Source organism: Phalacrocorax carbo, chromosome 9, assembly GCF_963921805.1.
Source record: "Phalacrocorax carbo chromosome 9, bPhaCar2.1, whole genome shotgun sequence".
NCBI lineage: Eukaryota > Metazoa > Chordata > Aves > Suliformes > Phalacrocoracidae > Phalacrocorax > Phalacrocorax carbo.
In genome coordinates this window covers 36,353,883-36,640,402 of record NC_087521.1, presented here as the reverse complement: position 1 = coordinate 36,640,402, position 286,520 = coordinate 36,353,883, and the positions used below count along the sequence as shown (strand labels likewise).

Sequence of the window (286,520 nt, the reverse complement as noted above, 5' to 3'; positions counted from 1 at the left end):
CAATCACTTTCAGATGTTTCTCTTTGGGGGTCTCCTTTTTTTTGGCCATCCTGAGCCTTAGTTTCGGCAACAAGAAGCACATGCCTTACCCCAATTCAGCAGTACCAAAAGAGAAACTTGAAGTGTTTCAGGCACCCAAAAAATCCAGTGCTCCATAAGCCGGCATTGAATATTGGGATTTAACCACTCCCAGAGCACTGACACCCTATTCTAAACCCTGTAGGAATGAGACTTCCCTACAGCTATGTTTAATTATGGTATCGCTTTTACTGTATCACATGAAGTCTCCTTTGTACTGACACCAACATAATCCAACAGCCAGAAATTTATTGCCTTTACTTTAAGCTATAAACAGGCTTTATTTTTTAATACAGCCATATGTTGCAATCTGTCATTAAGCAGGACCTCCCCGCTAGACCACATGGAAACAATGCTAAAAAATCCCAGTATATCTAAAAATCCCAGCATAGCTTGTTTTCAGAAGGAGCGAGAGTCTCTGTGGGATCCCTTCAGACAGATGGAGACAGCTACCGCGTGGGCTGAGCCAGGCAGCGAGGCTCCAGCGGCGTGGGAGGAACGAGTCCCTTCCAAGCACACGGTCTGTCTCCACCTGGAGCAGATATCCAAAGAGGAGCAGGTGAATCGTAACCCAAAAACACCTAGTCTCTGCACAAAAGGAGCTGGGGCCGTCTCACTGTGGCGGGGGAGTCTGCAGCCCATGGTTCAGCCAGACACATCCTATGCTCTGGGACAAATTCCTCCTGCTGAATGAAAGCACTAAAGGAGACCAGTCCCCTGGTCCACGCGGAGCGACAGGGATGCACCGAACACACCCGCCCCAGGATGCTCACGCACCTGCGCTGCACCAGTCCAAAGGCTGTTTCCTTTTGCTAGGCCAACAAGAGAGCCGGGGAACCGTAACAAATCCAGAAAAACAGCTAAATACCATGTAAATGGTTCACCCAGCTCCTGCTTTGCAGTAACAGCTACCTGGCTGCGCTGAAATAATTACACACTTCACTGAATAACCCAGGGAGGTGTCACAGGGCCAGAGGCAGAGCACTGGCTGATACAGAACAGGCTCCAGGAGCGGAAGAAAAGCCCATGAAAAGCAAACACATCTGGATCCTAAAGCTCAGAGCGGGGTTCAAGCTCACAGGGGCCGCCAGGAGCTGGGCTGAGGAGCCGCGGTGTGGCTTTCGCTCCCCCGCAGCAGCAGTAACCTTCCTTTCCCCCGAATCCCACCTCCCCCAAACGCCGAGCACCAGACAGAAAAAACATTTGCCTTTCGCGGCTTGTCAGCGCTGTGAGGGCTTCCCCATTTGTCAGGATTTAAAGTTAATCAAAAGATTTTACTCCTTTCTGTTTCTTTAAACTGCAGAATCTGTTTATAGCCGGCCGCTTCTTTTTGGGTAGGAAAAAAATGAACCCTCCAACACATCCTTTTCGTTCTGATCTTTCCCGATCGATACAAATCCCCTCAGCCCTTACCTCTGCGTTTTGAACAAGTCGTCGCATTCGTCATTAAGGCCGAGTCTTATGACATCAACCTGGTTATCCCGGCTGACTTGCTCAACTTTGTCAAAACCAAACCAACCTGTCAACTATATATCACAGGCACGGTCCTGTGCCAGGCCAAGCCTGACAAATTACCTTGGTCGAGGTGTTCGGGAGATGATAAATAGATACGTTATGTTTTGGTGATTGTTTGAACCTCATTTTGTTGTCAGAAACCCAAAGCCTTTCCCTCCGCGTTCACCTGGCTTTTTTCCAGTCTGCTGGTTACGGGGACACTGATGGCCCCAACAACTTCTGTGCTGTACAAGGAGCAATTATAGACCAAGACAGGCAATCTCTGAGCGAATTAAGGGGCTGTGGTGATGTGGAGGTTACAAATCAGACTCTAAACAACGTAGAAGGGTGATTTTGCTACTGAAGGGGAGCGTGGTAGCACGGGTCTCTGTCAGTACATCCATCCTCGCCTCCTGCAGTGGATAAATACTTCCTAATTTGGGGGTAGGAGGAAGGGGGCCTGAAATATCCTCCTACACCTCTTCATTGATGGTCTAATGATACCTTCTGTAGAGACCTGCAATTATTGTCGTCTTGTTTGCCATTGTCCCTTTAGCAAAACTTTAGAGATGGGGTAAAACAATCCAGATAGGTCACATAACCCACATAAGATCATGAAGAAATTGGCATAAGAACTGGGGTTAGGGCTTTTGCTCTCCCACTCTCATATCTAAGAGAGCCTAAAGAGAGAGGACCCAGATCAAGTGCACTTTTTGGGGGGAGCAGGATCATGACGGTCATATTAATTCCTCGGCTTTTGCTTGTATATCATGGGAGCTCTCTTCTCATTAAACAAAAAAAAAGCTCTGGCATTTTCTTAAACTAGCTGAAGTTGTCTTCATTAATAACATAGTCACATTCATGGAGTATCAAAATATGCTACTCGCTCCATTATTGTCAGTATTGTTTGTTTCATTTGTACGAAAGTGTCCGTAATTGGCAATATTTCCATAAATGAGTTGATATCGTGCTAACAAAATGTTACAGCTTGGCTTGGCACAAATGAAAAGATTTATGTCTACAAAGTCTCAATTCAGCTTGAAGTTTAATTATAAAAATTTATTGTTAACTTTCTGGGCTTTTTCTAAATTTACTAAATGCCCCAAGACAAGAAATAATTATCATAAAATGCAAACATGGCTCCCGGAGGTAACCAGCACAAGGGTTATTTATCAGCTAATAGGGTATCTTAGCTTTTTATATCATGCAAATCCCTCATCATTATGGAGATTTAATTTACACCTTTCATTTCTTTTTCTTTTAGTAATGCTTTACTAAATCCATTTCAGATGCTGAGTGTTATCCGTTATTACAATAATTGTACCTCTGATTTATTCCTTTTTGGACATGTGGCATTGCCAAGAAAATAGCTTATCACTTAACGGTATGAAGGGTCCAGGGTTTTGCAATGCTTTCCTGCAATTCAAAAGCCATATTAAATAATAGTTTCCACAACAGATAACCATTCTTGGGCGTTTTGATATTTGCATGAGGGTCTCTGCAGCTCACCAGTTCTCACCCCTCCTTCCAGCTGTCCAAAAACCACAGGCTGTCTGTTCTCCTTCCCTCGGAGAAGGTGCAAAATCGATGTTCTCCCCCTTGCCGACAGCGTCCCCCCCCAAGCTGCATAATAGAAACCCCCTTGATATTAGCTGTGGGGCTGCCAAAACCCCAAGCAAACCACCCTGCAAGTGCATGGCTCAGATTCATTTACACCTGAGGGCTGAAATGAGGGAACAGGTGTGCAAGCAATCGTCTCAGCAGGGACTGCCAAAGCCAATCAAAAGATTATCGGGGTTTTGCACTGGCTGATGGCACAGGCGTTTCTTCCTTCCCTTATTTCTTCACAGGCAACATTTGGACAACAGGAAACAGGATGCTAATTCAGCTTTAAACAAAAAAGTCATCTTTCTCTTCCAGCGTGTGGCAAGCCTCGCAAAACCCTCACTGATTTGCACCAAGACAGCGATCCCATGTGAGCAAATGCCGCTCAGTGTGATTGCGGTTATATCCCAAGCACTGCCGATATGTCACTTGAGAAGACCTGACCTGGGTTCACCCTCAGCCCAAAACCCCTAGGAGAAACCGAGCTCCACGCTCGGTGCTCGCGGGACCTGCCCAAGCCAAGCAGAGCTAACTCACGAACATCTGCAGGAGCTTCAGGTCCAGCTTTCCTGTGGGCATAGGCAGCACACCAGACTTTATGGACCGTGGAGGGAAGTTTTTCCAGTGCCCAATAGGCAAAACCCTGCTTACAGTTCACAAGCAGCGCAAGGAAATTCAGGCTGGAGATTATTCTGTCCCCGACGCAGCTCCTCTCCAAGTTCTCCCCTCCGTGCATCCCAGATTACATGTATCCAACACGTCCTGCTGCCACCTGGAACCTCCACACAGCATTGGCCAATAGAGAAATCAAGTGTCCCTGGGTAACACGCACCACAAACAGCTATACATTTCCCAGTACAAAGCTGCTGCAGTTTACACAATTATTTCCAGTCTTTGACCAGAATTAGCTGCACTGTAAGCGGTACCTGCCCAGCATCAGCCATTTTCTAGCTGCAGTGCAGATGCTCGGACCATATTGTTGTCAGTACTGTTCCCCATCCTGATATTGTATCCTAATGAAGCATATAATGTGCCAGTTTGCAGTGCAGACAGGCTGACGTCTTCATAAGGAGCAGCACTGCACACCGTGGTGTCTGAAAGCCCAGCCCGTGTGCTGACTTGCCGCCCAAAGAGGGGTTACTTTTCCATTTTCTCAGCAAAAGAGATGGAGCATCCCCCAGGAAGCCCTTGGGACCGCACTTGCCACGTCCTGAGGGCGTTTACGACGCACCTTCCAGCCCACACCAGCAGCACGGAGCAGATCAACGCTGCTGCGCTCGCTCTTCAAAACTTTCTTTTAATGGCCATCTTCAGCAAACCATCCCAGTTATGAACAGACTTTGCTGACGCTTTGCTTTTCTTCAGCTGAAGGTCATTTTACTACATGTAGGGAGAAGCAATGCGGCTACAGGTTTAACATCAAGAATAGAGGTCAGGACTCCTGGATTTCTATTTCCAGCTCTTACAGAAATTCAGGGTATGCCCTAAACAAGTCATTTGGACCTGATTGTCTGAGAGCCCACGCGGGGTCCAAGAGGCTTGCGGAGGCTCAGCACTTCTGAAAATCATAACCTTGCCTTGTGCCTCCGTTAATCCAGCCGCACAAGGGCATTGTGCTGCCTCAGCAGGAGCGCACAGAGCCTTTCCGAGGCTTGTAAAGCTCCAAGACCATCTTAAAAAAAAAAAGGTGACATAGAAGTGCAAAGCACTGCTAAGGCACAGTCGGGCTTGGACACTATATAACCCCCTCGCCAGCTTCTTCACGCGCTTTCACCCTCGGCTTTGCTGTCTGATGCCAACCACAGAGCCATAACACGACAGCCACAATCGCAAAACACCAATGGTGACTCTGTTTTATGGTTTTTTTCTGCTTAAAAAGCTGGGCAAGTGCTTTTTAATCATGAATGAATATTCACGTCAAATACGGAGGACTGCCTAGAATTCACGGGTATAATTTTTATGGGTGACAAAGGCAGCCCTGTAATGGTGATTCATTCTGACGTGACTGTAAGTGTACCACTGGCAGCGCCCAAATTTGGCTTTTGCTAACACAGAAATGATTCATATTTTTGACGTCGCTATCAGATAGAGGGATATAAACTTATGCTGTAGGAGAATAGCATGAGTCATTCTTTCTTCTTTCTTTTAGAGACGTTTGTTCAGTGCTCTTAACCTAATTGTGCCTGTGTTTCTATGAGTCGTATTTAGAAAGACAGACAGAAGAATGAAGTTCTCTGAAGACTAAGGCTCTGCCTGTAACTCCTCCCGAGGTGAAATGGAAATGGCACAAGCGTGAAACCTACGGGCAGAACAGCAGCTTCTCCTCAGAGTCTGCACTTTCATCAGTTCCCTGAACACCTGATGACCTTATATCGCTTAATACTCAAAATCAAAATATGCTTTAGATACTCAAAATCTGTGACATTTATTCTAGACGCCACACAACAACACAGTCACTACATGGGAATGTCTAACAAAGCTCTTTTGGACTGTCATAAAGACTCCTAAAAACTCAGGATTTTCCAAAGCAGGGGGGTTTCAGGTAGGACAGAGTTAGGAGGCTGTGGAAGGTCGTTCCTGTTCCAACAACCATTCCAACTGTTGGAGGGACTGGGGAGGTGCAGGTGTACAGAGATGCGCAGACCTGCCCTGCTGTACTTTATAGCAGTGTAATTATGAGCTGAGCCTTTATTCTGAAGTGGGCGGCAATGACCACTGCAGTGGCACCCTCAGAAACCCCCTCTGTGCATGTCCTGATGCTCAGATGCCTCTGCTTACAAAAAATACTTAAAAACACAGGAACCAATCCCTTCCAAAGATGCACAGAGGAGCTGGAAGCATAAAGCGTGGGGACTAAGCCAAGGCAAATGCAAACTAAATGTATCCTTTAGAAACTTTTTCTCCAGTCCTAAATTTCCATAACCCCATGACACAGAACTCATGCCAGCACTTCCATTAAAAGAGATATCATAAACAAAATTTTGTTTGAGGAAGGTTTTCTCCCCCCGCCCCCCCCCCATCTATTTCACTATGATCACTATTCATAGCCCACTCCTCACCTTCCAAGCACATTAATTTTCTGAATATCCTTATGATGGAAGTGATTATTAGTCTCATTTTATGGATGAGGAAAGTGAGGCAGAGAGGTTAACTGACTTGCTCATAGGCCCAGCTCTATAGATACATAAAGAAAGATATAGAGAGACGTAAATTTATTAGTTTTAATATCCTCTCAGTCATGCAGAGTTGGACTTGGGGTAATTAAGGCAATTGGCTTTAACAGGCAGTGATGTGCAAGGTAAGGAACCAAGGCAGGTATTTAAAACCGATACAAAACACTTCTAAATTAACTTTCTTGTGCTGTAGGGACATGAGCAGGGTGGAAATGTTTTTATCGCCGCTCATTTTGGATCATGAATACAACGTGCCTGGAGCCTGGGTGCTCAGGACCAGCCTCCGACAGGCTTTCTGCAGAGGGCATGGGACAGCACTGCTGCAAGCCCTGCAGGGAGGCGTCGCTTCTCTAATGCAAGGGAATGCTCCCCAGAGCGACACTTTTCTGCAGCACTTGGAGACATCTCACCTTATAATTCAGTTAATCCACGTCGCCCCTTCCCGAGCTGTGTTGTGTCAGCTAAACATTGCCATATAAAACATATAAAACATATAAAACATCAGAATTTGCTGCATGATCTAATGAGTGAGAGAATGTGTGAGCACCTCTACCAAAAAGCACCTGAAGAGCTTCTTAACTTCAGACTCTTAAGAAACAATTTGTGTTTTAATGTAGAAATCCCTAAAAGGGCAATTGAACAGAGATAACGTCTAAAAATCAAACTAATCATAAAACAAAATCAGGCTGCCTCTATGGCTAATTTCCCAGCTGCAACCAGTGCATGAGAAACATCACAGAAAAAGGCTTTGGTTGTTAAAACAACCCATAAACCTCCAACAGTGTCTTTCAGATCCTTGTAATCTTGATAAGTGTTTCGTTGAGTACCACTACAACATCGTGCTGGGCCTGCCTAAGAAGGCAGATAGGACCCTCAGACCACTACAAATGGATCAGCGAGTTGTGGTGTGGTCCTTTACCTTCCTGGGAGATGGTTTTTGGATAATTTCAGAAGCGGCACCGTCTCTGGAGCAGGGGAGCTTTGTACACGATGCTACACATATTCCCAGGGGCACCAACTGTCCCTTTAACAGCCACAACGATGCCAACCCTTCGCTCCCTCAGGCAAGATGAAAAAAAGTCGCTAAAGAGATGACTTAGATAGTTATTAAGCACCAAGACACCAGTCTTGGGTCAGGAAATACCCAAGAAGCAAATTCCTGAAGCCTGGGATAGTATTTTGACAACATATCTCTACCTGCTTGCCTTATTCTCTTATTCCCGCAGCTCTGCTTCTGGTCCCTACCAGAAAAAGGACACTAGGAAAGGCTAGGATTTTTTTTTTCTAATCAGGTGTGCCGATCTACTGCTTTTATATTAAATTTTACAAAATCAGTCTGCAAACACAAACAGTAAGGCACAAACGGCAGCCGATGCATTTGCCGCCCGTGCTGTGTAGTCCAAAACAATCTATCACTAGCAAAACCCTTGCTTCGAAAGGAAAAGTTGAAAGTAGGTTCCAGGCTGAAAAAACTGAAGCTTTCTGAATAAAGCAACCAAAAGCCCTAGGAATGACTCTTCTGGAAAAGCACATAGCCCATTTCACCTCCTCTCATGAACTGCCCGCATCTCGTCTTGTGCGAATAACACAACACGCCTGGAGAAGCTTGCACCCTGCCTCCCATCTTTATATTCAGAAACAAAAGTGAAGCATGTGGTGCTTTGCCTTTTCCTAAGCACAGAAATGAAGCACAGCCCTCATGTACAGATAATAATAGGCTAGCTGAACTCAGCAAGAGCCTCCTGCTGCTCTGCAGACCTCTAAAGGGATTCAAAGCTGACTCTAAAGGGAGTCAGCAAAAGCCTGACTGTCCACTGGTGCTAAACAGGTTTTTCTGTTAAATAATATCGCTATTCAAGCCCATCAAAGGCAAAGTGCCTCTAATTGGACTGCTTGACTGTGATTTAAACACACAATCCCAACAAGATCTGAAGATATCCAAGTAGAAAGAGAACATCTTCCTCGGGGAGGTCACATAAGGAAGCACCCAGACCGGGTGGCTCAACGTGACCAGAGACAGAGTATCACATAAAAGTAGTGCTTTCCTGCACGTGGTCCGTAAGCTATACTTTTATAATTATGGGGTTTCTAATATACTACCATCTGATTTCTCAGTGCAAGCTCTGGAATAAATTAATTACACAGAGCCTGACCCACGGCTTCTGGTCTAATCACCCCAATGTCAGCACTTCCTTGTATTTTGAAGATGTAGTTGCCATTTGATAAGGATCCTGCCTCCCGCTAATTGTCCCTTGTAACAAGCTTTCATGAAATTTAATTTCTTTAATGCATTTCTCTGATCTGTGTGATTTGGACAGTCCAACACTTGGCTTTGTGTCAGCATTTATTAGAACGCCTGCTCTGCTTGACTGTTTCCCTTTTAAAAATAAAAGTAGTAGTAGTAATGTTCAAATGTGTGTATAGCATTGATGGAAACTCTTTGGAGCAAGTCTATAAGAGAGAGACAAATCGGAGCGGGCCCGGTTTGGAGCAAAAGAGCAAAGCCCTTCACCACCGAAGCAGAAGCACCTTTTCCCGTGCTTTGCCACAGCTCACCCCATCTAACCTGACAGATTTACTTTGCAGTAGATGCGATGACGGCATTAATTAGCATATAGTGTAGTAATTAAGCAGGTTTATCTACCTACTACACCGAGTGCCTCAGCTGCATCTCCCAACCCACCCCTGCATCAGCCCATCCCTTCACACCCCTCATCCCACTGGCACCAGCATTTCATTCACTAGACAAATCAAGGAGGTGAATGCGGAGTCCGAGCGCTAGAGTTGGGTTTATACTTTAAGCAGAGTGCAAGGCACAGGTCCAATGGGGCCTGTCAGGTTTCTTTTGGAGCGCAAGGGCAGCACGGCTGCTAAGCGGGAGCATTAGCCCGCCTGACAGAATACACGACTTTCAAAGACCGTATTTGCTTGAGCCTTAAATTATTAATCCATTCTCTTCAGGTTTGCTATCAAATCATCTCAATTGTTTTGCAGTTTACTAAAAACGTCCTGTACATCTGGCCTAATCAGCCAGAGGAGAATCGCCCGATTTGATTGTCAATAGCAATCCCAGGATATCAGCTTGGTAATCACAGCATTTTCCACCTCACCAGCTCCTGAGAAGGGTGGTTTAATCACCACTGACGTGGAAAGGACTCATGTGCTATAGGCGCGGTCCAAGCAATCGTGCTGCTCTCTGTAGCACCAAAGCCAGCCTTTTGGAGCGGAAAACATGGCACAGCCTATAGAGCAGCCATCACCATCGTCAGCAGTGCCCAAATAGAAGTCCACCCACGCCTTCCATCACAGACCAAGCCCAGGTCCTCTTCTGGACTACGGGGTATCGGACAACCCAACTTGTGGCATTAAGTTCCCCATACACCACGACACCCCTCTGAGCCCGGCGTTTTGTGTGCTTACACCTGGAGTCAGGCAATCCCGGCGGAGGCAGGGACCCAAGAGAGCACGTGCCAAGGACAGGCCATGCAAAGGAGACTTCTCCTGCCCCTTTTCACCCCTTAAATGTTAGCACACAGAAAATATTGGAAAGGTTATAGTGGAAAGGTTTGAAACCCTCTGTTCCCTCCTTTGCCAGCCTGAGCTGGAAGGAGAGATTTGATGGGGAATGAAGACCCTGTTCTCTATGCACTATCTTTGTATTTCTGTATATATGTTTACATATACACATTACCCTTGACACTGAGGAGACTGTAAGAAGTTTGAGAATAATCACTCACACAACCTGCAGCTATTCACAGGAAATAGGGAAAAATAGCAGATTAAATATATCAGCAGGAAGATTTACTTGTTGCCATTGGAAGGGCCTCCACCTCTCCAGTAAAATGTATGGGGAAAGCCGGAGCCTCGCCAGCGACAGCAGAATATTTATCAGCACCTTCCTGAAGCCGCCATTGCTCCAAGCAGGAGTCATTCGGAGGATGGAAACACTCCATCAATAAACATCCCTAAATGGGTCGTAGCCTATACGTGTCTTTTCTTCTCATCTGTGACAGCCTTAATTTTTGTTAGATCTTCTCAACCAGTTTCCATGTTTAAGAAAAGTTTCCTTGATGTTTTGAAGAGTTCATTTGTGTTAAATGCAGGTACAAGGAGTTTGCCCGAGGGAAAATATAGGGGAACATAGTAATCCTGCTTGATGCATTGGTGTAGAAACCAAAGACATTATAGTACACGATCTACCTCCTGCGGGAGCTGCAGGTGCACTGCCTCTACCGTGTACCATAGAAAAAGACCTTGTTAACATTTTTGAGAGGCAAAACGGTTATCTGAGGCAACTGAAGCCTTAATGGAGAAATACTAGGAGACATTTGCTTTCTAGTTCAATAAGGAGAAATGCAAAGTCCCGCACCAGGGGAAGAACCGTGCCGTGCACCAATATACGCTAGGGGCCACCCAGCTGGAAAGCAGCTTGGCGGAAAAGGACCTGGGGGTGCTGGCGGACACCAGGCTGGACAGCAATGTGCCCTCGCCGCAAAGGAGAATGATGCCCTCGATTGCATTAGACTAAGTTTTGCCAGTAGGTCGAGGCAAGTGATCCTTCTCCTTTATTCAGCACAGCTGAGGCCACCCTTGGAGTCCTGTGTCCAGTTCTGGGCTCCTCAGTACAAGAGAGACGAGGGCTCACTGGAGAGAGTCCAATGGAGGACTACGAGGATGGTTAAAGGCTCTGGAGCACCTCTCCTGTGAGGAAAGGCTGAGAGAGCTGGGCACGTTTAGCCCAGAGAAGAGAAAGCTCAGGGGGATCTTATCAACGTACATCAATACCTGAGGGGAGGCTACAGAGAGGAGGGAGCCAGTCTCTTTTCAGCGATGCTCAGTGGCAGGACCAGATGCAGTGGGCACAAACTGAAATGCAGGGGGTTCCCTCTGAACTTCAGGAAAAGTTTTTTTACACTGAGGGTGACTGAGCAGGTTGCCCAGGGAGGCTGTGGACTGTCCAGCCTTGCTGATATTCAAAAACCATCTAAACAGAGTCCTGGGCAACTGGCTGTAGGTGGCCTTACTTGAGCAGGAAGGCTGTACCAGATGACCTCCAGAGGTCCCCTTCCAGCTTCAGCCAGCTGGCGATTCTGTGATTCCGCATATGTTTTTGTTGTTAACATATGCACAGCAGTTATTCTGCAATAGAGTTAGCATCCAGACAGCCGCATGAGACAGGCAAATCAGATGTAGCAGGCACAGAGCAAAAGCAGCGAGGCTTAGAGAAAGCACATGCAGGAGCTGCTCACACCCTGTGCTGATGAAGGGCTACCAGCATCGCAAGCAGCCAGTAAGTACCTACAAGTCAGAAATGGGTCATTATTTTCAATGAACAATTTAATTCATTAAACACAGCATTTCCCTTTCTGTTGCTGAATGCTCTGCGATCAGATGATGATGCTTTTAAACATGATTGCTGTTTACAATTGTCCAGAAAGCCTGTTGCTCCTGCACTCCACATTTCTCATTATTTTCCCCACGCGAGAGTCACTTACTGGGCAGGGTTATTTTTCCCCAGCTGCACATTTTGAGGAAGAGGATTTGTCAAGTGCCAAAGACTGGCAATTATGAGCAATTGCAAGGATCTGTTCTAGATCTAAGGTATAATAAGAGCCACAAAAATGGCCATAAAAACATATTCAAAGTGACACCCTCTGTGTTATTAAAAGGGCTTTTCTGCAACAGAGCACCTCCCTCATTTGAGGTGTATTTTCTGGGGTGGTTGTGCTCCTAGCGCAGCACAGGGTGAGGCAGCCCAGGGACTAAGGAGGGAGGTGGCAGAGCCAGCTTAGAGAGGCAAATGAAGAGCTGGTGTCATGCTTGGTGAGCTTGAGCTCAGGGGTGGGTGTCCATGAGAAGATACCAGAGAGAGGGGCAAGGGCTTGATGAGAAGAGGGAGACAAACCTGGACTACGGAGGTAGGTAGGTGAAACATCAGCATTAAGAGATCTGATGTGCACTGGAGAATCATAATTCATGAACTCATGATTGGTCACCAGCAACACAGCTCTCAGAAGACCCAGAAGGAGAATGATGAGATCTTGTAGACTCTCAGAGGTGTTTGAGGGGCAGAAAGAAAACTGGGAAAGTGTCCTGAAAGGAAGGAAAACATTCCAAGAACGGCAATCCTCCTGCCTTGGGGTCGATCAGGATCTCTCGGTGCTAGGTACTGCAAGGGCTGTCAGAACTGAGGCAATTATTGTGCTTTTAGGGTTTTCCTTGGAGTCCCAGACCCAGCTATCACCTAATGCACAGAGGACCTCTGCTGACCTGGGCCAACAGGCACCCTGACCATTGCTGAGAGACCCTGTAAAAGCAATCTGAGCTCACTCTAAAGAAAATGAGAAAGCTCTGACATTTATATGATGATTTATATGGTTTTTTTTTTTTAAATCTCATTGTTCTCAAAGCAAAGTAGTGACTCAGATGGCCTGAGTAGCTCCCAAATGAAAATTTGACCAGGAATTGAATTTAAAAATCTAATAAATGGGGATCTTCTGGATTTCTTTGGCTTCTTTGGCTCTGGCCTTCAGAGAACCTACACTTGTACAAAGGACTCATAAATCAAAGTGAAGGTTGCAAGTACAAAATACCTCTGTCCTCAGCATGTCACCTGTGTCAGGGACATCCAGGCTGGTGACACAGACGAGACCCTAAACTCCAATTCTTTTAAGGGATTATTCTTTGCGAATGACATCAAATATCCTAGGGGACTGTATGATGAGTAGCCTACCTTAGCAGGGTGCAGGGTTCTGACTCAGGAGGTCATTTCCATGAATTTATCTTTTACATTAAGCCAATTAATCATCCATTAAGAACTGCAGTTGCATGAGAGTTGAAAGCACATAGAAAATAGTATGGGCAATACAGTCTTTAAAAGAGCACGGGGAGAGCTGAGCTTTTCAGGGCTGCATGTAGGCGCTGAAGAGTGGTGTCAATTTTTTGATGAGTGCTATTAAACACTGCACTTCCAGTGTGAGGGATTTGGGGTTGGGGAGCAACAGGACAGGATAACCCTGCCTGTGCCCTTTGCATGGTGGCAGCTAATTCATCCCTCCATATACAGAGGCAAATGAGCTCAGCCACATAAGCAAGAGATAATTATCACTTTAGAGGCTTTGCAGGGTCCGGTCGTCGGACAAGACCAAAAGGAAAGGTTTCCTCGCTCGTTTTCAATTAAAGGTGAGGAAAGAACTCGCACACTGGGAACAGTCAAGCCCTACGTTAGATTTCTATATAGCCATTTTTAATTATAATTTTGTAACAGCCACCTTGCAAAGCAGCCCCATCGTCCCACCCAAGCAACTAAGACCCTTAATCTGTTTTTCCTCTTCTCACTGCTGCCCATCCCACCCCTACCAGGGCTGGAAGTCTGCAGGCACAGAGGCAGCAGAGTGTTCCGTGGCAGTCTGTCACTTTCTACTAATCTTCCAATGCTGAAAATCATTCCAAATCCATTCCTGTCTTTTTGCATTTACATAACTGTCTAGAAAGAAAACTCTAAAAAAACAGAGTCTGATTTAGTGTGAATGAACATGTCATAAAACATTTCCAACTCTGCAGCACTTGTGTAAATCTTTCATGATTTAAAAGTTGCCAAGTTACCAATACCGTGAGTATTATAAAGTACCGGGATTCACGCTCGGTGCGCGCACAAAAGACAATCTCAAGTTAAGCTTCCCTTCTCAGGAGCTAAGTTTCCTTCTGAAAGTCATGATGTTATCCGCTGAAGTTATTTATCTTCAGTGCCAAAATAGATTCTGGGAAGGTTAAACATCTGCTGACAGTTTTGGTGAAGAATAAGGACGTTCAAAGTGTTTTCTCGTTTAGAGGGGAATTAAGGTTAAAAAATTTCTCATTTTCTTTTGGTGCATGTAGATCATCTTTAAAATGTGTCTACAAATTCCTCTCCTGAGCACCCACGTGGGGCCCCTGGGCTGCTTTAGCCTATGTGGGCTACCCAGCCTAAGGATGGGCTCACAGCCAGCTGCTGCCCATCATGAGAAGGATCCAAAGCTGTCCTTCAGGTGTCCAAAAACACCTCCAACTACAAACTAGCATGGAACATCTGTGAATCCCAGCTTGGCTTCCCCTACTTCCAGGGTCAAGACCCTAACAGTGTGCTGCACAGCGTGCGGGAGAGCCATGCTGCAAGCAACCCTAGCAGTATTTATGTCACCAGAAGATCCCCCCTGCTTGTACGTACGGATCCTAAACACTGAGCGACCCTCACCCTGCAGCAAACTGCACTGGTGCCCATTAAATGCCTAAGGACTGGCACGGAGTGCTACGAATAGAGCAAAAAGCAACTTTTTATCTCTAACAGAGGCAAACCTTCCAGCGACAAGCACCCACCCATGCTGACCATCACACCCGAGGACTATTCAGAGAGGTCCTGAACAAGGGGATCTGCTTCACACCACCCCCAAAAGCAAACCCGTCTCTGACCCAAAAGCATGTAAAAGCATGTTGACAAAGCAGCTCCCTCCCCACAGGGAGTCTCAGGCGACAGGCTGCTCCTGGCCAAGAGCCTTAATCTTCCTCCCCATAAACAGAATTGCTCAATATGCTTTATTTCCTATCGGTCTCTGAATGATAGAGTGCTTTTTTTCATTTTTCCAAGTACAAGTCTTTTTTCCCCAACATTTCTTTCATTCAGGTGCTTGCTGTGGGATTTATTTATCAGAACTATTCTTTTCCCCTCAAACTGGCAGAACACCTCTGGCAGAAAAGCTGAGACATCTCAGAAACTGATTTTTCAATTAGATTTTCCATAGCAAGAAATACCTCTGCTCCTGAATAAGAGATGATCAGTCCCCAAAGTTTCCCTCAGCAATTGTAGCATGAGTGATAAGACATTTTTGCTTCGTACGCCAGCACAGTAATGTCAGGAAAATCGCTGTAGTCCCCTTTAAGAAAAAAAAAAAAAAAATTTAAACTGCCAGCACTGTTTGTTTCCATTTGCTTCTGAACGTTGCCATCATAGGTCCATCAAACCAGTGATGAGGTTTGATGGACCCAAATGGTGCTACTGCCTCAAAATCCCCGCTCCCCGCCCAGCACGCATTGAGATGTGCAGAATATCTGCCTTATACCGCTAAAGATTTATTGGACAGAGGAGGTTTTCAGAAAGAAGCAGTATCTTGGATTTAATCAACTGGATGCAGCTGAAAGCATAATGAGCGCACTCACAGGCACAGGAGCTTCTTTTCAAGTGTGACACACAGGCTGAAAACACCGAGCCAAGCACAGATTGAGAACAATTGTTCCAGGTTTAAGTTAATTATATTAACTAATTAGACAATCCAAGGGGAAAATGCACCTGTAGGGCACAGAAATGGTGATACCCTTTTTGTGTTACAGAAAGGCAAGAGGTTTGCGTAAGCGTGGGGCAGCAGAAAGCATGCAGTGATGAAGAGAGAATTGTGTCTTGAAGCTAATATGTCACTTGAATTTAGGACTTTTTATATTCAGAGCTATAAATTTTTACCTTTCTGGCTGCCGTTGGAAGGTTTTATAGGTGGTCTTTGAAGAATGAGTTGCAAGTCCTAGTGTTTGTCTATCTCTTGTAGGTATTCAGGCTGAATCAGGGTCATCGGGAGGTTTAGTTTTTGTCATGCTGTATTCCAGCACTGTTCTGAAGGGAGTCCCTAAATGATGATTCTCTAAGCCTGCTCTTAACGACCTCCCAGCACCTCACAGGAGTGGCACAAAACCAGCTGACCGTGCCGTGGCACAGGAGGATGGACCCAAGGACTCCCTGCCCCTCTGAGCACTTCCCGTCTGCAGGTTTAAGTACTCAGCTGAGAATAGCCATGAGTTCACTACATGAATGCATGCCTCGAACCAGTGCAGTTTAAATATAACCAGTAATGCATTTTTTCCACCTGTTGTCAGCCTAACAAAGTTCTGTGAAACCCTCCAGGGATTTCTCTTATAATAAGTTTATTGACTTTATGCCAGAAACGCCAGTGAAAACAGAGAACATGGTCCATTTAAGTGAGACAGATTTCACAGCAGAGCTCCTAAAAATAAAACCCCAGAATATGAAACTGACGTGTTTTTATCAAAAAGGAGTAGGTTTGTTATAAGTATTTTTGAAGGAGGATCCTCTCTGCAGCCTGCACTTCGCCTGCTACCCAGGAGAGAAACCGCAGCACGGACCGGGCTGTGGTTCGGTCCTGAAGGGGTCACTCCTCACGAGCAGAGAACTCCATGAGATGTGGTTAACAGCGGTGGCTGCTGCATTTGCTCCGATGGTACCTACTCCGTGAATAGGTTATGGATACCCTAACCCTGGAAAGCAGGGGTCTTTCTTATAAGAGTCTCCTTTATGTTTTTTTTTCTTTTTTTTGACAGTATTACATTACTCACTTTAAAAAGCCAAGGACTAATTCAACAATATAGGCAGCTACTTCAGCATGCGTAAGCAGGACTTGATTTCCCCCAGCATCCCCATCAAGGGCTACATTAAAGACTTATTTCCCAGCACATCACAGCAAGTGAAGTGTGTGTTTGCTCCCATTTGCATATTCTGCTGTCCAATAAAACTGGACTACAACAAATCGAGGTTCTGCTAGGATCTTGCAAAGCCAGCCTCAGGCACGTGGCACCTGTCCCCTCAATGTATGTGTATTTTTATGTGCAGACATAGCCCTGTTACTGCTCTCTGCGTGCTCGTCTGGTCCCCATGACACCAGACGCTGGCTGGGCACAGGCAGGATGCTACAGACCACGCCGCTGCCCTGAAGAGGTACCAGCTCTCCTTCTCCATGGCCAACGTCTAGTGATGGGCTGCAGAACATTAGGGTTTCAACACTGGGCTCAACAGCGCAAGCTCAACATTTCCCCCTCTGCTTTCCAACAAGTCAGCGCACCACCTCTGATGCAATGCACAAAAATAAAACAAAAAGCATTCAACAGAACAAAGAAAGGACAGATTCTAACATACAACTCTGGTTTTCCTCTGTAGCTCGCAGAAACCAGTGTAACATCAATAATTATACGTGCTGGCTTTAAGACAGCAGAGCATCGCATAGAGTTGTATCCACAGCACTCATCCCCTCCCTCAGAGGGTGCCAGTGGCAAAGCTGAGCAGCTGCGGTCCTTCAAAGCTCCAACAGATGATTTCCCAGGTCTCTACCCCCACCCTAATCCTCCCCAAAGTCTGGCTGCTGCCCAGATCTCTTCCTTCAGCCACTCCCTTGCTGCTGACACTGCCATCCCATTTGCTCCCCCAGAGACTCCTTGCAGACAACCCAATAACCACTGACCTTTCCCAGTTCCCAAACCTCCCAAGGACCACCCTCACTTCCAGCTCAATCTGTTCTGCCACCACCATAAATTTAAATTGGCTGCCCAAAAATTCTCAGGTCGATGAAATGGAATTTCCTAATGCTGAGAAGAAACCTTGAGGTGACTCTGAATATACTACCATATACCATCAGGCTCCCAAGACAGGAACCACCTGGGTTTTAGATATGCCCATCAAACACAAGTTAATAGTATCATATTATGTGTTGCATTAACAATGACGTAGTTACAAACACAGAATTTGGCAAAGGTTTGAATTCGCTTCCCTGATTAAGAATTGCAAAGAAAAAAAGAGAAGCAATTTTTCCAGCCAAAGGGCAATAACCAATGCTTGTACTTTCAGAATAGACCCATTTCTTGTTATATTACATTACTATGGCTACATGCTGAGGCATGTCACATTATATTAAAAACAACAAAATCTACAATCTGTTTCCAGATCAGACATCAATAAAAACAACCGTAACAATCAGCGCTCAGGGTACCTGCGAGAAAATTGATAATTTAATACCTCCAAGAGCTCTTTCCATTACACGGACGCTGGTAAAAACAAAACCAAACAGCATCTCTGGGCATATGCACTTTCAAAATCCTTTCACAGTACACATGGACAAGACCAGCTGAACAGGACTGGAAAGATGGGTGCCAGCCACCGTCACTGCAAAAGGCATGACAACCAGTAAGAAAGCAAGCGGTGAGGCTGTTCTTGCATTCTTCCAAGTCCTTTCTGAAGGTAGCAGCAGGGAGGTTTTCCTTGAGCCACCCTGCAAACCTGAGTGCAGGTTCTGCCCCCACCACCCCCCAGACCCTGTTGTCCTCAGACAACATGGGCTCACGGAGGATGTGCCCCATCGTACCCTATAAGGGGGTCTAAGACAGGCCAAGTGAACTGGTCTACACTGGCAAAGGCAACTAGATAACTAGCCCAGATTCATACACAATATTGCCTGGGCCTAAAGGCAAGTGAAAATGATCCCAGTCCTTCCTCTCTCTCTGTCTCTTAAGTATTTTTCTGACCAAATTCACTGATCTTGGCCCTTCTGCTGCTTAGCTCACTGGAGAGGTCTGTGATGGAGCTACCTGGATGCCAGTTCAGGACCTACCTGAAGAGGGCAAGGTTGTAACCTGTAACCTAAGACAGGGGGTGGCCATTTGATCCGCTGTAGAGTGTGCTATGATCTACACCTGCCTCAAATCAGCACAGCTCTTCAGAGAGAACATGAGCATGGAGTAATGACACTGCTGCTGGCTGCGACCTATTCCCAGCTGGCCTTCCCATCCTCAAAATTAACCTTTCCTCTTCCAAAGCTGTGCAACTCAAAACACTCGGCTTTTCCAGTGGACATTCCTTCACAAGCCTTTGATATGCAGCATTGATAAGTTCAATATCTAGTTGTAAAAGCGTTTCAGCAAGGCAGGCTCACCGTGCCCCCATACTCTTATTCTCTTTGCATTGCATCCTGATGGAAGAGCTGAAACCTGGACCGTGGATAAGAAGTTATCCCCGATAAGACATAGAACGGTTTCCCTCCAGGAACCTCTGCACCAACACCTTGAGAAAAGCAGCTTTTCTCCTCCAAACTTTCAGGCTAGAGACTAATGAACTCAGCCTTTTTAATGGCTAGCCCACAAGCTACCCAGCGTAAATACCAGGGTAGGCAAAAGCTGACTCCTCTTAATGTGGAGCGTTATCTGACCAGGAAGGGCTGCTCCACCACCACCCCTTTAGCTAATGGCTCACCGAGTCCTGTTTTAGCAACTAATTCAAGGCCACATTTGTGCTAATAGCCCTAACCCCAGACACAGGTTTAATTTGTTTAACATTAAATTTAGGGCTTCAGGGGCTTCTATAATGAATTTCATTAAACAGAAAAATTCTATAATGTAGTATTTTATGATTAATTAACTGTGCATAAAAATGGTAATTATAATTATGCTCATAATTCTACTCTTGTGTCATTATCGTAATAATTGATCAAAATGTTTTACCCCACAAGCATTTGAAAAACTGCAGTGCAAGAGAGAAAAACCCTCTCAAACCCACACCAAACAGCTTTTGCAGGCAGTCCCCAGACACTGTCTCTCCATCCCAGGACCTTCAATGCAGAAGCCTTTTGAACAGCCATTGCAACTTTACCCAAAAAGCAGGTTTTTATGAGAAGTAGAAAAAAATAAAAAGTCAATTTGTAGATGGAAAAAGCCTATTTCTGATCAGAACACAGTTGAGGAACTGACTGTAGCTTTGCTTTGAAAATGGCCAGCTGCCCTACTTTCCTGCATTCTGTGCATGGCTTCTGATCACAGGCTGCATCGAAAACACCCATCACCTGTTTTTGAAGATAATGGAGATTAGACTAGTGAGAACAAACAGATTAGATAGGCAGCTGAATAATTAGCCCCCTACCATTATGCCTGCATCATATCACAGCCGAGGATTGGAAAGTGCTTTGAAAAGGTGTCAAAGTATTACCGACCCAAAGTGCCACTAGCTCTGGGTCTGGAATAGAGGGATTGGACAACTGCCTATGGCAGCCAAAACCTGAATCTCCTCATTTCAGCTCTCTTCTCCGAGCTGCATAAAAAGGTCGTGCTCTTGAACATCTCTGCTGCCCCTGCATTGGTCTTGGCTCTCCTCAGCAATATTCCTTAACAAGTTTCGATCACGTTATGCCTTCCTTGTGTCCTTCCTTACTTTGGCTGGCATCTCTGCTGCCTCTCTGGATGATTTCACTTGGAAATCCATAATGCTCGCCAGCATCGTTCCCATGGCTTCTGTGGCACAGGTCAGTTATTCCCTAATTTCCACCAGAGCTTTGGTAACAGAGATGAGGACACTGTACTCACAGGTTTAAGTAACCCATGACACGCAGCAGCACACTGCAAACATCCAGAAGATGGACATTCACCTTGGATGACCATGAAAACGCCAGGAAATAAGCCATTTTCATGTCCTGACAGCCACAGCATGTTAGGAGCATTTTAATTGCATGTTTTGCAGCCAGTGTGATTGCCTCTTCAGCAAATCCCTTGCTACAGATGCAGGAAAGCAAGCGCTGCAAAGCCCATGAGCACCAGCAAAAGCTGAGAAACATCCCAAACAAACATCAGTGACATCACAAGGCCGCTCTGTGGCAGTGGGCGGTGTCACGGGAGAAAAGCTGTGCCTGTCAAAGGCTTTGAGAGCAAGCAAAGGAGGCAGGAGGAGTTGACCCAAAGAAGCCACGCTCTGAGTATGCCTCAAAAGCCACACAGCTTGACCAGGCATGCCAGGAAGACTTGACCCTTTTAGGCAGGATATTAGGAAAAATTTCTTCACTGACAGAGTGGTCAGGCCCTGGCACAGGCTGCCCAGAGAGGTGGGGGAGTCACCATCCCTGGGGGTATTTAAAAGACATGTAGACGTGGCACTTCAGGGCATGGTTTAGGAGGCCTGGTAGGACTTGGTGATCCTAGAGTTCTTTTCCAACCTTCATAAGCTGCCTATTTGCCAAGGGAAGTGGAGCAAAAATATAAAGTGACACACAGGACTTCTTTTATCTCACCACATCTTCCTCGCTTTGCTTTTTTACTCCTTTACCCTTCAGGTTTCCGTTTTTTCTCTGACCAGGGCTTTATATCTCCATCCATCCCAACAGCCAGCTCTGCCCGCCTTGCATTTTCTCCCCCATAGTCCCTAGATCTTTCCTGTCTTCCTCTTCTTCAAGCACTCGTTTAGGATCACTCAAACATTTTGGGAGTGCAGCATGAAAGGGCTGCTCTCCATCACCGTGGTCACCCTTCCAGCCCTTCTCCAAACCACACAAACCTCACACTCCCACCGGATTCCACCAAGCCCTCGGATCACTGTACCACGCTGCAGCTCTTCCCAAAGCACGGCTGTCCATCCCACACCAAAGAGCAACAAAATGGGTGGGATGAAATTCCTTGCTGTCTCCCACAGTTGGTGGAGGTTTGGGATGGGTTCAGCTGCCAGGATCCCTGTGCAGGGCTCATTGGTAAAACCAACCTCTGCAGGCGCAGCTCAGTAAAGGCTTCTTCGCCTCCACCATTAATCATGCTCGTCAGCATCCCTCATGCCCAGCTAATGCCAAGGCACAGGGTACATTTATATCACTTCTCTGCATGGAGCATGGCTGCCTGCTCAGGAAGGGAGCAAGTCCTCTTTCCAGCATTAACATGATTAATGAAGCCTCTCTACAGGCTCCAGCTACGCATGGATAGGACCAATTTATATTTTACCTTTGGTTCAGCTTGGGCAGTGAAATATTAACTGCATTGGTGGGACAAGAGAGGCTCGGACACATACCGCTGCCCATGCTCAGCGCGACGTGGTGCAAACAGCGCTTTTGTGAAGTGCTCTTCAGGAGTGAGCTCATGGTCCTGGGTATTAAACTAGAAGAGGAGCCTGAATTTCAGCAGAGGGACAGAATATCACAATTACAGATTTAACCGTTCTCATATCAACCTTCTCCTGTACTTCTGAATTTACCCCTCCCTCAACGCAGAGTCCACATTTTCAAAAATAGCTCCTAGACACTTACATGGGCATCCCCGCTAATTTAGGTCCCACTGTAGGATCATGTCACCTTCCATCCACACGCTGAAGTTGATGTGAGTGCTGAGCACTCCTGAAAAATCAGCCTTTCCCAGCAAGGAGACCATTGGTGAACAAAGGGCAACAACTCAGACTCCTGCCAGAAATGTTTTCAGTCATAATCTTAAAAGATCAAGCAACAGGATGTGCCTGGGGAATTGCAGGGCCCTGTGTCCACTACTGAGATCAGAGATGCTCTGTGAGCCTCTCTGCAATTCCTAGCAGTGTCAACTCAGTGCTAAGGGGGCCATTTCATGTGCATCTAATCTGATATAACCCCCACCCACCACCACCACCTGCCCCGGCTGCCTCTGAAGGAACTGCAAGTGGTGGTAGATTAGCCAGCAAATCTTGCTGCCTCGGGCACAGTCTGGTATTTCCCAGAATTAAAATATCTTCAAATGCATGGGGATTACCACTAAAAGGCAATGCCTCTATCTGCCCCCAGACTTCCTTACCCCTGCAAAGCAGTAACCTGCCTTGTACTGACAGTTTTCTCAGCAGAGAACCAAGCGGGGCAATGGGGAGTAAAGCAACAGCAAGCTTGATGATTCAGATCTCTGCTCACAATTTAGGTCCAGTCCTTCTGGCCTGTAAATGGTTAAAGTCCAAAAATTCAGGCTTTGGTTTTCCTAGATCTGCCTTCAAGACACGTTGTTCCCATCTTCCCCAGTGGCTACACATTCACCTCAGCCTGGAGGGGGATCTTCAGTGGGCTGGGACAGGCTGCTCATGGGGAGCAGGCTGGGAGTTTCTCCCGCATCCTTGGGGCTTGTTTGCACCAAGACAGCACCCAATCCTTGGCATCACAGCTCACAAATTATCAGATAAATTTCAAAACTCTAGAAAGAGTTTTAAACCAATTGTCAGCATGTAGCTGGAAATCAGCAGCAAGGGTCCCTCCTGAGGCTACACCTGGGGCAGCAGCACTAGGTTATATTCATCCATGCTCCAGCATTCAAAGGCTCAGGAACAGCTTCAGTCAGAGGCACCAACTCCGCATTCAGGCTTTGGCTGAGACTTCCAATTATTTCCAATTAAAAGTTGGGTGAGGCAGGTGTACAAGAGGTCACAAGAATAAGTGACTGCTGACAGCAGGCCACTGGTCCAACACATTTGGCAGCTCTGCCCATAAAACCTTCAAATGTTTGGATGAAAAAGGAACCAGTTTGACAGCCAGAGCTGTCCCTGAATTGCCAGGACACTAACGCCTTTCCTCCCTGACAGGGCAGACCCAGACACCGCAGAGTCCTATTGCTACCCGGGACTCCCAGAACAATCCTTTTAAGATGTCCAAGATCTTGTTATCCCTACAAAACTGCCTGAATCAAACACCTATGGTGGGCTGCATGAAACAAGGTATTAATCACTCACCAGGAATAACCAGAATATGTGTCAAGTGGGTTGCAGGGGAGTACGGCGTGCTAGGATGATCAGTCAGTAACAGTAGCAGATACTACAGCTGTGCTCTGCAAGCGCATCTGGCTATTGCAATCCTCCAGGAGCTGTCAGGTTTCAAGAACCACACTGCAAATTGATTCCAGCTACCATTCAAGGGTATTCAGCAATCTGTTAATATTTTATGTGGCAAAGCTCCCTGCTCCGCATATTTGCTGTGCGTTCTGAAGTGTGGCATATATTTAAAAAACGGCAGTTAATACAGAAATATAGAAAGCCAGAACAGTTTAATAGAACTGAAGAGCAACCCAGCACCATGCTGACGGCAGCAGTTTTGCTCCAGTAAATCTGCTAGGAAAGCTCCCTTCTTGCGTGACAGGAAAGAAGCCCAAAATGCAGATCCTCATAATCCTCGTACAGCCTCTACAAAACCAAAACAGAGTAAAAACTGTCTACTGACGTGAGTTTCCAACCATAAAGTCCTCTTGGTTCCTAACGATTTGCTGTGGGCGTGTGCAGGACTACCGTGACTTTGGCAAGACTGAGTAGCTCAGCACATTCCTGAGCAATGCACAACTCGGGAGGATGCTGCAGCATCTTCTCCCCCTCTTTCCTGAGCTAACTGCTGCTTTTGTTTAGCCCAGAGCTCAGAGTTAGAGCTCTCTCAGGGATCTCATCAAAATAGGCTCATCTTCTAGGGAAACTAGGATTTACTTCTTCCTTATCACTCCGTAAGCATCCTACGTGCAACGTGTTCCAGGGAGTGAGCTTTCCCCTGCTCTTTTGGAGCTGCTGAACGCTTTCTGCTTCACCTGAAGCTTTAACCTGGAAGCCTTACGCTGAGGATCTGGCTCGGTGATTTGAGCAGTCATTTAGGCAAGAGAAGACCCTCCCTCTAGTTTCTATATCAATAATTGTCACAGGAATTAACACGGGGTAAGTTTAAACAGCTCCTTTCAGTGTGCGTGTCAGTGCCTCATCCGAGGCGCTGAATTCCTCGGGACCACAGGCTGATAAAGAGGTGCATCTTCTGCCCCTCAGGTCCCTGCCTACAAAGGGCAAACCTGTCCTCAACCTGTGCGGGCTGCCAAGACAGTCATCAAGGAGGGCAAGGCACTCAGACAGCCCAGGGCATCTCTGGCAGAGGAATGTTAATCCAAGTCAGGCTCCTGGCAAGGCTCAGCCTGCCCGCAGTTGACAGGTCTAATTTCTGTTAATGTCTCACAACTGTAGCTCTGGAGGGTATTTAAAGATCCAGGGCCTGAAACTCACCCCTTCTCCAATGCAAAGCTAATTTTAGACATGAGAAACTGGAGCAAGGTGCCCAGCACAGAAGGAAGACGCCCCAAAACCTCAGTGGGGTACCAGATGGCTGGGAGGGGACAGATACTGAATGCTGAGACTAATGCACACAGTGATTTTGATGAGGCATTTGTAGGAGAGACACTACACACCACTATTCTGTGGTGCATATAGACTCAACAGCATCATCGTGGGCACATCAAATCCCTCTGACACTAATCCGACATGACAACTGTGCTCAAAGCCAGCAATTCCTCCTGCCAGCGTGGTCCCCGGCAAAGCCACTGGCCAGCACGAACAGGAAATCAGCTGGCTGGTGACTGCCGCAAGTGTGTCAGGAACATCGTGGGGTGCAACCTTCAAGTCTTGAAAATATAAGTTTGTCCTTTAAATTTTTAGAAAGCTGCTCACTTTGGAGGCAGTCTGTTCCACATAAGCAGTAACGTGCTCCCACGTTGCAGAGGAAAGCGTGAGCAGAGCCACAGCACAGCGCTGCCCGCTTGGGAAGCCTCACATCCAGCGAAGAGCTTACAGCACTGACTGCACAGAGCCTGAAGCAGAAGCTGTATGAAAACTGGTTTTTGCTTTGTTAAACACCTTCTAGGCCTCCTTATTCTAATAAAAACCCCAAATGGCTTCTACCTTTTCTTTGTAAAGCTACCTCCAAATGCAAATTGAAACGCGTCATCTACAGAACAAAACACTGAAGACGACAGCTTCCAAAATACCTCCTCCGCCCTCCTCGGCTTTGTAAGCGGGAGGAGACATGCAGGTAGGTTGTCAACGTGTTTTGTTGGCTAACCCAGCCCAAGTACAGAGAAAGGGCTGCAATGGAGTTGTGCAGTTGACTGTACAGTTTGACTCCCGGCTGTAGACACCTTACTACATGGGAAGGAACAACCATTTCTTAGCAAGATACAGAGATATCCCGTAGACATCTTACCTCGGACTCATTCCACTCAATCCTAAATTTTGCACCAGGTTTTTTTTGACATTTGGGATACAGTTATGTGACCTGGGAAAAATCCCTCCTTGTTCCCCAAACTGCTATGAACACTTACTACAACCTCTCTGGAATGAGGATCACCAGCTCCCCACTTGGCCAACGTGGAAGCTGGTCCTCCTTCCTGCTGACACTACTGGTGGCAGGTGAGGCCCAGCTTTGGTCTCAGCAGGTAGTAGGCATCCTTGGAAAAGGTGAAGGACTCTCCTACACAGTGCCTTGATGTACCAGGATATAGGGGGAGCAACCTCTGGAACAGGCCAGCATGCTTTGTAGTCTGCCCGTGGAGACGTGAAATGGGTCATATTTTAGATCCTATAACTGAAGATACAATGAAAATCTCTAAGTGACCACAGATAAATTACTGTTCTTAAACAATAAACCTCAGTACATGTGAGTAAATACACTATTTGACTCGTTCCACAGGCTACTTTGAGTCAAGTCAAGTCCAAAATTGAATTCTTGAAAGAGTAAAGGTTTATATACCCTTTTTCCCCCCCTCCATTAGTCTTACCAACCGTCAAAGCGAGTGACAATTTTAGTGTAGTGCAGTATTTGAGACCTGGATGAGCAATAAAAAGCCACCAAAGCACGAATACAGCCAGAATTAGTTACTTTGAATGGTTTAGGTCTGAAAGCCACCCCGGACTACAGCTGCAGATTCTCTGGGACTTTGTACCCCCCGACAGGCTGAAAAGAAACAAAAGCAGCCTCATACACTTGTCACTTTGGGTTACTCTAACAGCACCCCTGCAGCGGTGCCCTGCTTTACGTCAGGTCCCACCTAACCCATCCACGCTCATCGCTGCTGCTGCATTCGTTCAGCTGTCAGCTTTTCAAGCCATGGAGAAGCTGGCAAATCTCACGGTCAGATCTTGATCACATTAGAGGTTAATTGGCTCATTTTGGTTTACTTTTGGTTTGTAGCTTGTGAAAGCTTCTCTACTCAGGGCAGGGGCCCGTGCCAGGTGCTGGCACTCCCAGGGAGTGTGTGGGAGCGGATGGCTGGGGTTTAACCGCTGCGAGTCTGATTGACTATAGGATATAAATTAATCCCTTTCAAATAATGTATTTCCTGAAATGGGCAGAGGCTTGATAGCTGGGTAACAGCATTGGCTCTGCCAGAAACTCAGATCAAACACGAGATGCTTTGTTTGAGAAGGACTTTAACTTTAAGAAGCCTCTGAAAGAGATTTTGGCAGCATCATTAAGCAACAGGACATTGCCTCTGCTTCTGCGTTGTATGCAGGAGAGTGCTGGCCAGGAGAGACCATTAGAAAGGACCTCAGCAACTCAAGTGTATGTGTCTCAGTCAAAAGAGGTGCTATATTTTAGTTGAATACCTGATTTTGTGCCTAATGAGGTATTATTTATTGAGATGCCACAAAGTTTCACCTCCACCTCATTTTAACTGTAAACCACCACAAATGTTTCTATTGCTTTTCATTATAAAACAGACAGTCTCAGCAAACTCAAAACACCACTAACAGGGAAAAAAAAAAAATAAAATTATATTTGAAGTAGGGAGTCATTCTGGCACAAAAACAAATGGGACAAAATTGACTGTGAATATAACTGGGCTGGAAATTAAAAGAAAGTTTCCAACCATTAAGGCAGTGAAAGTCTGGAACAGCCTTTCTGTGAAGAGTAGTAGAGTCTTAAACTCCAGAGCTTGATATTTTTCTGAAAAAGGATTATGTGACACAGGCTTCTTGGCAGAGATACTGGAGTCAGTGATCCAGAAGAAAGGGATGTTCCCATGACTTCCCTCTGAATCCCTCCATGGGCAAACACCAGGTTCACGATAACCGTAGGACTGATAGCTGTGCTAAGGCTGCCCATCAGCCCCACACACTGCATATAAGATATACACAGTACATTATATTTACACTGTATATCTGACCAGAAACAGCATCTGATATTACTCTCCACATTTCCACTGCCTAAAAGGGGTTCTATGTCAGTGGCACCTACTTTTCCCCTGGATGCCTAACCCATATGCGCTCTCTAAACTATAATCCTCTACAGCCAGGGGGGTCCTCTACTAGTATCCAAAGGCTTCAGGGGCATTCCTATGCTTCCTGAGGGGTCTGCAAGGCTCAGGCCTGAAAGTGCCAAATTCAATTTGTCATTTTCCTGGGAAGTACAGAAATCCTGAGGCAGGTATTATAACTTTGGATCCATGAGTAATTAAAGTGAATAAGGTTGTGCAATGCGTTTTTGTAAGTAGCCTACTGTCGTGGTTTAACCCCAGCCGGCAGCTCAGCACCACCCAGCTGCTCACTCACCCCCCAGCGGGACGGGGGAGAGAATCAGAAGGGTAAAAGTGAGAAAACTCATGGGTTAAGATAAAGACAGTTTAACAGGGAAAGCAGAAGCTGCGCACAAGCAAAGCAAGCCAAGGCATTCCTTCACTCCTTCCCACGGGCAGGGGGTGCTCAGCCACCCCCAGGACAGCAGGGCTCCGTCACACCTAACGGTGACTGGGGAAGACAAACGCCATCGCTCCCAACGTCCCCCCCTTCCCTCTTCCTCCCCCAGCTCTATACGCTGAGCATGACGCCATATGGTGTGGGACACCCCTGGGGTCAGCTGGGGTCACTGTCCCGGCCGTGTCCCCTCCCAACTCCTTACACCCCCACAGCACCCTTGCTGGTGGGGTGGGTTACAGAGCAGAAAAGGGCCCAACTCTGAGCAAGCCCTGCTCAGCGGTAACTAAACCATCCCTGTGTTTTCAACCCTGCTTCCAGCACAAATTCAAAGCACAGCCCCACGCTAGCTACTATGGAGAAAATTAACTCTATCCCAGCCAAAACCAGCACACCTAAGAAAGGCAATCTCCCTTTCAAAATTCACTTATATAGTATAATCAGTTTTTCACTTCTAAATGTCTTTAAGATAAGCTAAAAAGGTTACTTGAACACTCACTAAAAATCACAAAGACTGCGCAGAAGGGCCCAGCGGGCATCTACTTGAAATTAATTATGCTTCTACAATATTCTGATTTCTCACCAAGCTGTCAAAGGGAGCAAAAGCACAGAATACAAGACTCAAAGGCATGGGAAATCATCACCCACAACTTCATTCACAGTGGTGTTTCATCTGGCCACATGTCACGCATGGCAAATCACTCCATGCTTCTTGAGTGTCCTTGAAGGTAAAGGTGCATAAAACAAGGTCAAGCTGGTCAAGACCTTCCATTTGACCTGGAATCACAAACGGGTGGGAAAAGACGATTCTATTTCCTTGAGGACAACTATTATCATAGTATTTACATAGCATGGTCACCACCCATTTCTCCAAAAAGGAAATATATTTTAAAGAATGTATTATTTGAGGTAGGCAACTAAAAGCTGCCTGGCTCTTTTCCTTTCTGCAAGTGCTCCAGATACTCTTGCACATTCGGGTAATTGCATTTAATGAAGTGAGGGATCTGGGAGCCAAAGACCCCTGGGTGCACCCCTAGGGCTCTCACACCTGCAATACGCAAACTGGAGGAGCAGCAGACCATGGACCTTCCCCTCCCAAATGGTAGCAACAGAACTGGACTTTCTCCACTTCCCCTCCGAAGCAAAGAGAGGCCAGAGCCGCTTCCCCCTGCAGAGCCTTAGCTGGCAATATTATGGCTTTGGCATATTATTATCCACTGTAGAGGCACAGTGTGGTGAATATGCCTGAAAACTGAGCTGTCTAGACAGTCTAGTCTGAGCAAATGATTCCAAAGGGAAAGGCCATAAACACTCTCATGCTAGAAGAAACCATTTTCTGCAGAAATAAGCCCATTCCATATAAATTGGGCCCAATTCTAAGCCATCTTGTGCTCCAAACTGCAAAGCTCTTCAGACTGAGTAATATCGTCCCTATTCAGGAAACACTGCAACAAAGCACTCAGAACAAAACCACTTTGGCGGCTCTAAAGCAGAAAAACTGTTCTCCACTATTCCCTGGTGGGACCCTCCTCTCTGCAGCGGCTGTGTGCGTTGAGCTGAGCTGCAGAAAGCACTCTCAGCACACAAACTCGCAAGCAAGGTGCTGCAAGCGCGTTACTCCAGCTGCTGGCAGCGAGTCTTTTGTGCAAGAGTGATGCTGCAGATCAACACTGTGCATCCAACGCCACTTGCACCGACCCCGGACCACTGCATTCATGCAAGGGTATCCTCAGCATTAGCAAGAGCTGTCCCCATGTGTCCCCAAGCTTTTCCTCCAGAATCTGCAGTCAAAAATCAGGAAAGCATTTATTCTAAGCTACTGAATATTTATGGCGCATAAATGATTGGAAAAAATCTGACTGCATCCTACTTTTCTACGTGCAAATCTGGTGCTTTGGTAGACTCCATTTTACTAGTGTGCTCTTTGGATTTTAATGAGCCAGATCTCAGGCATTATCTTCTGGGAATGTATATGATGTCATTATTTATATGGATTTTATACGGAAGCATTGAAGCCAGCCAGCCACAATAAAGCAAGTTGCTGCTGGCATGGTTTGACCTCCAGCAGAGGTAAGACGGACATGCGTGACCGTTGGGAATGAGTGTCCTTTCTTCGCCACTTGGGGCTTCGCAGGAATGAGGCCATTCCATTTCAGGACACAACCTCACACCCTTCAGGTGTTGGTCGGTGATCACGTTGGAGAACCCTTCTCCTGCACAGGAATTGCCCTATGATCTCCCACCTAATATTACCAGATTCAGTTTTCTCTACCAGTATTTCCTGTCTTTAGCTATTATTTATGGCTCACTGAAAATCCACTCTGGTTTCTTTTCCTTCCCTTATTTTTCTACCTCCAAGGGGACTAATATTCTCTACTGGATAGAGAACTGAACTGCAAGTCACAAGTCTTGGATTTTACTCCTGACTAAACTACGAACCTTGGGCAAGTCTGACTCCTCTCCCAACCTTTCCTCTCTTTTTGTCCGTGTGGACTATCCCTTAACATACAGAAATTTGGGTGCTCATCCTAAGCAACTCTCCAAAACTCCTTTATTAATGGGGGGAGCAAGATAATTCCATGACATAACTCACGTTCTGCTAAGATAACAATTGCTTTCCCTATATTCCTTTGTCTCCACTTGTTATAAAAGGAGATTAATGGTTGCTTTGCACTTAAACCTGAAACTAAAAGGTGGGTGAGGCAAATTATCTGATGCCTTCTTATGGGTACTAGAGGCAGAAAAGGGCTGAGAAAGGAGCTGAGAGACAAGTGACTACTAGATTAGCTAGGAAATTAGGACATTGCAGAAGAAGCTACGAGGCCTGTGGGAGAAAGACAAATACACATGGGAAACCAGAAGAGAGTGGGAGAGGGAAATGTACTAGACAAAGACAAGGAAGGGAGAGGGGAGGAAAGCTTTGAAATTACTTGAAAGTAAAGACAGGATGTTTAGAAGTGTGATGGAAGGGGGCAGCAGCAGAAGAAGGCATTAATATTGCCACTGGAAAGGAGCAAAGGCATCACAAGAAGTGGATCAGGTAGGAGAGGAACGTATCAGAGCAGCCATGGCACAGCAGCGTAGGGGGACTGCAATAAAAAAAGGAAAGGAGGATCCGTGGTGGACACGATGGGAGGAGACCAGACCTGGATCCTCCTGCAGTCAGTGTGGGAAAGCAAAAAGGGGCATTTGAGGTCAAAAAGAGAGGAAAAAAGAAAATATGATCAATTGAGGAAGGTAAGGAAGGTTTAGGAGGCAACATCTGGCCGAGCTCAGTGCAGTCTTCTGTGGTATTTCCAGGCAAGTCTTGAGGTGTGCTGTAGGAAGAGACAGTTCACTAAGGAAAGGCAAGTAAACAAGTGTTTGGCACGAGATCTTAGCAAAGTGAGGGGATAAGATGCTCCTTCAGGACAGGGTTAGAGAAAAAAACAATGGGCAAAGGGCATCGTGTGCGTGTATACGTACCTACGTATATGTGCATATAGATGCACATGCATGTCTGTACGTGTCTGAGAAACTTTGTACCTGTAGAATTTGAACAATATATAGTATATACAAATTTTTTATGTATTAGATATTTGAAGTCCTGAAGCCAGCAGATCTGGGAGGAGTTTTACAATCAAGTCGGCAAGGTCGGCATTCTCCTCACCTAGACACCGCACTAGGTTGTTCCCTTCTCCAAGGCTTCTCCAAAAGAGCACTAACCTACATAAAAATGACCTGTGAGAGTGCACTTTTTTGAAAATCAACACCCATTGAGGTCCTCCACCACTGTGTTTCACGAACTAGCCCTTCAGTGAGCACACACAGCCTTTCCACGCAGCTTTGCCTCCCTCTGCTCACCCTTCAGCTCAGAGTCTTTGGCCCACGGCAGGTTTGCTGCATCACATGGACATGTTGGTTCTGCCCACCCGACCCACTCCAGGCTGACAGGATCGCAGTGGCCTGTGGTCAAATCCCCTTTTCTTAGCCCTCAAGGGAATATACTCCTAAAGTATTGATGCCGATAGTCCATATTTAAGTGTCCATCACCCAAAAGATTGAGGCACCTTGATTCCTCCTCTGGTGCACTTAGTTTCACATTCTTTGGCAGATCTGCCCTTAAAGCTATCAGACAGTCCCATTTAGACAACTACAGATTAAAAAAAATCTCTTTAATATTGGACAGTAATTAAGATCAAGTATGAAGACTAGGGCAACAAGGAGTTCAAGGCAACCTGATCTTTTCTTACTGCTGGCACCCTCTGCCCAGCCAACCAGCGGAGGAGGGCAGGAGAGGCCATCGCTACAGATATGTGGCTTTAGCAAGGAGGATTCCTTCTCATTAGAGAGGACGAGAGATCTACGTCTTTTTTTGAGAATCTGCCTATGGAAACTACTTTTTTTTAGCATCTCCAGAGGGATGAAACCTATTATACTGATAACAACCTCTAAGAACAGGTAGTGAATGCTATCAACATTTCAGGGGTAAAAAAAAAAAAAAAAAGTTGTTTTCAGGTTACATTTGCATCCTTCACCACTCTTTTGGTGTTAGTGGAAAGAGTTTATGGTTTTCTGCCGTGCAGGGATGAGGGAACCGGGTGGGCTGCTCCGCACAAATCCCAGGCGCCGCTCCAGGGCTTCCGGGGTAACGTAAAAATACCATGCGGGCCTCTTTGGTGAAGTGATAGTCTTAAAAAGAAATTTCATTTGTCATCATTGACTAAAAATGAAATCTCCGGAGGCCGCAGACCCTAATAGGCAATATTTAGAAGTTGAGGCTGAAAATTAAGGCTGTCTTGTGGAAATTATTTCGGCATGGCTTTAACATATTTCTTCATGAAACTTAATGTCACCTATAAGGGCACTCGGTGACTAGATTTTGTTATTATTTACAGCCCATTATCTGAAGTACAACACACATAATAGCTCCATACAGAATATGAGTATTTAACAGTAGTCAATGAATAAAACTGTCAAGCTCACCGCACCTTACCGACATCAGTGTCTTGGCAGAATAATGGGACATCACGAGGTATGAAAACATTGAGCTTCATTATCCAAAAGGAGAACGCTTTGAACTTGGCAAGCAATAAAGAGAAAAGTATGATAGTATAAATAACCCTGCTTAACATCAGGGTCATAAAACACACCGCCCTAATTAGCGCCACTGCCAGTCCTGCCCGAGCGGCAGCGGCTGGGCTGCATGCTGGGGGTGAGCTCCCAGGCTCGAGCGAGGCCAGTGGTGAGCAAGATTTGCCTCATGTACAGTACATCTGCTCTCGTTATCGTTATGCTTTTAGCCATTATGTTCTTTTGAACCTCTATAATTTACCCTTGTTTGATACCATCTAGTTTCTCTGCCCCTTCCCCTGTTGCATCCTGCGACCTACCTGGACCTTTTCTAACCCGTTATCACTGGTGGAGAGCCTATACGTCTCCCATTTCACATATAGATGTATATGCACATACAAACTGCTCCACCCAGCCCCTTTCACAGCTCGTATTATGCGCTGTTATGTCTTCACCAGCCTCCCCTGTAAAGCTCTGGTGTTCAAAAAAACCCAAGCAGCACAAAGCGTGAAACAGGGAGGGTAACCCGTGACGAACCGGAGCCAGAGCCCAAGAAGAACAACGGGAAGCTTTCCAGCGGTCACACAAAGCAGGGCTTTCTCCCTTCGCAGATGCCGTCACTGGTCCATACAGGAGCCCCCAGGATTGCCCTCTGCTTGCGAAGCGATGGCAAGTCCCCACGAGAGCGCGCGGTACAGCCTCCGCGAGGCCGAAGGTCCGCAGGGCGCACAGCCCTGTCTGCAAGAGGGAGCCCGCTCTCCCTCCTTCGGCATTTTCCACAAATTCATTAAAGCTCCTGCCTACAGGCAGAAAGGCATCTTGACAGAATAAAAGTGACGGCACAGGAATTCACAGCGCTAGCGCCACAGATGAATTTGGATTTTTCAAGAATAAAACAAAAAATTAAAAGAAGTGACATTCATAGGAAAGCGTCAATACTTCCTTCCTTCCGTGTTTTCAGCAAATAACGTGAATATTTTAGTTTAAGTGGAAGCCAGCTTTTTTCCCCCCACACTGAGCTACAACTTCCCTTCAATATCTGCGGTTGCTATAATGGCTTGGGTTTTTTTTTCCCCCTCATGACATTTGCCAAGGGTTCCCTGAACAGTTTGTGTTCTCAGTGGGCTCCATTTAACAAGGAATATAAGAAACCTCTTACCCATCGTTTTCATTCTCCTGCAGCGGCAGATATATTCAAATTAGGTAGTGCATTGCTCTATAGTCTAAACTAAAAGGTTTTTGAGTTTGCCCTCTCCTGTTCCATCTGTGAAACAGACAGTGATCTGTCCTTGAGTCTGGGATTTTCCTTAGAAATTACATGTCCCTCCATTTTATTGAAATACCTGAAAATTTCTCAGTAAGACCCTGCTACTGATTGTTACTCCATAGGAACACACTAGTCCTGGCAAACAGAGAAACTGAAAAGGTATTTTTGACTGTCGTAGTCTAGTATATAAATAAGTCTGCCTAAGAATATATAATTTAAAATATCCTTATATATATATAAAATAAAAATTTAAAAAGCTCAATTAGTGTCTTCTCTTTGAGCAGCTGGTTCTTAAACCCACAGACCCCCAGACAAAATACCCAATGCGCATCCCGTGTGCTTAGAAAATGAAGAATGGAGACAAACGGGGGTGTTTATGGGAAGGCTCATGAAAATTTCACACGCATTCCCACCTTCCCTCATATTCTCAGGTGGCACAGATCAACACCTTTATTGAGAAAAGAGACCGAGCTGAACCACTAGACTGGTAGTGCCTTCCCTCTTTTGTTTTAAATCATGTGGTTTATTCATCAGGGAGGGAAGGGGTTTCAATCCAGAGGCGTGTAATTGTTTTGCTTGCACATACTCCTATTTTGCAATTTCTAGCTCCATTCAAGCATCCCAACTCTGTCTTACCAAGGATTTGCATTCAATGTGGGGAAAAAAAGTTCTCACGGCACCGAATAGTTTAGATTAATCTCTCTATGCTTACTGATTCTTTGAAATTAAATTATTATTATTATTATTTGCTCACTTGCTGACTAAAAGTAGGAAAACTGTTTCTGGAGAACACAAAGTTTGCCAAAGGAGGCAGTTAGAAACTATTAGAAAATTGAACTTTACTAGTACACTTCAAAAAAACGTTTCCTAAACATTTTCAGATCAAAAAAAAGTAATAAGAGGACTCAAATCCTTCCAACATGTTGCCAAAGCCTTCAAGCACCATAAACCCTTGTCCTCGATCCAATAATTTGGTCACTAAGCTGCTTCCTCCAGATGAAGGAAACAAAGCCTAATTCCAGCCTCTGTTTGTGGTGATTTCCCACCCCCCCCACCTCCTGTTTTCTCCCACCCAAGGCACTTTCCTCCTCCCTCGGCCACCCGGAGCGCAGGGTGTAGGTGTGGGTGCAGGTTTCCATCCCATTTGCAGGAAACGACCTCAGCTTGAGGTGTCGCATTTTGTGCGAGACAGTCCTACAGGCAGGGAGCCCACAAACCCCACCCGCAGCTGTTCTCCCAGCCGAAATGATTGTTCGGCTGAGGGTCAGCGGAACAGGCTGAGCAGGCACAAGGCCACCAGGTGTTTCTGTGCAGCAGTTAGAGCCCCATCCTGGGATGCAGGGCGGCAGAAGTACTCGAACAAGCACCTGCAACAGCTGAGTAAACGGCTCTTGCTGCTGAAACACTGTGGGTAAGGATTTGTCCTTTGGCCATTTGCTAACTTCAGTACGCTTGAGCCTTTATTAACGCTTTTTAATCTGCCCAAAACAAAGCACTTTTTTTATCTGCTGTATGGAAGGATTATGTGAATTCAAGGCTTTTTTTTCCCTCTGAGTCATTTAAAGGAAAACGATGATCTAAATTAGCTTGGTCCTAAAACTAATCTTGATGTATTCCATCTTTTTTGAGGTGAAAAACTATACGTGAGCAGCAAGCTCTGATCCCTGTGCTCACTGGTACGTGTTACAATCAGCGGTGTTGCACACGTACACAAGACACTGCTTGTAATCCCAGACCTTATTTCAACGAGCCAGCCCTATTCATTCAGAAAGCTAAGTGAATTCCATCCTATCATGCTTTACTGATAACTTTTGTGTTTAAGTTCCTGATCTTGAAAAAAAAATTCATAAGCACACACCCCCAATAATATTTTTAAGTGCAGATAGTAGCTACAAATGTCTGCATTAAGCAGCCCTAGATCAAAAGCCTAAGCTTTGTTAAGCAAAGCAAAACCAGCACACCCAGGGGGAGCAAAACAGAGCACAGAAGATGAAAAATAAAGTTGTGAGTACCTGGTCCATGAAGACGCCCACCGAAATGAAGATGCTGCTGCAGAGGAAAAGTAGAAGTCTTCGGCAACTCTAAACACAAGACCAGATATTTCTGTCCCGCTAATTTGACATACTCAGAGCCCCTGGGAAACTTCAGGCTGAACTCTGTATCAGCATTTTCTTGCTCCACCTTGTTCATAACCAGAAGCGATGCATGACTGGTGTGCGTAATTAGTCATGGTCACAGCAAGGCAGTCCCATAGATATAAGCAAGATTGAGAACACGTGTATGAATTGATTACAAACAGCCGCTGTCATACCTCCACCTTAGGCTGCATGTAACCAATTATCTTTTTTGTAAATATCACTGGTTTAAGCTATACGTTTTTCCTAATTGTTTTCATTTTGCCGTATACTTACCAAGCCATAATGGATAAAAATGTAACGGTAGCTGCTCATTTATCCTAAAGAACGGGACACGCATCGTGCAATCTGGCATCACTTACAGCACTAATCAAGCGAAAGACTATTTTGAATATACCATGTGCTTTTCTCTCTGGCACCTTCCTGAAAAACTGTTCAGCTGTTTTCTCCTAACCCACCCGATGCTCATGTTGAACTTTTCATAACCACTGGGCCAGACGCTCTGTTGATGCAAATTTGTGCAGCACCCCCGAAGCTCTGCCGGCACGCACCAGGAGAAGAAGTGGCCTCCTGCTTTTCCTCCGACTGTCATCCAGGAGAAGATGTCACTCACTCACTGGGGCCAGAGTGGCTTTTTTTATATATATATAACTCCAGAGAAAGGAAATTTAATGATTCGCCAGAATAACCATTCCAGTTGGTAAAAGTTCGCATTGCATATTTACGCCCAGAGGGGTGACAGCAAAACCTTGATGTGTGCATTTCTTATCCTCATTAAACCAGCCACAGTCAGAGGTAAACAGTGGCATTTAAAATTTAAGACTGTTACAAGAAATTATGGTGTTCATTAATGAGGTTAACTTTTATATCACTACAACCGCTGTCCAGATTTTATCCATACACATGGGAAGAGAGCATTAAGTGCTACCAGTCAGGTATACGGACTCAATTATCTTCAAAGCTACTGGTAAAGCTGGACTTTCCACTAGTGTTTCTATTGATTTCTCAGTCGCAGCCAGTCTATAGAGGACAACGGCCTGACCTCTGTGTGTCCCAGCAGAATTGTCACTTGCACTCCAGGATTTAAAACCTCTTCTGTTTCGACTATGGCATTTGGTATGAATGATAAACAACAATTTTATATCAAATCTCTTCCAAGGAGAGACAAAAAAATGCCCTTTCAGATACAACTGTGTTCACGCCACCTCTATTCACATTTGAAAACCTTGATCCCATTACCATGACCGCAGCTCACCTCAATATTAGATCACATAAATATTTTGTAGCCGAACTCTGAATGCAGCAAATACTCCTTATGAGGCCTTCTCGGCTATAAACGACCCATGCCCAGGCTGGCTTTAAACGATTGCCACGCAATGATCCCTAGGCTGTCTCATTAGTAATTCACAGGTGGTTATATTCCCAAATTATAGTGGCCTCAAGTTTGCAGCAAAAGCTGAATCTCAAAGATGATGATTGTGTCATAAAAGTGATCAATGAAAATTAGTATTAGACCATGAGAATTGCATCTCACAACGGCTCAAGTGTTTTAAATTCTGTTTGGTTAACAGGCAATATCCCAATGCTATAAATGCATAATAGAAATGCATTTCCAATTGGACCCTTATCACTGAGGCTTTAAATCTTCGTGATGTTTATTTGACATTGAGCCTGATAAGAAGTAGGACGGTCACCGAGGTGGATTTGGCACTCTCCTGCACTTCATTTGAAGTCACTACCAATGACACAAGGAAACTTCGGACCCGCAGTTTGCTGTTTCTTCCTTCCTGCACATTTGTGCTGAATTGTTTAATCCCAGTGAAGGTTTTCCCAATTCAAGGCTTGAACACAATTTTCTTATCCATGATGGCGATAATGATTGTGGCATACTGTATTTGACAGCTATTGTTGTCACCTATACTTGATTTCAAGAATATCACAAGCACGCACACACCTGGAAAAAAAAAGGCAAGTTCTTTTTGCCTCTATTAATACATAGATTTTATGAATTGCCTAAATATTACCTTAAAAATTTTTTTCTAGTCAGAAAGCTATTTTTATCTACTTGGAGCATGTTGTTCTAGAGGCTGTAAAATAGCATATGCTCCTACAAGCAACATTTAAATTTTCATGTTGTCTTTACCAGGAAACCTGAAATTTAACATTTAAAATCAGAATCACCACTACATGAATAGCTAACATAAAGTTAATGAACACATTTCTTACTCAAGTCCTGTTTTGGGGGCTTTAATTAAAGCACCCTGTGAGTTCTACCATAGAGCAAAGACATCTAAGCATAAAAGCAAAATTGTTCCTGAGCCCTATATTCTCTCAATATATATTTTGCCTACCCCTTACCTTTCATCTGTTTGTGTTCCCTAATGAGCTTGCTAAAATAGCAGTATCTGGTGCATGTATCATTCCCAGCATAATGGATCCCTATTTTGACAGGACTCGTGCAATCTAAGTAATGGATGCATTTCATAATCATCCTCGTCACAATTAGATAAAACTGTACTCCAGGAGGCTTTCACTTAGCAGGTGCAATACGCTCTGGGAAAGCATTTCAGAAGCAATCACAACAGCTCTTGTGGTACAGGCCCATTTGTCAACTTGAATTCTCGAAATTAAAAGACATCACTTTCAGAAGAAGATGCTGAATCTTAACTCCTGTGTTATCCTTTCCCATCGAGAGGATTCCTGCCATCAAAACGTGCAAGGGAATAAACACACCAATCAATTTCAGTGACTTGGGTCACAGACTTGGGGTTATACCTTTGTGAGACCCTTCCTGGCACAAAAAATCCAAGAAATATATGCTTATACTATGAAAAACTGGAACAGATGCCAGGCACCAGTTTTTCCATGGATATGTAATTATTACTAAGCTTAAAATATATATAAATTATTTTTATCCTTTTGATATTTGCTTGTCAAAAATCCACTTTTCAGGACTGAGTCTCTATAAAAAAGAAGCAGGTTTTTTTTCCAGACATGTTAAAAACTGCTGTTACATCCACAGAGCCTCCGCTAACAAGAAACCCCAAGCTAATGCACCTGGAGTAGTAACAGTGACTGTAACCTCCACATGTCCCGAAAGGACGCTGGCTAGTTTGCTGATATAAGAGTATCTAGATTGGAAAATACAGTGGATCAATTTCATACAAATTGACATATTTTGTGTCATAACGCTGCTGCTGCAGTTCTTTGCTCTTCAGATTTGTTATGGTGGGGTCACTCTGCTGAGCTGTAGGCTAGGGACACGTGCTGGCTCCTGACACGCCTTACAGACAGCCCGAGAACGCATACAGAAAGTCTGCTTTGGGAGAAGAGACCCAAGTTCTGCCATAATTTACAGTGGCACCAGCAGGTATTGAGGTACCAGAGGGAAAGGGATAATTGAGCCCTTGAGTCTTTTTCCCTTTGAGGGTTCCAATGTCACTGGATCCGTCCCTTTTCTCTGTCCGATCCATCATTGCTAGTTTATAACTATTATCAGCGATTAGCCTGTCATGACATTACATTGTAATATATGCTATCACATGCTGAATAGTTTGACCTCCAAGCCTCAATTTTCTACTTAAAATCTTAAAAATTAAGCTGAAAAAAAACCCCTCAAACCCAAAATTACAGGGACTTAACTAAATATTTTTTTCTTGGTCATCACAAGGAAGCACTTCTTAAAAACTTTCATTTAACTTTTTCCTCTTATCTGGTTTTCATTCAACATTGCTTGTGGGCTTTGGAGAATTTGGTTCACAAGTGAAATGTTTCAGCATCTGTTAACTGGAAATAACGAGAAACAGAGTCCCCAGTAACTGTCTCCAACAGCAGCATTGACCATGCCCATTCTTCCCAGCTCATACGTGACCTACCAGCCTCGGCCATTCTCCTTTCCAGACAGTAACTAATCTTTTACAGTCTTAAATATCTTTGATATCATGCAGTAGCTGAACTTGTCTTGCTGAATTTCACCCAGCCGCTCTGGCACCTTTTAGGGGTGCAAGCGCATGACAGAGGTGGCCTTCTGACCACATCTGCATGGGATTGTCCAAGTGCTCATCAGCCCTTTAGTGGGGGGCATTTCCAGAGAGCCAGATGATGGCACTGCAACAGAAATCAACACAGCTCTGGAAGCTATAATGCAGAGACAGTGGCTTAGATGCTCCGTAACCCTTCCCAGAGAGTTCAGAAAACAAAATGCAGTTTTATTGTCCTCAGGCTCTTGTCAGCACTTAGCAGTGAGGTGTGATTGCACTGAACTACTCTTCACTAACACCTTGCATTTCACACAAACCAAGCCAGGTCCTTTGGTCTGGTCTGTGCAAGGACTAACTTCTTCCTTTCTTCCATAAATAGATTTCTTGGCCACCTACCAGAACAAGCAATTGTGCTACAGTACCAGCTTTAGCATTAAAGCAGGTTTAAACAGCTGGGTTGGTGCTAGACTTTGGCCTTCTCCCACTCCTCAGATTTACAAAGGGAATACATACAAATACAGAAAATATTAGTGAAGAAAACAGTGTAGAAACATTAGTGTCTGCAGTGTCTGGGTGATTTAAAATCATGCTCAGAGCTGAACAGCGACCTTCAAACCCCATCCCAAGGTGAGGTGCAGTTTTATCTCTTATCGTCACAGGGCTGAGCCCAAGCATCAGGCAACCACTGTCAGCCAGCAAGGGAAAGGCAAGCCTTCCTCACAGAGCAGCTTTCAGGGATATACATGGAGCTGTGCAGCAGTAAGCAGGGATAGACAGTCCCTGGTAGCACAATCTTGGCAACCTGCCATTTTGGGAACCTAAGGATGCTCCACTCAAGGGGTACATTTGGCTCTTGTTTGCTCCAAGCAAAGGATCCCCTATAATAATCTTCCTAGTTCTTTGTCTGAGGCTGGTAATGCCTCTGCTTACTCATCACCCAGCTGTTACGCTCTTTTCCTTATCTCCGCTATTGCTTAGGAATGCTAATTACTCCATAGCAGCTAATCGGCTCATCCCTTGTTTTGCTCTGGGCTCAGCCACAGGTTGCTCATGCTAACTGTTGCTTATCTTGAGTTATGGGCTAGGCAGCCCACAGACCCGATCTGGTTGAGGGAAAAAAAAGCTTCTACCAAGACGGGAAAAAAACCCACTTTGTTGACGAAGGCTATAGAGAACATAAGGAGTTTTGCAGAAAGAGGTTTTGATGGGTTTTCTTTTTTTTTTTATTTTAATAATGCTATAAACTTCTGCTGGTGCAAAATGCTATGACATCTGTGATATTTCTGTGAGTTATACAGCGAGTAAGAGACACCTCACATAATTTCATATGACCAATAGTTATACATCTAACTCGGCTGCTCTTCCTCACTCTTGGAGTTCAAAAGATAGACACATGCAAAGGCTGATTCATTTGACTTACCATAGACATCTGCCGGAAGAGGAGATGAATCACACTTTGAAGGCAAGTGTTTCACTCCACTGGCTATAATTGATCCCAAGGTGACTAGCCTCCACAGAGAGACTGAAAACTTACCTACGGCAGGGTTGGTGAATCCCACTCCATCTAAGAATTTAGCCCTATTCACAGAGAGGTTGAGTCAGGAGATCCAGAGCTGAGGTGAGGATTGTCTTGTCCACATTTCATGGAAAGCTCATCAGGAACATTTAAAATGGATTTATCCAGCTGAGGACACTCAAGCAAACGTACACCCCCACATAACTGCATTTCACCTTGTCTCCTTCCCCTACCACCAAAGCCACGGAGGGGACAAATTACCACTACCATTCCCCAAGGCAGGCCCTGGGAGACCTGCTTTCATCATTTCATACTACTGCTAGCAAGAAAGACCGGAACTGCTTATCACTCTTTAGACAGTCTTCTGTATTTTTACAGAAATGTTATCCATTTGACCTCCTCACAAAATATCAACAATCTATTTATGTTCTCAAAAATGCTTTTAACAAAAAGTGAGTGTGATACTTTCCATATACATGATGCAAAATAGTTGTAGGAGCCATTGGACCATCACTTCCAAAGGGACCATCCTGATGTTTTTCTGAGGGTATTTCTGCACAACGATCTGAAATCAAGCTTGCTCGAAGTCTTCCAACCTCTGCGCAGCTGACTTGGCAGCACTCAGCCCTTCTTTAGTTTGGGTGTACAGCCTCTACTTTGCACTTAACCAGGCCCAGACCAAAGGGAGATGTATGCTAGCAAAGGGTAACGACATCTGAAACCTCTCTAGAAACGACCACCAGACCACATGGCATGTCTGCTGCTAACTGGGGCCTCAGCACCCCCAGCCCAGGCCACCCCAGCAAGCAAGAATGGGTAGATACTGAGGTGTCTGAGGGGCTCAGGACTTCCAGAAAGCTCTAGAGCCAGAGGAAAGGCCACCTTCCACTGCAGACTTGGGGAACAGCCAAGGTTGCTCTTGGGCACACACTCAAAGTGCTGTTTAACAGGCACAGTAGGTAACTCCAGAGAAAATTATACATGCTCCGTCTTTCCAAAGGGGATACCAATGAATCCCAGTTAGCCTGTGCTTTGCCAAAAACAATTCCATTCTATGGGGCTCAGCCACAACTGACCTGAGTTTAAGCTACCATATAGCTACTGAGCTAGGGTGACGTTTCTCATACGCAGTGCTGACTAATGACACGAGAAAAATAACACTGTTGAGCTTATTCTGCACTGACAGATAATTAAGTAGTATTATTTTGATTTTGCTGCAGAGTAAGAACGTGCATATAGGCTGTTATCACACCTCAGCTGATGTTTGGTAGTAGGTTACATGATGCTAACAATATTTTGCCCGAGTCTTTCAGGCGTTATATCCTCTATAAAATTAGTAAGGCCTCTTTTTCCATACAGATCATCACAAAATCAGCAATACCCCTTGCTTATGAAAAGCCACTGGCCCGCTGAAGTCACTCAGCCTTCCTCAAGAAAAAAAGATGACCCATCCTGTCCCCTGCAAACTTGCTATAAAGCAGAGACTAGGACAGAACATCTATAGATCAGCCATGGCCCTTTACTTCCTGCAGGACTCAGGATCTACACAGGTCCAGACAGAAGATGCCACTTCATTGTCTACATTTTTTAGCCATCCCCCAGGCCCGTGTCTCTCTGGTTTAAAATTACCGTTCTTATCCTGCCTATCATATATGTTTCAAGAAGTTCAGATGGGATCACTGAGGTTAGAAGGGACATCTTGGGATCACCTTGTCCAACCCCTTGCTAAAGCAGGGACAAATAGAGCAGATCCCCACAAGAGGGGTCTGCATGCGATCTTTTTTGCATCTATCCATGTCACATGTCCCATTTCTCCCTCCCCCACGTTTTTCCAGGGCCAGCTCAGAACAGAGCAGAGCGCTCAGTGTTGAGTCATATGCAGATTCCCACCCAGGGAGATGTGAAGGATGAGAAATGAGAGGCACCATCGCTCTCAAACAAGGTTATTTACAGCATGCAACAGGAGGCGGGGGCATGAACTCTCCAGAAATGTTGAAATATAGATCTGACTCTGGACATTGGAGTGCCTCACCAACAGTGCACTCAATCAAAATCAAATAAGAATGATTTCACGCCACTGCTGCCACTGTTGCTTCTATTTTACAGTGCCATTACTACCTGGCCTGGAGCCTACAAGAAAAATCTCTCTGCTGTGAGCTCTTTGGTAGCAAAGAGTTAAAAAGATAATCTCAAAAAACAAAAGCTTTCCTGACATGGAAAGCCAGTGGGGCTTGCAAAGCCAGTAGCCTACTTTTAAACAGGAAAGACTAACAGCAAAACAGCTGCCTCCAGATCAAACACTCCCTAGAACTCCAAAGGGCATCCCCATCACGTGGCTGGCTGCACTGATGTTGGATGTCTCCTGAGACCCCTCACTGTCCAGATGTGGAACTTCGCTCATCATATGCTAAAGGATGCCCTTTACCAGCTGTGGGACAGCTGCTGGCAATGACTGTTGGATCATGGATTATCCCAAGGTGCAACCCACAGCAGAGATAAGAGACAGAGCTGAACCCAAAGGAAGGTGAAAGCTTTGGCTGGGTAAGAGAAGCGTCTTCCAAACCCAATCCTGCGGGAGCACTGGTATTATGGATTTTGTCAAAGTCACCTCTTTGCACAGACCCATGGGCCCCTGGCTGTAACTCCTGTGCCAGGTGAAGTTTACAGTTACTCTTGGGATTACAGGGTAAGGGGCAATGGGTACAGGTTGGAACACAGCAAGTTCCACCTCAATATGAGAAAAAAACCCTTCCCTGTGCGGGTGCCAGAGCAGGGGCACAGGCTGCCCAGGGAGGCTGTGGGGTCCCTTCCCTGGAGACATTCACCCCCCGCCTGGACGCGGCCCTGTGCCCCTGCTCTGGGGGTGCCTGCTCACGCAGGGGGTGGGACGGGATGAGCTCCAGAGGGTCCTTCCAGCCCCCACCATCCTGGGATTCTGGGATTAATGTTACTCCTTCTAGCACACGTAGCAGGAAGACACACAAACCCTCATCTCCAACCCTCTGGGTCTCAGGGAGGAATCACTTAAAGAAAAAAAGTCCTCTTCTGGGACTGCTCTGTTACCAACAGAAATTCACCTTTCAGCAAACTGCACTTTTCATCCAAGATATTCTTCTAGAAGGGGCACAACAGGATTGGGAGACTGTATGCTACGGTGAGCGTGTCCTGTAAAATACAGAACACATGCAGAAAGTGGGACTGAACTTACCTAAAATCTTTGCCACTGAAGGAAGAATTAGGCAAAATGCTCAGAAGCTCATATCTGGCTTTGAACATGTTGTCCCAAGAGAGGACAGGGTAAAACTGAGCAGGACGTCCCTTTGCTGGGCAACACAGATGCACCCTTTCCAAGTGAGGGGAGGGTGGCAGGAGATTTCTTTAAATCCACAGGGGTGTCTTAGCCAGGAACCAGGCACACAAATGCAGGAACGCGGGTCTGCAGCTCATAGCCACGAGTTTGCTCATGCACAGCCAGCTCAGAGACAAGACCAAGGTGTTCAGGTCCCCCTGCCCCATATAGAATCAGAGAATCATTAAGGTTGGAAAAGACCCTTAAGATCATCGAGTCCAATCGCTAACCTGTCACTGCCAAGCCCACCACTAAACCATATCCTCAAGCACCACGTCTAGCCTTCTTTTAAATACCTCCAGGGATGGAAACTCAGCCACCTCCCTGGGCAGCCTGTTCCGATGTTTGACAATCTTTTTGGTGAAGAAGTTTTTCCTAATATCCAGCCTAACCCTCCCCTGACGCAGCTTGGGGCCGTTCCCTCTCGCCCTGTCACTGGTGACTTGGGAGCAGAGACCAGCCCCCCCCTCACTCCAGCCCCTCTCAGGCAGCTGCAGAGAGCGAGAAGGGCTCCCCTCAGCCCCCCCTTCTCCAGGCTAAACCCCCCCAGCCCCCTCAGCCGCCCCCCAGCACACTTGTGCTCCAGACCCTGCCCCAGCCCCGCTGCCCTTCTCTGGACACGCTCCAGCCCCTCAAGGCCCTTCTTGTCCCGAGGGGCCCAAACCTGAGCCCAGCATTCGAGGGCCAAGCACAGCACCACTATCATCACCTCCCTGCTCCTGCTGGCCACGCTATTCCTGATACAAGCCAGTATGGCACTGGCCTTCTTGGCCACCCGAGCACTCTGCTGGCTCTCATTCAGGCAGCTGTCGATATGTGTCAATATGTGTTCTCACAAGCTTCTGGCCCAGCCTGCCACAACCCATGACAACTGAGATAATGTAAGCCATGCACTTCGGAAGCATAGCCATCCTCTACTACACCAGGATTCAATCAAAGTCAGCAAAAAAAAAGAAAAAAAAAATCCAATAGACTACTTTCTTCAGAGAAACATCTCCTGGTCGCTTTTCTTGCCCACCATGGACTTTCCCATTCAGCAGTAAAAACCTGCTAAATCCAAAGGATGATTCTGCAGTGGTAACAAACCCAAAACTGTTCCGTAACCAAGATTTTTCAGAGAGGACCTTTGAGATCCTGCTCCAAACAAGATATGCACCTGGTCACTGTCTCAGCTTCCGGATACTCAGAGATCATGAGACACACTCTGTCCTCCCTTCCCTAGCAGCAGGAAGCGCCACCAGAATAACCCAGAGAAAGCCATTTTAACTTACTGAATACAGTACTGACCACCTTCTACACCATCTGGCTGCAAGACCACTGAGCACCAAAGTGCCAGATTAACGGAGTTTCCTTAGTTGTTTTCCAGGCCACAAGAAGAACAGCCTTTAAGCTAATTATTATCCCCCGTCTTATGCCCAGATCAAGCAAACACAAACAGCATTTAGTGCCTCACACTTCAGCTGGCAGAAGTCCTAAGTCAGCTTGCAAATAAGTGGACTTCAGAGCAGCTTTACTCTCACATTCGTCCTTGCATCACCACTACGTACACAAGAGCCAAGGATGTATCTCCCGTCTCCAGCTCAAGTCAGGAAATCCAGGTTCTTTGCTTTCTACAGCACACTTTTGCCAAACAGGGCTGGTTACGCTGTTAAATAATACATCAACAGAAGGGTGGCCTTTTGATCAGAGTTCACACAAATACATCATTAAAGCTCTAGTGATCAGCAGGCTGCTTTTCTGATGATGTATTAATGTAATACATCATCAAGATGCAATTTAGAATGATGAATTAGCGGGGTATGCCACCAGAGCTCCATTGTTGTAGGCACGTATTCCTCTCCAGCAGGCCCTGGCAAGTCCAAAAGCACTGCAAATAATGTTTTGAAAGATTTTCTTTAAAAACATATAAATGAGATGTGTGCCAGTGAGAGTAAATTGCACTTGGAGTCAATAATATGCCTGAGGATCCCATATGCCTTTTGTTCCATATTAAGCACTAGCATCTCTCAGCTCTGTTCTAATATAAGGCTGTCGAGAGATTGCGATAATTTGATCTGCTTCTGTTAATACCCAACCTGGCCTTGCTGTTGGAGCTGCTGAGCATGGACTTAGTTGCAAACCTCAAAAGGCAGCTTTGCTTTCCAACCACCACCTCTTCATAGAGCTCAGCTAATAATGAATCTCAGGGATGGCTTAGTATTTTTGCATTACTACTCATTTTTATTTCCCTGATTAAGCCCTCTCAGTGCTATGTGGCAGCAGCCCTGGGCTGTTATCCTTTAACATACCAGCACCGGGAAAGAGGGCAGCACCGTCCTGCCAGCTTCTTACAGCTGTACTGCCAGATGCTGCCTGGTTCCCAAATGGGAAATGCGGAACAACAGGTGGATGCCTGATGTTATACCATATTTTTGGCCCAGATCTAAGTGGCAGGTAACAGAAAATCTGTTCCTGCTAGGACAATACACAAGTCTTCCAGACTCCTGAGCCCCAGTAATCACCCAAGCTGAGGGGAGTTATCTGATGGGACCCAGCTCTCGGTCGGCCTGTCCAGAGCCCCACTGGAGCAGTGAGAAGACCCACCCAGAGGAGATGCTGGCAGCAGGACAGAGGGATTTTTATTATCACAGTTGTTACTTAAGTCACAGTCCCACCAACTGCTTTCCTGCGGCCAAGGTGACAATCTCCTGTCTGAGGCCAGGATCAGCCACCCCATCGGGCAACAAGATGCGATCACTCCCTGGGAGGAAGACCCATCCCCACGGGGCTGACATAGACCTCAAACAGACCAAGGAAGACCCTGTAACCCCAGGACTCTCACAGGATGGGGAAATCAAGCAACCTACCCAGTCCTGGGATGCTCTCACATGACTGGGAGCCCATTTGGGGTCCAGACAGAGCTGACAGGCATGATCAGCCATGGCCAGTTATATCAGTACCCCAAATATTACCCAGATATAGATAAAAATCCAAGAAAAAGTGAAAATACAGGAAGTACTCTGATAAAATGGTTCTGTCAAAAAATAATTTAAAATACATTTTAAAAGGTCAGGTGCCAAAATTTCATGACAGAGAAAGCTGAGCATCCTCACCCTCCCCCCCGCCCCCAATCTTGTTCCAGCTCTCCCAGTGCTGTCACCATCTCCATCCCTGAGAGGTATCGTAATCAAAAAAAGAAATCTCTGCCCAAACTTTTGATGGCCAATTCTCTGATGCTGCCCACCAGAAGTCAAAGAAGCTACAGAGATTTTCTCCACCCTTTGCTTCAGTTTGACACCACTGTCCCATCACACTTACGGATGTAACACGAGCTGTGGAGGCACTCAGAATCATTAAGGTTGGAAAAGACCTCTAGGATCAACAAAAGTCCAACCCCCAACCCAACACCCCCAGGCCTCCTAAAGCACGTCCCCAAGTGCCACGTCTACACGTTTCTTGAATGCCTCCAGGGGACGGTGACTCCACCACCCACTCACAGCGTTCCAGCTTAACATCCAACCCCTCGAGCACTTCATTTAACTACTATTGAAGAGAAATTAGAGCGAAAAAATTTTAATTTTAAAGACTGAGATTACTCACATAGCATTTCTATCTTAAGCCCATGCCAAGCTCAACCTCATAAATTGCTTATTTGGTCATTATTATTAGAGCTGATAATCATAATCACATATTAAATGAGTTGACAAAAAGCGTGTGTATCATATTATAAGCCTGCCAAGGCTGAGCTTGTTTTCCGAATTTTGAGCCATCCTTGCATGTGAAACTGGAGTCAATTTCTAAGTTTTGATTTTCATAATAGGTTAACATTTATGTTGCTCAATGACTTAATACAGAGGCAGAGGAGAGGGAACGTTGCCTGTACCACAAAGCAGCTTTCCTAATTAATCTCTTATTGTCATGTAGGACGTGCTGGCACTTGCAAGCACAACATTCACGGCTCTGTAATTAAGTTCCTTCTCCAATGGAACAAAGCAAAACACCCATTTTTACAGCTGAGTGTGGCAATAATTAGAGATCATCACCACAAGGCTGCGTGCGAAACCTGTCTGGTGCTCTAACTGTATCTATGGCAAAAAGAGGAGATGTTCCACGACACACTGCAATGAGGGTGACCGTGCATTCTTTAGGAATTAGGAAGTCATAAGGAACCGAGTACAGACAATAATCCCCCCTAGTAGAGCAGCTCAGAGGGGGGCCGTAAGGAGCCAGTTAAATGAGCAGGAGACACTTATTCTTCCAGTTCGAGCCAATATATCCTCATCTTTGTTAATGGAACGTACTTTAGCTTAAAATCCAGGAACGCAGCAGTCAGCACCACTGTCCTCTTATCAACTCAGACTAAAATTAGCAGCTTAATAGCGCACAGCCGCTAGTGGAAGTGGACTAATATAATTTATTGCCCGCTCTGCTCTCTTAGTATGCTTCTCCAATGATGGCAGCGCAGCTCAGTCCTTTCTAGCCAGTACCAGTTCATTGCAGTATCGAAAGAACTGAAATTGTTGATGGCATCATATAGTCAATGCCATCGACAGGCTACTGACGTACTCGGGGAGCGCTACGCCTAATTAACTTACCACCGCGTGATCTACTTTTTGTTTGTCTCCAAAGCTTGCAACCTAGGCTCTGCTTCTTATAAAGCTAGAGCTACCTCCAGCTCTGTTGGGGTTTTATCACACGCCCTCCGAGCCAGTTTCTTTGCAAAACAGAAGTTGCAAGCCAGAGACATGCGATAAACTTTTCCCCAAAGCTTTTTTGGAGGGAATAGATTCAAGGAGCAGACAGCCCTGGAGCGGCTCGGGGACCAGCGTGGCTGGGCCAGGGCAGAGCAAGAGCTATTGTCACATACCCAGGGCAAAGACAGAGCTGTTCAGCCCCATAATAGCACCTGCCTAAAGCACACAGTCCGTTTTCAATGGCCAGCAGCATTTCTGCAGAGCACTGTAAGATGCACCAGCTGCGCTGCCGGGTGCAAACACATCTGGCCCCATGCCCGGTGGCATGCCCAGATGTGGTCCAGCCAGCCCTGCCATCAGCCTCCTCCCTCAGAGAAGGGTTTGTCCCTCCAATGCGTTGCTGGGCAGAAAAAGTTTGACTGAAGCCTTCTTCCAGCTGAAAAATACTTTTTCTTCAAAGAAAAATAAATCAGTCTGATATTAGTTATATTTTGCTCTACGAAGGAAAAACTCAAAATACTACTGTCACAACTAGCGTACCATCTTCCGATTTCTCATTTTGAAGTGGCATATGTAAAATAAACTTTTCATAATAAGACTTTTGAAAAAGGGACCAGGGATAAAAGACATACCATAAACCAAACATCTTTCACTGATGAATTTTTGCTCTTCCATTTCTGTAAAGCCTTTCAGTTTGCCGTCTTAATTTCTGCTGACAAAGAAGCCAAATTTCAAAATTCTTTCCAAAAACCTTTCACAAAGCTGAACCTTGGCTATCTGCACAGCTTCAGTCTGGAACTTTAAGTTTCCCTTATCCCATCTTCAAATAATGAAAAATTATTAACCCTCATGAATTATCCATGTAAAACTGGCAGAAACCCTTCCAGCCACAGCTATGTCCTGAGTTTGGCAGGGAACACCCACACCGCAGCTGATTCCAGTACAACCCAAACATTTGTTTAGTGATGGCTCTCAACAGTTTAAATCAGGATCTGCGAAGGTGAGACAGGGTAGGAGAAAGCTTCTGCAATAGAGCAGAATTATCTACAAACCCAGAGCAGTCGCAGACACCAAATTATCCCATCCTTCCTCCAAAACATATTCAAAGAAATAGTGCCGAGATGCAAGGAAGCCAAAACCATTTTGCTGAGCCTGAAAGCTACTCAGCTTGTTAAATATGCAACCTACAATAAAGAAATATAGCCCCCATACATCAAATCATAGCCAGATACAGCATGCAACTATTTCAAACGCATATCTGATACAAGAATAAGGGTCTGCTTTAGAAAGTGATGAGTGCCCTTGTTTCAAAGGATTGAAGAGTACTTCTGAAGAGAGCATGCTGTGAGCATAGGAGGATGTCATGTATAATAGAGCAGCCTGCTGCTGGTGGTGATCTGCTGAATTACCAGACCTTTGATATGGGAAGAAAACAAAAAAAAAAAAAAAAAAAAGAAAACCACTTCATATCTCCCACGAAACACTGAAGCCTTCATAAAGAAAGCATCCATTTGAGAAGCACAGCTGATAAAACACTGGGGTTTTGTGCAGCAAGGTTGTTATCGTACATGAAATAAAGACTCACACAAATACCCACCATGGAGTGGGTGGAGTGGAGGGAAAGTAGTTACAGCTGATCTCAAAAGAGGATTTGAGTAAGCTGCTGGCTCTGGCTAGGAAATATCTCCAAGGCCAAGCGATTTTATAATCTCACACTTAGAGCCTCAAATCTTATCCGGCCAAACAAGAAGTTAATCTCAAGTACAGGGAAAGCCACGTGGTAAGGGTATTTCTGGAGCCATACCTGTCAGAAACAGGAATTAGTACAAGACACATCTGCTTCAAATCTCAGCCCCACCAGAAAAAAAGCTATTTCCCTACCCCCCACCCCCTTCCAGGTACACTGATCCAGAGCCACACCTGCAACCAAGTTGTGCAGAAAACACTTCAAAAGTGGGCTGAAATTAGCTGAAGCCCCCCACACAGCGTTCATCCCATCACCTGCACTGGTTTAGGGTTGTGGGGTCTGAGCTGTGCCCTGCCCTTTGCTATGCCCCAGGAGAGATTTGTTTGTTGTTTTGCAAAAAAGTATCTTCCCTGCAAACCTAACTGCAGGAAAAACTAGTTTTGTGTGTATTCCTGTAAACGCTACCCTCTGCTATCACCATCTCTCTAATGTGCCTTCCCCTCGTTATCCAGTAATATACCCAAGTGTTACCCCAGCAAAACAGTCCAGCTGCAGTAAATGCCTCTCTGAGTTGTCAATCTATCTCCATAATTCAGCGTCACCCAGGGCTGGCCAGCATCCCTCCTGGATGGCCCAGCGAGTCCCACTGGAGGGGCACACATTTGCCCTTAGGCAAAGTAGCTGGAGTCATTCTGACAAACAATACAAAAAAAAAAAAAATCATTTCTACTCTTCAAAAGTGCAACTTGCCAAGAAATGTCACCAATGGCCATCTTTCATTCTTGCTGTTCTGTATAATGCATTCTCCACAGAAACTGGGGAGCTGGTTTTGGGAATATTTTGCATGGGATTGCATTAGAGCAGAAACCAAACCCTGGTATCTTTATTCTGGCAACAAGAAAATTTTGGGGGTTGCTAATTATGTTTGAACACCCTGCCTAGGTCTTCCCAACTGTAAATAGAGATAGTAAAGCTGATCACAGAATCAGCCCAGGATATGATTGGCTTTCTGGGCTGTAAGCACACATTGCTGGCTCATATCCAGTTTTTCATCCACCAATAGGCTCCCCAAGTCCTTCTCCACAGGGTGGCTCTCATTCATTAATTCATTAACCAGCCCGTACTGATACCGGTGGCTGCCCTGACCCAGGTGCAAGACCTTGCACTTGGCCTCGCTGAACTTCATGAAGTTCACGTGGGCCCACTTCTCAAGCCTGTCAAGGTTGAGCACCCCTCCCCTCCAGCATATCAGCTGCACCACACAGCTTGGGGTCATCCACAACCTTGCGCTCAATCCAGCTACGTCATTGATAAAGATATTGAACAGTACCGGTCCCAGTGCAGACCCCTGAGGGACACCGCTTGATACTGATCTCCATTTGGACACTAAGCCGTTGACTACAACTCTTTGGGTGCAGCCACCAAGCCTGTTCCTTATCCATCAGATAGTCCATCCATATCTCTCTAATTTAGCGACAAGGATGTTGCATGGGGCTACATCACAGGCCTTACAGAAGTAAAGATAAATGACATCAGTTACTCTTCCTTTATCTGCCAATGCAGTCACCCTGTTGTAGAAGGCTATCAGGTTTACCCTTTGTAAAGCCATGCTGGCTGTCTCTAATCACACCTCCCTGTCATCCATAAGCCTTGCTTGATGCCCTTTATCAAGGCTTTGCGACTGGCAAGATGAAAAGCAATAAAGGGGAACTAGGCAGGAATCATCAGTAACACAAACAAAAAACCAGAACGCATTCAGCGCTGGTCAAGGCACGGGCTCTGGTAGCCACAGCAATGCTGACAACAAACAGCACTTCCCACCAGAAGGGGAACTCCTACCATATCAGGGAGTTTTGGCTTCCAGCATTTCCCAAATTCTTACAAGGTATAGCTAAAGAGATACAGAAAGTTCACAGAATTGAAAAATCCAATTTTATCTTGTCCTCAGATAAACAGCAATGCTGAGAAAAATTGCTGAGATTTTTTTGGCCAGGAAATCTATGTTCTTATTCAAGTCTGTTATTGCAGCCTTCCATTACAAGGGAACATAAGATGCATACGCTAGGAAAATAGATCCTCTTGAATGTGCATATCAAATCCTTTTTCACAAGCTACAGCATTTCAACATAGCATTACTCCTGCCCATGTTTAACCTGTACCTTGATAGCTTGTACTCCCGCTTGAAACAACACTCAAAAAGAAGCCTTCAGACAACTTGCAAAAACTTGAGTTTAAGCAATTCCCAATAAAGAAGCTGTTGCACTATATAGCCACAAGACATTGTGATCCCCAGACTAATGGGCTTAAGGAAATAAAATAAGGTTGTTATCACAGTCAGACCCTGGTCTGTCTTCAAAGCTCTGAAATTACACAACAGCTCAAGGAAAGCATGGCTTGGCAACCACAATTAAAACCTGGTCACAGAAGAAACCTTTTGTCCTTTCTACAAGAACAGAGCAACACCCAGAGGCTTTGGCTCGCTCTAGCCCACGCAGCACAGAGGTGCCACCAAGTCATACAGGGTTTAACCCCTGCATCCCGCACGTATAGCGCAGCAAACACCGCTGCACACAGCCCACAGGCACCTACAGCAGCCCTTCAGAGCAACCATGGGTTTGAAGCAGACACCTGGAACATCTCTTTATAAGAAATCCCAAGATTAAAAGTGAGTTTATCAGAATATTGGTGAAGGTAAATAACACTTAAAGCAAAGAAGCACTAAGCAACTAGGTCAACCACAACAGAAATGCAAAGGGTTTATAAGTCCATGTTTTCCTACCATGTGTCTCTGCAGGGGAGATTCTTGCTTGTAGGTTTGGTTCCCAACACCTCTGTAGCTTCCCAAGATGCAGGAAATCCTGTGCAGACATCACTTACTCAAGAAAGATGCCTCATTCCCCCCTCCTAGCAACAGCCAGGAGCAGATGACCTGCCCTGGTGAGGAAGCACACCCACCCAGCTACCACTGGATCCTCAGGACCCTTGGTAACACAGAGCAGCCCAGCTGGGGAAACCCATACCGGCAGCTCAGGCAGAGCGTGCTACAGCCACAAACAGCTCCTGCCGGACAGGAAAGCCCTGAATCCAATTCATGCTTTCCCAGCAGGCTGATTCAGACCCATTATGTACCTGTGCTTTAGGCACAAAAGCCTTCAGGACATTTTCCCTGGTAGCACCAAATATATGTCCTTGTGGGCATATTCAGGTGGGCGCTATTTTATACCTTTTCCTCATTATGATCTATAGACATCAAGAAAACGGCATAATAGCACTTCTGTTTCATTTTTGGTCTTTTATCACAAGAATATATATTTCCCTCATGTGTCCTTTCCTCGGTATGGTGTGCCAGGTAAAAGAATATGAATTAATAATCAAAAAAAGCATTCTGCTTCTAAAGCTATCAGCCCACACTTTGAGTCTGCTCAGGACATGACACATAACTGGTTTATTCCACAAGCTTATTCACTGTCATTTTCTCTCCTTACAGGCTGCTCTTTTCTTACTGAAGTGCTAAACATGATTTTTGCACTCTGATGATGCACTTTTCCCTGCTTTCACATGCTTAATTCCCTGTTATACCCAAAGAGAGTCTCAGAGGAGAGAAAATGGTGAAGAAGTACAAGTAGTCCAACCCAAAAAGCATTACTCCTGGAGTTATTGCTTCTCAAGGAAGCTGGTAATGATACTGAAAGCTCTCTGCACCTTACGGCCCCTTCCTCATATATTATTTTGCTGCGTTTATATTACACATTTCAGCATACCAGCCACTCTGTTGTTGTAAATGCATCAGGCATCAGAATACAAATACAGAAATAATTGTCAGTGGCAAATTGTATCACTCTCCTCCCATTCTTGACTTTCTTCTCTAAAAATTAATAACAACTAATGAAATATAGATATTGGCCCAATAGCAACTGGCGGTATCCGACAAGTTGCCTCCTTTAAATTTGTTAAACTACAAGCCTTTTGCAGGTTATCGTACCGTTTTTATTGTTTTGTCATGTGTGAGGTTCTTCTGTCCTTTCAGTGATATGTTTAAGAATGAGCTTTGATATTTTAGAACAAATAGGGAGCGTCGATAACAAACTCGTAATGCTTACCAACTGCCTGGTGCAATAGGTCAGTACTTATCTGTATTGAGTAAAAGTGGGTCATCCCAGATTCTTATATTTATATAATTAACATGTCCAACTTTATTAAAGAAAGGCGGAGCCCTCCCGGTGACCCTGACAACTGCAGGAAGATCCACAACCAACTTAGGTATAAAAACCTGGAGGTGGGTCTCATTAAAGTAAAAAGGAAACTGCATTTTTTATTACAAGCTAGCTTGTTTGTTTGTTTGTTTTCTGGCCTTGAAATGAATACCGACTGCAGCAATCCTGCATACTTCTCCTTAAAACTAGACTGACACTCAAAAAGTATTAAAAAAAAGGAGGCAAATATCAAGAAGACTGGGTTAGGGAGAAATTCAAGTAGGCTGAGTACAATTTAAAGTAATTCTCTGTGCTTTGGATGCTTTAGAAAACTCAAAAGCCCGCACTGTGTTCAGCAATATCCATTTCAACCCTTGGAGACTGACTTCACCATGTGATGAAAGTCACTGGAACTGCTGTTTTCTCCATCATTACATGGTAATAAATGTAGTAGAAAAGAGTCAAAAAATCTGAAATTCTTTCCCTTTCACAAACTTTGCAAATAGACTAATTTATGTGGGGGGAAAATATCCTTTTTTTGTGTGTTTTAAAGCAAAAAACACACAAGCAACAAATCTGTTGGAGAAATATGAAAAGAACGATTTCTGATAGACGTTTCAATAAAATCTTGTGAGCAATTCACAAAAGAAAACATTCCTTAAATAGCAGCTTGATTGTAATTAGAAGAGCCTGACATTCTTTCAAATTTCCTTCTCAAGAGACTGAGGCTAAAATATTCTGATTTTTCATTGGGGGAATACGCAACGTTAGACACGGGCTTTGACTGCAGACCTTATGCCTGCTCTTCTACATTGCTGCTTCGCCAATAAAATCTGATAAAGGATGAACTAAGAAGGGCAGGGGTGTAGGAGGACATGGTTGTGGTCACACCATGCCAAGGCCTTTCCCAGGGTCCTCCTTAACATCTTTCAACGAGGCCGTGGCACTGGGGGCACAACCCAGGGAAAATCTCACTCCAAATGGGGCTCACGAAGAGAAATGGAGCCACAGGCAAGGGAAGGTGAGCTCCTTGGGTGCCCACGTGCAGAAACAGGCAAAGCTGCCAGCTTCGGGCAGCAAAACACCCTTTGCCTTGCTCTCCAGTTTGCACCCACACCCAGTTAGAGAGCAGGATTGGATTCACGGGGACAGGCTGCTGTTCTACTCTAAAGTCTTCCTGCAAGTTATTCATGCTCAGGACCCCTTAAGTCACTTTTGATCTGCCTCCTCCCTGCAAGGAAATGGTTTTTAGACTTACCTCTGCCCAGCCACTACCTCTTTACCTCCTTCCTTAGCACCCCTCGGGCATATGGCACGACACCCGCACCCTGGAGCACCCCTCCATGAGCACCGGGGCTACCGTCCATTATTGCCAGAGGTAATGAGATTTCTTCCTGAAAGAAGAAAACTACGTGTCGGCTCAGACCTGACAATATCTGTTTAGCTCCAGACTGAATATAAGTCACTTCAGTGATATCAGCAAGAATGTCATTTTCTGACAATGCACACTAAGAACAATCATTTCAATTACTGAAGGAAAGGCTGCTGCCACCTAAAACCAGATGTCAGTCTGCCCAAGTACAAATTGGCTTTCCTTGACACAATAATTATGACTGGCTCAATAATGCATCAACACAGGCCAGCAAATGGCACGTTGAGCACAGGTCAGCGCTGCCCTGCTCGGGATCATCCTGCTTAGAAAACCTCGAGTGATTTATGTTGTCATCACGCAGAGTGTCTCAGTAAGGGGAAGATTTACGTAGCAACTTCAAAGGCTTGAATTACCTGTGTCGGCAGAGCAGGCACCATGGCAGGATGGTTTGGGTTGCATTTGCTCTGGGACTGGTCCCTTAGATCTGGAGCTGCCCTGGGCTGGGCACTACTGGATGGTGCTGGGACAGCGACCCACTGCTGTAGTTTAAGGATGGAATAGATCTTAGACTACTGTGGACATTTAAAGGTACACTTTTAAACTAAACCGGTTGCATTCACCTCCTCCATGGTCAACAGCGTGAGATAACACCTCAAAAGACAACAGGATCTGTCTGAGATGACTGAGACGCACAGGAAAATATCAGCATTCTTGGGCATGATTATAACTGAATTAACACCATTTTCTGCTAAAGACTCCATTTTGCATAAATGAGATCCTGTGCTGCAGTCTCTCTCTCTCATGCTCCCTTTTAATCAGCAACACAAAGAAAGGTAGATTAAATCAGACCCTTGATTACTGTGGATGGGATATTGTAAACAAATAGGTACAAAACAATGCCAAACACCGCTATGACGGATACACTGCAAAACAAGAGACGGAGAGCTCAGGATGCAGAATTTCATCAGACGAAAAATTAAACATAAGAGTAAGTATAAAAGACCTTTACTTGGATCCCTACATAACAAAGACACTTAAATATGGTCAGTTAGATGCTAATGATGTTGCAGTTTGGAAGCAAAAACCCAGTATATTAAGAAGCTGTGCACAAGCAAGACAAACCATCCAGTACATTGCAGGAATGACTCTTGTCTTGAAACTGGAAGCCCAGCCAGGATCTCAGGGACAAGGAGCTGCTTGTACTGCATGGGAATTTGTTTTAATCGAGCCATAAACCAGTATGGCCCATGTAACCAACATGACTGGGGTTGCCAGTAGCATCTTCTCTATACGCATCTGCAGATGTTGGTGTGACAGTAAGCTGGGAGGAACCAGCTTTGCACAGGTCTTTTCACCACCTCTTGTTGGAGATCCCAGAGGAGGAACACAGGCAAGACGTCAAAGCAGACTTCGTCTAACTGATGAGATACGAGCCACCCTCATGCCAATTTTTTGTTTGACATGAATTACATTATTGCCATGTCCTTACCAGACAGATGCTGGTTAAGACTCCCAGCGACCTCATCCACCCTTGCCTTAACTTCTAACAGAGCTATAAAAAGCACCATGCAAAATTGTAGTTGAGAAGAATTTCTCCTCCCACACTTCCTGAGCCCATCAAGGACTGACTCGTGTGTGCACACAAAGTTGTTTGTACACATCTTTGTTTCAGACTTGAACAGATACTTAGTCCCAAAAAAAAAATTACCCACAAACAAACTGCAAATTTTCCCATGCTAAGTGTAAGGGATGCTTTCATGTCTAATAAATCTGTCTGCACACTGATGAATCAGATCCTAGGAAACTCTAGCAGCAGGGACAAAGTATTTGCAGAGACTGTAAATCTACATTAAATTAAATATAGCCATTTTAAAATCCCCTCTGAGAGCTACTGCTTTTCCACACACAGGCTGAAGTGGAAGACACCTTTAAGCTACCCCAGGGCTAACCCTCAGAAACCACCGTCCCAGCTGTGCCCAGACATGGCTCATCCCATTTTCCCTCTTCTTTTCTTGGGATGCAGCAAACGACTATTGGCTGCAGCAGCACCAAACTACCCCTTCTCATGCAGACCGCTGCTGCCAGCTAATGGTCTGCAAAATCGCACCCAGCTGCCCGGGGATGCCCCGATGCTGTTTCGTGTACCAGAGCCTTGGAGCCCAGGCCCGCCGCATCCCCAGAAGAGGTGGGCATGTTTTCTTTTCTCTCACAGGATGCATCATTTGAATCACAATCCACCCTGAGACAAGTTTTGTATTCAAAAATTTGCTCACAACTGGATTTTTTTTTAAAGATCTATTGTTTGGATCAAGTCAGTCTGCGCTTCTTTAATGTTCCTCCATCACAGCCTGCTGCTGCATCCATTAGTTACACCAAGACAAAAATATAAATGGATGCAATAGCAGAAAGCATTTTATACAGTCAAATCTTTTTACATTAATAAGTTCCCCACACCCAGGTGGATTTGCTCTGAAGATATTAGCTGGCTCCTTTTGCGGATATTTCTGGAAGCCAGGAATTGCAGGTCTCTGCAATAGCTTTTAAGGACCAGGTTCGTTATTAAAAAAAAAAAAAAAAGACCTATGTCTACTATGTCTATATGTGTGTGTCTGTGTGAAGGAACAATTTATCTGGATGACTAAAATTCCAATATGATTTGACAAAGGATTGACTGCTTGTGTATTTAAAACCATGACAACCCTGACATTTTATAAGTTTTTTGCTCCAGGCATAAAATAATTTACATTACAATTTTAATATTTTGAGAAATGAAGGCCTGTGGGGTTTTCCTGCTCAATTATTTTGTTCAAAGTATCTCAGAAAAAAAACTTGATAGGTTGTGATCATATTTCTTCACAAAAATCAAGCTCCTGTTTTGTAAAGACAACGCAACAAACCGTGTTCTTGGGTCATGGTGCAATTCCCCACCCTCTTAAGGACCGATGGGGCTGGAATTAATATTTGCACCTCGTTTGGCCTTACAGACGCTACCTTGCCGTGAAATTCAGCTGTTCTGATTAACTACATCTTTAATCCGCCTGGAGATGAGTTTCCAGCAGAGCTTGCAGGAGCCGCAAGCTCTTCAAGGCTTGGCTTGCTCACGGGTCTGTACAGCACCAGATGCAATAAGCCCTTCGTCCTGAGGGGTGTCTCTGGCACAACCTCACTCAACGCACTAATAAACATACCGCTCAACACCACTCTTCCATCTACGTCTTGCCATTGGCACTTCTTCTCCCTCTTGCTGTAGAACTACAGAGCTGCTGACCTGTACAAGCAGCTGCAACGCTTTCGGAGTAAATAAGTATTGCACAGAAGAGAATAGCTCATGAGGACTGGTTTTATATGGATTTGCTTCCTCTGGGGTCAGCCTCTCCCAGGCAGCACAACCATGTCGTCTCCTGTACCGTGGCCCCATGGCTGCAGGCAGCGGGGAGCCGGCAGCCCCCCACCTGCTGCCCAGCCGAGCCAGGGGCAGCACAAGGGGCTGAGCCTGCCCGCCCTCCCAGCCCCTGTCAGAAATGGGGTGCTGGATTTTTTTTATCATTATAGACATTTTTACACATTTTGCCCATTCCTGGGTGTTGAACTGGAGTGCTTAAAGTCAGCTGAGGTACCTCTACCATGCACTGTAGCAGGGGGTGTAGACATACACCCGTGAGGTTTGGTGGGGCTGAGACCTCAGTAATAGCAGCAATGCCACAGAGCAAGATGTGGGAACCACGTTACACCCCACAGCTTCAGTGCACGTCCAGCTTCAGCTACATGTTGCGTTTTCATTTCTTCATTCAGTTTGTTTTCAATAATAAACAGATTTCAGAAGGATGTACCTACCAGTTTGCTTCATCTGTTAGCAAACCTGCGATGGGCTGCTCCCGCTCCGGGTTTGTGTTGTGCATTCCTGATGGTAAGAGCGGACATGAAGACAGTGAAAGATGCAACACAGGATTAAACACATATTTAGAAAACAAAGATGATTTTGTGAAGGGATACAGGAAAAACAGACCCACCCTAACCTTTTGGAACACATTTTTTTTATCTGCTGTTGTACCGGACACAGAAACCTGCCGAGTGTTAGGGGGTTTGGCTATGTATTACACTGGGAAAGGTCTGAAAATGGCATTGAACCAAACATCAGAAAAAAGCACTGAAATAATGGATCAAGGACTTGCTGTGCAGCTTCATTTATGATGAAAGTCAAACAAGCAGCGGGTGGTTTTGTGACATGCATGGATCTCAAGAACATCCAACAAAAATTGACATTTTTTAACCTGGAATTGATTAAAAACAATTGGAGCAAAGACTGGAACAAAACAATTCTCTAAATAGAAGGCTCCAGATGGATCCCAGAAAATAGCATGAGAGAAATTTAATGTTCTACATCATAAATACAAGAAATTTGCACATTGCCACTCCTGACACCCTCCTGTCCGGTCTACCTCTCCCAGGTCATCTCCAAGGGTTGTTGCTGCCCTCTGCATCAGTGTGACCAGGACTCACAGTGGGGAAATCAGGGAGGAGGCTGCATACAATACCATCCAACTCAACCAACCAAAAGAAGCACCACTGAAATGAACCGACATCTTAAAAAGTAATTTGAAATCCCCAGCAATATCTGCCTCAAGCAAATAAAAGCAGGTGAAAGGAAATGAAATGTTTGAGGAATGCCATGGCTATTCAACCCAGTCAATGCGCACCAAAGACAACAGCTCGGTGAGAAAATTCATCACCATCACGCGGCTCTCTGCTGGAGTGAGAGCAGCAGAACAAGTTCAACAGCAGCAGCGTGAAATCGCTCACTGAGAGCCACACACCCTCTCTCCATAGCACCCTGGTCCCAGAGAGCTGACCAGAGCATCAGTGCAACCCAGCGTTACTGAGGTAGGACCACGGGTCCTCAAAACCCTGGGCACAACCTGGCTGTGAAGATACAGCGAAACTTCTCCGTGGATATTGTGATTCTTAAAGTGCTTCCAGAAATATGATCCAAAACTGGAACATAGCCCAGACAATTACTGTGGCAGACACCTTGGCACGGTGACTCCTGCCTGACTGAGCCCGAGCACAAAATAAGCAAGAATAAAAAGTGTGTGTGCTAAACAGTTACAACTGGAGTGAAAAACCTGGCCTAAGATGTTGAATATTAGTAGAAAATTACACCAAAAAGGGGTAAAAAAAGGCTATAAATAGGGAGCAGCAACAGGAAGCCAACATGGCTCAATGCTGGAAGCGGCGTCTGTAGGCTTCAGGTTGCTAAACCTACCCAAGTCTCTCACGCGGGTAATCCAGTTATCCTAACACCAAAAAAGAAAGTTTATGCAGAATACCATAATAGCTGAATTACTGCTAATGGCCTGAAGAGGTGATCCAAAGATTTTGCCAGGCGTCACTTCCAGCATCAGTTGCAGACGCAATTTCCGATACCGAGTCTGTTGGGAAAGCGACCTGGGCTGAATGTGACCAAGCTCCTGTGCTTGGGGTCCTTTGGTGTCCTGTGCAAATACGTACTAGTTTCAGGGAGGCAATGGGCACCTTCATGTACATTAAATGTTTTCTTTCAGTGTCTTTCTCCTACCTCTTGCTGTGGTGGTGGGAACACCCTGCTGTTCATAGGGAGTGGAAGTAGAGCCTAACAGAGCCTCTATTTCAATGAGACAAAGTATGGAAATAGAAATATGCATGTTCAACAAATGAACAAACTAAGGCAATGGCCTCTGCAGGAAAGCTCCCAAAATTCAGGTGTTCACCATTCCCTGGAAATGTTCCTTTGGAGCAGATGGGGATGGTGACATGATCCCACTGTGCAAAGGGAGGCACCCATGGGAAAAGGCTGGTCTTGGCCATGCACTGTGAGTAAGGCATAAAAACCCCACTAAAAGAAGAAAGCAAGCAACATAGGAGGAGTAAATAAAATAAATGAAACTACAGTTCTGTGAAATTTCATACAGCAAGTATTTCCATGGTATGCTGCATTTGATTGAATGCCGTATTTCGTGTCTACAAGCCACCTCAGCAGAGCCAAAGTTCTCTAGGCCCCTCGCAGAGCCCCCAGAGCAGCCACATCCCACAGTTGCGGGAAATCCCTGGAGCATTGCAAGGTTTTGAAAATTAGCTCAACTCCTCCTCCATGGGAAACCCAGGTTTCTGTGGGGAAGAACAGCTGGCGTAAGAAACTTACCCCAGATAAATTGAAAAGTCTTATTTTCACAGAAACTGGAAAAAACATGGCTCACTGCAGCTCTCTGTTTTGCCAGCACTGCTTCTAAGGAAAGCACTGCAATGCTGTGCAAAATACGCAAGCTGGGACGTTGATGTTGGCCCTTCAGAGCCGTTGGTTTCCCAGGTGAGATCCTTGGGAAAGAGGTTCTTGCAGTGTGCTTTGATATTCTTCTCGCCTGCATGTAGGAACGGACACTTGTCTTCCAGAAATGACCATCAATTCAAGAACAACTAACTACTGCGTGTTAATGCCAGTACAACTACTTTTGACCAAATAAGACAGAAAAAAACCCTTTATTTTCCATGGCATTGTATCATTTATGAAGGTCTCAGAAAAGCAGAGCTGTCAGGAGATCAGGGTCTCCTCACTTGAGCTCTGGTGGGAATTCAGGGTTAAAAATGAAAATGAAAATTTGGGAAAGAGCTGAGAAATTATCTTGGCGGTAACGTATCGGGCTGCTGATGTCACTGAATATCTTGTTGTTAGCAGAGTTCCTCTGGGCTCTGTTCGAAGCGCTTTTTTATTTTCTATACAAACGAGCTAGACCTACACTTCCAGAGAGTTAATTTGCATTTTTATGGGGATGAAGCCATTTTGTATGCCAGTGGGCCTTCTCCAAATAGCGCTCTGGTTACTTTTTAAAAGGCATTTAACATAATGAAGGGTAGATTGCTGAATATTAAGCCACTGAGTTTAGTGAAGGAAATGTCAGAGAGTGCGTTTCATCTAGATGCATTAAAAATGGCAAATAGCATACCATCCAGTTCCTTATCAAACAAAATACATGCAGCTTTCCTTTCAAATGCGCAGAATATGCAGCCAGGTTTCCAGATTTCAGCCATTGCTGTGTCTGGGTGTATCAATGTCCTCACTAAGGAAGAGCTCACCGGCTCCAGAGAACATCTTTATGAACAAAACTCAGCAGTATTTAGAGAGGGACAAGAAGAAACAAGCAGAAGGGTGGGGGCATGGCACTCCGCGGGGCTTCGTGCACGGACTAACTCCCAGCAGTTTTGCAGCTGACTCTCCCTCAGCCCTTGTGTCCTCAGGGGAGGTTGCCTGGACGTCTTCAGTCTTGTCCCAGACTGCTGGAGAGAGCAGGTCCAGGGCCTCCAAGGGCATGTCGTTCAAGCACCTCCAATGATCAACCTTGTATATGTGCATATATATACACATATCTATTGCACACAGTAATGTGCTGCACTATTTCAGTAACTAACTGACTATAAAACTGGGGGCTAGTTCACAGTTTTTACATTTATATTGCTATTGCTCTTCAAAATTTTGATCTTTTTAAATAAAAAGTAGTTACGCAAGCCTTTCAGAAAAAGTCAATACAACCTACAAAATTTCCTCAAATTTCAATTATGGGAAAAAAAAAAAAAAAGAATTAATACTCAGGATACTGGACAAAATGAGGTGCTGACCAAGTGGGCTGGCATGTAATGACAGTTCCCCAGTGTTCAAATCCAAATGAGTTGATACCCTCAAAGAAGAAAAAACAAAAAGGCTCTATTCTTAAATAGAAAATGTTTTCAAAAAGTGTCAAGAAAGCACCACGGAATGAAAATACAGCAGATTCCCATAATTTTGGTACTGAGCAGCTCAGGCTGGCACCAGTAACAGGCTGCTGGGCTGTGGTGGCCCAAGCATGGGAGGGGGCCAGATCCCCTCCTCACCTTCCTCAGAAAGCTTAAGGAGAAGAGCCTGCTCACAGGCACCAGCAGCGAGCAGCCGTGCTGCACGGAGACCCTGGGAGCGGAGCCGCTGCCTGCTCGGGGCCCCGGGCTGCCGCACATCCCGTTAGAGCAAAGCCCTGGTGTCCCAGGTCATCACCGCTTTGTTTTTTACATCCCTATGAGGGAAGACACCAGAATGTATTTTCTGCATCCATCAGCGCCTGTTTCAAGCAGATGGCACAAGCTGGATGATCACATCTTCCTCAGGGCTCTCAAATATATTTTGATTGACTTCAGCAAAACCAGTTCGGATTTACTCCGGGGCAGAGGAGCCAAAGACCACACCAACAGGCTTTCACATCTGCCGTGTGTAGCTCATCAAGATTTTAAGCCTGGTGAACAAACGGGGGGACATTTTCCTCCTGTTCGTCGTGTCCTACGCCCACGCTGCCACCCAAGACGCGCGGTGCCATCAGCTCTGAGCAGTCACGCGTGGGTCCCAACACCGACCCAGGGCCAAAACATTGCCGGGTAGAAGCCAAGTCATACCAGCCCCTGCATTTCCCAGGCTCAGCAGCACAAACAGGACCGCTGCGCTTCACGCCTAGAAGCATTAACTCCGACCATGAGATTGCAAGAGACACAAGTTCCCCGCGGATGACAGGCACTGGGGAGAATTGGGATAGCTCAGCAAAGAGTGGAGAGTGGCGTGAGCCGGAGCTGGGTGGTGTTTGCAGCTCTGGCTGGGCACATAGCGCAGGGGAGTGGCACAACCCACTGGCAGAAGCAGGTAACAGGTTCATCGCTTTATCTAGGGGATTGGTATGGCACAGAGCAAACGGGAGGCTGGGGGGAGCCCCGGGAGTGCATCGCTCCCGGGGAGCGGGGCGCTGCCTGCCAGAGGTGCAGGGTCTGCATATTTGAGAGCTAAATATTGGCTGCAGAAGCACCTTCTGGTGGTGCAGACCAGAGCGATACAGGCAATGGGGAATTACCAGCACGGATCAGGTCGTCCATGCCCGAGCACGCCAAAATGCCCCTAGGAAACAGACTGTAACAACTAAATAGGTCTTCAATCCTTTAGATTAGCATTGTAGATTATTATGTGCACAGTTAAACTGGGCATCACCTGCTTCAAGTAAGTGCTAGAGGAGCATGAGAGCCTTGTTGGGAGAAGCTCATCCCTTGCAGTGGGACGGGATGAAGGCTGCATAACCCGTGGGGTTAACAGCTACCAAATGCTGGTGCATAGGGATTGATGTCCTCCTCTAGGCACAGAACAAAAAGCAAAGTTTGAACTCTCATAAAATTTCCAAGGAGTGTTTGCAGAGGTTTTCTTGCTGTTCTTGCTTTGGTTTGTTTTGGTGTTGCTTTTTTTTAATTCAAGAATTTGGGCTGTTGCACAAGGCAAGGTAGGATAAGACGAGCAGTACCAGATCTGCTCCTGTGTGGGTCCTGCATCAACAGCAAAAGCCAAGCAGGCACCTGCCCCATGGTCAGCCTTAAAGCTGACTGAAAATACAGGGCACATTGCATAAAGCAGCCATGTCAGGAGCAAACCTCATGGTTTTCCTACACTTTGCACTGGGTTTGGGAGTCAGTGGAGTATTTCTGGCTCATGCACTTAGGCCAACGGAGGAAAAGGCACTTCTATTTCCAGCTGAGCGGCAAACGCATGGATGTGCAGTGCCAAGGGATAAACTGGTACTCAGTGTATGTCCTGGGGATGAAAAGCTTAGCAGCCGTGGTTTGCTGTGCTTTGCACTTCCACCCTCGCTTCTGTAAAGCACGGGAACTTTATAATGAATAAAGTCCTCTCCAGGCTGCCGCAAACATTGCTGCCATGCCAAGACATACGTGATGGCGTTGCGGCTCTTCCCGGCAGCCCCTCCGCAGTCTGCCTCACACCCAGCTTCAGTTAACGGCACGGGCCAAGGAGACGTGAAGAGATCTCTTCCGAGCAGGAAGGCAGCACACACCAAAGGTCATTAAAGGAAAGCCTAATTGGCATCATTGGCTTTGCAGCAGGCTTTGGGGTATTGCAGGAGCTCAGGGAGGCTGAAGGGTGGCATCGCATGGAAAGGAGGTGGACAATCTCCAGTGAAGGGTGTCTTCTCTACATTGATTCTCTCCCTGCCTCTGACAGCAGCTTTCAGGGTGGAATAGCTGCGGTCCCATGCTCAGGGTAACACCTGGAAGGCAGAAAGAGATGGATCGATGCATAATGTTAATATTATACACCGCCAAGCAGCAGGCAGGGGCCAGGGCAGGAGCAAAGGAGACCAAGCAGACGTGGGAAGTGTGGAAAAGAGTGGCTGAGTGCTGGCTTCCACCACAACACCAGGCAGGGTCCCATTCCCAGGGGTTTCCTTTACATGGGCAGCTAAGCTGAGCAAGACAGATAAGAAATATCTTCCTCTTTTCAGACAGAATTTAATCAAGAGTTTGGCTTGCCCCAAAGGATGGCCTCAGCCATATCCCAAAAATGCGCATATTGCATATCCCAAAAATGTAAGTGCCATTAAAATTGAGCAGGTTTGGGGAGCCAGGAGGCAGATTTTGCCCTGTCTGTGCCCAGAGACAGGGAAACCACCAAAGGTATTCGGAGAGGCAGAAAGCCGGAGGCGGAGGAGACTGTTCGTTGCAGGGTTTTGGTGAGGCAGCACCGGACGTCGCTCCCCCAGCCACGGGCATGAGGCACCCCAAGAGCTGTGGGAGGAGAAGGACCGTCCTGGAGAGAGACGCAGGGCTGGACCAGGGGCTGCAGCTTGCCCAGAAGATGCCACCACCGACCAGCTGCCGCTTTGCAAAAGCGTTACGGAGCGTTGCCTTTCCGTGCATTTCGGCCCCCCGCTCGTTAATTCTCCTTTCTAATGTAGATCAATGAGCACTGCTTTTGCTGCTCTGATGTGTTAATTTCTAGAAAATAGACAACAGTCTATTTAATTTAGACTCCAGACTTGGTGGATAACTTCTCCACGAGAACAGAGGAAGGAACAAGAACACAACAGGAAGCTTCTGGGGGCCCAAAGGTTGTTTGTTTATCTTTGAACTTTGTGCCAAAACAACAAAACACAATTATCCTAATTTTTGCATGCAATTTCCAGCATTGTAAATCCTTTATGTAAGAATACATCAAAACCCTTCTTCCTGCCAATCCCCTCTGTTGCTAAGGAACAGGCAGGCAGAAACCCTGAGCTGGGAGACTTGAAAGTCCTCATTAAAAGGCTTTGTGCATCGCTATCAGGGAAATGCTAATTCAGTAAGGCTGATTGATACCCCTGTGTTATCAAGTTCCAGCGATGAGGAAGCCGCTCTGGCTCACCTTCAGTCACTGTTGTTAACAGCAAAAAAAAGGTTTCTCACTTAAGCAACTGGAAACATTTTAATCCTAAAAAGCAACCAAAGTTTTCACGTTCTGCATACCTCACTTCTGTCCAGCACGCACAAGGCTTGGGAAATTATTTACATGCATTTGAAATTCACTTAGCAACCCAGGCTGCACCACTTAATTAAAATGTTTCCAGTTGTATAATCATAGGACATCCTTTTGAGCATCCTACCAGGCTGATCGGCACTGACTCGGAAGGAAAGCTGCTGATCCAGACAGAAACTTTCCGCCAAGCCCATGTCTCCTTCCTCCAGGGCCCCCGGTCTCAACATCAGTGTAAAATGAATGTTGTTCAGCTATTATTAATTTTTACTTCAATCCCACACCTCTCTCAGAGCTCTCCTGGAACGGGGCTCTGTATACTCAGACATTATTGCCCTGCTCCAAGGAATAATATTTTAGCCTCTTTGTTAAACCTCCTCCTCAGTTTTAAACCCGGGCCACAGACTAATTGCTGTACTTTCAAAGTGAAAATATACATATATCAAGGAAACACTATTTAAAATCAAACATTTTGCAAAGCAAACAAGGGAGATGCAGTGTCATGCCCTCCATGCACACCTAAGGAAAAGATGATTTACCCCAAGGGCTCATATAAGGGATTTTTTTCTTCCACTATAAAAATGAAGGAGCTGCAGCAAGTGGTCTCCAAGCTCAAATACTCCAGCAAGTCAGGATTTATCAGATTTCATGTCCTTTTCCACCTCCTTTTGAAACGGGGAGCAACGGTCACCCTACCCCCCCACACACACCCAAGAGTGACAGCAGCAAATCATCACCAGACTGTGCACAATTGGTCATCCCTGTATTAATTTGTAAAGCTAAATTAGGGAAAGAACGCTTTGCAGTTTAATCAAAGCTACAACATCACGATTAATGCACTGAAAGGTTGGAAAGGATTGACCCAGAAATGAGTTCCCAACGGAGCAGGCACGGCTTCGCACCAAAATTAAATGGAGGGACGTGTCAGGGGGAGGAAACAAGCACATTCAAAAGAGCTCAGGGACATTTTTATACTGATGAGGTAAAGAATTTCACAGCAATGTAGCCAAACAACCCATATTTCACTATCATGCCCTGAGCAGAGGAAGTCGTTGTTTGATCTAGGTTTTAAATGAAGCCATTATTTGACCCGGCTCTCAGTGGAAGTGGAGCATTATAGAGCAATTTATCCAGGATTTTCTCAGGCAGTTCAGTTCATCCAGCCAATCTCATCGCCATCCCTGCATCCCCCCTTCAGGCGGCACAAGTCCTGTCCTGCCACATAGAGATAGGCATCAGACACACCAGCTTTGCAGGGACATACCCCTTATTTAAGGAGCAGTAAAGCAGTGATAAAGCCACCTTTCTTTCCCTGCCAAGACGTGCAATGAGTTTTCACTCTGGTTTCCATCACAGCGTTGCTGTCCGTGCTCTCACCAAACCTGTCGGAGGAGCTCATTGCCATCTGCAGCCCATGCCCATGCTATATGAGGTTAAGTAGGGTTTTAATTTCTAACAGGGCTCTACTTGGGGTTTTGGTAATGGGGAATTGAACTAGGAGCTGGCCATGTTGGAAGCGGTCCTTAGACCAGCCCAGGTCACCTTATCTCATCCTTTTCTAGGAGGCATTTAAGACGAGATTGAGTTTGCAAGGGGGATTGTCTACCACAAACATCAGTCAGAGAATTGATGTGGTGCTGCCGTACCCCAGGGCATGCCAGGGACCTACTTGGCAGGGGAAGGAGGACAAGTGTCCCTGTGGCAAAGCTGCTGGAAAACACTTCTCCCAGCTCTCAGCATCACCCAGGGAGCCTTCTCTGTCCCACTGCGAGCGCTTTTCACCACTTTGCATCTAGCTAATGGAGGAAATTCGCAGTTCCCACTGGAGTCTGTGTAATCAAGACTTGTGTCAGGCTGCAGAGGTGTCGAGATGATGCCCAGACCTCCTGCCCGTGCGCAGCCACCCCCCATCCAAAATCCCATGGCAGCGCCCAGGAGAGCCGCATCACCCCCAGCGTAGAGGAGAGGGGAAGGCGTGCTGGCACTGCGCTGCCTGCTGCCACACTGCTTCAAACTGTTAAGGTTTATTAATATTTCTATTTACCCTGGGTTTTTCCATCATCTGTTCATGCAAAAAGATTAATATTTACCTTGGTGTAAAACCCAGAAAGCTGTTTACACAGCTCTTAATGCACAGCAATAGTTCAGCTGGGAACTCTGATCTCGGGCACTGTGCACATATATCTGGGCTGTTCTCCATACACCAGGTGACAGTAGTTTGAGAGGAACAATAAAAAAAATCGGAGGCAAATATTACCATCCAACAGCTCACTGGAGTCGTCTGCTGGAGCTGCGAGTGCCACCGAGTAAATTGCTCATTAGCAACATGCACAAAAGGAGGGTTTCTTTGAGGCAATTAAATAACAACAGCAGTTGTGCAGCTCAGGGCCTCGAAATACATTTAATTAAACGTTTTTATGTATAAGGAAAAATCGCATCAAGCAAATACAGGCACAGTTCAGAACCATTACCAGATTTTTGAAGTTTCTCAGTGACCCACTTTTTTGCAGCTCAGACTTGTTGAATAGTTCTAGGGGCTTTTGGCTGTGGGGAGAGAACAAGAGAGCAATGGGGAGCTCAATTCTTTTTTTTTCCCTTAAACTAATATGTAATTTTGAATCACTCTGCTTGCAATGGAAGAGTTAGAAAACAGCAGGCGTTTGTCAGCTTTGTGAATTTTTATGAAATCCTAGGACACAGGCACGGCAAGAGACCCATCAGAGACCCTGCACAGGGCAGATGTCTCATGGACATCGCCCCAAGATCTTCCAGTTCTGGGAATTTCTTCCCTGAGGACAAAAATACTGCCAAATCCCTCAACCTGCAGTTGGGCCAAGCTGCATCTTTCACAGAGCCCGCATATGTCCCATTTTAAGGCTCCAGGTAACGATGCATTTACGACTTTCCTTATAAAGTGATCCATGTGATTAATTGCTCCCACTTTTTAACCGTTGCCTCCTAACGCCAGGTTCAATTTATCTAACTTCAGCTTCCACCTGCTGGAGTGTGCCACAGCCCTCCTGTCTAAATGAAGGAGTAACATCATTAGACATGAAGTTAAATTAAAATGCCATCAAGTGAATAACCTCACTGATGAAGCCATTGCATTTTGCTGTGCTCTTCCCCTTCGCAGCGGCACCGGGAAGCCCTTACACGCAGCAAAGGAACTCGAGCACTTCTGGAGGCTGCAGTGAGGTTCGTGCAGAGACACCCCAAACCACCGTGACCTTGGGAACTGCACCATGCTGCCCCGGCTCAAGCTGGACTAACAGGATGCAAAGTTGCATTAAATTTACAGCACACTTTCAGGACCACTGGTCCCACATCTCTGTATTTTTTCTTTCTTTTCCTCTTGACCTGTTTCTCAGGATAAAGCATCCAGAACACTCTAATGCCTGAGCTGTGGCGTGGCCTTTGGTCTGGCCCTGCAGGTCTGATTACTGAGGACTCACTCAGGTACATGGAAATATATATAAAATACATATATTTTTTAATATATATAATAAAATATATATTTGTATATATTCATACATATTCCTATATTTTATATATTATATATTCATGCATATATTATTTTTATATATGAAATATGGCACACTTTTCCAAAGCAGGACAATTTCATCTAACAAAAATATAATGATTGGTCCAAACTTCTACAGGAAAAAAAAGAAAGTCATGTTCACTAACCTATGACCATCAGGGGGCTGTCTTATAAATGCTGAAGCCCAGCTAGCTGCGAGTCCCCACAACAACCTACCCTCACTGCCTCAGCTGAAAAAACCTTGTATCACGAAGTATAAAATGTGCATGTTACAAGGAGAGTAACATATCTATTAAGCAGTTCAAATACCGAGGAAATAAATGACTGCATGTCCCATAATTGCAGTGGCCCTGAATCAAATCCAAGGACTAAAACTGGCTCATGCACAGGGTTCCCAAAAGACCATACCCTCTCCTGTACCCCAAACCAAGCAACTTCAGCTCTCACAATTATCAGGCAAATTTATTTCTGGCATATCCTAGATCAAAAAAAAAAAAAAAAAAGCCCTGTAATCATAACCAGATTCAAACATCAGGTCTGAATTCCCTTTGCACTTCCCCCCCATGCCAGCTCATCACGAACCTAGGGATTAAGAAACCCACTTTGGAAAGAAATACAACAGTACCAAAAAAGCTGAATAGTTTCACCAGAAGGGATGGGCAGAAATTAAATACTCTGACCCTAATCCTTGCCTCCTACCGCTTTTCTTCAGGAACAGAGTCAAGGGACTTGTCCTAGCTTGCACCAATATGCTGGACCTCTCACAGCAGTCCTCAAGGTCCTCCCAACCTCCTCCATAAATGAAGCTCAACGGAGCCCTCACAGTATTTTTGCAACAGCCAGAGAAGTTTGCACAGATTAATGTCACGGGAGGATAACTCTTCACCTCGTGTGAATATCTTGCTTCAAATCCAAACCATATATAACATAACCCCCAAAAATGGAAATTATGATTTTAAATGACCATTTAAATTTTAAATCTGCTTGGTAGCGTACCATGGGATAAAGCCCTGGAGGGAAGAGGGGCCCAAGAAAGCTGGTTAATATACAAAGATCACCTCCTCCAAGCTCAGGAGCGATGCATCCCAACAAAGAGGAAGTCACCAGGAGGCCTGCATGGATCATCAAGGAGCTCCCGGACAGACTCAAACACAAAAAGAAAGCCTACAGAGGGTGGAAGCAAGGGCAGGTAGCCTGGGAGGAATACAGAGAAATTGGCTGAGCAGCCAGGGATCAGGTTAGGAAAGCCAAAGCCCTGGTAGGATTAAATCTGGCCACAGACGTCAAGAGCAACAAGTAAAGCTTCTATAGGTACGTTGGTGATAAAAGGAAGACTAGGGAGAATATGGGCCCTCTCCGGAAGGGAACGGGAGACCTGGTTACCTGGGATACGGCGAAGGCTGAGCTACTCAGCGACATTTTCCCTCGGTCTTCACCAGCAAGTGCTCAAGCCACACCACCCAAGCTGCAGAAGGCAAAGGCTGGGACTGGGAGAATGAAGGAGAATGTAGGAGAAGATCAGGTTTGAGACCATCTAAGGAACCTAAAGGTGCACAAGTCCATGGGACCTGATGAGATGCATCCGCGGGTCCTGAGGGAACTGGCAGATGAAGTTGCTAAGTCACTAGCCATCATATCTGAGGAGTCGGGGCAGTCTGGTGAGGTTCCCACTGACTGGAAAAGTGGAAACATAATCCCCATTTTTAAAAGCGGAAAAAAGGAAGACCCGGGGAACTACAGGCCAGTCAGTCTCACCTCTGTGCCTGCCAGGATCACAGAGCAGAACCTCCTAGAAACGATGCTAAGGCACATGGAAAATAAAGACGTGACTGGTGACAGCCAATATGGCTTCACTAAGGGCAAATCTTGTCTGACAGATCTGGTGGCCTTCTACAATGGGGTTACAGCACTGGTGGGTAAGGGAAGAGTAACTGGTGTCACCTACCTGGACTTGTGCAAAGCATTTGACACTGTCCCACACGACACCCTTGTCCCTAAACTGGAGAAACACGAATTTGACAGATGGACTGCTCGGTGGATAAGGAATTGGCTGGATGGTCGCACTCAAAGAGTTGCAGTCAACAGCTCAACCTCCAAGTGGAGACCAGTGACGAGTGCTGTTCCTCAGGGGTCGGAACTGGGACATGTGCTGTTTAACACCTTTGTCAGTGCCACGGACAGTGGCACCGAGGCACCCGCAGCAAGTCTGCCGATGACACCAAGCTGTGTGGCGCGGCCGACATGCTGGAGGGAAGGGGTGCCATCCAGAGGGACCGTGACAGGCTTGAGAGGTGGGCCCACGCGAACCTCATCAAGTTCAACAAGGCCAAGTGCAAGGCCCTGCACAGGGGTCAGGGCAATGCCAAGCACAAACACGGGCTGGGTGGAGGATGGATTGAGAGCAGCCCTGAGGAGAAGGACTTGGGGGTGCTGCTTGCTGAGAAGCTCAACATGCCCCAGCAACGAGCCCTTGCAGCCCAGAAAGCCAACCATACCCTGGGCTGCATCAATAGAAGCGTGGCCAGCAGGGCGAGGGAGGTGGCTCTCCCGCTCTGCTCTGTTCTTGTGAGACCCCACCTGGAGTATTGCACCCAGCTCTGGGACCCCCAAGATAAGAAGGACATGGACCTGTTGAGGCAAGTCCAGAGGGGGGCCACAAAGACGATCTGAGGGCTGGAGCCCCTCTCCTATGAAGAGAGTCTGAGAGAGGTGGGGTGGTTGAGCCTGGAGAAGGGAAGGCTGCGGGGAGACCTTGTAGCAGCTTTCTAGTACCTGAGGGGGGGCCGCAGGAAAGCTGGAGAGGGATTTTTTTATAAGGGCATGTAGAGATAGGACAAGGGCTTTAAACTGAAAGGGGGTAGATTTAGCTTAGATATAAGGAAGAAAGTCTTGACTGTGAGTGCGGCGAGGCACTGGCACAGGTTTCCCAGGGAAGCTGTGGTGCCCCATCCCTGGAAGTGTTCAAGGGCAGGTTGGGTGGGGCTTTGAGCAACCTGATCTAGTGGAAGGTGTCCCTGCCCAGGGCAGGGTGGGTTGAAACTAGATGACCTTTAAGGTCCCTTCCAACCCAAACTGTTCTGTGATTCTATAATAAATCCAGGTACTGTAAAACAATGAGACACATGGGGATGAAGTTATTTTACAACATTGACTGAATGAAAGTTTGAGAAGGGGCTTGGCTATTTCTCAAGCCTGTTTGACATTCTTTGTGGAAGAGAAGTTATGGCAATGACCACCAGAAGCTGTTTATGAAGCATTTGATACTGAGTTAAATAGCAAATTAATATTTTCCCACTTTTCAAAAAATCTAGCCTGCCATAATCAGTCTTTCTTCAACTCTAAAGGCGGCTCAGGCATTCATTTCCTTCCAATGCAATATGTATTTCAGTTTTCCTGCTTGAATAGTTAAGTGTCTCAATAGTAAAACTCAAGGAATTTATGGTTTCGTTTAAAAGCCTATGTAGAATAAGGCAGGAGTCCAGAACCACGAAGCTTTATTTAGCTAGCTATAGCTTTATTTCCTAGCTATTACAAAGTCATTCATTATGCTCAGCATTATTCTAACGTATAGATTTTTCACTAACCTATTTGCAAAGTCACTCTGGAGCCCGAATTTCAAGATGAATTCAAGTAATGAGAAAAGGATGCTCTTGCAGCAGCTGGGCAATGTACCTGGGAAAGGTTTTAAGATCATGTCCTGTTTCCTAAAAACCCAGTTTTTCACCCACCCATGAGCACTTATGATTTCACAAGCTGTTTAGCTTCTCCATACTGGAGAATGTGCCTAAAAAAATGGCATTTCCCAGCTGGGGGATGCTGTAGCTGGGGGACAGATTGCAGGAGGAACACTGTCCGGGTGTGCTGTGGGTCGTCGCTGCCTGCAGAGAGACCTGGGTGCTCACTGGATTGGTTTTATTCTTGGAAAAGCAAAATAAATCGAAGTAAAACCAGAGGTAGATGGTCTTCAAATATGCATTAGTGACGTCCCAAAGCTCACAACTCCACCTTGGTGCAGCAGGTTCTGCAGGGATTACTGCCAATGTGCAGAAAAGTGTGGTTACTTAGCAATTGCAAGTATTTTTAATCTTTGGCGCTGTTTATCAGTGTCACCTTCTTAATCCTCAAGGCATAAATATTCCCAATTTATTAACGGGAAGCTGACACAGTGCAGTTGTGAATATGCTGTGCTTGAAGCAGAGTCTGTAAGAACACTGGCACCAACCCCCAGCTGCATCAGCTCTTGGGGGTCCGATGTTTCCTTTGCCTGTAAATTAGAAAGCAGAGTCATTGGAAAACACAGAAATGGAAGAAATTGGGGGCAGGGGATTAGCCTCGTGTGAGGTTTTCATTTTCAGCATGAATATTTTTCTCAGCTTTTTGGTTAATTGAATGTTTCATCTACTTCTCACCCAAAATTTGTTGACATGTATTTTCAAACTGATATGTCAGAAATCCCCCCACCTGTCACTAAAAGGCTTTTCTCCAACTTCAACAGTGCCAAAAGCTGACGCGTAGCAAAGATCAAGCCACAGGCACTGCTGTCACAGAGGCTCCTATCCAAAATCCTAGCCTTTACTAATCTACAAGCACTCCCAATCTTTTCTAAATCCTCTCTCAGGTACGCAGGTAAGACCACATAGCCAAAAGACTCATCATCCCAGCGAGGCCAGAGCCTCCCCCCTTGCAGCACACACTGGGGTGGCAAGCAGCAGGGCCCCCCGCTCACAACTAACAGGAGAAAAATCACATCAGAATAAAGCTATGGTGATATTAACAGGGCTATAAAGGGATGTCGTATGGAGTCTTAATTACTGCACCATGAGTCAGACCACTGTCTTTAATCTGAGTTTAAGTGTCTGTAAATTGATATATCTCTTAGTGAACATGCCAAGTGAGTGACCACCCAAAAGCAGCCCTGCGCTTATGGTTGTCTTATGGTTAGGTTCAGCAGGAGCAGAGGAGAAAAGTAAATCATATTACGCGAGGTGAGTATTCATGACATTAAATTTAGTAATAAAGAAAGAACTCAATAATATTCTCACAGGCTGGCTTTCAATTTGACTAGTTAATGGATTGTTAGATATTTTTTATAGAGAGTGGAAGATCTGCCAAAAGCATGTGGATTGTTAGAGCCGTACAAGATGAATGCTTAGTGTCAGTTAAACCTTCAAATAAATTATGCAAGCCTTTGGGTAATACGCAATTAGACATGTTAGCATAAAAAACATTGCTTCATCTGATAATAGCAGTAAATTCCCAATACTTAAAAGCACCTATCACACGTTGGGCAATTACTTTCCCATTTGCAGCTTCCCAACTGCACATTTCCACCTTAAAGCTCCTGTGCCGGTCCCCAAAGTCTGCAGACACGTACCAAGAGCAAAGCCCTACCAGCCCAGCTGAACTAATGCATTTGTCTCCCGAAATTTGGCATGAAAATGGATCATTGAAGTAAGAGGGAGAGACAGGAAAATTACAGGTTTTCAATGACACTTTTCACAATGGCTTTCTAATCCACCGTGCAGTCTTTTCAGCCTGAACGCTGTAAAGTCCATTTAGCTGGAATGGGAGCATTAAATCCTTAATTTTACAGGGAAGCTGCGATCAGATCAAAATATCATGTTTGAACAGAACTTTTAAATTATGTACTTGAACTGGTCGATTCGTTTAATAAAGGTCGCTCAGCACGGAGGACGCAAGTTTGGAGATTTGGCAAAGGTGAATTACTGTCAGCGGTGCAGAGTGGGCTGCTGCCGAGCATCCCACAAGCCACCGGCTGCAGGAAACTCGCACTTATTAAAATGGCTGAAGTGACGCATTAATTATTCAGGCAAATTTGAACTGCAGGCGCGCGTGCTGTGGCTGGCGCTGGTCCCCAAGCCTTGCCTGCACGGTCAAGCAGCACTCGGCCCCAGCGGCAGGAGGCACCACACAACCACGGACCCCACAGCTACGCACCATGTAAGACCACCTTCCCCAGCTCCAGCAGGCTCAGAAGCAAATACGCAACAATTATTATCCCATTTCTTCATGGTTTTATGCCATATTTTTGCATCCCAGCATCGGGGTGTCCAGACCTACCCAGTTCATGAGTGATGCGCCTGCACTTAGTTTTCTTGTGTCCCAAGGGGGAGTGAACTCTACAGTCTCAATAGTCCAGAATTTCAGGGAAAATGTGGTTTTGCTTTTCCTCTTTTGCTCTTCTCCTCTTTAATATATTTTGTACCTCCTAACAGGACCACATGACTGGCACGTTCAGTACCGTATCCAAAAGACCAAATTACCAGCTATGCAAAAAGAGCAGCAGGCTACCAACCAGTAGGCAGAAAATTATTCATCAAAAGTAGCTGGCAGTTGCTTTCAAATAACAAATGAGCACACACAAACTATCAAACCTATGAGGCAGATATTTCCAAATAACAGAAGAGCATGCAGAGGTTCGTTAATCAGAGAGGACCCTGGGAAACCATTGCAATAAGTCATTCAAATACGTACACAGGTTGCTCACCGTGTTATTAAATGTGTATATTACAGTAGCAAATAAAGCTAGTAACCAGAAGTGGAGTCCACGTGTACTACAACCTTCCAACGTCACCACTACACTACAGGTAATTTTAAGACTTTGCACAATTTCAAGCTTATTGCAAGGGTTTAGAGCCCCTGCTTTTGAGCCAGACTCATTTAGTGCTGTGTGATTTACTGAGCTTAGCCCCTGACCCACAAACCCAGGATCTCAGCCTTTAGTGGCAATGCATGTTGCAGCATGTTTTGTGTTCAGGAGTGCAAGTGTGGAGCAAAGGAGGACTGGAAAGCTCAGGTGTCTGCATTTGGTTCACATTCAGCCATCTCAGTCCAAAGTACTAGTCCTCAGGTGCCAAAGACCTTGCTTAAAAATTGCTTAGTACAAACTCTGCAAGGCAGGAGGAAAGAAAATCCTTTTGGGAGGACTTCTTTAACGAATATACTGAAGATTAATCCAACCTGTTTTAAGAGAGAAGCGAAATGGATTCCCTGGACCTGAAGATTCAGCTTTGCTCCCAAGTGTCCAGGCAAACTTTATTTGGGCAATAAAACATAGCAAGTGTCCGTGCCTTTAGCACTTCATCCATCACTCATGGGAGAACAGGGGAACCTCTTCTCTGGGGAGCCCAGCCCTGAACTTCCCCCAGAAACCAGCACTGGATGAGCAACAACCCCCTCTCAGAAGATTTCATCTCCAGGCGGTGGGAATGTGTCAGACATTGAGAGTTAGTGAAGAAGGTATTTAAGAAGTACAGATTACTAACGTGCCAAAAAATAGTCTTTCTGTAGGGCATCTTTTTTGCTTTGATTTAAAACATGAGCTGGTTTTCCTGCTGCAGCCAGAGTCATGTGATGTGAGCTGCAGGACGTGCCCGCAAGGCCAGGCAACGGGGTGACCAGAGCCACGGGTGTGTTGGCACCACAACAATGCACTCAGGGTCCTACCCTGCTCCTGGGGACACCTAAATCCAGACCAGATTAAGAAAGAAACTTTTTATGATGACGCTGGTGAGACACTACCCCCGGTTTCCCAGAGAGGTGGTCGATGCCCCATCCCTGGAAAGGCCAGGCTGGACGGGGCTCTGAGCAACCTGATCGAGTTGAAGATGTCCCTGCTCATGGCAGGGGGTTGGACTAGGTGGCCTCTAAAGGTCCCTTCCAACCCACACCATTCTGTGATTCTATGAAATAAAGCTTTTAGTCAAATGCAATCTTCAAGCCCAAAAACCAGCTGGGAACTCTAAAACGCAAAAATAACAAGGGTAACAAAGTCTTTAAAAAAGGCAAATTACTATGGCTTGTCTGGACTTCAACAGAGACCTGCTGCCATTATGTTTCTTTGTTTGCATGCTTTTAGGGGAGAACAAGGTAGATTAGAGACATATAGAGGAGTTGACTTGAGAGACTGAACAGCAGGAAAATGCTTTCCTATCCTCTCAAGACTTCCAAAACACAGCCCTTGAGATCTCTCTTCAGTTGATGTTCAGGTGAATCTGACAGATGCGAAGGTTTAATAAGCTGTATCCACTGCACACAAATCCCAAGTACCAGGACACAGGGCAGCTATTCCTGCCCAATGACACTCAGGCAAGAGCACCTCGAAGGCAGAAAGCTGGGAGTAAAAACCCCAGTGGGATTTAACAGAGGCCAGTATGGATGCCATATGTGCAGATAAGCTGCTTTGCCACCGTGCCATACCAACAAAATTAATTGGTGCGCTCCTGGAAGCTGTCCCTTCTGGGAACCCCACCAAGGTGCCTGGCCTGGAAAGGAAACACTGAGTTAGAGGCCAGTAGCTCTCTTCCTCCAGGTCAATGGTTCCTTTTCTGTGGGCACAGCTCCCCTTGGGGCAACTGGACATGGCAACTAGCTGCACACCTTTCTGGTTCACTTCTCTTGTACGTAGCTGGGGCTGCGGTGGGTGAGCACAGTAGTTGCCCCCAGAGCTGGGGTTTAAGGGGAACGAGGACCACCCTGTCCTTGGTGAGGACTGATGTCCAGGACTGTGGATCATGAAACTCCAGTTACTGGAGTTCTCCTAATTCAGGGCAGTGATGGAGTCCCAAATCTCCTTCCTTATTTTCTGACCTTCCCACATTCAGGGCGAGACACACCAGCATGAAGCTTCCCAGTGTTTTCCCTCTGTACCTAAAGCAATATGTTTCCAGCAACAGGGAAAAGGCAGCTCTCCCTTCTACCAAGTGAAGAAAAATTCTCCTATTTCTGCTGCGTTAGAGACCAGGACCTCTGAATTATCCCATAGCAGAGGAATAATTAGCTAAACAAATATAGGCAGGAGGCGGCTTGTCACGTCCCAAACGTGACTCCAAAAGCTAATTACATTATTGTAAAAGCAAAATTATTCCATTATTTTAAAACCACAGCTGTGTGACCCTATATATAGAGAACCCATATATAAAGAGCCTCAAGCAAATCAATAATGCAAGAATTTGGCTGCTAAAAGAGCAAAGAAAACTAACACAAAAGCTTTGAAGCATACACCCTGTGACCACTCTCAGAAGGCTACTAAGTGGTAAAGGGCTCCTCCAGCCCTGGTTCAGATCTTCCTTCACTGCCCATCAGCCAGAGGAAGGAGTGCAGCCTTCTGGGAAAATGATGTACCCATGCTAAAAACAAAACTTGCCTATACAAATCAACCCACAGCAGCAAGGGTATTAATCTAAAGCACAAAATTATTGCAGCTGATTTTGCCAAGCAACGGGCTGACGTCTCTCCGCCAGCCCCTTTGGCCAGCTCAGCATACGGATGCGTTATGCATTACCTGGGATTAGTCATTGCAAGTGGTGGATGAGCTCTTAGTCTTAGAAGTGTGCTCAGATATAGAACATTACCCAAGACTGATTGAAGACAATTCCCTGTCCTGAACGTGTTGATGGCCTAATATGTCACACAAGCTCTCCTTTCGAGCAGCCTCATGGACTTTCCCTTATCCAAGCTGACACATCCATAATGGCACTGTTCCGCTAGAAGAGTCATCCAAGGAAGGAGATTTAGGCTGGGATGTTTTACAGCCGGCAGAACGTGAAGCCGTTGCTCAGTCACACCCGGTGTGATGAGCTATCGCCTCTCCCCGCCTCCTCTGCCCCTGCTCACACTAGCAAGGTCCACAAAACTGAAGGGAATAAATGAGAAACAGCAAATGTTTGTGAAATCCGTTTGCAACCAGAAGCACAGCAGGGAAATTATGTTTATCCGCTACCTCCTGCAACGTAGTTAGGATTTGTGCATTATTAATGGCTTTCTGTAATCATGGCATGGGGAATCAGATACATCTTTAATTTATTAAAAGCTGCAACCGTTGTACTGTCGCTCTGTACTGGCTTGTCCACTGCCCCAGCAGCCTGCTATTGCAATTGCCTTTAGCCAGAGCAGCAGAGATCCATGTTCCTGACTTGTAGCCGAGAAACACAAAAAAAGTAAGTTTTTCCTTAGACATATGTAGCTTTGAAGGACTGCAAAGACTGCTCTTAGGAAAGTGGGATCTCCATCACTGAAAGAGTTGCTGAACCACTCAGGCTTCCATCAGCATCAGTCCAGGATATTTTCTGGGACAGGCTGATGGGTCAGAGACCTCTCTTCTTTCCACCAGGGACACAATGGATTTCACTGTGTTCTACACCATATGCTGTATTTTATGTACTTCTACAACAGTGTCTTATCAGTCCAGCTCAGGAGGTTCCTTCCTCTACAGTTATGGCAATTTAGCTATTGTGGCTGTGCTTTTACTCTATATCCTTGAGTTTGGCAGCTTAAAAGAAGGAGTACTTTTTAAGGTTTTATTATTATTATCAAATAACTGCAAAGCTCTGGTTAGTACATGGCCATGGAAAGGCTGAATAGTCCGAGGGGAGATGGTACGAACAACTAACTAGGAGGCTGAAGGGGTCCAGCTCCTTCTGCATGCACTCAGTAATAATGCATACTGATGGACGGACTGGTTTCCAGTATGTGTCCCAGCCAGTCTGCAAGGGGAAAGCCTAAGGGAGAAGCTGAGACTGAGGGCAAACAGGAAGCTCAAAGAGATGAGAAGATTATTTTTGATTCATCCATAAATCCTCAGCCATCTCCAGAGAGATAAATGCTGTGTTGCCAAATAATATCAGGTCCTTTGTGCAAAGACTTTTTTTAACTGTTTGGGGATAAAGCTGTTAAGCTGACAAAAATATCCTTTTAAATGTGATGTTGGGATACATTTCCAGAAATATACACCAGTAAAGAGAGCAGCAGCAGGGAAGAGCAGGACCCACAGGCAGCTACCGCTAATACCCAGCCTCTGTTTTTCCCTTTGTCCATCCCTGCACCCTCAAGTCTGGACAGTGGAAGGGAGGAATGAGGATCAGCAATTTGCTATTTTCCTTACCCAGTCTGTGAGACATCTGTCTAACCTTTTCTTAAAAAGCTCCCACTGTGGAGATTCCTCTCCTGGCTTGGGAAATCTGTCCTGGTGTTGGACCTAACTAAAGTAACTCCAAGTAACTTCAGAGTAACTCAAAACTGCACCCCTGTTTAAACCTACTACTTTTTGTCCCATCTACAGCGGGTGCGGAGGACGGACCATTCCCTTCCCCTCTGCAGCTGCCTTGCCCCTTCAGTACATTGATGTCCCTTCAGTCTTTGCTTCTTTAGGTTAAACCACCCCAGGTCTTTCAGGACCTCTGTTTTCTACACGTTGCTCATATTAATCATCCCCTTCAGCATGATGTCCCTTTGGCCCATGACTGTCCTAAACCCAATGCCCAAAACTGGACAAGAGACTTCAGTTGAAGCCCCAGAGCTGAGCAGCGTGGGAGGACTTGACTGCACACCTTGCAGGGGAGACTCCTGCTTACCCATCCCAGGGCACGGCTTGCCTTTTCCATAGCACTGGGGCATTACGAATTTGAGTGACTGCCTCACACTCAGGATCCTTCCTCCAAAACCGTGACCTTGCTGGCTGCTCCAGCCCTTGTGCAGGACTGGGCATTTCTCCTTACAGAATCACCCTTTTTTCAAACCATTTCTCTGGTTTGTTCTATCCGTCCAGTCTATCCCTATTCAGGCTCTGACAGCACAGTCTCAACTCCAAATATTATAGTTCTTTCTACACTATCATACAGCTCATTCTTCAAAATCTCTGAATGCTATTGGAGCCAGAAGAGACCCCTTCAGGCTTCCAGTTACTATGTTCACCCTGTTTGACAATGAAACATCACTAGTGAATCCGAGGGCGTACTTTGAGTCAATCTCCACCCACCTCATAACTAGTTTCACTCTGTTGCTTACTCCACTTCTGTATAAAAGTGTCAGTCAAGACCCGATGGGAACTCCAACCATGATAAGTGTCCTCATTCAGGTAGCACCCCCATGCTTAAAAGACAAGTTTAGGATGTTGCTGGCTTTTCAAATGACCACTGGGAAGAAAGCAGAGATCCAGCTCAGCTTTAATGACTGTCACGAAGCACTAACACAGCAGCAGCAGAAAGCTGGGTGAGGGTCAATTCACCCAACAAGAAGGCATGCCACAAAGGTGACACCGAGCGGCAGAGCCCGTAGGGACCACAGCAGTCCCAAGGCTGAGCACAGCTCCCATCCAAGCTCAAGTGGTTCAGGGTGTTTTATATCTCCTCTATAGGCAACCCTTGACCCAGGGTTGCTGGAGGCTGCTTCAATTTTCCTGAATATCGCATCGCCTTTGTCTCATATGTCCAGAATGAGATATAGAAGGAAAAAGCTGCCCTGCTGCCCTCTTCAATCTAGTTTTCTTTCAGCATAAATATGGTCTGTTCTTATTTTAAATTACTTTGACCTAAAGTGTTTATTTTCTCTCAATTTGTTGCAGCCAAAAACCTTAAAAACACAGTTTCCACTCTTATTACATTACCTTCCTTCATAATTCCCACAGAGATGGAAAATACCCTGGATTAGCACTTTTCCAACTCTTTGTGTGTCTCTAGGAGGAGAGGGCTTGTATGAAACCATGAAACCTCCCTGGCAGCAGGATGGGGAGGTCACACTTGAGTGCACTTGAACCAGAGACCGCAAAAGGAGGAAGATTGCAGAACTGAAAGATTGTTCCTGGGAATTGCCTGCATCCATCCCTCAAGTACTGCAGTCCTGTGCAGGTGTCCTGGCTAATTCCCACTGCAGAGATGAGAAATCAAGAAAAAGACACTCAGATGCTTCTGAAGATTAAATAAACAGCTCTAAATTTCCCCAGGATTTGACCAAAACCACCATGTGCTACCGAGCACAGAGGCCACTTCTCTCCTGGGAGGGCCGAGGGTGTTCGCTGTGCTCCCCCAACGCCAACAGTCCTGACCACAGCCTAAGCCAGGCAAGCTAGAGGAGCCATCAAGCCTGAGATGGAGGGTAACGCAAAAGAAGAGGAGGAACTCAGGCTAGGCAATGATTTGTCCTTGCCTCACTGTCTCCTCCACTCCTCTCCATGTTGATTTTACCCATCTGCTCTCTTTTGCCTGTGACATGGTCTCACAGCACAGAACAAATTTAGTGCCACAACAGAAAATGCTATTTATTAATTTCCACCAGGCACTACATCTGTGCTTCTTTCTTGTCAAGTTACTTATTTTTAGTACACTTCTGTTTCTCTTACAGGGCAAGTAGGTAATTGTTATCTATCCCTCTATAATTGCAGCAGCAATGCTCATTAATGAATACAACACTGGGCAGAAATTTCCTGATGAAATCCTGTTTTAGTTGACACCTGGGCTTCTGAATGACTACGAGACAAACCCAATTACCTCCTTGGCTAACAGAAACCACACACTTTAAAAAAATGAAAAGCTCCTTTTTAGATGAGACCATTTTAACAACGGAAGCTAGCAAGCTGTGATGAAAGACCCACACACAACACTTCAGACCACATCGTGATGCCTTTACAGGAAGAGAAGCATGGCTTACACATTTAGCATTTTTAAGCCAAAGAATTGCCCAGCACTGCTAGAAAATACCAGATGGGGTAGGCTCGTACTTGAGAGCTGTCTGATGATTTTGATAATACACACAGGAGCCTTCCATTACTTTTATGAGCACGGGATGCCTGGAAGAATTGTGCACGTGTGTCACACATTAAGCTGGAGATCACACGGCCACTGCAGTAAAAGGGCAGAAAAGCTGAAGTCCCTACAGCAATCACAAGTTTGCTTTTTCTCCTTTTCCCTTCTTGTTCCCATGCTGGATGGCTCTGGCTGCTCGTCCTCCCAGCACACAGGCTGGTCCCCGGTTCACATCCAGGACCTCAGGTGGTGCTCCCACCCAGGGCTCGGTCTGGTGCATGTACCTGCCAGGTTCCTACTTCGAAAACACCCCTGAGATATCCCAGTCCCACTATAGCTTCAACATACCAAGTCCAGTTGGGTTTATGGCCAGAAAGTCATAGCCAAAGCCATTGGTGTAGGCAGCATTTTCACCCCAGGCCATATTGTATAAGAAGGCAAGAGAGCAAGAAAGCTTTTCTGCATCTATTTTGCAGGTCAAAGGCAGATGCTTCTACCCACCTGTGCAAGAAGTCTGTGACAACCAGGAACCGTACCTAGCCCTGACAGCTAGCTCTTGCTTTCACCATGAGATGGCCCACCCTCTCCAGGGGAAAGCTTGCAACAAACACAGGTTTCCTCCAGAAATGAAGACCTTTTGCCTCAGTCATTTAACAAACTGGCAGCTAAATGCAGTCACACACATTGGGGTGTAAGTGGTTTGCTGTTGTTCCAGCTTATTTTCAGCAAACAAATAAAGTGCACTTCATTATAGCTGAAAATGAAAGTGACGCTGGGTTAGAAAAGCAACCAAATGTTTGTTTGATTTTCTTTAAAGAACAGTCATCATGGCCAAGCAGTCATTTCTTAGCAGCTAATGATGCTTATTTTGGCTGCAACTTTGCCTGTGTCCTTTCTGATGGAGGATTGAACTCACAGCAGAGTGAAGTCCGATTGCCACTTTAAAATTGCTGTTAAAAAGGGATATATATTCCAGCACGATGTCAGCCAGTTAGTTAAATTGTGCTGCATTTTTTATGAGCAGAAGACAGTTTCATAGTGCTTCTTATTCAAAGCAGTATAGACAGAGTTCAGATATTTGGGCTGTACAAAGATACTCAAGTCACATCTATAGAAGTGGTAAATCATTTGCAAATAAGGCAGAAAAGCTGTAAGTTTTAGGGAAGAGAGTGAGAGTTAGGAATCAGTAACAGAAGCCAACAGGCTCATGGATTTGAAAAAATGCTTGAGGATATGCTTATTTTATGATAGTAATGGGAAGGGTGGGATGCAGGGAGGAAAGGGAAGAGTTGAAGGGATAAACCACATCTGTGGAGGGCATAAAGTGCCAGTGCAGGACCCTGACGCATCTCCCCCAGGGCAGAGATTAAACTCTCAGATGCCTTGTCCCCAGCTGGACACTTACTGAGCTGTTAGTTTGTGATGGTGAAGGCACAAGCACAGATTTGGAGGACAAAGAGCAATGGAGCTGCAAAGCAGAGATGAGCCTGCGAATTCACCCAGGTAACACAAACAAGTTTAAGTTCAAGGCAGATTCATTGGTTCCCAGCAAGAGCAGTAAGCACCAGACTTTTATGCGGTTTGCGCTTTTGACACGATCATACGATGATTCATTTAGTGTGCGTTACCTAATACGGATTTCTGCAAAGCCTTGATTCATTGATCTAGTCAAAAGAAATGGAAGAGCTGAGCCATAGGAAGAGGTGCAGAGTCATTCGTCCTCTGCAGAACAATGACATGTGAGGACCCATTAGATGTAGAAAATGGAAGCGATGGAAAGAAGAGGGTGGAGAGAGAAGTCCAAAAACATATTCTTTGGAAGTCCTAGCAAAATACAGGTCATTGTTAGCACATGTAAACTATCAGTCTGGAGAAGCAGGTATAAATCAATATAGTGCCATTGATTTCAACAGAGAGGCAGCAGCTCTGGACAGGTGATAGCTGACTGAAGAGAACCTGGGGATCCTGCACCTTCCACAGGTCGTCTTTAGTTGACAAAACAGAAAAAGCAGAGAAGAGATTAAAGTGCTTTGCCCACTTCCCAAATTCAGCTCCGAGCTTGAATCCTGGCAACAGCAACCCTTCACCGAGGGAAGCCTTCGAGACCAGGGCAAGAGGCGACAGGGTGATCCAGAGGAGCAGAGGTGCCTGAAATGCCACCATCCAGACCTCACAAAAGAGAAGGAGTAGAGGTAGGAAGGAGATCAGAAAGTGTGTGATATTTCTCATTCTGCAGGATAGGGACTCTCCCTACCCCAGCTCTGTGGAGGGTGTGGTTTGGGGGAGGTAGACTCCATCTTCACATCCTCTTATATTTCTAAAAAAAGTATTCTCCTGATGCAGTCTTTACAATTATAGGCACAGTGGAAATTTCACATAGACTATCCCAAGGGCTGCATGAAGGCTTAAGCCTTCAACAAAGGTAGGAAAGAAGAATATCTGGTGCTGAGTTCACCTAGACTCCCCTGTCAAAGGGCCTGGCAGTTTTCTCATGCTTTCTCTCAAGACTCATATAGCTGTCAGGACCATGACCTTCTCAACAGACTGGTGATTCCTAATGACTGCGGTGCGAGTGGCAAAGCTGAAGGTGTGATGGATAAGCCATGTCACAGATTTTAAAGCATCCTTCATTTTTATTGGAGGACAGGGGTCAGATAAATACGCCTCTGTAGTACACTCTGTGACTGATTTCAAAGGGTTTCAAATTACGTTCACAGCAGACAACCGTAGAATAAGCTAAATGCACTTAGAGTACCAGGTTACTTACCCATACACCTATGGAAGCCAAGTACCAAAATAAGGTGTCACAGTGACAGAGTGTGTGCAAGACAGAGTATCCATTCGCCACAAAGAAAGCCCTTCAGAAAATCACTAATGTTCCTATGATCACTAAAGTTAAGCACTTTTGTTTATCTTGGCCTTCTTTCTGTGTTAGGAAATAACTATGAAAAACAACCTGAGCGAGCCAGCTAATAATTATACCATCACAGTATATTGATTCTTCACGTCCATAGGAGAAACCGCAGTAGGCTGCAGTAGCTCTCTGAATGAGGTACCACTTAGATACCAGGACAGGAGCTGGCTGGGGTTTCCACATCCTTCTCAATGCTCTCAGGAAATTATACAGTAGAAGCTAGTGAAATGCTGTTGTAAGGTAATAACAGGGTCTTCTCCCCACCCCAGAACTGTCTCATTCCACTCAATGAAGAGAAAAGCACAAAAAAGGACAAAACAGCAGCTGTCAGGTGTTCCTGAGGCACAGTAATTATGAAAATATTATTTCATGTTTTGCAATAGTATTTTCCATGAGAGAGACACTTGCTCAGAGCTTTAAAATCTCATCTTATTACAAGAATTTGTGAACATGATGCACTCCAGGAGATAGATGAACAAATAAGACCCTCCATAACTTTACATCTTAAATATCTTTCTCACTCCTCTCTTATGTAGCTGTGGAACATTAGAATGGGAGCATCATTACACACAGAAAAGCACCTACACAACATAGCCATTTGTGCTCTGCCTCTTCCTTATCATTTCTCTTCTGTGACATCTAGAGATGTCTGTTAGGCACAGAAAACAGAATTATCCATTACCCAGCAAATGAAAATACCCATGACTTTTAAATTACAACTAGATCACAGTGAAGAGTCAGAAAGAGCTCATGCAGGCTAGCTGACAGCCCATTTGTCCTTTTCCAAGCCTGCCACGTTGCCTGCGTGGAGCACAAGAAAGCTGATAGCAGACTAATGACACCTAACATGCACACTTAACTGTTGCACACAATGGATTTGATGCACCGAGGAAGAGACTTAAAACACTCGGTGCTTCAGCATCCTCAGCCTCCACCCAAACCAATGGCCAGACAACAGGGTCTGTGCGCCGATACTGAACCACAGCGTCCAAGCAGTGTGCAACAGGGAAGCTGCCTCTGTATGGGACCAGAATAAACAAACCTTGGTCCAACCAGAGCCAGAAAGAGATTTCCAGGCTCTGGTGCTCAGCAGGAAAAACAGCCCCAAAGAGGCTGGTTCAGGCTGGGAAAGACAACTGCAGGACTGAGGCCACAGCTACTGCTGTGCTGGCCACAACTCTTCCCAGCTACACCATCAGCTTCACTTGGGGCCCAGCAAAGCTCCAACTTCCACCAAACCTACCTAAGCTGGCAGAAGATGCCAGCTAGGAAGTGAGAGGAAGACCCTCAGCTTATCTGCAAAGCAGGCAAGGCCAGGAAGGGAGCCTGATGGCAGAAGAAACGGAGGTTACCTGGACAAGGGCACATCTACATACCCAGGGACTGACAGTATGTGAGCAGGTGGGATGCAAACAAAATCATTTCTAAAGACCAGCCCCAGATTGCGTCAAGGTTAACATGCCTGGGGAAGAGCAGGGAGGTCAGCTTGGGCTCATACCCACACTTCTAGCTGAGCACAGACAGATCTGTCTTGGGTCTCCCCACACCCGGCAGAGAAGTGCCACACACAAGTTAGCATTACAGGTGCTTCCCAGCCCAATGACGCCTACTCCAGTAGCAGATCCAAAACCAGTATTCCACAAGAAACCACCCAGCACCAGTTTAGCATGTACATCATACCTCAGACTTTGCTTTCTGCTGCCTGTGGGAGGCTCCCCTCGCGATTACATTGCAAATTCAAGGGTGGATTGAGAAGATGAAAAAGGTGCAGGCAAAGTATCAACTGTAGTCTGCAAATACCTCCCAGAAGGAAATATCCTGGTCATCACACATCATGCTCTGCCTGTTTTTTGGCAGGGTAACATGTCCACAGGGTCAGCCTAGGTAGCCAAGAGCACAAGCAAGGCGCCCACATGGGACCCCTCCATATGGTCCTGGAGGGCAAAGGTGCACCCTGGGGCCAGCTGCCTGTCTTGATTGTGGCTACGCCCATGGATGGAGCCCAGGTGAAACCTCTTCTCATCAGCCATATCAGGCCTATTTGTGGCAAGAGGCAAATGGCAAGATAACGAGACTGACACAATTAGAAATAATTAGCCAAGTGGGAAATCTGTTCCCAGATAATTAATGGTAAGAGGCAAGGACTGTGTGATAACAAGTCGGGACCATATTTCGCTGTTCTCAGTGCATCCTGCTTCTAGTAACAAGAAGGCAAGGGAACAAATTGGTTTTTTGTTAAAAATAATTGGATAACAAGTATTGTACCAGCCATGGGAACCTGAGAGGTGAATTAGACTCACATTCCTCTGGACAGTGCAAAAAATGCCATGAAGTGGCTTTTTCCACAGTACAGGAAAGAAGTGTTTGGAGGAAGGGGCTGCCTGCAGAGGAAAGGCACGGATCCCACTGCAGCCAGAGTCAGGAACAGGATTTTGACCCTACTGACTTGTGTTGTAAAGCTATAAAAAGCTAGCCAGCCTGGTGGCAAAATGCTCACTTCAATCATGTCCCTAGCAACTGTGCAAGCATATGTTTGGTGAAAGATTCCTGAAACACAGACATTTCTTCAGGCCTTTTTACAGGAGTTACATCCAACTGTTCAGAGCCTAGCACAGACTCACGAGTCTTTGGGCGTCTGCCCACCACAAACAGGCCTTTGGGTTCATCAGCTAAAGCAAGAAGTGCTGCCTCTGAATTGCTTGACTTTGGTGTCTTCATGGAGTTCATCATCACAGCTGAAGAAGTAAATGTCTTTGTCAAAACATCCAAATATCTTGCTGGATAATTCACATGTGGAAAGAGAGGCTAAATTAATCAAATAAATTGTCTACAGGGGACAGTTTCCCCTGAGCACGGGCAGAAAAATCTGCTGGAAACAAAGAACAAAATGTCAGCATCTCACTTTGAGATGTGAAACCAGAGCTGACAACACTGTGATTTATGGAGAACCAAGGCCTGTTTGGGGAGAAAGCAGTTTACAGGAGTGGGGCCAGCAGAGGTGAAATCACAGGACTCAGCTCTGCTCATCATCGAATTGCAAGGGCTAATATTTTATAAGTGTAAGAGATAGGCAATGACCTTCCCCTTCAGAGTCTAAAATTGTTTCTGGGTTTAGCCTTTTAAAAACAAAAAGGTATCTATTTGTCTGAGTACAATATGTCTAAGATCTTATCTACAAGCTAGTAATTTACTAGGAGAAGACTTGGGTGAAAAGATTTAAGGGTACTGCTTGCCTTGTATGAGCTTGTACTTACAAATAATCATTTAGGAGCTAAGGGTTCACCTTGACCTAGAATATACAAGCACGATAACAAAAGATTAAATACACAGCATGCTTCCCCTTTGGACGAGTCTGTTGAATAAAGATATGTCAAATCATCCCACTTGCATTACATATTCGTGAAAATTATAGCTGGTTCCCAAATTGACTAACATGTCCAAGCTACGGCTGTGCCGCCAAAATGGTATTGGTGAGGTCCGACTAGAGGGGCCAGCCTTTTCTGGCGTAGTCCTGGGGACAAGACTCCCATGAAGACGCTGGCATTGCCATCGCCTCATATTTTTTGTGCCAAACTTTTGTGCATATTTTTGTGTTGTATTAACCAGCTGTTTCCTTTGCCAGTGTGGTTTATTCCCAGCTGGGGATACAGTGTCCCGACAACACTGAGGCAAAGCAAACCACATTCAGATGTGAATTTTAGTCGGTCAGCATCGGGAAAGGACTTCAGGGTGAGAAAGTCACAAAGCCCACCTGAGGTTTCTTCCAGTTATGCAGATCCAGAGAGTCATCTTGGCTGAGGTGGTCTGGGACATGAGGAAAAGTTAGATGCCATGGCCAACATTGTCTGGCATCATAGATCAGTAATTCTAGGAAGACTGACTGCAGGGACATCTGGATCAATAGACAAGCAGCAAGAATGTTGCAAAACTGGAGTTGCTTTGCAAAGTTTGGCTATGGTTAATGACCAGTAGTGTGGGTGGACTTAGCAGAGTTAGGTTAATGGTTGGACTCGAATATCTTATAGGTCTTTTCCAATAATTCTATGATTCTGTGACTTCACTGGAGGAAACTTACGATCATGACTTCATCTGCACAGGACCATGGATGCTGGACTAGCACAAAAATGCTGTTCTGGCTGGATAAAGCATGCTACTGCAGCAAATACAGGTGCCTCTGGGCCAGCTGGTGTCCTTGAAGGAAGGAAGGAAAGCGGTGTTTAAGCAGCCCGTGCGTCCTCAAGGATGGGAGTCAAAAATCCCACTGCTGGCTCTTTACGTTTGGCTGCTGTTGAAAATCTCAGATAATGAATTTAAAACCTCAGGTTATACATGATTAGCTTGATGCAGTGGTAGTTTCAGTCCAACCTCCCTCCTGTCCTGTTCCATGAAGCATTAGTTCTTGGGCAAAGAAAGCTGCCTAAGAAACATCATGGTAGAAAAGGTTCAAACCTTGTTCTGGCTCTGCAGAGGGGATTTCTGTTTGACCAAGCTGGGATGTATCAAGTGCTATGTCAGGGTGTGTGGCAAGATATCAATGCTGGGGGACTTTGTGGTAGAAGAGACACATAGGAGTTCATGTGCCATCACATATCACAATGACTAAGGGCAAGGCAGCTCATCAAATCAGTGCGGGAGAACCCAAATATTCACAGACCGTGGAAAGTACATAGGGATATCATGGTGCTCCTGGTAAAATGGTGAGGATGGGCAACATCTCAACATGCGGGGGACAGAAAATGGATTTGGTCATAGCACATTGCACCACCAAGTAGGTAGAGTGCAGTGCGGTCCGATGGCTGGCGGGCAGGCTCCCGTGGTGGCCTGTCCATGGGGCATTTATGGGACATGCTCCAGCAAGGTGGCAGAGGGTTGTCTTTGTCCTGTCCAGACCCCAACGCTCCTTCTTTTGACCTCGCTCTGAGAAGAGGCTGGAAGATCTGGCACTTTTAGATATTTACAAACCAGCAGGGAAACAGTATCACTGTTACTGGTTCCTTAATCACTTAAGCAGTGACAAGAGTTAATGGTCCCTGAAGCTTTCCTAGCAAATGTTCCTTGACGTGCCATTTTCTGCACATCTCAATGATAGATAGGGAGTGAGAAGTCATTTTATGACAAGCCTTCTCAATTATTTAATAAGGCAGATTCTAATAACTTGGGGAAGTCCCCTAGAGAAATGAAAGAATAAATACAGTTTCCCTTTTATTCTGTGAATAGCTGGAGAGGAAAATGGATTGCCCCCTCTCCCATTGCCTGTCAGGTTTGTTTCTGGGACAGTGATTTTCTGTATTTCCGTCTGCATGTTTCTGGCTTTTTGGACTGCAAGTGAAAACAGTAAATTAAAATGAAGGGGGGGTGTCTATAGAAGTGGTCAAGAAAATTTGCTACTGTATCAAGAGCAGGAAAAGGGCTGTGAATAAGGCAAAATGCTGGACCGTGAGGGAGGTGGGTTTAGCATGTCTGATGGACGCTTCCTTCCTTTTGGTGTCTCTCTCTTCAGATTATAGCTTATTTTTGGAGGAGGGTCACTGCTGAGGGTCTATAAGGCTCTGAGCACAAGAGGACTTGCCAGGTGAAAGCTCTTCTGTCCACTGAATTATGCAGAACTGGATTAGCACTATAACATTCAATAGTCTTCCCATGTAAAACCACCGAGTCAAAGGATTATATAAGGGACTCGGGGATTTGACCTCATGCCACAGACTTGCACCAGCATTACAGCCTGCTTTCTCTCACCCACTATGCTGCACAAAAAACCCACCTGGCTATGGTAGAAGTACTCAGGCACCTCCATAAGTCATGCAGGTCCTTACGCAGCTACATAACAAGAGAGCTGCTCATTTGTGCTGGGAGCAGGGGTCAGATTTGGCCCAGGGCAATTATACTGCTAGAAATGCACGTTTTGCTATTCTTTATTTCTCTTCTCATTCACTTTGAAGTGGGAGCCAATTTACAGGGGTAGCACAGGTAGAGCAGAGCCACCACTTTTTGCATTGCAAACATACGTGCACGGTAGAGAAAATAGACTATGATATATGCTGGTCTCGGTCCAACATATCTGTAACATCCCTCTACATCTCTTGAAAGAAACACCAAGCTGAGCATGCCAAAAGCAGAGAACATAAATCTGAGTGTAACAGAAAGTCACTTGCATTAAGCCAAGGACACCTTCAGCCTGTTCCTGATGCCAGTCCAAAAGCTAGTTGCTGCCCAGGCTTCCCCTGCCTATTTAGAAAATAGGAACAGGAGCTGGGAATGTTAAATGGTTAATCCAGACTGTTTGTTGAAGATATGACTCCACAAATGTTATACCATCTGGTGCTCTGTGAAAGCTGGAGGAGTGGGTGCTGTATTTTCATAACAATACGCCCTTCTACTCTCATTGATTAATAACATGAAGCTATTTTGTCTTTGTTCTTTTGTATTTTAAAATATTTGTATGAAGGCTTTTCAATGTGAAATCCAGTAATTATCTTAAGAGCTGAATCAATAGGTTCTTTGGGCAGACAAATTACACATTAAACTGAACAGTAAAAAAAAGCTCAATGAAAGGCATCTCTGCACCAGGCCCAAGATCACCCAAGTCCTTTCTTTTTTTGCCCCGTCCAATTATCCCCATGATACCAGATGCAGTTTGGGAGCAAGAAGGCTGGCTGCCATCGCAGAGGAGTTGCTACAGAAAACTGAGCGCACAGGTGGCTCACGTCCACCTAAATCATGGGAAGTTGGCTTACACCATCCCAATGCCCACACTGAGGCCATGGTCTCCTCAAACCAAGATGGGTACGTTGACCTCAGCCAATACCTTTAAGCTGCTCCAGGAGGGACAGAAGGGACCTGTTGCTCTGCACCCCTCCGCCTCCTGCCCAAAGGAGCTGCTGCAAAGCCTGGGGCCATGAGGCATGAAGGGAGCTGAAAACATCCACCTTCAAGCCTCCTCCTTGGGCTGGTGGCTGCAGAGTTGGCCTCCAATGAAAGCAATATTTTGGAAACGCCAGGGAAGGAAAAGCTGCAGAGCGAACAACACACACATCCCCGAACCAGGAGATGTTGGTGCCTCACCTACCTCCAGTGGTCCCCAGCCGACGAGGGAATGAAGACTCCTGAATTAAGTTATAATGCAAAAAAAAAAAACCAGAAGAGGGGAAAAAATGTCATTCCTGATATTAACTGAACTGAGAGTCAGTCTACGGAATGCCATGTGCTTGCAGGTGTGTTAACACCAGCTCCCCTTTAGCTATCAGTGTAATATGAGTGAGAGATTTAAACCTAACCACAGACGCTTCAGTGTCAAAGGCAAAAATCCCTCTCTAACATCTAGAAAACCCAGCTCATCAAGGCAGAGCCTTTTTAGTTCCAGTAGATGAACAGCTTATGAACAGGGAGCACAGCTAAAAATGTGCAACTGGAAGATGATTTAAATAGTGCAGTTTGTAGTGGCTAGAATTAATAGGCAATTTTTCATAAAGTTCCCTAGAAAATGTAATTTCTTTTCCTGCAAAAAGCTTTATTTCACTGAGTGGTTCCAGTTTTATGCTGGAAAACCAAACTAAATCCTTTCACCCTTCCAAACTTTTTTAACAGCTGTAAAAGGTAGTTTAATTTCAATGAAAGCAGAATTTACCCCACAATTGCCCCATGCACCAGCAGAGCCTGGGAAGAGAAACCTCAAATTCTGAGAAACTTGTGAGAAAATTATGAGCCACCCCCATCAACGTAACTCCAAAATGTTTATTACCCCTTCATACGTGGCACCTTCTGGATTTAAAGCAGAGGGAGGAATTTGTGACAGAGCATCAAATTTGTGACATCCAGCATCAAATTTGATCAATCCCTTGGTTTCCCATAAAAGAGACATCCACCTGCCCCCCCAGCGCCCGCCTGCCTTTTCCAGCCTCAGCAGAAATTTCCCTTTTCTTCAGAGTTTCCTCTCCCTCTTCCACCTGTTTTGCCGTGACAAAGTTTCCAAGTACAAACGAAGTGACCCTCATCAAACAATAAAGAAACAAATCCTCCAACAGCTATTTCCTATCTGACAGTTGGTATGCGAATGCTTCACTGGCTTTACTGTTTAGCCATGAAACCTTCATCATAAGTGTCATTTGGCTTTAACTTTGCAATAAGGTAATTATAAGCACCGTGCTTATTAAAAACAGACTCCATCACAGCCGACGTTGACTGATGTTGGTTAGAGTTGGAACTTGACAGCCAAGTAGGATGAGCAAGTGCATCAGGGTGCTAACGACGTTATATTGCAAAGGCTGTTTATTTTCTGTCAGCTCTAAACTATGCAGTAAATAACACATTATAAAAAAAAATAAAAAAGAGATCCAGAAATAACATTAGGTTAAAATGGAACCATCAATTATCCCCCTTTTCTTCAGCTTTTGGAAGATTTCTCTCTTTTTTTATTTTTTTATTTTTTTATCTTGAAGCATTTGTGCAGGGTTTTTTCTTTATTCATTAATTGCTTTCTTCTGACTCCTCTGTTCTGCTTCAGTGCCCATAAATCAATGTTAAAAAGACAAAATGCTACTATTATGAAATGAGTGTAAAACCATATTTAAATACATTTCCTTTCGCACACATTTCTTCCCATCTCGGCTCCAAAAACAGTCACTCTCACGGAAGGCGAGACCAGTTTTCCGACCCCAAAGTGGACCTGGCCTGTCCCGTTTCAAAACCCTCCCAGAGCAGCGTGCTGGAGGGCGAGCCACAGTCCTGTAAACCATTTTCTCCTAGCAGCCACGAAGGAGGCTCCAGCACCAACTTTCTCCAGCATCAAATATTTGATGCATGGTGATGCCCACAGCACAACCGCTTGAACCTGCAGCCAGAGACAGCTCTAAATATTCCCTACCAAATAAGTGGTTATTTCCAATCAGTTCTTTCCAACAGGGGCATTTGTTGTTGGAAATTTTTGTGTGATTTTAAATGACAAGTTTTGTTTGGTGTTTCGTTTTTAACATTTCCCCTGTGGGAGATGATGGGGCAGAAGCAGGGGGAACTGGGAAGGAGACAAGGGTGAAGGTGAAACACGTTCCCTTCTCTCCAGACATACAGAAGGAAAAAATACAAATTAATCTTAGCTTAAAACCCAAGAGAAAGAGGGTAGGGGTAGAATTTAGTATTTGTTTGTTCTCAGAATTTCCTAAGGAAAAAAAAAAATTAAAGACTTCACAAATTAAGCCGGGGCAGTGTCCCTCCTTTGGGGCAGCAGGACAGAAGTTGCTTTTGTTGAACCTGAGCCAGAAGGTTGGCTTTTTGCAGGACCACGTGCTGCAAGGGAGGGACTGCTTGGAGAAGGAGATGTAAGCCCAAGCTTTCCCAGATTTGAGAGATGCCTGTGTTTTCTGGGGGAAGGCAAAGGGCATTTTCACAGGACTGTGGCAGGAGCCACCAGCGACACAGTACCTGGTGGTGCAGGCAGAGCCTCCTGCTGAGCATACAGACACACGAAACTCGCTTTTGGTTAGGAAAAGCTCCACCTTACAGCTTGCAACCCCAGTGTCAGACCTGGGAAAAAGAGACCTGTGGATGTCAGCGCATCAGGACACAAATTGAATTAATGCTTTTGCATAATCTGTGAAAAAGGCAGAAAGGACAGATGTTGCCTTTGCATGGAGACCTGCGGTTTGAAAGACGCTTTGAAGATGAACATCCACATCACAGAAGGGCAAATCAAATATTGTGGCCTGTCTAAACGTGAACTGAAGCACTTTATACGCTGCCTCCCCTCATCTGCAATTAAAGGATTGAGACATTCACAAAAACAAATCAGGAAAAATGCACTTGTCACTTGAGTTAGCTCTGCCTGGAAATTTTTCAAAGTGCTACGATGAACAGTGAGCATTTTCATCCAAGTCTGAATGTTTTCAAAACCTCACTAATGTCAGTAATATTTTATTTAGGCAAAAGCACTCTAACACTGATGTGCCCTATTCACCGTTTTCAAAATTATTTGATTTATCCTATGAACAATTTTTTAAAAAATTATATGCATTTCCTAAGAAAAAATTTAAAATTCCCATTTGAAATAAAGCTGTTTGGTCCTTCTAAAGCAAATGGGTTCCTGGAATTTGTATCACAAAATGTCACTTTTACTCCCTTTCATTCCAGAATGGAAATACTTGAAGCAGCAAAATTTCTTGGAAATAAGTTTCTGATTGCCATCCAAGTGTAAATTAAATGCCAGCTGATGGCATTGCCATTAATACACCTGATCTCTGCCCTGTGAAGATGCCCTGTTCATAGTTCAATCAGGATTCCCTTCCTGGGTGCAGGAGAGGTCAGCAAGGGAAGCGTTCCTGCTCTCACACTTGAAATAAAATTGCAGCTTTGATAATTGAAAGGTGAACGCTTTCATCCCCTGCTAAGTGGCCTCCCAGGAATTTACCATTCTGGTAGCCAGGTGCCCTAAGGAGGTTTGCAGAGACTTTGGGGGGGGGGCTGACCCAGCCCTAGCAGCTTCTCCCTCCAGTTGTACCTGCGCAGGGTGCCCTGAAGGGAGCAGAAAAATGGTCTTTAAAAACACACCTCACCTGCCACGTAGGTGCCAGGAAGCATCTTCCTTTGCGCATCCATTCACGGCGAGAAGATGCCGACGCCGAGGCGCTCCTCTCTGCTCCCCGCCGCTCGCTTCTCTCCTCTAATAACCGAGATCAGAAGGTCAAGGATGCTAACTGTTCATCACAAATTGGGTTGGTTTGCACAGAAAATACAGCCCACCGTGTTTTCAACATTACCTGGTGGCTTTTCTTCAGAATAAAATCATGGAGTCGGGGGGTCCTCTTTGCTGTTAACGATACAGGGTAGAAAGGTCAAGAAGAAATCCAGCTGCAAACTGCCCAAGTGACCATGAAATAGACCTTCTTCAAGTTCCCATTCCTATGAATGGCTCATCATCCACCCCCTCCAAGTTATTTAAGATGAATCCAGGAGGAGTTAAGGTCAAGCTCTCTGACCTTTCCGGGCAGAAGTTGGGGAATAGTTAGGCTGGTGTTTGACAAGCAGTCAGCACTAATCAGAATAAATTACAACTTCTCATCCAAAGCATCTTTTCTGCAGCTTCTAAGGGTCAATTACTATTTTAACTTGGCTTATTCTGCCAGGAACAGAATCTGTGATGAGACATGTGCCAGCTCACCTCAAAATTCAGGGGCTTCATGGGCCCAGCAGCACTGCAAGAGGCACAAGGCTTGGTACCAAGAAGTGCAAAATAGATTTTGTTTAAAACCTCTTGTAGGAACTGCTGTTGTTTCTTGTGAAACCATCGAGTTTCAAGCCTACTTCTTATGAAAGGGCTTTTGAAGCGACATTTTTCTTCATTTTAGAAACATTTCCGGTGTTAACTGATGAACTTATTTTGAAATTAATTTTTATCCCATAAAAGTAGATCAAGTGAAGACTTGGCAACCAAACAGAGCTGCTCCTAAACTGTCTCTGTATTGGTTCCAACATTAAATACTTCAAAACAAAATATGGAAGATATTCTAGAAGGTATGTTGTTTCAGGGTGCCCGGGCTGAGTTTTCTTCATTCTTGATCACCTCCCTCTTTTTTTTCCTTTTATTTTCTTTTTGTCTTTTGAGGGTTTTTTTTTGTTGTGGTTTGGTTTGGTTTTTTCCTCTCCAGTCTCTGACAGCCAAAACCTTACGTACGTCTGGAAATCACCAGCTCACCACCCAAAGACGGGATCCGCCACATCATCTCTTCATCCTCTTTATGCAAAGTTGCTTAGAAATTTTGCTTATTTTTTTACATAAAGAAATTATAAAATCCCAAGCAATGAAAGCAGCTTGTGCCATTGTGCAATCTATTCACATCTTCAGAGACATTTAAGTTCTCTGAATTCTTAACCAGGAGCTAACTCTTCATTCATCAAATTCAGCAGTCATTTCAGTTGACGCAAAATATCTTACACAAATATTTTTCCTTATTTTCTGTGGTTGAATTATGTAAAAACAAAAAGATCTTGGAGGTGCCTACTGATGTCTTGTCTTTTTGAATAAGAAAACCCCAACACTTGTAAGAAAAATCTCTCTTTCATGAGTTGCACGACATTGTGAACTGTTTCTGGCGTTGCACTGACGAAGGGGACAGTCTGTCCAGGCCGGAGTCAGAGATTCACACAGATGATAAGAGACGCATACTCAAAGGCACACGTGTCTACATACTACACTTTTGGAGGTAGCCTAAGCGTCTCCAGCCACCTGGGACACCTCTTCACGACCCTGTTACATACCCTTTCAAAGCTGTTGTGATAATTTCCCAGCTTGGGACAAAAATCCCTGTGAGTTCTTATGCAAACAGTTTGTACCTCCTACAGACCATTAGCTTCAGTGTGTTTAACTTGAAAATCACCCCTATCATTTGGATCTCATTCCGTTCATTAAAGTCTCATTTCACCTTCAAAACTGCCAAAACTTCTTGCAGCAGAGACCTGGGAACCTCCTCCTGCACTCTTCCCATCAATGAACAGAACTGCAGAAATATTGCAAAGCCTTATTCTATTAGAGTTGTAAAGTAGTAATTCAGTATTTTTGGCCGACTTGCATTTGAAAATATGGAGGCAATTGAGGACACTTTCAAATATTTAAAGCAGGAGTTTGAAAACAATATTCATAGATCATCACTCTATTCTGCCATGCAACTACATTAGCACTGTCTGGGGAATATTCCTGGTCTATCATATTTTTGATCATGAGCTTTTCCATATAACTATAGCTGTTTGCATTTATTCATCAAAAGAATAGATAAAGAGTTCAGAAAATATTTATATTTTCTCATTGTTGACTCTGGCCTTAAAGAACATCTGAAATTCCTTTTTCTGCAGGCAATAATGCCACATATCTTCCACTGTCCCTATCACCTGTCTGCTCTGTAAGGTGATTAACTCTATGATCACTATAAAAATGTTTTATTTAGTGGATAATTGTAAGTACTGGTATCTACCATTTCCAAATCTCTTGCTTTATTATCCTTGTTCAAGAAGGTCTTAATATTTAAGTGATTTACTGATCACTTAAAATGCCAGCCTAGCCATTAGGAGGTACATTTCACTATGCATTGCCTAATTTTATAGTACATTATTTCTTTATAAACAGACACATTACTCTGAAGCATTAATTAAACCTCTTTGCCCATTATGAACTCCATTTGGAAGACAACAACATAACCAACGGCTTGCCTTGATGGATGGGTCTGCAACTCCATGTTTTGGCTCACACCAAAGAGCTTCCCAAAGAGCAGTGCTACCAGGAGCGGGAAACATTATGCCATGGAGAGTAGTGATTTGTGGAAAGCAAGCATCTAATGAATAATACATGGCATTTGCACTTCAGCCACCCAGTTTGTTGAACTATTTTGCATCAATAACCTGGTGCTAAAAAGCTCTGTTTATTATTGCAAGCCTCTAAGGCTTTTTGAAATAGAATTACATCAGCCCATTTATAATACTTAACGTTTGGAGCAAACTGCAGCTTCTTACATCACTGGAGAGAGTCCTCTCCCAGAAACTTCTCTTGAACACGTGCCTGGAGTGACTTGAGAGCTTTTCACATTTCCACCGCAAAGACATGACATTTAGAGCAAACATAGAACAGTCCATCCACCACCCCTTTACCTTTTGCCAGTGCTCCTGGACTGGAAGCTCTTAGGGCACAAGCACTCAGGATCTAGGCAGACTACCCCAAAAAGCCCTCAGTAAGCAGAGGTTGTCTCCTTATCAGGGTTTCTGCACAAGAGAAATTAATTCAGCCTTCCCATCCCCTCCTAGCACCATCACCCCCATCACTACCAACACTCCAGAATACTGCTTGTTTCTTGCAAGGTGGGTACCCGTCCCACAGTCTCTGCACCAGGGTCACCCCGCCAGTTTCCAACATTTATGGACTCCCAAGGCTGGAGGAAGCCCCAACCCCTGTACCTGACTGCTCCCAAGTGGTGCAATGACAGGTTGCTCTGGAGCATACCCCCACTTCTGATTTTCACTCCAAGATAGTCAGATTTACAAGATGGCCTGCAAAGAAATAAAACTCTATGACTCTACTGAGTATTTCAGTCTTCACATATCTTGTTCTCAGGTGTGCACAGCCTGAGTTGTTGTCACAGCCAGCGCACCCCTGCATCGCTGCAGAGGCCACAACAGTCACTCCACAATTCAAGCGTTCAGGACAGCATCTTGCCCTGCTGTGTCTTAACATCCCCATTAAGAAGTCAACATCTACCAACGGTAACCCTGCAGACATATGCACAGATGTTCCCTATTTAGGGATCCTATTTAGGATAGGAAATAATGGTGGTTTCTCAGGTACCACTGTGTGAAGCTGACTGGGAGATGATTTAACTGTGCCCATTATAACTGAAAAAGTGAAAAAGATATTAAAGGTTGTAGGAGAAGTGCTGTCACAGTTGGAGGACTCTTGGCTGAGCTGAACCAAAGGCCACCTCATGGGGATTCAATTTATGATGAGCACAGACAATGCCAGGAACAGCAGCGCACGAGCCAGCCAACAGAGATCGGTGCTACACATCAGAGGCAAAGCAAATCTTGACATCCACTCATTGGAAACTCCACAGCCACACAGGGCACCCTCATCCTCTGCCCACAGAAAGCAGCCCAGATGGTTCCCCGTTATCGGAGCTGTGCCACATCTCAGCAACACTCAGAGCTCCACACAGAGCTGGAAGAAACACAAAATGCATTAAAACACAAAGGCAATGCAAGAGAGCTGGCAGCTCGTGTTGCTTTCCAGCTATCTGCAGGCACCAGAAGAAAGGAGCTGACAGAGAAGGATGCACTGGCAGGGCTCGATGCAGACCTTAAAGGAGGAGGCTGAACTTTTTCCTCTCACAGCACATAGAGAGCACTGAAATGTGTGCATGGAGCCACCCCACCACCTTCCTCGCCATCCTCCTTGCCCTGGGTCTGGGTGCAAGATCGCTGCCTGAAGCATATTCACAGAGCCACCCCCTTAGCACAGCAATCTCCCCAGACACAGAGGGAGCTCATTTGGATTCAGCAGGAGAGCTACAAAAACGGCTGCGGGAAGTGATAGTTCAGGAGGGAGTTGGAGGCTTGGAACAGAGATAACACTGTGGGGACATTCATCTTCTGGCAACGGGAGGAAAACACAGGGGAGGAGAGGCAGACTGCCGCAGAGGCGGACAGAGCGACTCCGCTGCTCCCAGTCCCTCCCGCACGCGCCCCAGCTGTTCAGACCCACACCAATAACTGATCATCCTACCAGCATCCCAAATCTGCCTCCAACCCCCCTAGTACATAGGATGTACCACATCAAAACAACCTAGGCGGAATAAAGTTACATTCCCTGTTTTGAGGGGTTTTTGAGCTCTATGTTTATGATGCAAAAAGCCTTGAAATCATAAATCACAGTCCTGTTTCATCAGTTACATAATTACTCTGCTACCACTAATTAGCAGCTGACTGTAAACATAACTTTTATCCCAGAAGACGTCCCCTGTTCAGAGCACAGCTGAGCATGCAGGTCAAGCACCGCTCTGGTGCTCAGTCCAGTGTGCTTAGTAATCCTCAGGACTGGTCTTCTTGTATTCAGAAGCTGTTGGAGTGGCAAGCCCAAAAAAACCCAGAGCAACATTCAGTTTGAAATTAGGAGGAAAAGCGAAGGCTTAGGGAAAATATGCTCAGCTGGACAAAAACCTTACCTGGGCCAAACAGTGACAAATTGCTCCCACTGCTGTCAGACTTGGAGAGACCTTTTTAGCAGCAGTAGAGGAACGCACTAAAGAAATGCCACATTATACTCAGCAGAAAGTTCTGAGATTGATGCAATTAAATCCCTGAAGGTCTAAGGGTAAATGCAGCCGCAGTAATGAAAGCAAAGAGGGTGATCTGACTCCAGGTAATTAAAAGTCCATTTTGATGCCAATAGGATCAGAGTCTAACAGTGAAAACCTGGGTCCCACTTGCAGCCAGCAAACAGAAGGACGGTGGGGAAGGCAGCAAGGCAACAGCAGGGATGGGGCCAGCCTTCCCTGCACCCCTTTCCATGAGGCTCCACACCGAATCCAGGAGGGGGGCCAGGCGGGAGGAGGTCTGCAGGGATCTCACACCGTGGAGAAGGAGTGATGTTTGAGCGGCAATGACAGAGATCTCACAAAAGCCATGCGGCTTCGTACCTCCAGCCAACACACTGAGAAGAGCGTAACTCTCCGCAGCACACTACAAATGACTGTGGAGCAAATGGTCAACATGGAGAAGCTGTTTCAGCCCTAGAGACAGATGTTAGAGAGCTCTCACCAAGCCAAGATAGCGACCCCATGGTCAGGGCTCGTGGCAATGCCTGCAAGGTGGACAGCTTAGAAAGGCATTTAGTGGAGGTGAGGGACAGGACTATCCTTCTAATCAGCTATTTCAATCACAGGTGCATAACTCCAAAACTTCCTGCTGGAATATTCCCTGTAAAGTTCAACGTAACTGCAAAGGGTAGGTATCGTTTGCTATACCAAAATGAAAATTATACATCAGCTTAGCACCACTCCTGGTAGCTGGATGGTGGCATTGCTTGAACATCCTGAATTAACCATCTCCTTAGGCCCAATCAAGCAAATTACTTAAGCATGCACCTATCTTTAAATAAACAGGAGTATTAAACTTCCCAAGCAACTTGCTGAACAGCAGCCACTGTAACTTGAGTTTCAAAATGAGCTCCAAAGCACAGAGACTCATTTTCGTCTCCATCAAAACCTGGGAGGCTTCTTCATTGTGAAAAAAAAAAAAAAGGACAGTCTATGAATAGAGCAACCGTAATTTCATTTCAAGGAAAGAACAGGTTAATCAGCATTGCTGGATTCGGCACAAGTTTCCAGGAGAGGTTTGCTTGTCGCTGTGTGAAGGGGCTCAGCCAGGCCGTGCCCACAGCACCTGAGCCCGGAGCATGTCCTGGTGCCCTTGGTAGCGTCTCATCCCCAGATGCAAAGGCCAACCAGTTTTCAAGAACTGCAGTAACCTGAACGCCTGCTTCTCCCAGAGAGTCCTTAATCTGGACTTGCACTCCCAAAGTTGATTTCTAGGCTAAATTTCAGGAAGTAATGCCAGTGAAAATTAAGACACTCATAAGAGAGGATTGCTCCACTGCATTTTCATTGAACTAATGAAAACCAGCAGGAAAATCCTTTCTCTACCTGAGTCAAGTCTTTCAGCCAAACTGTAAGTGAAGTATAAGGAAAGTCACTCAAGATTAGACATTTGTGACCATTCCAAGGAAAGCAAGTCATACAAATTGCCCCCTTCTGCCCCAAATAATGCAGTCCCAGACAAACGGGGTCGTCCCTTCCCTCCTGACAGAAACATGAGGTCACAGAGCCAAATGCAGCAGCATTTCAGATGGGAAGGTCTGAAACCCCCAGGGAGACCCACACCAGCCCCAGCCCAGACCTGCCCTCGCCAGGCTCCTCCACGGGGGCTGCCAACCCCTGTGGCAGGTTGAGCATGGATCTGCAGTTTATAACACAGTTTCCTCCCAAAATGCTCTCTGACATCCCCAAGCACGGGGAGTGGATTCTCCATCGTTCCCTGAGCACGGCTCCTGAAGCCACAGCTCCGAGAAGGGCAGTAGGATAGTGGTTTGAATATCAAAGCCGCTCCAGAGACCGGCTGAGCACAGACCTAAGAGGGTGGACGCCTCCAGCCAGAGCACTGATTTTATAATTTATTTATTTATTTTTACACAAAGCTTGCTGGCGATGATTAATGAAACAACTTTGCCACCTGCTACAGCCTCCTCTCAAAAGATACATGATGACAGGATGGAACTTTCCATGTCAGCTCTGAGGTCAAAAATGCATCATCCTGAAATACCAGTAAAAAGCAGTTTTTCTCTCCCCTTCAAGAATTCAACATCTAGAAACATGCAGAGCAAAGAACTATCCACAGCAAGGCTCGCGGTCTATACTTAGCCTGGTTGTTTGCACCTGAAGTACTTGGCAAACCTACAGAGAAAACCAGCTTAACAATTTCCCCATCTGAGGTTTTCTGTTATTAACGAAACCGCTACCAGAAGAATGACATGTTTATTTTAATGAATCTGTTCCCCTAATTTATACAGCGCAGTCACTTAAGCACCGCGTAGATCTGCAGATCAGCAAATGAACCTTGTTAGCGTGTATGTGCAATTCATACATACAGGCAAGAGCACTAACTAGCTTGATTTGCTGATCAGCAGATTTGGAAGTTATTTAAACAACTGTAGATCTCTAATTCATTAAAACAAATTTAATGATTTTTCCCATCAGCATTTTCATACAATCCCTCACTCCCCTACAGAAACAATGGCTGTAGGGAGCAGTAACTCAATAGCATTAAACCTCTGCCAACAGGGAGCTGCGGGATAAAGATTTCAAACTGCAGGAAAGAAGTAATCCCTGAACCACCTGTACCCGGCCAGAAGCAGTGACAGGCAAACGCAGACCCTGCACACAGCTCAGCTCCACCACCACCTGCCAACCTCTGCAGGAAAGCTGAGTACCTGCTTTCGAAGGTGCATCTCCCAGCTCATACGCTGCTTTATATTCCTCTCTATTCCTTGCATTGCCCTGCTCAAACCTCTCTGCAAGCTTACTCTCCTTCATCAAACCTCTAAACTCGTATAGTTCGAGTGTGCAGCTCCCTTCAAATACACAACCTCAGCGGTAATCTCAGCCCTCAGCAGTTTACCACAGGTATATAAAGTATCTATCGCTTCTATTGAGTGACTGATGGCGGGGAGGGAACCCAGACCCTCGCAGAGCTCCGACAACCTCGCATCAAACAGCAGAAGATGATGAAAGGGGTAAAAGCTCCATAAGGGAAAGCTGCGGCTTCCCAAACAGGCAGGCAGCAAGCCTGCAACAAGGGAAGCGGTGCCGCTTACAGCAGCTGTGAGGAAGGGGGGGTTTCTTCCCAAGAACCAAACACAAAAATTAAAAATGCAGACGCTGAAGATAATGGTAACAAATGGGAAGACATTTTCCTTAAATTGTGATTATATTTTCTTCTGCTGTGATTTGTCTCCCTCACTTCTCCAGATTCGTTCCCCCAAAAAAATAAAAAGGTCAAAAGTTTTGAACAAGGAAGAAACATTTATCACATCTGAAGCTTGCCTCAGAAAACTTTGCTGTTCAGCCAGTGCGAACTAAAAATAGCAAAGTGGTCTCATTTTCTTACACATCGTCACGTGAGCTCTGCCTGAGGCTGCGCAGCACGACACCACCTTCCAAGAGCTCCCCCCAGCAGAGCTCTCCTTGGGAAACTGCAGTGTTTCAGACCAGACCGGGGCTGTTTCACCCATTTCACAACCACGAGCTCACCAGGACCTCCCCAGGCCACCTCGGTACAATGTATATTCCCACAGGGACCAACATCTTCACCTGCTACCAACGGCCACGGCTACCCCAGGCGCAGCTCAGCTGCTGCCTCCACCCCAACACAAGCAATGTTTTCCCCTACTAAAAGCTAGGAGCTGTAGTCAGTGCAGTTCCCACCTGGATCCCACCAGCAATAATCTCCCTGAAAGGGGTGGCTTGCAAGAGGACCACACACTCGGTGAGCACAGGTACATCTCATCCCTCACCCCTTCCCACAGCTCGCTCACAAGCTCACCTGCCCCGTCAGGCTGCCTCTGACTGTCTGATGCTTGGTCTCCCCGGGCTCATCTTGTCCTCCCCAAAGGACTCGTGTCTGGGGTACAGCCAGGTCTCACACTCAACGGTGGGCTTTTTCTCAGGCTGCACTGGAGAAAGCAAAGCCAAAGCCTAACCCTCTCCCCAGCCCAAACCGCCAGGCTGCCTGGCCACAACTTCCCACCAAAGTCACCCCAAGGTGGACAGTGGGAGCTCGGTCCCCTCCCTTTCTCCAGCCAAAGCCCATAGTTCCACCCTGTCATCCTCCCCCTCAGGGCTCCTGCTGTCACTCGGATGATCTCTGCAGGGAAGGAAACACCCACACATGCCTTTCGCTTGTCTCAACCCAGCTGGGATTTGCAGTAGGCTATGTCTGGCCTGTACCCACCAGACAGGCTTCAGCTGTCACCTTCAAACCATCACCCTCAGACACAGGTCACAGTTGGCTCTCCCACTGTGGGACTCCTCTCCCGTGTTCTTCAGCCAGCTTCTGCCTTGCTCTGAATTACAGGATCAGGTTATCTTTCCCAGACTCTCCCCAGCCTCAAGCATCTCCCACTGATTTTTCCTCAATTGCTCCAGAAGAAGCTTCACCTGATGCTGCATAAGAGGTGGAGCAAAGAGCCAACATTACATTTATACACAAAGAGAAAGGTGCATTTTGGCCATCTCCAGAAATAACGAACTTGACCTGTGGTCACCAGGGGAGGAGGAAGGGCAGGGAGGTGCCTGCCCAGCACTGATGCATTTGGGAACTGGCCATGTGGGAGATGCTGAATCAGGAGGTGAAGGTGAGCAGAGGCAGCAGAGGCTGGGTGGGATGATCTCATGAGGCTGAGAAGTCCCAGAGAGGTGGGGTGGGATAGAAAAGGGGAAAGTGGTTGTGGGATGGACTCCTCAGCATTGAGTTGGAAGTGCCACATAAGCAAAGCACCATGTGGAGGCAGAAGGCTCCCCACCCCCAGGGGACCACAGCCCCAGCCCACATAGCCATGGGGGACTCACCATAAAGATGGCAGGGTATCGTGGGCTGGAGGAGTGCAGGGATGCAGCAAGCTCCGTGGTAGGACAGGGGAGATGACCTGGCCAGCACAGAGGGAATCAATCAGGACAAAGAAAGCATTTCCATTGTTTTACAACCAGTCCAATTTTTAAAGTAGGGGAAGAAAATGCAAGGCTTTATCCCATCAAAATAGAGCAGCCTACAAAGGTTGCTCTTTGATGGGTTTTATGACCATTCCCTTGGAAAGGCTGGCAGCAAGTTGAGCTTCATGCAGGAACAGCTCTGTGCACGGTGGCTCTCAGCAGCTCCTCTGCAACGAGCAGTGAACCAATGAAGGGGCAATATTTGGCCAGGGTTTGATTTCCAATATCTCCATTTGGCAGATATCCAGACAGATAAATACCAGTAAAGCACACTTAAACTGGCTTTGCATAAGCAGCTATACCTTGCATGCAGATGGAATTTAAGTTGGTTTATTCATATGTCCTCCAACACATGGTGGGAAAACCACGCGGGAAACTGGTCTCCCTTGTGCAGGCAGGGTCTTGGGGACCCACCAAACCCATGAGTTAAACCTGAGCCCCAGGCTGACATACACCTTGGCACAAATATATTACAACAAGATTTTAGTGCCCTGCCTCCTTCCCTCTTCCATCCCTCTTACGTACAACTGTAAGGCTGCAGAGTTTCTCCCTTCCTTTTAATTTAATAATCAATTTCATTAAATTACCAATTTAATTTGTTGGATGACATCAGCTATCCTCACAGACATCCCTTCTGCAAACCTTACCCAAATCCAAGCAAAGTCAGGGTGGGAAAATGTTTTGCAATTCCCAAGAAGGAAAAGAAAGTTTCCCAGTTCCCAGCCAGATCAGGGAGAATATTCATGCACTGAAAAAGTGTGAAGCGTTTTGATAACTGCTGAGGGATTCATCAGCACAGGATGTGATGTATCAGCACAGACAGCGGTATGGGCACTGCTCAGAGATTCGTTTCACAGTTCCCTGTGCCCTCTTTGACTTGCTAAAAAAAGGGAGCAGGCACCTTGCAGAAATTAATTTATACAGAGTATAAAAATAAAAAGGGGGGGGGGGGGGGGGATGAAATACCCACTAGAAGGCAACAGAGCAGCAAACACTGCCTGCCCAGACACAGACACTGCAGCAAGAAGGTGCGAGGCAGGAAAGCCCCACGCATATTTTGCTCAGGGCTGAGCCCCAGCAAACACGGCTTGGGAAGAGGGTTTCCACATGCAGAGCATCACTAGGCTTGAGGTCCAACTGGCACTTCTTTTGCACTTGTTTTAAAACAAGCCTTCGGGTGAGCAGAAGCAATATAGCTGTTTGCACGTCGCTGCTGTGAAATGCATTAAGCCATTTGATTTAATAAATGATGCAATTACAATTATACATATTAAACATGACTGCCCGGTGTACAGCAAACTACCAAACAGCATGTTTCAGAAAAGCTGCTCTGTCAGCTTACGCCGGGCTAGATGAATTAACCAGACACACCGAGCATTTCTAAGGGGAATCACAGATGTGGTACATTCAAGCATCCATCTCTATTAATTCAGCCTTTGCTTTGATTTCTGCCTTCATGCCAGAAAATGGAATTCCTGCAAGGGAAGGCACAGAGCACGTTAGCAGAAACGAACCTCCCAGCATATACACATCCCTCGTACAAGACATGCTGCTGATGATGAGCGTGGAAAGTCTCATGGCATCCATCCGTGTCACTTCACTCCATCCTTTTAGGTACTGACGTGCAAGAAACATCACTTGGATCCAGATAAATGAAAAAAAAAGTAACTGAAGACATATTCATAGAATCACAGAACGGTTTGGGTTGGAAGCAACCTTAAAGGTCATCTAGTTCCAACCCACCCTGCCCCGGGCAGGGACACCTTCCACTAGATCAGGTTGCTCAAAGCCCCACCCAACCTGCCCTTGAACACTTCCAGGGATGGGGCACCACCGCTTCCCTGGAAAACCTGTGCCAGTGCCTCGCCGCACTCACAGTCAAGACTTTCTTCCTTATATCTAAGCTAAATCTACCCTCTTTCAGTTTAAAGCCCTTGTCCTATCACTACATGCCCTTATAAAAAAATCCCTCTCCAGCTTTCCTGCGGCCCCCCTCAGGTACTAGAAAGCTGCTACAAGGTCTCCCCGCAGCCTTCCCTTCTCCAGGCTCAACCACCCCCTCTCAGACTCTCTTCATAGGAGAGGGGCTCCAGCCCTCAGATCGTCTTTGTGGCCCCCCTCTGGACTTGCCTCAACAGGTCCATGTCCTTCTTATCTTGGGGGTCCCAGAGCTGGGTGCAATACTCCAGGTGGGGTCTCACAAGAACAGAGCAGAGCGGGAGAACCACCTCCCTCGCCCTGCTGGCCACGCTTCTATTGATGCAGCCCAGGGTATGGTTGGCTTTCTGGGCTGCAAGGGCTCGTTGCTGGGGCATGTTGAGCTTCTCAGCAAGCAGCACCCCCAAGTCCTTCTCCTCAGGGCTGCTCTCAATCCATCCTCCACCCAGCCCGTGTTTGTGCTTGGCATTGCCCTGACCCCTGTGCAGGGCCTTGCACTTGGCCGTGTTGAACTTGATGAGGTTCGCGTGGGCCCACCTCTCAAGCCTGTCACGGTCCCTCTGGATGGCACCCCTTCCCTCCAGCATGTCGACCACGCCACACAGCTTGGTGTCATCGGCAGACTTGCTGCGGGTGCACTCTCCCAGCGAGAACTTCACTGGACTGCCCCAACTTCTCAGATATGATGGCTAGTGACTTAGCAACTTCACCTGCCAGTTCCCTCAGGACCCGTGGATGCATCTCGTCAGGTCCCATGGACTTGTGCACCTTTAGGTTCCTTAGATGGTCTCAAACCTGATCTTCTCCCACATTCTCCTTCTGCCCTAAATATCATATTAGATATGAGCAAGAGCAAGTTTCTTCAAATGTTGTTAACTTTGCAGAGATGCGTATATAGATATACGGTACAAATTCCCATGAACTAGTTCACCCTCTTCCTGCAGAATAAAATCAGAAAAAAACCCAACTTGTACTATACATTTATATTAGACCCCTGCTCTGTGTTTGCTGTTGTTGGTCAAGAAAAGGTTGTCCCAGCAACCAGAACAGGTTAGGCCACTTACAGAATTTTGGGATGCTTTTCTCAGCCCCAAAGCAGTCTATTCCCACACTGATAAAATGTACACGCAACGGCTGCATGACGCTTTGCAGACAAGTTCTCTCCGAATTGGTCGGGAGCCGCGCGCGGAGCACGTCCCTTCCTCCTTGCGAGGGTGAGAAGAGACACGGCCACAAGCGCAGAGGAAAAATCCTCTTAAATTTGCTTTGAAAAGCATTTGTCAGGTTTCATCGTCAGCCGAATCAATGAATCTGCTTTTAGCAGAGAAACAGAGTGATGAGGACTGGCTGATTCAGGCATTTTCCTCCTCAGGAGTCCTTGATGAGAATGGTTTTTCTTAGCAATTTTGTTTGCTTCAGCCTCACCCATAGCCCCTTTCCTCCATTAGTGACAGTCCCAGCCAGGCGTGTCCCAGAACCTGGGACCACAGGGATTCTTCAGATTCCCCCTTTAGTGTAAAAATACGTTTCCTGAATAGCCCAGCTGTCTCCAAACAAGCCCCTGACACTGCAAGCACAGAAAACATGAAAGCCACCGCAGGGCCCATTAATCAGGGGCTCCAGCACTGCGAGAGCTGTAATCAGAGAAGAAAACACCACATAAGAGTTTCTCATTGCTTTTGCTAGTCAGTGGAAAATGGTCAAAACCCAAATGAACCAGCTCATTTTCAGCTGCTTTAATGAATTTTGTTCTTTTCTTCCACGGGCGATTTTTTTCCTCTCGTGGGACTGGTCTCGCTCCATTCAATAATTTCAACATTCTTGCGACAGACATCTAATAACTAAGGGAACACCAGCCTCTTCCTATAGTACAGGGTAATTGTACAACAGCCTTCCCTGCATCGGTGCATACCGAGACCTCTCCCAAAACCAAGGCCAACAAACTCCTCATGAGATGATTTGCAGAGCGCGGATGAGACAGGGCAGCTGCTTTTCACCATTTCCACCACAAAAAGGCCACGCAGGGTTTGCTTCGACCAGGTGGTTAGGGCAGAGCCAGTGCGAAGCAGCAGGCTTCCCACAAAACATCTGCCCTTCTGTTTCTGCAACACAGGGATCTAAAACCAAAAAAACTCTCCAGCAATCCCTCCTCGGACACCGAGATCCCACGCACGCTTGCACGAGTCCTGGGCAAAACCAACCCTGTCATTTTGTGAGTCACCGTAAGCCTCCAACAGCCCGGTTCTGAGCAGCCTTAGAAATAAATAGCAATAAAATGCCAGCAGCTTTTGTTGTCCTGTTTGTTTAGGGTTTTATTTTGCCTCGTGCTCCATCTGTGTCGCTTTCCTATCGCGCCGCTCCCAAGCAGCAGCATGTCAGCGTGTTATATTTGGGGGGGTGTGCGGAGGGGGGCAGGGGGATGGGGAACGAGCAGCCTCTCTGGAATTCTTTCATTTTCCATTCTATTACCACCGAGAGCACCTACTTCCAGATGGAAATGCAGATTGGCACGAACTGCGAGCCTTCGTCGCTACCTTCTGTTCACTCCCGCTTTGCCAGGAAAGATTATGTCCCTGGACAAGCTGGAACTTCGCGCCAGTGGCAGATAGTCCCATTGAATTAGTCTTTCCTAGGTTCATTTTAGCAATTTGCATTATGTTTTGCCGTTTGTTTACACAGCCCGTGGTCTGGGTCTGTCAGATCTATATATACCATCCTGCGTTAGGATGTTGTAGGATTATTATTTTTTTTAAACAGAGAAATAGGATAATAAGATTAATTTTAAACAAACGCCTTGACAAAAATATCATCACGCTTCTGTTCTGCAAAGGACTTCATGTGTCATCCCCTCGTGGCAGCACCAGAATAAGAGCACTTTGCAAAGTTTAGTTGAACTCAACTAAACCCGCCCTGATTTCAGCCTGCTATTCCAAATCCCAGTAATTACCTCCACGTACTTCACCGTCCTCCAGTGCATTGCACAAATTGAAAACTGCATTTCCATCTCCCAGCTCAAAGTATCCTCGCTAGTAGCCAACAGTGAAAATAATCATCATAGCGCGGCGGCAAAACCAACGCACAGGCAGCGCTTTAACATTGTGTGCAAACTAGTGGAGAATCCAACTCAATCTTAAAGCGACTGGACTGAGAAACTCAAATCTAAAAAAAGGTAAAATAGACAGAGAAGTATAGCCAGTTGCCGTGGTGACGGCAAGATATGAAAGCAAGAACTGATGGAACCTTTACAGTTATTTAAATGCTTATTATAACATTATGCAAAACGGCTGAGTAAAGAAAGCGGAGAGGTTAACGTACTTATAAGAAAAACAGTCATTGCAGGATGAGCAAGGTAACAATTTATAAGTCAGAAATAAGGCCTTGTTTAAATTGAGCCATTTGAAATAATGACATAATTATGCCCTCTTGAATTAACAAGGGAAATTTGTTTTGAAGAGCGCAGAAAGGAGGGAGCTCTCATTGGGTAGGAAAGCATTTCTCACCGAGAGCTGCACAGGTCCTCCTCCAGCATCTCCATATCCCTCAACACCAGCCATCCCCAGGCTTCAGGGGTGCAGCCCAGGGGCAAGGCCTGAGCCGTACCACAGTCTCACTGTGGTCCTTTGGCTTTTCAGCATCTCCCATTTGGATCCTCCCCACCCCTTCCTTCCAGTAGATGCTCTGCTCTGAGCAGTGATGACACAAGGTGAGCACGGTCATACATAAGGGTGAAGCAGAGATTTGGAGCCAGGACATCCCCTCAACCTCAGGTTTGGTGCAGAAACAAGATATTGTCACCCACGGATGAAAGCAAGTCAAGGCACATCAGAGAGCAAGTTCAGCATCTGCAAAGACCTACCATGTTCCCCATCCCAAAACGGTCACCCACCCCCTACACAAGCTACATGGTGCTCAGTCTCCACCTCTTTTGTAGGGCCAGAAGGACTTATTATCCTTCTTCCTGTGAAAAAAAGGAAAAAAAAAAACTTGAGACTTACCTCTTCTTGCCCCATAATTCACCCCAAGCCCGGAGCAGGGCTGCCTGGTGTGGACTTTTCTCTAGTGAGGGTGATGGGAGTCAAGCAGAGTAAATCCCATTACAGTCGCACTCAGGCCTTTGGGCTCAGCTCCTTCCTATTGTCATTTGTCAAGTGCTTTTCATCTGAAACATGATTCTAGGATTCAATTACCTTATAAAGTCAATATTTTAGGTCTCAGCTCACGCATCAACAAAGACATCTCCAGGGATTAGAATTTAGCATGGTGGAGCTCTAAGTAATGTTCCCTGCACTGTTCCAGCTAAAAAAGTCAATAAGGTAGGTTTGTTTCCCCCACACTTCACTCTCAGAGGCTGCAAAATTATTGTTCACTTTTGTAAATTTAAACCATCGAGAAGGAGCAAATGCTCCTGGCTTCATTATTTCCAGGGAGATAAAACAGGATTGCTCCACGGCTTCCTCTCCACATTCTTGGCAATACTTCCCTCCCGCTGAGCTAATAGACAGGCACAGGTCAAGCGGTTTGCTCAGGATGGGTTTTGCCCATGTTAGGGACCAACACAAGGTCTAGAGCATCACTTAACCCCCTGTGCAGAAGTCAGTTTCTGGTATCAGAGGTGGATTTTCCATATTGGAGAGTCCTCCAGTCTGTCGCAATTTTCTAAACCTCCAACAAGGTGGTACTCGAGCCATATTGCTAGTATCAGTAGTGTATTCCTAAACCCAGTGAGAATGAGTCCTAAACCCAGTGTCTAAACCCTCTGCAGTGGGTTGCACATGCACCTAATAAAACAGGGGGCAGTGCATTTTGGGAATAGATTCTGCAGTTAGCTGAGGTCTCCCAGGTACCAGGCTAGAGGGGCCAAAGATAACCCAAAGTCAGAGACTACGAAAGCCTGAAGCGTTTGGGCACAGAGGAGAGAAAGGAGTCATGCTGAAGACCAAACCTTACACAAGAAACCAGAGCACTGGTGTAAGGCAGTGCAGGTGAAAGATAAGTATTTTCATGAGCTGGACTGGGAGAGAGAGGTCCAACAGCCCTGGTGCTTTGCATGATGCCCAGTTCCACTAGTTAGAGCTGACCTGGGATGCTGCGCAATCTAGACCACACAGCCGAAAAGAGATGCCCTTGACCTGGAGCACAAGGGAGGGTTAGGAGGAAGGCTGGGACCCAGAGGGGAGCCTCAGAGTTTGGTTCCTCCACCCTTGCAGAAGGCAGCCAGCAAAGGAAGAGGGGGAAAAAAACCCAACAATTTAGGCTGAAAGACAATGTTATCATGGGGAAAATATCAGGATAAGCTAATCACAAACACAGTCAGACTGGAAAATGAGAAGGTTTCTAATGATCAGGAGAAAGTCTAAAAGAGCTTTGTAGAGAGGGGAAGAGAGGAGGATGACTGCCAGGTTTTGGGGTGGCTCTCAGTGGGTTAAGGAAAGGCGGTGAATGCAGCTGTGCTGCAAGAGCAGAGAACAGGGGCTGGAGCCTCCCACCCTCTGCTCCAACATTTCAGGTGCTTTTACTAAGCAGTACAAATATAATTCTTCAGGGTTTTAATTAAAGGCTTCAGGCAATCCAAGGGAAAAAGTTTCACATTTCATTTGGGATAGGGGCTTTCTCCCTCCTTATTATGAAACTTAGCTCAATACTAAATTAAATATTTCAATTTCTTTTTTTCCCCTGAAATCATGCAAACAGTAAATTTTGAGTCTTTGTTTAACAGTCTATCTATTGATCTTTGCCAAGGCCACAGCACTTCATAAATCTCCACTGAAGCCAGAGAAGCATCAAAAAAAAAATAAAGATTAAAAGTTAATACAACTCAAATACTCAAATCACATTTCCAAGAGAAACTTCCAAGCCCAGAAGTGTGTTTTCATCAAAAGGGTCCTGCAGAAGCCAGCCCGCTCTGCAATCACAGAGGCACAACAGGGCTCGAGGTAGTCCAGGAGCAGTTATCTTGATGCACAAACACATCCATTGCAAACCCAGCTGCAAAGCTGGGGCTCTCCCACAGCATTACGGGGGCATTGCAAGCAGTACAATACCTTCCACATCAAAGCCAGCAGCTCAAATCTCTGCAACACCCACTCTGAACGATCTCTACAAGCAAACAGAGCCTCAGGACTTGTTTCTGCTCAGGTAAAACCTAATCCCAGGGTGCTGAGCCACACCTTGTCCCAGGCAGCCAGGAGATGCTTTCTTGTCCCAGGCAGCCAGGAGATGCTTTCTTGTCCCATGACTACTGGGGCAGCATTGCTGCATTTTGGCTAGCACCAGCAGCCCCTTTCTCTCCTGACTTGCAGCTCAGAGAGGAGGAAGAAGAGGGATGAAGATGCCTTTATGCCTTCAGCAAAAGGAGGAAAAGCTATACCAAGAGAATCCATCAAATATATTTAATTTAGGCTCATTAGAAAGGGAAAACAAGTCTGGCCAGTTAGGTGAGCAGCTGATCAGGATAACACACCACGGGCATCTTAATGGGATTGCTTCAGCTGTGGCTAGGGCTAAATCACCTCCTGGGGCTGGGCACAGCATTGCAGGCACGACTGAGGGCAGGCACTTGATCATCCAGGGCATCCACCCAAAATTACCCCAGCCTAAAACCAGCCCTGGCAAGAGGAGATAGAAATCCTCAGCCCCTGCAGTGGGCTTTTGTGTTGGTTTTCAGGAGTGCTTTAGCAGGTTGTTATCACCAAACATTCAGGGAAGACTGTCCAATTAACAGAAGTTAGTAAAATTAGAAGATTTAACAGCAGCAGCAATGTTTAACACCAGATAGCAGAAACAACCTCCTTTGACACTCTTTACCCATTGATAAGGTTTGATAAAGCTGTAAGCTTCACAGGCATTTTCTGGCAAATGAGCCATAAAATAGGATAGTTTAAGTATTATCCCTAAATGGTAAACCTTCCAATTATGCTTGAAGAAAAATTACTATATCCTGCTAATTATAGCATCCATGGCTCGGATTTGTTTGAAGAGTAGCTCACTTCATTTAAAATAAATACCAACTTTGAAGGCAAGACGGGGTGAAAAAAGAAGGAAAATGAGAAATGGAAGACCTAAGGCATGCAGAGCGACCAAGTGCCTGTGTGCAATGGGTCAGTGCACGTCACTACATCCATCCAGCTGTGGCCACCACCACCCACATCTCCAGCAGCCCCCTCCAACCAGCCTGGTCCCGATGCAGCTGCCAGCAGCGTGGTCCCACATGCCTCCCGAATTCCCTCCGGCATGCATGCGCGTCACACCCCACCTCCATCTGCATCCCGAAACAGGAGCCCTTCCCCAGGCTGTCTGCCAGCTGCATCTCCAAGCTGGGACTCCCAGCTGCCACGGAGGCAGCTGCAGCAGCAGGATGCCGTGCACGTGTCAGGATCTGTCCCAATTTGGGTGATGCTTCTTCTCCTGACGTGGTTGTTGAGAAGCCCAGGTGGAAAGCTGTGCATCTGCAGAGAGCAAATAGCTCTTGGCAGCATTGCAGACCTGGTTTAGGGGTTCTCCAGGACAAGGATGGGCGCTCTCCTACATGAGATTATAAAAGCAGCAGGATTAAATAATGGGGTTAATTCTCACTAAAAGAAGCAGCTACTTAATAATACAGCTGGTTTTTAGAAAATGCCCGGCTTCAGCCTTTTTAGAAAATGCCTGGCTTCAGTAGCTGCTCAGGAGGGAGACCCCAGCAGCACAATCGGTGCATTATGGGTGACCAGGACCCAGAGCAGAGCCAAGCTCAAAATACCTGCTTAAATACATTTATTCATCACAAACTCTATTTTTAAGGCCATTTCCTCCCAGAGAGATCAGCAGGAGGTTTGGGAGCCACTATAAGCTCTATTTACAGCACGCTGGAATTAACCTCAGGACCTTCTCTGCTCTCCAGAAGGCATCACCATGTCCAGGCGATGGATCAAAATAAGCCCCACACTGAAATGCTGCCTGCGGTAGCTGAATTATGGGGACAGCCAGGGCCAGGCATTAAATAGGTCAAAACCAAAACTGCTATTGCGTTGATTCATTAAATCTGAGTGGACAACAGCCAGCGTTAGACTGGGGACAAAGGGATTTTTGGGCACTTTGGGTGTGTTGCTCTGGGGTTTGCTGGTTGTCGTCTGCAAAATTTTTTGTACCAAGTCACAGTTAATTTTCCAGCAGGATTTGGTGTCCTTGAGCAAAAGCGGCCGGAGGCGTAAAGAGCAGTAGGCACAGGTTAGAGATCCATCGCTGCTGATAGAAGAATTAAAGCTGTGACCATGCCTGGACGAACCAAGACAGGGTTTTTGATTTCTCTCATTGAAGCACCACCTCCGTGTCCTGCACCCGCTTTAGTCGAGGTTGCAGGGAAGCCGATAACATAATTTCATTTACTGGATGGGGAAATCTAGACTGAGGGCTTTCTTTTCCAGAATAAGCAACACCAAGGCCTTTGACCCTTCATTGCTGCTTTCTCACAAATTTTATAGACCAGCTGGTGAGGCCCGAGGTGTCAGGTACCAGCTGCAGGTTTGACATAGGAAAAGTGAGCAAAGCATGGTTAAAAAGAGCCAGACTTCATGGAACATATGAAAAACATCATTTTGGGCTTCACATACTGGTCCTTTGGGGTTAAAGGTTGTTATGCTTCGACAGGGAGGTCACAGGAGAAACAGTAATGGGTTTTGCCCCATGTGTCCTTCTACTCCTTCATGGGGCACAGAGACTGCGCACACCGGGAAGAAAAAGGGGAACTGATGCAGAAAAGGCAATAAACTGAGAAGAGCAAAAATAAAACAGAAGCAAGCCAGACTTTTTCCCCTTTCAGATTATTTTTTAATAAAAAGCTTAAAAATAAACCTTGATCCTCTTTCATTGCTCCAGTTCAACCTGAAATGTAACTACAAAACTGACTCCTCTCCTTATAAGCACTAATACTGTAGTAGTTAAGAAGGAGAACAAAGCCACTGGGCTGCCAGAAACAGCTCACAGGACTAGAGGGCGAAAGGCTCAGCACCCATAACCGCAGCCAACAGCCCCCTGCTACCGCAGGGCCATTTCCACCCATGCACATTTTCAGGAGCACAGGTATCCCCACCCAGCCATCCCATACCCACCTCCAGTGGTGCCTCCCAGAGCAAATTTCTGGGCATTCTTATCTTGGCTGTGAAAACAACAACAACAAAAATATTGCTTTCTTCAACAATTCTGCAAAAGACACTGTTTTGACTGACAATCCTGTCCACAAACTCAGTTGCCCAACAGCAAAACAAGCGAGGTGTGCAAATGGAGCCAACGAGAAGATGTTCCAAAACAGAAAGGGATGAATATTCATGGCAATATTTTAGTTGCATCTAATCTATCTTTATAACAGACATTTCACTCCAGCACGCCAAGGCTGGAGCTCTGAACAGCAACAGCAAGAAGAAACATAATTAGGGATAGTAATTAAGGATGCAAATACAGTGGATGCCACGTGATAATTTCATCAGGAGGGCAGGAGAGCACCAAAGCTCCCCGTGGAGCGGGTGATGTGCTCCCCGTGCCCATTAAACACTGTTGCACAGTCACACGTACTACACGTAAAGACGTAGTAAGTGTTTCATTCCATTCGCACAAATAGAAACACACCCCAGCAAACCCAACCTGCCAGGAGAAGGAAGGAGGCTGAATTTTGTATTCCCAAGGCATTTTTCCTCTGAATTGCTGTGGTCCAAGAGGTGACAGTGATGGCTTCATACTGCACCGAGAGCAGCACAAATGAAGCCCTGCAATGGTACACAAGATTTCCCCCAGCTCATCATCTGCAGAAGTAGACGCCTGGCTCAAACCAAATACAACACACATCCTTGTGGTACCCTAATCCTGACACGGATGCATTTTTGCCGGCAGCCAGCCCGTGCCATTAAGTCATCAGGTTACATGGCATTGCACGTTGAAAGCATCCGATCCCTTCAGTGATGTTCTGAAGCCCTTACCTAAATAGCATGTACAAATCACTCATTTGGATGCTTAATTAACTGGTGGGCACACAAATCCCAGGTTTATGCGCTTGCACGGTGAGCAGAGCGTATAAATGTGAGCTTCGGCTGGGCTGTTAAAGCAACCAGGTCCAGAAATGGGGCTCGTTGTGGGAGGAAACAATCAGGGAACAAATGGCACATGTCAACAGAGACTTTTTAAAACAAAAACACAAAAAACCCAACACGCCCTAAAATTCAAGGTGGCCCAGCACACTGGAAAACCAGGCGGTTCCTGGGAATGGGTTGTTTTTATTGACTCTTGCAGAAAAACAGTGCAAAGAGCGAAACCAGGAGGAAACTACCTCTTGCAAAAATTTATTCTGCAGGGGAGAACAACAATATCCACAGATAGCCAGAGATCCCCCCCACACCCAGGCTCAAACTGCCAGCACCCCTAAACTCCTTCGGATCTTCCTGGTGGGCAAATTATTGCCTGAACAGGACAGGGAGTTAAATTCTGCTAAAACAGGCTCTACGTGTTTTAATATCCACCCAAGTCTCCAAGCCAAGTGACAGCCCTCCCATATAAATGCATTGCCCTCATCATAAAAGTGCCCATACTTTCTTCTAGGATTTTCAGAACCCTTTTGCACCATATATATCACAGAAAGACCGGCTATTTTGAAAGCACTGGAAGTGCAGACTGCTGATTTTTAATATGCATTGCATTTTATGGCTCAGCTACCAGGTTAATGTGCAGTGCCAAGGATTTCAATGGGACTATATTTATAAGCATCATTAATTCATACGAGTTCATAATAATCCCATAATATGGAATTAGCAGCATTCTGCTTTATCCAAGGTGCTATTAAGATATATATCATGCAAAGAGTAAGGCTATTCCACAAAGCAAAAATACAAAGGCAAGACAACTTCAATAGCTTGTTATTATTAGATACCGAACAGTTAGAGAAGAAGAAAAGCTTGTCGAACAGAGGTGGAAGCTGTATTTTATGTGGTCTCCAGTATTACCACTGCTGCACAAGGAGGAATTAAAAAAATCAGCCTGTAAAAGCCAAGGGCACAGGAGCAACATCGAATCTCCACAGGGTGCTGGAGGGGAGCACCCCTGCGATGGGGACGCCCTGGCGAGCAAGGCATGGCACCTCCAGCCCCTCCGCTACCGACACCAAGCACAGGCAGCCCCCACCCATCCCCACGCCACCCAGCTGCATCCCCAAACCGCACCTATCGAGCAAAAGGAGGGTTTGGTACCTTCCCAAAAAGTTCATCCAACTCTGAAAAATAGCCTCCTGCCCTGCTTGGGATCACATTAGGTATGCAACATTATTCAGCCGGGAGGCAAAAAACCCTCCAGTAGGCATTATTTTTTAACTGCAGTTACGTACTCTAAGAGGGAAGCGTTCAGGAGGAATTAGGAAAAAAGCAGATAAATGAGCAGGGAATTTAGGACTGGGCTCCTGGGACTGGAAGTAAAAAAACCCCGCAGTATTCACAATAAAACCTGCCTTTCAGGCTGAAGATGACAGCAATCAGCTTTGCTTTAACGACTCTGGGAAAGGGATTTCCTTGGATTGTTTCACGGTTGTTCGGTTTGGAAAAAAACTGAAGGAAGGATGCCCAGCACTGCTCCAGTTCCTACCGATGATGCTGGGCACCACCAAGCAAGAAACTCCCACAATCACCATTCACAAGTCATTGCTGTGTTCCATTCACAACATTGCTAAATAAAAAACAGAAAGGGGAAGCGAAATATTTCACCTACAAACTCAACAAAATCTCCGTGCGGATGAACCTGCATCCGTACGTCTGAGGTCTCCCAAACGGGGTGGCCGCAGGAATCGTTTTAGCAATGTACCAAAACAGGCATCAGAGTTGCAGTACTCGGGGCTGTTCCCTGGGTCTGGCCGATTTGCTAAATCAGACATAAACACTGAGTCGGAAAGCAAATTTACCTCCAGCTTTGCAACAAATGAGCAGCATGCACATGAAAACCGTGCTCTTGTTATTCAGCTTTCAGGAAATGGATGGAAAAGTCATTTTCTCTGATGGACATAGGGACCAGCGAGCTCAGGCATGGTTTCTCCAAAGCCTCCTGCCACACCGCTCGCTGGCCCAGGCAATTTACTGCAACCCCCATGCTGAGCCCCCCTGGGCCATCTCAGCTACCCGGGCAACTCTCCCCTCCTAAAAACTTCCTCTCCGCCTCGGTTTTGTTGCCTTTTTGTTTTTTATAGCTCCAAACATGTTGCTACAGCAACCCCAGCATTTTATCGGCACTCAGGGGAATATTCATCTCCAGTTCAGCCGCTCCATGGAAACACGTCTCGGCAGACCCTCTCTCCATCCCTGCTCGGAGCGGGAGAAGCTGACCCCACCGCTCTGTTCCTGCTGGGGCATGGCGTCCACACCAGCTGGGCAAAGACGCGGGGGTGGGAGGTGCTGTGGAGGGGTGCTCTTAGCTTGGAAGAGCACCCAAAAAACCCCTTGCAATGACCAGCCCAGCGCTCACAACCTCTGCAATGCAGCTGCGATGCCCACTGGGGAAAAACACAAAGTGGGCAGGAGTGGGAGGCCCACACAGGCACGCCATGCCCATTGTAGGAGGGATCCTGTTAAAAATAATTCCCTGGTTTGCTGGAATTTTAGTAGTTGGTCCACAACCTGCTGAACACAACAGGGCACGTATCATCTAGCATTTCCCAAAACTTCATCCTGCAATGCGCGCTGCACACCTGCCACATATTTAGAGCAATCTCTTTGGAGCCCGGCACGTCCGCAGGGCCGTTGGAATGACACTTGCACTGATGCTACGCAGCAAAACCACGTCACCATTTTCCATGGAGTCTTTGAATATTCAAGCGATGGAAATGAGATGTCACTTCTGCATCCAGCCATGCCCAGCAGTGCACGAAAAGAGACTCGCACATGCACGCACACACCAGCACAGCTCACAGCTCACTACAACAACCGTCTGCAGGACAGCCAGCACGACACAGGCAAAATGGCAAAAGTTGCCATTTCCAAGAAAATTCATTTGGTCCCTTCGTGTGTATTCTGCAGCACCCTTGGCTCTCCCCTGCACCACAGTCACAATGCTTTCCAGCAAAAGCAAACCCTGTGGCTCTTAGGGGCTCTCCAATGCTTTGGCTCAAAAAGGCAATCCCAGAATAATCCCAGCATGGCTTTGAACTGGGAAAGCTCCTTTGCCTTAGGGTGCCATTGCCCCTTCTGGCTGCAGAGCCGGCGTGAGGCGGGGTCCCCCACCACCAGCACATCACACCCAAGGGCCCTCTGCCTCTGGCCCACCGCGGGGCGACTCGGCTGTGGGACTTAGCTAACCCATACAACATTACATTAGATTATAACATCAAGCAGCTATAGCATCATTGAATCATGGAATGGTTTGGGTGGGAAGGGACCTTTAGAGGCCATCTAGTCCAACCCCCTGCCATGAGCAGGGACATCTTCAACTCGATCAGGTCGCTCAGAGCCCCGTCCAGCCTGGCCTGGGATGTTTCCAGGGATGGGGCATCAACTGCCTCTAAGGGCAGCCTGGGCCAGGGTTTTACCACCCTCACAGTAAAAAATTATTTCCTTATATCCAGCCCAATCTACCCTCCTTTAGTTTAAAGCCATCACCCCTTGTCCTGTCACAACAGGCCTTGCTAAAGAGGTTGCCCCCATCCTTCCTATAGTCCCCCTTTAAGCACTGGAAGGCCACAATAAGGTCTCCCCGCAGCCTTCTCTTCTGTAAGTAATTACCTAATATAAACTTATTAACATGAAGTATACTTCTTCAGACTTTAAAGAAAACTTAATAGCACCACGCAAAGGTGTCTTCGTGGTGGTGCTGCCCCTCGCTGCCAGACGGCACCCGCAGTCTCAGGGTCACCCCTAGGCTCTGCAGTTTCCATGGCATTTTTTGTATATTCAAATTCAAGACACTGTTAATGTTTCCTTGGCCAGGGCCAAAGTTCATTAATGTTCCAAGCAAATTACTCAAGCGCTTAAAAATAAGCAGAAACAAAGTCCTGTGCTGGCCTGCAGATAATAAAATACTATAATTGATCATGCAAAAGTCAAAGCAGAGTTCTTCCTTTTGATTTTTGCCTTTTTTTTTTTTTCATTTTTGGTATCATCTAAGGTTTCCCTCCCCCAGTTTCCCAATTTTCTGCATTTTTCACGGAAGAAATAAGTTCCCTCCACAAGACCTCAGTGAAGGCAGGAGGACAGGAGGGGTACCTCCTTCCAGCCCTACTAGAATGGGGTTTCCTCTGTTGTCTGCAGCTGCTTTACTCGTATCTCAACACATTTCTTCTCTATGTTACTAATAAGTGGATTTCCAGCCTGTTGGAATTTAAGATAAAATTAATATATTGGCAGATATCCACAGCAGCCTCTCAGGTGTTCATACTGAAAATTATTATTTTCAACAGTTCATGGCTCATTTCTTTAAAATTAAAATTAGTGTTGTGGCAGCCGGGGATAATTTCCCAGATGCCTGCACAAAGGAGAGCACAGACCTGGAGGATGTGAGGAATGAGGCTCTGCTGCTGTCAGCTGTGTCCAGCCTTGGGGCGTCCCTCATTTGTACCACTGAGGATGACCTTGAACGGGAGTCCCTGACCCAGAGATCACTTGCAGATGAAGCAGAGGTGAGGATGCTCTTCTTCACTTTCCCTGGTTCTCCGTGTTCGGTGTGAGATGCTGGGCAACAGAGCAAGATGCTGGGCAAGATGCATGGTCTGAACCAACACCACTGGTTTCACATCTTCATGCTATACCCTTGAAGTCAAGCAGATTTCTCTCTTCAGCACTTGAATCTCACCATCCCATTAAACTTCAGACAAGGACTTGTCCTAGAAGCTACGCTAGAATGCTAGAAAAGTGAGATCTGGCAGAAAATGTTATAAAGGACAGGACTGGAAATAGCATGGACCATCTTCCAGTTACCCATACTGGAGGGTATTTAAGGAAGGTACATGGCTGCATGGAGCAGCACACTTTGGACAAGTGTTTGGATTTGTGGTGGCATCCTGCGGGGTGACCTGGCAGCAGAGTGGAGGACAGCCTCCATCTCCGCTAGTTACTGGGAAAAAAAAAAAAAGAAGTATTACAGATGCCACAGCCCTTTGAGGGACAACAAAGAGGCAGAATTTTGCTTTAATTCACTCCATCTTCATCCCACCACGCTGCACAGCCACCATGTCATGCCACCTCATGCCACAGTGTGTGGACCCGTGGTCTTCAGCGGGATGGAGCGCCGGGTACTGCGCAGAGCTGCTTGGTTTTAACTGTGGTCCCGGTGGAGGGGATGCCACCACTGTGGGACACCCAGCTGCTGCATCCCTCTCAGGAGTCACCATGGGGAAGGTCCTGCTCTTGGCCACCCACTCAGCCTTCACAGCGGGGGCAACTAATCTGCTTTCCTGGGAAGTCGTGCAGGGAGGTGCAGCCTTTACCCCGTGCTGCCAATGGCCCCATGAAGCACAAGGAAAGAGAGGACCCTTCCCAAAGACCATAAACTCCTGCAGCCTCCACTCAACACTGAAGCAGCCTTCTGCACTGTAAATCACTGGGAAACATTAATAAACAGCTCCATCTACTGACATCCTCACCTCCGAAATCCAGACCCCCATGGCAGCCTGGATGCATCATCCAGAGGTACCCGTGGAGTCGACAGCACCCTGCCCAGGTCAAGCAGCACCAGCTTTCAGCCCGGGCACAGCCCAGGCACAACCCGTCACAGCCCCTGGGTCCATTGCGGGGGAGGAAATCTGCCAGAGCAGCTCAGTGCCTCTGCCTGACCCAGCTCTATTAGAATTCTTTTTGAATGTCAATTAATTGACATTAATTAAATGTATTTTCATCTTGCTGAGTGAAATGTAATATCTCTTTAATATTGTATTTCAGCCAAGGAGATGAATATACAAGTGATCAAAAAAAAAAAGCCAAGGAGTTGAAAAGCAGCAGCTGAGAATGAGCAGCCTCGTTACACTTGTGTAGCACTGGGACATAAGAAGATGTAGCCAAGCCTTTGCCGCCCAGAAGCTACCCTTCTCTTCATCACCGATCCCTGTGGTCCCTATGCAGCCCGTGTTGGAGGACCAGCAATGGCACAACAAACCTCCCTCTCACATAGCATCTTCCTCCCGGGGCTTTCACGCCTCTGAGTAGTGAGACTAAAATCACAAAACTGCAGCCAGAGGCATCCAGAGACAGGGCTTCCTCCCCAAAACTCATTCAGCAACACAGCACGCAGGCAGCTCTAGGCTCTGAAGCAACAGGCCCTTCATCCACGTTTTTCCCCATGCCCTAAGTTAAAAAAAAAAAAAAAGGAAAGAAAAAAAATCACCTAAAGCAATGCAGACAAAGAGGACAGACAGATTTGGGTTCAGAGCACTTGATGGAATTGCAGCAGTGCATTCAGACTGGGCAGTTATTTTAAAGACCATATATTTTCACATTTGTCGCAGGTCCTTGGGTTACCTTAAAAGCACCCCTAAAACCCCAAGCCCCTTCCCTGCCCCAGGGAGACATGAGAAGGCAGGACACCTGGATTTCTGCGGTTTCCCCTGTCCCTGAGGGACAAATCCAGCTCTCTCCTCTAGCGCAGAGCAGGATTTAGCTGTGTCTGATGCCCAAGAGTGTCATGGCCATCAGATCTCACAGGGATAGAGTGACCCCGTGTCCACTTTGCCACCACATCTATCCATTGTGGCTTTTTATTTGTCATCAGTCCATCCCAGCCCATCTCTCAGATCCCATATTTGCAGCCAGGGTCAATGCAAAGGGGAGTGGTTTGGCCACTAAATCCTACGGGGAGCATCCCATGGGGAGCATCTACTTCACCCAAAACCCTGGGCACCCCCAGGCTGCCTGCTCTCCATCAGCCAAAATTAAAACCATGGCTTCTTTCTTCCGCATCGCTGCTACCAAGCAGCAATTGCAAAGCACCCATAGGAGTAATGTCCAGGAGGAAAGCATTATTTACAGCCAACAACAGGTTGAAAGCCTCAAACCACTTTTTAATTAGGAAGAAGGGGCTTGCACTTGGGGAGCTCGGGTGTGGAGAAGTCGCTCATGTGGAAGGAGGTGACTTGGAGCCCCTTGGATTGAGCATTGGGGGCGGCTGCAGCTGCACCTTCCCTCACGCTCACCCAGGGATGGGAAATACAGGGGTGGAAAATTAAGATTGAAGAGGAGGACATCAACAGGACCACAGGTCACTCACAAAAAAACTGACCTGTAAAAATATACCTTTAGGGTAAATAGCAAAGTGGTTGGAATAAAAGTGTCCAAGTGTCCATCCTTCCCCATGCTCCCACAAGGATATTTGGGCAGCAGCAGCCATGCAGGGACTCATATTTTCCTCTTTCAAAGGGGTGTGTTTAACAATCCCAGCTCAACATATAGCTTGATGCAGTTGGATGGATCCTTATAGCTAGTCCTATTTTAGTTATTAAAGTGTTTGTGGCTTTTCCGAGCAGCTCAAGGGGCCAAACTCCACCCGCCAACAGGCGCGACTCGGCTGATGGCTGCTGCGGGGTGGAAATGGCATCCGCTCAGCTGCGCTCGCTCTTTCAAGAAAGGCTTTTGCCCAGAATCTTTAGCCAAAACAAGAAATTCCTGCGGAGCAGATGGTGAGTACCGTCTGGGGGATTTCCAGACTGCCTTTCCCCACTGTGCTGAGCAGCGTAAGTTCTTCAATAGATCTGTTGACGTCCACCACATCTCCTGCCTCCTCCAGGAACCTCCTTCCCACGTGTCCGCAGGATTAAACTAATTTAAAAAACCTCCAAAAAAGGCCCAGAACCCTTAGAAAAAGACCCAACTATGAGCTGCCGTCCGAGGAGATGCCCAACGCTCGCTGGCTGCAGGAGACACCTTGTGTAGGCAGAGTGGGCTCATCGCCAACGTCACCAACGTCACCATCGGCAGCTGCCAGCCCAAACATGCTTCCCATTTTAGCTATTTATGGCAGGATAGAGAGAAATGTGTCAGAGCCATTAAAACCCTGGCAGAAGCATTTTGAGCTAATTATCACCTTATAATCCCTGCCAAAAGATCTGGAGGGACAGGGATGTGTTAATGCTGATGAGATATTAAAAGCAGAGGTAAGAGGCTCGGTGTCCCCCGATGGGCATCGCTACCCGCCGGGGATCCGGGGTTCCCCCTCTTTCTGCCACAGGGGCAGCTCACACGTGTGCCTCCACTTCAAAAGCTTCACCAAAATATTTGGACCCAGGGAGAAAAATCATCCTGGGGAAGCACCCATGTCCCCAAGCTTGAGAGAGAGAGAAAAACTTCTGGAAGAAAGAGGAAAGGTGGATCCCACGTTATGGCAGAAATCTTCCCGGCAGCGTTGTCGTGCAAACATGCTTTGAGCGTAATTTCTCACGTGAGGTGTCAGTCCCAGACACTGAAGCAAAAAAAAAAAACCCTGAAAATGAGATTAAACTCGCACCACCTCTGCTCAGAGCGACACAGGGGACAGGCGACTGATGGAGGATGCTTTTTCTCAAACCAAAAATCCTGCTAAATTGGGATGCCAAGACTGTATTAAAGCTGTCCAGGTTCCTATTCAGGGCGGAATTGTTTAATCCAGTTTTCATCCACACACCAGCGACACGCAGCGGGAGCTGGGGGGCCCATGCACCGGCGCAGGGCTGGCGCACACCCAAGGACCGCCGGGACACCCGCACCCTGGATGGATTTTCAGCCGAGCAGAGATCACAGCAAACACAGAGCAAGAAAATGTTCCTTATGCAATTTTAACTCCATTTCACAAACTTAGCTTCATTTACTTGTTAAAGTTTAATACGTTCCTGGGAGATGGGGTGAGGGAGCTGTCGGTGCTGCTTTAACTCTCCCCATGGCTCAGCTGGCATTTTTTATTTGTGCTTTCACTCTCAACAGATAAATCTGCTTTTATCTCCTTCCTAGTTATCCAACAGCCTAAAAAAAATGCAGAGGCAGGAGGAGGGGACAGACATCATGTAGGAAACTCAATGATGGCAAATTTACTGCAAGGAAACAGAAAATATCAGGAGGTGATTCTGCCTCTTTGCTGAGTGTGAATTGTGCATCGCAGGTCATTCAAAATATTAATTAAAGTGAACTGAAAGGTAACATTAAGAAACCCTGGAGGGATTTGGCCCTCCGTAACACCGACATATAAGTTTAGGCTACAAAAAGCAATGAGGTCCCAGCTCCCACGGTCACCACAGAAGAGCCGGGCTCTAACAGCACAGCCAATGAGCTAAAATGCAGAAAAAATAGGGAAAAGATGTGCAGGGAAGTGGTAATGGATCTTTTCAGTAAGGGCTGTCATGGACCACCTGAAATTCCCTTTGCCATTTCTCTCTATAAATGTCATCCTCATGAGGATACTTTGCTATAAAGGGATGATCTATATTTTTTTTAACTTCTGCATGGAGTAGCTGTTTATTTGAATGTATAAATAGCCACAGCCTCTGTCAGGGCTCCCGAGATGCTCGGCTGCCAACTTCTGCTCCATTGCAAGTGATGTGTCCTGATTTTCTCCACAACACGGTCCTTCCCATCCTGCATCCCCCTCTCCTGCCAAAGCACAATGAGTTTCACTGAAAAACTTTAACTTTGACCTATGCAGATATCAGGAGTTATTGCTTTTTTGATCCAAAGGGGCTTTTTAGGGCACTAATCCTCCCCGTCGGCACGGGGGTGCTTGGTGTGCCGGTCCAGGCTGCGAAAGGCTCATCAGGATTCACCACACGGGGCTGGGGCTTTTCGGCAGGGAGAGTTTAGGAAGCGAGGGAAAGAGCAAGGCAATAAACATCTCTCTAATGGGCACGTTTGCGACGGCAGCGGAGAAACGTACCAGAGGCATTTTCTTTTCCCTGAGACGGCAGCCGGAGTTTACCCTGTACGACGAGCCCCTGCAGCCGTTAATGACTGAAAGAGCCACTTTCTATAATTAGATTTTCATAGGTGAAATGAATTTAGGCAGGCTGTGGTGAGTGATTACGAGCCTTAATGATGGTCTCTTTCTGTGCCCGCGAGGATGCTCAGAGAAAGCTGCATCCCAGTTATCTTCACCAGAGGCAGACGCAGTGTAATTCGATATATTTTTACGCAGCGAGGAGAATGGACTCCCGGTAAGCTTAACATACCTACAATGCCTTACAGGCACAAGTGGTGAGAGACGGCTGCAACGGAGGACTGAGGTACAACACAGAGAAATCTCTGCCATCCCGTCACCCCCATCACACACGTCCCCCTCCGCCACCACCCTGGCAGGCAATAGCAATTATTTGCCCTCATTAACGTCAGCTTGCTTAGTACCAGCTTTATCCCTTGTCCACCTGGGATGCGGGATGCTGTTTCCTCAGCCCTCATCAACACTTCTGCTCTTAGAAATACCCTTTATCAGAGCAGATTTGGTGTCTTTACTGCACGCCCCATTTCCAAAGGGGTTGTAGGAGCTCCCTGGGAAGCCACACCAGGACCCGTCTGGGTTTCTTCCCAAAAAAAGTGCAGTCTGGGTCGGGGCAGTTTTCATGTGTCTGTGGGCAGGTGGAGCTGATGGAACATCATTTTTTTAGTCTCCCTCCATGAGCGGATCTTGGGAAGAAATAAAGCAGAATCACAACCACTCTGACTCCTTCCACAGCTGCAAACCTCGTGTTTTATGGATGTCGCAGCCTTAATATTCCTTTCAAAACAGGCCGTGGACATAAAAGGCCAGTTTGTCAATCCATTGATCGCCCAGGGCTAAGCCGCTAATTCTGCTGCATTGTTGTGGTTTGCATTGAACAAACTGGCTTTCCAAGATCAAAATATATTCTACATCAGCGCAGGGTTGTAGTCACAGCCCTCCCCGATACCAGCAGTCCCCCAGTCCCCCCCTTCCCCAGGAGCCGGACAAGAGGGTGACAAACCCAAGGATTTAGCATCCTTAAATACCCCCATTTTCCTTATTTCTTCTGGAGTTTGTCGTGCCCTTTGCCAGCATTATGTCACGCAGCATAACACTAAGGTAGTGCTGTCAGACATGCCAAAACCCCCTCTGCTAAAATCCATCCTCCGGGTCCGATTCATCCAGCGCAGGACAGGAGAACAGCTCTACAATGTGGATTTTGAACTGGGCTGTTTTGCACTGCTCGACGCATCCCTGTGCACCCCAGCTCCAGCCCCAGGATCTGTGCCCAGGCTGGCACCACATTGCTTACGTTTGCTGGAGGGACCCTTTCCTGGGGATGCCAAAACGTGCCAGTTGATGCCAGGTTTCCCATGGCTTTAGTATCCTTGGGCCGTTAAACCCCCTCCCAGCACAGCACTGGTTTGGGCTGGTTTTGTGCTCCCTGGTGCCAGCTTCAAGCACAGCTCAGGAGATTTTTCAAACTTTCAAGCAGAAAATGATAAATAATCTACTCTCAGACCTAGTAACATACAAAAATTCCCATTTTTCTTTCAGATCCCATTCTTGCTCCTTCTGTCGCAAGGCCACATCCAGCAGGATACTCCTGAGGTTCTCCCTCACCTTTCCCTGCTCTCTCACTACCTCGTACTTCCTATGAGTTTCTATCCCAAAGTAACCCTTTCAGGAGGCTGTAAAAACCAGTTTTACATTAACTAGCTCATATAGCTGCCCGGAATCCATCTTCCAGCAAATATGGCATTGTAGGGCTCCTGCTGGAAACATAACAAGTACTTGTGGGGAAGTTCATGTCTGGGAGAAAAAGGGGGCTTTAAAAGAAAGAAATAAAGAAAGAAACTCTTTCTGCAGCTGTAGTTGAATTAGACCCCTTCAAACATCAGCATCAAAGCATGGAAACCAGCGCTGAATAACCACAACAATCATCCGCACCCGTCTGCTGACCACTAACTTTTAAGAGAGAGCTATTTAAAAGCAAATTGTTGGATATTCCTTCGCCGGCAGCAGCTACCCGGCATTTAGATGAAATGGCTGCCCTCCAAGAAAATAGCAAAATAATGACAGAAAAGCAGCCAGCTCTAAATACAACAAAGCACAAGAAGACAAAGTCAAGATTAAAACTGCTCTCATGCTGGGGATGCAGGCTAGGTTCATTGAAGTGATGTATTGCTTGTTCCCACTCTTGCCCAGAGCAGCTGCTAAAGCTATAACAGGCCACGTACAAATCTTGCAAGCCGTGTCCTAGCAGGACATCTGTAATAACTGGGCTTTTAGATATAGAGGATGCATGAAATGGAGTGTACTGGGCTCTGCAGAGAGCAAAGGGCTCCATTAATCCACAGCAATGCACAAAACGTGGAGGGGAGCCTACCAGCCTGTTTATCCCTAAAAACACATGAAGGCAAACAACCAGTTTTCCACTAATCCCAGGGGTGATTCCTGCAGGCATGAGCGTGGGAAAGCACCAGGGCCCTGTCAGAGGTGTCCATCCCCAAAAAGCCTTGAGGAGGAGAAGTTTCCCCATTTGACTGCTGCCATTTTTTTTTGCCAGCACTGACTGAGCCCATCCCTGGCATAGCTTTGAGTTGCAAAACAGTAAAAAACTAGTATCTTCTCTGTTTGTGGTGGCCCTTGCTCTTCTGTGCAGTTTCTCTGTCTAATAAGGGCTTTGCACGCTCTTTATCCTTTGTCACAGAGGAGTGTTATTAAAAGGTCTCTCTCCTCTGCTCAGCCAGCTGTCCTCATAAAATGTGGAAATTTAATACCGCTGATGAGCTCCGCTCTTCTGTCAGGTAGGGTAGGAATTGGCCAGCAGGTTACAGAATTAAGAAAAAATTCAGCAATTGCATTTGTTCCATTTTCTTAGGAATACAAGCTAGAAAACATGGTCCAACCTACTAAAGAGTGAGAAAATGTCTGTCCTTGCAGCCAGCTCCTGGAGTTGGGAGGAGAGGGAGATGCTCCAAAGTGCTCTCCCATGCACAACCACACTGCCCTGCACACACATTTCATGGGTGACCATCTCAGATCGGGCTGAAACGCCCAGGATCATCACGAATGTGTGTGTGTTTGCAATGAACTCATGGTTTTGAGCTTACAAATTTTCATGTGAACAGTTCTTTTTGGTTTTGTCTGGAAATCGCTGGTCTTGTAGAACCAGCGAAGATCCCAGGTGGCTTTAATCCACCGGCCAAAGCTCTGCTTTCACAACCAGACTTTTACACCATTTGCACTAGAAAATAAAATTATTCCCGTCCTAAACCAGCTGAACGAAAGGCATGATCGCTGGCAAATCCCCTCCTGGTCTCTGAAGGTCCATAGCACGAGTGTTAAACCAGACAAAAGCAAATCCACATGAAATACATCACCCACTTCTGATTTTTGAAGGTTCAGATCCAAAGCCAACCCGAAACCACGGCGAGCTTAACGCCAGCTCACAGCCACACTTGGAAGCAACCCCAATACATCAGCTGTGAGGGAAAGGTGTGATTTTCCCTCTGCCAAAGAACTTTGAACAAAAATAGAGGTAAACGAGTCCTTGGTGAGCACTGAAAACAGCTTTGGTTCCAGAAGCATCCAGCTCACAGATGGACCACCTTAAAAAAAGAGCTTTACCACCAAGGTATAATGAAAAACAGTGCCGTTTTATTTGGTATATCATGAGCTGCATCTCCCCGCTGTACCCGCTGTAACTGGACTGCCGGCTGTAGCAGGTACAGCCGTATCTGTAAAATCTTCAAACGTTGCCTGCAGGCAAGCAGTTAATCTTCCTTCCCTTTGTTGATAATATTTTTTCTGTTAAAATGCAATTTGCACTCCCCAAATCGGAGGACAGGCTTCATGACAAGGAGAAGCCTTGCACCGAGATGCTGATGCACTTTTTCCTTCTCCCAGCCCGGCGATGGTGGCTGCCGGTGCCACGTATTACATCTCAAAACACAATAAAGTTTCATTGTTCGTTAGGAGGGCTGCAGCGAGGCGTTGGCGGAGCGATCAAATAATTGTTTCTAAAAGCATGTCTTTACGATGCCTTAACGTGATGCTTTAAAGCACTGTTGGGAAATGAATTGAGTGCAGGGCGTAGGGGATTTCAGCCTTGTGAGCAGCGTTATGCTATAAATGTTGAAAAAAACTAGAGATCCATAGGGCTGAAGGTGATCAAGAAGTTACTGAGCTCATCCACTTCCCCAGCCAGTCAACTTCATCGAGTCATTCCCATGAGATCCTCCTCTGACCTGTCTTAAAAACCTTCTATGACGAAGAGGTCGCAGTCTCCCTGGCCTTCTACCCCAGGCACCTCTTTCTCTCTTTCATTAGTACAAATGCATAAATAAAACCAGCACTGCTGAGCAAACTGAAAGACTTCATTCCTGTTTTTATACCCACTACAGCATGTAGGCCTTCCACAGGAGCCTGGCACAGGTGACCCACAGCCATCAGGGGACTCACCCCCAGCCCTCTTGCCCAGCTCTGCTCCCTGGTCCTTCCCCACCCTGCATTTCTGCTGCTGATTCCTCATCCCAGATGATAAAACCAGGTGCTTCTCTCACCGACAGCCATTCTAGTTTTCTCAGGCCCTTTTTTTAGATAGTTTAGCTCCACATTAATTTTCCAGTCTGGTTTCCCTGCACCTCCGAGGCCGATGCCAGCACGGTGGGGCCAGCCTCAACCTACATTGCTTCCAGTGCACCTGGTGACCGCTTCCCCTGGTGTCCCTTGGTTTGTGTTTCAGCTTTTCAAATTTTGTTGCCTTTTGTTTTCATCATTCTTTTTTGCTGATTTTTTGTCATCAGGCTTATTGTCTACTTCATATACGCCTCTTTTGATCAAGGCCAAAAACGATTTCTTTGAGGAGTTGCCCATACTCCTTAGCACCTTCCCCAGAAGGTCCCACCTGCCGTTCCCCACAGCCACTGTGCTTTGTCTCCTGGAAATACATCATTTTTAGTTTGAGTTCTTTCTTTCTTTCACTCCATAGTGACTTTCAGCCAATTGGCTTTTCATCTTCATTAAGCCAAGTCACCCTCCCCTTTCAGCTAGGCCAAGTCTAGAAGCTCCACTTTTCCAATAATCTATTCCACCTTCTATTATACCTATGAAAATCAAAAATTCCAACCTCTAATCACTTGCAGTTCTTGTATTTCTCAGCTGACATCCTGCCAGATTGGGGTTTGCACCCACTGGACATGAGATGGTCAGTTAATTGCATTTCCCCAACATAGTAAGACAGAGCAACTCTTGAACCAGCACATGTCCATCAGCTATATGGCTTATGTATAACATGATGAGAAGAGAACTGAAGCTACTGCTTGATCAGAAAGAAGAAAAAAACCTTAATGGCATGCGATTTGTCATAAGTCATCAGCAGTGCAGGTTCAAGGCCACCGCTCTAGCACAAGGGCTAGTTACCTTAGCCAAAAGATCACAGCACTGGGGCCATCTGGCTCTAGTTTAGGAGGCACCACTGTCTGCAGATTTGTCCTGGCAGCAGCTGAAGGCAGCAGCGCATCAGAGAACAGGTGGATCCCAGAGCCTGTCATTCACAACCAAGAACAGCTTTCAATACCACCTTCATGGAAGAGTTCCATTTTAAAACCAGCAGCCAGGCTTTAAATCCCAGGCATGTTCTTTGGGATTATTATCATGATCCAAATACTGCCAGGGAATGTGTGTGTCCCACATACCCAACCTCAACATGTTTGTTTGGAAGATGTGTTCTGCTCAGCTTGGGTTATTTTGGATGCTGCATTTTGGGCAGTGAGCTACGTTGCGTTCTCTTTGCTCGCGACGGGGATGAGACAGCCCGAACACGCCGCCAACAGAGACACACGCCAGCAGCACACACGAGCAAGCCTTGACATCTCCCTGGAAGGGGTAGTGCGTCCTGTTGACATGAGTTCTCGTTTTGGTATTCACAGGAGCCGAGCGTCCATCTGAGGTCCGGGTGTGCCTCTCACAGAAGGACACATCTGCTGTGATATCTCTGTAACACCTCTGCTCCGAGAGCCTGCCACCTGAGAGCATGGGAAAGGAAAAAGCAGCCAGCTCAAGGTCCAACAAAATAACTAGCCAGAGGGACAACTAAGTGGCCAGCTATAAGATGTATAAATTATCATCACTTGCCTCAGAAGAGTTAAAAAAAAAAAACCAATCTTTATAGTAGGAAAATGACAGTAGCTTATTTAATTTATGACAAAAGCAAAGACAAGAGGAGAATAGTATTGAAGATTACACTTGCTGAGTGCGATGCTCTCCTGTAATGTAATGAAATGAGTTGAGAGCAAAGTGAATTAGTGCTACAGGCTGACCTCATCCCACTAATCCTGGAGAGCAATAAGAAATGGAAGGTTGCATTCGCTGGCTTGGTTTTCAAGGTCAGTGAGGACCAAAGTGGCCGGTCTCCTCTCCCTGTGATTTTAGCATTAACTGAGCAGCTGGCTGTGATCCTCATAATTTATTCTAACATGGGGAATTACTCCAGTGCATTTGGCAGGTGGATAACTCCTTTGGGAACAAGGAGAGCATGAGAATGAAGGGCTGCAGGTATCAAACCAGCCCCCGCGCTCAGGTACCTGGTCATCTGCTGCTGTTTGGTACTTTGCACCAAGCAGATTGATAGGACTGCAGCAAGTGGTGGCTCACCCTGGCGCATCCTGGCTGCGTCGCTCTTGGACTGATCCTGAGGTGGTCACCATCCATCCTGCTCTTGGCGCCTAAGTGATTCCTATCTCCCTCTTGTGCCTTCGCTCAGAAAAGTTATGGATGCTTTAAAATGAGTTTTGTTTCAGAACTGTATTTCTCATGCCCTGACAAGACCTTACCCCTGAGCAAACTGCATAGAAAGTTTTGATGGTGGTAATTAACCACCTGCTGAGCTGGATGTTTCTGCAGGTAAGATCGTCCTCCGCAGGGAGAAACAGCTCGAGACCTGGTACGAGACACCGGCCGATGAAGTGTTTTGCAGATTTATGTACTCTGGCTGCAGCTCCAGCTCCGCTCGGGGCTGAATTTCACAGTGTGCAGACGGCTGTACGCCACCGATCCAACACCCCACCGGGGGACAAGAAGGCACTGGTGACACCCGGAGAGCTGCTCCTCCCGCACACGGCACGGTGACGTTGCCCCGTAATCAGGAGCTAAATGCAGGCAGAGGATGAGGGTCTGGCAGGAGGGTTTTGCAGGGGAGAGTGCTGCTGGAGCATACCTGCCCTTCTGCATTATCCAACAGATAGAAAAGAAAGGTGCATGAGGATGGGTGCTGTGGCTAGTTTGGGGACTGATAAATCTACCGGATCAGATTGCCATTGGCTTTGATGGAACCGGTGTCAGAGCAGCTTTCTTGCAGAGAAAGGCTGAAGTATGCAGCATTATCTCTTTGGGAAGATGGACACGTGGGCTGGAAGCTGAGCTGCAGGAAATAGAGCAAATGCAGCATTTCTCTCTGTGATGCACACAGAGGATCCATCCTTCTCTCATTTTCATGACCGTAACTATTGATCTCATTGAGTTATGCCTGAGCTGTGATTGAAGAGGAAGGGAAAAGGGGGGAGATCGTTTCAAAGTCAGTGAGAACACTGCTTTTGAGAGGCAAAGTCACCAGACCCACCGAACAGAGCTGTGCCTCTGTATGTAATAGAGAGATCCAAAATAGAAAAAGGCAGGAGGATAGATCACCAATAGATAGGGTCCAGTTTACAGCTGGGATGAATCAGGCACGGATGACTCTATGCAGTGCTGTATGAGGAATAAAAACCATTGCAAACAACCAGGGAAGCTGCAAACGTACCTGCAGGAGCTCAGCACCTGCAAAGCAGCAAGTCTCATCAAGCTGGTGTTTAAGCACTCAGGCTTTCACTTGTATTCACGGTTCCTTAGCGTGCCTGTGCAAAAGCAGTGATAACCTACCTCGAGGAGCAGCCATATCACCTTGCACAAGTGACATTGTCAGAAATGGCAGAAAGCGAGCATTTCCAGCAGTCCTCAACCCCCGTTTCTGAGCACTCTCCAGGCATCCCGTAGATTCAAAGAAATCTCTGCCATTCAGCTGATATCCCTGCAAAATCCCGATGGGAGCAGTGTCTAGGACAAGCATTCTTGCAAGACAAAGCATCTCACTCTCAGAGCCTGCATCTGAGAGACTTTTACACAGGACGCAGGGCCAGATTTGGGCAGGAGCCTTACCTCAGCTGCCAGCATGCCACCCCAAAGAAAGGCCACCAAAGTCCTTGGATCTGTCTGCAGACCTGGGTTTGGGGGCCCTTGAGAAAGGGCATGGGTGGCTGGCCAAATTCCCAGTAGGAAACGCCGCTTCAGTGAAGCTAAGATTTAATTGCAAAACTCATTACGTGCAGGAACCTAGAGTCCTGGGTAGCCATCATATTAAATATGAAGTGCAAATAAATTTTACTACCGGGGGTTTTGCTTGGTTTGGGTGAGCACTCAAGCCTATATACCTTTTGGAAACTTCCTAAATCCCCAGATCTCTGCAGCTAATCCTGTGAGATCATCAACATGACTTTTCGAAGCCTGAGGCAACAGAAACTGTTAATGCCTGAGAAATTTGGAGGCTTCACCGGGAAGCCTCACAAGGAGCTCAACTAATCCATACCCATCTCCCTTCAGTGGGTCCAAAAGATGTGGAGATTTGCAATAAGACCTCCCCGCATATTTGCACTATTGCAAGAGTTCAGACCACGGAAGGAGGTTAATTTGGCATTGCTGCTTTGTGCATTTACCTCCCAGACCACAGGGGAACATCCAGAGACGCCTTGTGTTGTGAAGACCAAGGGCAATGCAATGTCAAACCACACTGGGCAAAGCATGGCATGCATCCCGGCCAGAGGCAAGGCAGAGAAGCACAGGTGCAATTTTCCTCTAAAATAAAAGGTTTTGAGCCTGATCTTCACAAACGCTTTGTGCAGGCAAGCAGAAAGCAGGGTTTGGAAAACTCCTGGGAGAGCATCAGCCATGTGGGAGGCAGTCCCACCAACACCACCCTGCACAGCTGTTTTAAGGCATTTTCCATCAGAAGGACAATTAATGTAGGATCAAGGCGAGGAAGCAGCCTGGTGGGATGGCACAGCTGCCAACATGGCTTTTAACACACACAGACCTGGTTAGGCTGGGCCCAAAGGCACACGGACGGGCTTTTGCCCCTAAACAACCACTTTTCTGGTGCCGATGTTCTCCACCTGCCCAGGTGGCTCTGACCTTTGGCAGCGTGTGATTTCAGGCTGCAGCTCTAAAAATGTCACTGCTGCTTCTCATTTATGTGTTTCTATTCATCATTTTCTCCCTTCACACCCAGCCTAATCAATGGGGACAAGTGCACATTCCCTCTAACTGATTCCTATTATTACTCATTACGCCCTTTGTTCCAACCCTCTGCTTCCCCATCTGGTATTAAACTCCAAGACCCCCCATCCAAGCTGTCCTTTGACTGTCTCTGTAGGGACAACTCTGCTTTAGTTGTGTAATCAATTAGCCGGGAACCAGACCACTGGCTCGGATACCTTCTTAGAGCAGCCTTAATTTTGATTAATATCTCTTCATGACTTTAAACCATATAGGCATGATTCCCTACCCAGCCATGCTTAATAAAATCATAAATCAATCTATTCCACCCCCTCCAGACGCACTGAGACCTTTCCAGTTGCAGCCATCCAGCTACTGCTGCCGCAGAGCGTTATTTACTGGGTTTGCTTCATCCCTCTGCAGAGAAGAAATCCACTCACTGAAGCCAAAAAAGCCAGAAATATGTGTTTATTTTAAAGTCATTAAAAGTTACCTCCTGCGGACAGTACACTTTTGAACAGCTCTAGCCCTGCCAAAGAGGCTGGGAGCAAACGATTTGCTACTCACCCAGAGGGTCACCCCAGCCACTGTTACCCAAAGATTTTGCCTGTCATCGCGTCCTTAGCACCTGCCTAGAGGAGAAGCAGAGCTAAAATACACACACATGCATGAGTTCAATACTTATAAATAAAAAAAGTGTCTCAGCTTTAGCCACCAGCCAGTTTAGGTCCTCAAAAGCCATGTGTCACCATTCAAGGTCCTACTTCAGAGCCCCAAACCAGCCCATTTTATGCCTTCTTGATGTTCAAAGTCCTTCCTATCCCAATTACACTCAGCCCTCTGTAGAAAAACACCAAAGAAATAATGTTTCCCTTTACATTTTCTGTCTTTTATTCCCTTTTCTGTCACTCTAGCCCAAGGTACAGGTTTTGGGCGTCATGACAGTGCAATCCAAGGGCACTACCACTGGTAAAGGGGGAAAGTAAATGGGAAACCCCGAGTGTGGCCACACTATAAAAGTGCTCTGCAGGGCTTCCAGACCCACAGTCCCCCAGAAGGAGAGGGGACACTGCCTTTAAGGCAGAAAACTGCCAGTAGGAGAGGCACATCTGGCAGGGATGGGATAAAATGATGCTGCTCTGTAATAAAAGATTCAAGGGTTATTTGTCAGTTCTCCATTCCTTACCCCAGAAACTGAGTTTTCAGCCAACATTTTCATCAGTTCTCCAGCCAGAAAAGGTAATTTTTTTGCGTTGCAGGACAGACACCCACAGCCTTAGTCAGCCATCCGGGGAGGGGGCATTGCTCCATCCCTTTCACCTACCCCCCTGGTACTTTTGGGACAGCCTTTCTGTAAACAAGACTGCTCACCTGAAGCATCTTTTCCCCTTGGTTGCAAAGATATAATTATCAAAGATATAAATACCAAACTGCAAAGACACATCAGGGCTGGTGTGGGTGCAGCAGGGACCATGGCCAAGTTCTGGGGCAGGCATGGATGGATGGAGGACCTCAGCTGAAGACTGGGGCTGGCTCCAAAATATCCCAAGGGGCCTGATTTCCACAAGGTGCTGGTTTCAGGTTTTAAGCCCAGTCCAGCCAGCGATCTGGTTTATAGCCTGGCTGCAGTAACTGTGCCAGGGGCCAGTGAACTGCAGCGTGCCCCAGAAGGACCCAAAGGCAAACTGAGATGGGAGGTTTCCCTGGAGGACCTGGACCATGATGAGCAGGTGTCTGCAGGTGAGGAACAACCCAAAGCACGAGCAAAACCATTGCATCTTCCAGTTGTCCTCCAGGGAGGGAAAGTCTCTCCAGCACAGGGATGGCAAAAGGCACCGCCAGAGGGAAAGTCTGCTGAGGCTCCTCCAGAGAGGACTACGCCTGGGTAGCCGAAAGGAAAAGTGTTGCAAACCCACCTGGCAGCCACATTGCAGTCTGGCTTTGGAGAAATACAAGGCTTCTGAGACCTTGTATTTCCAGCTTCTGAGAGCAAAGCCTGAGCCCCTCGCCAGGGACAAGCGACCCAGCAGAAAGTGCCTTAAGGTTCATATGAGTAATGGTCTGTTTTTACACCATTCCCACAAGGATCCCACAGCCCAAGCCTGCTTAAAACAAGTCCCTGTGATTTTTGCCACAGCAGAAGGGACACACAGGACCAGCCACCGGGCAGCGCAGATGGGACTTTGGGAGCCATATAAAACCCTGTGCTTGTAAGACTCCTCTGTAGTCATTTGGTTTAAATGCCTGAATATGCTCCAGGAGCTCTGACATTTGGGGAATAAAAGCGAACAGTGACCAACTCCCCTCTCTTCATTAGTTCCTGTAATTGCTGTTACCAGCAGAAGGAAGCACGGCCGTCACGCAGGGACCAGACCCTGCAAGTGCTGGGTGAGACAAGGTCCATTCGGGATCGGTTCAGTCACCGGTGGGTGCGGCACCTCACCCCGCTCTCCACCCCCTCCAGCAACAGCAACCCCTCGCTTCCCCCCTCCAAAGTCCTGCCTGCAGCATGCTAACACATACATTAAAACACTCCCCGTTCAGCTCTCAATAATAATGTGCTTTACTGCATTTATCACTGCTATTGAGTACGGCTTTACACCAACTAATCGCTGTTTAACATGCCCCACGCCGCTCCATTTTAGCTGGTGTCTCAGCAAGCGCTGACTCGCTGCGGTGGGATAATTGATCTTTGCAAGCAGAAGCCAAATCTTCAACCATGTGTTTGCAGTCATTGTCCAAGGTGGGCTTCAAACCCGACCACCAGCTAAAACGGGAGGGACACATTTCTGGATGTGGATTATTGGTCTTATGGATACCATCTCCCTTCCTGCTACTAAATCTGCTTATATCCGAGGAAACATTGGTTAGCTGTAACTTCATGTATCACCTCGCATAGGGGGAACGTCAGCATCTGCTCATGATCAGTCAAGCCCAACCAAAACGCTCCCAAAAAATGTGGAAATGTCCCATGTCCCTACAAAATTCATCATGAGCTCTATGAGTGATGCACAGCCAGACCCAAAAATTTTTTTCCTGCGAATATCCAGACTTGTGGGACCCTCTTTGTCCCACAAAGTCTTTAGAAGGGTGAGCCATCAGAGGTAGCCCAAATCCTGTGAGCCCGGCACAGCCCTGACCCTGCCACGTACTGGGACAGGCACCTGGGAGAACCAGGCTGGGCATCGATCTTGTGCCATCGGCCGCCGGGACACCTTACATCAAACACTGGGAAAGAGCAAGGGAAACGTAACCGAGTTTTATAGTTCATGTGAGCACATCAGTGTCGCAGACAGGATGCCATAAACTCGGGGCATAACTCCAGAGGATTTTCTGCTCGTCCAAGCTACAGACCATCTATTTGCCAGGGTTCGTATAGTGCTAACCCAGGGTATATGCAATCAAAGCAGTGATAAACAATGCTGGCACACACATGAAAAAGTATATATCTGTGTTCCCAGATCGTCAAGAAAATCAGCTAAACAAAAAGTGGTCCTGAGTAAAGCTAAGCCCCGAGGCAGGGGCTCGCTTACTGCTGGGTTTCACCTCCTGTTCTGAGCAAGGTAACATTTTTTTCCCCTCATTGCAGGGGAGTTAACAGAGAAGCAAAAAGTAATTAAGCCATCAGAAGGCACTGCAGACACATTAGGATCCCAGGTGTTTGGTTAAGAGGGGATTTCTACAGCATATGTGAAACCCTAGTTAAAATTCTCACGGTTTCTGTATGAAATCCCAATTCTGCAGAGTTACTGCAGGCACGGGAGGAGGAGGATGGAGCAGAGCGCAGCAAGGAGAGCGTGCTGAATAAGCAAAGCCTACACCGCAAAGTGTGACGCTTTAACCGGAGGCAGGACTTCAGCTATGCTCTTTGTCAGATCGCATCCAAGAAATCCCAGGCTTTGGCACCAGAGCTCACCTACAAGCCCCTCCTGGCAGAGGGCTTGGGAGAAGCATCACACCAGTGGTTTTGGAGTTGTGTTATTCAATGCAAGCACAAGCTGTCAGTGCAGCAAAAAGGGCCCCTCACTCCCACGTGCCTTTTCTCTGATGAAATATTAACTTTAAGCCACCATCACCACCCAACAGGCCTCTTCCGATCTGGCGCCAGAAGAAATGATAAAAACCCACAGGCTGTGGAGGCAGTGACTTGACGTGGCTGTGGGATAAAGGCGGGCAGCGAAGCTGCACAGAGGGAGAGTACGGCAGCTTCAGCCTCTCAAGTGATGCAAGATAAGGAATAACTCATTTTGTATCCTACAAGTGATTAAATCAGCCAGTACTGCTCCGCAGCGTGGTTATCGGCACTCGGCCTTCAGCCCCTCCCTGTGCAGAGCCTGTCACCAGCCCATGATGTCCATGTCCTGGGGTGGGACGGGCTCCCCTGGTCAGGCAGTGGGGGCTGATGGCCCAGCGTGGCCGCTGGCTCCATCCCAGAGGGACGTAGCTCTGGCTGAGCACTGGGCTGAGCCAGCGCCACGCTGTCCCCTGTCCCTGCAGGACCCTTCATCACGGTGGGGAAGTGGCCCAAGTTATTTTTCCCCATAGCAGAGCCCAGGCGGTCACCCCTGCACCCCACAGTGTTTCAGCTTCCCTCTCTGCCCCCCTCAAAGCCTTTTTTTTTTTAATTATTTTTTTAAAAAATCACAGACCTGAGCTGGGTGCAACTCCTCTGCAAATGCAGACCTGATTTCTACCCCTGCTGCACAAAAAGGCAAGGAGCATCATCATGCATATCCCCAAAACAGCCCCCAGCAGGTCCCAACAAGGGTTTCACAGCCTGCCAGGAGCTCACCTGGAAAATCACAGTCAGGGCCACAAGCACACACATGCAAGTGCAGGGTGATGCTCTGCCTCTGGGCAAATTTCAGCCACCGTGTGATTAATGGCACAGTGTGCCTCGGTGGCTGCAGCTCACCTTCCGACCCCGGTGCCGCTTGTCCCATGGGAAGCACGCGTGGAAAACATACAGGTTTCCCTTCAAGGCATATAAAATCATCTGCTTCACAAGCAGCAAATACAACATGCTCCCTCGGGGCATAAATACATTTTCCAAACTCTCACGCTTCTGGACTCATCCTAATTACAAGAGTCTCCTGGACTCCACTATCAACAAGGCAGCGACCTGGAGTTTACTCAGCACAATATTATTTAAGACTTAATGCTGAGCATTTGGTGCAATAAAGTGCTGTTTGAACTGATCCAGCCTCGTAGGACCACGATATTTGGGAACGGCGGTAGCTCTGTTGCAAGCCTAGGCAGCACTCTGAGCATCAGCGCCGTTAGAGGGTATAAGTATACAGAGGTTATTTGAACTGAAATTATAATAAAATATAATACATTGCTCAGCAAGCTGATGTCTAGAACACAGTGAAAATCCTGCTAATGGGGAAGACATCAATTTGATTTTTAAGTTTGTTTAAAGCAGTTTTAACACTAAGCAAGTAAACATTTATAACTGAATAAATAGTTTTCAGTTTAGTCAAGGAGCATTCAGTGGATGTTGGCATAAATATTCAGTTATGGAAATTATTTGATTGAAATAGATTTTACATGCCATAAATAAATATTGTCTGCGATGAACACACACTCCCAACAAGCGGCGCGAATTAGAGAGCCACTGATGCCTAATGCCGGTCTTTGAAAATGTTTTATTTAGAAGCACTTCTGCTCACCACACAGACAGCCAAATCCCATCTGCCCGGGGTTTTCTAGATGTTCATCCCACCACATTATTAAACGCTTGGGGCAGAAGCAGGGCTGCATGGGCAGCGCGGCGGGTGCTGCGCCCCTGTGCCCGGGGGGGCTCGTCCAGGCGCTGGGATGGGGCAGGTTTAGCAGAGGGCTGTGCCAGAGGAGCAAACAAAACTGTAACCAGGAACCTGCGATATGTCAGCATCGCTGCAGAGCCTGCCCGCAGGTTTTAGCCTGTTTGGTGTTGGCCACCTGCATAAGTCAGGGAGAGAAATCTGCGTGTTTTACCGAAATCCGCTGTGGCTTTGGTGCTTACAGAGCTACGGCTGGATGCAGGCGCAGGAGCGATGCTCTCCCCCAAGCAGAGAACGTCGTCCTAGCACTCAGCATAGCTTTTAGCCACATTAACTGACACATAGATGTGAGTTAGACTTTTCCAAAATATATTCATCAATAAATGCCCTCAAGTTCAGGAGTATTTGTGGTGCTGGCCTGGACGGGGATAGCTCTGCACAATCTTGTAAAGAAGCAGATGAGCGCAGCATTAAGCTGGAGAAAATCAGGGATGACCTGATCAGGGATAAACAGCATTTTCCTGTTTTGGGTATATTTTTAAGCTTTCTCTCCAAAATGACAGCATGTGCAGGACCGGGGCACAAGGCTGGTAGCAATGCTGAAAAAAAAAAATAAATCAAAAAACCAAACAAACAGAAGGAAAGGCAAGAACTGGAATTAAAGTTCTGATGTCACACCTGACATCACCACGGTCACACAGGACCCAGGCAGGAGCGAGGAGAGGGGCAGAGCTGTGGACTGTGCCCCAATCCTGCCATCCAGCACTGGTACAGTAGCAAGGATCCAAACCACAGAGATTTCTCAAAAGAAAGCAAGCACAGGGCACCCACAGGATAAATTCCCTGCGTGCGGCGGCTTACTGAGAAAAGCCATGTGTTTCTGGACACAGCAGGACCGTGTCTCGCCCGAGCCCTCACAACAGCAGCGAAACCACGGGCGGACTGTGCCATCTAGCTTCTACGCTCAGACAGGACTGCTACACTGGGTTTTCTTGCACACACCGCTCACAGCCCTACACGCTGAAATCTGTACCCTGCTGCAAGCCTCTCCCCGGCACAGACCGCAGGGAGGGTGATTGGGGGGGTCTGGGTAAGACCCTGCCCAAAGTCACCCTTGGGGAAAGCCTGCCCAGGGTTACACCCGAGCATCACCAAGTGCCACCACCGGTGATCTCCAGAGCCGGTGAGAGGCGACCCACTGGCATACCACAGAGGAACGTGTCCTCAGCACCTTCACATGGGCAGTAACTGGACCTCATCCCACGCCTGGACCAGACACCCCCTGCACCTCTCCTGGTTGACCCCCACGCCACTTGACTGACATCTGGCAGACATGAGAGCCTGGGGCACACAGAAAGCTGTGCTTGGAGCAGCAGCTCCCACCCTGCACTTGCTCAAAGCAACCACGGCCAAACACCCTGTTTCTTCACAAAACTCCCAGGTCTCCCTTCCCCTTGGCTTGGGGCTGGAGTAACAAACATCTTTAAGCTCAGTGTACTCTGCTCCGAGCATCGCCTGCAGCTGGCACACGTTAGAGCAGCCTCCAGGCTGCCCCAGGTGGAGCTTACTCCTTGCAGGAATTCAGTAATGTCAGTATTGGGAATATCCACATCCCTGGACAAGCTGCTGTCCCTGCTTCAGCACACCTCACGGTGCCGAAAGCGTTATCCCAGTTTCACAGCCAGGGAACTGAACCCCGTGGCAGGGGCTTGGGAAGAGCAAGGACCCCCATCCTGACCCAGGTCACAGGGATCCACTTTGCTGGGCCTGGCACTCACCTTGAGATGCTGCAAGTAAGAAAACAGCCTGAAGATCACCCCCAGCCTGGTCCCACAAGCCACCTGCTGCAATAAACCAGATCTCAGCAAGTCCAAGACCACCTCTGCATGCAGGAGGGTCATCACGAGGCGCAGGCTTTCACAGCATCCCTGCTGCCACAGCTTACCTGAAGGAATTACACTTCCTTTCCTATCTGAGCATGTCAGGCAGCTTCATTTTTATAGCATAAGGATGAGTTTAAAAGCCAGTGTTTTACCCAAAGCCTTGCAAATTCCTCCTGGAGCCTCTGACAATCATAGATTCTATCTGGTGCATAATCCAATGCAATTTAGTGTTTTTTCAACGGTCCAAATTCCCTATAAACTCTATTTCAGCAATTAGAGGTTCATCTCTTTGAAAGCTAAGGCATCAGTATCTCTTACTTGGCTCCAAATAGGCAACATTATTTCCCTACAGGAAAACATGTATTAGTTGTTCGCTATTAATGCAAAGTCCTTGAAGAGTATTTTGATTTTGCCTGTTCTTTAGGGGAATCAGCAGCTCTTTATAAATCATTTTGCTTCCAAATAAGTTTGAGCTTCACATCTGTGCACCTTCAGAGTCTGTAACCATCAGCTTTAGGAAGAAACAAAATGCAATTTCCACAATGAGCTCAGGAAATTCAAGGTTTTGGCACCTAGTCTTCGTTGTATATTGGGCAATAAATGCCTAGTTAAGGCAGCAATAAGGTAAAACGGCGTTACAGTTTGTACTACACCACCTTCCCTCTAGACTTAAAAGATGGGAGCAATGGAATAGGAAAAAGGCAATAACATTTAAAGCATTTACAAAATTCCAAGGTGACAATTCTGGTATTTTAACACGTTCAAAGTAATTCAAAAACATATTTTAGCTTTGTTTTCAAGTCTGAAGCTGCTTTTCAATTGCTATCCCTAGCTATTTGGTACGGGGGTGGGGGGTTTATTGTTATTGTTTTCCATCACATAGATAACACAGGTGTTCTGGCACTCGGCTCCAGGGACCACATCCTCAGCTGCTTTAGAGCAGCACAATTCACTGCCCTGCAACAGCACCCACAGAGGGCAGAGGAAGAAAGTGCCCCAAAGCTATTTTACCATCAGAAAGGAGCTTTGCTCAGGAGAGAGGGACATATACCCACAACTCCCTGCCAGACTTGAACATCTCTTGCAGCTCTGAGTGTCCAAATAATTCTGATACTGCTGCCATTTGCAAAGCTCTCAGGCTGGTACCCAGCATGGGGGCATCCTCCGGTCACCAACACGTTGACGGGGACAGGAACAGCATGGACATTTCCCACCGGGAATCGCCACGAGCACAGCTGTGCACCTCTAGTATGTAGCAGGAGGCAAGTTGAACACAGCTCTGTGCAGATTCCAGCAGTGGGAGCTGCAAAGACCCTCCCCTCCCATTTTGCATCTTCACTCATTTTGTGTTTCACTGAAATTTTACACTATGGTCCGTTACTAAGAGGTACATGAAAAGACTGCGGGGTAAAAATGAGAAGCATCTTTCATAGTAAGGAGAGGCATGACTGATTATCAGGTTCAGGTGTCGGCAGCCACAGTGACCTACCATCTTGAACACAAACCCTTGGAGCAAGTCATCTGATTTCTCCCTGGTGTCAGGACACCACCACAGCCAGCACAAGGCGGGAATTTGCATCACTAGACACAGCCAGGTTATTAATTCACTTGTAACCACCCCCCCGCGCAGGCAGAGGCACCGCAGCATGGATCACACCCTCCTTGCCAGAGGATAGGAAGCTCAAAGCTCTGAAATACAAAACTGGCATCACATCCACTCCTTGCATTTCATGCTTCTGCCCAGTTATCCTTGTCCACAGAGCCCAAGCAACAGCTTAAACGGGTGCTACCAGCTCCTCCGCCTCTGCAGCTCCCCAGCAGCGTTCATGGTGATGTATCAGCAGCTGAAAAACCAGCTTTCGCACCACACCTCCCCGTTCTCTGCTGGGGATCGGGAGCAGCCAGCCACCAGCAAAGCTGACTGGTTTATTCATTTCCTTGAAAAAGAATAAATCCCTCTGATTGTGGCATGGGTTAAAATAATGCTTAAGAACAAAAGACTTGCTCTTCTCCAGTAAGAATCCCCCTAACATAAGAAATTCAGTAACTGGTTAGAAAGGCAAGCGGTGTTTTCTGATTTTTCAGAGTCACACTGAAGCCAAACAAATGCACCCCATAGGATTCAACTCTATATCAGCAGAAATTAGAAAAAAAACTAACCAGCCACCAGAGGAACTGCACCCTTTTTATTATTATTTATTTAGTGTACCTTTACGCTGAAGACTTTCCAGATAGGAACTAGGGATTTAACCATTTCTCATTCAAAGAGACAGGCCCAACAGCATCCTCCAGCTGCAAAGCAGCTCACCCTTCCCCAGTCCAGCACCAAACCTGCATCGGCACCAGCCAGAGCTCCCCAAATGACCCCAAATCGGCATCTCTGTGTGCCACACCAGGCTGCCTTTGGTCGCAGGAGCAGCAAAAAGCAATTGCTTGCTCACCATCATTCTCCCAGGCTACAGGAGGCACACCAGAGCTGGTCAGCACTTTCATGCACGACGATCTGTACGGCATTTTGAGAACTGGTGCATTATTAAAATGTAGAAGCCCTTGCAGAAATCTGTTTAGTCTAATGTTACTGCCTCAAGGCAAAGGGAAGATGGAAATCCTCTGAGCAAGACAGCCCCATACAGTTGCCTTTTAAATTTTGTATCAGGCTTTAACTATTAATTTATCTTATTTAGTATCCCAGGATTAGCTCTTCTTTCCCTGTAGCTAGCTGCAGGTTTAGTCCCCTTGCAGTGAAGACATGGCAGCAGCTCTTAGGATGATAAAAACCACATTTTCCCCTAGATGTAGCTGTTAACCCAGCTAGCTGCTTTAACTCACATTTTCACCTTGTTTTGTGTTACTTAGCAAGTATTTTTCCAAGTTTCATTAGATTAGTTTCAGATAATTCCTGAACCACCATTGCCAACCGCCTGACCACAGCGGCACACAGCTCAGCTGGGGAAAAAGCAGCTCACTGAGCTCCATCCTGTTGCTGCCAACCCACAGCATTAACCCTCCAGCCCTTCAGCTTTTGCTGTAAACACACCTCAAATCCCTGCTCAGCTGCTCCATATCCCGAGGTTCCTCACAGTAGGTTTGAGTAAAGCTCACTAAAGGCCAAAAGCTCAGGACTCGGCTCATGCCCGCAGGATCCCTTACACCTCTGCTTCCATCACCACAGAAACCAGAGCAGGCTCTGTGACAGCAAGGTACGGCCACGCTTCTGCTCAGTGAGGTACTCACCCAGGACAAGGGCGAGGGGACAGTGCCCTGTTTGCTGCAGGAGGGAGGTTTTAGCACCGCACAGAAGAAACACTCCAGCCACCAGGCCAGCGCCTGGGTTTGTTCCCATGCCCTCCTCGCCACCCCATCTTGTTCTGTTTAATTTAATAACCAATAACAGAAAAAAGCGCACTATTAGGGATTCCCAAACTAGACACAGAGCAGTCAGCTGGGACAGATCAGCCTATTTGCCACTTCAGGCATCACCAGATCATTTGTTTAGTCATTAAGCTCACAGAGCATCATCATTTCAACAGCTCCAAAACCAGCCTGAGCAGCAGGACAGCACCCCAATGCTTTCAGTCCCCTTAGAGGGAAGTAGAGGCCCCACTCCAGGCTTCTGGCACATTAGACAAGTGTCTCTTTGCCCAGCTCTCCTCAGTCCTATCATACCACGACATTTAAGTGGCTGGAAACCTCAGAAAATGCCAGATGAAGTGGAAGGGGTGGTCAGCTCCAACCCTATTCACTTCCTTCAGAGGAAGGAAGGTTTGGACCACAGAGGACATCACACGCATGGGCTCCAACATCAGCCCTGTCACCGGCTCAAGATAATGTTACTGTGGCTTGTTTTGACATCAGTTATAACTTTCCCCACAGCTTCCCACACCCTGAAGAGCCAGACCTCCTAAGTGAGGAAGGCTCGGGCACAAAGCCCACAGTACAGCACTGCACCACAGACATGGTGTAACATCGCTATTTCCTATGTCAGCAAGAGCAGAGTTTACCAGCACCTAACCCAAGCAAGCCCGGCACTACCGGCAGCTGCGCTCCTCAGCCAGCCCCGCCAGTCACTTGAAGCGGACCATTCCACCGCTCGTGGGACGGCACTGAGCCTTCGGGCTTGCAGGCAGAGCATCGGCACGCTTGAGGCCACCCGGATTTGTGCGGGAAAGCCGACGACACCAGGGTAGGCTCGGGTCAGGCCTGTCCCCAGCACAGCACCCACCCCCCCGAGAGAGCCATTGCGAGGGAGCCCCGCGGCCGCGAGAACCTTTACAAAAGGCAAATGCACACACGTCGGTCGGGCAAGGCGAATATTTATTAAGTAAGGCTGTGCCGAGATGCTGTAGGTGTGTCGGGGAGGCGCAGGGAAGCCCCGGGATCTTCTGGCGACAGCCTCATCCTCCCGGCGCTCAGTCCAGCTGCAAGAGAGCGAGAAAGGCGAGAGCGTCAGCGGGAACGGGCACGGCCGCCCCCCGCGCCCGGGCCCGCCGCCGGCGCTCACCTTGATGAAGCCGATGTCCTTGGCGTACTGGCGGAAGCACTGCCGGCACATGTTCAGGCCGTACTTGCGGATGAGGCCGTGGCGGTTGGAGCAGACGCGGCTGTGAGGGGAGAAGAGAGCGAGGAGGGTCAGGGCGGGTAATGGCGGCGCGGGGCAGGGAAGGGGGGAAGAGGAGAGACGGGGCGAGGCGGCTGCCGCAGCCCGGGGAGCCCCGCGGCGGGCACTGACCAGGAGCGGGAGCCCTGGCCGAACTTCCTGGGGTGGCTCCAGTAGAGCTGCTGGTGGCCCATGCTGCCCGCTGCGCGCCCGGCTGCTAGAGAAAGATGGCGGCCGGCGCATGCGGTAATCAACCCTGCCCCGCATCCCGCCCTGCACCGCGGCGCGCCCCCGCTCCGCTCCCCCGCCCCTCCGCGGCGTGACGTCAGCGCCGTGAGGGCCGTAGAGGCGGCAGCGCGCTGCCAGCAGCGCCGGGCGCGGTGGCGCGTGCCTGTAGTCCCAGCTACTCGGGAGGCTGAGCCCGCCGGATCGCTTGAGCCCAGGAGTTCTGGGCTGCAGTGCGCTATGCCGAGCGGGCGTCCGCGCTAAGGCCGGCATCAATATGGTGAGCCTCGGGGAGCCGGGGGACACCAGGTTGACTAAGGAGGGGTGAACCGGCCCAGGTCGGAGACGGAGCAGGTCAAAGCTCCCGTGCCGGTCAGTAGCGGGATCGCGCCTGTGAATAGCCACTGCAGCGTAGCCTGGGCAACACAGAGAGACGCGGGCTCCTTTTGCGCCGACGTTTTGCACCCCCCGTACTCCCGCACCGCATTTTGCCCCCCGCGCCGACCCGCACGGCCCCCGCGCGCTACCGCCTCCTGCTGGGCGGTGGCGGCGCCGCGGGCCCTGCGCGCACCGCCCCCTGCTGGCGGCCGCCGGCACCCGTGCTGTCTGCGCATGCTCCGACTCCAAGAAAAAAACCCCACGGCTTTAAAAGTTGTTACAGAGAAAATATAAAGCCTGCGTCCTGCTCTTAAAATATAAATATAGAAAACCAATGCTGGAAGGATTCGGTGATTTATTTCTTTTTTCTCCAAATCCTGGTTAATGTGGTGAGAACCGGCTCTGCGGGCAGGGACCCAGCGAGCCGTGTCTTCTCCCGCCGCACCCCCCTCGGTGAACGGCCCCGGTCTGTGCGTACACGGGGGCTGGTTCCACCCTGCGTGCACCTCCCAGCAATCTGTTCAACTGCTGGAAGGTTAAACTGTTAAAAAGCATGAGGTAAATCTGTTAAATGCAATGGTTTTATCCCAATTTCTACTACACCCAAGCTTAAAGCAGCTCATCCCAGATGCTGAAATTTCACTATTGGGGATTCCCAACCTGCCCTGTCTCCACCAATCCTCTTCTACATCGTGAGTTCTTTCATTATTCAAATTTTAAGCTTTATTGAATTTCTCCATTATCCTGGTAACGAGTTTTTTCCCAAGGCCCCACATTGGTAACGAGCTTTTTCCCAAGGCCCCACGTTCTGTTGTTTAGAAAGCCTGGGCTACTGTTATCAGAGAGGGTGGAGGATGAAGGGCGGCACTGGCGTCTACACCAACCAAGCGGCAAGCGCACGTCACAGCGGGTTTTACCCGAGCTTGGTTTCTGAACGCCCACGGCTCTGGTTTCTGGTGGAGTCACCCCAGCCTCCTCAGGCAGCAGAGCCACCCTTCAGCTGACCCAGCCCCACCGCGCTGGGGACAGGAGGCCATCACTGAGGTGGTGCTCTGTCACTGGCTTCGGAGGGAGCGCTGGTACCTTTGACAATGAACACACATTGTAAAACTTGTATTCCTCTGTTACATACAATTGTAGAAGTTGCCCAAAAGTTGCCCGCCCCGGTGAGGAGCCATGTCCTGCCACAGAGGCCAGGCAAGCCGCCTGCCCCATTCCGTGTCCCGCACACCCTGGCCTGGGCTCCTCGCTGCCACCAGCACGGGCGGTGTGCCACACCTGGCACCAACCCCACTCACTGAGCCCACGGGCCATCGCAGGGACCAGCGTGCCCACAGGGCTGCTCCTCGGTGACCCCTCAGCTCCCCTGTGTCCTCTCAGTTCCCTCCATGTCCCCTCACACCTGCCGTCCTCTCAGCTCCCGCATGTCCCCTCAGCTCCTCCACGTCCCCCCACACCTGCTGTCCCCTCACACCAGCCGTCCCCCCCCGCTCCTTCCTGTCCCCTCCAGCCCAGCCGAGCGCCTCCTGCCGGCGGAGCCTGCGCACAGCCCCGCGCTGAGGACCCCTCGCCGGGGCTGCCCTCACGGCTGCCGGTGCTGCCGCCTCTCCCGTCTCCCTCCCTTCCAGCCCTACGCGCCCTTCCGCCGGGCGGCTCCGCACACCCCTGGCCGGTGGCGGCGGGCGGTCGGCGGGAGTCCCGGTGAGCCAGGCATCGCGGCGGGCGCCTGTGCGCGGAGAGCGCGGGAGGTCCCCGGGCGGTGCGGAGCCGCGCCGCGCCGCGCCGCGCCGCCCTCCCGCCTTCTCGCCCCGGTGCCGACTAACGTCGCGCTGAGGGGCGGGCGGCGATGCGGCTGCAGTGCGAGGTGGAGGTGGTCAGCCGGCTCCTGCCCACCTGCGGGCTGCGGGGCCGCGGCCGAGGCACCAGAGCGCTCCTCTCGCTCGGCCGCCCGCCCGGACGGGCGCGGGGCGGCGGCGTTTACCTCATGGTGTGCACGGCGCGGGACCGGGTCGGCGCTCGCTACAAGGTGGGGACGGCGGCGCCCCGGGGCGGGTGTGGGGGGCGGGGGGGAGCCGGGACCGGGGCGGGTCCCCTCGTCCCGCCCCGGCCGCTGAGCGTCCGCTGTGTCTCCTAGGTGCAGGAGAACATCGAGCGGTTCTTCACCCGGTTCGTGGAGGAGGGTAAGGCCACCGTGCGCCTGCGGGAGCCCGCCGTGGACGTCTGCCTCAGCAAGGTGGGTGCGGGGACCGCGGCCGGCGGTCCGGGGACACCGGGGGGGGTGGTGCCCAGGCTGGCTGCGTGGGGTCCGTCCGACAAACGCCACACGGACACTGCGCCTTAAGAGTCGTCTTTGACCCACCGCTACTTTGGCGTGGGAGAAGGAAGCGAGGCAGCGTGAAGGAGCTTGGCTTTGTGTGTCCTCAACAGGCTACAGCAGAAAGGGAAATTTTGTGCCAGGAAGGCTGAGCCTAGCTTCTTTGCTGGGCTGTGTCCTGATTCTGCTGCCTTCTGCTCCCTCTGGAGAAGCAGCAGGAGCGGGAAAGTCTGTTTTTCATGTCGTTCTTTGTCGCTTGTGTAGAGAGAAACAACTTTGTGATCTCTCTGATACAATATCTTGCTCTTGGGCTGTAAATTCTATGAAACAGTTGGTGCTTACAACCTTTCTAATGAAAAAAAAAAAAGAATACTCTTGTCTTAGTGGACAAGCAGCGTGCCTGCTGTGGTTTTCAAAGCTGGAGACACATGGTATGTGTCTCCAGTGGTACAGGCACCATCTCACCTTAATGCTTGACTGATAGTAGGACTTACCAACACGTCTATTCACAGTTCATAGGGTATTTGGAAGCTGTAAAGTGTTTTTAATAATGCTAAACTCACCCAAAAAAAGAGGCTTATTAAAGTTCAGCTTTTATGTTGGGTTTTTTTTCTGTGCTTGTTCCAGTAATCTTTTGTAGCTTGTAGAAGAGGAAAGCAGGACAGCTTTTCTAAAACCTTAGAGTTAGAATGTGTAAAAAAAAAAAAGCAAACAATACTGATTTTTTTATTTGGAAAATCACTTTGACTTTCTGTTGCAACTCTGACTTTTTGGCCCAAAGGAGATCCTTTAATGCTTTTGGTGATGTCAGACTGAGCAGCTGTTACCATGAGTGGTGAACTTACTGTTTCACAAAGCAGAATGTTTTCTCAAAGGGCCTGTCTAAGGAGAAATGCCCAGGGCATGTTTAAACTGCAGCTGCAACAGGCGCTGACAACAGTCTTGCCATAGATGAATGGAGCTCAGGGCAGGCTGCGAGGTATGCTTGAGAAACAAGGTGAATGAATCTGTACTCGGACGGTGACTTACTGAAAAGAAAACAAATATGACCCAGCAAGAAAGAAAAAGCACTTACTGTGTTGGGAATAAGACCGATAATTAAACATAAGCCCGAATGTAGCTGTGGTAGCCCAAGACTTTGCAGACCGTGCCACAGCGCTATGGTGATCTGGAAGTACCTTGTCTCCACAAGAGTGAAGGCTGCGGTGGTGAGGAAAGCAGCCCTAATGTGATGAAGAGAGCAGTTTGCCTTATGGGGTTAAATATAAAAGAAGTGGTGTGTGTCCAAACCCAATTAATTTTTTTCTTGCCAGAAGCAAATGTGCTCTATATCTTACAAATATGAGAACTCGTGCGTGTTGCGTTAGATCCAAACATTTACATCTCTTACTCCGAGCATTTCTGCAGAAGCGTGAGACATCAAAAAGTTTGTCTTAGAACAAAGGTAGAAAAGCAGGCCTATTGTAAGTGGATCTACTGGTATAAAATTAGAAAGGTCTGTGTCTTAGTGCTACAGGATCTTATTTAGACTCATATAGGGCCTGTAAGGAAACAGTGTGACAGACATTCTTTCATTGTGGGTAGTAATTTAATGAAGAACTATATGATAAGATAGTCCATGACGTTGTTAGACTGAAGAGAAAGTCTCAACCAAACATAATGAAACGGGAGTTAGAATAATGACCAGAGTTGCTCCCAGGAGTCTAGATCCTCGCTCCCCATTTTTAACATAAGGCTCACCCTCATACTGTCAAGCTTCAGGAACAAATCCACTAAATTCTCCCACAGCCAATGATAATATATATTCCTCTTAAATGTTCCAAATCCAGAAACCCAGTTTAAGATCACTCATAATTTTTCTGTAGTGTTTCTGCTGGTCTTTTATAATTTCATTACATAAAGGCTTCTTAACTCTCAAAGATGGACAAAAACTTTTTAGAAAGGAGATTTCCAGGTATGACTGTACCGATTGTGTGCAACTACCATGCAAATCCCCACTCTTTGTGCTCTGCCAGGTGGTGCAATTTGCTGCATTCAGCCACATCAGAAATTAAGTTGAGAAACATTGGTCTGGAGCATTCAACCCTGGAGCATAAATAATAAAGTCACTGTGGGTTTGGTTTTTTTTCCTTCAGCAAGCCTGTGCCTGCTGCATTGCACGCAAGGTCTGAAATCCATGTAATCTCTGATTGCCTTGTCATCATTCATTTAGCTCTGAAACAAGGGACTTGTAAGGTGTCAACACAGATTAACCTCTTTTCCCGCCATCTTTTTCTGTGGTTGACTTCAGATGCGGGACAGAAAATTGTCTCCCAAGCTCTCCCAGCTAACTCTTTGCTTTTTTTCTTAGATGTGTCTTAGTATTTTTCTCAACATACTCAAGGTTTCTCAGCAACAAGGTTTAGAGAGTACTACATTGCCTTTACAAAGGTATTGTGGAGGAACACGAAGTACTGGTATTGTGAAGTCAAGTGAACAGCCCAGAACCTCATTCTTAACAACCTAGTGCTTCTGGCTATGAGAAACAGGTATCTGTTGCATCTCATGCTTTGAGATCAAAGAAATATTCCCTGTAACTCAAATCTGATGTATAGTTATGTATTTTACTTGGTCTTTAGAGATATGGAGGACTTTTTCTCTTTACTTCCAAAGTTAGTTAGCCATTTATTACCCTCAGAAACATGACAAATCTGCCTGTAGTCATGCGGAGTCCCAGAGCTAAATATTTTAGTTAGATTGGCTGAGATAATGAATGTTGGTGGTCTTGGATACAAAGGTGTTTGGCAGGCAACCCCCCTGTGTCTGGAGGGTATCACACACGGAGCTGAAAGAATAGGTGTGCATGGGACGTTTAAGGAGAACAATCATTTTAGGTTCCTGATGCAGTTAAATATGTTTGACCTTTATTGTCTCTATTTCTATCACATTAGCATCCAGAAGTCTCCGAGATCATTGCTCTGTTGCGCTAGATGCTTATAGCGTATTAGGTAAGCTAGTTCTGGGTGCTCTAGAATTTGGTATAAACAAATACATTTAGAAGGAAAATTGTCTTTCAGGTGCAGAAATGGGTGTCACTAGGCTTGGGCAAGTTACAGCTGGGAACAGAGTGCAAACCTCTCGACTCTCAGAGCCACACCAAAACCCCATTTCTTTTTTCCTGCAGTGAGAGATTACTTTTACTTGTATGGATGCATCATGCTTTTTATTTTATAACTCATTTTATAGCTTAGTGTCTGTCAGCTGCATGTCAGCTTGAGTAGAGGCTTGCTGGGAAAGTTAGAAGAGAAACATTTGGTTACCCTGTTATTCAGAAAACTTAATTATGTCAGTACAACAAATGTATCACAGCTTTCTTGACCTTTATTTAAAATACAGGGCATCTGATACTCCATTAATTCGGCTCTCTGTCCTTACGGCCATTATATTATATCCCACCTAAAGCAAAATTAGTCATTTGTTTGCAGAAGGACTGCAAATAATTACTCCCTTGTTTGTCGCTGGCACAACCAGACAGAGCTGTGTGTGACCAGAAGCATTTACTTAACCAGCCCTGAAGCTTTCCACCTTCCTTTATGTTAAATTTAACCTCAGCTTCCATCCTTTTCCTTCCTCGCAACTTTCAGAAATGATTGCCTTGAGTTTTAGATCTCCGATTTCCCCATGTGTGTTTTTATAAACTGTCCCTTTATCATGTTGCAGGTTAGGAAGATCACAGTGCATCAGGCTTTTTTTCTGTACTTTATTTTCAGCTGTGAATTCAGAGCTTTGTTCTTTTTCTGAGAAATGAAACGGCAGTTTGTTTGATCTAGATTATTCAGAGACGTCGTAGCTTCTCATTCAAATTGCATGCCATTTGTTCTTAAATACTGTAAACAGCACGTCAGCCTAATAAGCCCGAGCTGTTTACCTTTCCCATTTCATTACCCTGCTGAGTTAGGATCTCCTGATACACGTACCAAATAGTTCAGAAAGTGTTAGTACAAATGAGCACAAGAATAATACACTTTTAATTCCACATTTGTGTTTTCCTGTAGGCAAATGCCAGCAATTTAAAGAATTTCCTTTCAGCTGTGAGACTGGCTCACCAAGGGACCAACATAGGAGCTCTCCCACTCTCAGCTTTGGTACCAGCGAAGACCTCAGAAGTTGAAAAACCTAAGACAAAAATGATCATAACTTCAAGAAGGGACTATCCTCTCACCAAAAACTTTCCTTACTCCCTCGAACATCTCCAGACCTCATACTGCAAACTTGCTCGGATCGACACACGTGTGCTTTGTTTGAAGAAACTCCGAAAACTAGACTTAAGTCATAATCATATTAAGCAGTTGCCGGCTACTATTGGTGACCTGATCTGTCTTCAGGAGCTCAATCTGCACGACAATCACCTGGAGTCCTTCAGTGGGGCTCTGTGCAACTCCACCCTTCAGAAATCTCTTCAATTCTTGGACCTCAGCCAAAACAAAATTAAAGCACTTCCAATTCAGTTTTGCCAGCTGCGAGAACTTGTTAATTTAAAGCTCGATGACAATGAGTTGATTAGGTTGCCATTCAAGATTGGCCAGTTAGATCATCTACGCTTTCTGTCAGCAGCTCGAAACAAACTTCCTTTCTTGCCCAGTGATTTTAGGAAACTCTGTCTTGAGAACTTGGATCTGTTTGGAAATCCTTTTGAACAGCCTAATCCGCTTGTTCCCAACATACAACTGAAAATACCATTGACCTTATTAGAGTGTGCTGCAAGAGCAACGATAAATTACAGGTAAGAGCAGCCTGATGGGCACACATCGCACCTACTGTTTCAAACCTGTCGAGTCTAAACTTTCCTGACTTTTTTTTCCCCTGTCTCTTCACCTGTTAAATATCATAAAGTTAAAGTTGTTTTGAATTCCACTTGTAAAATCATCCCTTTGCTATACACGATAACGCAGTAAACTGGTGACTTGGAAGCATTTAGAGAAAGCTGTAGGTTGGAGTGGTTTTATCCACAAAATGGGGGCACCATCACAGAACGTTCTTGCCCAACCATTGGAAAGGTCAATCAGTTCTACAACCCTGAACCACTTCTGGCATTTTGTACCAAGAAGCTTAGATTACAGAGGATTTTGTGGCACCAATCATCTTTCATATTGGGCTTTAGCTTGGAAATTGCCTACCAGCATGGTTGCCCTTCATCTTGTCCTCACATCAAAGTACAATATAACCGTCTGTAATACCCACTAGCCTGTCACTGTCCCTTCCTGCGTGAGAATAGTGTGTTGGCAAAAGGTTACCTTCCACCGTACAGCTCCTAGTTACAGGTGTGGATCAGCCTGCCTCTGCTTGAGATGGGGGACCTTACGCGTGCCAAGTAGGGCTACAAAGGTACCACGAGGTGGGTTCTCCAAGGGCAAGTGTCACACTGGAGTTGGCATTACCTACTGCAGGCTTCTCCCTGCCTTAGGTTTTCCTTGAGCTGTTTGCTTCCTTTGCTGTTGGAGGGAGGGTATTCTGTCTTTTGTGGCGAAACCTAGTTCTGAGGTAATTTTAAAGTTATTATTTCACCACGTAAACACCATCCTTGCCAGGCTGCTGTTTGTTATCGGTTTTCTCCCCTTCCCCCACACGGCGTACATAGCTCTGCCTGCCGCGCCTGTGATCTTCCCGGTACCAGCTGCTGCTGCTCCCTCCCTGTTCTGGGTGGAAAAGGGAGCAAGAAGATGGAAGAGTCACGGGTACGGAAAGGGGGTGAGAGACAGACTCAAAGTGTTCCTAATCGACGCTCTGTGCCCATTCCTGCCTTGGGGGTGAGGAGCGCCTCATAAACCTGGGTTAATTGCTCAGAAGTCTGTGCTAAAGGTGTCCACAGGCATGCAGGGCACACCCTGGAAATGAGCAATGGAAACAGTCCCCTTGCCCACAGGTCTGTGGTTATTAGGAGACAGCATCGGTCAGAGTGGTCCCGATTATCTTACACGGAAAAGAAAAAGTTTAACAAGTGGGCAACAGACGTTCTGTCTGACATTCACCGGCGGTGAGAATTGACAAAGAACAAGAAACGGGAGTGATGATGGACTGTAAAAACCTCCAGAAATGAAGAAAACAGAAGGAGGGAAGACCCAAAAGCAAATATTCGGAAATCAGTCTTCATAGTGGTGTGCTGGGCAAGTACCAGAGCTGTGATTATGCTTGTCCTGACCGGAAAAAAGGATGTCCCGAAATCGAGGTGGTGAAAAAAACCACACAGGAGTCTTAGCTATGTGAATGATGGTATGTAGAAAGAATTGGGAATATGTAGGTGTAGACGGGATGAGTCAGTGAGGCCAATTCTGAGAGTCTCGAGTGACAGCTGGGCACTGATGATACCCACACTTTAAAGTTAACTTGAGAAAGTACTTCAGGGAAATTATTTGTACCCCAAACACTATGCCACTCTGCTGCGAATTTCAGAAGAAGCAATTCTTGTTCCTGCCATTCAGTGTCATTATTGATGTGACGGACGAAAAAAGCGGTCTATCAAGAGAACCATAATTTATTGTCTGCAATGTAATAGTACTACTGTAAAAGGTTCATTTTCTCCCCCGTTCCCTCTGGATACGGTGTTTTTATGCTACTACCACTTCTTCATGTTAGAGAGTGAGGAGTAAATTGTGGGTGCCTTATCAGGCCAGGAGGAAATACAGTGATCTTGCTGGCTAATGTGAGGAAAGAACAGATCTGTGCCTCGATGACTCATTATTCTTAATCTTCTTCCTAGTTCTCTAATTGTCTATCGCTATGATACAGGCTGTTACGATTTTTGTGAACTCCCTAATTCTCACATCCTTTTAAGTTCAGGCCCTTCGTACTCAGGGGTCAGTAACATGGTTGCATGTTTTTAGTGACTATCCTGAAAAGTGGTGTTTAATTCCTAACCAGTCCAATACTGCAAGCGGCAAAACCTCAGATTTGCCTTGCCTGTGATCTCAGAAACGCATTTCTTACAGCTGGTGCATATGGCGTGTCACTGCGCTTGAGTGACACTGGTTCATTTTGTGGTGAATTCACGCTTACTCCTCTTGTTCAACAGAATCCCTTATGGTTGTCGCCTCCTTCCTTCTCACCTTTGTGAAGATCTGGAAGTGGCTAAAACATGCCAGTGCGGAAGTGCCTGTCTGAGCAGCTTCATTCAGATCACGGTGACCATGAATCTCCATCACGTAGCTCACACTGTGGTCCTTGTGGATAACATGGGAGGTACAGAAGCACCCATCATCTGCTATTTCTGTTCTCTAGACTGCTATTCCCAGTTCCTGGATAGGTACCTGCAGAGTAATGGGTGACTGTTAACAAGTGCAAAAGCTTTGCCTGAAGTTCTAGTCCAGTGACGGAGGAGCCTGAAATTGTTTTCTGCTTGTTACCCACATGTGCTGTCATAGGGCATCTGCCACCGGTAGCAAACGTCAGCCTTGCAGTGAGGGGGCACTGTCGGCCTGGTCTGGTGGCCTGACTGTTCCTCCACCCCAAGAATCTCTCTTTGGTTGGAATAAAAAGCGATGCTTAGCTTGAATGAATCTTCCTTAGAATGTATTCTGCTTTCTTTTTCCTACTGCTGTGACTTTGTTTGGAGTATTATGACAGTTTTCTTTGTTCTGTGGTGTAAGTGGTTTCTCCTTGCTAAGAGAAGCAAGGTGAGCGTGTATCAGACTGCTTTGCTTGCTTACATTTGAGGCTCTGAACTCTGCCTACAGAAGAGGACTGCGTTGACTTTATCACTGGACTGGACTCTTCCTGACTTGTTTACCGCACACCAACTCAGTAGGCTGCTATGAGAAGAAATTACAGTGTGAGCAGTTTAAAACTGGTCATGTAATTCCAGGTGCTTCTTTTTAAAAAGTTCTGTTACAGCATTCTCACTTCAGGCGGGGACCAGCATTGCTGTTTTTTTTATCAGAGCAAATGTTTTTTGTTTTATCTCTTTGTTATACAAGAAATGTCTCTTTTTTTCTAAATATGTGACCTAAACTTTGTTTCTTAATTCTCACATTTTAAAGATTCTTTAATTGTTCACTACTGTGTCAATTTAATTAAATTTTTAAACCCTTCTATGTACATGTGAATTGTGTTTTCTCTAATGAGGTTTTTTTTGATCCAGTGTATTCTAGGGATTAGTTCCCGGCGTTTTTCCTGGTGAAGATACTGAAATACTTGAGTGTACCCACACCCTTATTTCATGTCTTGTCAGCTGGTCCCTGGCTGAGGTATTGAAACAGGATGGAGCAAAAGTCCCTTGAGAAGTCTTTAGGCATCCCATGCCCTGGAACATGTGATGGCTTGGAGAGAGCATGTTAGGCTGTCATTTTTGAAGTAGTATTGACTGCCCAGGAGTGAGTTACACATTTTGCACCTCTTCAGGTCATAGGAGAACACACCACGCTGGCAATTACATGTAGTTTCAGTGGGGGAACAAGACATCTGTAATTACCGAGTGCAGAACTGACCTAGGCTGGGCTTCAAGTGACAGCTAGATGTGATGTATGGCATGAGGAGCAGCATGAAAGGTGGCAGCAGGCTTTGGAAGAAGGTACTGGCTTGTGGGTATCACTTAAATGTCTCTTATGTGAGCACAACCTTCATCCACGTTTTAAAACTGATCGGTTTCAAACTCTGCTAATCTGAGACATTGACAGCAGAAATAAATATTGAAGCACTCCTACTGAAGGGCTTTGCTCTGACAAGGCTGAGGCGCATTTTCCTGAGGAAGAGGAACTTTTATTCTAGAAATACTGAGTGTCTTTATTCTGACATTAGAGAAAGTTTTAACTTGACTGTGCTCTCTCCATGCAGTATTTGTAAAGCAGTAACTTGTAAGGAACTATGGGAAGATTTGGGTGAATCATTTCTACGTTGCTCTTCAACTACAGAGAACTTGGGAAGGAGAAAGCCAAGTGTGCCTTTTAACCTCAACACCGATCTTCGGAAAGCACTGCAGAGCTAACCCTGCGAAGTTTTAAATAGTCATATGTTAATGCTGTTGTAAAGGGAGAGAGACCTCATCCTGACTGCAGCAGCCTGAAGATTACTCATCTGGAAAAAAAACCCTTTTAGGTGGAGTGCATGATTAAGGGAAGTGGAGTAGACACAGAAATCTGGCCTCCTGTGGGACTCATCAAGAATTTTAGATGAAGATGCAGATGTGTGGGTGTCTGTGCAGTGGCTGAGAGCCTTCCCAGGGAGCGAGCTGTGGTGGGTGGAGGAGGAAACCACACCTCTGTGGCCCAGCACACGAGCAGCCTGTTAGCGAGGGGTATAGGCTGTGAAATCCTGTCCGAGCCCTGCTGTGCTGGGAGAAGAGATCGGCTGGGGGGTTAACGGCCAACGTGAAGAGGAGCGCATCCTTTCTTGGCATGAAAGGGAGGCTGCGAACTGTGGGAAAGGGCTTTTTGTATGGGAATACTTTGTTACCAGCTCTGCACATACTGCTGGGATTTTTTTAATCCCAAGTGTGTACGCTGGGGTGCCATTATCTCTGAAGTGAATGTCATCCCCAGAACTGACTTGGCTTCCCTTAACCCTCTGAAACTACAGCAGCTGGCACAGCGCTGAGGGCGGCGGGGTGCTGGAGCCCTGTTCTACGGAGGTTCCTCCCCAGCCGTTGCTGGTTAGTACCAGAGCACCTTCTGGCAATGTACCCAGGGCGCTACGATCTCGCAGTCTCCGCAGAGGTCAAAAGCGTGGAGGAGCTTTCTAAACTCGCTGCTTTCCAAGGAAAGATGAAGAAAAGAGAAGTCTTGTGCAGCCAAGCAGAGGGGTCAGAGGAGTATACGATATCCGCAAGTTCCCTTGGGAGTCTGTTCCAGCCGCTTCATTTTCTCGGTCTCTTGCAATCCCTGCAAACAAGCTCTCTACATGCTTCAAAGCATTTGTCTCAGTAGGGCGACGCTCCCAGGTTGCAGCTTCATCCCAGGGGCAGCAAGGTGCTTGGCGAGTTAGTCAGGGTTTGAGTCTTGCTGGCTGCAGAAGGATGAGCAGCCGCGGCAGCATTGCCGGGGTGGCTGCTGCAGCGCTCCGTGCCTGCGCTCCGCCGAGCCGGCGCTGCGTGCTGTCAGCCAGCCAGGAGGTGGCGAAGGAGCCAAGAGCCAAAGCCGTTCGTTCTTCAGAGTTAGCTAAAGCCAAAGCAGAAATTGCCCCTTTCAAGAGCGTCTCCTGCAGTGGTTTTTCTTGCCTGCCAGCAAGACAACTGTGGTATCTCTTGGATCTCCTTCAGCATGCTGGGAACAGGCTGACTAGCTGGTGGAGACAGCAAAGATGGGCACAGTTCTGATATTGCAAGCGCAGGAGTGTGCGTGACCCAACCATTGTGTCTCGGGCTTTTTGTAGAGAAAATGGGACCAGGCAAGAATTGTTCTCATAGGAAACTATTTGACCTTATTTATTGTACTTGGCGGGGAACTCTGCAGGGCTGTTTATGTGGTGTTTCCTATTTGTAGCAACATAATTTGATTGAATCAAACTGACTTTAAGGACTCCTCTTTTTTTAATGCCTCACTTGAAAACCACTGGTTGTGCCCAGGTGATGAGGGAATACTTGCTGAGTTATCACAGAATCACAGAATAGCAAGGCTTGGAATGGCCCTCTGGAGCTCATCCCGTCCCACCCCTGCGTGAGCAGGCACCCCCAGAGCAGGGGCACAGGGCCACGTCCAGGCGGGGGGTGAATGTCTCCAGGGAAGGGACCCCACAGCCTCTCTGGGCAGCCTGTGCCCCTGCTCTGGCACCCGCACAGGGAAGGGGTTTCTCCTCATGTTCAGGTGGAACCTCCCGTGTTCCAACTTGTGCCTGTGGCCCCTTGGCCTGGCGTTGGGCACCGCTGAAAAGAGCGCGGCCCCATCCCCCTGACACCCACCCTTTAGATATTTATAAGCATTGATGAGATCCCCCCTCAGCCTTCTCTTGTCCAGGCTGAACAAGCCCAGGTCTCTCAGCCTTTCCCTATAAGGGAGGTGATCCAGTCCCCTGAGCATCTTTGTAGCTCTCTGCTGGACAAAGCTGTGGTCAGCAAAGGTCAAGTTGTGAAACTGTTATTAAAAATGTCTCCTAAGCATAGAAGCATTGCTCCGGTCCCTTGTGTTAATGTTGTGCCTAAGAAGTTTGGTGTTTGCCTCGGACGTTGCAGAGTCGAGTACTGCGGGGCTTAGTCTCATCGGATTAAAGCAACCGATGGCTCTCACCTGGAATTGAAGGAGGCTGTCTAATGTGAGATGGTTTTAAATGCAGCTGAAACCTGTACTTATCAGTCTCATCTGGGGGGAAAAAGCCTCGATGGCAGATCTTGATTTGATACTCCAGAATGCTGCTGCAAGCAGGGCTAGGGGCAGGTTTGATCACTCTTTAATTGGTCTGATTTTGCTGTGCCGATGCCACTTGGCACTGAGTGCTTTGTCATCCTTAACGTGTTTATCTGTATGCTGCCGGTGTGATAGGGAAGCTCTGTTATCCCAACCAGATGGTGTTTCAGTTGCCGGAGTTTTACCCACGGCTGTGCAAGGCGTTAAACCTGGCTCTGCAGGGGCTGCCTTCTTGGGGCAAGAAATCCTTGAAGTGATGGAAATGAGTATTGATGTTAACCCAGACTGAAAAATAAACAACCCCCAAACCGGCGTATATCAGTGCCACGCCACGCAGGAGGAGGGGGTGGCGGCGCAGCCTCCCGAGAACACCCTTTGAGTGCTATAAAGGATGAAGCGCAGGTGAGACCCTGGTAAACGTAGCAAAACCCAGGGCAGCGCTGCAGTCTGGGGCAAGGTGCTTGTGAAACACGGGGCTGCTGCTGCAGGCAGGCGGAGACGGACAGAAATTCCCGCTAGATACGGCTGGGACGTGCCAGCGCTGCCCTTCGCTCCACGGCCGCGACAGGTCTGCGGCCTCCGGGGAACCCGCGCTGGGGCTTGGGGACGGCTGTCAGGTTTGTAAAGCTTTTTGAAGCAAACCTGGAGCAATTTCTGCGAACGCAAAGGGGAGCCGCGGGGAGCAGAGCTCTCCTCCTCCTGCGGGTCCCAAGGACCTGCGCGGGTGATGGTATTTGACCCTCGGGAGCACGCTGCGCCGCGACGTATTGCGGGAAACCGTCACCAAATTTCGCAGCTGGCCCGTGCCTGCCGGTGAGAGGGGCTGGGACACAAGCGATGCAATTACAAGAGTAATTCTTGCAATTATTTGCAGTTGTCGAATTATTAAAATTATTATTGTTTTTACAGAATTATTGTCCTCTTATAGATTGTTCTTCTAATTCCAGAATGAGTGTTGTCATATTCGCGTAATTCTAGAACTATTATCCTGCAATTCTGTAATTATTTTCTTGTATTCCTGCAATTCTAGAGTGATTTTAAAATGTGTTGTTCTTGTGATTCTAGAATAATTTTTGTATTTGTGCAAATCTAGACCTTCTTATGTATGATCCTTGCAAATCCAGAATAAGTTTATTTTTCTAATTCTAGAATTAATTTATCTTATTCTTGCAATCCTAGAATTAATTTCTTAGTCTTGCCATTCTAGACCGAATCTCTTGTTCTTCCTATTCTAAAATAATTTTGTTATCTTATTCCAGCAAATCTGGCATGATTTGATTTTATTCTTGCAATTCTAGAATTATTTTCTGATCTTACTCCTGCAATTCTAGAACGTTTTTCTCACACGTTATCCTTGCAAATCGAGAATTATTTGATCTTCTCATCAGCCATCCTTGCAAATCTACGGTGACTTTCTTAGCTTGTTCTTGCAATTCTAGCGTTATTTTACCTCGTTCTTCCAACTCCAGAAGGATTTTCTTCTTCCATCCTTGCAGTTCTGCAGCGATGTACCCCGGCCCCGCTACCGACCCCCAACACCCCCTTTGTACATCTCCCCCCTCCCCCCGGCTACACCACTAATCACTAATTAGCTCTCGCTAATCACCAACCCCAATTAGCGCCGGCCAATCACCGCACGGCGCTGCGAGGGGGGGGGGCCGAGGCCGCCCGCTCCCGCCTGAGGTGATGGCGGACAGCCACCGCCCCGCCCCCAACGCCGGAAGCGGCGCTGAGTGACAGCTCCGACGACTAATAGAAGGCCGGCGGACGCCTAACCGGCGGCCTATGGGGTGCAGTGACGTGTGGGTGTGAGGCGGCGGCAGCGCGCGCGCGCTGCCTGCGGGAGCGGCGGCGGCGGCGGCGGCGGGAGGGCGGCGGGGAGCGGCGGCCGCCGCCGCCGGGAAGGATGCGGCTGCGGATCTACAAACGGAAGGTGTTGCTGCTGGCGCTGGCGCTGGCGGTGTGCGCGCTGGCGCTGTGGGGAAGCGGTGGGGGAGGCGGCGGGAGGAGGCGGCAGCAGCAGCAGCAGCAGCGGGGCGGTACCGGTACCACCGGGGAGCCGCCGCGGGTCAGCGAGCCCCCGCCCCGCCGCCCGGTCGCTAACGCTTCGGCTGCATCTCCAGTACCGCCGTTGCTTACCGAGAACGGGACGCTGAGTTACCGCTCGCTTATTTACCGGTTGAACTTCGACCAACCGGTGCGGAACGCCGGGCGCTTCCCGGCGCGGGCCGCCGCCGCCGACGTGGTGCTGGTGGTGCAGGTGCACGATCGAGCCGAGCACCTCCGTTTGCTGCTGGAGTCGCTGCGGCGGGCGGCGGGAGTGGAGAATGTGCTGCTGGTGTTGAGCCACGACCTGTGGGCCGAGGAGCTCAACCAGCTGGCGGCACGCGTGGACTTCTGCCCCGTCCTGCAGGTCTTCTTCCCCTTCAGCATCCAGCTCTACCCCCGCGAGTTCCCCGGCCACGACCCCCACGACTGCCCCCGCGACGTGGGCAAGGCGGCGGCCCTGCGCCTGGGCTGCATCAACGCCGAGTACCCCGACTCCTTCGGGCACTACCGCGAAGCTCGCTTCTCCCAGACCAAGCACCACTGGTGGTGGAAGCTGCACTTCGTCTGGGAGCGGGTACGGGCGCTGCGGGAGCACGCCGGGCCTGTCCTCTTCTTGGAGGAGGACCACTACCTGGCGCCTGACTTCTACCACGTCCTCAAAAAGCTCTGGGCCCTGCGTGAGCGCGAGTGCCCCGAGTGCCAGATCGTCTCCTTGGGCACCTACAGCCCCGTCCGTGGCGGCTTCGCCGGCCGCGCCGACAAGGTGGAGATGAAGACATGGAAGTCCACGGAGCACAACATGGGCATGGCCTTTGGCAGAGACACCTACCAGAAGCTCATCGAGTGCACGGACGCCTTCTGCACCTATGATGACTACAACTGGGACTGGACTCTGCAGCACTTGACTGTCTCTTGTCTTCCAAAGTTCTGGAAAGTGCTGGTTCCCGAAATCCCCAGGATTTTTCACACGGGGGACTGTGGCATGCACCACAAGAAATCCTGCAGACCATCCACCCAGAGTGCCAAAATCGACTCTCTCTTGAACAGCAACCAACAGTACCTGTTTCCCGAAACAATGAGTGTCAGCAAAAGGTACTCCATGGCACCCCTTTCCCCTCATGTGAAAAACGGAGGGTGGGGAGATATTAGGGACCACGAACTCTGTAAAAGTTACCGCAGACTTCAGTGAGGATCATTCTCACAGCCTTTTTCTTTTTGAGTTGTTCCATACTGTCTTTTACAGGTACACACGTGTATAAAAAGCATTTATGAGTTGGTTTTTGCTTTAATATGAATAAACATTCTTGTAAAAGGTGTCCCAAAATAGTAATCTTTCATGTTTGGCAACCATGTTTTGGAACCGGGTTACTTGCTGCTGCCGGGCTGCCCACAGCAGCATCGCAGCCCCAGTGCAAAAAGTGACCGCTGCTGTGCTTACAGGGAGGAGGAGGAGGAGACTTGTATTTATGTGCATCTTTTCTGATGCTGGTAGTGCTCTGGTGCAGGGCTTTTTCCCCTCATCGGGGCAGAGCGGTGGTGCCCGTAGCGCCGCACTGGGGGTGGTGAGGCACAAGCGAGGGGACCAAGCCCTCCCGAGCTCCAGCCCCGGTGGGAGCCGGGCTTCGCACACCACCTTCGCCGGCGGTACCGGCACCTCCCGCCGTCCCGCTCGAGCTCGCCTCATGCCTGATACCTGCGTCCTGGTTTGGTTGCGATGTGTTGGTGAATATATGAAGGAAAAGAAAAAAAAAAATCATTGTTTTTACTACAATGTAGATAAATATATGATTATTTTTTTTTTAGTTCTGCCGAAATAAAAATCAGTTGTTTTGTAATACCAGAGAAGTTCTTGATTCTCACAAAAAGATGATGTCATCTTATGTTGCTAGAAGGAGTCAGGACCGGGGGTGGGGTGGTATCTTTAATCCAGAGGGCTGAACACATGCCATCACCCGTTCTAACAGTGTGTATTTAACTTCATTAATTTTTTACTGATACTAATTGAGGCAGAATAGAGCAACAAATGTGTGGCATGACACTGCTTTTGTTTGGATCACAAAAAAGTTTGCTTTCAAATCAGTCAGCTGGGTAAAGCAACCAGTAAAAATTATTTCTGTGTAATGGAAACACACTGAACTGGAGCTGAAAGCCGTGAACGGGGAGAGCGGAGCCGTTCGTTAACACCAAACACTTCCTTGCCTGTTTTAAGTCTAGCAGTACGGCTGCTTTAATGGCACTCTGCTTTAAAGCACAACTGGTAGCAGCAGCGCACAAGCAGCTTTCTGTAGAACAGAGAAGTATGTTAGAGAAAGAAAATACTACGCTATGGTGACAGACATGCGATATGTAGAGGTAGATTTTATGCTGAGAGATTTGGAGAGAAAAAAAAAAAGCTTCATTTTTTAATTAGAGAAACAAGGTTGGTGCACTTATGATACTGGCTACAAGAGTTACTCATGAACGGAAGGGCATGCGGCAAGGCTTTCCTTTTACCGCCATTTGTCACCTACTTTATGGGTTGTGAATATATTGGTTAAATGTTCATTTGAGAGAGCGCCAAGTTTTGTGAAATACTGCAAGAGGTACACAGATGTTTATTTTGACTGCAATAAGTTGTTCTCTTTTTCCAGGGGTAATTTAACTGCCACGATTTTGTACTTTGGTACTTGCTCCGTTTTCATAGTTCGACAAAGTCAGGGCTGATGCTGGAAGAGCTGTGCCTGTGCCTCAGCCCCTCGATACCTCCCACAACGAGCTGCGTGACAGTGACCGAGCTCATCGGGGTTAAACTTAACCCAGCAAACCGCTTACCCTCCTTCAGCTGGGTCAATGCTGCACTGGCTGGCGTAGAGGGTAGGGGCAGATGCTTCTGGCAGTGGTGGCTTCCGCTGAAGTTACAAAAGTAAAGCTCACACGACACACCCCCACTGCAAGCGCTTGCATTTAACATAGAAATATAAAAGGAATTCCAGAGGAACCAGGAAAGTCTAATTTAAGTTTATTCTAAAGCGCGTTCGTGTCTTGTACAACTTAAAACAGAAGTTATTTCAGAAACAGTGAGAAGGGGAACTGAAAGTTTGTTATTGTTAGATATGTTCTTTTGGTTATCACACTTCTAAGCGACGAACCAGCGAACAGCACGCTGAAGCCCACAGGGAACTGTTTTTGAAAAGTAAACCTAATCTGGGTAAAATGAATCCATTTTACAAACTGTAAATACTTAGTAGCAGTCGTGCAACAAGACAGGATGTTTTTAGTGTGCGGTTGAATTTGTTCGGTTGAGAGGCTGGGGTACGTTTGGATGCCATGTTTTGAAGTGACGTACTAGGACTGAATACATGGTATAAATGTTGATTATTTCTAGGAGAGTAATTAGAACTTCTCTGTGTAATTAGAAATTTCATTTAATTGCTAAAAATCAGTGCAAGCCTAATCCTGCATCTATCACAAAATGAAAGGTTTGAAAAATTATGAATACTGCTCATTTCTAGGTGGACTAAACACAGCAATTCCTGAGGGAGCCATTAGAAAAAGGCTATATACAAATACTCCCTGTAATGTAGCAAGAGACTAAGATAGTTATATAAACAATAAAGGTGCGTTTTCTTCCAAGAGCTCAGATTCACCTTCAGCTGCATCTTTCTTACAAGTAAAACTACTTGAGCCCATACATGTGATTAGAAAACTCAGACCTGTTAACTTCAAAAATTATTAACAACGTAAGTATTCTAAGTTGACATGTAAACAAAACTGTTTCAGTAGGAACCTGTGTTCTACTCTTAGCCCTGAAGTCATAAACCAGCACATGGAAACCACAATAAGCATCAAACAGAAGGAAATCCTAAAATAATTAAAGTAGTCCAATTCAAATCCTGAAATAATTAAACTAGTCCAATTCATACAGCAAAGAATTCTGAAACGTGACCGGGCAGTGCGTTACATGATCCCTAATGACCTGCACGCTCCCATCCTGCGTGTTCACTTCTTGGAGAACTGGGGAGGCTGGTCTGCTGCGTGAGCTGCGCTGGTTCCCCTGTGCCGACCCTGCGGGTGCAGCTGCTTCATCCCCTTCTGCTTTCGCCTGCCCCTCCAGCAGAAGGCCGGCTTGTTTTTCAGAGTCTGTGGCCACGGCCGTTTCGCCTACTGTGACAGCACTTTCTAAATCTGGTTCCTTTCTCCTAGATTCGCCAGGAATCGCTGAACTGGTGTCAGAAGGTTCATGCTGCAAACAATGGTGTGAACTACAACCTACTTTTCCTATTGTTTCAGCTGCTGCAAAAGATCTGGAAGTTTTGTTGGTTTCTGTAGCACGTTCTTCTTCAACTGTGTCAGCTGCAGTACAGTTTGTTTCTGCCTTTGCTGGGGGGTAGCCGCCGTTTGTCTTTTCAGTGAAATCTCCTCCTGAGCTGCTAAGTGCTTGTTCTTTTCCGTCACATTCAGAATGGACTGCTTCCTGCGACTGTGGAGAAAATAAATTAATTGTTTTATAGTTGAAACGGACTGGGCACACAAAACTGCTGTGAAGACAGGCCAAGACACCTGTTTCTCCAACGTCTACTTCCAGAAAGCCAAGTCAGTACGGTGCTGAGGTTTTCCTGGTCTTGTACCACGCGTGGGAATGAGTGGCAGGGAGGCTGTTTGCCTCCCGAAGGTTTCCTCTGCAGTAGGAAATGCTGCTGGGCTGCTGCCAAATGGCCACAGCCTCCATCACGATTAACAGCAGGGAAGACCAGCGACTCACTACACCCTGGCTGTGGTTTTCTAGAACTCAGGGGCCACAAAATCAGCTAAGGGATCTAAACTCTCATTGCGAGAAGTGTGTTTTAACCTTGCAATTAGGGAAATTACCATCCTATCATATGTGAAAGGTGTAACCAGTAAGCAAGCTGTCTTTCTCAACTGGCCTAAGTGAGCTAATCCAGGAGTTGCTGTGGTTTGTCTCAGGAGAGTATGAAGTGTGAGACCCAGTGCTGTCTAAACAGCAGTTACCCAATTTAACCATTAGCCATTAACTGCTTTGGAAAAAAACAGCTGGTAACTCGTATGTCCCTACCAGTGGACCATGAGGATCAGCCAGGCACCTGTCCACAAGCAGCTGGATTCATGGATTCAAGGACCGAGTCGCTCTCTCACACACCCAGCCCTCTCAGACCCCAAAACCACTGCTCACTCCATCAAGAAACAAAAGCAACACTAGTAAGTCCTTCTCAGCCCTGCACAATTCTCCCACATGAATGTGTGAGTGATTTAAGATATCTTAGCTTCCTTTTCTCAGGTACTGAAACAGCCACATTTGCTCTCCAACAACCTGAATTTTAAATTTTTATGTACAAGCCATACTAGCTGCAGAAGTTAAGCCTGTCAAGTAATGCTGGAGCCACTATCTTTAGGACAAACTCCTCAGTCCTCCAGCATAGTTCCAGAGGTCACATGCTTCATCTGAACTTGCTTTCCAAGAAGCCGTCTACACATTAACTGTATCTGCAGTCTCCAGTTTACGGCCACAGAAGTAACCTGATTGCCCCTGCATGTTATCTTTCCATGTTTCCTTTAAGAAAAGTTTTAAATGGATTTCTGATGCAGTGTCTACCAAGAAATCCCAGTTGATTTGGGGGTTTTACCTCACATTTTCCTCTTTACAAAACCAGTATTTTGTTTTCATCTGTCTGTCTCCTGTTTTGCAAAGGGAGATCATTCACGTCCTGCTTGACTAACTCAGGTGCCTCTTGACCAATCTGATCTCCTATGACCAGGTGACCCGCTTAGTGGATGAGGGAAAAGCTGTGGATGTGTCTGCCTGGGCTTTAGTAAAGCCGTTGACACTATCTCCCACAGCATCCTCCTGGAGGAACTGGCTGTTCATGGCTTGGAGGGGTGGACTCTTCGCTGGGTAAAAACTGGCTGGATGGCCAGGCCCAAAGGGTGGTGGTGACTGCAGTTAAATCCAGTTGGTAGCCAGTCAAGGGGAGTTCCTTGGGGCACAGTGTTGGGGCCAGTCTTGTTTAATATCTTTATCAGTGATCTGGGTGAGGGGACGGAGTGCATCCTCAGTAAGTTTGCAGATGACACCAAGTTGGGTGGGAGTGTTGATCTGCTCGAGGGCAGGAAGGGTCTGCACAGGCTGGATCGATAGGCCAAGGCCCACTTATGGGGTTCAATAAGGCTCAGTGTCAGGTCCTGCCCTTGGGTCAGAACAACCCCATGCAACGCTACAGGCTTAGGAAAGAGCAGCTGGAAAGCTGCCCAGCAGCAAAGGCCCTGGGGGTGCTGGCTGGCAGCCGGCTGAGCATGAGCCAGCAGTGCCCAGGTGGCCAAGGAGGCCACCAGCCCCCGGGCTTGTGTCAGCACTGGTGTGGCCAGCAGGAGCTGGGCAGGGATGGGGCCCCTGTGCTCAGCACTGGGGAGGCCCCACCTCAAATGTTGAGCTCAGGTTTGGGCCCCTCAGGACAAGAAGGGCCTTGAGGGGCTGGAGCGTGTCCAGAGAAGGGCAGCGGGGCTGGGGCAGGGTCTGGAGCACAAGTGTGCTGGGGAGCAGCTGAGGGAGCTGGGGGGAGGTTAGCCTGGAGAAGGGGAGGCTGAAGGGAGACCTTATCGCTCTCTACATCTAGCTGAAGGGAGGTTGTAGTGAGGTGGGGGTTGGTCTCTTCTTCCAAGTAACAAGCAATAGGACGAGAGGAAATAGCCTCAAGTTGCACCAGGGGAGGTTTTAGGTTGGATATTAGGAAAGATTTCTTCACCTAAAGGGCTGTCAAGCACTGGAACAGGCTGCCCAGGGAAGTGGTTGAGTCACCATCCCTGGAGGTATTTGAAAGACAGGTAGACATGGTGCTTAGGGGCATGGTTTAGCGTGGACTTGGCAGTGTTGGATTAACAGTTGGACTTGATCTTAAAGGTCTTTTCCAACCTAAACAATTCTATGATTCTCTGATTTTAATCCTGTGGCAGACTTCAGAAACACCCTACCTTGCATCCTTGATATAGACAGGGTGACTGAGGAAGAAGGGTGGCCTGAATGAGACCTTAAACATTACAAGCAGTAAATTTGAGACCAGCTTTTAAGATGAATAGTCCTATGTTTAATTATCCGCACAATAGGAAACCACCAAGTACTTGAACACTTGGACCAAATAAAGATAATGAGACCTAGTTCTTCACAGACAAAATCCGTGAGGTTTTCTCTGTCTGTGTGACGAGGCAGAGGGAGTAAAGCAGTGGCCGTGACTGAGCACCCTCTGTCCCTCTTAAGGAGCCCTTTCCAATTCCGCTCCCAGCAGCCAGGTTCTCTGCCTCTCCACTCCCTCCTGGCCCCAAGTCCCTCCAGGTAAGTTCACTTCTGGACCAAACACCTTGAAAGGTGTCTGTGAAAAAGATGGCATGCTTTAACTGTGGGCTCCAGCACATGAATCCCAAACTTCTGGGTGTTTGAAGGACATGGATTATTCATTTCTTTACTCTGGTTTTGTTCTGATGACATCTGCCATGATTTGTTTGCAGTGTGTTGTCATCAGCTCTGACCTGAAAGCACTTAGGGTCCCTCTGAATACTAGATAGTTACTTAGTAATTTTTTTCTTTTAACACCAGTGAGACATTTAGTGTGTGGGTGCCATCCTCTATTCCTGCAAGGAGAATGCACTGTCTTTAACAATTGTATCATAGTTCTCCAACTTTCCAATGAAATATAGGAGGTTTCAATCCCTTGGTAACATTAAATGGCACAAACGTGAACCTGTTTCTAAAGCTGACATTTATGCTTGCAGGCACCCCCTACTCCATGGTTTTCCCCGCTATATCAAGACAAAACAGGAACAAAGGTGTTTTGGTCAGATTTGATACAATCTTACTGAAGTACATTAATCAGTCCGCAATATGTTCTACTGCCAGAGAGATCCTTACCTTCAGCATGATTTGAATTCTCTCCTCAGTAACATCAAGCACTTCAATTAACGGCTGACTTTCCAGTGCTGATTGGGAGCGTGAGGAAGGGCATAAAACAGTGCCTAGAAATCCATCAATGTTTTCTTCACTGACAAACAATCTTTCCTAAAGAAAAGAAAGAGCAGGTTATGTTCTTTTCATACTATACTTCAGCAGTATTGGAGCAAGAAATGCACTCCAAACAAAGCCAGGACACTGATTCACAAGTTCCACAGCACGCTTACATCTTGACAGAGAAATTCTAAGCCAGACGTTCAGAAGTAATGATGTGAAATGAAGACCAGTGCTTAGCTCATTTTGACTGAAAGTACAGATCTGCATCATACACAAAGATAAGAGACATATGTTTTCTCTCTTTCAGTATGTGAGTAATATATAGATTTAGACTCCCTCTGAGGAATGATTTGCAACAACGTTGTTCCACCCTACTCACCTGTCTTAACATCAGGAAAGCGTTATGCTTTTATGGATTTGTTCCAGTGTCTTACTTCAGGAAAATGCAAACACCTTCTTGGCCTGTCACTGCAGGATCTTTGAATCCTCAGGCCTCAAGATCAGACCTTCTAAAGTAAAGGCTATGAAACATGCTTGGCTATATCCGTTTCACGGATATCCACCCACAGAGGCCTCTCAGATCTCCATTTAGGCAGGCGTAAACACCAGTTGGAAGAAATGCAGAGGTATCCACAGGTACAGATGACAGCCTGGGACATGTTTTGAGGCTGTTAATATGCAGTTCACAAACAACGTGAAACACGTTGCTACAGGTTTAAAGATTTAAATCAGTCACAGGTAATTAAAGGTCCTAGAATACATCCTAGAGGGGCTGTTTCCCAAGAACTGCAGAGCTTTCCCTGTCCTCATATTATTCCTAAATCACCTGCTGTAGGCCGTAGGTAAGGACAGACGTTGGCACAATAAAAATGGTCTAACCTAGAGGACTATTCTTATGTTCTGTGAATTACCTTCCCCGTTTAACAAGGAACTGTTTAATTGGAAATAGCAGGGAAGAGTTGCAAACCTTCTACTTTAAGTCATACTTATAAATTTCTCAGTCCAGTTCTACCCTCTTGTCAACCCAATGAAAGGTAAATTTAATTATCGCTGACATCTTGCGGACTGAGAAGCAAAAAGGCAATTCTGCACATTTTGCCCCCCTGTGGATATAGCCTTATGCACAGCCAGATGCCACGCTGTGTCTAAGGTACAAACTTTTAACTGACATCTTAAAAAAAAATCTGTATGGGAAAAGTAAAACAGTGGAGTATTTTTTCACTATTTAAATTAGAAATCACAATATGGAAAGTCATAACATACCTATTGCTGGTTTTCAAAACCAGAGTTTTGGAATTAATTCAAAACTGAATTCATTTTCTATCCAGAAAGATTTCAATCCAGGCAAACAACCAACATCGGATGCTGAGGCAGTTTGTGGAAAGATTAAACTACAGAAGGGTGGCCTTGACAGAAAACCCTCTAGTAACACACCCACTCCTTGCATTTTTGTATATAAGTACTTATTCCCTTGTGTTGCATCCTTTCTTGCCTGCCAGAGAGGGACCCTGCCAGTGCTTTAGCTTTGTAGAAATATTCTGCAGAGTTTAAGAGAAGGTGTCAGAGTAAAGAAACAAGGCAGGGAATACAGACATAAAAATCTGTGCAGCACCAAAACTCCCACAAGCTCATGAACTAGATTCACAGGCAAGGTTTTGGGCAGCACAGGAGATACATTTCCACCTCCATCAAGTATCGCTTCACCCACGCATCACAGACAACAGCTCTGCTTCCCTTCCGCGGGGTTTTTGGCACACTGCCCAGCGCAACGGCGGTTCAGCCCATCCTGGTACCCTGCCTTTGCTTCAGAGGAAAGCGCAGCAAAGCACCCTCTGCTCCAGCACGACAGCTCTTCCCCCCAGCTGATAAACTTAAGTCACCTGCCAGTAATTCACCTTTAGCTGACACCTCCACTCCTTCACTCCCACATTTTCATTTTAAGAGCAAGAAAGTTTTCCTAAAAGCTGGAGACTTGCCATTACAGTGAGGGTTCAAACATAAATAAATAAATAAATGGTGTTTGTTCGTCTTTTCCTCCAAAATAACTGCTACAAGGTCTCCACATCTCGAGACCCCACTTGGGAAAAGAACCAACCTGGGATTTGGGGCTTAGCAACCTTCCTTCAATTCTTTCTCCTGGACTACTGTGACTGTGAGCAAGTCTCTTTGTCTCCAGTTTTCCTACATAAAATGAGGAAAATGAATTTTTTTCCTCTGAGCCTCCATTTATTTTGTCTAGTTTGTTTTGTCTTTGGTGAAAGGACTCGCTCACTGTGCATTTTTGCTCTTAAAGTCAGTACCTGACCTTCCTCATGTCCATAAGCAGCATAATAACAACAAGAAATCACAGGTACAGGAACCAGGAGAGGAGATGCTTGAAAAGCCAACAGGTAATGAAAACTTTTCATTGCTAGGTCTAAATATTGCAAATCATATCCCTAAATTGCTTTGTGTGAAGCAACTTTAACCACTGGGTCACTTGTAGACGCTGCAGAGCCATTGGCTCCGAAGTCAGCGCTGTGGTGAAACAGCAGCAGTGGCAAAGGCAGCGTCCCACAGTGGGGCGCAGCGCCCAGCGTCCCACAAAACGCAGGAATGGTTTCATGGAGGTCCTTCTGAAATAGCAGGAGGCGGTTTACACACACTAAAGCAGAGATACAACAAAGAAAGCCAGGAAGCCCCTTAGGAGAGAACATGAGGTTGAGGGAGCTCCGTAGAGAAACTGCCTCCCCAGGTACGGGGTGCGAGTGCCAGCGCTGTGCGTCAACCGTGGCTACGAGAAGAGACAGACAGTTTGTCTTCAACAGAACTTCACGCTTCGGCAACAAACCCAATAAATCTTTCTGAAGGTTTGTTTCCCGGATTAAAAGCAAAATAATTTATTTTCCTTACAGAAAATTTTGTTTAAAAAAACCTGAATGGAAGGTCTATTGATCGGTACTTTACAGGTGGATAAAAAGTAACTGCTTGTGATGATGTTCTTATCATTTTAACTAGTTACTATAAACCAGTTTGACCAGGTTTCATACCAGCTCGACACCATATTCCCAGAACACTACACTTACATTTCAAATTAGTATTTAAAACTTTATCACGGCACTACCAAGTGGCCCGCCATAAATCATGGACCTTGTACCATATGCACAAGCAATGCGGTTTGTTATCAATATAATGATTATCACTAGCCTGTTCAGACAGCCAGCAACTGTGATTCAGACTTTGCATTCATGGTGAGTATACGCTGAAGCTTTTATATTACTGCAGATGTTATCAAACACAGACCTTGGCAAAAAATGATTCAGGAATTTATTTGAAAGTCTGTTTGCTCTGGCTTGGAAGAGCAGCAAAGGACAACCATCTGAGATTATTTCAGTCATCCTGTAAAATAATTCATCGGTTTGCACAGTTTATTTTCTGATATTTATTATACTCTCTTAGCAATTTAGAATTAAATTTGTTTTTCCCTGCACATACTGTCATCTGCTGTTTAGTACACATTTGTTTTTCCCTGTGACTAAACTGAGACCAAATTAACATAAACGTTAGCAGGAATGACTTTGGTTTCTAGAACACTTCATCATTCAAAACCGTCCTCTTATTGCACAGCACTGACAGTGCACAGCAGCAGCAACACTGGCAGAAACAGCGCAAAGCCAGTCACTCCATGGCTGCCATTAGCACTCAAATAGTTTGTTCTGCATTGCTTTATCCAAACTTATAGCCAGTTACCATCCAGAGTTACCTCCCACATAGGCTGCAACAGTTTTAAAAGTGGGACAGGTTTCAGGCTTAAGTTATTTGCATGAATTCTGTAATGAGAAGCTGATGCCAACATGGAAAAGGACTTGAATCTAGGGGCTTCTTGGCCTCTCAGTTTGTAAGGTCCCATTGCAAACCAGCTCGACGTGAGAATTTGTAGCTCAGAGTTTTGGTGAATGAAGGTACCTGTACTGGGGGTAAAAACTTTTATAAGGTATTTGTTACTGCAAAGATTAAACAGCAAAAAATAAGCTTTCATGGGCTTAATCAGTAGGTTAATAATGTTTCCCGACATAACTGTTTTGTGTATGCACGTTATTCCCATAATGCATCAACCAATTAAAGGCTATTTAGAAAATAGTTTGTTTTATAGCAGAAGCAAACTAATTATGTTTCTTAATGTAGTTTGGGAAAGAGATTACTTTGAAAAAAATTCAAACAATAAGTTTGTTCTGTTCTCTGTTTCTGTCCTCTTCTGACCTCCCAAAAATCTTGCCAAGAGTCCTGAAACTCTGAGCACAGAATTAACTGAACCAAAAATAAACTGGTTTAGGATTGCGCACAACAGTCCTAGTTTCTAGCATCATCATCTAAGAAGTGACCCCTAACTGTTATATTAACTCCTTAGAGTAGCTTGGGAGTTGAAAATTTTAACCCTGACTTTCAAAGAAAGCAATGGAACACAAAATAGCTTGGAAATTAGGGCAAAACCTAGATGCAGCAGTACAGCCAGCCAGACTGCCGCAGCCAGCTGAGACCCAGCACCTCTGCTTGGACTTGTGAGCATAGCGCACCATCCGTTCGGCTCTCCAGTACAGATTTCTCCCTGAAAGGCAGCATAGGCTTAAAACGTCAATGTATCTTACACTTCCCAACACAGCTCTCTAGGTTTCATGCTTGGCTGACTCTCAAACCAAGAAATATATTTATCCACAAAGGCCCTAATTCTAAGCTCACCCAGCATGAGGACAGCCCCAGCACAGCCCAGGCCGCGTGCCCACAGCAGCACATCCAGCCCACAGCCCTTTCCACATGCTCTCAGCGCTGGGAGCAACGTAGCTCTGCCACCCACAGTTGACTTTTCCAGCAAATACGTGGCCTCTCGGCAGCCCCACGCCACGTGTGTGTCCAGTGTGGCTGCAGAGCATGGGACCTGTCGGAGCACAATAGACCTGACAGCGCATACAAGACAAATGCAGTGTTCAATGAGATAATTAGAAGATTAATTACAAAGACTGACAGCCCCTCTGTTGAAAAGACAACTAAAATTGATATTGTTCCCATGGGGGTTTTTTGTGTAAACAGGTCACAGCAGGTGTTTGTCTTGGAGGAACAGCCCCACAGCATACCTGTTGCCAAAGCAGAAGTCCAGGGGTTAGAAAACAACACGTGACGGTACGTGCGGCAAGCAGAGGTCACAGGGCTTCGGCATCATTTACTGGCTGCTTTCTGAAGGAAAAAAGCAACAACAGCTTCAAAAGGATCTCCTTCAGAAGGCGCTGGTAGCTGTGCCAAGCAGCAAAATCACACATCTTTTTTTATACTCAGTAACACACCCATCTAAAACATTCTCCATGAAGGCATCAGCATTCACACAGAAGTTAGACACAGCTTTCACATCACTATGCAATTCCCTTTTAGATACCTGTGTTAAGTAATCCTCACAAACAGCATAACTCATGTTTAATTCAAATTATTAACTAATCAAGAATGTTTAGTATAATATTTTTTGTACTGTAAATGTTAAAAAACCATAATCTCAATGCATAGTAAAGCAGAAGAAAAGCTGCTCCCTGCCGTTCTCTGGAGCCCCGTGGAGGTTTACGTGAGTTAAATCTTAATATTCTCCATAACAGCTTTTATTATAAAAGGAATGGGCTGATGGCAGCAATTCCCTCCCCAGCAAGAGGAACCCCAGGAGGGACGCGCTGACCAGGAGGGTGAGCACACATCCTCTGAACAAAGTCATTCCAGTCCTCTGAGAAGGGCGGGAAGGGTGTGGGTCAACATGAAAGGGAATGATTATTTTAACCAATCTTTCTAATCACATGAAAATAAGCACACATGACCCCAAAACTGCAGGCAGAATTAATTATCTACTAAACGTGTTTCACATGCTGGTATAACTGAGCCCCCGAGTTTCAGTAGTTCAGATACACCCACCAGAAAACTGCTTTTTGTTTCTGTTAAGAATTGAGCCACATTTAACCCCAGGAGACCAAATACTAAAGGACAGTACTTTATGAAGGCATGATTTCATTAATTGTCCAACTCCAGCTCTGCCGTAAACCAGGACATTCTGGGACATGTTGTTCTCAGAAGCCTTGCCTGGCAGGCTTACAAATTTTATTAATGGTTATTTAACGCTCAACCATTCCTTTTCGTTCATTCCCTAGGCTCTTTTGTCTTAAAATGAAGGGAGAACTCTGCAATGCAGGAGTTTCCTAGGCCTGAGCTTCCAGGATTTAAACAACTGGAAGTGAGAAAGGTAGAAGGCATTAGTGGATGAACTGCGATAAAGAGTAATAGCGGGAGCATAGCCCACAGCTGATCCTTCAAGGCAAAAAGCAGAGGGTGAAGGAAACTTCCTCAGGTCATAGGCCTCCATTCCCCTGGAAAAACAGGGCCTGGAGCAGGCCCTATAGAAAGATCAACGCTGCGTGGTCTCTGGTACAGCGATTGAGCACAAGGCCAGTGACAAAAGGTAACTTTTAAAGCCCTGAAATATCTGACCCTCCTCCAGGAAGTCCAAAGTTACAGGATCTTTATTTTTGTAGGATTTCTGGCCACCATAACAAGTTTGGACATTAACAAGTGTGGACGTTATGGTTTAGCCAAGGAGCAAAATGACTCGGAGAGAAAGGGAAGCAATGGCTGCGACCGCTGATACAGAGGTAGGGCTCAGAGTCAGCAGAGAGCTGGCTCTCTATTGTATGGGAAAGCTGTAAAGCCAAAGCAACATCAAGAGCTACCAAGCAAAGGAATACTTGCAACGGCACAGTTAAAGTCCGGGGAGGACTGTTGCACTGTAAAGATTTGCTCAAAATAAGCACTTGCTGGGGTGGGAATTCAGACTGCTCAGCATCTATGGAAACTGAGCTCTAAATATATCGTTTTTCAGCACCAGGTTTCAAACGTATCTGACTACAAAAGGAAAACCAGTCCTTGAAATTCTGTTTCAAGAACGGTGTCCTAAGGACAAGCTCAACTCATTCTTCTACCAATATCTGCATCAGACCAATTCCCAACAAGAAAAGAGGCCAGTGCGATAACCGGAACGTCACAAGCCCGCAAAGCAGGGCTGTGCAATTACCAGCGCCGTTATCGTACGTGTTGATCTGGGCAGAGGCGCACAGGCAATCAGAATCAAGCGATAGGCGCTTCACTACAGCAGAGTCCGGGGACGAGGCTGCGATGAGATGCATTCTGCTTATGCGGTGAACTATTATGATAACACATTTTCCTGCTTGCTTGGCATGTTAATGGAATACAGCTACGGAAGCAGCCTAACAGGGTCCTGTAACAGCTGCTGTGGCACGAGCCATCGCCGAGTTAGGCAGATTTCTCAAGTAACTAACTGAGCAAGGAATCTGTTCCCTGAAACAACGTAGAAACCGGTGGTCTCCACAAAGAAGCAACTTCCCTGAAGATAGCAGAATAGGAATTTCTTATCTGTAAAAAAACACCGGCCTCTTCTTTCACCGAGCACTATCCTCCAGCAATGCTATGGTGGGAGGTTACCAACAAGCAGACAGCAGCGCAACTGAGAGGTGCAGGATAAAATTCCTGCTCGCCTAGGCCACCAAAAGCTCCCTGAAGTGATTAAACAGGGCACTGCTATTGTGCGTGTTCCTAAAACACTCCTCTACAGCTGATGTAACTCCTTGCAGATCTCAATGCAAGAACCATAGCTCTGATTTATAGAAAGAGATTCAAAGCAGAACACCACCAGAGACAACAGCAGACAAATTGAAGAAATCAACATAAGTAGAAGAGAAGCTACCACAAGCAAATAGTTAATGGACAAAAGACAGCATGTAAGAGCAGCTCTGATTAAATATTAATTTTTCTCACTTCACTCTGAGTGAATGCAGCTATCAGCGCTGGCACAGGCACTTTTGGGAAATAGCACAGTTAAAAAAAAGGCAAACAGAACAAATGACTTCAGACTATTTCAGCTGCTTCAATTTGCAGGCCCAGTATCCAAAAGGACCCCAAAAGAAATAAATCTTTTTTAGCCTGTGACATGAATGAATAGCTGGGAGGCCTATGACTAATGCTAAATCTCCCCCTCCTACTACTCCACCCAAAAGATTTTGCAATATATAATAAATTCAGCACATTCAAAGATTTTTTTTAACTCACAAAAATGTAATATTGGCCAAAATCCCCTTACTGCATGCCCTTTTAACAACTGTCAAAAGGTGTTCCCCCAGTCATAATAACCACATACCAAACACTTTCAATCATAACTGAGTTAAAAGCATGCAGAAATGTCCATCCATCACAGTACTAAAGAGATATTGCAGAATTTCCCATTCCCAAACTGAATTTTCAGCTATATCCCTACAAAGAGTCGCAGAAAGCTGTTGTTTTCCCTTAAAACCTGCATTTAGGCCTGCATGCCATAAAACAAGAAACAAGCGCACAGACGCACACCATGCCACACGATGAAAGAGATGGCTATTCAGACTATATGAAAAAGTGGATAAAATGCCTGTAGTTCCTAACCCATGCCTTCTGTATCTCTACAAAAAACAGTCAGTAGTGTGCACGATGGCTTATTTAACATCACATTGGCACCCAGTACTCAATCACACCAATTAAGAGTAGTGCCGAACATTTCGTGGCCCCGCTTGCACAGACTTGCAGGCTCCTGATCCGATAAAAGCAAAGGAAATGCACTGCAAACAGTTCAGCATAGACGGTTCTCAATAAATTCATCTTCGATACTTACCCAAAATGATCAGCTCCTCCTTCAGAGGAGCTGCTATGACAGAGAAGGCATGCAGCCTGCTAAATGGGAAACAGAACTTGACGATTCAGCTGCACATATACTAATTGGATAAACACCTTTCAGAATCCTGCAGTAATTTCTAATTGTAGGAATGGAGCAATTAAGATACTCCAAACCACCATCCCTGTCGACACATCCAGTTTTCTGGACTTTGTGCTCCCATGCTACACGATCCAACCTGCAAACGACTTTATTGTTCTAAAATAAAGACAAACTCAAAATCACATGGCTGAAGAGTTACACAAGAACTGTCCAGCCTTAATCCCTGCTCATGATAAATTGTTTGAAACTCTAAGCTTACCAAATAACATAGTTCTCAAAAAAATTTGTGCAAGGACTTTTTGACAACAAAAATGCTGAGCATCCCTTTGCAGGGACACAGCCAGTTCTCAGCAGGCATGCCAACCTCCTCCTGCCACATGGAGCATCGCTGCCTAACCACCCGTAAAATAATAAAACATCTCAACTAGAATCATATTCAGACTGATGAGAAGACAAAGAACTAGCCCAGCAAAATGGCAATCGACAGCAGTTCACAGCTGCGATTCACTGAACAACTCTGGTTGAATTAATGGGTGTTGCTGCAGCTGTAAATGGGAGTTCTGTCCTCAAATACAGACACAGGTACACCCTCTCACATGCCTGCACTGCATGTGTGTGTATGTCTGGGGTATGATAAACGTCTCCTTTCTTCATGTGAACAGATTGCACGAGCAACTTACATGGCCGTAAAGGCTAATGCTAAGGACATAGGGCAGACTCCGTTTTCACTCAGCAACACATCAGTGCGGGAGGCAGAAGTCATTTCAACTCCAAAGACAATGTCAGCTCCATGACGTGATCTTTGTACTGCTTGTACAAGACTAGCACTAATTAGGTCATTCTGCTTGCATCCAGTAACAGCTCTCTGACAGAAGCAGTTTCCATCACTAGCAACTTCTTCTGAACTCAGACCAATAACCTAACAGCTCCTTGGGACATCATTCATAAACGAATGCAAAGAGCAGAAGTCACACAGCGCAGTGAGGCGGCACGCCAGGGAGCGTGATGCACCAGTTTGAAGCCGTTACCTGCAGAGCGGAGGCGTCAAGGCCGAAGCAGAACTTCTCCCAGGGCCCGGTGCTCCCAGGGGCCTTGGCGAGCCCGATGGCAGCGTTGTGGGCAGACACGCTAATGCTGGTCTCGGGGGACACCAGCCTGTTTGCGGGAGGAAACTGTAAGAAGAGGGCATAGGCGCCAGCATCACTGGAGAAGCAGAGGCTGTAGTGGTTCGTGCCCACGGCCCCGCTGAGGCTCTGGGGCCAGATGCCGGGCACAGGCAGGAGCAGAGTGAGGGAGGCCTCATCCTGACGGCACTGGAAGGGAGGGCACACGGCGGCCTCGGGGCTGCCGGAGCTCCGGGGAAGAGCCATGTCGCCGGGGCTGCCCTCTGCGGCCGGCGGGGCCGCGCTCTCGGGAGGGCACGGAGGGGCGTCCCCGGCGAGGCCGCTGGGCTGGGGGCTGGAGCTCGGAGTGGGGGAAGCAGCGGTGGAGCGGGGCGGGGACGGCGGGAGGCCGCCGGCGGGCGGCCGTTCGGGGCACGGAGCGGGTTCCCCGTCGCCACACGTGCTCCGGACCGCCCCGCCGCCCCTCGGCGGCTCGCCCAGCCCTTCGGCGGCGGGCCCGGCCTCTTCCAGCCGCTCCACGCCCGGGCCCGGCGGTACCACGGGCAGCGTGATCACGAGCTGCCGCTCGGCCTTGTTGAAGGCGGCCCGCCCGCCGCTTTCGTCCACGTCGTACGGGAGGCGGAGGCGCAGGCGGTAGGCGGGACGCTGCGAGTCGAGGCGCAGCTCCCGGCCGCGGATCTCCAGCTCGGCCTGGGCGGCGGAGCGCAGCAACGGGAGCTCCACCGTTACCACCAGCTCCCGCGGCACCGGGCTGGGCGCCGAGTCGCGGCAGTACCGGTAGTCTTGTAGGTCCACGTAGGAGCGGTGGAGGATGCTCCAGCGCGGCGTGGTGGGACCGGCGGGCCGGGCCGGCGGGGGAGCGGCGGGCGGCGGCGGGGCGGCGGGCGGCGGCGGGAAGGGGAAGGGTGGCAGCGGGGAGTCGTCGCTGCCGTCGGAAGGGGTCGGCGGGGCGGCACCAGGCAGCGGGGTGCGGATGACGGGAGCCTGCGGGACGCCCTTGTACTTGGTGCCGCGGAGGACGGCGGCGTTGGCGCGGTCGAGCTGGACGGAGCAGTGGCGCTCCACGGCCTCCAGCGCCGTGTCGCTGAGTAGGCGGCGGAAGCGGGAGCTGCGGGAGGCCAGGCGGAGAGCCGCCGGGTGGAAAACCACGTCGTAGATCAGGCAGCGTTGTCCGCCGCGGCCCAGCTCCTCCCGGCCCGGCGCTAGGCTATAGGGCAGGGCCCAGCGGTGGCCGCCGGGCTCGGCGCGGGCCTGCGGCGCCCCGACCTGCGGGTTGCTGCAGACGTTGAGGTAGCAGCGGCGGGAGCCGGCCTGGCTGGTGCGCAGCACGTAGCCTGCCTCGGGGTGGACGAAGCGCACCTCCACGCCGCGTTCCCGCTCCAAGGCCGTCACCTCCTCCTCGTAGAGCCGACGCTGCTCCGGGTCGGCCAGTTCCGCCGCGTACTCGGCGAACAGCGCACGGAACTGCTCGTCGCGGAAGGCCCGTTTGAGCCGCTCGGCCTCCTCGGCGCTGAGCTCCAGCTCCTCCAACCGCCCCGGGCCCGCCATGGCTGCGACCCGGCCCGGCCGCTCTCGTTGCTGTGGAGACGCCAAACAAGATGGCGCCTCCGGCCCGGCCGCGCTTGTTGCTGTGGTGATGGTAAACAAAATGGCGCCGCTGGGCCTCACCGGCCAGTTGCTATGGAGACGCCAAACAAGATGCCGGGCCGTCCCGCGGTGGTCTCCGATTCCTCTCGACTTCTGAGGCCGCCGCCGCGGCCTCGCTGAGCCTTTCCGCTCCTTTCTCTTCAGTGGCTTCGTGCTGGCTCTCAGCCCTCGCCCCTGTGAGCCACAGGGGTGGTTCACTCTCCACCCTCCTGCATCCCTGAGCAGGCACTGCCTTCCCCCCGCAGCACAATCAGAACTGCTGGCACAGTCTCTCCTGCGGTTGGGGTTTAGACCCTCAGCAGTTCAGCTCCCACCCACACCCCATTGGTCCCCCCAGAGTCCATTGCCCGCTGCCCTCCCCCTGCTCCTGCCCCTGGAGCCATACCCATGTGGATGCCAGTGCAGCAGGAAGGGGTCTGTGACACAAAACAGCCGGTGTCGTGGGTCCCCTCACTGTCCTGCACCTGATTTGGGCATGTGGAGTAGCACCAGTCTGCTGACCTGGTCTCAGCATCTGTGAGTGGCTGGAACAGGTTTTTGCTTAGTTTCATCGAAAAGGGACCGGCAAGGTACTTTCGGCCCTTTCACGTGCCAACAGGCTGCTCTCTGCTGCTGGCCAACCGAGCTGCCGATGCAGAAGCTGGCACTGCCAGGCCCTGACTCTTTCCCACCTTCCTGGTTGCTCCTTCAGCAAGATTTCCTCCTCCCTGCCTTCTGCAGAAGTTTCAAAGGATCACACCCTTGTTCCTTTTGCCTCTTCTCACTCTGCCTGTGTGACATGAGCCACAAACATTATATATCGCCATTAGTAAATAACACCTCATAATCTCTAGACCTTTCCTGTCCAAACAAAAATCCCTAGCCCACATTTCCAGCATCTCCTGTAGATAACTAGCTAGCGGTTCACCTCAGCATGGTCAAAGTTCTCCCTCTCTTGAACTTCTTTAAAAGATAGGTATTTCCTGTTTGATACACATGCATTTGGTTCTTCCAGTTGCCTTCTTTTATTTATGCTTTGCCAATTAATCTTCACAGTGGCCCTACATTTTATCTAAACTAAACCCAGTATCTTTTCCTGTAAAAGTTTATTCATGTATAAAATACACCATTTTTGGCTTTGACATTTATTATAAACAGTCTGTAATACATCACAAAAATCAATCCATCTCAAATGAGTGCTACAGTTGGCTTTACCAAGGCTCACTCCCTTTTTGCAGTCTTGCAGAAATTCAGAGCCCCTGAAGCTTGCTGAAAATGCCAAACAAAACCAATATTTAGTTTTTAAAAAGCTCCTTCACAATAAATAATGTATTATTCTATTTCTTGATTTATGAAAGACTTGATAATGTTTTAAACTATTTATAGACCTGAAGTATCTTATGGTATGATGTTTTCTATACTCAGGTAGAGGTTTCATGGGTCGGTGTATTAGCAATTCCCTTGGGAGGGTGGGGAGTGTCACCCACCCCTGTTTGAAAAAAACACAGCTGCTGCGACAGGCATGAAACCAAATGAGGCAAGGTAAGATTGCACTTCTCCCATTGGGTTCTACCATCCTTATTTCAGATGGGAAAATTTCCATCACAGCTTTAAGTCCTTTTTTTTTTGATACTTTTTGGTAGTGCAGCTGGCCTTTCTTCCAGTCATTGGAAGACCACAGTTGGAATGAGTAAGTACAGATTTAAAATACATAAAATGAAAGCATGAAAGTGGCTTCTGGGCTTGATGATGATCATAAAACGAACCAAGAATTGTTCCTAAGTGTAATTAACCTGTGGAACAAGCATAATCTCCAGAAACAAATCTGTTTCCCGACTGGGTCTCAATTACTGAAAATCATATTGTACTGTCTATCTTTCCTTTTACTTTTGTATCATGCTTCTCATCATTGCTATTTGACCGTCATGTCTATATTTATTATTTTAGTTCTAGGCATTTGAATTTCTTACACTGCCTAATTAGGAAGTGTAAGTCTACATAATTGATTTTCTGTGTTGCTCCTGATAATTAGAAAGTCAGCAAATAAGAAGATACTTCCTTTTAAATGAGAAACTGAATATATTTACCTGTCTTCAACTGTCTTGTTGGAGGGGTAGAATACCTTGAATGAAAATCCACTTCTTGGAAATGAACCCTATAAAGAAAAATGTATATACCACACTTGTGTAAGTAAAGTACCACACAAATAGTGAGAGACACACTTGGATGTGACTGCACCCCCTTATTTTGGTAAAACATAAGGAAATCTTACAGGATTTATGCAAAGACAGTCAGTGTTGGTGACCGTGAATGGGTCATATTTATCTGCAATGACGAGCATATCTGGCACAGGATACACCCTCAGGGCGTAGTCATAGGCCCAGTACACAGGGCTAACGTACAGCGGAAGCGGCGTCAGATGTCCTTGTGATAATATAGTCTTTACAAACTGCAAGACAAACAAATAGTTTGAGCCGTTTCCCACAAGTCAAACTCATTCCTGCAGATGCTAATGCCCTGTTAATAAAGAAGCTTTGAACTGGAAATGTTTTTTTGTGTATCTCATTCCCTCAATTATTACTAATTTCTGGAGTAAAATAGCAACTCCCCTGCACCAGTCAGCTGCTGTTTGTTTGTTGTGTTGTTTGGGTTTTTTAAAAACATGAAGTCCTCTCTAAAGCATATCAGCCAACATTTGAAAATGTCAAAACTATTTTGTCAATCAGACTCTCCAACAACCTGCAGAATCTGCTTACCTGTTCTTCCAGTCCAGGAAGCACCAACACTGCCATAACTTCTATTTTGTGGGGTTTTTTTTCGCTCAGGGCTTTCCCCGCAGCACCAGTTAACCACATGACCCACACTTAAACACAGTCTTTTTCCTGAACTGGGGAAATCATTTAATTCCCAAATTATTTTAATTCCCTTGGCTGTTCTGGGAGTTGCCCTGCTCCAAACACCAGCTGCCCCCTTTCATTTGCTTCTTCATCTGGAAAATTCCAGCCAGGGTGTTTTGGTTCATGATACTCTCTCCTCAAGCCCCCGAAAGCTTTTATTATCTCTAATGAATCATGTAGCTGCCATTAGGCTCCATTTTCCCAAAGGGCCAAAATCATTGCAGCAACTTGGTGGAAGGGTCTGCTGTTGAAAGACAATGTCGTACCGAGATAGGACCAGTTATTCCACTCATACCGTATGAGGCCTGAAGTCACCCTTAATTCAATCTAATGTTAGTAACAAAATTTATCTCTCTCATTCATCTTTTTACACTGATGGCTGAGTTAAAAAACTAATGACAGGCAGAAAAGGCAGAGAAAAACTGAACTATGCAAAAGCAACCCAATATTCTTATCTGCAGAAAGTGTTGCAATACATAATTTTACATTTCCATCATTATTCCTTCCCTTCCAAGCACGAGAAAGCTGTGTATGAGCACAGGGAAGGGATGGCTTGCAGCGTACACGTACACATACGCAAACGTGCACACCAAAACCAAGGTGCACCAGTGTCCACAAGGGGTTCCCTATGTTCACAAGGAAACTGAGCACTGTCATGATGGAGCAAAGGAAGAAAGAGCTAAAAGAGGTGTCTGAGTCAAACAAACAAACAAAAAAACACTGTAAAATAAACAGAAACACACTCCATCCATCACTGCAATAAGCCTGGATCATTCTCACTCAATTACCTCAGTAAGTCACATCAACTCCTGCTGTGCATTCATTAACTAGAATCGTAACTCGGAGTGCTGTGGTGATGTATCAAAAGCAGGATTAAGACTTCAAGCGAGAAGGCAGAAGAAGCAGATGACCTTTTGGAAAAGTGACATGCTGCTTTACTGCAAATGTCACTGGTTAATTGGTCAAGTCTTAAAAAAAAAAGGTAATTTGTATTAAACTTTGCCTTTAGGAATCAATGTTTCTTGGTACGACATTCATTGCTGGTGCACAGACACCAACAGTCAGCTGCTATGAAGTTCTGCCTTCGGGAGCACCTGCAGTGGGACAGTGACAATGACTCGGTGCCATCAATCAGCATCGTGGTTTCAGTTATTTTACTGACAAGATGAAAATGAAGGTAATAATACTAAACGTATAGATCCTTCTTGGTTACTCTTGCAACGTGTCATGAGAATGCAGATCAGAGCAGCCTAAATGCAGACCTGCTGCTCAAAAAAGAGGTCAAGGGGATCTCAGCAAGAAGTGCTGAACACAACTCACTCACATGGTTGGGAATATCCATGTTGCTGTTAGGGAAGCGGACACAGTTTCTGCACATTTTGTTTACCAAATCTTCACGGAAGATAATTATTTCTTGGGTGCAATATTGAATCCTAAATGGAAAACATTAATGAAATTAAATAAATTGAGATGAAACTAAAAGACGGGGGTGCATTATAAAGTTGATCTCCCTCTAATGCAGCAAAATGAAAAAGTACATTTCAATTAAAATAATATTTTCACATCTTCCCTTCATTCTCTCCAGATTCAGAAAAAAACACGATGCTTTTGATATTCGCTATCAAACTTCTAGCACTACTCCCTTCCATCACTTATTTATTTATGTATCAATGTTTTCAAAACTAGCTGCGAATAATACAAGTGAGGAATTCGAATAATTTGAAAAATTTAAGACAAAGTTTTCCAAAATTTGTAATATTTGAAAATTATACCTGCATATAAATTAGTCATTCAGTAAAAAAAAAAAAAGAATATTAAAAATAGCAGTAAGCTACACTGTTACCTGCAAGGATTTGTGGTGAAAACTGAAAATGGCACCAGCTGTCTGAATTCCTCAGTAATATTTTCAGCCAAGGGAGGTCTAAAATAAATAGCAACAGATGTATCGACCAAGACTCTTACGTTCTTTAACTATTTAACTCAAAATTCCAAAATGTGAAAAAGTGAAGCAAACTGACCGTGGTAAAATAGAACCAGGACCAGGGTCTTCAGGGCCAGGAACAAACACAAATCGACTACTGTAAAAAGTTCAACATATCACTTTTATACAAAATGATCCTAGAAGTATCTGAAATTGGTTATATACTGCCGTTAGTCCACAGATGCATGCAAATAACCTATTCTGGGGCAGAGATGACAGCTCTTCCTGGCCTTATGAACCACATAAAACACAGCTAAGGAATACAAATATCCACTCCTCACTGAGATGGAAGAAGCCTTAAAAACTGTTCACCATGCACGGGGGACTGACTGTGGGAAGGGAGACAGAACAGGATGTGCAGCCTGGCTCAGGACTCAGCGGTAACGGGCTCCACAATCTCATACAGGGACCCCAGATAACCCAGCAGCAGCACACCATGAGAGCCCCACCAGAACACAGGATGGAGGATCAGTCCCTGACATACACTTGCTTACATCTCACACAGAGCTCAGGAACTGCAGGCTGTGGCCTTTCCTGCTTTTGGGGTCCATTCTAGGAACTAGCCCTACTTAGGGGCTACTGTTAGGAATTTGAAGATCAGAAGCCAGAAGGCATAAGCCTGGCTGTCTCCCTATTTTACTTTCCTTTGTCTATTCAAATCTCTGTAAAAGGGATTTAGTTGTCCAGGCCTGGAATGGGGCTCCCACAGAGCAGCGACACAAGAAGGGATAAATAAATGATTCCTTTGCAGGACTGCATTGCTTTGGTTAGTTCTCAAACTAACAGCCATGGAGAACTGTGCGTGCAAGAACGAAGACAGAAATGAGATGCCTCCATGTAGGCAGCAGTCAGCATCTCAGATGACATCTTCCAGGGCTGGTACAGAAAGCCTGTAGGTGCTCATAGCAGCAACATCAGTTTATAAAGCAGTACTGCTTGGGCAGAACCCTGATGATTTCAAGGGAATTCCACAGGCAAAAAAAGGCTCACCCAAATAGCACTTTGGGGGAAACATGGGAGATATCTAATCCATGCAGAAAATGTTGCAGAGAGGGGCAGCTTCACCTTTGCTCACTCAATAGCAGCTTCCATGACCAAGCTATTTTAAAGAAAATCAAAACCCTACACTGCTGCCAAAACAAACTTACAGGTCTGTTACAAGACCAGCTTGCTAACTGCTCATAGCTGGCTCACTATAATGAGGAAACATCGTATCTGTTAGTTTCTTAAATAATTAAAGCAAAGGTTTCACCAAATAAACAAATCTCCCTTTTCATAGCACTTTGTTGCGTACCTTTTATGAATGCTGGGATATTCACATATAATATCTGCAAGAGCCTTCAAAGAACCTAGAGTCGGGGAAAAAAAATCTATGATACAACACCTGGTTAGGAAATAAACACACATTATATGAATCACCCCTATACTTCAGTACATTAAAAATGTGTCACTTGGAAAATAAGGGTTGCTCTTCTGCTCTCTTAATTTGTTTTGCCATCATTATTTTAATTTAATGTACATGACCAACTGCAAATAAAGACTTCCCCACCTTTCAGTGACTGAATTTGATTTTTTCCATACGGTGCAGATGAAAAATTTCCACAAAAGAAAAAGCAGGTTGGAGGTGCAGAGGAATAACCTGGGAAAACAGAGTATCTGTGAGTATAACATCCATTCACTTCAGTACCTGTCATCATTCAGCCTCCAGCACATTCCCTGAAAGGCAGAAACCAAAACAGCACTTCAAGCTCTGCTGCTATTAATACACCTGAACTATTTTTTTTATACAGTGTTTTGTTAGCTTAAAAAGAATGTTGGCAATTTACAAATGTCACTTCAAGGGAGCCCTGTTATTTACAGGCCCAGTTCCAACAACATTGTTTGTGTGCATCCAACTACTGACCCAGTCACATAATTACACAAAGTACAATTATAATAAATAATACAATTTTAAAATGCACTCTTTCCTTAAAAAGAAAAATAGCGAGTAGGTAGCAATGGATTACTATTAACCTCCAGCCATCGTTCCAATTCAAGGGCTTTACCAACATTTAATTCACTCTTCGGCTTTATAAAGCAACAGTAACTGGAACTGCTTGAGCATTTTAAGAAATTGATGAATCCTCACAGTATCACTAATCACCCAGAAACACATGCTTTATAGCGAAGAGTGAAAAAAGAAACGCAGTTCCCATCCCTCAAAGGAAAATAAAAACACCTACTCAAGCATTCATCTCACGCTCCAGGTTACGCTTCATATTCCTAACATGCAGCACAAGACTTGGATTTGCTTCACTATTTTTCAATCCAGTTGGTAAATAGGACAGAACTGTTTATTCCAGAGGAGTGGCTCATCAATGTTTTTTCCTTGCTACTCATAATTATGAAGCTTATTATTTGCCTATTAAAAAAAAAAGTCTCAAAATGGCAAATGTAATGTATGTACCTTTGCCAGCTGGGTTCAGTATATTAACCTCACTGACCAAAGTCCCTTTGTTACCTCATCATACGCAATCTTAGGTCAAGCTCAGTTTGCTTCAAGGATCTCACCAACTTTGATCAAGATAGTGAACTGGTTTTGTAACTTCCATATATGTGTGGTAATTTGCGTCCAATTTTCTTTAAGTGGCAGCAGTTTCCCACCCTTAATTTTATGTTGCTTATTTTTAAAGCAGCCACCCTCTCACACGTGCATTCTACCTAAGACAGACAGGACAAGCTGTTCCAAAACTGCTCTGGAGTACAAAGAAGCAATTCACAGATCTTGCAGATGCTTGCTATTCAAATGTTGTCAGCATTACTAATGTAATGATGCGTGGAAGAAACAGTTCATATTTTAAGAGTAACTGATATTTTTTCATTGGTAGAACCAGAAAGCATTCGAGGGATCACTGATCTCCAATGAAGTAAGAAGTTTTCTTTAAACTAAGCCTAGGAAGAACTTTCACAGGCAAGGGAAACATTCTTGTCACAGCACATAAGATGGCTATTGTCCAAAACAATATTAGTACTAAGTGATTTAGAAAATGGCAGTATCAGCTTGCAAAAATATAATCCAATCCAATTTTTAAAACTGTTAGAGAAAGATCCAAAAGAAATATAATAGCAACTGTGAAATGCAAATAGCTGTCACTAAAATTAGAGTGAAGCTTCACTGGCTTTGGGCTTGGGTTCAGTAGGATCCTACCAAAAAAAATTCAACAGTTGGGCTTATTCTAGCTTTCTCAAAATGGAAGTTCATCAAAAATGCGCAATACAGTAATAACAGGACTCAAAAATTGTTGCCTGACTTTTTCATTTAAAAGTCTACTTTTGGAAAAAAGCCACACAAACCACTGTTTCATGAAAGGTCATATTTAGATCACAGTTTGACAATAAAGTTGGCCTGACACTTAGCAGATCCTAGAAAGAACAGTCTTGCTCTCAGTTGTATGCTGTCCAGTCTCCCCTGCCTGGACAGGGATGCTCACGTAAGCAACCAGACGATGAAAAGTTCACAAAGCTAAACCAGCATAAAACTAATTCTCCAGCAAAGGCAATTACTTTTCTGCTGGGGTATTCCCTGAATTACTCACCATGGGCTCAGACTTTCCAGCCCATGCCAAGGAGGGGACACAGCCAGAGATGGAGGACTAGCTAGGCATCAGACTGCCTCGCTGTGCTTGTCAGCTCCACCCATTGATGCTGCTAAGGACTAAGGAAAATGGTAAAAATTTCTCTAAAACAAGGCTCAGAGTCAAAGCAGTTCTCACCTACCCGAAAACATTGTGTGAAGCTTTTCCAGTACTTCTGCTTGGTCCAACCACACATCAGAAAGAAATACAAACATGGCATCTTCATTTTCATCCTCCAGCTGCTTTAGTTTTGCAGAAGCCTTTACTGAAGCTGAAGAAGGCCCTCCAAAGAAGTTTACGTTCCCATAGAAGCCTCTACATCATTAAAATATTCAAGTTAGTTCTGTTTTCTTCCTAAATAGTTAGTAGTTTTGATTATGACTCACTTAAGCCATTTTAATTATTATTATTATTATTATTACGACAGGTAGCTCAGATGGTATCAATAATCATCTAGTACTTCATGGAGAAACCAAGGAAGAGATACAGCGGTCACCTCGATATATAGCAGGGACACTGTCCTGCCATAATTTAACATATCATCTCAGGGTAAGATTTATCCTCAGTTCTCCCCCCAGTCTACTCCTTGAGCAACAAGGAATTTCTTATTCTCCTGTATCAGTTATCTAGTTTCGCAACTGGGAAGGGCTTAGATCCCAACTGTTTCTATATGCAGAACCTAAGGGCCTTTGGAAGGGTTTTTCTGCTAACACTACAGGCTTTAGTACTGGCCCAAGTAGACCAGGAAGTCCCAGAATTGTTTCCTTAAAACTGTATTTATTTTGAAGCATTTGGGGAGGGGGAAGAACAGCATAGCTTAATGTCACAGAAATTATAAAATAATAATGCGCTTAGAAGCCCATAACAAAATATGGAGTGAGGCTGCCGAAAGTCAGTTTTATACCTAGTGGTAGCAGAAGGCTCAGTAGGCGGAAATCCAAAAGCGTTCACATGAAAAACTTCATCTTCATACCAACCTAAGAGATTTTGAACAACAAAATAACCTTTAGTTTTCCTAACAACATCATGTCCTAGACATTAGTCAGAGAGATGGCAGCTGTGCTGCATAGCTAGTCCCAGCCTCCATCAATCCCTCTCTTGTGATGGCACCAGTCCCCACGCTGTTTAGTGGTGAACCAGAGCAGGAACTATCTGGCTGAAAAACAGAGTAAGAATGCAGGGGAACAGGAATGATTTTTGCTGGTCCTGCCCCAGAAGAGTCTCCATCAAACCGCACCCTTTCTCGAGAACTGTCCCACCTGTTAGGGGAACGAAGTAATAGGGTCATACTTGTCCCCACGATCATTCTTGCTCTTAACTATTTAGTTTATTTTACAAATTTTAAACATAAATTACATTATAAGAAAACAGACTGGGGTTATGTATATTGCACAGAGTAATATCCTACAAACAGAAATGACTATAATTTTGCTAAAACATGTCCAAGGCTTCAAAACTGCAAGTTTTGCAACTCATCAACATGAGACTTGTCTGTTCAGCCACATCTGGCAGACATGTAATTGCAGCAACAGCCATTAACAGAATAACTATTACAAGCTATGAGAAATAGTCTTTACCTTCAGCCAAAACAAAGCATGATTCAGTATATAAGCCACTGTGGAACTGGTGCAATAAGGTTAAGAAATATATTTTTCTTAGACCAGGACTCTTAAACTAGTTCTTTAGCCAAAGTTCACCTTCCAGCTGGTGTAATACATTTGGACACTACTGAAAGTTCATAGGCTGCCTTAAGAGCTAGGCGATCACCTGGTAGCTGAGCAAGTAAACTCTTAAGCAGTCTGCAAACAGGAACACGTTCTGCTTCCGCTAGGAGGAATACTAACCTTGTCCTAACAGACTCTGTGAAAGGGCACTGAGCTGCAGCAACCAAGTAATTTAAAAAGAAGGAGAAAGACAGGGCTGCAAGTCTCAATACATAATTTTTAATGGTCAGTATTGGTTTATTATTCAATCTGAAATTCTCCAGGTCTATAGGAAATTTCTTCAACTCTTACATCACAGAAAAAGGATATTGCTTTACTAAGGTCCAGCTGGACGACTCCTGTAGGGTCTTCTAAGAAAAATTTCCCCTAAAAAACAGGATTAATTAATAAAGAAAGATATACCCAAACACATAAATACTTCAATCAGAAACATCTACCAATCAGCATTTAGCTTGTTTTAACGTTGTAAGCTTAGAACACACTAGCAGAACTGAGGACAACATAGTTTATAGTAAGTGTATCTTAGCACCTTCCCTTTGAGCCGCTGCAGTTTGGATTGCTGCTGCACCCCTCTCCTACAATCACAGTCCAATGCAATGGCAAGTCCAAACACAGTCATTGGAAGCTCCAGCATTTCAAGAATGGGCATGCCTAAAAAATGTAACTGGTTCTGGTTGCTACATAAAGCATTACAAAATTCTGCAGTGAGAAGACAAAGACACTTTCTCCCACACACTAGCATCAAGTGCTTTGGCAAAGTGTCTTCTTCAGGAATGGATCTTGCACCACTAACATTGATGTGAGTTCTGCAATGTCTTATATGAAAAGAGAAAGTGGTGAGAGATTTAAGCCGTCTCATTTTCTAATATAACACTGAATGAATGGTGACCTAGATACTCCACAATAAAAAGCAACCTACCTCCTTGAGCTGAGTTATCATCCCAAGCACAATCACTTCTCCCACTTTAGTTGTATTGCCCAATAGGGTTTCTATTGTTTTAAGCTGGAACCAAAGGCAACAAATCAAATACGAATTAAATCAGACTCTCCGTATATCTATTCCTGAGCAAGCAAAGCGCCACACAGCACATGTGTTTACACAGATACACAAATGAGCCATGAGACAATACAGGCTCATCAGAGAAATCAGGGACACATTTCTGAATGGCAAATGTAGCACAGTTTGGGAAGATTTCTGTAACACCTGCTAGCATAAAGAACTGCTTAGCAAGTAAATATTTATTGTGATTACTCTGCTTACAACTGGATTAAAACTGAAAAGAACAAGTAGCAATTTCTGCACTTGCCTAAGAATGTCAATGGTTGTAACTGGATCCTCAGCAGGATCCAGTCTGAACCACAAGGCCAGCCCGTGCCCACACAGTAACACTAATTACTTTAACCACAGAGCCTTAGGTGCATGACAGAGCACACTCCAGAGTTATGCAGGTGATATCACATAGCATGCCATCTGCGGTTTCTGGACAAACTTATTTTCGTCTGTCAAGCTGCAGTTAAGAGAGACCATCCTCCTACAGCACCGGCATAAGGAATGCATTTGCCACTGCTGACAGGGAGGATAGGAAGCAGGCAAGGGAGAAAGATGCCTATAAACCCTGGATGGAGATGCAGGCTCGACTCAGCTCAGGCTCTACCTCAGGAACCCACGCTTCTCTTGCACTTTATAGCTGCATTTGAGTGGCTTGGTCATCATGCTGATCTGAGCCAAATAACTGCATTTTTGACACACAGGCTAAAAATGAGCGAAAATAACTCATTACCATTGATTACCCACATTGGATGTAAAACTAAAATGTCACTGGAGAACTATTACTGCATTGAAGTGTAACACAAGTACGGTTCCTTTTGCAAGAAAAAAAAAAAACAACAGATTTTTTACCTGGAATTTACTCCTACTGTCATCAGGATGAGCAACGACTGCTGAAGGAGTAAACAACTCATGTCTATGAGTCCTCTGCAGAAACCAAAATTGAAGTAATCCAGTTTAAAAACAAATGAGCACTGTCAAAAAGCCAGTTCATTACAACCACTATATAAAATACTTTTTAAAGTTCTCTATTTTATTCAGCAACATTTAATTTGTTGAACATAATCCATTCTTTTGACAAGAATTGGCTTCTAAGAAACAGATGATCAGTACTGGACAATAAAACTAAGCCTGAAAAGTAACAGCAAAGCATCTGTAATGCTTTTAAAAGAAGTTATTTCTGACTACCAGGAAGGAAGGGGCGAGAGAGCAAGGGAAGGTAAACGGTATTAAATGCTAACTATGTGGAAAAGAACAGGTTCTCTCTTCAGGGCAGGGCCTATTAAAAGTAAACAATTTTTGGTTTTTTGTTTTAATAACAGGAGCACCCTACACTAACAGATAAGCTGCAGAGAGCATGAAGAAAATACATCATAGAGATTTTCACTTCTTTCACTGTTTTCATGCAGTCTGAAAGCCTCCCCTTGGAACAAACCCATTGCTACCAGCCTCTGCAACACACACAGTAATTCCTGTCAGCAGCCTTCACCCACACAGTGACCTGAACCTTCACTTTTCTGGAGATCAGAAAGGAGTATGTACGACAACCAAACACAAAACCTGTACAAAAGAGTCTGTGTGAAACCATCAGGCAAAGAGGTGCAATAGCAATATACAGTCTAGGAAAAGGAGGCTTCAGGATATACTCTATGGACACCTCCTGCTGCTGTTTTGTGTGAGCGTGCCAATTCCAGCAGGTTTCACTAATCCTGATCACTGTTTGTATGAGCTAAAGCTTCTTCAATTAATGGTTAACCAGTCTTCCAGGGCAGAGGTTCCAAAACTGCAGCACACATAACCCTAGCAGCAGCAAATCCCCTGGTAGATAGAGAGTTGTTGCTGCTCTCTGACCCCATGCACGCAACTACCACACAGTCCAAAGGACGAGCAATTCACACAGGCAGCTGGACACCTCCCTGCTGCCTTTGGGGCAGCAGAGGCAAAAAGCCATGCTGACTGTCTGTCTGCTCACACTTCAGGCCAGGGCTGCGCAGGGGCAGATAGGCCTGTGCAGCACCAGCCAGCACCGAGTGGGAACTGTGCTGTGGATCAGCCTGCTGCAGTTAGTGCAGACACCTGAAAATCAACCACCGGATCGTCTGATTAGCAACTCACTCCCCATCCCATCGCTGCTCCTGCTGGGCTGCACAACACAGGCAGGGCAGAGCACAGCACGGAGTAAGCAGGCGGGTGACCTGGGGGGGTAGATCCCAACTTATTGGGTGAGCGGAATAAAGGAAAGAACAGGGTTGTGACCCTGTTCTGAAGGATAATCAGAGAGTGAGTGCTGAGGGACTGACTCTTTCCGGCTGTGTGCACAGCCTGGTCCAGAGCCACTACCTGCAGCTGCCGTCAGTACCTACTGTCATGGTGGCGCAGAGCAAATCGTGTTGGGGAATCCTGTTCTGAAGTTGCTCGCAACACAAGACAAGATGCAAGTGCCACCAAGAGATGACAAGGGATGGCTGGCTCTCACCGGGCATTTTGAAAACTGGAAAATTAATAAATTAACTAAACCAGAAGTGAACTTCAATGCTTCAAGGAGAGCCTGAACAAGAGCTTCCCAAGGCTTCAGGTTTGCACTATCTCAACAAGGACGACATACAATGACATGCTAATCAAACAGCACAGAGCCAGATAACCAGAGGGAAAAGAGCAAGACACACATAAAAATATATAATCCCCTCTTACAACATGATGATGAAATGCAGAAACACCTGAATTGATCATGCTGTATGGTGACAGCTGAGGAGACTGATAAACCTTAGTACAGAACCTGTTCATATTCAGATTTTATTTAAACTGTAGCTCACAAAAGCGCCTCAACACAAAGCACTGTTGTACCTGTATGAATATAAACTCCATTTTGTTTGTGTGTTTTGTTAAACAAAGCAAAACATTTTCTGACCTGCTGTAAGATGGAGTAGCGTTCACGAAACAACTCCGCTTTATCTCTGGCAGTTCCAAATAAATTTGGTACAGGAAAGTTGGTCATTGACAGACTGCAAGAAGTTTATCACAATCAAGATTAAAAAAAGGTATATTCCATACACAAAAATTACTTTTTGACCTAAAAGTTCTAGGAGGCTGCAACAGCTATAACACTATTGCATAATTTATTTACTCAATGAGGAAGATTTCTGCAAGGGATCCTGTGTTTCTGCATTTTGAAAGCTACATCCATTTAATTTCCTTTTAACTCACAAGCCTTGAGATCTACCTTTCCACCTGAATGGGACTCTGCAGAAATCAGTTTTTAAAAATGAAGTTATGTCTTTTAAATGGCCATGAACAAGAGTATTTTCTTCCTCTTGGTTAGCAGATTCTTTTAATGGAGTTCTCTGCTTCCAAAAGCATGGAAAGCTAGAAAGCATTCCTGGAATTAAACTCCTACTGAAAACACACATTGCTTTTGCTGGACTGGCAGAATCATGGACCAAGGCTAGAATATGAATTGCACGTTACACGAAGGTCGCAGCAACCCCTCACAATGAACTCCACTATCCATTCCTCAGCTAACACCACTTCAAGCTTTTCAGAAGCACGGCCTCTTTTTGGCTTAGCAGTCTGGGCCGCTTGCTGTTAAAGGTGAATTCTTTAGCTGGCAAAATATTTACAACCAATTCCTCCAATTACTTCTTCCTTTCTCCAACCTCCGGAATCACCAGTTGCTCCTGATTTTTCTTTTTTAGCTTTTGTAGCTCTCCTTAGAAATCCCCCCAGGGCGTCAGGGAGTTGCAAGCTACAGTCTAAGAAACAAATGCATGCAACAGACAGACCAAATTTATTAAAAAAGATTAAACAGCCAAATGCGGAAAAAAGAAAAAACAAACTACATTTAGTGATGTATGTCCTTAGCCTTACTGTCTCTTTTATTCCTTAGAAGGCATAAACATGGTTGGACATTTTACTATCTGATAAACACCGAAGTTCCAGAACCAGTAACATCATAGGCAGCACAGAATACACTGCCACAGGAGATGCAGGTCTCCATTTCAGTTTCAGCCTACTGGACTAGGAAAAACCCAATGGTACATTTATCTGTGAGCCAGCATTTGTCATGGAGTCTGACTAGCTCTTTAGAGACTAAGAAACAAAATTGTCTCACTTTCTCATTCAGGCTTGAGACAAGCAGACCCTAGAGGGCAAGATTAAAAAACAGACTTTTAACCATACAGAAACAGAGTTTTTTTCCTTAAAACAAGAAGCAGTTGAAACTTCAAATATGCAAGACTTACGGTAGAAACTTCTTTCTTTCTGAATTATAAATATAACGTGGAATATCAAAGGCTCCAATAATGTTGAAAACATTTTCTCTGAAATAAGAATGCATTTACAACATTATCTGAAGTGGATGAAACAAACAGTAACAAAACAAGTTGAATAAAATTATATTAGTTTTGTTCACTTTCACCCTGCGTTATCACCATTTCTCCCACATCACTCTACCTATCAGATACTACTGCATCTTCTAATTCAAAAATCGAAACTCTTCAGAAGTTCATTTAGAAATGACAGAGGGATATAGCCCCTTCCCTTACCATCCTCTGCTATCTTTTTTGACAACGGAACAGCCTTGGCATGGTTAATGTGAGTAAGTTTAAACAATGGATATGTACAACTCTTCAGACTATTAATTGAGTTGATCCATCCCATTATATTTACTGGTTCAGCTCTCTCCTCTGATGCCTCTCATTTTCCTCTTACTGTAATTGGATCAATTTTATCAGAGTAGATTAAATTATGCCATGAACCTTCACTAAGGCTTACATGCACAGGACAACCATCATTGCCTATCAGACACTGAATTCTTAGGCTTCAGAGTGTATTTCTTACAAAACTTTGCCTTCAAGCTTTCTGCAACATAATCCAAGAGAGCTCTACAGGCTGGCCCTGTGACCCGCAGAGCTTTTCCCTTCAAGACCTTGTACTGAGAATCTGCACATACAGATTTCTCTTCACTTCTGGAGTGAAAAATACATTAAGTATATAAAGCACCACAAAGAAAGGTCACACTCAAACCACCTGCATCATAAAGGTTCCAGCGACAAGGAGAAAAGTATAAAACAAATTTGCTTCATACTGAGAAACTGTGGGATCACAGTATCTAACTGACATGCCTAGCAAACCATTTACATTCATGCTTTGAGTTACGGTGTCAATACACTACGTAAACACTAAAGGAAACGCATTCATCACAATCACAGATAAAGTTCTCTGAAACTCAGGTAATTGCTTTGTTATCAGAGAGTGAAAATCCATCACGGTTTTCAAAAACCAGGCCTGCCATACAAAAAAGCAGAAACAAGCACCACGGAGAAAAACTTTTCTGAGTGCTTTCGGAAAAGAAGTATCTTATGAAAGGCACAAAAATAACGTTAGATAATTCTGAACTAGAGAAAAGGAAACAAAGAAATGAAAAGAAGTAACAAGTTTTCACTGCATTGTAACTATTGGTTTATTTAATTGGTTAATATTCAACCTGTGCCACATGTAACATATAACTATAGCACTTTAATTCCAGAATGTCAGCATTATATTTAGAATCCCCTGGAGGCCTATCCATGAGAACAAATTTTCTAAGAAGGAACATTACTAACCTTCAAAGACAGTACCAGGAAGACAAAAGCACAAAGCAATTACTGCATGTGCAGCACTGCAGAAAACGCCTGACATTTATTTCCCAAGAAGAAATAAGGGCATGCATATCAACTCCCATAAACCTCAAATAAAAAAATAATGTCACCGTACATGGTTTCGTCCGATGCCTGGCTACATTCTTGGACGGCTGCTTCCACTGTGGATTGTTCAATCATATTAGATGACACTGAAAAGAAAATTTCAAAGGATTAAAACTGCAGCCTATGGGAAGTAGTAAGTAAGAAAGTAGGTAGGTCTCAAATATTTTACAAAAAATGGTCCTGTCTTCTCAGAGGAATATATTACAGAAATACGAATATTTTCAGTAAGCTAAATGCCATTTTGTCTTTACAAATGGATCACTTAATATTCTTACCAGAAGGATACATTTCTAGCAAAAAAAATAACCCACGCACATACTGTGCCCACCATTAATTCACTAAACATGGAAAACAAGACAATTATAGTTTATGCAAAGCTGCCTAATATACTACAAATGTGTTAGATCTGAGCTTTCACATTCTGGAGGTTAATTTTGTTCCAGAACATTATCACACAGATTGCTGTCATAAATAAGTATTCAAACAGTTTTGTACAATTTTGGAGACAGGCACATTGTTATCTTCAGGGATTTAAACTGATAACTGAAATTAAAAAATATTTCTAAATGCTAATGTCTTGCTGAATTTAAATGGAAGACCAGTCAATGCAGATTCACAAAAGGACTTGCTCAGCATTTCCAAGCCTAACTGCTGGGCTCTTGGGACAGAAACTAGTACATGAAAACCTGCCCTAGAGTACCCTATTCAGGGCATGGGACTTAAAATGACAATTCCTGTAAGGCAGCGATGAATAGCAGAGCAAAAAGGGAGCTAGCAGGGATGACAGGAGAGACCACCATATCTGAATTGCATCTCTACCCCTGACCTCAGACAACTCACAGATGTTAGCTGGGCAATATGGGAATTTATAGCACAAAATTCCGCCTTGGGCAAAGACTGGTGTTGGCAAGTGCGCTGACTGCATGTACTACGCATTGGCCCTAGAGCTTCTCAAGACTCAAATTTATCCAGAAAGACAGATGCGTTCATTTGTACCAGTAGACCTTATGCTAGATCAGGACCGGCTCTTCAAACCGCTTTTATTCCCTGTTTGATTGCTATGATCTGTTATCCCATGGCTAGAGCCAGAACATAAACCCATAACTTCTGTAGTCTGTGCTCTAGTAAAACTACAAATCAAGCATGTGCCCACCCTTGATTTAATTTGGTTTAAACAGGATAGGCTGGGAAGGTTTCCTGCACTCATCTAAGACCTAGTACATATTTCAGATCACATTTATACGGATTTTAATCTTCTCAGCCAAAAACTGGAAGTGAGCCCAAGTTTCCTAGTTCGCATGAGCTCTAATCAGTAAACACACATGTATGTCAGGCATCAGTGCCACCTCCATCAGCCATATTCTTTAACTAAAGGTGCCACAACTCCTATGTTTTGTGCCGTGAGACAGTGTCAGGTATATTTTGAGCTACTACCCCATGCCTTTCACGGCGCTTAGGAGCAGGGACACTGGATCTGTGTACCTCAGGACACAGTGTCCCAGTTAAGCAGGAGGCAGTCCCCAGACAAAATACTCCTGCCAAGATGATGGAGTTTCAGGCATGCTCAGAACCAAATGGGTCGTGAGAACTTCACCACGAAAAGTTCAACACTTTTGAGTGTCTCATGTTTTTATGTCATTTTGCAGGAGTTTTCTGGATTGCACTTTTAGACTTTGGAATTTATAGAATTTGATGTACTTCCACACACCCAGCAGGTACAGCTCCTCCGGTGCTACAGCACCTCAACTGTTATCAGCACCTTCTGCCCAACGTTACTACCGCGATATCAGGTTGGCATAACAGGACACCCACATCTGCCTTGATGCTTCAGAGAACATCCAGGTGACAATTAAACTCTGTCCAGAGTTGTTTTAAGTTAATATGCTGGACCATTATACCAGTACACTTGCATCCCCCACTCCACTTGGATGGAGGGCAGTGATCTCTGAATGAAGGAACGCAACTGTCCTTCCTACAGTCACAGCCAGGCTCCTCAGGTTATAGCTGTCAACAGCCCTAACCCTTTTCTGGACCTGGACTACTGAATAGCAAGTGAATTCATTTCTCATTATTTCTTTTTTTTATTTTAATATTTAAAATTATAGTTTCAGAGCAAAGATGTCCATACAAACTCATAGTAACTGGCATTGAAAAATTTCACTACTCTTGGAAAATTCAGGAGGTACCAGGCTGCTAACTTTTTAAATGGCAAAATTATACTATCTTTTGCTGACATTACAAACTTCAGTATTTAACAAAACAAAAAGTCAACAAATACATTTATCTTGATCGACCTGGCAGACTAGAATGACACCTTAATGCATATGCTGCCAGTAACTCTGTCTTTGCACAGATAGCATTATAAGCGTAAGATAAACTTAGCAAGCTTAAGAAAAATAAATTGTTTACTTACGAGGCTGTTTTTCAATGGCATCAATGACATTTTCAATTAGATTGTCAAGTTCTACTTCACTGACGGACTGAAGAGCTTCGGTAAGATACTTCAGAGCATCCCTAATTCCAATGAAGAAAGTCAGCTCAAAAAGCAATTAATATTCGATGCAGTTTATACAAACTATGCCAATTTTGGCAGATGTGCACATAGTCACTGAATGGGTTGTGATTAAAAAAGTAGAAATACTTAGTACTGCATAATACTGCACTAGTTTAAGTCAAAGAAAAAAACTCATCAGGATTGAAATCATTTAGGATAAGAAGCAGGTACAGAGAACCTCATCTTCACACAATCATAGAAGGATGGATGTCAGAAGGGACCTCTAAGGTCTCCCGGCCCAGCTTTCTGCTCTAACAGCACAGAGCAGTCACATTGCTCATAGCGCTGTTCAGTGAAATTCTGAACATCTCCAAGGATGGAGATCTCATAACCTCTCTCGACCCTGTCCTGGTGCTTAACTACTCTCCTTGCGAACAACTTTTTCACAGTAGTATAGAAGAGTCCACATTAGAAGCGACTTCTGGAGACCACCCAGTCCAACCTCCTACTGAAAGCATTATGTCATCCAGGGCCGCACTGAGCCAAGTCTTGAGTATTTCGAATGAGGGAGATTCCACCACTCCTCTAGTCAACCTACTCCAAAGTTTAATTGTTCTTACAGTGAAGATTTTATCTTAAGCTTGTGCCATTTTGTCTTGCCTTGTCACTGTGCATCCTTGAGAAGAAAGTACCTTTGTCTTATCTATAACGACCTTTTAGGAAGACTGGGATAAGATGCCCCTGAGCCTTCCCTTCTTGAAGCTGAACAAACCCCAGTTCTTTGCATTTTTTCCACATCAAGTTCTCCAACCCTCTAACCAGCTTGGTGGTCCTCTGTTAGACCCTCTCCATTTTTTTTTAATGTCTCTCTTGAACTGAGGAGACTAGAACTGGGCAACTGGGATTTCTTCTGTTGCAATCTGTGTGTGCTGCCCCTCACCTCTCTCTGTGCACTGCCTCCTCCCCGTTAGCCAGTTGGATCATCCTCACCCACTTCTCTGCAGACTGAGCAAAACCCGCTCTTCCTGCTTCCCTTACACACCACGAGCTCCAGCCCATGACCACCTTAACAGCCCTCTGCAGGACCCACTCCAGTTTATCACTATCTCTGAGATTGGAATAATTTTAATTCTAAATAACACAAGAATCAGAAATCCACTTCTTCCCTCATCCTTGGACTAGAGTCTCACAGTTAAAGACAACAATTTCCTTATTAATGTCATCTGTCGGCCAATCAAAACTGGCATTTTGGTTAACAGCTTGACCTTCAAAATGTCTCAGTTCATTTAACTGTGGGAGTCAGGAGCTCTGAACTTGGACTCCTCACTAATGAAATTGCCAGGACGCCTAAAATAATCACATCCCATCCGTGCCAGAAACAAAATGGAACTAATATTAATGCACAATCGTGAAAGGAAAAATACGAGCAATGGAGCCCCAGTCACTCTTATAAATCCTGACACTTTCCACTCCAAGCAGAAATCACTTTTCTTTGACCTTCCAATCTCTAACACATGTTATTATGTACCTCTGGAAATACCATTTCTTCCTCTAGTAAGAGATGCTGAACACAATAAGTGCCACTTGGGAAAGAGATCCCAGAGTTGTCAGGATAAGGGGCTGGCAAAAAAAAAAACCCAAGAGAAGCCCCAGCACCACCATCAGGGAGGGTGCCCAGGGGAGGGTGCCCAGGGTGGGCGCTGCCGTGGGTCGGGTGGTGGGCAGAGATGGAGGGACGAGTCCCACAGCAGCAGGACGGGCAAAACAACAGCGCTCCGGAGGAGAGACTCCGAAGGCCTCAGTGCGGGGGGGGGCGGGGGAGGGGGAAGAGGAGGGAAAGGCGTTACCACATCCCCGAGGAGGCGATGCGGGGAGGGCGGGTTGCGGCCCCGTCCCTGACCAAATGCCACCACGCGAGACCCCGAAAGCGGGAGGTGGGCTTGAGGGAGGTGTGAGATGACCCCCCCGCCGCTACTCACGCCCGCAGCAGGAGCCCGCGCAGCCGGAACGCGGAGCCCAGCCGCCGCCGCAGCCGCTCCGGCTCCATGACGGGCGCTTGGCGCCAAACGGCCCCGTACCGCCCCCGCCGCCCTGGCCCTGCCCCGGGGCGGGCGGAGGCCTCCGGACGGCCCCGCCGCGCACCTCGGGGCTCCGTGAGGAGAACGGCGGGGCGGAGGAATTCCCGCCTCGGCAGCGCGGCGGCCTCGCCGTGCGCCCGCGGGAGCAGGGCGGGATTCCCGGGCTGGGGGCGGGCGGTCTCGGTGTCTCCCGTTTTCCGATGTCCTGGAAGAAGGGATGGCTGCTGCCTCGCCTAGCCCGGGAACGGCGCTGTTTGGTGCCGTGCTGCCCACCGGGGTTAAGGGACAGTTGTTCTTCAGTGAATTTCACAAGAAAAAAGGCAAGGTAATGCTAAGGACACCAAACACACTTGCTGCAGCTGACACGAGCTACCCAAAGTTATTATTTTGTTGCCTTACAGGCAATGTAGCTCACAATAATTCTGCCCCTTCATCTTTCCTTGCAGGCCCTGGTACAGGTTGCACTGTATCTCCAGTAGCCTGGAACCTCTCCAGTTTTACCTGCCATCAAACATCCATCAAATATGGCCGGCTGCGAATTGGCCTTGTGTTCCTGTGACTGCCTTGTTTTCACCCATTGACACATTCAGCCTGTTACCATAGAACGGCTTGGGTTGGAAGGGACCTTTAGAGGCCATCTAGTCCAACCCCCCCTGCGTTGAACAGGGACATCTTCAACTAGATCAGGTTGCTCAGAGCCCTGTCCAGCCTGGCCTTGGATGTTTCTACGGATGGGGCCTCCACTACCTCTCTGGGCAACCCGTTCCAGCACTTCACAACACTCATTGTAAAAAATTCCTTCCTTATATCCAGTAAATCTACTCTCCTTTAGTTTAAAACCATTAGCCCTTATCCTGTCACAACAGACCTTGCTAAATAGATGTTAGATGGCATAGGATGCTTCTCTCCCGTTCATTTCTTCTTGTTCATTGATCAGTCTCCTAAGGTTCACCAGCCCTGGGCCGGGGCTGCCAGCAGTCTGCTGTGGTTCTGTGTCAGTTGTTTGGCTGTATAGTACCTTTCGTAACTCTGCCTTGCCTTTAACTACCGCTTTGCAGGACTCTTTCCTAGCTGGAAGGGTGCACTGGGACCCTGGGTCCTTTCTCTTATGCTTACACACTGACAGTAACTGTCCTACATGGGTGCCAAGTTTTCTAGGATAGCTGTCAGCTGCCTGAGAGTTTATTACATGGTAGACTCCTAGCTCTTCAGTTCATCACTACTTATGTGCCAGTGCTGTCAGACAGGGATCCCTTCCAGTTGGTTCTGCCTCGGCCAACAAGCATGTGATGGTCCCCATGGCAGTTTTTACACAAAACCAGTGAACCACTGTTGTACGCAATTTTTCCTTTGGCCCTGAGAAGTTGAGTCTGTTGCAACATACTGAGCCCTGGTGCAGAGCATGATAAATAAATACACTGCGCCTCATACAGTTCCAGTCTTGTGGGGCAGCTGCCTTCTCTCCAGATTAAAAATTATTGGTATTTCATTCAAACACTCGGAGCTCCGTCTCTCAAAGTAGAGCTTTATTCCACAGAAGGCTCACAAAGCAACTGTGAAAGAAAGTTCCTTGATCAAAAGACTGCAGAGATATAAAGACAGGCAAAAAATGTCAGTCTATTTTCTATAGGCCATTCTCAACTGCATAATTTATAGTCACTCCTCCTCATCTGGGAGCAAGCTCATGGGTGAGGTTGCAGCTACTCTCTTGAGATTAAAAGCTACCATCTGACAGGTCTCAGCTATTTTGGCAGGAAAGATGATCCATTTTTTGACTCAGGCATGCAGCTAGGTGCAAATTATGAACCCAATCCTTATGTAAATTCTTCTATTTGCTAAGATTACCACTTATTATCCTTTAAAGAAAACCTGAGTTTGACATTCAGCTCATGTCTCACCTGAAGAAGGAAGGAATGTACCCCTCATCTAAAAAGAAACTAATTTTATTTTAAGATATGACCAAACTGGGAATATAAAGCATGTTCCTGCAGCATCCTGCTGTATTTGGGGTTCTGTTAGGTTGCCTGGAGCCTCCCACCAGAGATATAAAAGTATTCCAGCAGGAGCTGTAGACTTCTGTTCCACCGAACCATCTGTCTTGAGCTCTGGAAGCCATGCCCAGCTCTTTGTCTCCGCCGTCTGCCATGGCTTTGTTGGACATCACAGCGCTACGGTCTCAGCACACGTGGCTTGAGAGCAGGGAGCCAGCCGAGACAGCCTGATGGTTTATGATCAGACAGCACATCTACCTCATGCCAAAGGCAAATCAATGGAATTGTTTTGTTATACCAAGCACAACAAATATCTCATTGTCATGTCTGTCACTGCTCCACTGGCAAAAACCATGAGCTGCTGCCTTTGCACTGTCCCTAAGCTTCTTTCTGAGACATCACATTGTATCTCTACATGACCTATAGATCTGTCAATAGAGTTTGCCCGTTACCCATGTTTTTTCTTAACTCTTCCAATTCTGTACTTTAACCATCATCCCAACGCACCATCATTACATGTCTTCATTTTAACATTAGCAGTTATTGACAGGAATAGTTAATGTCTTCCCTCTTAGATCCAACAGAGGAAGTATATGTCCCACTTTCCCAAGAAAATCTTTATGATTACTTTTTTTGTGTCCTTTCACAAGATGCCTAAGTGGTCATTTCTCACAAGCCCTACTCTGCTACTCTTTCTGAAGAGCTGTACCTGTTTTATTTTGAATTCCATTCATTCCTGCTGGATCCACAGTTCAGCTGGAACTCACTGGGTTGTCAATCTAACACTGTAAGAGCTGGAAGGGTAGTATAAGAGACTACTGCTTTTCCTAGCCTGCTGTTTAAGGGCAGGCCAACATATAGTAAAGTGTATATAGCGGTGGGGATAACAGAGATTGGAATTCCCTCAAATAATGAAAAGTGCGTAGTCTGGAACATGATGGGAGATGACCCATTGAGATCCCAACATCAGCTATATTCTGTGAGTTACCTCTAGCTCAGCACTGGCCCCAGCACACAGGTCCTGTGTAGCACCTCTGGTATTCTCCTCAAGTACCTAATAGCACTGCACCATGTAGCTTCACGCTTTGTCTGCTTCCAGGCTGCAGGTTAGAGGACAGCATTCATGGCATGCTTCTCTGGGGCCACCAGTTTGAATTCCTGTGCAGATGTTTTAATTAATACCAGCTAGTATTTCATCGCTGCTATTTGTGGCAGGAGCGTAACTTGTCCCACCTTCAAAGAGACACCGAGTTCTGCTGCAGTTGTCTTAGACCACCTCCCATGTTGAGACCCAACTCTTCCTTCCATTATTGCACTAGATTTGTGTTTAGGTATCCTATTCTCGGTGCTTTTTTCCCTCCTCCCATGCACTTCATTCACAGGCTTCTGCAGAGTTTATTAGGCCTTAAATCTCACCCTGTAACGTTCAGCATGCCTCACTGGGCAGACGCAGTGTGCTGGCCCACGGTAGGGGCCTGTACCCGCACTGTCAGTGCCCCTTCCAGCAGCTGTACAAGGACGAACGCAGCGAAGCGCACCCACACGGCCGCACCGTGCCCTCCCGGAGCTGCACCCGGCAGCCTTTGGCCCGCTCCGAGCCTCCAGCTCGATCCGACTGCGGGGCCGAGGGCACCGCGCCCGCCTTTAACCCCCGCCCGGCGGCTCCGGCCGCGGCGCGACCCCCGGTTCCACACACGGCCGCGGCGGCGCCGAGGAGAGGCCGCGGCGGCGGAGCCCGCCACGGCCCCTGCGCTGAGGGGAGGGTGACGCCCCACACTTTGGACCCTCCTCGCTTCCCGTCCGCCTGAGGGGAGCGACCGGCGGAGAGCCGCAGCCTCTCCCGGAGGAGGCGGTGGCGGGACGCGAGCACTGAGGCAGGCGAGCCGCTTCCTCCTCCTCCTCCTAAGATGGCGGCAGACTCCGCGGAGCAGTTCTGCGTGGCCGAGGAGCGGAGCGGCCACTGCGCCGTGGTGGACGGGAACTTTCTCTATGTGTGGGGGGGATACGTGGTAAGGCGGCAGGAAGCGGCCGGAGGGCGCCGGGGACGAGGACGAGCCGGGGGCGGGAAGCTGAGGAGGGGGGACGCGAGGAGCCGCGCAGCGAGGCGGCATAGCGCCGCATGGGGGGAGGCAAGCTGAGGAGCCCCGGTACGGGAGCGGAGGTGCGGCCCCCGCCATGCCCCGCGGCGCCCCAGCCGCCCCCTCCACCGCCGCAGCCCCTCGACGAGCCCGGAGCCGATCGCTGTTTACCTCAGCGCGGGCGCTGATTGGCTGCCGGGGCAGTGCGCCCCGCAGGGGCGGGCGTTTCAAATGACGGCGGCGGCGGCGGCCGCGGCTCTGAGGGGAAGGGCGGGAAGGAAGGGGGGGGGGTTTTCTGCTCTGTGTGTTCTTTTCCCCTTTCGTCTGTTTGTCCCCTTCTTTCAGTACTTAAAGGGGGACTATAGGAAAGATGGGAGTAATCTATCTAGCAAGGCCTGTTGTGACAGGACAAGGGGTAATGGTTTTAAACTAAAGGAAGGGTAGATTTAGACTGGATATAAGGAAGACATTTTTTACAATGAGAGTGATAAAACACTGGCACAGGTTGCCCAGAGAGGTAGTGGAGGCCCCATCCGCAGAAACATTCAAGGCCATGTTGGATGGGGCTCTGAGCAACCTGATCTAGTTGAAGATGTCCCTGTTCAACGCAGGGGGGGGGTTGGACTAGATGGCCTCTAAAGGTCTTTTCCAACCCAAACCATTCTGTGATTCTCTAAGCAGAAGTGCTGCTGAGTGGCACCCATGGCTGCTTGCTGCTCCGTTTCCAGCTGCCTCCATCATGGAGCATGTGTAGGGGAAGGGCTGGTGGAGCTGGTTTGCTTCCCCTGTTCTAAAAACATATGGTTTCTTTGTTCTCTGGGAGTGCTTCTCTAGTCTCCCTTCCTCTGTGAGGTGATGGCTATTATTTGTGGCTCTGTTTTTCCAGTATGTAATTCTTGTTCCTGAGTCCCTGCATTTTTTACTTATTAGAAGTTGTGTGTTACATACAGTACATTTTCTCCCTCCAAAAGCAGTTCTGTCACTTCAGAAATAAGCTGGTGGCAGACTAAAACCACATCTGCTTTTTTTCCATTGAAAGATCAGTACTAGTTTTGGCATAAGTAAATCTTTGTATCTCCTGGGTCTGGGTTAATTCAGTCTAAGAGAACTGTGAATGATACTAAGTTCTACGCAGTCAGTTAGGTCATCTTATCCACAGTGTTTGTACATGTCAGCCGTAAAATGTGAAAGTAGCTGTGCTTGGTATTAGTCTTGATCAGGTTGAAAACATGTTTGTATTAGCATATTCTGTGTTCTATCTGTATTTTTCATGGGCTAAGGTAAACCTTAAGATGTGCAAAGCTTGTCCTTCTGTACTCAAGCAAAGAATTCTAGTTTCGGGATTCCTGGATTTAAATTTGAAAGTACATTATATGTTATGAGTGCATGCAATAGCAGAAGAAGGACATTTCTAGGGCTCTCAGGTACTAGTGGCTAGTTGTTTCTTCCTAAGGAGCATTATAGTTTACTTTCTGGAAATTTAAATGTTCTTTTTTGTATAGCTAGAAATGTTGGACTTAAAAGGTGGGGTAAAGCTGGGCAGTTTGTGGAATTTGAGGAGTTGCTCTGCTCCTGAGCTCGATTCATTTGACCTGGAAAGGATTGTGCCACTGGTTACTACTGAAATACTGAAAAAAGAAGCCGATACTGCATACTGAAATGCAAACCCTCAGCTGTGGTAGGAAGGAAGGCAGCAGCGTTTCACTGTCTGGGTTACCCTGGCACGCCTTCTCTAGCCTATTGCATGGCTAGGCTTGCCTAATACCAAACTAATGAAACTGAGGAACCCTCAGGAGCCTGTAAACCGTTTCCACAACTTTTCTTCCCTTTGGGGGTCTTTGCTAGGCAGTGTTTCTTGTGACTGCAAGTCACGTAAGGATTTGAATACCTATTTTGTAGTGTCAAGAAGTTAACCACCTCTAGAATAAATATATATTTAAATAATGTGAGTCTGTGATGTAGGAAGACTTAGTGTCCTTTTCTGGCTTTAAACTCCATAATACTCCGTATAACTATGCAACACATAAATCACTGGTAATACTTGGTAGTTCTCTATGCTTTGGTCTTTAGAAACTAAGGTTGGACTGGCTAGCACAGAGTTTTCAAAGGTTTTCTAATAAAGGATCCTGGGTTCACGTCACAGTCAAAACAGACAATGTGTGTTAAGTTTAGCAGATAAACTTTGCAAACTTTTTTAGTAGTTTTACATATTTATTTGTGGAGAGTATTATGAAAATCCTCGTTACTCTTTAAGCAGCACTTTACACAGGTAAATCATTTTACATTTTTACATGTTGGCAGTGGCCTGCTGCCCAGCTAACTTATTTTTGGCATCATTGTATTTGCTCAGAGCTGGTTCTGTAGCAAATGCTCAGCCTCTGACCACTGACGTATCTAGATTAAATTGAGTAGACTTGTGCACTTTGTGAAAGCTGCAAGCTGCGTGTAAAAGTAGAGCCTACCGTATGAAAGATACCTGGCAGGATAAACTGTACCAAACATAGTGTGTTCGGACCTGGTTGGCACCTTTTATATTGGAAGAGTAATAATAAAGTATTATTTAAGGGCAAGTAATCAATATCAGTAACTAAATTGTTAAATGCAAACCTGAAATTTAATTATTAATTTCTTTTTCTCACATTAATTTAATTTTTACCTGATTTTTTATTTTTATTTAATGACTCTGGCTGCTTATTCCCTCACAGTCTTTCATTTCTTTCTAATGCTAAGACAGTAATTTCATGGTGTAATCATTACTCAGCCTGAGTGCTGCAACTGCATTCTTTTGGGCTTCCTTCTCCTGCTTGTTCTTCCTCATCATTATTTCCCAAATAATTTTTCTTTCTTATATGACCTCTGCTTGGGAGTCTTCTTAGATCTATTTTCCTCAGAGGAATTAATTTTCTCCTCCATGTTATGGCATTGCTTAAGCTCTTTTATATTTGACATTTTGTTCTTTCAAGTTCCTTCCTTCGGTCACTGCACGTAACTTATTTTTGTGCTTTTCATGTACACTTTTCCGTATATTTTCCATTATGTCAAGAATTGCCTCCTAATTAAAAGTACTTCCCAAAACAAAAAATAATGAATTTTAATTCAGGAGCATCAAATCTGGTCTGGTTTATGTTGTTAACACATCTTTCTTGGCAAAAAGTTAAGTTGGTCAATCTGTGCCTTTAATGAGGGCCTGAGAAATTAAGTTCCCTATTTTTAAAATGAGTACTTTTTTCTGACTTTCTGTTTAGTTGTGGAGTTCTTGACTCATCCACACAGCCCGGCAAATCTTGGTTTCTGGAAAAGGCAAAAAGGGATTGTGGAATGAGGAAAAAATCCTTCAGGTGAAGGAGAACCCTCTTTTCCTTGAAGATGTAAAAAGCCCCAAAGAACAGCATTAATACTTCCATGCTTACCTTTGATGTTGTGTATTTGGAGGTATAAAGGCTAACAGTACAGCAAAATGTGCTCAGAGTGATCACATCAGTGACTGGAAAAATACTTCCTTCAGTAAGAGCATTTTAATAGAGGAGGAATGTGTCTTTGACAGTCTCTCTTAAGATTTTTGGTTTTGTTTTGTTTTTTGAATCCATGGTCATATTATGGTATTGTTGTGCTACTTGTTAGTGGCAGCTGTGTATATTTCCTAATGACTGAATTGTTAGGAAATCCCTGACACATTATTTTTAATAACTTCAAAAAATGAAAAACATATCTTTTATACTAGAAGTTCAAAAAATATATTGGCATTATTGAGCTGTCAATTTAAAATTGTAGTGATCAGAGCAATAATGCTGGGGTATGACTTATGCTCTGGTAGATTATCTCCTTCAGATTATTCCATGTTGCTAAGTAACATGATTTGGTATTTCATTTTAAAATGTATGGTGTATAATGCATAATTGAGTTCACATTTGCAAATTTTTTTTTGTTTTAGTCAATTGAAGAAAATGAAGTTTATCTGCCTAATGATGAGCTTTGGATCTATGAAATGGATAGCGGGTTATGGTAAGTTGCATAATTTATATTTAATTAATATATAAAGTTGATCTTTGCATAGATTATAATTAGCTGCAGTGAAAAGACTTGCTTCAGTTACATGAGTTATTGGTCATGTTCCCTGGAGTTTAAATAGCAGATGTTTAATGTGAAGACTGAAGAACAGACATATGTACTTGCAAATTGCTCTGGGAAACACATGAGTTCCTTAAGTATCATTGTTTTTTTCAAGAGGATGTTTGAAATGGTCGGCTTAAGACTCTGTTGTTAAAATGGGTGCGTTTTATTTGTGCATTTATTTTGGCTTAGTTCTCCATACATTAGCTTTTATGTTTTTCGTGGTTTAGCCCCAGCCAGTCCCCCCCAGCTGCTCGCTTGCTCCCCCCAGTGGGACGGGGGAGAGAATCGGAAGGGTAAAAGTGAGAAGACTTGTGCATTGAGGTAAAGACAGTTTAATAGGGAAAGCAAAAGCTGTGCATGCAAGCAAAGCAAAACAAGGAATTCATTCCCTCCTTCCCCTGGGCAGGCAGGTGTTCAGCCATCTCCAGGAAAGCAGGGCTCCATCATGCCTAATGATGACTTGGGAAGACAAACGCCATCACTCTGAACATCTCCCCCTTCCCTCTTCTTCCCCCAGCTCTATATGCTGAGCATGATGCCATATGGTGTGGGACATCCCTGGGGTCAGTTGGGGTCAGCTGTCCCAGCTGTGTCCCCTCCCAGCCCCTTGTGCACCCCCCAGACCCTCGCTGTTGGGTTGGGTTAAGGAGCAGAAAAGGCCTTGGCCCTGTGTAAGCTCTTCTCAGCAGTAATGAAAACATCCCTGTGTTATCAACAGTGCTTCCAGCACAAATCCAAAGCACAGCCCCATGCTAGCTACTATGAAGGAAGTTAACTCTATCCCAGCCAAAACCAGCACATTCTCCACTCCTTATTCCATACCATTTATGTCATGCTCAGGTCCCCCACTATCCAATACATCCTTATTACCCACTGTCCCACTTCCCATCCTTTGATATAATACACAGATATCGTTCCCCTAGTTTAGGGACCACCCCTGTGAAATTTCTGTAGAATGTCCACAAGTTGCCCACTGTGTTCATTCAGTCCATGACTTTGGGCTCCATCTGTTCTGGTGGTCACTCAGGGCAGGAGAGGTGGGTTGTTACGTGGAGTTATTGAGCACCAAAGCCAGCTCAGGCCAGGTCACTGCTGCACTTGCACTGCTTCCTGTAAGGCTTGCCCTTCACTGGTTCCAGTGGTTCCTGCTATAGTAATTCCCATAAAATGCAACTCAAATCACAGGTTACAACAACTTAACCTTTGAAATGTAGAACCATTACAATTTCCACCTCCGGTCCCTTTGGACTAGACCATAGGGTTTAACAACGCAATAAACTCCTCCCCTTGCCCCTGCTCTTGCTTGGGCTTATCCACAGACTGCAGTCCCTTAGGGGTGTACCTGCTCCAAGTGGAGCCTTATCTATGCACCACAGTCTCCCCAGGGCTGTACCTGCAGCAGCGTTGCCCACAGCCACAGTCCCTTCACGAGTGAGCCTGCTCCAACATGGTCTCACCTGTGGCTGCAGTCCCTCCAGGGGCGTACCTGCTCTCTCGTGGGCTTATCCATGGCCACATGCTCTGAGGTGCTCCAACATGACCTCGCATGCAGCCACAGACGCTTCGAGGTGTACCTGCTCTGGCATGGACTTATCCACAGCCACAGATGCTTCGGGGTGTCCTGTTCCTGAATGTATTTGCATAAATAACTTATAACTAACCAGATCTTGCACATTACTAGCAATTTAATCTTTACGTTTTATATTCATTGTGTTTACATATGATATGTGGGGAGAGATAACAATGCCTCTTTTGAAAGTTTTCCAGTGGTTTCTATTACAGTAAGTGCATTTAGTCGGGTAAAGTGGTATCCCTTTGGGCTTATATGTGTTTTCTGCCAGCTGTCTGTCTAGTCTCCCACCGATTTATATATTTCTTGCATACCCATATTAAAAGCAGCAATTTGAAATGGACGGAAAGGGGGAGGAGGCCTAGATCGGGAAGGTATGGAATTCCACATCTGTGTGGTCAAGTCACTGACTTTGAAAACAGCTTGCATATGGTTAGCTGGGAAGTTCTAGCAAGTGTTTTTGATGATTATTTTTTTTAAAGGTCGTACCTTCCCTCAGCCTGTGGTTTGCTGTTAGTTTCTTTTGGTGAAATGGTTGGCTGAAGCAGCCTCTTGCTCTCTCTTGTTTTTCATGCCTGATGTCCCTGTGTTGGTTGTACAGTTGTTTTATATGGTCACCCAGGAAATTGGATCAGGAAAGTGATCTGGGTTAAATATAACTTTTTTCAGGGTTATTTTTAACCTGGATCTGTTCTTGATCTCATTCAGTTTACAGCACAGGCAGTTGTATACGTACAGCTGAGTGCACTGTGTGACACAGGAACAAGCAGGAGTGAGAAAGCAGGAGCAGAGATGGGGAAGGTGGGCTGGCCTGTGGTAGTGCTGGTGCCACAAAGGTATTTGGAAGCAGTGCCCTGAGCCCCTGTGAGCAAGCGCTGTTTTCAGCAGGGGCAGGTTACATGCGGATCATTGACATCTGGTGATGTAGCGTGTAAGAAGCTTTTCCTTATAATGGCTGCCTCCAGGTCTTTTAGGTTGGGTAAGGTCAAGCATCAGAACTCAAGACTGTAAGAATCCTTTCCTTCTGTATATCCACAAGTGATAGACAGTGAAGGCATCTGATCTAGATGTGGATGTGTCGAAGGAGGGAATGAATGGAATTGACTGGGTCAGCAAATGCCGTGATGTTAGACGCTGCAGAGAGAAGAAAAAGTGGAATCAGGCTTTGCAGGTGGAGACCGTGACTGAGGGGGGAGGCTGGGCTAAGGACCCAGGTGGAAAGCACAGTCTCAGGTGGAAAGCTGAGAAAAATGAACGGGAATGGCAGGGGAAGGAAGCTTCGATCAGAAGCTTGGGTTGAAAGCAAGTGAGATGTCAACAGCAAAGCTGAGGCAAGGAATTGGGGTGCTGGCACAGAGAGGCTGCAGTTTGGCTGCAAAATCTACAGAGACCAAAGGTGTGGTGGCAAGGTGGAAATCCTAAACAAATCATGCGTCCTCTGCATGTACATGTGAGAGGGAAACGCAGGTCCCTGTCTTCTGTGGAAATCTGAGATCCTAGGAAAGCTGTTTACAGTGTGGAGTAACAACTCTAAGCACAGCCTGGGCCTGATGCTGAGCCTTGTGGGTTTGGCAGTTGTGTAGTGCCTGAGATTGTGCGATGTTAGAATTTGCATCGCACAAAGTTACTGGTTTGTAAGAGAGACCAGCAAGGAAAAGGCTAGGAACTACTGCTGCTGCTGAAGAACAAAGAACTCCTTGCTAAAACTGGCATTAGTGGAGGTTTTTTGTTATGCTAAACACAGTGCAAAATGCAGTTTTAGGAGTGGCAAATTGAGTACTGACACTAGTGAGCACCTCTGACCTTTATTTCTACTTCTGCATCACTTTTCCATTTGTGAAATAGCAGCAATACCATGTTCTCGTTTCAGGAGTGTTTGGAGTTAATAGTATTTTCCAGGTTTTGAATAATTAATGTTTCAGCTCTACTAATGCTCTTTTAGTACGGGCTTCACCTCCAGAAAAATTGAAGTGCTTCGTAAGTACGTGCACAGTATTCATGTGAAAGTCCCCTTACACCACAGGAGCCTGACCTCGTATATCAGCTGCAGTTTCTAGTGCTAGTAATGGCCAAAACATTGCAAATGTATTTTTAGGTTTAAGTATAAAAATTATTAATACATCTGTTTTGGATTTGTTAATTTTAGCAGGTTTGAAAGCAGCATTATAACACTTAACACGTGCTAAATTGCAGGACAATGCACCTAATGGAAGGAGAGTTACCTACCTCCATGTCAGGAAGCTGTGGGGCAAGCATTAATGGGAAGCTGTACATTTTTGGTGGATTTGATGATAAAGGATACAGTAATCGGGTATTGTACTCTTTTCTTTCATAACATATTGTATTTGAATGAATACTAATGCTGACCTTACTGTTTTGTCTGGGGTGCTTTGCATTTGAATTAAGGAGAAATTTAAGGAAAAGCTTTATTTTTGTAGAAAAAGTATACTTTTAAACTGACAATAAACTTCAGTTTTTGTTTTAATGTTCAACTCCACCTATTTTTGGATGGGGATTCGGGATATTTTTGTATCTGGGATTTTCCACTGAATCATAGCTTCAGAATGAGTCCTGTTATGTGAAACTTTCTGTGTTTCTGAAAACTGCCAGTACTTTCCCCAATTGCCTTTTTTTTTTTAAGTATGTTGGCAGCCGTAACTGAAACTGATCCCAGAATATCACTTTTATTTTTGCTCTTTGATAGTGATTACCTTTCTTATATAATCAGATAATAATTAAAGTTAAAACAGAGCTCCCAGTTTTTCTTGTAACTGAAGGCTGGAGTAGCAAAGTAGAGAAATGAGCTGTTTATATAATTTAGTGTAAATGAAGTCAGAGTTCGGTCCTGACTAGAAAATAACTGAAACAGAGCCTGGAATCAGAGCTCAGTTTAGTACTTGGTTCACAAGCCTCGTTGATTTTGTGCAGTTACCTAGTTAGGTCAGGCAGAACTTCTGACCGTTCTGCCAGTAGAACTGAACTGAGAGCTGTTTGTCTTGCACAAGTTTTTTTGCAAGGCTTCAGCTGACTCTGGAAGGAGCAGGATATTGCTGTTCTGGCCTGGCTGAGCAAAGGCAAGATGTGCTGTTAATTCTCAGGCTTCTTGTGTTCTTGTTGTGTATCAGATTCTTCCTATATATTGCTACATATTGTAAAGGTTGATGTCAGTTCCTTTTTATTTATTTTTTAAAAAGTAGTGTATTCTGGGGGTGGTGGGCTGCTCTTTCTGCTGGTGATTTGTGCTGGATTCTTCACCATCATTTATACTGAAAATGTTGTAATTTTTTTCTTTTAAGCTGTATTATGTTAATTTGCGAACAAAAAATGGAACCTATAGGTGGAAAAAAATTACAAATTTTAAAGGTCAACCTCCTACACCACGTGACAAGCTTTCCTGCTGGGTGTATAAGGACAGGTAACACATTAAGAATATTTAATATGTGTTAATTGCAGAGAGGAAGTACTATAAAGTGAAGAGAACACAGGTTTGGGATTGATGAAACTCTAATTCTTAGCTTGGCTTGCTATGGGATTTTGTGTAACTCTCCTAACAACTTTCTACCAGAGTTTTCTCACATGTGACATGAATTAATGGTAAGTATAAACCCACTTCAGGAGAGGGTTGGGAAATTTAGTGAAAGTTTCTGGAATGCTTTGAGTCTTTAGATAAAAATCATTACGCATCTATTACTTACGGTTTTAATTTTAACGTGTTAAAAATCAGTATAAAATTATATCTTTTCTTGTTACATTATGTAAGCATTAAATTATTACCTGCAATAAAATATATTTAGTATATTTTCAAGGATTTTAATAGCATACAAATGCTGACAATTGTAAAGGCATTTCAGTGAGTATCTTTATTTTCTAAGAATTAAGTCAGCCTAGATATTTGTGTTGTAAAAGATACTGAGTGTATTTAGAAAAAAATACTTCGCTAAAAATAAATACTTCAGATTTTGTATTTATTGTGGAAAGTATCTGGGTATTGTGGCATATGTGGTCAGAAGAAAGTGACAAGTCAGTGATTTGTTATCAAAGTTATTGTAAACAAGTAAGAACATGATACAGTGAACACTATAAAATGTAAATGATTTATCTGTTTCTGGACTCCACAGCTAAAGAGCTTTTGCATAAACTGTGTAATGCCTCTCAGTACTATGCCTTGGTTTTGTAATTCTAATTTAGCTGCAAGACATGTGAAATTGCATATATTTGAACAACTTCTCCATAGCTGTTAATACAAGATTATTCAAACTAAATCGATCTATTCAGAGTATCAAGTAATCCACATACTGAGAAAATAACCTCTTTTAGGTGGCAGAGTGTAACCGTTTCATTTAACAAAAGTATTTGAGGACAAGCTATGCACCTTTTCAGAAATATACCTTAAAATTTCACAAGATGTGAATTTGCAGCTCAGGATGTCTTGGTGTATTACACAATGCTTTCAGTAACTCTGTCTCCCTAGGAATGTCAGTCTGGAATGACCTTCACCATCCCATCATTTCCTAAATTGCCTTCTCCCAAGATCACTAACAACTATACCAAATATCCTCAAATGTTGAAGTTAAACAAAACTTTAGGAACCATTACTTATGGATGGCCATTTCATGGGTGGAATATTAGGCTGGGAGGTGTGTAACAATACTTGCAATGCAATATGTTCGGTAGTGCTTAGTTGAAAGAATATCTTTACAAGCTAGAGAGAGACTCTGGGGGTCACAGGCAGTCTGTGGGCTGAACCTGGGAAGCGTTTGTTGTGAAAAGATGTACACAGAAGGCTAACAAATATAGCAGGAGCACAGGAATCGCAGTAGAAAAGGTTAGGAACTCTAGCAGAAGCACAGGCATTTCACTGTCTTGTGTTACGTGTCATTTTGAGACTTGTGTCTGAAAATGTGACTGTGATAAGCTTGTGGATGGAGGAGTAGAGAATAGGGACTTTGAGGTATCCTGAACCTCCTTCCTTCCTTCTGTGAATTTCTGTCAGGCTTATTGAGGAGTGAAACGCTATTGCCTTCATCTCGGTAAGGTTTCTGTGTAATTAGGTGTAACATGAAGTACTTGAATTTGTTTATATTATTCATAGTACAGTAGGTAAACAGAAATTTGAAATTATTTATTACGGCTTATTCATTTGAATGTTATTTACCAAACAGCTAATAGAACTTGGTTTTTGTTGTTACTTTTTTAGGCTAATATATTTTGGTGGCTATGGCTGTAGGAAGCATAATGAACTGAGCGATTGTTTTGATGTCCATGATGCATTTTGGGTAAGAGGCTTGTCACAATTCACAGTGATTTATCCTTTCTGATTGTCAAAATGTGATCTTTTATTGCTCTACTCAGTAAGTATGAAAATCTGTCTGATTTTTCTTCTATTTGTAGCATTGGCAGAAATGCAAATTAGAATATTCTACTTTGATTTGAAATTTCAGATATTGCACATTGGGAGCAGTGGGTGTTCAGAGGATTCCAAGAACCCAGTGCTGGGCTTTGAGTGCGGTGAAACAAAATGCTGCCAGAGCAGGAGCAAAGGCAGTATTTTAAAACTGAAGACAGATTTTAAATATGAAACTCAGAAAATTTTAGAATTTACTTCCTTGAAGTAACGATACAGAATGTATAGCTTCGCAAGTCTACCCAGCAAATGCTTTCAGTTAATTTATTTAATTTGTTACCCAGAGTAAATGCCATTACTTTAAGATGCCTGGATTAGCTCATTTCCTATAATGATTCCTTACAGCTAATAGAAAGAAGGGGATTGATCAGAGTGTTTAGTGATAGGAATTAATAAGAGAAATAATAATTAGAGATAATTAGAGGAATAAATAGAGAATCTATCTAGAAGGTAGATTTCGTCTGCTGCAGTGACTGGTGTTGGAGCCCAAAGCCCATTTTAAAAAGTGTCATCAGCCCTCACGCTCCTGAATGCTGTTGACCTTCAACTAGACCTGAGCTGCTGCATCATTATTAAAAATATTAGCATGTGTTTCTTTTAATAAAATTCTGTATTTTAGTTTATTTTCTGCTTTGATAGCTCACTTCAGGGTTTGTATCTTTAATGAGCACCAAGCTTTTTAAAATAGAATAAACTTATTTTTTATTTCTTAACTTCTTTTTTAGGAAGGACAGATATTCTGGGGATGGCATAATGATGTTCACGTTTTTGATACAACCACACAAACTTGGTCTCAACCAGCAATTAGAGTGAGTGGTTTTAGTCTTGTCTTTTGACACAATTGTGATTTTACTGCATTGTGGATAGTTACTGTGCTCTACAAATTGATGTTGGGAAAAGTAATTTGAATATGCTTTGTATTGCTCAGGCTGATAACATTAAACAGGACACTCAGTGCATCTGAAATGTGGAAAATTCAGAACTGATATGAATTTTTTTTCCCACAGGATGTTATTAGACTGGTGTTCTTTCTGTAATACAGTTCTGATGCAAAAAATATTGTAAGCTTCAGAGAGGTATTAGAAATCTGGATACGTTAGAAGATGATACAGTATTAGGTATCTAGGGGATAGTTTTGAGATAAAGCTTTGTATTCAAGCTTTAAGACAACTATTGGGAATATAAAATTACCATCAGTGCTCCATCACTGGAAAGACAAGAAAAACTCCAGAAAACTCCAGAATACTCCAGAAAACCATTTGGTAGGAATACCAGAGTAGTGCTGAGGAACTGGGCCTGTAGAGGTGTTTTGGTGTCTCCTTGCATAGTAAGCTCAGGTCCTGCAGAATGGATTATGGCAATTATACCGACTTTGGGTATCTTTGTAGGCCCTGCCAGGGCTTTGGATATGGAACAGTTTCAGGGCTGGAGCACAGCCGTTAACCCAGGCCAGCTCTGCATTCATCCCGTGTCACACCTAGTGAAGGCCTTCGGGAGCAAAGCAGAGTCTTTGGGATGTGCGTGGTAGGAACACATGAATGGTTTTAACGGTGCCAAACAGATTAACAAACCTTGTTTATCTGAACTGTTTTGATATGAAGCCATTTGGTTGACTGTATCTGTGTATAATTAATCTGCAACATGGATAACCTATCACAGATAACTGAGAGTTGACCACAGGAGAGATTAGGGTCTGCCTGGGGACTTTTTCCTTTCCCCTGCCTCCCCCTTTTCATAAGGCTGATAGGTCAGTGTGCAGGATAGTGTATCGGGTTAAAACAACAATAGTGGTCTTGAAATCTAGTCTCTCTTGATTTACTATTCAGCTTTCCCAGACTTAAAGAAGGCAAGGGGAGAGATAGTAAACTCACTGTATTGCTAGTTTAGGTCTTCAGTTTTTCTTTGTGAAGTAAAGAGATATGTTTAGTATCCGAGGGTTGTTATGCTTGTTATTTTGAGTGTTGTGTATATGGAGCTGCTGCATTCCCTTCAAGAGTTAATGCTGAAAAATTTTTTGAACAAATATCTCCCAGTCATGCTATATTGTTAAATAAACAGATCAGATATTCTTCAGCAAATGCGTTATTTTAATAGTCTTTCAAAGGAGTGTGTGTACTTACTTTCCCAGTAAAATATTAATTCACACATTGCTACTTATTGATATTAATATGATAGTATACTATAAAAGTTCATAAAATCCTGGTGAGTTTATGTAAGAACTCAGTAGAGGTAGTATATTGTAATGAGTGTCTGACAGTATTTTATGGTCTTTATAGGATGTTCTAAAATTCCTATAAACTAAACGCAAAAAATGAAATTACCATTGAAAAGTAAAAGCCCGTTTCACTATCTTTACTTCTGATTTACCCAGGGGATACATTTTGGCATGTGGTTATTGGATGTAACATCAAATTTTGAGATTTGATTCCCAGAGATGTTTATACGAGTTCCTGATGGTTTGCACTTTGGAAAAATAAAGCTGCACAGGACATATCAACAATAACTGATGTGTTACTGTAATTTTATGCTTAGGAACTAATGATAAATTAATTTAATTTCATTTAAGTAAAGCAATGATAAATCAGACCGAGAGGGTTATATTAAACATTAGCTCCTGAGGGAACTCCATTAAAGTTGTCCTTGGCAAATACGTATATCTTCTAATGTCTGTGGAGTCTTGGACATGACTACAAATTATTTCCCTTTAAAGTTGCAGTTCTGTCAGCATATTGATGCATGTTGGCCTTACTTTTGCAACCCCTGTGATACTGGCTTGCCAGTATCCTTGGATGGCGCTTTGATGATGTTCTGAAGGATCTTATTTTGGTTCTTCCAGGGTGGAGATCCACCTCAGCCTCGAGCAGCTCATACATGTGCTGTGCTGGGAAATAAAGGTTACATCTTTGGAGGACGAGTGCTGGTTAGTGTTTAAAACATTTTCTTGGCAGTAATATTATTTTCTTGGCAGTTTTATTTTTTTAAATAGCAAATTATTTTTGTAGTAGAAAAAAAATCCAAAATGTCTTCAGCCTAACCTGCATGTTAGGGGTGCTGAATCCAGGATGCTTCTTTTCATCCCCTTCTTCCTTACAAAAAGATGTGTCTTTCTTTCTGTCTGTAGTATTAATGATGAAGCATACATTTTTCCCAAAAAGGAAAAAAGAACAGACGAATATATGGTAAATGCAGATGTATATAAATCAACAAAAATGGTTGATGGGTGTGTAACCTCTGTAGGATATGGTTCATTGAGAGTGAGGCAAAAACAAGCCTAATGATAGACCGGGTTTAAATAAATGACGAGGTGTTAGCACTCTGTGCTTGCTACAGCTTAGCAGATTTATACATCAAGCCTGCTGGCTTTTTTTCCCCATTTCACTTACTGAAATGCTAGCAAGCAGTAAATGTAACTGGGATTTTTAGCTTGTGCTAAATGTGTAAGAACAGTGAATTACATACACATCTCTCATCCCCTGATGTTTACCTTCTGGGAAAGTGAAGTTCAGAATAGCTGTTGAGATAAAGCGTTTTATATTTACAGTAACAACATGTGGTTCTGAATGGTAGGAAATAACAGATTTTAGTTGGCTTTATAATTTAAACTTTTGTCATTCTTTTATACACAATGACTGAAATACAGATGTCTGGAAGAACAGCGAGTGATTGTAATGTCTGGATACAAAGGTATTAGTCTCCATACGTTCAAACTGCAGCATGTTATCTGATAGCACAGGTCATTCCAGTCCTGTTAAGCCTCTCCTCCGCTCTCTGAATGTCAATTTTACAGTCTCAGTCTTTACCTTTAGCGTGCTCTGTGCCCTTGATACAGAATATGTGAAACACACCGTAGAGATTGCTGTTAACAGCTTTATTCTGTGCATCCAGTATAAGCTCTTTACTGCAAGAGTAAGACTTGTATTTGCTTTTTTGATAGCTGATCCAGGACTGTACCATTTAATACAGTGTGGGAGGATCTTAAATCTGTTGTCCCTTAGGTAATAGTCAAAGGCGCAGTGTAAGAGTTGTCGGTATAGGATGCGATCAGTGCATATTTAAATCAAGGCTAGATTCTTGCTATATAATCTTAACTCTTCCTAGCTCTTTTTAACTTAAAAAACAAAAGTCATAGGCATCATTTCCCTGGTTGTCTGCCCTTAACAAACTTGAAGCCACCACAGGTAAGCAAAGGAGATACTAAAAACTCTCACCAGCACACTTTGTTTTTCTAGTACTAGTCAGAGGAGACCTCCTCTTCAGTAGTTCTCTGCTGATGCATTAATGTAAAAATTTAAGCCTGAGGCAGCAATCCAATACAAACAACATATTTCTGTCTTCCGTCTGAAAATCAGGATGGTAGTAGGTAGCCTTAACTGATGCAGGCTTCCCTATAATTTGTAAATTTTTTGCAAGATGGTTTCTTTATGGGCTGGAAAGTGTACCAACTCTTGTTAAAACTGTTGCAAAAGCATAGAGAAGAGAACATTTTTAAAGGTCTCTGTATGAGCTGGAGTTTATCAGGAACGTGAGAAACATTCTGTAAAGCAAGTTAAAAAAACTAATTTAAGTTACTATGTACTCTTCTATATTTTTTTAAATTAAGTTTTTAGTTTGTTTTACCTACAGCTAATTTAGAGCCTTTAATAATTTTCAGCTAAAGGATGAGATTTGATGCTTTCTATCTCTACTACTATGAAAAGTAACAGTGAATTAGGTTTTGAAAACCCTCAGTGTTGTCTTTCTATAGTTTTGTTATATGAAAGAGAAGGAATTAACTGTTGGTTGGAAATGCCCTACAGTGAATGTATGCCACCTTCATCTTGGAAAGCTGCCATAACCTAAACCCTATATTCTCAAGTACTGGCAAATAAAGCAGTATAAAATTGCACTTTGTTCCCTATCCCCCGTTTTTCATGCTGTAAAAGCTGTACTCTAATGCAGTGTTCATCTTGGGGCGAGTCAGCAGTTCTGTTACAACATGGCTTACTCCTGCTTGCTCAGACAGAAACCGGACATACAGATCAAGGCAGGTTCAGAAGGACCACACAGTGTCCAGCCAGTCTTTCAGTTTGAATTGCCTCCCACAGCTGCAGGAGAAGTTTTTACTGCAGTACCTTTTCAGAGCAATCGGAAAAGAAAGTCACCAAAATTGATCCTGTTTATTCTTACCATTCTGCATTATGTGCTGTGTGGCCTTTCATACAGGCTTCACGATCTCTGGAATTGTTGCTAAAGCCCCACCTCTTGACTGAGAGAGAATTGCACGCAGTAGCTTCCAGAGCTGTAGGTTTGGGCGAACTTGATTTGCAAATAACTAAGGAAATAAAGGGATATTAGAAGAGGTTGAAAAAGCGTTTAGTTGTACTTGAATCTTGTGTGTCAGGGTTAGCTATGCCAGGCGAAGTGGGCCCTGTGCCTCTGCTATGGACTTGCTCTTTTGTGTCTGCTCTATAAATGAACTCTTCCTAACCACAGCTGAACTGAATCCTGCTCCTCATTTAGCAAGCCTGCAGACACGAGAGGGAAATAAACCTAAATGTGAAGAAGTAAACGTGCAGCTCAGGATCTTCTGGACCATTTATTTCTGAACACCTCCTCAGCCTTCAAAGCTTTGCTCCCTCTGGCTTTTTGTTAGCAAGGGCTATCTCTGCATGCTGCAGAGGTCTTCACAGCAGACCCAGAATAGCGCTGAGTGTTGTGCCCAAGCTAGTTAGGGTTGCTGTGCTGTGCCTGTTGCAACTGAACTGCTTTGTAATGCAAGGTAGGATTCTCATGCAGCCTCTGCAAGTGAAATTATTGATTGATAAACTGGAGCTTACCTGTCATTTCTCCACTGTGCTGTTGCATGACTAGATATGCCCTAAGAGGACATGCCTTCTAGCTTCTATTTAACTCTTACTATTTGACTACAGGATTCAGCAATACAAGGCGGCTCTGATCTGAAAAGGTTTTTTTTGTTCCTCAGGTAGATCACCTTCCCTAATAACCATTTGCTAAATTTCAGTGAAACAGCTTGGGAACAATGTCAGAGAAGAGTGGAATTTTGGAAAGTTATATTTAATTCTGAAGGAGAGCAGCAAGTGTAATTTTCACCTTAGTGGTACTCTATTATTGATTCACTTTCTACCCTAGAAATAAATGGAAGGAAACTTACAAAAGTCAGGGAACATTCAGTGGGGCTTGAGGAATTAATATAAGTCATGAAACAGGAAAGGGAAGCTAAAGACATCAGAAAAACACTACATTTTCTGACAACAGGAGTAACGCCTCCCCAAAGGATGAAGTCTTGGCATTTCTCCATAAATTAAGGAGCAAATACGGGGTTGCTCTGCTCCTCCTTCTCCTTCTAGTTCACCATAATACAAATCTTCCCAGGGAAAAGGCTCTACAAGGAACCAGAAAGGGCCAGGAAGTGTCATGAGGCTTCTCCTATTCATCTTTCTGGGAGGAAAGGGCACCTTTTTCCAAACTTGGAGCTAGAACTGGTTAAAGAAGATGATGATGATGGTGATCAAAATCAATTGTACCAGGAATCATTTGAAAACAGGCTCAGAAGTATTATGTGGACTCTGTTCCTCCAGGTAAGCCCCTCAAAAAACAGAAATGGGAGAGAGTGGGAAGGAAGGAGAGTTAGTCCAAAAGCTGATGCAAGTCTCATGTTTGATTTAAGCAGAAAGTTTTCATGTAAAGAATGATGAAGTAATAAAACGAAGTCTTTCCAGCAGCTCTTCACACATCTGATGCCTTAATGTATGCATGTTTATATTTCCTGTTATCCTTTCTGTCACTGAAGATCAGAAGATATATTGAACTGCAGTCCTTCTCTTACAAAGATTTGAGCTGTAATAGCTGTTTGACTGTAAATCTCAGAATGGAGAGCTGCACAGAGTTTACTGTAACAGCAGTGAGCTGTGAACATGTCACCCTTAATGCCTTTCATCATGCTAGAAAGCTAATCCTGAGACAAAGCAGATCCTGGTTAACATTTACTAGGCTGCAAATAAATGATCATGCCATAGGTAAGTAGGATGTCTAAGGAGTGCTTGTGGCTCAAAGGGAAATGCAAACCTTAAGAGGCTTGATGCTTTTAAGCCAATTAAGAATCATCTTCAGACTATCAGCTAAATGATTAAATATAGTAGAGAGCACTTAGAAATACCTGAGAAACTACAAGAAAACTTTGCATATGGCAAGTGACGATGCTATAACCTGGCTGTGTGCTTCAGTCTCCCAAAAAAGGGTTGAGTAGAAAGGCATTTTCATTTGTTAAACCTATGTTAAAGGACTGAATCTTAGACATAAATGTCCAACTGATGCTGTGTTTTGAAGTCAAAATGAGATTGATGTAATTATGCATCTGTCAATCTGTTGACTCATGAGAATGTAAAGATTATAATACATTGATTTCCCAGGGACCAAGAAACTGAAAACTACTCCATCTTCTGCCTAATGCCTAGGAAAGGAAAGTCAGCGAGGAGGTCTTGAACAGGATCTTCCTGAAACCTTAATTTCCAACATAACAGCAACTTACTTTCTTCCCTTTCTTTAATAGACGTCCTCCATACTGAACTGTGTTATTCCAAGATGATTAAATATTTTTAGTTCTAGAGGCCAGGAAGTTGCCCTTTCCCCACCCTACCCCAAGCATCTAGCTGTGTACAGGTACAGCAGAAGAAATTAAGTAACTGCATTTTGCTTTCTGCTCGTATAATTTGTTCCTCATCTCCTTCAAAGCCATCTGAAGGAGCAGAAAACTGAATAGACTTGTCATGGAAGACAGATCTGTTCCACTAGCTGTCAGCTGAACCATACTTTATTGTTACATTTGCCCTCTTGCAGGGATGAAATTTCTCAGGCAATGCACAAAAGTCCTCACGTTCTGCTATTCTTTAGCCTGTTGGCCTCTCTGAAGGCATTTTCAAAATGCTAGTTAACATTCTCTTCCCTTGGACAGAAAAGGGCTAGCATGTACTTGATCAGAGGAGGCCATAGCTATCCTGAAAACCTTGCTGCTTCCCAAAATGCCCTGAGAGACTCTACATAGCTCTAATGGCCAGCTTTGGAAGTCTCTCAAACTCACTAACTGGCTGAGTTCTCGGGTAAAACTACTCTATTCTGACTTAAATGACAAGTTTAGTTTCTGCCTCAAAGGATCTGCAAGCTGGAGAAAGGCTTATTCTAATAGATCTATGGACTACCCTAGGAGAAAAGAAATTGTAAGGTAAGGCAAGATATATTTCCCTACTTCTCAGCTATTGTTTTGTAGTACCCAGGGGAATCACAAATATCAGTCAAGTGTATGCGAGCCATTGAAAATATTGCTACAATCTAAAGCAAAGGAATTCTTTCTTATATTCCCCCCTTTATGTTTCTAAGGCTATTACTTTTTTCATCTCAAAACACAGGCAGATATGCAAGTGTATTGATTTCCTGTTGTTCTTATTGACACATTTTATTATTTTTATGGCAGACGGTAAAGGGTCATAAAACTTTGTTGTTGCTAGTTGTAATTTTGTGAACGGGCTTGCCTTCTGGAAAAGAGAGAAAGACACAGATGTGATGAACTTTTTGTGGGATATTATGCACTGAGTACAGTACCTGCTAGAATATTTTAAAGAATAAGTGACCAGGCAGGAGGATGCATAGTTCTGATCAGAACACAAAGGAAAATAATGAGAGGAAACTATATGTAGAGTATTATACCTTCTGCAATTACCCACCGTGAATTCTATGGGTGAAAATTGAATACATTTGCAGGAACTGAATATCACCTATTAAACTACTATTATAAGCTACAATTAGCCCCATACTGCCATTGCGTTACTGTAGATATTCCTGACAGGTAGCTTTCTGAGAGTTGCATGGGTTTTTTGTGAAGAAATGATTTTCATCTGCCACGTAATACAGAGTTGTTTTAAGGCACATGGGTACAGTTTTCTTCAAAATATTGTTGCTTGGAAAATTCTGTCCCGGGAAGGCCTCGCTGAAGTATTTTGTTCATTGTTTGCTTAATATAACACAACTGTGATTTTATTTATTTGTTTTAGCAAACTAGAATGAATGATTTGCACTGCCTGAATTTAGACACTTGGACTTGGTCTGGAAGGTAAGTTCCTCTCTTACACTTACAGTTGAACGTAGCAGATTGAAACATATTGTTAAATAGTTCCAGTGCTAATTTTGTAGCTTTTCCAAGAGGAGAATGGGAGTTTGGGGGCTATTTTAACAGCTGTTATATTGTGATTTCAATTTAATTTAATTTGATAGTGGTTACTAAGCTTTTTCTGTTCTGCACCAAAGCGTTGATGATGCTATTTTAAGCACAGCATGTAGTGATTTAACATCCTCATTTTCAGGATGGGTACATTTATCCATATGGAACTTTAGTTTCAATGTCTCTTTGAATACTGTTTTTACTCTCTCTATTTGGCTCATTATGGTACAGAATGGGGATGGATCCATATCTTCCCCCCCCCTCCCCGCTCCATGATAAGCATCTTAACCATTTTTTTTTAAATCAAGTAAAAAGCATGACATAGACATTTCAATTTTAAACTAAATCAGGTATTAGTATACTACCTAAGATCTGTTTGTTTGCACGTAGCATTTATCACAGAGCTTACTTACTACATGTGTAGCATCAGTGGATATATTGTTAGCTGATAGACAAACCAGGAGATAAACAGTAACTGGTGGGTGATAACCACTGTTGTGTTCCTATTCTCAAGGTAACCTAATAGTACTTTCATAAAAGACTATAAAATACGCCTTTCTTGAGTATGTGTCAGTACTGATGATGCTCCAGGGCTTTGTGTGCTTCATGCACCTACAATGGGCATCTTTAATTGCCTGTGACTGCTGATCATCTGATCCTGCAGCGTGTTCCTCTGCCCTCGGAGCCAGGAGCAAGGCCATGGAGCAGACACAATCCTCCGTCCATTCCTTCTTGCTGCTGATGGCAGCAGGACAAAGAAGTCCCACACTGTCCTTTAAAAAAAACCTTCTCTTTGAAGATTTCTTTAATTAGCACTTAGGATTAATGAATAAGTTTAATTCCCCTTTTTCTTTGCTGGCTGTTTTAAAATAAACAATGTTCTACCTAAATTATAGCATTGTCCCTCTTTCGAGTGTGAACTTTACCTCTGAGTGGATTGATTATTCAGATTATTGCTTTAGCTGCATGCTTTTTTTGTTGTTGTTTCATTAGCAGTTGCCATTTGGCTTGCTTTATATTGCTTTAAAAAAAGGAAACCTGTGACAGTTGAGTGACAAGTCCATGAGAGGAACTTCAAACCCTGAAAGAGGAGTGTCAATGTATAAGTTCTGTCTTAGTCCTCATCAGCCTGTGTTCCCTTTAGTTTGGCATATGAAATCTAATACTGAAGTTTTAAAAAAGTGTTTCCTGTTCTTGACCTGAATACAGCTGGATGATTTTACATACGTACGCACACATGTCCTTACACTAAGGATGGTAATACTAAATGCAGCCATTCCTAGAAACTGAAGATTGAAGATACTCAATTATTTCTATACTGTGATCCAAGAATAGCTCACGAGACTTACCCGTGATTTAGTATAGACTCTGATCATTATAAATTTAGGAGCCTACTAACCAGCCAATCTATAGCACCTCTGCAAAGAGTCTTTGAGAGACTGAAAAACGGTATTTCAGAGAGACTAAAAAAAAGAGATTTAAGAGATTGGGGGGAAAAAAGAGTCTTTGCAGAGTGTCTGCTGCTGTGGCGGTACCTCACAGGAGGTAAAGCGTTCATATTTATCTGTATCTAGAGAATGAACCAATCAAAGGCTGGCCTTGATAGGAAGCTTCCTGGGACTGAACACTGTTCTTCCCTTACTAAAGTGACTGATCTTGTGGAAACTTGAGAAATAGAATTCAGACTAGCACAGATGGTAGAATTTAGATTAGCCATTATCAACTGCAAATCAGCAAGGGGGAAAAAAGGGCACTTTCCTAGGGCTAGATGATGTTTTCTCCAGATAATTTATTTGTGGTTATTAATTATCTACTATGGTAAAATCATCTCATATTCCAAGCCACCTATCAGCATGCACAAACATCCACTATCTCTTAGTGTGATTTCATCTCCTAATTGCAAGAGGAGCAAAAATCAGTGTATCTTTCAGGACAATATCAAATTAGTATTTATATTTTGGCTCCAGTTTACAGTCTGTCTTTGCACAGATTATTTGGAAAATGTTTTCTGGCTACACACTTCTTTTCATGAAATCAGTAGTGGTGACTGTATTAGAAATTGGGCATTTGTAGCGATCATCTCCAATATAAAGAACCTCGTCCCAAAAGTCCCATGATTCCACACACAAACATTGTAAAATAAGACGGAGTATATAAACAGGCCTGGGTTTTTTTATATCCTCTTTTTCTTTTTTTTTTTCTTTTTTTTTTTTTGGTCTGAAATTTATATAGCAAAGAAATGCTTGCTGAGACCAATAAAGTTATGTATTAAGAGCGTGAAGTAAAGAAAATCGCTCTATATCCATTCAGTACCAGTAGTAGTTTTGAATCGTTCTAATCAGACAATCCATCTCTAGCTGAAAACTGCCTCTAAAAAGCCCTAGTGTCATTCCAGTATTTTATAGGTGGGGAAATTCCTCCAGGCTTGTTTGCTGTCAGCGGAGTATTTTCTCCTCTAGATGTTTCTTGCAAGGAATTTTTCCTTTCTTATGCTACAGCTCCAAATTCCTTTCTACTGAAATTTCCAATCCAATGATGAATTAAAAATTGGGCACGATACAACCTTCCTGCTCTTGGTAAAGAATTATCTCAGCCTTTCTGCAGCTGCAGAGAGAGTGCCTTTGATTGCCCGTGTGAATTATCACCAAAGGAGACTTGAGGATTTAATACAGATTTAAAAGTTTGGCCGCCTGAATGCTGCTGACCAAGACAAGTTGACTGCAGTGTTTGAAGTTCTTCTGTAATGTACAGATCTCCCAGGGAGGAGGACTTGGTTTCTGCAGTCCAACATTCAAATTCACTTGCTGGATACCCTCTCCTAAAAGAAAAATTCCAAATGCAGTGATGATTTTATTTAAAGCTTCATGGCTTTTAATTAACCAGTCATATCAACTCTATGCAGGTTTCTTAAGGAGTCGCATAATATTAACCTATTAATCCAGAAATATCTTCCAGCGTGAGACTGCAATATTTATTTCAGTTGCCACTACCCAGAAGAACCTTGCCTTCCCTGAGCTGCACTGACCTGTTGTTCAAAATGTTCAATATTATGTTTTTTCTGTTACTGTAATTATTTTTGTAGCAGTAGCTTGAAAGATTGAAGCATTATCACCCATCAGTAGCTGGTATATATTTTTCTAAACGTCAAAGCCTGTTGTATCTCAGCACAGTCTGTCTCTTTTGCCAATTTTAGCAGCATCTTATACAAGAGTTTTGCAAAGCAGGCACTCAAACATTGTGACTTGGCTTCAACTTCAGTGCCAAATTTAGTAGGACAGTTTTGCGCTCCCTGTTTAATTAGCTATGATTCTTCAGTCTCTGCTTCCAGATGGAGAACTGCTTAGCAGTCACCAGTAGCGAAATTCCTCTAACTGAACTGCAGATGCCTGTATTACTCACCCTAGGCTTCCTCTGTGCTCAGTTAAGAGAAATAGGCGCATCTTGGGCACAAGACAACTGCTGCTAAGGTAGACATCTAAAATAATTCACGAGTTGTGCTTTTCAAGGACCTGTGTCTCTTCGTTGATTGTAAAGGAAATATAGGTGACTGTCTCTGCCCTGTTCATATTGCAGCTTGAGCACACATCTGTGTGTATTACACTCACTTCACTTTAGCAAAGTGGAGGTGGGGGCGGAAAGTAACTTGTTCTTTGACATACAGTCTACCTGGATTGAGCATTCCTTTCCTACCTACTCTGGACAGTCTTTGTCTAATATTCTGACCCCACAAGAGAGCTTTCAGGTGATTACACCTGCTTTTGCCATCATCTTTCCAAAACGAGGACATAGTGAGTGTGCGGTGGCCTCGATTCTGTGTGTCTAACTTTAGGTACTTTACAACAGAAGTCACCTCTTAGGATCAAGGTAACTAGGAGGGCTGATGCCCTCTGGAGGTCCTTACTCTTCTCTGCTGAATCCTCCTGAGACAACTGCACTCCTAAGTGCCTAAACTAAGATGATGTGAATTCAGGCCACCCGCTATAGGTAATCCCATATGTTCAGGTTCTTTACTGTTCAGATTGTCCTCTCAAGCACACCTAATTGTGCAGCTAAAATGAAATCCATAGATAAAATCTGGAAGAACTATATTTTTTGTAACATGACCAGGTGTTTAGAATAGTAAACCTACATCTGTTTTGTACTTAGGAATTCCACTTTTTACTAAAATTTATCTCAAAGTTCGGGTGATCCACTGTTGAGTTAAAAGGCACAATGGTTGAAGAGGGAGTAGCTTTTGGATAAAAGGTAAAGCCACAATCCTTTTATCATTTAAGCTCATTTTCCTAGGAGTGGAGAGACTGTAGCCCTTTGGGATTTGTTAAATTTTATCTCAGATAACTGAGTCTGTTAACCTACGTGTAGTGTGCAGTTTATTTGAATATATAGGCCTTCCTTTGCTGTCCTAAGTGCCTTCAGTTGTACCTTAAGGAATGGCTTTACTGATTTTAAGAAAACAAAGTAAGAATCGCTGCTTTTGTCCTTATATGTGATATTTATATAACTGATTGATCAGGGAACTATTACTACAGGAAATTACTTGGTTTAGATTTGAACACCGCTCTTCTCAAGAGTGAATTCGGATTGCGTAAGTGCAGCTTTTTCTCCGGGAAAATAGCCAAGCTTATTCTAGGACAAACTAAATTATTAAATTTTCTGGCAGGTTACTTCTCAGCATTCTTTGAAAAATTGTTTCTGTTTATTTGTTTCACCAAGAATTAATATCAGTGGAGAGAAACCAAAAGATCGATCCTGGCACACGCTGACTCCGATAGGAGATGACAGACTTTTTCTTTTTGGTGGACTAAGTTCTGATAATGTTCCTTTAAGTAAGTAATTTAGATATTATAATTCTATTGTACACTTCAGCACTAACCTCGTGTAGTGTGCACATTTGTTGTCTTTCTCAAACTACTTAGACCTAAATCTTGTTCCAGAATTGTCATGGTGCTTGGATATTTCTCTAGCTATCTTAATATTTTTATAGAAATGTAGGAGCACGTTGTGTAGTACTGTGAGAACGCATGATAATAAATCTTTGCTCAAACTGTCATCTAAAAGAATAGAGGCAAGAATCTCATGCATTCCAATATGAACAAGGGGTAACTTCTGATATCAATAGCAACTGCCATAAGAAGATACAAACAATAATGTCAACATAATGTAGATTTGTGGATGAATGACAAATCAGAGCTAAAAAATGTGAAATAAGAAGTAGGATAGTCTTACAGAGTTCCTTTTCTAGAAAAGGCAACTTTTTTTCATGAAAAAATTTGAAAATAGTGAAAACAGCTTTAAGCGTCACAGATGTATTCCACTGGGTTTTCAAAGGGACACTGACCTGTTTACTCAATATATCTAGAAGATAAAAAGTGTATTTTAATTCTAGATTCCAATGCAGTGAGCTTTCTGTGACTGAATGGTTCAATTACAAAACCTGAAAAGATGCAAGTTAATGTAGAGATGATGTTACTGTTATCTTAGTATAATGTCGTCTTAGAACACAGAATTTTTGTATAAATACATAAAAACGGTGATGCTTTGTCCCCAGAAAACGTACTAATGTATGTTCTTATTTGTAGGTGATGGCTGGATTCACAGCGTTACCACAAACGGATGGAAACAACTTACCCATTTGCCTAAGAGTAGGCCTAGGTATAAAAAATAGATAACGTTTGCTGAAATTCAGGTGTTTTAAAGTATTACATAATTTTAAATTACTGAACAATTTTTTTAAACTACACTATAAGAATATTTTAGAAAATTACTGCAGTATGCTTGATTAGTTTGCTTTACTGACTTACGTCCCTCCGCACCTGAAAAGGCATTATTGCTTTCTATATTTGCTATAGTTGATGCTTACTTGCATTATGATGTGTACTCGCACTAAAAGATTTTTTTGTGATGAAGGGTCTGGGTGTCCAACTAACCAGGTGTTCTGTAGCAAAATTATTTTTATAACTTTTGAGGAATTAATAACGGATGAGAATAATAAAAGTTTATTAACGTTGATACTTTATTAGAAACATGGGGGAGACAACCATGAAAATGTTGCTGCACCTTTCAGGATTCAAAACTATTATAAAATACCTTGTTTGGTTGTGTTGGTTTTTTTTTCCCCTGAGCAGAAGCAGCTAATTACTATTACAGTTTTGCAAATCTGAAATTAGTACTAAGCAGTAAATGGAGTTTTGTTATTTCGAGGAGTTAGCTTCCAACCAAAAAGGACCTAGTTTGAGAATACATATTGTTCATACAGGCAGCGATACTGTCTCTTCCAGGCTGTTCCCTTCCCTTTCCAGTTTAAGCCTATAGAAAGAGATTGATTCTTTCTGATTAAAGACAGCAAGTTCCGTGTTCTGAACCTGGAGGTTATTTAGAAGCTGCCATTGAATACTGGTGCTTGCTGTATCAGACCAGAGACACTTTTTTAATGCAATGTTTGAAGCATTCTGTGTATTTATAATGTAAAAGCCTTTGAATTGATTTGCTCTAGATAGCAAATATTCAGTTTTCATAGAATTAATTCTATACATTCACCCAGGAACTCTAGCACAATGTTATATCATTCTTTTAGCATAGGATACGATTCTGGTCTGGCGTTTGCATGCTTCCTGCCTTATGTTCTGTTTTCTATTACTGAAATATCTTTACCTCAATTAATTTTCTTCCTGTTTTATCCTATTCTAGGGTGTCTTTTAAATAAACAGCACTGTTAGACCAAGTTTTCTGCTTTCTTATATTTCAAACGTTTTCAAGCCCACATAAACTTGTACCTTAGCTTCCTAGAATATTTTCTGTCTTTTTACAGTCAGTGAACTGATGAAGGGACTGATGACTGCTTTAAATAGCGAAGTATATCATTAGCGGTCAAGGATCATGTTTGTCTTCATGTTCAGTTCTTTACGTGAATACGTTCATAAAAGTTAACTGCTGGAGTGCACCTTGTGTAATTATTTTTACTGGTGCATCATGAAAAAGGATCAGGAAGGGACAGAATTTGCTCTTTCTACAGGCAGCAGCCCAGGGAGCTGCCGCTCAGCCTTTACTCTGCAATTAAACTGGAATAAGGTTTGTGCCTCAGGTGGCGGCAGTGCTGGACGTTAGGAACCTGGGACTCTTGAGCCTCACGTGGCTTTCAGGCAGTTCAAGGGCAGATCCCATGCTGGGCTACAAAGTGCAACTGTCACTTGGCTGTGCTGGCAGAGAGCCTGTTGAGCAAGCCACTTTCCTTGCTGCGGCGGAAGCGCCAGAGAGGGTTCCTGAGGTTGGCACTGCTAAATTTGCTGAGCACTGTGCTGTACACACAGCCCAGACCCTCCTAAGAGAACAGAGCCTTTGAGTCACAGGCTGACAAGAGCCTCAGAGCTCCCTTACTTCCAAACATGTCCTGTGGTTCTCTGCCACCTGAAGATTTTGGTATGCAGTTTGTGGGCTGAGGACAGTTGCTTTTCATTGGCCTCATTCTTTATTACAGTAAATGACCTCCCCCCAGCCCTGTATTTAAAAAAAAAAAAAAAAAGATACTTCAAAACCTTTTTCAGGAAGTCTTAGAAACATGGATAAAAGAAGCCATACCAAAAGCCTCTCTATATATTGAACTAGCTTGAGTGGGAAGTACGTACTTGTACCATAATTGTATTCCTGTTCTTACACAGGATTATTGCAGGATCTCTGCAGCTGGAAAAGGTTTAAGCTGGTTCTATTGTTTATATGACTTTATAGCAGGACTTAAAATTCACTGGTAATGATATGTATATGAGTACTTCTTTTATATATTTTGATAATATACAGTATATCACACATGCATTAGTGTATTTTCCTGATGCTTCCACAAAATTGATTCCTTTAGATTTTGTAAAGAATAACTTCCGTCACCCTTAATTTTTAGTAATCTCTAAAAAACTGTCTTTCAGGTCCCTGATTCTGTATTTGTAGAAAATATTTTTCTTCTTTCTGTCCACCCGTTGTACCTCAGCTAATATTTTGCATGCCAGGTTAAAATACAGAACAAATTCTATGTTTAACTTCTAGATTCCCAGTGTTTTCGTTACAATGTAATTCTGTTATTCTAGTTGGAAGAGCCATGTAAAAAGGTTATGTGATTCAGCATCTGTATAATTTAAATAACATGCTTTATTAGAATGTTTAGGTGATAAGTTAGAGCAGCTGTGAGAGGACATAAACTCTGTCAGTCTGTAGAAAAAGCATCAGGTTGCAAGCTAGGATGTCAACAAAGTGAAGGCAGGAAAGGCTTCCGAGTGTTCTTCGGTGATGAAGTCCAGGCCAGAGTTTTCCTAATGCAGATAAGGCAGAGACAGACCTATCTACAGGTATGAGGAAGAGAAAAGGTGGGATACAGTTTAGCCTAAGGAAAACGGTGAATAATTGCTGATATGAATGGAGTAAGAAAGTGAGAACGTTTACTTTTGCATGAAAGTTCTAGTGCTGCGTATTATTTTGGTTAAGTAGACTTAAAGGGCCAGAGCTCTGTGCTGATCATCCTCTTGTGTTTACTTCAGTGGCGATACACCAATAGAAAACTTAGATTTTGATCTGCTAATAATAAAAAGTAACTCTAGCAAGGTGTAGCTGCTGAAGTAGCAGAAGCTTTGTTAAAGCAAGATTATACAAGTCAGGTTTTGTTTGGTTTTGGGGTTGGTTTTTTATATATATACCATGTGCTTTTATAAGCACAACACAGAACTCGTGGGCGTGATGTAATTGACACGCAGCAAATCTTCCCCCAGAGATTCCTGGGGATCCATAAAATGGCAACAGGATAACTTGGGTTCTGAAGCTCTCGTCCTAGTGTCTAGGGGTAAGAGGCAGTACTGAAACCCCCACAATCTTAAAGCCGTTAGAACTGTAGTTATGAATTCAAGAAATAGTGGAAAATTTAAAAAGAAAAAACAGGAAAGAAAAGCTGTTCTTGGCAAAATTTTGATTTGCGTAGTTATTTTGTATAGTTATGTTGTTTTCTAAAAATTTTCCACTGTGGCATTTTGTTGTAGTGATAAGACAAAGTGTATCCATAGAGTACAGAAAAGTCCAATAATGACAAAAATATATTTTTCTGTACAAAACGTAATCATTCAGCCAGAGTTTCTCATGAGATGGATAGTCACATTGCTCTCTCCTTTTATAGTGTTAAAGAAATGAGTAATACTGTACTTTTAGGTATTATTTTTTATCTCTGAAGACTTCTTAAATAATGTCTTTGTCTTGGCTTCCTAAGAAGTAAGGGTTGCAATACTGTGCTCTGTGCCCCTCCTGCCCACGTACGTTTTGAATCAATTGACTCATTTCAGTAATACTTGACAAAGAAGTAGGAAGCTTGGAGATACCAAGTCCCACAATACCCTGTGCAAATAAACGGCCAAGCAGGGAAGAGCGACTCTCGTCACCGCTTCGCTCCGGTGAGCGCGCGGTGCTTGTTCTCTTTTCTTCCGTAAGAACAACCCGTCTCTGTCTTGAGAGACCGGCTGATAAAGAACAGGCTTCATTGTTTCTGCGGCTCACAGAGCAACTTGTAAAATAGATGACTTAAAACTGTAAAATTCTTCCGGGTAAGAAGCGAGGCCAGTAAGACTTCAAGGCTCTGTGCCTCAGTAGTGGAATCACAGGATTAGAAAAGTGACCTTTCCCTTTTAGTTAGAAAGAATTTACATCCTTGCAGCAAAAGAGTCTTTTGAAAATAAACTTATATATGAAGAATGGAGGAGGGTCTATGTGAGGTGAAGCGGTTAATGTCCAAGTACACTTACCGCTTCTCTGAAACCCTGAAAAACATTTCGGTTTTAGATTTGTTTTGCTGATAACACACACCTGCTTGTTGTTACTTGGTCACTAATTCTATTTATAATTTTATTTTTAGATTGTGGCATACAGCCTGCCTTGGAAAAGAAGGGGAAGTGATGGTGTTTGGTGGAAGCAAAGATGACTTGCATTTCATGGACACAGTCAGTAAACTGAATAATGAAATCCTAGAGCTATAATAATTAAAACAGAAAGAAAATAAAGTTGATAAAATTGTTGATACTATTGGGTTCGTTCATATACAGTGCGGTGAGATGTGACCTTAGGAATTCTTGGCAAGTAATTTATGAGGTTTTTTTCCTGCCCTTGTTAGGCTCATAGAAAGGAATTTGTTATTCAGATTCTTTAAAAATAATTATTTAAGTAGTCTCAGTTTTAAATTATGCATGTGGTAATAAATGTTACATTAATCTAGAGAATAGCAGTATGGCTGAGATAAGTTGTTTGTCATTTTAACACTTCTTTTTTTCTGTTGATCAGGGTCACTGCAGTGACTTGTTGATATTTCAGACTCAACCTTATTCACTCCTCAGGTGAGTTGAGGTTATTGGCACAAAGGCTCTGGCATAAATCATTGTGGCGCTGTGCTTTTACACACAGGTCTTTAGGTTACACACCGTTTACTTAAATCTTTCTTTTGGTTTTGTCTTTTTCTTTTCTTTCTTCTTTCCCCTCCTCCTTCAGGTTGTGTCTTGACTGCATTGGTAAAAACGCAGCTCTCTTGAAGAATCAAATACCATGCTTGCCATCGAAACTATTGCAGCAAGTGCTGAAAAAAATAACCTTCTGGGCTGCAGTTAACCACCGGCAAGAGAAGAAAGCCGAAACTGAAAGACAAAGTCAACTAAATACCACATGAACAATGGCAACGAAACTGTTGAACACTGGTTTATTTGCAGCGTCCAGCAAAGTCTTTTGTTAGTGAACTTTACTAATGCTACAGAACAACTGTATGTTAAGCCGAGTTTCTAAGTGAAGTTTGAGAACAAAGAAAGCCTTTTTATGGAAGTCTCTTTTGTTTTCTGCGTTATAGAAAACCGATAAAACTTGATTTGTATATATTGTTAACTTCTGCTGTTGTAGTCTTAATGGGAGAGTCCATACAACTTGTTCTTTTTGAAGGTGACAGATGGTACAAAATGTTTTCCGTTGGATAAAACACAGCTTAAGTCTAAAATCTTACTCCAGCCTTATGACCTCAGCCTCTCTGAAAAGACAAAATTAGTTCAACACAGTATCTTTGGAAGATTCACGCTTGTTGGCCTTGAGAAAGGTAACTAATTTGCTACCACCACGGAATCCGATCCTTTGATTCCTCCAGACTCTGTTGCGTGCCCGTCTAGTCGAACGATGGAGCCAGGCGTCCTACTCGGGGTAGGAAAATCAGTCAGCTCACCCCACACCTGCAGGAGAACCTGCGGCGAGCAGCGTTGCCCTTCGTATAGGAAAGCTTACATGCAGTTAGTTCATAATACAGTTTTACTATGTTTCTGTAATCAAGGAGTCCTTTTAGAAATGGGTTGTATATTGTATTTTGGATGTGTAAAGTTTATATTTAACTCTTGATTTAAAAAAAATGCTTATTTATTGTTTAAAAAGAGCATATGTAGTACTTGCTATTTTTCTGTTTCAAAAATTTAGTTAACAGGAGCACAGTCATTAAAATTTTATAGAGTTGAATCGAGACCAATTTTGCCTAGTTTTTTGACATTTTTATGATTTGCAGACCTTAATCGGGAAGTTTTTGGAGCAAAGTTCTGTGATGAAGGAGAGTTTTGTGACTGGGTGTTGCAGCGGAGCCATAATTTCATACGTGCTAAACTTTAAGCAAACATTTAGCACTAGTTCGGTGGCTTTTGTTTAACTGAGGAGTTGTCGCGTCTCGCTTAACGCGGTTTTCCCGCGACACCCCACCCCCATCCCCGCCGGCCCCGGAGCTTTCCGCGGGGGGGTTGGCGGGAGCTGACAGGCCGCAGTGCTGCCCTTTCCCAGCCCCCGTCCCCCGTCCCCCCCTTCCTGCCGGTGGTGCGGGATCTGGCCCAGCGCCTCCCGTAAGAGGCCAGAGCGGGGAGACCCGGCACCGCTTCCCCGGGCCCCCGCTCCCCCAGCCCCGGCCGCCTCCCCGGGGCGGGACGGCGCCTGCGCGGTGCTGCCGGAAGCGGCCGCCCGCGGCGGATGTTGAGGCTGCGCGTCCCGCTGAGGGGAGGGAGGGAAGGAGGAGGGGGCGGCCGCGCCGTCCGCCCCGCAGCCTCCCGGTCCGCCGCCGCCCTCCGCTGCGGTAGGCCCTGGGGGACCCAGGGGGTCGGAGGGGAGGCGGCGGGTGGGGGGGGGGGGGGTGCGCCCGGGAGCGCGGCGCGAGGGGCGGGCGGTGAGGGGGCTGCCGGGACACGGGGGGCGCTCACACCGCGGCGGGCGGCGGGAAGGGCCGGGGGTGTTAACGGTGAGTGCTGTGATGGCGCATTGCCGAGGTCGGGGCGTGTGTCACGGGCATGTCCCGACAGATGAGACATATCGGGCCTGTCTCAGCGCAGGAGGAGAGCCCGTCCGGCCAGTCGCGGTGCCGTGAGGGATGGGGGCGGCCAAGGCAGAGCCGTAGAGAATTGGGAGCTGCGGTGGCTTGTGAGAAGCGTTTCGGTACGGGACTAAAGAATCGCTAAAGCAGAAGCTGTCCGGTGTGTCAGGGGTTGTTAAAAAAAAAATTAAAGAACGCTGATCGCTGGGGAGAGGTCGGTAGGAGCCTGGTTAACTTGAAGCAGACAGATTTCATTAAGGCGTGAGTAAGGCTTTCTAACTTAAAGCATAATTAAGGTTCAGCAATAAACTACCAAGGTGGTGTGTCTCTGTCATTGAAGTGATCTAAATTAAACGAAAAACTGTCAGGAGTGGTGTGGGTGTCAAGGATTTTGTGCCTGTGCAGGGTTCAATAGTTTCGCTGAGGTCCTTTTCACTCCTCTCGCCTTGCCTGGTTGCACAAAACCGTTCCTTGCACCGTCCAACTTTCCTGACCTTTTGATCTGTGTCTAAAAATCTTTGTGTGGTCACGGTTTCAGCTCCTCGCTGAAGGAATGCTGAAGCAGAAGGGTTTGGGAGTGGCTCCTAGGCCGGAGGCAGTTTGGGCTTTTTGGGGGTCCCCCACTCTATTCCAGGCTGCGGCAGAGCACAAGACGGCTCCCCGGATGACCTGGCAGGGCTGACTTCACCGTCTCCTCCGGGCTACATTCCTCCCACAGTTGGGGCTTTGAATTACCAGTGACCCCAGTGGCAGCGTGGCCCTGGGGCTCCTCGCGTGCCAAAGCCCTGGCGCAGAGGCTGCTCTTGCTCCTAAGCTGCACAGTGCTCAGGAGCCGTCGGCTGGGGAGCTCTTGTCCTGCTGGATTTTGGCCTTCCGCATGCCAGCGTGATTTGGGGCGAGTGGCTTTGTTTTGTGGGGCTTTTCTTAGCGTAGGTAACGTGTCCTGCATTTAACAGCTACAGGAAGGTTCATGTGTGGGAGGCTTTGGCTTAGGCAGCCCAAAAGGACCTTGCCTGAAAAGCTACAGGAGTGTTCACTTTTGTGAAGACCATCCTGTAGGCAAAGCTTTCAGATCTCTTCTGTTGTGTGTTGGTTTTTTGGTCATCAATTAATGTATTTGTAGACAAGTGTGATTTTTTTAAAAAGAGACCTTGGCTTAAATTGGCAACTGAAATGATCAGAAATTACACACAACTGAGGGATCCCCATCCAAAACTTTCTTGACTCATGCAATAACTTCTTCCACAGAAACATAATTGTAAAAGAAACAGCAGTGTGTAGTTTCTCTTTTTTTCCCTCTGGTGATTTCCCCTGATGGTTTTTTCAAAGCTGCATGCTATGTGTTATTCTGTGCATGCAGTGCTGTATCGAAATGGCCGATGATAATGAAGACCTGCAGGCTGATGAAGAGCTCCCGGCTCCAGCTGAGGACAGCTTTGAGCAGCTGGAGAACGACAGCCCCGCTGAGCGCAGCGGGCACGTGGCAGTCACTGATGGACGCTGCATGTACGTCTGGGGAGGCTATAAGGTACGCTGTTCTGCTTGGTAAGTAAGCCTCCTGCCACCCGTGGTGCTGGTAATTACATCCCATTAGTTTGGGAGTGACTCTGTAAAATTATCCCTCCTCCGGAAAAGAATAGCTCCAGTAAATATTGAAATAAATCACAAGTGGTAAATGTAGATCTTGGCAAACAGGTAACTTCTGTGGGATGCAGGGTGTTGTTTCCCTTTGTCAGCTTGTGTGTCTGTTGGAAGAGAAGGAAATACTGTCTGATTTGCAGTGCACACCGTGCAAAATGGTGCTTTTATTTACAACATTATCAGCACAACTGTATGTTGCATGGTAATGATCACGGGCTGGTTATTTATCACAACGGGGTGTGCGTGTATTGCAAGCAGAACCAAGTTGTTTTACAATTTTGACAGGAGCGAAGATGAATTGTTGAGCTCAGTAAAGAAATTGATAGCTCAAGACAGAGCTTTGGTGTGTTGGTGGTGGTGTCGTGCAGGGGGTGGGGGAACTAAAAAGGCAATTTTGGCTCATTTATGCACCCTAGATACTCTGCTTGTGCTGTGAAAAGGAGGTGTAACTTCCAGTTATCCCAGCCTCTGGCTCTGCTGGGAGCTTGTGGGTCCCCAGCAGAAGCTAAAATAGGCTAATACCTGCTCTCTGAGGGCTGCCGTGCAGGTGAGAGGTACAGGAGTGCGGCAGGAACTGCTCCTGCTGTTTTCTCTTCCGTGATTAGATCTCTGAGGGGATGTAAACATTCACAGGAGTCTGTAATTCAGTATGTCAAGCATCCTTCTGATGTTGCTTTTTCTTTTCTGACCTGTTCTGCAGAATGCCCAAGTTAGGGGATTTTATGACTTCTATCTGCCTAGAGATGAAATATGGATCTACAACATGGAAACTGGACGATGGTACAGTAAATAATTAACTTAATTGTTGTTTTAGGGGGGAAAAATAAGATAAAGTCTTAAATTGGTACAGAAAGCTTGCTGAGGGTCTGCGAACAGAGAGAATTCCCTGATCTCTTTGTTCCTACCTATCAAACTGTTGCATAAACGTGTAAAATATTTCTAAATATATTTTTTTCTGTGAAAACAGCAAATATGTTTTCACAGGGTGAAGTAGGAAAGGCAGCTCAGACAGGCAGCTTGTACAGGAGTACATGATTAACAGTGTGAAGTGGTTTTGGATGCCTGGTATAGGATGTAGCACCTGAAAATTGTACGTGTACCACTTCTGATTACAGTGGTGCATTGGTGAGGGAACCTGTACTGAGTTTGTCCTTTTAAGAAGTTCTTTTTAAATGTTGATGCAGCCAAAGAAACTACTGTGTCATCTTAGATTGTTGGGAGCCTGGAAGTTGTGTGAAACCTGCGTGCCTGATAGTGCGAGAGAAGGGCACCCAGCGCTCCGGTTCAGCAGCCAGCTAGGGCCTTGCGCTGCGAAGCCGAGTCCCCTCAGCACTTTGCGGAAAGTGCAATTTCAGCAGTGCTTCCAGTCCTCCTCGTGGTTCGGGAGAGCCTTGGATGTGGGCTGGGCGCTCAGCTTTGCGGTTGCAATGTTTACAAACATTAAAAATCCAGTAGCAAAATAGAAATCCTCAGTTTAGAGAGGTGCGTCCTCTTTGCCTGAGGATCTTTCTGGGATTTTGAACGTGAAAGGCATCCCAAACTCCTGAACTGGGCAGACAGGATGCCTGCCCCATAAAACATGTATTAATTAAATTGCCTTTTCCCACCCCCCTCCATCATACCAGGTTAATGTAAATTGTTAAACCTGCGAGGGTGTGAAGGAACTCGTAGCTGAGTGGTCCGCAATGACCTGTTGTCATTACAAACATATTGGTAGCATTATAAAATTCCAGTCTGATAAAGTCATTATTGTTCATTTTTATCAGATCAAATATTTTAAACTGTGTTTCTAGGAAGAAGAGTAAAACAGAGGGAGATGTTCCACCTTCCATGTCTGGAAGCTGTGCCGTGTGTGTAGACAGAGTGGTGTACCTGTTTGGAGGACATCATGCACACGGCAATACAAACAAGGTTAGTGATTTAAAGGTAAACCCCTGCTCACGAGTAGGTTTCTCATTGGCTTTTGTTCCCATTTTTTATAAACCAGATGCAGCCTTTTCAGTTAATTAAAATCCATCCAAAGCAAGAAATGTATAAACTTGACAAATCAAGGAAACATTTGCTTCTGAATGACTGGACAGGTTGGATCTCGTTACAGAGCTTAAATGCTAATAACGGGATGCCAAACGTGTATCCAGTCGCTGTGTCCTCCGTGGCTTCTGCAGCGTAGCATTTTCGTCCACTGGCTGTATCTGCAGTTCGTGGAAGCAGACACACCAGCTTTCTCAGCCTGTCAGTGGCTTCCCCAGATGTGAACTAATTGAAGCTGTGTTCTTTTTGTGCTTGCCTAAGAGGTTTTGACTAACAAAATACAGTGCTTTCCGCTTGGATTTTTGTTTTTTCCACGGAGGTGATTAGCTGGCTGACTTTTCCCAGTTCAGTGTACTAATTTCTCTGCCACAGGTCAGATAACGTGATGTTTGTAAAACAGGTCAGCCTCCAGCTCTGCATCGTTTCACATGATGATTGTGCTCTGATAGCTTTACACCGCCCGAGAAACACCACGACCTATTACTTGTTTTGGTTGCGGTCGCTCTTGAGCAATTCACCCTATAAATCGTATTGCATCGGTGCTTTTGAGTTTGCTTCTTTTGAAAGGTGGGAATTTCCAGAGTTCGCTGAAGTAATCCCAGGAGGCGATTTGTAACTGCTCTGTAGTTCTTTGAAATGTTATTTTTCTCTGGAGTCTCTGATAATATTTTCTGATATTCTGCAAGTGTGGTTTAAATTAAACAGGCTTTTTGGCCTCACTCTTAAATATAAACTGAAAGTAACTTGATGCGATGCTTGCAAACAGTCTGAAAGAAACTACATTTATAAAGTATTACTTGCTTCGTTCTTATGGTATTCTTACATTTCCGTTAGTGTATATATGTATATATGTATAGTTCATGTATGTAGCAGCTGTTTCTCTCCATGTAAATGATGTAACACGCAGAGAAGGGATGATACCATAAAAACCCACTTTTTTTTTAAACAGACTTTTTTTTTATTTTAAGATAATTGCTACTTTGGACACACCTTCATTGTATCACATTTCAGCTTTTGGATGGTACAACCCCATGTCCGTAGTCCTGTTACTTCTCTAAACAAGTCTTTGGGGCCTGAGGCTGCAACAAGATATGGATCGTTGGATCCATATTTTGTTCCAAACATTGTCAGTGCTCTGTGCAGCTGGGAAAAGAGCTTTTAAAGTATTTCTATACCATTACTTGCTAATTAAAAGTTACTATTTTAATATCAGTCAGATGTAAGCTTTGAGCTAACTGTGTGGGTTAAAAAAATCTTTTTATTTTCTACAGTTCTACATGTTAAATTCCAGATCCACGGACAAAGTGCTGCAGTGGGTCAGAGTAGAGTGTCAGGGGGTACCCCCTTCATCAAAGGACAAACTTGGCGTTTGGGTTTACAAAAACAAGTAAGGCTCCAGCACCAAAGTCAGCGCAGCTATCCTTGCGCGTGTGTTTGCTTTTATTCGCTCTTAGTCTTGTCGTTGTTGTGTCTTTTTGTTTGAACAAGACCTGCAGAAGGATGACTTGTCTGCGGTGCATACGTGCTTCAGGAAGATGCTGGATTTCTTCCCCAGCCGGCCTTTTAAAACTGTTCCATCCTTTAATGGTTGATAAGCAAAAAACCTCACTCCCAGTTTGGGTATTTGTAAGCTGCAAAGTATCTGTGTGAGTCACGGTCCAAAATGTAGGTTCATTACCAGCAAACCTTCTGCAGTGCGCTCTCAGTGCCTCGCTTTAAAGACACTGTGTCGTGGTTACTTGTATCAGCGTCATTCCTCTCGGCCATTGCATCGGGAATTGTTCTTCACAGAGGCTGTAGGATTCCCTGTATCACACAAAATGCAGTCTTTCGGTCGCATCTTGTAGGACAGCTTATGTTTCTTTTGATAGTTGAAGAGCGGGAAGCCATTTTAATCTTAAAATTGCGTGTGGCTTTTTCAGCGATGCATATGCTTAACTTGGCGTGTTTTGTGCTGGTTGCACAAACCAAGGAATGTGTTAGGTGAACTGCTGTTGATGTTATCTGATTTACTGTGTTGGGATACTGTCCCAGAGGTGCCGGAAGGCCTTTTGGCATTCCAAACCTTGGAAAAGATGAGGAAGACAAGGAGAAGGTGATGAAGCCAGATGAGCTGACAGGTAAAACTTTGTTGGCTTACACCCTCCTCCCCTGTTCAGTTAGTGGTGTGCTAATCCCCTACGCGGGGAGCTGTGTGGTGAGGTTGCTCCAGCCTTCTGGCACTGAAGGATAGGCTGAGGAAAGCCCCTGTTGTAGGTAGGTAGTTTCCTGCTTGCACAGGCTTGCAGTGTCCCAGCTGCTCAGGAGGTTGGGGGTGGAAGTGAATTCTCCTAGGGGAGGTCAGGGTCTTCTGGCTCTCTCTTCTTGGAGCATCTACCCAGGGCTGGTTTCTCAGAGGGTTCCTGGCTTCCAGAGAACAGAACTCCAAAATGCTCTGGCACAGCTGACAGCTCACGCGGCCAGAATTGTCCCCTTGCAGGAGAAGCTGGAAGGGCTGATCCCGCAGAGCAGGGCACACTCTGCAGCCAGGGGCTGAGGAGGTGACTGTCGGGAGCCTCTAGTGCTTCTTTGGTCACAGCTGGCAAGGGTTACACGTTCTTACTGTCTTGTCATGTCAGGGTAGGGGCTTCAGCTGGCACCTACAAAACCTTACCTGTACAGCACAGCTCTCTTCTGCATGTTAGCACAACTGGTCTTGACTGTATTGTCTCTGGCTCTACTGAGGCAGAGGAAATCAGGGATGCCGTATGCCCTTGCGTTTGAACCACACACGGTGATTTTGATGTAAAGGCTACAGAAGGCTGTGCTACGTGGAGCAAAAGCTCACTGTTACAGTATTGGATGTGGGATTTGCTGCAGAGACTCGCGAAAGGCAGGAAACTGCCCGTGGTGCTAGTTTTCAGATTAATGATGTGGAGAGAAAGCTTACTGTTATGATTATTTGGTGTGATCAGTTTAGATGTAAATCTCTGCAAGACTGGAGTTGCGGGTGTTCAGTTAGCTGGTGTAGATTGTTTTCCGTTACTTTGTAATTCAAGAAGAATTCCTGGCAAACCCATGCCCTTAGTTTCTAATAGCTGCTAAAACCCAAACATTGAACTTAAAGATTAATTACATTTTAAAAACAGTAAAAATGGATGAGTGACTGCTCATAGTAACTGCTCTTCAGGCTTTGAAACAAAATGCAGCGAGTGTGAAGGAAAATGCCTTCCTCCCCCAAGACTAGAAACTTCCCAGGCAGCTTCATTGCTAGGGGGTCTGCTGCATGTAGTGTCCCTTGGTCTCCTCCTTGCCTGGCACACAACTCCTCAGTGGCCGTGCCCAAGGCGTAAGGCTTTCCCTTCGCTTCTTACAGGGGCGTCTGTGAACATTTCAGGCTCAGGGGAAACGGGCAGAGGGTGTGGAAAGGGTGGAGGCAGGAAACTGCAGGGATAAACACCTGTAGTCGCTGTGTGGGAGCTCCGATAGCAAAGGCTGAAGCGCAGCGACCAGGCAGCAGGCCGGGGAGCCTCACGTGTTTGGAACCGGAGCAAAGCTTGGAAGCCCGAGGCCTGGGCAACAGATTTCATGTGGGTGGTAGGGTCAGCAAGAAACAGGGCCCATACCTGGAAAACTTGCACTGTAGACATGGGAATTAACAAAGCCAAAGCAGCTTCCCTGGTTTTCCTGTCTTCTGTTTGAGCCTTTGCAGAACTTTAATTTGCAGCAACTGATGTGCTAGCATTACTAATAGATCTTGATGCATGTTTTGTTTCAGACTAATATTTTTTGGAGGCTATGGTTATTTTCCTGAAGGGAAACAACGGGGAACTTTTGAATTTGATGAAACCTCTTTTTGGGTAAGTAAACCTGGAAGTAATTTCTATTTAAACTTTAAATATTTAATTCATGCTTATTAAAAATTCTTGCTCACTTAATATTTTTAAAGAATTCAGGTCTTCCTCGAGGGTGGAATGACCACGTGCATGTTCTGGACACTGAAACTTTTACTTGGAGCCAGCCTATAACTACGGTAATTATTCATCTTATGTTAGTTAATTAAGTTACAGCTCTTACAAAATATGTGCGCTGTGTGCCACATCTCTTGTTACAAGGTGAAATCTTTGTAAGCATGACTCTGCTAGGCCTGCGCTCACTGCTTTAATCTGTGTCAGGTTAGAAGGGGGTGCTGACAAAATGGCCTCCCCGCGTAGCCGTGCGGGGTTAGCGGTGGCCTGTCCCCGCAGCAGCGGCTTTGGGCTGCAGATGTCCGGAGTGCCTGGCTGCGTGCTCGCCTAACTTGCAGTGTGAAGCTGCCTTAACCAGTTGGCATCCCATGGTGGGGGTCCCATCTCTAGTCTGTATCTCCCTGGCATTGTTTGAGAAGATGTGGTTAACTGCAAGCAAGAAGCATGGAAATTCACCCAAACTAAATTTTCCTACTTTCCTGCTCCACCCTGCAGCCTTGTTTACATGGCACCAGTCTTGAACTGGCAAGTGTTTTGTTGTCATGTGCTCTGTGATCCTGCCTTCTTTGGGATATAAACCAGTCCCTAAATCCCAGGAGTTAGAAAAGATGGAAGAGCGCTCTGAAACACCTAGTGCCAGCTAGCAGGGGGATGTGAGGAACGCCTTGCAGGGTCATGAGACTGGGTCTCCACAAAAGGACCGCGTGGAGCTGATCTTGTCTCAGCGGCGCCTGCTAAGTTTGTTTTCTCCGTGGGATGAATCACGGGGCTGCTCACTGTCGCTGTGGCTGGCGGGAAGCGCTGCATCGGCAGCACTGCTCATTTCTGCTCTTCTGGCTTCCCTCCTGGGACACACAGCCTCTGATCCAACCAGGGGAGGAAACCTGACCAGGAGCAAAAGCTTGGGACTGTGTGACCAGGGCTCTGTTCCCTTCTCATGCTTCTTGAGCGAGCTGTCTCAGTTCCCTGTACCTTGCTCTCTTGCTGGTGAAGTGGGACTGTTAATTTCTCTCCTACACGTGGACTCCGTGAGGTGTCACTAGCTTGTGTCTGAGGTCTTACCTACAACATGCTTGGAGGAGAAGGACTGTCGAGGGGGGTTTTGAAATACTGTTGGTAGAACTAGCCTTGGAAACATCCCCTCAGAATAAAAATTACCTGCTGCCTATTCAGTAGCATTCTTCAGGCCACTTAAACTGAATTTCAATCATTCATTCACCTCCATCCTCTCTCCTCTCCAAAAACAGGAAACTTGCCTTTTATTTTGATCTTTTTTTCCTGTTGACTTGCTTTCTTTCATGCTTCAGTGGAATTGTGCTCGTGGGGAGCTCAGGAAAACAAAATGTATGGTTTCCTGTCATCCTTGCTGTAATGTGACGGTTGGGTACAGTTCACTTGGGTGCTGAATTGTGGTCAAAACAAAACAAAATGCTCTGTAATTGCAAAAATACACGGTTTGAAGTGTCCCAGAAGTATTAGGGAACAGGCAAACAGAGTGATATTGCCGCAGAATTGGAGGAAATGAAATTTGAGATAAGTAACTCCTTATTCGGATTACCAAAGAATTGCTTTGTCTTACTACATACAGATATAAAGTATTTCAGAAGTAATTCAAGAAAAATACTGGGTTTTGATTTATTATGTCATTATTTACAGTCTGAGGTCTTCTGTGACTGTCTGAACCCTAAAAGCAAAATTTATACCTTGACACTAAAAGAGGGGGGAAAAATATCCCATTTTTAATAACTTTTCTGATCTTCCATCCATCAAACAAAGCAAGTTTCTGCACACAGAATGACGTACTGGATGGTTTTTCACTCTCTGTTCCTTGTTGGCCTTAAATCTGACTTCGGTTCAGCCTCTCATCTCCACGGGTGGCTGGTTTGTGGAGCTGTGAGACCTTGCTTTGCCTTGAGCGCAGTGCCCAGGTGAGCTCCCCGAGGAGGCCGGCCCCTGCCACCCCATCTCTGCTCGCACCGCGCTGCCCCAGGTGCCAGGTGTGGCTGTAGCCGTACTGCTTCGGGTGTGTGGTGGTGGGCAGCTGCAGCATTCAGCTCCTCTTCGCTTCATCTGCAGGTTTCTGGTGAAAAGGCATTTTCTTTCTTTTGTTAATGTATCACACTCACCTTCTTCTGCGTTTTCTTTTCCCAGGGTAAAACCCCGTCACCACGAGCAGCTCATGCCTGTGCTACAGTCGGGAACAGAGGCTACGTGTTTGGTGGCAGATACAGAGTAAGCCCCAGCCCAGATTAACAATGTGTTACCGAAACCCAAACGGAGTATTTCAACCATGGTCTGCTTTATTGTAGGAGTCCAGAATGAACGATCTTTACTATCTGAATTTGGATACGTGGGAGTGGAATGAAATGTAGGTGCTGAAACTTGAGTTCTTTTGTTTGTAAAGCAATATGAAATGCTGTTTTTATTCGCTTCTGATCATTCTAGTGAAACTTGGTAAACTCCAGCAATTAAGTAAACTCAAGTAGAACTGATCCTCCTGAGCAGTTGCTGACTCTTGCTCTCAGGCTTTTAAAAGTACTGATACCAGTATAATCCTTTATCTAAAGAAACTGGGTCGTGAGCTCTGCGCAGTATGAAGCCGCATCCTTCAAATACCTGCAAAAAGAGCAGAAAAGAGCAGCAGTACTTTATGTAGCACATGTGTAATTTATGGTGCTTTTGTTGAAATACAGAATCACACAAGGCATTTGCCCAGTGGGCCGGTCGTGGCATTCTTTAACACCGATTTCTTCAGATCACCTCTTTCTCTTTGGAGGATTCACCACTGACAAGCAGCCATTAAGTAAGTTGTTCCAAAAGGATTTTGTGTTGTGTGTGTGTTCTTAAACAGTTGTGCACAGAAGCCTGAATTATTGCCTAGTCACCTTAAATTCTTTGTAAATTCCTTCCATGTATTTGTGATCCAACTCCTTATGGTCAACAGTGAATTTCACAGAGTAGGAGTCACTGAGTGTGTCGAGACGTGATTATAGAAATTAGTCTGCTCTAAAAACGTATCTAATGCAAATTGTAATTAGTAGGAACTTTACAGTTCCCCATCTTTCCCTTCTGACTTCGCTCCCATAATTCATTATTAAAGGGCTGTTTTCAAATAGCCAGCCCAAAGTTTCATAGGGTTTTTCGTAAGAAACTTGATTTATTTAAGAACGAAAATGGACTGTGTTACACCAGAGAACGTTTGTATTGAAGCAAACATGAAAGAACTAAGAGAGTACTGTTTGTATCTGGGGTTCTGCTTGTTTTCAGGTGATGCTTGGATTTATTGTATCAGCAAGAATGAGTGGATACAGTTTGAGCATAACTATTCTGAAAAACCAAGGTATGGGAGACACTTTCCTGGAAACTTACTGAAAAGAGTGAGGAAGCTTTTTGTGTTGGCTGTCAGAGAGAGGACACAAGTTCCTCTGTACAGTGCTTGTTTTTCTTAACAATACAAACACTAGCTTCTACCCAGAAATACAGGTGTGTTGAACATATACGCAAAACACAATACCACCGTAGGTGCTGGAGGTAGCTCAGCATTTGTGAAATGGTGGGAAACACGGGGATTTCAGGTTTGATCTGGCTGCAGCGTGTCTGAGCTGCACCAGCACAAGAGCTAACCGGACCCTGCGTGTTCTTGCGCTGCTGACAAACCGGACCCAGGCAGGCGTCACTGTTTTGAGCATCCTCGCTGGCAGCTCACCCTGTGCACACCCAGGGTATTTTTGTCTTCCTGCTGAGTAAATTAGAGATGATAACCTGCAATTTAAAAGCATCAGAATGACTGTGATGCATGTGTATGGCATTGAAAACACTCGGGTCACGTGAATTATTGTGATCCATTTTGTCTGGGGAAGCATTCTGATGCGAGGTTAAATGCATTAAAGCAGCGATGCTTCCTGGCCTGCCCCCTTTGGCCGTGCTCTTGCTGCTGGTGAGGATGAGGAAGGGTCTAGTTTCCTGGGCCAGCACAAGGCTGAGCTGCTGCCCCCCCACCTGCTTTTGCCCCCTTTGGAGCAGCAGGACAGCGATGCATTGTGGCTGAAGTCTTAGGAGGGTAACACAAGATCTGACTGACTCGGTTCGTTCAGTCTTTTGACTCAAGTGGGACATGAAAATAAAGTCTGTGCAAGCAGATCCGTACAGCCGTCCCTCAGAAGCGACGGGCCTGGGGGTTCCACACGTGCCGCTGAGCCCCGCAGCTCTGCAGCCCTGCTCTCACCAGGGCCCGACACAGCCCATGGTTTGCTGACCCATTGTCTTCCTCCGAACATAAACGCCTGTTGAAGTAGTCACATCTACAGCGTACTGGCGGAAGGGCAGACTTGCACGCGTTAACTTTTAAATACAAATCCCAAACGTGCGTTACTGGGTGAGGTGGGTTTTTGATTTAATGCAGTGCTGACTTCTGTTTCTAGGTTGTGGCACACCGCTTGTGCGAGCGAAGAGGGAGAGGTGATTGTCTTCGGGGGCTGCGCCAACAACTTACTTGCCCATTCTAAAGCTGTAAGTTTGTTTTGAGCTTTCCCTTCCTGTGCAGCCCGGCCCTTCCTGCCGGAGCCATGGTGTCTTATCGCTCCAACATGAAATGCTTGTAGTCAGCAGCGTGAGCTCGTGAGGACTCATAAAGGTGCATAAACAAAGCTCAAAGGGGAAATGTTTTGATGCTTTTCTGGAAACCAAGTCATTATTCATTATTTAAACAAACTATGAGTTACTTTCCCTCACATATGTGTCCCCCAACTACTTCTTTAGCTTTGCCCTGTGCTTCTCACAGAGGTGTTTTCAGGGAGCCCCTCCCAAAGCGATTTCTCTGCTGGGAGGCCTGGTGAGAACAGGCTGAACAGAGAGGGGCTCTTCAGCCAGGACAGGGGTGTCCTGAGGTCTGTAAAAGCACCAGCTGGCTGGAAAGGGAGACTGGGAACAAGCACCTTCTAGCATAAGGACCAGTGGGTGGCAGCTAGAACAGGCGAGTGGCAAACAGGAGTGGGGCAACACTTCTTTATGCACCAGCAACTCAGCTCTGGCAGATAATGCATTTATGTGCATTCAGGGAGGAGGCGTGACCATCTAAATGAAAAAAAAAACAAACTGCTGAGCCTGATACAGTCCCCATGTCCAAAGTCCCTCCGTGCCAATCCCTGGACACTCTGCCCGCAGGGGGTGTTCCTGTTCTCTCCCCCGAGCACGGGTGTTGGCCAGGCTCAGAGCTGGGGCACGGGGCTCGCAGGGCCCCCCTTACGCACTCGTGCCCCCTGTAGCTTCTGGCCCTCCCAGGCCAGCCCAGTCCCCTCCGACTGCAACTGGAGATGCCACATGGAGAGCGTGTGAGCCTGGCCGCTTCGTGTGCCCGTTCCCCTCCGGCTGTTTGTGTGAGGTGGCATTTGGTCTGGCTTTTTATTCCGAGAGCCTGTAACTTCCCAGAGTGTAAGATTTGGAGAGCAGTTCTGCAGTCAGCATGTCTGCTGCCATTGTGGTTTATGTGAAGTCCAGCCTGCTCCCCACCATCGGCCTCTCTGGTCCCAGGTTGCACCTTTTGCTTTCCAGGGTCTCTTTGAGTGACTCTTGGCTGCTTTGGCTCTGCTGTCATAATGTGAATCCACATAACCAAACTGCTTCTCTCTCTCCCTCCCTCCCCGCCCCAGGCTCACAGCAACGAAATACTTGTGTTTTCTCTACAACCAAGATCTCTTGTAAGGTAAGAAACAAGTCGTCAACATTAAACTGTTGTGTCTCCATCTAAGACAAGTGGTGCAGGGTTACACTAGATCTGTTTCTTATGTTCCTAGAATACTTGAAAGCATTTCTTCCCCTGAAGAATGCTGAAAGAACAGCAGCCAGTTATGAGAGGCTAGAGCAGGATTCCATTCACAAGCACGCATTCAACACTGACGATGATAACAAGCCCTCCCTAAATAGGGGTAAAGAATGAGCTTACCTTGCAGCCCTTGTTTGAACCCACACTAGCACCGGCCGTGTTTCCCTCTCCCCAAGGCTGTGCCTGGAAGCAGTCATTTGCTTTAAGGAGATGCTGGCCAGTTCCTGGAATTGCCTCCCCAAGCACTTGCTGCACAGCGTCAATCAGCGGTTTGGAAGCAACAACACCTCGGGCTCCTGAGCCTTCTGCAGGCGTCCCTGAACGAGCAGTTCTAAGATGTAATAATATTACCAAGTGTGGCAAACATTAAACTTGTATAGGTTAAATAGCTGTATCGGTGTAGGTAGTTGCTTTTTGCTTCTAAGTTGCATGTGAATGGCCTAGAGAGAACCTATTTTTGTGTAAAGATGTTTGCAATAAATGTATTTAATGCAAGTGGAGATGTATCCTGTGCTTAAGCTAAAACTAGCTCTGGGTTTGTCCACCTTGAAGTAGGTGTCAGGGCCAGCCCCAGGTGAGACACTGGGGTGTGCGTGCACAGAAATACTTGTTACGGAGTCCCCAGTCAAGGAGCTGAGGGCTTCTGTGGTCATGGAGGAAACACGGAGGCACGCCTTGATTATTGAAGAGGCGCATTGCTTTAGTCTAGGCTGAAGCTTGCTGTGTCAGGTGAGCAGTCCTGTTTTTAGTCTACAGCGTTAGGAAACTGTCTGCTTAACATTTTGCCATAAATGCTTAAGGTCAGTAAACGGGGATTTGGAAATTGTACCTTGTCAGAGTTGATAAACTGTCGTAAATCTTCAGATGTTAAAGCACCACTACTCCCTGCTTGTTTGTAGTTTGGGTTTTTTTGGAATTCTTTATGTTGTGGAACTTCAGTTGTGAACCTTAGGTAGCAGATATTCTGCCCTGAGAAGTGTAACTGAAAGCGCTTGAGCCTGTTATCAGCTGTGTCAGTAACCTGCGGAGCTCACCTACAGCTGGAACAGCCTGAAGGACTTGGGCTTGGTGGAGGCACACGGAGAGCAGCGCCTCCGCTGGGTCAGCTCCAGCTGCCAGCAGCCCCAGCGCGACATCGGGGACAAGAACAGGCTCTGCTGCTGTGGGGAGGGGGTGAAATCATGTCTGAGCTGTCCTCAAAAAGAAATTAAACACTTTTGACTTCTAGAACAAAACAATTCCTGTACTGTAATTCCTGCGGCCGTTTCTTTTGTAAGTTTTAGCTAAGGCTTGATTGAGAGCTCGTGGGGTGCAGACCCTCAGAGCTGAGCTGCAGTCTCACAGCCCCTTCTGGGGTGTGCCGATACAGAACGCTGGGGGGGGATATGTTTATTCTGACTCAAGCTCCAGATCGTCTTCACATTCCTCACCTCCCCAGGGGTAACACCTGCGCAGCTCCGGAGGGGCAGAGCTGGAACAGCACCTTCCCTCTCCTGGCAGCCGATGGCATATTTGGGGAAAAATTACATTTCACATTTTCTCAAATGAAGCATTTTGCACTGAAACTCTCCTGCTGCTACTAGAGACTCCAGTCCCCTCCAGCAGAAAGCGACAGGTATTGGGAAGAAACAACATCAGAGTTTTGCTGCAGCAAATCCAGGCGTGCCTTTGCCCGGCAGCATGGGGGACGAGCGCGCGGCTCCAGCGCCCAAAGCATCAGAGACCGAACAGCGTGAGAACACGTCACTGACCAAAGGCCAGCCATTTACTCGCACGTCTTTACGCTAGTTGTATCGCGTCGGTCGAGTCCATCTAAACCACAATGCAGGAACCGGTCCTTGTCTGCCAGCTACCGTGGAAGCTAAATTCAGTCAAATTAATGGCAGTCCGGGTAGGTCGGTCTGTCTGTCCCACCTGCAGGTGCTGGATTCCGCCCGCGCCGCAGCGGCAGTTTGGCGGTGAAAAGCTCGAGTACGGAATCACTTCTTTTTCCTGTTCAGGAGATGAGGCGCAGACACTTTCACTTTACCAGGAATATTTCTTGACAAATCGGTATCCTATGAAACATTAAAGACGAGCAATTGAATGCAGCAGAAAAGCATTTACAAACATCTTCCTCACCCCCGCTAGCGCTTCCGAGTCGCTGGCAGGAGCTGACATGCCCATTTCTGCCAGCTTGCCCCCCCAAGAAAATAAGGCTGATATCAGCCTTCCGCTCTCACACCATTTTTTAATAATGAAAGACTTAATGGTTTTCTGTGCAGCTTCCACACATGGGCTCCGGTTGGATGGGCTGGCTGGGCCAGCAATTCCCTGGGCACTACCTGTTGCCTTCAAGGTCGTGAACCATTAATTGTGTTTTTCTAGCAGAGTGCCACAAAAAGTCAACATTAAGGCGCTGCAATGTTGCTGATCAGCGAGCTGTTACAGGCCAAGTGGCGCCAGGCACAGAGCAGCCTGGGCTGCCTGATAAACAGGGAGCACGGCCGCAAAAGGGGAAAATAAACACCTGAGGACTCAAAGTCACACCAGGCGGCGCGGGAGGAGCGAGGGGACTGCGGTGCAAACGGCTGACGGAGCCGCAGGAGAACAGCACAGCAATGAACCAGCCCTCACCGTGGTGGCAGGTACCGGAGCCCACAGGGTGATGGTGCCAAATTGAAAAGGACATGGAGGAATCAGCAAGAGAGCCGAGGAAAACTGCATCGTGCGGGCTAAGACCTGCCTGAGCAGAGGCGACACATTTACCCGGCCCGTGGTGAGCACCTTGCCGGGGGAGAAAGGCAGGCAAACACCTGCTGTGTGCAGCACTGAGAAACACAACGCTCCGGAAAAAAAAAAAAAAAAAATGCAATAGCACACGTTTTTGGAAGGATTTACCCCAAAAATGGTACTAGTGGACATTGTGCTACTGCTGTTATGTTTATATAAGAAAAACAATGGAGAAAAACTAGTCACCTTTACACTGCGGAACAGATCTTTTTCTCTTGCGCTAGCTTCTTTGGATTGCATAAAATTGTGCAAGGCAATCTTGGCAGCTGTAAAAACACCAGAAAGATTTAAACGGTATATAAAAACGTGCTGGCTTCAATAGGTAGTGTGCTAAAAAGGATTCGAGTGCTTCGATACAATACCTTTTCCCTTCTTTTGGGTGCCTGGAGTGAGCTTGACTTTGTACCTTTCAAAAGAAAAGGTTTCTGTTAGTAGTACGCGGGCTGCCCTCGGCCAGCGCAGGCTGCTGCCAAAGCCTTCCCACAGAAAGTGCTGCAACTTACTTGTAGTTCGTCATGGCTGTGTAGGGAGCGCAGATGGGAACAGCAAAGAGCAGAATGTCCTCGGGGTGCGGCTGGCCCGTCAGGGAGTCCAGCAACGCCTCGCTTTCCTGAACGGGCAAAGGAGCTTCACTGTGAAACCAACCCCAAACTACCGGTTTCACTGGGGGCAGAGGCCGAAGGGTCTCCCCTTCCAGCTGAACTACAACGGCGGCTGCAATCCCGCAGGCACCCTGGGTCAGACCTCGCGATGGGGCTACTGCAACGTACTGAATTCAGCTCTGTCGCTCACTCCGCCAGCATCGAATTTTACCAAGCCACGATTCATTACTGACTGTCTTTGATTACTAGAGATCACATCATTTGGAACAGGAGAGTTTTGAATGACCCAAACAGGACCCCCCAAATATAGTTACATCCTCACAGGGTCACCAAAAGCTTCCCCCTCCCAACAATCACTACCTTCCTTCATTAGAGAATTTAAAGAAATCTACTTATTTCCAGCCTTGGGCAACACGCACCGCCTGTAATTACAGAAAACTCTGAAGCAATTTTATATGTAAATAAACTTGTAAACCGAAGAGCAACTCGCACCACATCGTTTTGTGCCATCCTCCAGCCCAGAGCCAGCGTTACTGGGGGCTGCAAAGACCTCCAGAGGTAAAGGCAAGGGACAAACTTCAGCTGAGCCAGCCCCTAGTTTCTACAGGGGATGCACATGATAAGCAGGGTAGGAAGTAAAAAGAGGCTATGGTTTGGTTTTTTTAAAAAAATAGGAAAACTGGGTTCAGTCACAGGCACGAAGGGGACTGCAACAGCAGAGCCGTGCCCTTCTAGAGGGCTCCCACACGACCCAGCCCACGCCTCTGGTCCTGCTCAGAGGGTGCTGCGTGCTGCAGCGGGGCCCCCCAGCTTCGGGCGGGGATAAAGCCACCTCCTCAGCACTCCTGGGGTTTTAAAGACAAGCATTTACCTCAACTCCTGGCTGATCCTGGTCTTGCTCCTCCTGCACAAACAAAGGAGACATCAGAGCTGAAACTAGCTTTTTTCTCCCCCAGCCCCTGGAGAAAATAAATTCTTTTATCACAGAAAGCCACGTTCTCACTGCAAAGAGAATTTAACTTATTTTAAAGCAAAAGGTAAGAGCACTTTTATGTGGGTGAGGGGAGGAATATTTCTTTCAAAACTCTAATTTGCTTGGCACACGCCAAGCTGGGAGGAGAGAGATGGGCTGTGATTCAGATACTGACTCACAACAACAGATCTGGAGAGGGCTCTGTTACATTTCAGCTGCAGCGAGTGGGAGGTATTGACTGAAGTGGATCCTCGGCAGCCTGGCGAGGCTCGGTTCTCCTCCCAGCCCTCATTCTGGCTGTGCTGGGAATGCAGCATGCATGTAGACTGCTGCAGGGTTTTATGCTGCTTCTTGGAACCACCGGGCTCCCAGCATCGTGGCATTAGGCACAGTGTTCTCCACAGTGCCCCAAAACCAGCAAGAGCTGCTCGGCCTCCCTGGCAGAACAGAGCTGCATGGTGCCAGGAGAGCCACGGTGAAGCTGGGAAGGGATAGACACGTGGACAAGAGAGGAGAGGCAAGTGTGCCTTTCACCTTCTCGTCCTGCTGCTCCTCCAGGGCTGGGTCCTGCAACTCGTGCAGCACGACTCCTGCTGGGAGCACCTCCTTGCCCCCTCCGGCACCACGACGCACAGCCTTGGGTTTCTGCTGTTGCTTCTTTGCTTGCTCATCTTTTGACTTCGCCTTTTTCCCCTTTTTCCCTTTCTCCTCCTTGTTTGACCCTGCAGACTGAGGTTACATAGAGGGGTGGTCAGAGCCAGCGACCGAAGCGACCGCGCCACAGGGGAAGGAAGAACTCTCACTCACGCCCAGCAGCTTCATGATGAGCTCCCGATCCTCCTCGTCCTGGTCCTTGTACTTCTCCTTCATCTTCTTCATTTTACTCTGCAGAAGAAAACACACCAACAGCTTTAGAAACAATTAATTTTGCAGAGTTTTGCATCCACAAACACCTAGATGCTGACCCCACATGCACTTTCCCTTCCAGGCCTCCTGACGCTCTTTCAGAGCAGTTCACCAGTGAACAAGAGACTCTGGTTCCAGCGAGGAAAGCACAGCGTGCCCAATGCTAACAGACCAGCGTCACCATCCTGAAACCACCAAGAGCATAAAACTATCAGGCAGCCACGGACATCTGACATAAACCTAGTATTACTGTCCATGCTTCACGTGGCAACGGCTCAACCCATGGGTAAAGCTGGTCCCTGCCTACCTTTTGGCCCCGCTTCATGGGCTGAGGGGCCGGCACACCTTTATTGGTGTTGGGAGCAAGGGGGGGCTGTGTCTCCATCTCTTTCTGCTTCTCTTCAGGCATCTCCAAGTTCTCAGAGTCATTTTGCTGCTTCTTTTTCTTCAGTTCTCTAAGGAAAACAATGACTCGACACACTGCCTCTTGTAACAAGAGCAGTTGCTGCTCTCCTGCCAGCATTACCGTCCTGCTTCCCCACCACAGGACTATGGAGGGACCCGAGGCATGCGCCCGGGAAATAACCCCTCCTCAGTAAAACCTCTCGAGCCCACAAGTACTCAAGAAACTGTTCACAGCCAGCACTGCTGAAGGACAGGAGCAGCCGCCATCCCACAGGCATGACCCACACTGGAAATGCAGGACAGATAATGGACATGGACCGGCCCAGACTGCGAGGTGGAAGACATGCCCGGCACCCAAGTCAGTCTTGGCGAGGGAACGGGGAGGAGGCATTCCCCTCACTGCAGACACAAAGAGGCTCTCACCTCCTCTCCTTGGCAGACAGATGCCTTCGCCCCTGGGACTTGCTGTCACTCTAAGAAGTGAAATGCAGTTAGAGCACACCATGTCCAGCAGCAGTTCACACTGCTCTTTGCCAAACATCTGAGCTGGGACCTTACCAAGTTGGGTTCTTCCTCTTTGGGGATGATTTTCTGCAGGGATCTGTGGGAAGATCAAAATGGGGGTCATCAACAGACGTAGGGCAGCTCAACCATGGACACATCACCATGGCCCAGACACTGGCTAACTTGGTTGCACCACTTTCAGCTTTCTAGTTCTTGAAAATCCCAGCTTTGGTGAATGGAAAAGGGCAGCAACACTGGGATTCAGTTTACAAAACAAGCCTTCGGATCTCTGCCAGCTTGTCTCAGGCACACACACAAACAAGGAACAAAGACAGCCTGGGTACAGTATGCACTAAAGGAAGCCCTGATGTTCAGCTCCCCATGCAGGCAGCCCCGCTCAGCTGTGGTATCCCCTGCAGAGCTGCCCACTTCCACCCACTCAGTCCCATCTCCTTGCACCTTCCAAGGAGTGCCATTTCCAGGGAAAACAGGGAGATGAGCTCATCTCGCAGCCACATGCAGAGCAGTAACTCAGCACCAGCTTGGCAGAGCAGAAACAACTCATGACTCAGTTTCTCAGGTCTGAACAGCTCTGAAAAGAAAATGGGGGCAGCCACCTCCTGAGGAGCAAAATCAGTGCGTGGTACATAAAGGATGCTTAGGCCAAAACAGGGAACAGGAGTGATGAAAGAGCCAGGTACCCCTGTGTGCCTATGTGTGCGTGTGTGTACTGCAGGAAGGGGTCCAATGCAAGGAGCCCACAAAGAAGAGCCATGCAGAAAAATTGGCAGGGAATGGTGCACAGCGCAGCAGTATTCCCGCCATACAAGGCTTGCTGCCCTGCGCTCTGGCAGCCTGCAGAGCTGAGCATCGAAAGAAGTGATGCCAACTCATCACAGCCCTTGTCTTGGCAGCATTTTAACGGTATGGGGATCCTCAGAAGTGCCCACATAGCCGATAAGGGCAGCTGCTGCTTTGCTTACCTTTGAGACTGAAGATGCGACAGGTCGATTGTTGTATCTGGGTAATTTACCTCTTCCTCCTTCACTTCGCTCTTTAATTCTGGATGTTCCATTTCGTCTTCAGATTCTCCATCATCCTCTTCGGAGTCACCCTCTGGTGCAGGTGGTGTGTTTACTGCACCCTGGTCACAGTCAGCAACACCCTCGTCACGATTACTCTCAGGCATGGCTTCCACATCCTCTGGTGCTTCCTGACACTCTGCTTTTTCCTCTTCACTGCTGCTGTCTCCTCCTTCTGGGGCACACAGGTGAGGAGAACACAGCCCACATCAGAAATGCCAAACTGACCCGTAACACAGTGCAGGGAACTAAATGCCAAACCCCAAACTGTCCCCCTCAGTCAGCAGCACACAAAGCACCCCAGTCACATCCACTGTACCTAATAGCTCCACTTCTTCGGACACCAGTTCACCGCCACTGCTGGAAACCGTTTCCAGATCCTCGTCCTGTACTTTGATCTTCCTTTCTTCTCGGTGTCTCCAAACGCAGCTTTCATCCACCTAACAAGAGGTGCCTTCACGTTAGGCCAGTACCACCTGCAGTGGTGTTCGCTAGCCCATTCAGTGAACACCTGACTCAGCTTTATCCTTTCCGTTTGAACACTTTTTGCTATTCAAAAGGCAAGAAAACTAAACTGGCACCTTTAAACCCAAGTCTGACAACCTAGAAAGCACAGCTAGTGAGGAGACACACATTGCTGCACAACCAGCAGACTCCCTAAATGCACATATGCTTCAAACAGAGCTGGTATAAAAATCCAGCAGAGGTAGTGATGTTCACAGTGTCCATTTGTTTTAAATGGAGACGGTGCAAATTGGGGAAAAATGGAAATGAAAGCAGAGTAATTTTCAATGAGTAGCATTTTATGGAATTTGCCCCAGCAGGAAAAGAAGTAATTGGGAATATACTGAGAAGGAAGAACCAGAAAATATGCCTCCTACAGCTCAAACCAAATTACAAAAGCCAGCAGGAGCTGCACAGAGAAGCAGTACCTTAAACAAGAAGCTAAAGCCCATCATCAGATACGAAGGTGGAAGAAAATTCTTCTTCCCTGAAAAACAAATGCAGATTCTCATGAGGAGGTTTAACAGCTATGTTACATGATGTATTTTCAAAATTTTTTTTTATCAGAGGCTGAAAAATTACACTGGGGCTTGTTCTATCTCTTGGATGCCAACAGAACAGGAGAAACTCAGAAGAAGCTTAGCTAATGATTCTCTGCCCAGGGCTTCAGATAGAAATGCTGCTGCAGCTGCCAAATAGTCAGTCTAAACCACTCAGAACAGATTTTCAGGAGAAGAGCGGAATCTCTCGGCTGCCGCAGCGAGGGGGGCAGCTGAGGTGGCTGCCACTGCAGGACAGCACAGCATCTTCACACAAAACACCTAAAGTCAAACTCACACCGTTCCTTTGTGCCTCACCTCGGATCATGAAGCTTCCAGTAGTGAGGTATTCTCCTGTAGGCGCAGTTTTAGAAACCTAAAAAAAATCATAATATACTATAAAAAGTATTTGTCGTAGAAGGGCAGCATTATGTAATAACAGCACTAACAAAAGCAACACTCAAGCAAGCTAAATTTTTAACTTATGGGAACAGTCTGCAGGACGACGCCTTTCCAAGAGGTTCTTCCTGTCCTTTGTAGCTTATTTTCCTAAGAGATGAATCAATTCAATCACACGCTACTGGCACTACATTTCAGAAGTCCTGGATGAGTAGCGGGGTTATTCAGGAAATAAGAACACTAAAGGCACCGTGACCTTCTGTTTAATGTAATCTCTCCATCCCTACACTTGAGTTGATTGGAAGCACAGCAAGACTGCAATTAATACACAAGCTAGAAGCCCAACTGAAAAAAAAAAACACTTTGTTTTCAATAAAAATCCTTCCACTGTGTTAGAAAGAAGTTGTTAGAGGAAGCATTTCCTCTGTCACGTGCGTGTCATGGCAGAGGTTACACCTCCACCCCTGGCCCTAAGTGCAGCACACCCAGGGAGAACCCTCCAGGAACTGTATCAGAGAGCAAGTTTCACCTGCACCCATCAGTTCCCCCCCCCGAGACACTTTGTCTGCAGTCGCACACCAGTTCCATCCGCAAAGCTCATGCGTGAGTGTCCTCACCTGGTTGTGGGAGACCCACCAAGCGCTGGTGACAACACGGGCATCCCAGGCAGCACTGTAACACAAGGCCATCGTGCCTGCCTCCGTCAGGGTTCGTGGAGGGATCGGTTCACCTACAAAGTAACACCCAACACATCAGTGAATGCAGTCCATGCACAAGAGGTTAAATTCTCCAACTTCCACCTGCCCTAATCCAGTGTGTGAGCTTTCCAGGGGCCCTGGGCAGAGACATGGCCTGGCTGAGCTCAAAGGCAGTGCAGAGAGAGCAGAAGCAGTGTCAGCAGCTGCTCTCCACAGCTCCCCAAGGGAGGCTGAAGCTAGCTGTGCTACTGCTCCTTCATCAACTCAGCTCCACCAGGGAGCAGTAACTACACCCCTCACAGCACAAGACCCGCTTCTACCACCTCCCAGGAACAGGGCACAGGCAGGGTTTGCACAGCTGATCTCCCATGAGATCCATCCCACCGCATTAACGCTTCTCTGCTGAGATCAGTGCCCTCCACCAGCACTCAAACACCTTATGCCACTAGTCAAAGTCTCAGCAGGACTGCAGTCCCCACGGCCAGCAGCAAGCACTTGCACCCCCGCCTCTGCCAGTGACTAACGCTTGTCTCTGTGAGCACATCTCCATCGCTCCTTCCCACCAGGAGCTCAGCAAAGCAATTGCAAGCAGCCAGTCATGACTGGGAAGCTGTGGCAGTCAGATCTTGGAGGAATGATGCCTCTCAGATCCTAAGGGAAACATCTGCTGGAGCTGGGTACCACTGCAGGGGGACAAGGCAGCTCGCCGGGCTGGGCTCAGACACGCAGTGTAGAGCCTGCCAGTTCACAGCGCCCCCAGGCTTCTACGAGTCCCTGCATCACCCCACACACGGTACCTGAGGGGTTCTTGATCACACAGCTTGTGGCTCCATGGAGATCGGCATGCACGTATATGTCCCCTGGGAAAGAAGTGACTCGAATCAGTCACACACGCGACAACTACACAGATCACTCAAGCTAAGGTGAAGGTTTCTAACGTTAGCTGGGAACAGCTGTTTTGGCTGTGAGGAGCAGGATGGGAAGAGGATGCTGAAGACTTTTAGTCAACCCCCAGTTGCTCCAGGGAGCATCGACTCCTCTGCTCCTGACAGGAGTCTGTGCAACCTACGCTTATCCCACAGTGCTGGTGGGCCCAGCCTCCCACAGCAGACCCCCAGCACCCCACGGACAACGCACACGCAGTCTCCAGGACTCACCGTCACAAAAGGCCCCTTTTACCCAAGGCCCAACTTAAGAACAAACCAACCAAACCTTCCCATGTCATTCTTTTACATTTACAGAACTGGAAAATAAGAGAGAAACCGATATACTCCATTTGATAGGACTCTCACCTGGTTTAAGATACCGCTTTACAATCAGCTCATTCTGCTGTTGATCTCTTCCAGCAATAATAAGGTAATTCTCGGAACTAATGAACCACAGGAACTTCTCAAACCTGCCAAATTACATCAGTCCATTGTGTGAAAAACACCTGGAACTAACAGAGCATTACAAAGGTGGTTTTTATACCAAACTCTAAGAATATCCATCTTAGCATCTACTCCTTACAAAGGACACCACAAATGGTTTCACATCCATCCATATGCCTGGGGCATAAAACCAAGGCACAGTACAAATATAACATGAACAGTATTTTGAGATGAAACGACAAGTACCGTCACCACAAAGTCCAGCTGCCTTCTATTTATTTTTATTTTAACAATTCAGTTATTAGACTATAAAAACCTTCGGGGTATTGTTTTGTTCTTGCTTTTTTTTTTTTTCAAATCTACTGTTACTATTTCACAGAGCTGCCAGAAAGGAACAGTGAATTTCCCTATTTTTATTACTAAGCCCATATTCCTAGCTGTGTTAAAAGTAAAAAGAAACTACAAGTCCACGTCCACTGAAAGGAACTTTCCCGGGAAAGGCACTACCAGAATCAGGCCAGCACCTTCGAGGAGCACTGTAAGAAGTCTCAATACAAAGTGTAGTGCTTAGAAATCATAATTAGCTCCACTTCTCAGCTAGCAAAAACTCGGCCTGACACAGCCGTTCTAAATTTGCGCACATTCACAATATATTAGATAACAACAACGAAACTGTACTTGCCAATAGACCTTTCTTGCTTTCTGAATGGTGGTAACTGTCTGAACTTCCCTCAATGTCTGCTTCGTCTTCTTCTCAGCCGATTTAAATGCCTATTTAGACAGAAAGCAGGATCGCAATCCACCAGCACAAGAATCACAGAGCTGATAACTGAGCAGTAGGAAAATCCCTCCGAACTTTATCAGAGCGCAGGCTCCACACACTGCTGCTCACAGGCCTGCATTCCCCTCAGGCACATGTAAGACAGCTGTCCTAAAAGCTTCAGAAATCTCCACCCTGGATAGCTGCCCCCTGTGAAGATCATCAGCTCTTTGATCGTAAGGATCTCCACTGATTTTCCACTCCTGCCTCCACGAGCACTGGCCTGTTCGTATCTCCACCTAGCACCGGCCTTACGTGGTCACAATGCCACTGGCGGAAAACAGATGATACAGCAGGGATCTGCAATCCTCTGTCCAGCCAGCTTAAAAGCTCAAGGATGAAACAACCCTGGTTGGTTGTTTTTATCTTTCATGTCTCATTAGGACTACCTAGACCAAGTTAGGATTTTGCACTGATCAGTGAGAGGGAGTTTGTTTTTAAATATCTTCTAAAAAAAAAAAAAAACAAAGAAAGAAAATACCTTTTCCGCAGCTTCTACTGTCTTCTGAGTTTTCTTAGCTGCATGTCTTTTGTGATCATAGTACCTGCAAAACACAAGTTTGTTTGTATCTGAAATCCCAGCAGATTCACTCATTTTTAGGACGTACTTATCACAGTCCTCTACATTTGCCATTGGGACTCAGTTTTGAGAGTGTTTATTTTTTTAGCCCAGGTCTTTGGCTTAGTCTTCACCTGAAAAAAGCAGCCAGATGAAGGCCATCCCCTCCTCAGACAGGCAGAGCACTGTGCTTGGGTGTGGCAAAAGCAGCCATTTTGTTCCATGTGTGCAGAATGTACTCGAAATTAAATTAATGTGTGGAATTGTACTCAAAATTAAATTAACGTGACAGCTAGAGACTAGCTGCTATGCAACAGTGAGGGAACATGCACGTCCTAGAGCTCAGGGCGAGCTACCCATTTCCACGTCTAATTTTCACATCTAACTTTTACACAGAGCCCTTCCTAACATGTTATCACTAGCACCTGCCAGCACACAGCAACTTCGACTACCAAAGCACACGTTTACTGTAAGCCTTACTTCTTGGCATTGGCATACGCAGACAAACTGAGATCAACATCAACTAACGACGGTTTGTTTTTCTGAGGTTTCTTCAACTGTTTGTTTTTATTCTTTTTCTTTTTTCCCTTTGGCTCTTCCATTTCTTCTTTCTCTAAATCAGCATCCTCCTCCTCTTCTTCCTCTTCAGATAACACATATGGATTCCTAAAAACACATGACATCATACAATTAAGATATGAGAAATGGCTGTTTTCCACCCTTAGTGCAATGTACTCTTACTTCTATTCCCTCACGAAGACTGGAAACGGCCTAAGGAACCCTTAAACCACTTTCACCACGCAGCTGCAGGAAGGCCCCAGGCTCCCTTACACACAAGCCCATTTACGTCTTTGAGTCAACCAGAATTGGGGGGGGGGGGGGGGGGGAAGAAAACAAAAGCAGAAGATAAAGAGCTCAATTTTTCCAGTCCAAGGAAGTGACATTTTCCAAGACAGTTTCTTCTATCCAAAGAAACAAATCAACATGCTATCACCCTAGAGTAAAATCGAAAAACAGTTCCAAAGATCTACAGGACACCAATGTGCTGGTTTAAAACCTCAAACAGCATCTGCACCGCTGTTTTCAAAGAGGTATGCTGAGCACACACTAGCGGGATTTGCATTTGCTTCTCGCCAGGACATTAAATCCTGCTCAACGCAGCTGTACCAAGCCTGTGTGGCAAAAGGTGGTGAAGCAGCATAAAATAACGTCCTTGATAAAGGAAAATATACCTCCATAGTCCTCTGCACTAAGCATGCATGATTCAACACTTGGTGGACTGACTGAGTGGGATCAGCGAAGTGATCACTAGTCACTACTAAAACAGACGGAGAAGAGAGGCTGATGACACAGTTGCCAACACAACTCACTCCTGAAAACAAGGGTTCTATACACTAACATTTCTGAAAATGAGGTAACAAAAAATTCATAAATTAACTTTGCCACGTTACAGCTTTTATACCAAAAGTTCTGGCCATTAAAAAGAAATTCTCGCTTTTTTCTCCCTAGCATCCCAGTACAGTGGCAGATAAGGTTTTTAAAGATGCTCCAAATATTGCCTCACGGCCAGTTCTCTCACCAGGACTTCTACAAGAGCCAGCATCAAAACTTGCAACTCACAACAGCTGCAATCTTGAACCACCAGCCTTTCGCTGGATGTCAACAGCATCAAAAAGGGCAGGATCTCATGTGAATTTTATATCAAAGCAGCAGAAATCAGAGAGAGTTGACTGCTGACTGACAGACCAGAGCTCTGGACCTATACCGTGTTAGGAGATGTTCCAATGGTTTAGAATATAGTAAGAAAGACTCTAAAATACTAAAACAACAGCTGTTACAATACTATTGGTTTTGAAAGCCAAAAAGAAGGCATCCCTCTTTGCTCACAGAACTATGTTGTCTTCATGCTGCTGTAAGAAAAACCAAACAATTTAAATACCAGTGCACAAGCTAAAAGGATACCTGTCTCCTATGCAGCTCACAGTCAGTCCTACTTGCATTTGGTACAGGTGATCCACAACGTACTCACCTCAGCAGCATTGTGATATGATTTGTCTGAAGCTTTAATTCTTTGATTGCACTTGCAACAGGGTCTCCCTGTGCCTGAGCTTCTTTAACAATCACCCCGATCTCTGTCCAGTCTATCTGGTTGGCTAACGCACTGCGGACCACCTGGATGGCTCGGTCGACGATCTCCAAGTTCATTTCTATAAGTTCTCCTTTTATCTTATCAGCTTCCTTAAGGAAAGAAAAAGTTTATACCCACTGAAGCTAAACACACACTCAGCAGATTAAAATAAAAAAGTAGTAATGAATATTGAGATGAAATCCAAGAATGGCATTGATGTGATCACACAGGACAACGGCCAACTCGACTCCGGCAAGCAGAGCAGCACAAGCATGCTTTGGCAAGAGAGGTACAAAGGTCTCACAAGGGAGCAGAGCCCCGCTGGGCAGGCCTAGGCTCTCTGCAGGGCTACGGGGTGCTCAGTGACAACAGAAGGCTTCACTTTGGGATCTAACGCTGACCGTAGCAATGCAGACCAGCAGGTCAACTCTTCAAGAAACATTACATATCTTCCAGGTTAAAACAAAACAAAACAAAAACCCCTCAGTCTTACCTGAGCTTGCTGAAGAGCTTCTAGTCTGTGCTCGTGATCCCTACGGACATTTTCAAGTTTCTTCAATGCTTGTTTTTCCTTTCAAAAATAAGAAAGATGGAAAAATACATACACAAATAGCACTATATCACCTAATCACCGCAAGACATTCAACAGAGCATTCCAGCACAGAAAAACACAGCAGCATAAAAGATGCAGAGTCTCCAAAGTACTGTTGTTAATGCTATTACTTGCATTCCAAGCAGAACCAACTGCTACATCATACGTCTTGAAATCCACTCCCTGACCACTGCTGACTCAGCATTTCCACAGCAAAAATCAGGAATGACACCTCCCTCACCCCAGGCTACAAGAACAAAATGAACCATGTGAAGCTCAGAGAGCCACATGCTCTCTGAGCCAGCTGCCCCACTCTTGGATGAGAGCATACCTGCTGCAATGCTTTCAGGTCAATTTTCTGTCCCTCTAGCTTGGAGTAGAACTCATCTGCTGCCTGCAAGAGAAAACCAGTTTTAAGAATCTCCAAGTTGCATTAACTTATACCAGCAACAAGCAGGCAGAGGAGGTTCTGCTCAGGAGAGGTGGCTGCAAAGCGCTGAAAGAGGAGATAAACGCTAAAACAGGATTCTGTAACTTCCTCCATTTTACCTTCACATGAGGTAAGTTTAACAAGACACTCAATGATAGGTCTCGCTACAAACCAGGCACTATGCGCAAGGAAATAAGTGGCCAAACTATGGCCCATGTTTTTTGCTAAGAAGTGATGAAGAAGAAGCTGCTGTTTGACACAGTGTGCTCTTCAGATTAAATGATTGCAATGATAGACCTGTCTGCCCTGAATTCCTGCTGCTTCAATAGGTCAGCTAAAAAAAAAAAAAAACCCAAACAAAAACACCCCACGTAAAACCTAAAAAGTATGCTTAAGAACTGCTCCAGGTGTCCCAGTTGCCAGACACTATGCTTAATACAAAAGAGGAGTAAGGCTTTAGGCTGCTTAGATCATCAGTGCTGTGAAGGAGATGACAGAAATTCAGCCAAACAGCAGGGTAGGAAAGTGAAATGGGAATTCTGGAGATCAAGGTCAGGAACAACACGCAGTTAACTATTTCAGATGTTAATGAGTCAAGGACCAGGAAGGACACACTCAAGGAAATACTAAATCAGGTGCCTGAAGCTTTCAAAGTAGTAACCAGAAAAGCCTAAAAGCGATGACTGACTGTTTGCCCCCAGCGATAACTCAGCACCTGAGCTCTCCACTAATAAAATGCCTGACCAGGACTGTAACAGCCACCTTCCTTACAGGTCCAATATACACCTCCATTCAGTGCCAGATCTGTATTTCAACTACAGGATCTAACTGAGTTAAAGACAACGCTGCTCAACAGTAGCCTAAAGGCCCTGTTTTAGTCAGTCTTTTCTGCATAAAACATTTATCCATAAAATTAATCATCTCTTCCAAGGCCTACATTTTCATTAACAACTTCTGCACTATATTTTAATCACTCTTTTTAGTATCAGTCAATTAAAGCACTTAAGTACAGTATCAGCAAAAGCACTGTACCTTATTGAATGAGTCAAATTCCAAGTACGGACATTTTGAATGTTGAGAAAACAAGAAAGGATGAAATTCCTCATATCTGTAAAATACACATTTGATATTATCACCTGAAAACTAGTTTATGTTATGCAGACTAGTAGAAAAAGGAATAAATACTTCAAATATTTACGTGTAGATATCTTCTGCTGGTTTATCTGGTGCCAGACTTGGCTTTTTCTCCCTTTTCTGGATAATATAACCCTAAAAGAATACAAAAACATGTCATCAGCATTTGTCTTTGAAAAGGATCTCCCTTATCTTGGCAAGGCAGCAAGTTTTAGCTGCTAACCAACTGAGGAGCATGAGACAATTCACTCTGGCAGGGAGACCTTGTGGCAGAAGCGGTGTGACTGACTTAGTAAAGCCCTGACCGCTTGCTTGTCTTGCCTCCAATTTATTCCAGAAGAGAAGATGAACTTCTCTTACAAACCTCAGGACTATCCTCTATAGGTTACCACACAAATGCACAGCTTACATGCAGAACTGCTGCCTGCTATTAAATCACAAGGGCAATTCTCATAGAACCTGCATAATCTGCTTGTGAATTATTTAATGGCTGCACATCCAGTGCAAGGAAGCATTTTTTTATTCCCCATCACTACCTGGAGCCCAAGCTCACAGAATAAAATCTGTAGCTGATAACACCAGGAACAAGAATGCGCTGAACAATACCTGCCTGCCAGTTTAAATCTGCGATTCCTGCGTAGCTCATAACGGAGTTGCCCACCTGAGACCCACCTTTCCACTGAAGTTGTCAGTCAGTGTCATATAGTCTTCTGCTTTCTCTAAAGCAGTAAGCACTTTTTCGATATTTTCTAAAGAGAGAGGGGGGAGGAGAGGAATATTTTAAAACACCTAGAACAGAAAGATATTTTTATATAAACATAGCACAAAAGCACATCAACAAAAGACCCAGGCAACTGCTCTTCCGATTAAATGCCTGAAGCAACCTGTCCAACCTGACCACGTTAAGTAGGATTCTAGCACGTCTCAGAAATGAAATCGCAGATAACCCTTACCCCTGCTGCTTCACTACAGCAATTACTGTTCATTTTAATCAGGAGCCCTAGCACACATTTTTACATTTGGGGAATTTTTAATTGAAAAAATATCTGTATAGGTACGTCTAAGACATAATTATTCAAGTTTCATTTTAAAAAGGCCACAAAAATGCTAGCACTTTATAAAAACAAAACTGCAGAGGCAAAGCATAAACCAGTAGCTGTGAAGTTATTTGCTTGTTACAAAGTTGATTTATTTAAGCACCAAAATGCAGCAGGAAGTAAGAAAACCTTTTGATTCATGGCAAATATAAAGCACACAAGAAAAATAAGACAACAGAAAAATCTGTTCTGACTTTACCACCAAATTCATAATTTCCCAAGGAATGTAAAGCTGCTACTTTATCAAATCCGCACCAGGTTTGCGATAGATAAAGACGACTCTGATGCTAATTCTTCTATATAGGATTCTTGTAAAATATCCCTCTACATAGCCAGAGTTCACCTGATGTTTAAGGTAGTATCTCATTATAAAATCATTCAGACTATAGGAGGAGTCTGATGTTTTAATTCTGATATATGCACCACTCGAGAGCTTTAATGTGAATAAGGTTGGTTCCCAATCTAAAAGTGTTACAGTATATAACCATGTGGTCAGAACTACAGGTTTAAGGATCACTCATCTCTTTGGGGGGAAAAAAAATACTACTACATAGACATAAAAGTTGCCATACATGTAGTACGGCCCTTAAAATCTTATTTTCTACATACCTTTACTTTCCATATGCTGATCTACTTTGACATAACCAGAAAATCCAACTTCTATGAGGCAATGCTCAATGAGAGTGGCTCCATAAGCTGTTAAAAAAAAATAATCTGTAGAAAACATTCACAATGACATTTCTATTCACATTAAAATCACAAGAAGTATTTCAACAAGCTAGGGCTGTGAAACTACAGTCAATCCTTAGAGAGGCTGGGGAGAGCAAGGGGACTTGTGGCCCCAAATTCAGGAGGCAGAGCCCAGAAAGAGCAGGTGATCAGGACTCCCATGGTGGCCCTCTCAGAAACGCTCATCGAGCAGCCAGGTCTCAGCTCATGGCTGAGGAGTTCTCACACACCTAAGCACGCTTAGGTTCATCTGGAACTGGGAAAGGTCTAGGACAGAGTGAGGATATACAGGATATCATGTTGGCCAAAATGAAATGAAACCTTTACATTTAAAAGGGAGTAGGAAAGTTTCTGAACTGAAGAGGGTAGGAAATCCAACCAGGGTGGCAAACTGCCTGGGTTGGGGTAAGGTATTACAAAGCGCGAAGCCATACAAACTCTGTAGCTTGAAATAAAGAACTAGGAAAAAACTGGCAAAGCCAAATGTGAAACATGAGTGACAGAAGAAAAAGATGCAGCCCCATTTGAACAGGGTGCAGAGAAAGAACAAATGAAAACAGATATATAAGCTCCTACAAAGATGCTTGAAGACTAAGAAACAAGATGGGCCCGTGAAAACCAGGTTTAACTAAGAACACTGAGAACAAGGAAAGCAGAAATATGGAGGAAGGAAAACAAGCACTGAGACAGGGGAGCATCAAGTCCAGAACGATGTAGGTAACCTTAGAATAGGCGAACAGGATGTTAAAGAGTCCAAAGTAACAAGATAACCACTTGAAAAAAACCAGCACAATCCCATGGGAATGAAAACCCTGGCCTACATCTGGGACGTGAGGCATTAGAGCTACAGTATTAACTGCCTGAGCAGAGCTGCTGGTCACCCTAACGTGCTGAGGGACAGCCAAGAGATTGTGAAAGCAGGACACAGAACAGCTAAATCAGGTTTCAATCATCCCAACTCTACGGGAACCTACCCTAGGGCCTGCACTGATCAACCCACACCTAACTGACCTGGGAAGAGGGAACAAAGGACAAGGGGCAAAGCCTACTGATGAAACAATTTGTCTCAGCAACAAAGACAACAGCCAGCTGTGAAGAACTGGAGGAGAACGAGCAATAGTGAGTGATTAGATAAGGAACTGACACATAAACTCACTGCAAAACAATATAAAATGAACTACACAAGGAAAGACTGTCCTACTTATGCATATGCCCAACAGATCATTTCTATTTGGGAGTGAGACCTAACAACAGATGGTCCTGTGGAAACATAAGCTCAATTGTCAGCGAACAAAAAAAAAGGCAAGCTGCGCGTTGGGAATTATTAGGAAAGGAATAGCGAACAGAACAAGGGAGTCATGCCACAGTATAAATCCATGGTGCATTTCTGCTGTTAATGTTATGTATGCTTTCCCTTACCCCATTTCAAAATAGGTAGAGCTAGAAAAGGCACAGAGAAGGGCAACAAGGATCATCACAGGCTTGGAACAGATTCTGCACAAGGGAAGACTATACAGGCTATGTAGCAGGCTGGTCAGCCTAGAAATGACTGAGACTTAACAAATGAGTGGTGCAGAGTTGATAAATAGGCAGCAACTGTTCACCTCCTCTTCAAATGCAATACTATGGCACCAAGTAAAACTGCTGAGATGAGTTTCAGAACAAAAAAAAAAAAGGAGGTGACTTATCATGTGACATGGAAGAAACTGGAACTCCTCACTGCAAAAACACCATGGGTGCCAGAAGTTCAAAGAGGTTCAAAAAGAGATTTGGTAAATGCATGGAAGGAAAATCCAAGCCAAGCCATTAAATACAAAGACGGTGATCAGTCATGGGAAGTGTCTAAAATGTAAGACTGCTGGGATTGAGAGACTGTTCCAGGACAGTATCAGTGTGCCTGTTCGGGCTGCAGGCTAGTGACAGGGCTGGTGACGGGGCAATGGCCCAAGGTTAAGCTATCTTGCACAGGATGTGAGGAACTGCAGGACACAATGTGAGAAATTGCTGGACACGACAGTTACCAGCGTGAGGAGCGGCAAAAATGAGAGAAGCGGCAGGAGGGTTGGCCAGGTTAGGGAGGAGTGGGGTGAGAAACAGCCAAACTCACACAGTAACTGAAGGTAAGGACTGTGGACCTTTTTAGAGAGTGGAGCCTTGCCAGGCCAGCTGTGGCTGGGTAATCAGATCAGTAACCCTATATAAGGCCAAGGTTACCTAGGGAACAGTATGGGAAATAACAAATAGGGGTATGGACATAGCAAAAGTAGGACCAATGGGGGAAAGTAATTAGCAGCGGGTGGTTTGTTTCGGAGGAGACCGGGGTGGAGAAAGAGTGGGACAAGGGCGGTGAAAAAGAGAATCAAGAAATGGGAAAAGTAATTCCTAGGTCTGCAAATCCTGTGATTTGAGCCATTCAGGGGTACCTGCCAGGCAGTCCTCTGCTCGATCAACATTGCCAAATCAGAAGGATAAACCAAACTTGTTCTGACCATATCACACAAGTCAAATTTGCTTCTGTGGTCAGGAAAAACAGGGCACAGGGTGCTTTGCCCAGCTACCAGAGATCACCCAGATGGACGTATCAGGCATCCCGGTCTTACCACATCGGTACTTGCTTCAGGACTGGCAGCACTGGCATATTCCAGTCACTCCCTAACAACATCCTTGCCCTGACTGTGCACTTACATCTCCTATTCAGTATCACTAAGGACAAGACACTGTATGAAATGCTTCGACTCAGATCTCCAGGTCCTCACTCTCAGGTCCTCATCACTGCAGTATCACGGCAAGGCTCATCTTTGTGCAGCTGGCTTGGAATCAAAAAAATTACTCTGTTTTCAAAGGCTTAGGGGTTTTGTTGTTCTTCAAACATACATAACAGCAGACTGTCATGAATAACATCCAAAAAAAAGACTGCTTGAAGTTGTTCAAATTTTTGGCATCATCTAACGTAACATGTATTGACCTCATTTCATTTTCTAATGAAACACAATTACTTACGAAGATGCGGGTTAAGAACCCTCTTCAGTTGTTCCCCTTTGGGTGTATTTGATATAATTTCAGTTAACCTACAAAAGATAATGGAGAGTTGTCATTCCAAAGAACAAAGAGTTTTAAGATTACAGCGTATTGCTTAGAAGCTACAAAACACTGTTTTTAAAAAAAAAAAAGTGTGAAAATGGCCAGTCATTTGTGAAAAGACCACCCAAAGACATGCTACTTTTCACAGTTCCAAGGAATTTGGGTTTATTCCAATACACACACCACCTCAAAGCAATTACCTTTCCAAGGTCGGCAGAGGTGCAGGTGCTTTTGCACTGTCAACTGGGTATCGTTCCCGAACTGCAAATCTGACATCATCCGCTTCATCCGTGCGAAACCTCAGAATGTTTAAGATGACATATTCGTGGTCTGTCAGGACAATGTTACCCTGCGAGCACACCACAGGGGACCATCAGCAAAGGCTGCGCTCACATGCTTGCTTACAGAGGACACATGTGGAGCTTTGCACTCACCCTGTCGTACAGCTCAATGATGAGGTGATAAGCAGCTTCATCGCTTCCAAACTGGAAGTCCACAATTCTGTCTATACCCAGCTGTTTGACACTGACAAGCCTTCTCGTCTTTAAATGCTTACGGCACTGTCAGTAATGGAGAAAAATGTCTGTGAGATGATGCAAACAGACCTGCTTGTGACATTTTGTACTGAAACACATTCTTAGCTATAGATCCCTCCCTGACGCTGACCACTTCTTACTTAATACAAATACCACAAGGATAAAAATGCCAATCTTTGTAATACCGAGACAAGACAGCTCTTGGCAAAATAATACCTTGATATTTATAGGTAATATAATTGTTCTGGATTCTTAAGGTTAAGCCATCTTTGCCATTAAAAATCGCTATTTGTTTAGCTCAGCAAGTGCACAGCTAGTTAAAATTCAAAGGGTTTATTCTACAAAGAGAACTGGGATTATCCCTGCATCCATATATGATGTGGAAAGCCACCCTGAGGAATCTCTGCTGAGTCATTTCAACGAGGCCACATCCAGAGGTGGCAGGCTAAGCAGGCCCGTGTGAGTCAGCGCTCAGGTTCCATCCCCGCAGATCCACCTGCGGGAACACAGCTTGGCAGCTCGCAGCAAGATCTGACCCCTCAAAGCCCAGCAGACTGAACAGCAGGACTCACTAACATAGGGTGCTGCATCCAGGGTCTAAAAATTTGGACAATCCAACTGGAATGACAAGGACTTCACTGGAGTAAAATTCCAAAACGTCTTGGTGGCCCAGAAAATGTTCAGCAGCTTAATATTAGTCTTCATAAACTTAAGTTTTCATTGTTTCAGGCACTGAACATCAACGCTGTGACCCCAGGTCCACATTTGCTCTTCCCTTGTCTCTCTGTCACCTGCTTGATCAGGATCCACCAAGCAAATCCTTTCACTATTTTCTTCTCTCTCAAATCTGTCCACTATTTCCCTCTGTCTCCAAGGACAGAACATGAAGGTTGCTTTCTGATATCCACCCATCTTATTAAAAAGATACTGTAGGTTAGCTTACCTTCATTGCAAAGCTAGACGGCATCATGTTTTTCGGCCACTCGAACTCCGTTGTGTGAATGCGTATACCAGATTCAAGCAGCAGCGTGGCCTTGCAGTCCGGTCTGTTAACAAAATAAAGACTCACCCCTTGGCACATGAGCAGCCACCCCTTATCACACAGCAGTTTGCACTGTGTTGAGGTTTAGCCCCAGTCAGCAACTAAGCACCACCCAGCCACTCGCTCACTCCCCCACCCCAGTGGGATGGGGGAGAGAATCAGAAGAGCAAAACTTGTTGATTGAGATAAGAATAGTTTAATACTTAAAATAGTAACAGTAATAATAGTAATGATAATTACAATGATAATATAATAAAAAAAGAAAACAATGAGAGAGAGAAATGAAGCTCAGGAAAAAAAGGGGGGGTGGAACCACAAGCAGTGCAACCGCTCACCACCCACCAACTGATACTGCAAGTCCCCGAGCCATGATCGTTGCCTCCCCTGGCCAACTCCCCCCAGTTAACATACTGGGCATGATGTTACATGATATGGAATATCACTTTGGCCAGTTCGGATCAGCTCTCTAGGCTGTGCCCCCTCCCCTCACAGCTTCTTGTGCAACCAGCAGAGCACGGGAAGCTGGAAAAGTCCTTGACTAGTGCAAGCAATGCCCAGCAACAACTAAAACATCAGTGTGTTATCAACACTATTTTCATACTAAGTCCAAAACACAGCACTATGCCAGCTAGAGCAGAGAAGAATTAACTCTATCCCAGCTAAAACCATGCCACACTGGAATGAGACCAAAGCACCACAAACCAGCGGCAGTCTAGCTACAGAAAACACCATTGCCAAAACTACTTAGTAAAGACCACAGTGCCACGGCCAGACTAACAATGAAAGGACATCCGCATTTAAGTTTATGGATAATTGGGGCAGGCAAAACATTTGGCAAGCAGTGGAGGTAAAAATTCTCCAACACAACGGGAGGCAAGCAGATGGGCAAGGGCCCACCTCAGACACCAGTGGAGCGGACAGGCTAGACACGACACAAGCCCTGGCTCCCATTTGGCCTGGGCACCACTTACTGAGTGCTGCTCTTCATTCCTCCCACTCCGTTCTTCCCTCCCCACAAAAAAAGGGCCATGACAGTTGTGTGGTTTTACACTAACACCTTTGGCCTTTTGCATATTTTCTGCAGTACTTCACACTTCATATGCTATCTCCCAAGAACCTCCTGGGTAAAAATGACTGCGTTTTATCAAAGAACAACAGAATTTCACGAAAACTAGTCAGAAAAGCCACACACCTGCCAACAGACACACACACACAAAAAATCTAGTTCTCATATGTACAGCAACAGCATAAAGAAATTTAAAGAAGTTCTTACTTTTGAAGGCGAATAAGATACGTCTTATTATCCACATCATAAACATTGTTTACTCTCATTCCCAATAAGCTGTCAAAAAGAAAATACACTTTAGAGAATACAATACACAAACCACACAAGCAGCTGAAAAAATCCCAGTGATAATTAAAATATACAGAAGCTGAAGTTATGACAAGTTACCAAGCAGTAACCAAAGAAGCGGTAAGGGAAGATTAATGGAAAGAGCTGGAAGCCGAGCAACCAAAAAATTGAGAAATTGCTATTATTGGATAGAGTGCAAAAAGCTAAACAAGCTGAAGAAAGAACAGCCACAGCAGACATCCCAGCTGCAACCGGACAGCCTCTGGATCTCTGGCACAGGACAGAGGCCAGGCCACCAGCTCCTGCAAGCACCCCTCTTTGTGGCAGGGATGGAAAATTTACTGGTTATATTGGAGCACTTTCTTCCTCTGGGCTAACTTCTGCATCACTTGGGGAGCTCTTTGCCAGCATGGGGCACCAGTATTCCCAGTACAAGTACAGAAACGGCCCGGAGGGGACAATCCTGTCATCGTTTTGTTCAGCGTGGGGCTGAATATGCAGACTGCCCCAGACACCAGAAGGGTATGAGAGCTCCATGGGACATGGATGTGAGGAGCACCAGGGCTTCCCAGCTGGACAGAAAAACGTACGCCAGACCAGACGACCTTCCCCACACAACCAGGAAAGGGAGGGCACTCCGCCGCGCCCCAGGGAGATGCTGGGGGGACAGGAGCAGGACAATGAGTGGGGGGAACAAGGGCACCAGGCCTTCCTTGACGGCGTGAGAGGGGAGGCGAGAGGACTCGGCGCTCTGCGGCAGGGAGGTGTGCTAGGAGCCGTTCGGGCAGCCCCAGACCGGCCCCAGCACGGCAACGAGGGGCTGCCTCAGAGCGGAGGCGCGGCGGGGAGCAGCGGCGCAGGACAGGGCGGAGGGGCAGCGCGGCGCCCTCAGGGCTCAAAGCCCCGAGGCAGAGCCGACCCGCACTGCTCCGGTGCCACGGCCGGGGTTGCGGCGCGGCCGGGCCCCGCTAAGCAGAGAAAGGCGCTGCTCGGCCGGGCCGGGCCCCGCTCCTTCGGGACCGCGCTGGGCGGGAGCGGGCCCCGCCTCAGGGCACCGACCGGGCGGGGTGGGAGGGGAGCGGTACCTCAGTCGCAGCTCGGCGAGCACCGCACGGATATCGACGGTGCTGAAACGGGACTTCATGGCGGCGCCGCCGCCGCCTCCCGCTGCCACCGGCAGGCAGCCCTCCCGCCCCCCCCGCGCCTGCGCCAACTGCCCGCTACGGGTCGCGCCCCGCGCCAATCCTCTGCGCTCCGCGGCCGCGCTCGCTGTCGCCCCCCTACCCCGCACCGCACGCATGCGCAGAGCGGCGGGGTCTGTGCGGGTCGGCGCGGGGGACAAAATGCGGTGCGGGAGTACGGGGGGTGCAAAACGTCGGCGCAAAAGGAGCCCGCGTCTCTCTGTGTTGCCCAGGCTACGCTGCAGTGGCTATTCACAGGCGCGATCCCGCTACTGACCGGCACGGGAGCTTTGACCTGCTCCGTCTCCGACCTGGGCCGGTTCACCCCTCCTTAGTCAACCTGGTGTCCCCCGGCTCCCCGAGGCTCACCATATTGATGCCGGCCTTAGCGCGGACGCCCGCTCGGCATAGCGCACTGCAGCCCAGAACTCCTGGGCTCAAGCGATCCGGCGGGCTCAGCCTCCC

At 45.7% G+C, this 286,520-nt stretch overlaps 8 protein-coding genes and 2 long non-coding RNA genes across 11 annotated transcripts; 5 read left to right on the top strand and 5 right to left on the bottom strand.

Annotated features, from left to right (window-relative positions):
- Positions 1–152,775: 152,775 nt before the first annotated feature.
- Positions 152,776–153,357, bottom strand: RPS29 (ribosomal protein S29). Its single transcript, XM_064461193.1, has 3 exons — positions 153,209–153,357; positions 152,981–153,080; positions 152,776–152,897 (listed from the first exon to the last, which is right to left on the bottom strand). The coding sequence occupies exons 1-3, from the start codon at positions 153,268–153,270 to the stop codon at positions 152,889–152,891; spliced, it is 171 nt and encodes a 56-aa protein (XP_064317263.1). The 5' UTR covers positions 153,271–153,357; the 3' UTR covers positions 152,776–152,888.
- Positions 153,358–153,836: 479 nt separating this feature from the next.
- Positions 153,837–155,259, bottom strand: LOC135315083 (uncharacterized). Its single transcript, XR_010374535.1, has 3 exons — positions 155,152–155,259; positions 155,082–155,096; positions 153,837–154,762 (listed from the first exon to the last, which is right to left on the bottom strand). It is a non-coding gene; the product is annotated as an uncharacterized LOC135315083 (long non-coding RNA).
- A 135-nt stretch (positions 155,260–155,394) lies between these two features.
- On the top strand, positions 155,395–164,059 carry LRR1 (leucine rich repeat protein 1). The gene is made up of 4 exons (XM_064461192.1): positions 155,395–155,705; positions 155,814–155,912; positions 160,028–160,755; positions 163,042–164,059. The coding sequence occupies exons 1-4, from the start codon at positions 155,526–155,528 to the stop codon at positions 163,292–163,294; spliced, it is 1,260 nt and encodes a 419-aa protein (XP_064317262.1). The 5' UTR covers positions 155,395–155,525; the 3' UTR covers positions 163,295–164,059.
- A 5,072-nt stretch (positions 164,060–169,131) lies between these two features.
- On the top strand, positions 169,132–170,664 carry MGAT2 (alpha-1,6-mannosyl-glycoprotein 2-beta-N-acetylglucosaminyltransferase). The gene has a single exon (XM_064461186.1). The coding sequence runs from the start codon at positions 169,206–169,208 to the stop codon at positions 170,535–170,537; it is 1,332 nt and encodes a 443-aa protein (XP_064317256.1). The 5' UTR covers positions 169,132–169,205; the 3' UTR covers positions 170,538–170,664.
- A 1,670-nt stretch (positions 170,665–172,334) lies between these two features.
- On the bottom strand, positions 172,335–188,828 carry DNAAF2 (dynein axonemal assembly factor 2). The gene is made up of 3 exons (XM_064461185.1): positions 187,185–188,828; positions 177,243–177,389; positions 172,335–173,807 (listed from the first exon to the last, which is right to left on the bottom strand). Exons 1-3 carry the CDS (start codon positions 188,826–188,828, stop codon positions 173,235–173,237), a joined length of 2,364 nt encoding a protein of 787 aa, XP_064317255.1. The 3' UTR covers positions 172,335–173,234.
- Positions 187,653–190,046, top strand: LOC135315081 (uncharacterized). Its single transcript, XR_010374534.1, has 2 exons — positions 187,653–188,065; positions 188,686–190,046. It is a non-coding gene; the product is annotated as an uncharacterized LOC135315081 (long non-coding RNA).
- Positions 190,036–210,611, bottom strand: POLE2 (DNA polymerase epsilon 2, accessory subunit). Its single transcript, XM_064461187.1, has 19 exons — positions 210,385–210,611; positions 208,325–208,425; positions 205,922–205,997; positions 204,409–204,486; positions 203,079–203,172; positions 201,023–201,097; positions 200,042–200,125; positions 199,432–199,488; positions 198,976–199,024; positions 198,303–198,375; positions 197,541–197,713; positions 195,334–195,423; positions 195,079–195,133; positions 193,822–193,881; positions 193,647–193,724; positions 193,128–193,236; positions 191,179–191,355; positions 190,994–191,061; positions 190,036–190,175 (listed from the first exon to the last, which is right to left on the bottom strand). Exons 1-19 carry the CDS (start codon positions 210,450–210,452, stop codon positions 190,157–190,159), a joined length of 1,584 nt encoding a protein of 527 aa, XP_064317257.1. The 5' UTR covers positions 210,453–210,611; the 3' UTR covers positions 190,036–190,156.
- A 3,364-nt stretch (positions 210,612–213,975) lies between these two features.
- On the top strand, positions 213,976–246,350 carry KLHDC1 (kelch domain containing 1). Its single transcript, XM_064461191.1, has 13 exons — positions 213,976–214,483; positions 218,484–218,554; positions 222,429–222,546; positions 223,532–223,650; positions 225,433–225,511; positions 226,365–226,448; positions 228,476–228,559; positions 234,684–234,742; positions 239,564–239,676; positions 240,430–240,502; positions 244,725–244,809; positions 245,147–245,199; positions 245,351–246,350. Exons 1-13 carry the CDS (start codon positions 214,382–214,384, stop codon positions 245,523–245,525), a joined length of 1,215 nt encoding a protein of 404 aa, XP_064317261.1. The 5' UTR covers positions 213,976–214,381; the 3' UTR covers positions 245,526–246,350.
- A 453-nt stretch (positions 246,351–246,803) lies between these two features.
- Positions 246,804–261,856, top strand: KLHDC2 (kelch domain containing 2). Of its 2 annotated transcripts, XM_064461190.1 has the most exons (15): positions 246,827–246,944; positions 247,198–247,300; positions 248,539–248,706; positions 249,520–249,599; positions 250,613–250,730; positions 252,122–252,237; positions 254,608–254,689; positions 254,779–254,862; positions 256,949–257,029; positions 257,107–257,165; positions 257,491–257,600; positions 258,065–258,137; positions 259,219–259,306; positions 260,446–260,498; positions 260,795–261,856. In XM_064461190.1, exons 3-15 carry the CDS (start codon positions 248,551–248,553, stop codon positions 260,916–260,918), a joined length of 1,224 nt encoding a protein of 407 aa, XP_064317260.1. In that variant the 5' UTR covers positions 246,827–246,944; positions 247,198–247,300; positions 248,539–248,550; the 3' UTR covers positions 260,919–261,856. The 2 variants fall into 2 exon arrangements, with proteins under 2 accessions (XP_064317258.1, XP_064317260.1); XM_064461188.1 differs by lacking the exon at positions 247,198–247,300 and having other exon boundaries at positions 246,804–246,944.
- A 499-nt stretch (positions 261,857–262,355) lies between these two features.
- Positions 262,356–286,102, bottom strand: NEMF (nuclear export mediator factor). The gene is made up of 33 exons (XM_064461184.1): positions 285,960–286,102; positions 284,794–284,862; positions 283,422–283,524; positions 282,377–282,502; positions 282,143–282,291; positions 281,862–281,929; positions 278,742–278,828; positions 277,708–277,784; positions 277,100–277,170; positions 276,934–277,009; positions 275,803–275,865; positions 275,373–275,450; positions 274,781–274,989; positions 273,232–273,417; positions 272,674–272,737; positions 272,055–272,143; positions 271,295–271,398; positions 270,800–270,862; positions 269,922–270,034; positions 269,224–269,281; positions 268,795–268,853; positions 268,182–268,302; positions 267,764–268,037; positions 266,835–266,877; positions 266,700–266,749; positions 266,179–266,326; positions 265,773–265,850; positions 265,500–265,694; positions 264,864–264,896; positions 263,894–264,000; positions 263,753–263,796; positions 263,577–263,656; positions 262,356–262,675 (listed from the first exon to the last, which is right to left on the bottom strand). The coding sequence occupies exons 1-33, from the start codon at positions 286,016–286,018 to the stop codon at positions 262,598–262,600; spliced, it is 3,222 nt and encodes a 1,073-aa protein (XP_064317254.1). The 5' UTR covers positions 286,019–286,102; the 3' UTR covers positions 262,356–262,597.
- Between the last annotated feature and the right edge of the window lie 418 nt (positions 286,103–286,520).

Excerpts from the sequence above, each read along its gene's own strand:
- RPS29 (XM_064461193.1), bottom strand. The coding sequence starts at position 153,270 with ATGGGCCACCAGCAGCTCTACTGGAGCCACCCCAGGAAGTTCGGCCAG. Across the intron at positions 153,081-153,208 it reads GGCCAGGGCTCCCGCTCCTG|CCGCGTCTGCTCCAACCGCC; the intron begins GTCAGTGCCCGC and ends CTCCCCTCACAG.
- LRR1 (XM_064461192.1), top strand. The coding sequence starts at position 155,526 with ATGCGGCTGCAGTGCGAGGTGGAGGTGGTCAGCCGGCTCCTGCCCACC. Across the intron at positions 155,706-155,813 it reads GGGTCGGCGCTCGCTACAAG|GTGCAGGAGAACATCGAGCG; the intron begins GTGGGGACGGCG and ends TGTGTCTCCTAG. Across the intron at positions 155,913-160,027 it reads TGGACGTCTGCCTCAGCAAG|GCAAATGCCAGCAATTTAAA; the intron begins GTGGGTGCGGGG and ends GTTTTCCTGTAG.
- MGAT2 (XM_064461186.1), top strand. The coding sequence starts at position 169,206 with ATGCGGCTGCGGATCTACAAACGGAAGGTGTTGCTGCTGGCGCTGGCG.
- DNAAF2 (XM_064461185.1), bottom strand. The coding sequence starts at position 188,828 with ATGGCGGGCCCGGGGCGGTTGGAGGAGCTGGAGCTCAGCGCCGAGGAG. Across the intron at positions 177,390-187,184 it reads TTGACGCCTCCGCTCTGCAG|GAAAGATTGTTTGTCAGTGA; the intron begins GTAACGGCTTCA and ends TCTTTTCTTTAG. Across the intron at positions 173,808-177,242 it reads GAATTCAAATCATGCTGAAG|TCGCAGGAAGCAGTCCATTC; the intron begins GTAAGGATCTCT and ends TTTTCTCCACAG.
- POLE2 (XM_064461187.1), bottom strand. The coding sequence starts at position 210,452 with ATGGAGCCGGAGCGGCTGCGGCGGCGGCTGGGCTCCGCGTTCCGGCTG. Across the intron at positions 198,376-198,975 it reads ATGCTTTGTTTTGGCTGAAG|GTTGGTATGAAGATGAAGTT; the intron begins GTAAAGACTATT and ends AAAATCTCTTAG. Across the intron at positions 191,356-193,127 it reads ACATGGATATTCCCAACCAT|TTTGTAAAGACTATATTATC; the intron begins GTGAGTGAGTTG and ends TTTGTCTTGCAG.
- KLHDC1 (XM_064461191.1), top strand. The coding sequence starts at position 214,382 with ATGGCGGCAGACTCCGCGGAGCAGTTCTGCGTGGCCGAGGAGCGGAGC. Across the intron at positions 234,743-239,563 it reads ACTTGGACTTGGTCTGGAAG|AATTAATATCAGTGGAGAGA; the intron begins GTAAGTTCCTCT and ends TGTTTCACCAAG. Across the intron at positions 240,503-244,724 it reads TTGCCTAAGAGTAGGCCTAG|ATTGTGGCATACAGCCTGCC; the intron begins GTATAAAAAATA and ends TTTTATTTTTAG.
- KLHDC2 (XM_064461188.1), top strand. The coding sequence starts at position 248,551 with ATGGCCGATGATAATGAAGACCTGCAGGCTGATGAAGAGCTCCCGGCT. Across the intron at positions 249,600-250,612 it reads AACATGGAAACTGGACGATG|GAAGAAGAGTAAAACAGAGG; the intron begins GTACAGTAAATA and ends CTGTGTTTCTAG. Across the intron at positions 254,690-254,778 it reads TTGATGAAACCTCTTTTTGG|AATTCAGGTCTTCCTCGAGG; the intron begins GTAAGTAAACCT and ends ATATTTTTAAAG.
- NEMF (XM_064461184.1), bottom strand. The coding sequence starts at position 286,018 with ATGAAGTCCCGTTTCAGCACCGTCGATATCCGTGCGGTGCTCGCCGAG. Across the intron at positions 270,863-271,294 it reads AAAGCGGTATCTTAAACCAG|GGGACATATACGTGCATGCC; the intron begins GTGAGAGTCCTA and ends CTTCTTTCCCAG. Across the intron at positions 266,327-266,699 it reads CTGTCTGCCAAGGAGAGGAG|AGAACTGAAGAAAAAGAAGC; the intron begins GTGAGAGCCTCT and ends TGTTTTCCTTAG.